Source organism: Ceratotherium simum, chromosome 21 (assembly GCF_057802395.1).
Source record: "Ceratotherium simum simum isolate JZ-2026a chromosome 21, ASM5780239v1, whole genome shotgun sequence".
In the NCBI taxonomy this organism is placed as follows: Eukaryota; Metazoa; Chordata; class Mammalia; order Perissodactyla; family Rhinocerotidae; genus Ceratotherium; species Ceratotherium simum.
In genome coordinates, this window is record NC_141920.1 from 49,851,759 (window position 1) to 50,140,116 (window position 288,358).

At 46.9% G+C, this 288,358-nt stretch overlaps 1 protein-coding gene across 1 annotated transcript; it reads left to right on the forward strand.

The window, feature by feature from the left end:
* The first annotated feature begins 24,439 nt into the window (after positions 1 to 24,439).
* SYNDIG1 (synapse differentiation inducing 1) lies at positions 24,440 to 154,511 on the forward strand. Its single transcript, XM_087444926.1, has 5 exons — positions 24,440 to 24,929; positions 51,509 to 51,654; positions 53,495 to 53,596; positions 57,524 to 57,661; positions 153,462 to 154,511. Exons 1-5 carry the CDS (start codon positions 24,440 to 24,442, stop codon positions 153,618 to 153,620), a joined length of 1,035 nt encoding a protein of 344 aa, XP_087301052.1. The 3' UTR covers positions 153,621 to 154,511.
* Positions 154,512 to 288,358: the final 133,847 nt, after the last annotated feature.

Here is a 288,358-nt window from a genome sequence, read left to right on the forward strand (position 1 = left end):
ACTCTTTTAATTTTAACATGCATTCCTTAATGTACAAATTCTAGAGTTAATGCTATCACCATCCTTCCCCTTTATAATATAAAGATCTTAGAATCCTCTTCCTGTATTACATTATTGTTCACTATTTCAATTCCTTCTCACTTTTATAACACCAAAATTCGTCATCATTATTGTGGCTATTATTTTCTATAGTCATTGCTTATTAAAGATTACTCCTATTCCTCACTTACCTTATATCTTTTGTCTCATTTCTACTTTCTGTGATCAGTTGCCTTTGGTCTGGAGGACATACCTCAGTGGTCCTTTTCATGAAGGTCTGTTAGTGGTTCATTTTCTCAGTCTTTGGCCAAATGTATTTTGTTCTCATTTGTGAGTAATAGTTTAACTAGGTATAGAATCCCAGGTTGAAAATGTTTTCTCTCTCAGGAACTTGGAAACTGTTTTGATTTTTTTATGGTTTCTGTAGCTGTTGTTGAGAAATCTACTTCTGGTTTGCTTTTTTCCTATAGGGAATCTATATTTTTTCTTGTGGTCAACATCATATTTTTGTATAGTTTTACAGTAAAACATATAGGTGTGGAATCACTTTCATTTACGTTGCATCATGTGTTTCTGAATCTGCAGATTGACATCTTTCATAGTTCTGATAAATTCTCAAATCTTTTTAGACATTGCCTCTTCCCAGTTCTCAATATTCTCTCATTCTGGAATATTCTTTTATTCTGGACTGCACGGTCTAGTCTTCCAGAATTTATACTAGTTGACTGAGGGACGTCCTCATTTTTATCTTTCTACCATTTAATATATATCTAAGATTTCCCATTTTATGCCAAATTCTAGGTGGTATCATCAGTTCCATATTCCAGTTCATTAATCCTCTCATCAGATACTTCCAGGTTGCTCATTAACTCATCCATCATGTTTAAAATTCAATATATATTTTTACTTCATGAAATTCCAATTTGCCTTTTCTCGTTTGATAATGTATTTTTCCTATGTGGATTTAGTTCCTTCTTGTATGCCTTGAATACCTTACAAGAGAGGTATTTCATCCCCTGTCTTATTGTCCCCTTATTTGAAGTCTTGGGGGGGCCACTCCATCTGCTGACTCAGGCTTGTAGGGGATTGTTTCTTGGTACAGTTTAAATTTTTAAATTCTCACTGAAACACCACCTGAAACTTCTGGTTGAGGATGTCCTGAGGGGAAGGTGTGTCTGACAAGTACTCCCGAGGGTCCCTGACTTGAGACCACTTTTTCATGTTAGTTCCTCAGCTTGCAGGTTTCCTGACCACACACATATGAAAATTTTAAACCTGAGTTCCACATGATGTTGTTTCCAGCATAGAACTTTCCCCAGTCTTAAACCGGATGGGCCCCTCGTTTTCTCCCTCCCTGCACTGAGGGGCAGCATGGTTCTAGACAGTGTTCACTGGACGTGTCATCCTTTGAGTTTCTCATCTTTATATGGGGGCCTCAGTTTCCACTCCTTCCTTGAGGAGACCCGAGGCCTTGTCCTCTCTCTCTCCATGACCATTAAAACCCGCACCTCGTGTGCAAAGACTGACCTCTCTTCCCAAGGATGCTGCAGCATCAACTTGGGTTTCAGGATCCGTATTTCACTTCTCTCTTTAATTTTGCCCCTGAATATTCCCCTTGCTTTCTTGTGAGCTCAGCTATGCCTTTAAAAGAATCTTTGCCGTGTTGTGTAACACGGTTAGATGCTTTGTTGCAGGAGGTTTTCACTTTGTATGGTCAGCCTCGATGGCCGAAGCAGATTTCTCCTAAGAAATTTGAAGATCTGGCAACGCTGGGTCTGTGTTTCAGCAGGACTGACATAGGCTAGAAACTTGGGGGGTGGGGGCATGTGCTCTGTGTTCAGTCTCTAACTTATCACTTGTAAGAGTATTCTCATCCCTGTGTAGGCATTTGTGATCCAGCATTATATTGTGCCGATTTTTTCTAACTTTGAGGCTCACTTCTGTCGAAGCCCACCAGCTAAAGACCAACAGGAGCACACCTGTAGTCAAATGAAACTGGTTTTAGTATTTAGCTGCTGCAGCAAGTCCAATGGACTACATAGAATCTTGGGAGCATCCTCAGCAGGGAGGAGAAGGTTCTTAAAGGATTGGGGCTTGTGCTGAATGATTCCCAGGAGCAATTGGAGGAGGGACAAGCTATGGTCATGATACTATGGAGAAGCATAGACAGTTCAGCAATTGGTATCTCAGTTATCTGTGTTCAGGAGGTAGAGGAACCAAGCAGGGCAGGACTGCCATTAGTGAGAAAAGGCACTCACTCAGAAGCAGAGATTGAAGGTGCTTCTGCAGCTGCAGGTTTCTTGTGCAGAAACATGGTTTGTGGGAATTCTCCATGTCCTGTTGGAAACACTGTATCACCGGCAGAGCTGAGTTTCTCTTTTCTCATTTCCTGGGGCTTAACTAATATTTCAGTGAAATGTTTTTGTCAGAGAAATCCCTTTTTCCGAAAGAAAGCTTAGTTCTTCTGAAGCTCCTATAGAAGGAGTAGCTGCCTGCTTGGCCCTGCCTGTGTCCTAGCCTCCGGTCTCCTGCTGCGTTCTGACTCATAAGGGCCATAAAGCTGCCATGTATGTGACTCACCGTGTTCACTGCTTGAGCGCAGCTCTGCACTCTGTTTCCACTCTTGGAAGCACAATACACAGAATATTAAGGAATTCACTCAAGAAAAAGCCAGTTTTCCTCTGTTGGAAATGTAACGAAATTAACGAAGCAGCCAGGTGACTTGCGATGAGGACCATCCCAGCCCTGTTCTCCTACAGCCTTTACCCTTGGTCAGTGGCCCAAACACACCCCAGAGTGAATGGAGGTGGGTTCCCTGGAGCCTGCGCCTTATTCCAATTTGTGTTCCTTGACCTTCGCTGGGCCTGTGAAAGCTGTCACTGACTGGCAGAGAATAACTGAAGAGTAAAGGGCCACGGGAATAAACCTGAGATATTAGCATAGGAATGCTGGGTTGAAATGTGATTCATTTTCTCTAAGTCAGAACTGTGATGAATTAATTTCAGCTACTGATTATTTTATGTGTTTCTCAGGCTGAGCTGGCCCTCTGTTTCTCACATGAAGGTCCAGGAAGCAGCCTGGGAGTTTATTATGTTAATTAATTAGGAGGTGGGCCGTGGATACGATCCGTGAGATTGTGCATTCATTTCTGAATCTTTGTAATAAAGAAGCTGTGTTTCTAGATAGAAGAAGCACTTAGTTATGGGGAAAATGTGAGGGAGTATCATTTTTAGTTTTTATGCTTTTAGTTTATTTTAGCAAATCTGAGGTTTAGTAAAAACCCATTGCATGGGAAAAAGCAAATCACTGTACCATCTTGTTTCTGTGGGTATTTGAGGTCTCACGGTGCCCCCTGAGTGTCTTTTAGCAGATGATTTATAATGTGAATGATGAGCTTGCCATGTTCTCAATTTGAAATTCATTTCTGTGAACTTGGGAGGGTGAGAAGCATATTATTCTTGCAGTTTTGTTTTTACCCTTTTCCGTGAAATGGATCCTAGCAACAGCCAGTATGTACTCCACTTCTGTACTGTGTGTCTTTACTACTGATACAGAGAGGAGCTGTGTGTCTCCTTTGATCCTTTGATAATTTATATTCCTCATGAAACTCTGGTCTACTGGAAACCCTTGGTGCACAGTGGATTTCTCTCTCCCTTGCCCTCTGTCTCCCCCCCCCCACACACACACACACAGAACACAGGATGTAATTATGCTAGATGAAGCCCGTTAGGTAACTAACCCGTGCTAAAGGATTTTCTGGGTAAATGTTACAGTCTGAGGTTATCTCATTCTTTTAGTTTATTTTCTTTTTAATATTGTATTTCTCCAATTCTAACATGCACATTCTTTTCACATATTAACATTTCTGAAATTCTGAAAAAGGGATGTATCTTACAATCAATGGCTACTGAGACTTGATGAAATATGACAAGGTTTTTCCCTAAGCATATATTTATGTATGTGGGTAAATCTAAATGAATATTGACTGCATAAAACAATAATAATAAAGTATTAAAGGGTTTAAATATATATATTTAAAATAATTGAATATATATATTTTATATATATAATTTAAAATAAGGACAACAGTAGTACTAAATTGGGAGATTGTAATCAGAATTAACACGTTCTAAGATTCTTGTATTTTTCAGAAAGTGGTAAAAGAATGAATTTATGTTAAACTCAAATAAATTCAAAGGTACCATATCTTAGGCTTGGATGCCAAAGTCATTCCTTCCCTTTTTGAAGAAAGTGACCTTTTTTTTATTGTGGTAAAATATACATAACATAAAATTTACCATTTTAGCCCTTTTTTTTTTTTTTTGCTGGGAAAGATTTACCCTGAGCTAACATCTGTTGCCAATCTTCCTTTCTCTCTCTCTCTCTTTTTTCCCCCTCCTCAAAGCCCCAGCACATAATTTTACATTCTAGTTGTAAGTCCTTCTGGTTCTTCCATGTGAGCCGCCATCACAGCATGGCTACTGACAGACGAGTGGTGTGGTTCCGTGCTTGGGAACCGAATCTGGGCCGCTGAAGCGGAGTGCGCCAACCTTTAACCACTAGGCCATCAGCGCTGGCATTTTAGCGATTTTTAAGTGTACAGTTCAGTGTCATTAAGTACACTCACACTGTTGTACAACCGTCACCACCATCCATCTCCAGAACTTTTTCATCATCCCAAAGTGAAATCTACTTTCTGTCTTATGAATGTGACTACTCTAGGTGCCTCATATAAGTGGAATCATACAGTATTCATACTTTTGTGTCCGGCTTATTCACTTAGCATAATGTTTTCAAGTGTCATCCATATTGTAGCATGTGTCAGAATTTCCTTCCTTTTTAAGGTTGAATAATATTCCATTGCATGCCTATATTATGTTTTGTTTATCCTTTCATCTGTTGATGGGCAGTTAGTTGCTTCTACATTGTGGCTACTGTGAATAATGCTGTTATGAACATGAGTGTACAAATATCTCTTTAAGACCCTGCTTTCAGTTTTTTGGGGTGTATACCCAGAAGCGGAATTGCTGGATCATATGGTACTTCTATGTTTAATTTTTGAGAAACCACCCAACTATTTTCCACAGAGGCTATACCATTTTACATTCCTACCAGCAACATACAAGAGTTCCAATTTCTCCACGATGAAGTGATTTAAAACATATATATTCTGTTTGTTTTGGCTAGGGTAACAAAAGCATAGTAAAATATTAAGTAGTACACAAAAATAGTAATGAAAGTTCCAAACCTCTCACCTCGAACTCCTAACATATCATTCCATACCCCAACCTGCCTCCCGGAGGCAGCTCCTGCTCACCTTTGTCTTTAGACAGGTACCACCGTAACTTGCCTGCTGTACTCATCCAGTTTTTTCTTGATCTGTTGACTTTAGATTCTGTCCAGCGGACTCCCTGCTTTGAAAGGGTAGAATTTAGCTTACTTAAGGTTAGAATGTAGTTCACTAACTACTGCCTGTTTCCTTCCCCCTCCTCCCAAGTTTTCTGGGTTGTATAATTTTGAGTTGTCCCATTGGGTACTATTGTATCTTTAAATGACCATCATTAAACCTCCGTCTCCTGTCTTCCTAACAGGCAGGATGAAGCTGACCGTGGCATGCTTGCCCACTCTTCTTCCTTCATTCTCATTTGCCTTCCCGTTGAGGTTGGCTGTGTCCTCACTTTTACGTTAGAATGAGTGAGTCTAGCTTAGTGGCTGTAAGTCAGACCCTAAAATCAGACTTCCTGGGTGTGACTCTGGCTCTGCTGCTTACAAGTGAAAGACATTGAGAAAGTTATTTAGCTTCTTGGTGCTTCACTTTCCACATCAGTGAATGAAGATAACAGCAATACCTACCTCAAGGGGTTATTTTGAAAATTAAACAGGATAATCCTTATGAAGATTTTAGCACAGTGCCTGGCATTTAGGAAATGCTCAATATTTCTTGGCCAAAATTATGATGATGACGATGCTGATGACTTTGTTGGGACTGGTAATCTTTAAAATCTGGTTTTTTGATTATATAGATTCCAAATGTTAAATTATTAAACAGTTATCATCATGATTCTATAAACATTACTGATTGTAAACCCAAGTTGCAGTGATAAAATAATGTTTCCTCAGTACTGCTTTTCTGTATCATGATCCTCTGTACCAGAAGAAGGAAAATATTCTTAGGGTCTAAGTCAAATGGATTCTGTATTTTTACATTCCGTAATTGCTCAAAATAATGGGAAATTTTGTTTTGCTTTTATCCAATGGAATTGGACCTATGGAATTCTCATATGGTTTTTCTGGTTATGTGTTTTTTCTGGAGTTTCTAAATGACCTTTAACACTGAGGGAAGAAACCTGCGTCTTCTTCCCAGCATCACTGGTATCTTCCAGCTTTGTGTTTGTTCTGCCTCTTGTTCATGAAGATGGTCTTTGTGATGCCCACAGATGTGTGTTACCAACTGGACAGATTGGTGCTAGACAGCTGCTCCTCAGGGATTTCTTTTTAGTCATTTCTGGAGTTATTCACCGTTTCTTTTATCCTTGATTACCCACTTCCTTGGTTTCCACTATCGTTTTTTTCTGAAGTAAATCTGTAAGTTACTGACTTTAGCAATGAAATGTGTGAGATGAATTTTCTGAGTGCTGAAAATATTTATCGTTGTTGTTTTGTTTCCTTTTGTGTTTTTGCTCACACTTGAATGATTGCTTGCTTGGGTGCACAACTTAAAACTTGTCTTCTCTCAGCTTTGAAGGCATTGCCCCGTGGTCTTTCCAGCGTATGGTGTCCTGGTGAGCCATTTGATGTCGGCCTGTGTGCCTCTGTCCTCTCAGTGCCGTCCACTCCTCCCGTGGCTCCAGGCCACAGCTGCCTCGTTGGGCTGCCACTGGCTTTCCTTCTTCCAGTACTTTGTTGAACTCCTCATCTACTATGGCTTTTTAAATTTCTTTATTTTTTAAGTATTTGTTACTATTTTCTCTTCTATTAGGTTCTGTTTTTTCCTTTGCTAATGCTTTAATGGGGTCTTCAAGAGAGAGAAGAGAGATACTGTGTGCTCAGTCCTCTGTCCTGAAGCAGAAGCACGGCTCCGACACAGATGCTTTCTCTGTCTCTCTAACCAGTTTCATCAGAGGGTGGTTTTTCAAAGAACAAACTTTTGGCTTTGTTGATTCTGTATGTTGTATATTTGCTCTCTATTTCACAAATTTCTGCTCTTATCTTTATTACCACCTGTCACATATATTCTTTCCCTTTATTACTATTTTAGCTAATTTATTAATTAGCTTTTATTCCCCTAATGTATGCATTTAGGGCTATATGTTTCCCTCTAAGTATTGCTTCACCTGCACTCATAGGTTTTGATGTGTAGTTTGTTTTGAAATGTAGTTTTTTTCAATATGATTCAGTTCTAAATAATTTTACATTTACATTTTACATTATATACAACAGATTGTAATAATCCAATGGTTATTAAGGATGCATTTCTTTTTCTTCATTTCCAAATGAGTGTGGATTTTATTATATGTATTGACTTTTATGTCAACTGTGTTGTGGTTAAAGAAAGTGGGTCTATAAGGTACTAATTATTTAAAATTCGTTGACACTTCGTGGCCTAGTACTTGATCAGTTTTGGAAGGGAGGGAGGGAAGGAAGGAAAGATAAAGAGAAAAAGAGAGAAAAAGAAAGAAAACATGTGCCTAGAAGAATCTCCGTTCTCTAATTGTTGGAGGCAGAGTTTTATACACGCTCATTTGCTTAAAATTGTTATTGTTGTTTTTTGAATATTCTATGTCTTTCTTATTTTTGGTCTGCTTATTTCTTAACATAATTGAGAGTGTTTTGAAATCAATTGTCATGATGGTGAAGATATAGCAGTGTCCCTGTAATTCTACCCGTTTTGCCTTGTATACTATCATGTAAATTGATTACATACATAGAAGTTGAGAATCAAGCCTCTTATTATGTAGTAACTATGTTACTATGTGGTAGCATTTTCGACTCCTTAATGTCTGCTTGGTTTTAGATTCATTAAGCTGCACCAGGCTTCTTATTTTTTGCTTAGGGTTTTCTTTGTATATCTGCTTTCCATTCTTTTGCTTTTAATGCTTCCATGTCCTTATGCTTTAGCTGTTTCTCTTATAAATAACATATGTCTGGGTACTGTTTTAAATCCAGACTAAAAATTTATTTTAACTGGAAATTTTAGTTAATTTATGCCTATTGTGAATACTAATATATTTTCTCTTGTTATTATCTCAATTTTATATTTATATTATTGTCCTGCCTTTTTTTTTTTTTTTAGTCTGATTAATTTTTTTCTCTCTCCTGGTTTGGAATGTATATAACTATTTCTATTCATTTTGCAGTTTTCCTTGAAATTTACCCATGCATATTTAACTTAAGTCTAAAACTGAATATTTTAACACATTTCTGGAACATTTAAAGGATCTTAGAATTGCCCACCTCCTGATTTACATACTATTGTTTTCCAGTGTTTGACTTTAAAAAAAAAAAAACTCAGAATTTAGAGGGGGTGGCTTGCATATAGTCATTATTTGTTTGGATTTACAAACATGTTGTTGATTTATCTGCTCGTCAGTGCTTGTATCTCAAACCATCAGCTGGAATTATTTTTCTTCTCTCTGAAGTGCATCCTTTAGAATTCCTTTTGGTTAAAATCTCTTAGTTCTTTTTTTTTATTTTAATCTATCTGTAAATGTCTTATTTCACTTTGTTCTTGGAAGATAATTTTATCGTATACAGTTCAAAGTTGATAGCTAATTTCTTTCAATATATTGGAGATATTTGCCCATTGTCTTCTGGCTTCCATTATTGCTTGATGTCTGCTGTCATTCTTGTTTTTGTTGCTCTGTGAATTATCTGTCCTTTACTTCCGACTGCTTTTAAGCTCTTCTTTGAATTTCATGTTCATCAGTTTAGCCACAGCATGTTGACGTGCTGATTCCTGACGTCTGCCAGTCTACTGGTGTTTCTCATCAGCTCTGAAACTTCCACAGGAGACATCCCTTCAAGAATTGCTTCTCTTCTTCCCAGTGTTCTTTCTTCTTCCTCTTCTCCCTCCTCTCGACTAGGAGTACATGGAACCTTCTCATTCTGTCCCCCATACTCTTAACTACCCCTTTATATATTCTAGCTCTTTTTCTGTTAATGATGCATTCTGGGTATTTTTCTCAAATCTGTCTTCTAGTTTACATTATTTTTTTCAGCTGTGTTTATTTTGCTGTTTAAGTTTTAGTTCTTCTGTTGTGTATTTATTTCAACTAAATTTTTTTTATTTCTTAGAATGTAAACTTTTCATTTTTTCTACTTACTTTTCAGCCTCGTTACTTGCTCACCTTTAAATATTTCTATTTATCTCTATACGTATTTTATAAATTATTTCTGTAATTCTATAACTATTTTTATATTTCTACAAGTATTTCCATAAATGTTTTATACATAATTTTTCTATATTCTTACTGTTCCAATATCTGAAGGCCTTGATTGTCCAGAGCTTTGTCCCCACCGATTCTCATTCACAGTGAGGTACAGCTTTTTGTGCATGGTGATCTTTAGCCGTTAGCTCATCGCTTGATCTTATCATGGGTTAAACTTGAGGGGCTTTTCCCCACAGAGGTTTGGTTCTATTTCTGCTTGTAGCCAGGAGTCATCACTTACTTGACATTGTCAGAACCTACAGAACAGTGGTTCTCAAAGTGTGGTCCTTGGATCAGCAGCATCAGCATCACCTGTGAACTTTCTTGAAATGAAAATTTTCGGATCCCACTCCATGCTGAATAAGAAACTCTGCTGGTGGAGCCTCGCAATCTGTGGTTTAACAAGCCATCCATGTGATTCCAATGCACGCTTAAATTTGAGACCACTTCCATAAAGAATCTTAACTGAGAATAGGGATTCAGTTTCAACTTCTTCATCCTGCGTCTCTACCAAGGCTGTATAACCTACCATAATTATCACTATTGGCATTCTACGTCAGTACGACTCTGCTCCTTCTAGTAATTTGTTATGGGACGACGGTAATCTGTGGTGACTTTCTTTCACTACCAGCCATGTCTCAGAGTGTATTCTAATCTAGGGTCTCATTTTGCAGTAAGAGAATCCCTGAGAGCATCTAGTCAACTTTAATGCCAGAAGTGATAGTCTATCTATTGAGGTTTTAATTTCACAAATGTATTTTTTCATTTCTAAAGTTGTAAGTCCTTCATTTTGTAAATATAGTAAGCATTTTTTTATAACCTTTATCTGATAATGTCAAATCGGCAGTCATTGTGATCTAAATTGGTGGTGGTTTTTGCTCACCCTTGCTGATCATAGCTTATTTCCTCATGTGTTTAATTTAAACTCAAGTCCCTTATAACATTATCTATGGACATTTTCGGACGCCTGTCTTTAACATATTCTTCCAGAAGGGATCTGCCTTTGATTCTGCCAATAATCAGACCAAAGAGATTCCCAGCCCAAAACACTCCAAACTAAGTGTGAAATGAAAAACTCCATTTTTCAAGGCACACTGAGAGTGTGAAATCTCAGAGTGTGTGTGAGTTCAAGCTTGTGGTTAGAAATTCTCCAAGGTGAAGTTACCCCAGCACCCTCCAAAAACAGCAGGTTACCCACAAGAGTTTTAGAGACAAGAACATTTTCAAGGCTTTCTCTCCCTCTCACTCACTGGTGAGGAGAAGGTCTTCTTGCTTGAGTCTGTGTCCACACTCATGGTCTTCTCACTGAATTCTTTGACCACATGGGCAGCCTCCACAACTCTAAACCATAGAGTAGTGTGTGGATTGGGAGTGGGGGTGTCATTGCTGTTGATGGCAATGGTGGCAGTGGGATTACGTGTGCTGATGGTGGTGGTGGTGTTAGTAGTGTGGTGGTAGGATGATGATGGTGGCGATGGTGGTAATTGTGGGTGGTGGTGGTGGTGGTGTGGGAGGATTATGCTCAGGAATCAGTCAACTTTTTCTGTTAAGAGCCAGATGATAAATATTTTAGGCTTTACGGACCATATGGCCTCTGTCACAACTATTTAACCCTGCTCTTGTAGTGCAGAATAGCCATGGGCATATGTGAATGAATGGATGGCTGTGGGTGTGGTTCAATAAAACTTTACTTATGGACACTGACATTTGAATCTCTTATAGTTTTTGTGTGTCATGGAATATACTTCTTTTCTTCAACCACTTAAAATGTAAAAATCATTCTTGTGGGCTGTACAAACACAGATGTTGGGCTAGATTTGTTCTGTGGGCTGCAGTTTGCCAATTCCTAGTGGCAGCATTAGTGGTGGGGATGATGGTGGTGGTGGTCATGGTGGTGATGGTGGTGGTTAGTGGTGATGAAGTTAGTGGTGGTCATGATCGTGATGGAAGTGATGGTGGTGGTGATGAAGGTGGTGGCAATGTGGTGATAGTGGTGGTCAGGGTGGTCATGGTAGTGGTGAAGTTAGTGGTGGTTGTGGTGGTGATGGAGATGATGGTGCTGGTGATGAAGGTGGTGACAATGTGGTGATGGTGGTGGTGAAGTTAGTGGTGGTCATGGTGGTGATGGAGTTGATGGTGGTACTGATGAAGGTGATGGCAATGTGGTGATAGTGGTAGTGGTGGTGGAGTGGTGGTGGTGGTCATGGTGGTGATGGAGGTGATGGTGGGAGGGTGATGGTGGTAAAGATGATAAAAATGGTGGAGTTGGTAAAGGTGGACATGGAGATGCTATTGGTGAAGAAGCCTCCTCTCACAACATTTTTCTTAAAACCGAGATGGAGACTCACAAAGCTAAAGGAAGTTGGTACAACTTTTACAGGCAGCAATGGCCGTAATGCATAGGTTTTCTCATTTCCAGTATCACAGCATTTCTTGTGCACTTCTCTGACCATTAACAAATCAGATTTAGAATTCCTGTGGACTCTATCCTGGAGGTGCTGACAAACCCTTGCTTGCCAGCAGCAGTTTGGATTGGCTTTGTGAGCAGGAAGTCCCAGGCCACCAAAAGTGATAAGTTTGGTGATAAGCATTTTGCAATTGTAATGTGCCATTTAAATGTTAAATAACAATAACTGGTCTGGTTCTGAATGCTTCATTAAATATCTCCACTGCCAAATCAGAGGCTTTTCTATGTGTTTGTGTTAAAGACAAATTTTAATTGTTTTAATGAGGATTTACAAGCAGCTCTTTTCTCTCAACACTTGGGCTTTGGCGGAAACACATATATCATTTGCATTGCAGGAGGGAAGAATGCTGTCACTTCTAACAGTGTTGGGGTTTAGGGAAGACCCAGCACCTGTGCCCTTCTAATGCTTGGCTTAATTGAGCTGTATGAGAAGGGATTAAAAGTGTCAGGAGCAATCCATGCCTGTCACACATCCCAAGCGACCTGGCTAAACTAACCTGCTAATTGGTTTGATTTTCCTCATCAGTTGCACAGAGTTTTCTGTTTCTACTTGGAGACGCTGCTCTGAAGGTCGTGTTATGTGTTAAATGTGACTGTTGCTGCACAAAATCTTTGGCACATAAGGTTCTTAATCAGCCGTAGAGGTACAGGCATCGGATACTACTTTGTAAAATTCCTCCCATCCCACCCATAAACAGACCCTAAGCCCAGCAGTGCAGATCTCTAAGTCTCCCTGTGGAAGGGGTGTGGGGGGCATGGAGGTGAGAGGTGGAGTGAGAGAGACACAGATTTTTTAAAAATCTGGAATTGTTTACAAGCTCAGAAAAAACGAAAACTAATACAAGAAAGTTTTAGTACTTCCATTTGTCTATGCTTCTTTGCTCATGCCTTTGTTTGGAAATAATTATACTTACAACTCTGGTTCCCAGAACTTTCATTTGATTTTTTCCTAGTTATTTCCTCAGAGCAAAGCATCTATTAAACATTAGAGACAAGTTTGAGAAAAATGCAACCTGTAATGTATAATCCCAATTTCTACATGGATAGGTCCATGTATAATTCTGCCATATTTATAATATACAGTTCCTGGTGGAGTGTGCTAGGGTTCTTTAAAAAGGGTGTATGTTGTCAGGGCTAGAAGCAGATGGAACATAAAATTGCTCATATCCTGTTTTTGGTGAGGAAGGTGGAGGCTTTGGCTGCAGCATGGGCTGCCTTATTCTGACATAAAACTCAGATATACCGAAGCAGCTGCTGCATTTGGGTGTCTGAGTTTTCTATTACACAGTGAGGAGGCAGGCTTAGCCTGCAGTGTTTTCTTCCATCTGCTGGTCCCATGACCTGTCTGCCAGTGGGGTTTCTCTAGTCCAGCTAATGTCTGAGAAACCCCACCTGAGCTTAGTGAACATCTATGGTATCTGTCACTATGTTCCAGGCCATACGTAAAATGCCTTTCCCTCACTCCACAGGTGCAGACTGAGGGTTTGTTTTGCTTTGTTTGTTTTTAACACAATTTCATTTTCACTATATGCACTATTTTATCAACCATTCAACAAGAGAAATGCAATCATGATTGTCCAGTGTTACACAGGAGCTCAATGATAACAACTACCCCTCCAATGAAAGCAATAAACAAAATGCAGTCTATCTGTGCAATGGATTGTTATTCAGCCATAAAAAGGAATGAAATGCTAATACATGCCATAACATGGATGACTCATGCTAAGTGAAAGAAGCCAGTCACAAAGACCACATATTGTACGATTCTTTTTCTGTGAAATGCCCAGTATAATCACATGTACAGAGACAGAAAGTAGATTAGTGGTTGCCGGGATCTGGGGAAGGGAGGATGGGGAGTGGCTGCTAATGGGTATGAAGTGATGAAGATATTCTGGAATTAGATAGAGGTGGGGATTGCACAACTCAGTGAATATATTACAACCCACAGAATTGCACACTTAAAAGTTAGGTGAATTTTATGGTGTGTGAATTATATCTCAATAATGCTATTATTTTGAAAAATGAATAAACTTACTGATGAAAACAAAAGAGAGCAGCAGAATTGGGATCTTCCTGACACGCCATCTGCCTTTCAGATGTCAGAGCTGGTGATGCAGGCCCACAGTCTGACATGTTTCCCCAGCTTTTGTGTTCCTCCAACTTGAGTGAGGAGACTGTAAACCTTGGAGTCAGAGATACCTGGGTTCAGATCACACCGTTCCCTCTTCCTTGTTGGAGAGTTTCTTCCGTTTGCATTTAGATCAGCCGCTGTTATGATCTAGGACCTTGTATAATTTGAAAGACACCACCAGAGACGTGACACCTGGCTGAATCTCTGAGGCCGCTGGGGGCATTCATTTTCTTGGTGAGCCAGGTCTTATCCTGTGACTTAGATGCCCCATTTTTTAGAGGGCAGGCTTAAATTATCCAACTTTCTGAGACTGCTCTATGGAATCAGATTGCCCATTTATCAATTAGCAGTGAGGAATTATTCTCTTGGGGACTGAGGCCATGAAGCCTGTGTGACCCCACACACCCTGTCCCTATAATAAGGCAGCTTGTGAATTTGCAGAGAAAATTAACTATCTCACAGGCTTGTTTTTGATTTTTGTTTTAAAATGTGTTCATCCAAGCCAGCATGTGATCCTTCGATCTCTCTGGCCTAGGAGGCCTTCCGTCTCTTTAAGGCGGCTTCTGTTTGGGTATGAAAGCAAATTTGTGCCCTCTTCTCCAAGTTCTGACGAGAAACGAGTTGCAGTCCTTCACTAATATTTGTGAGCTCATAGACAGTCAAGGTGGCTCGCTTGCTTTTTCTTGTCCATACCTCAGTGGTGGTGGTGCCTCCCAGCTTGTTGGACAATAGTCTGATGCCCTGGGCTCCTTCTCCAAGAAGGAGGCCCCAAGACAGGAATTTAGGAGCACCAGTAGAGGAAGGGGGAAGTGAGACAGGAAGGGAAGATGTCGACAAAGGATGCAACGTAACCTTTGGGCAACTGCGGCACAGGCCTCCTGGGCCTGTGGGAGAATGGCAAGACACCCACCTCAGATGGTCCCACCCAAGGGACAAAGATGCTAGGCATTTATCCATCAATTCCCCATCTGTCATGGCTGAAGCTGCACCAGGGGCCTTAAGTCCTCTAACCTGGCCTGTGTGAACTAAGATGGTGCCAGCAGTCTCTGCAATGGTGGGAGCCAGGACATGGGGTGCATCACCCATGGATAGAGCTCCCCTGGTATATGTGAATTCATCATCATCATCCTCCCACCTTTCCCAAATCCATCCCTCAACCATTGTTTCCTACCTTGATAAATAGGACCTCAGTCCACCAAGGGCCTGGGCCAGAAGCAGGGGTGCTTTATCCTCACATCCTCCACTCCCTCCATTATGCATATTCAAGGAAGCACCCAGGCCTGTTGATTCCGCCTCCTACATACCTTCTGGACTGTGCTCATCTTTCCATCCATGCCTCTTCCTGAGGTCCAGCCACTAGCACCTCAGCCCAGATTCCTGCTCCTCACTGGACTCCTGGCTCCAGTGCTCCCGTCACCATTCCCACCCTCTCATCTCTCCCAGCGCTCTGCTCCGTCCAGCTCCTCTGGCCTCTGTCCTGCTTGTTCCCTGCCTTAGAGCTCCAAATAAAGCATCTGACATGCTGTTCCCTCAGCCTGGAAAACGTTGTCCCTCAGTCTTGACCCCAACTCCTCCCCATCCTTCAGGTCTTACCTTAACTGGCATCTCCACAGGAAGCTCTTTCCAAATTCCCTGGCTGGGTTATTGTGCCCAGTTATTGTTTATTCTCTCAAGGCAGGCTTCTCCTTGTCTAGAGCACTGGGCATAATTTAGTGTTTGTGCAAAGATGGTCTTTCTCCTGTGCTGTGAGCAGCTTCCTGGTCAGATGGCCTTCTGGTCCCCCTACTCCACCATCATGCTCAGTACACTGCCCATTGATAGTCAATGCCCACTAAATGCATGTCAGGTGGATGCATGGAAGTGCCCCGTACATGCTTGCTGTATACTAGGTGCTGGATACATGCTGACTTCCTTCCTTCCCTGGTTTTGAGGAGGGAGTTTGAATTCCCGATTTTGAAACTTTTACAGGTGACACTGCATTGGGGATTGAGGCCACCTCTGCTCAGGCCATAGTTCACTCTGGAGAGCTGGCTTTTGTCCTCCTGGAGCCTGACTCTCCAACCCCAGGGGGGTTTTCACTGAGAGATGATTGTCTCTTGGGAGTGGGGGGGGTGTTTGCTGGTCCAGGTTTAGAAATGCTCCCACATCCAGACTCATAGGAAAAAGCTGCTTCTATTATCTTTAGATATTATTATCTTTAATTAAACTAGGCTGTTACCTTTAATTAAAATGAGATTGGAATCATTATCTGTTTTAAGCAGGATCATAGTGGTTTGCTGATGTTTACTGCTGGCTCATGTGCAAATACTTCCTAGGTGAGAACAAAATGGTAGCTCTTTGTCCAAAGGAAGTTCTAGGAAATTGTTGGATGAAAGTTAACCCTCATCATCGAAAGTGTAGAAATATGCTTTTCTCCTATACAATTTAGACTTTCTGGCTGGAATAGGTTCTTCCTAAGTGAAAAGTTTATAAATCAAGAAAAGCCACTAGCAGTCAATAGCTTAGTCAAAGGTAGGTGAGCTTTTAAATCACCCATCTCTCTAGGTTGGTGACTAAACAAGTAATTTCTCTTGATTGATAAAGAAGAATGTTGTGTTTTCATCAGAGAAGTTCTTGTCACATGTATTTGAGGGCCCAGTTGTAGCCTATATTGGCAAAACGTCTTAGTTATTCATCAAGCACTTGTGAACCCAATGAATGACCTAAGACTTGTCATCAGACTTGCAAGGATGGTTGAGCACGTCTCTGAACTGGAGGAGCTCACAGACCAGAAGAGGCAAAGCCCTGTCCAAGGTGAATCACAGAGGAGCATGGCAGGTGGTGTCATGGAGGCCTGACCTGGACACTGTTCCATGAGGGAGGTGATGTCTGAGCAAAAGCCTGTTATGGATTAGTGGGCAGCCCAGGGGCGAGAGCAGAGACAGGAGAGCACGGCAGACTTGGGTGGGCTCAGTGCATGCAGAGGCCGGTTCTAGCAGACATTTGTCTCTGGGAAGATGAGAAGTTGGGCGTCCTGAGTCTTGATGTGTGGGGTCAAGTAGGGTGGCAGGTGAGGCTGGAATGGGGGATCGGGAGCAGACTTGGGCCTTGTAGCCCAACCTGGGGCCTGGAGTGTGGATGGTGGGCCCACGTGAGCCCTTCAGGAGAGACATAATCAGAAGTCGCAGCATAATCCGGACCTTCACACTGGGGGCCCTGGGGGCGCTGCCTTGGAGACCCTTTTTGGGTGGCCTGAATCTGAGGGACATCTCTAGGGAAAAACAACAGAATTGATGACTGGATGGTGTGGAGGGGGTGGAAAAAAGAGTTGAGGATTGGCTTCGAACTTGGAGGTTGAAGGAATGGGCTGTGTGAGAGTGATTTTGAGACTAGGTTTGATGACAACAGAAGCACCAAGAATCAAATGCCAAACAAACCAAAACATCAACAAAAAAATAGGCGTTGGAACCAAGAATGCTACCCTCAGCCCCGCTCCCAACTCTCCTTCTCCACTTCATTATTTCCTATTTTGACTGCTTTCTCTTCCTGGATGGCTCCTCTGCCTTGGAGGCTGTTCATAGCCACTTTTCCACAAATTGCTAGCAACAGTCTCAGGGAATTCTCGTCGCTGACGTGAGTGGCGGGAGGGCAGGGCAGCCGCTGTTCTTGGCCTCCTCCTGGACGAGCCGCGCTCTGCCTCCAGAGGGGTGAGCCCAGGCTCTCTGCGAGCAAGCCGCGGCTAGCACTCAGCCTGTGACACTCAGAGACCCCCAGGCACACAAGGCTGCCGGTGCCTTTGCTCTCAGGGGACAGGGTTCAGTGTGCCCAGGTCCTGGGGGCTGTGCGGTGAGGACCATGCACCCGGCCAGGGCCTCTCCCTGGGCTTTTGGGAGACAGCCTCAGGCCACACAGCCACCTCAGTGTTAGAAACCCAGTCCGTCCGTCATTCACAAACGTCCTCACCCAGGTGATCCTAGCTGAACACAGTCCTCTGGAAAGTGGCAGACCACACACAGCCTGGAAGAATGGCTGTACTTGAGAAGAGTGAGTGAGAGGGACATGCAGCGTGCCTGCGTTCCTCACCTCCTGCCTCCCGGACGCCCCCACACAGGACCCCATCAGTTAAACTGGAAGGACTCACTGTGTGAAGCCTGCATTTGCAGCAGGGTCTCCAGGACCTGTGTCCCTCAGGAAGGCCTCTGTTGTCTGAGGTGACAGCAGCACAGGAGCTGCTGGTTGTGGATTCCTCCCCACTGATGTGGCTCCTCAAATTGCCTCCTTATGATCCGTTTGTCAGAGGTTAAATACACCAGACGCAGGCACCGTAATCAGTGCTTTCTTGGTTCCTGCCACTCAACAGGTTCCCACAGGGCCTCAGGCCCTTCTCACTGCCTGGAAGCCAGCTGCACATTAGAGGACTGCCCTGGGCATGAAGGCCAGATCGCCAGTGCCTCCTGCGCTTCCTCCTGCCCGCTCCCCACACCAACCACAGATCCGTCTACCTTAGCTGCCTCTGTGCTGATCAGATGCCACTCAAGAGCCTTTCTTCAACTGTGCCCATTCTTCATCAAAGCGAATGTTTTATCTGCACATTGGCATTCAAGACCTTCCAAAAAAGGCCCCTCCCTTCCCTCAACTGTATCCCTTTCTGTTAGAATTTCGCAAAACACTCCCTGTACACGTCCCTGCCTCTTTGCCTTTGTCTCATGCTGTTCCCTCTGCCTAAAATATATTTCTTCCACATCCTCCCCTCTTGATTTGAAAAAAACTCTTTGTTATAGAAAATTTCAAACATACACGAAAGTAGAGAGAATTGTATAATGAACCTCACATACCCATCGACCAACTTCACTGATTGTGAACCCATGGCCAATCTTGTTTTCTCTGTACCCTAACCACTCTTCCTTTCTACCAGATGATGTTTTAACAAATCCAAGACATCGTATCATTTATTTCACCTGTAAATACTTCTGTATGAATCTCTACAAGTAGGCAGCTCTTTTTTAATCCTCATCATTTACCTTCAAAAAATTAATAATACCTAACAACTGTCCAGCCAGTGCTCTCATTTCTCCAGTGTCTTAACATATAAATGTATATGAATGTATGTATAAATTATAGAGACACTTATGTGTAAATATGTATGTGTTTGTGTGTATATACATATGTATGCGTGTATATATACATGTACATGCATATATATATATAAAAATCTCAGTTCATTTGTTTGCATTAGATCCAAATAAGATTAATATATACAATTAGTTGCTATGTCTTCTAAGTCTCTTTAATCTATAGAATCTTTCTCCATCTCTCTTTCTCTCTCTCTCTGTTTCTTAATCCTTACAATTTCTGGGTATTTTTCCTGTAGAGTTGTCCACATTCTGGATTTTACTTCTTGCATACACCCGTGATGTCATTTAGCATGTTCCTCTGTCATCTGAATTTCCTATAATTGGTAGTTAGATATAGATTTGATTAAAATAAGATTGTTTTTTGTTGTGTTTTGTTTGGCAAGAAGACTTCATGGGTGATGACATGTATTTCCATCAGAAGGCGTGTAATGTCTGTTGTCTTTATTTTTGTCATGCTGGTTGCCATTGACAGCTGCCAGCCTTTATGTAACATCTGTCTGGTCATTTTGATTGTAGCTTATATTCATTTAGCTTCCACAGGAAGATCTCACATGAACAAAATTCATCCAGTTCTTTCACGTCAGCCTACCTACAGCCTTGAACTTGAAGGTCAGTTTGACTGGATATAAAATCCTTGACTCACATTTGATTGCCTTGAGTGTCTTCAGTGTCCTCTTCATTGGCTTCTGTTGTTAGGCATTTTTGTTGACAAGTCTGATGACAATCTGAGTTTCTTAGTCATTTTAATGACTCGGGTTTTTTTCTCTGAATAGCCAAATATGATTTTATATTTGTTTGTTTTTCTTTAAGCTTGAGAAGATTTACTATAATTTATATTGGGAGTGGTCATTCTAGGTCCATTTTCCCAGATACTTATTGGCCCCTTTCAACATTCGTTCCAGGAGTTTTCTTCAATCATAATTTTGGTATTCGCTGTTATCTATCGTTTATTTTCTTCTCCAAGGTCTCCTTTTACATGCACATTGTACTTTCTTTGCCTTTATTCTATATTTATCACTTTCAAAATATTTTTAGCACTTTAAATGCACACAATGAAATGCACATCTTTAGTGTTACAGTTTGATTAGTTTTGGCAAATGCATACATCTATATAACCTCTGCTCTCCGAAGATACGGAACGTTTGCATCACCTCAGAAGGTTCCCTCATGCCCTTTTCACAAAATAGTCCTTCCCACCCTGAGTCAAACAGTGTTTTGATTGCTTCCATAATACAAGACTTTTGTCTACTCTAGAATTTCATATAAGTTGAAGTATTCATGTTGTTTTTATGTAAAACATTTTTCTATTTTCCATGTTCTGTTTCTTTTAAGGTATGATCCACTGCATTTATTCACTCCTACGTCCCTTCTAGTTTAGCTTTGATTTCTGAAATTACTTTCTCTTATATTTCTAATTCCTTCCTGAGTTCTGTTCACATCTCTTTCTATTCTCAAATTACATTGCTTCTTATTTTTTTCCCCAATCCTCATTTATGTTGTTCTCTCACAGTTTCTATTATTTTCTCAATTCCTTTTAGCTCATTTTGAAATATTAGGTTTCAGCTTCATGTTGGCATGACTTTCTGGTATGTTCAGTCTAACTACTATTACAGTGGTTTATGTCATTGCTTTCTTTTTCATTGATTCAACTTTTAATATTAGGAACTCATCTTTCTATCTCCAGCAAGCATCTAACACAGTGCCTTGCAATAATAAGCGATTGATAAATATATATTTTATTGAGCTGAAACCTAGCCTATTGTGATCAATGGGAGATTTTTCCCACCTTGTGGAAAAGCTATATCTAATCCCATAAAACTCCAAGACTTAAGGGCCAAGAGGTGCGAATCATAGAGCTGAAAGGGACCTTAAACTTTTTCTTGCTTAACTACTTTCATAAGCAACTAGCCCAAGATCATACAGACATTTAGTAGCAAAATTGAGGCTAAATCCCTGGTGTCCTGACTCTTAGTACAGTGCTCTTTATATCATGACAGTCTAAAAGTAAAGAGAAATGTTTCTATGCAATACAACATTTGTACAGATGTTGCTTTCCTACCTTCTGTGTTTTTTTTTCTTTCACAGTCCCTATCAGTTTTCTAATCTACCTGATATTCACCCAAAGTTGTGGGCAAGAGGGTTCTTCTAGCAGTAGTACAGACAGCAAGATCCAAGGCAGGAGGAGTAAGGGGGTCACCCTCAGGGACGAGGAGCCCCTCTTCCCCTCCCCCACTGCCAGCCTCAGTAAAGCAGCAGGTGTAGCATGGGGGGCCAGCGGTGCACTTCAGCCAGCTGCCTCCGCCAGACTCATAAAAACAGACTTCACAGCCCCACCCAGAGGGTGAAATTTGGAGCTCAGCTATTGATGCAACCCAGAAAGAGTTCGTCAACAGAAGGTAGCATCCTAGACATAGTAGAGGCTGTTCAAGCAGAAATAAAGGATCAAGTGAGAAGGTTTCCTTTTTGCAGCCACTGGTTCTCAACGTCATGGACTGAGAAAAAAAGTACAGAATAAGCAAAGTATTCTTTGTTATATAATATAACTGGTTATATTATATAATTATGTGTCTGTTATGAAGAGCCTAGGAAGAACAGCACAGTCACCGGGTAAAACTCCAGACAGCACTGGTGAGGAGACTGGGGTTACTGAGCAGGTAGCGGCACTGGAGGCGTTCTCTCTCCGTGTTGTCTCTGAGCTGCTAAACTCAGGCTTGGGGAAAGGCTGTTGTCAGTAGGAGTGGGTAGCAGGAACCAAAGAGGAAATGAGCTAATAGGAATTATGAAGTTAAAGACAATATATATGACAAGGCAGTCTGTGCTAAGAGATAGTGAAGGACAATACAGTAACAAAAATAAAATTCCACTAATTTCAGCCCCTTTTATTCTAACGTAATCATAATCTATGACACTCAAAGTTAGAAAATTTCACGTCGAGAAGAAAAATATTCTAAGAATGCAAATTGTTTGATATATTTACTTGAATACTTTTAAAAAGATAGTAAATAGTCAATTGTAAAATCGAGCCAACTTGCACAACAGGCCAGACTTGCCATGTACACAGTAGATACAGTGTCCCTTGACCTTAATGTGCAGAGCGATCTCTGTGATCACGTGAAAGTGCAGCTTCTGCATCAGGAGTTCCAGGCGGCACTCAAGAGGCTGCACTTCTAACCCAGTCCTGGGTGGTGCTGATGCTGCCGCTCTCAGCCAGGACTTTGGGTGGCAAACTCTAGAGGGCGCCTAAGAGACCTAAGCTGCTCTCTTCAAGATGCCGTAATGTCAGATTCACATCTGGGGCTTGTGCAGCTCAAGGAGATCACTCAGTAGGGATAATTCTAATCACATAACACTTGAGACTGTTTATTTCAACACACGTTCATTGAATACCTACTGCATACCAGGTGCTAGAAAGGGGAAAGGTAACACTGGCTCTTTGGTCTCAGGGAGCTCCTGGGCAGGGGCAGGGACAGGGCTGGGGGAGAATGCTGGCATTAGTAGCTGTCACGTTGGCAGAGAAGGATGCAACAGGAGCTATAGGAGAAATCATAGCACATCTTCTGAGAATACACCAGAAAAGGAAGAGGTTTCTCTGGCTGGGCAAGAGCAGGCAACTCCATTGGGGAGGTGGAATTTGAACAAATGCAACCAAATGTCTTTTGTAAGATGCCTACAATGGATCTGGGTAGAAGAGCTAAGTCTGAGAAACTAAACTGAGCTTCAAGATTATTCTAGTCTTGGTAGTACATCCAGCAGATCACAAACCATAAGAGGGGCCCAGTTGTGCAATCAACCCGGCGCCTTCTCTGTCGAAGGAGGACGATTAGAGAGGTTGAGTATTTGGACCAGAAATACCTCAATAAGCATGTTGCGTTAGCCTGGAAGATGATAGAGCACAGAGATGATGCTCAAACACGTGCTGTGCCTTGCATGTTGCTGGTGCTCGAAAGATCTTGTTCAAATAGTTTAATGGTTTTAGTTCTCAGATTGTGAATGTGCCTCCAGAGCTGAATACTTCTTCAGGCCACGTAAGCATGAAGAAGTGGTAGTGTGTTTTTTGACCTCTCTTAAATTTGACACAGTGTCACATTGATAATACCTGCCATCTCTCAGTGCATATACATACTCTAGTTCCACTAGTCATTTGTCAACTTTGTTAAACTGTTATTTTCCAATTAGTCACAAGGGCATCTTCTCTCTCTCTCCTTCTCTGGTAAGTCTGCAATTTTAGATTCTTGTAACTACCACCAAATAAAGCAGTTATAATATAAGAAAATTCTTAAATCCCATAGAAAGCCAGAATACCTGAAGTCCCCAAGACAAAATGTTTCCCTACATAATAGTTTTAACTTGCAAAGAGGAAAAGCCTGAGGAAATTGATTCCTTGTCTCCAAAAATCTTAAGCTTATTTATCTTCTTTTCTTTTTTTTAACATTTGAAACCCTAGAAAGGAATGCAATCCAAGGAGAAACAATTTAGAGGACTTCTTAACTGTGTCCCAAATATGTAGATGTTTCTCTAAGTGGAGCACAATTAAAGCAGGGAAGTTTCTAGTCCAATTCTTGGGACCGTGCTGGAAAGCCAGTAGGCATGCGTGAGTGTTGAGATAATTCCAATAGGTACATTAGAATGTGCTAGAATGTATATGTGAGTGTTATCTCATTTGGGGAATTTTGTCCATATACAGAACTAATGGTGTAGGTCTTCCTGTCATTTATCTTCTAAATCTGTGTGGGACGTTATTTTACACCCTTTCTTCCTGGGCTGTGTGTTTTCTGCTCGAGTGAGTAGCCCTGGATCTTCCCTATTGCAGGTTTACAGCCTTATTTTCCCTATGGGCTGGTCCGATGCTAATGTGATTGGGTTTACCTGTAGGTTTCTGTATGTCTGCTGGCAATCGTAGGTTTCTCTAGAGCTGCAGTGGTGCCAGTTCCTGCAGAGTCTTCCTCATTAGGAAGCAGAGACTTTATAGAGATGCGAGTAATCAGTTTCTGGCTTACTCTGGCTGGCTGCCCTGATAGGGCCTTTTATAAACTGGGGGAATAGGCAGGACTGGAACATTGTCTGACTCGCCCAGCTACAGTGCATATTGGCTGACTAGTGCACTCTGAAACAAGGGGCTGGGTGATTAGCTCTTTTTCAGGTGTGATTTCCTTGTCTCATATCTGTTTCCTCCTCCTCCAGGAAAAATGGGTCCCATGAGGCAAGTGTGACTCTGGAGTCTTGCCCGCTAGCCTGAAGCCCGCTGGGTAGGGAGAGCACCATGGATGGCTTAATTGAACAGAAGAGCATGCTGGTGCACAGTAAAATCAACGATGCCAGCAAGAGGAATGGCTTAATTAACACCAGGAACTTCATGGCCGAGAGCAGAGATGGCCTGGTGTCTGTTTACCCAGCGCCCCAGTACCAGAGCTGCCGGATGGTGGGCAGCACAGCATCGGCCACCCTGGACGGCAGCAGGAATGAGCCAATCCAGCAGCTGCTAGATCCCAACACTCTGCAGCAGTCGGTAGAGTCCCACTACCGTCCCAACATCATCCTCTACTCCGAGGGCATGCTGCGCTCCTGGGGGGATGGCATGGCTGCCGACTGCTGTGAGACCACTTTCATTGATGAACGGTCACCCACCAAGGAGAGCCTGGAGTACCCTGATGGGAAGTTCATTGACCTCTCTGGCGACGACATCAAAATCCATACCCTCTCCTATGACGTGGAGGAGGAAGAGGAATTCCAGGAGCTGGAGGTCAGAGGATGTATTTGTCATAGGCCTTTGGGAATGGGGTGGGAGGATCTGGTGGGGACCCAAGAGCACCTGGCAAAAGTTAGGGAATGAAACTTGTTTGTGAACATACAAAGAAACTGAAGCATTCTTGGTGCCCCTTGACTCTTAAATGTTTGTGGAAGATGGAGGGAGTGGAGAAAGACTAGATGACCAAGACCCACTGGGGGATTCTGGTCAGAGAAGACACAAGGATGGGGCTACAGATGGATTTAAGGGTGGCCAGCACTGGCAGGTCAGTTGGGGATTCCTACTAACATCCCACCCACAGGAGAGAGGGGTCATTGGCAAGTGAGCAAGATGAGAGAAGGGCACTTGGTCCTAGGACACAAGAGGCTGGAAATGCTTGTGTGGGGACACTTTGGGAAGTGTTTTTCCTGCCACATATGGTTTCCTTAATTTGGCATTCCAAAGTTTCTACCAAGGGATCATTGGATAGTGAAAACCTGCCAGAAAAAATAGTAATTGATCCCCTAAAGGGAAGATGACTTGAATTATTGCAGAGGTCACTTCTTCAGTAGACTGGAGGGCAGGCAAGGACATTTGGATTACATGCTGAGAAACATGCACATTGGACGCACTGTAACACGGCACAGCAGGTTGTACAGCTCATCCCTTCTTCAGTGCAGTGCCCGGGGGAGGGGAGCGATGCTGCATGGGTCTGAGCAAAGATGCACGTTGGTCAACTAGGAGGCCAGTGCCCAAGCTTAAGGAAGTAATTCACTGCCATGAGGGTAGAGGGTGTTCCTCCAGGATGTGAGTGGCAGGGAGAGAAGGTCCAGATTTTCAGTCAGGTTGGAGAGGAAGGACCTTCAGGAGGAAATGTGTGGTCAAAGGGAGAGGAAGTTTATTTTCGACTAAGGTAGGTGAGAACATTTTGTAGGTGGAGGGGAAATGTTCAGGACAGAGGACGTAGGATCAGGGCCAGGGAGCCATCCTGGGGAGGGAAAAGATGTGTGTCCAAGCATGTGTGCAGAAGTTCTGGCCTTTCACAAAAAGTCAGCATACTGCTTGTCTGAAAGAGAAGAGAAGAGTGGAGAGAAGGTTAACAAACTGAAGTGCTCTGGGTTGAAGAAGAAGGAAATGAGGGGCCGATGTTGGCTGAGGGTCAGTGGAGCCAGGGGAGGTTTGGGGCATGAGGAGACTGGAGACACTCAGAGCAGTGACTTGGAGGAAGTGACCATTCTAGAAAAGAGTATTGAAGAAACTGCCAAGCTGCAGTGGGGGTCTGTGTGAAGATTTGATCAGGCCCGCGGCTCCATGACTTTCTGTAGTGACTGGTAGCTAGTATTCAGCAGGGGAGGCTCTCGGCAGAGCAAACTCTGGGCTTCCTGCCCACAAGATGGGGGAGGCAGAAGAAAGCGAGAGGGAGGATGTTTGGAATAGAACCAGATCCAACCCCATGGGCCCCAGACTGAGTGGAAAGCCAGTGAAATCATAAAGAATTGATGGGCCAAGGAGGCCGGAAGCATCAGGACTGGAGGTACAGTGAAGACCAGAAGCTGCTGGAAAGACATGGTTTTAGTCAGAAGGGAAATTCAGAAATGGAAAAATAAAGTGTGATGTTGTAGCAATCCCTATGAATGGAGCCCATGAAAACCAACTGACTGGGAGTCGAGAGAAGTTGTTGGAGTGGGAGAGGTCAGCCAAAGAGAACTTGGCACCCTCTGATGACACCTGTTAAAGGCAAGAGAAGGGTATGAGCTCTGGCCGTGCGAGCGTTTTGAGAAAGTTGAGAGAGTGCTTTAGCTTCCATTCAAAAGCCTCTGTCAAGTGTCCACTGTTTTCCAAGGTCTGGTTTTGCTGAAAGCAAAAGTAAAAGTGCTGCTGACCTGCTTGAAGTTTAGGAAACAGATACACAAAATTGCCGTTTCAGCATAGCATAGGAGTTATGATGATAGAATACCCAGTCTGCTCTGAGAACATCCAGAGCAGGGGATGGGGCTTCGAGCTCAATGTGGGGGTCGGGAGTTATTGCAAAGGAGGTGTCCCCTGCGTGGCATCTTGACTGTTGGGTAAGAAGGCTCATGGGGAGGTGGTGGGACAACTCTAGTCCAAGGGGGCATCGTGAGCAGGTAAAGCACAGAGGCATCCAACCTAGATCTGCAGGGAACGGTAACTGGTTAGAATTGCAGAGACCTATGGATTATGGTGAGACTGAGGAGACAAGACCAAGAGGAAGGCAGGCTCCCATCACTGAGGACCATACCAGTCATCTAAGGGAGGCTGGATTTTAGGCGAAGTCACAAACCCAGAGGCCTACAAGGCAGGAAAGACTAGTAACAGAGTCAAGAAGGGGCCCTAGAGAGGGGAGGCGCCTGAGACTGGAGAGCCCAGGCCCATCTACAGCTTCAGCCCTCCTCAGCTCCAGGGGTGCTGCTGGGCCACACCATGCAGCCACCCTGCTGGATACCTTGACGGCTACCGTGTGCGTGGAGAACCACTGAGGGATTTCAGGCAGGAGGCTGTGGTCAGATCTGTATTTTCGGAAGCTGCTCTGGCTGCAGAGTGGGACCAGGGTGTAGGGGAGATGGAGGTGAGAGGGGAGCAGGCGTGGGGCTAGGACCAAACTGGGGGCACAGATCCTGTTGGGGGCCTATTGTAAGAGATGGTGAGAGAGAGAATCAGAATAGTATTAGAAGTGAAGAAATACTTAAAAAGTGAAATTTGCCATTGTTTGAAGATGATGGGAAGGAGTCAGGCCTCTCCTGTGCAGAGATGCTCCCAAGCCCCTAAGTGGCCAAGTTGGCCAGCAGAGGCTTTTCAGCTTTGTTATGAATTTTTGGAAAATCGGCTCCAATATGTAATATCTACCAGCCATAAAATGTTTGAGATAGTTACTATATTGAAAATGTAAGAGAAATTCCTGAATGTCTCCCTCATTCCTTTGTCACTCATTGGGCTTCATTCCTCCCCTCCCTCTTGTTATATCCATATCCTTGAAGAACTACACTATGCCAAGGTCAGTGGAGATGAACAGCTGATAGTCCTTGGTTAACTTTCTGTGGCTTCATAATGAACTAAACTCAAAAGAATTTTATTCCTCTTTAAGACTTGCATGGGCTTCTGATTGAGCTTGCAAATAAGTACAAGCAATATTTAAATGCAATTTTTTTATCCACGTTTTTGACAATCAATTACTGAATTCATTTTATTGCAACAATTTTCACACAATGACCTCAACCACTGCAAAGTTCCAAAACCCACTCAGAGGCAATCTTTTAAATTAAATGCTAGGAGGTGTGTGCCTGGGGCAACAGGCTTTTCCACCTGGCCTGTCCAAGGCTTTGACAGGTAGTGCAGGCCTCTGGAGGAGTGAGCTGTCACCCAGTTATATTTCTCTGTCCTGGCAACAGTAGTGGTAGCCCATCATTAAAAGAAACAGTTCTTTTAATGATATAGCAACTGGAATCTTTAATCATAATACTAGTACCTACTGTGTATTAATATCTTTATAGTGACGTCTGACTAATAGTAAGATGGAGCAGGTTGGCGTTTTTACCTTAGCCAGAAAGGGTACACCAGTGACATCACTGGAACAAGTTGTTTGAAAGTTGGGCTACTTCTTAGGCATTTGGTGAGACTTTCTGCTTGACATCCAAGGACCAAACCCAGACCAAGAAAGGGCTCCTCCCACAGGCTCTGGGGTGAAGAAATGAAGACACAGTTGTGGCTGCTGTCACTCCTTCAGTGCTGTTTAGTACACCCACAGAGGATTTCAGGGAATCACCCAAAGAGATTGATTTGGTCCTTTAGGAATTCTGTAAAAACAAAGATATTTTCTCAGCAACATTCTTATGGTGTATCTATGACACTCTTTATTCTGTTTTTCTGCAAATGAAGAAAAACTAATGACTGATTAGAAGCATCATCACAGATGCAGTAACTATTCTAAGATTTGTTGTTTTTCCATTCCATGAAATAATAAAGGGGCATATATCAGTTAGCATTTGCTGTGTAACAAATTACCCCAAAACTTAGTGGCTTCAAACAGCTTGTGATTCTCAGGGTCAGCAATTTGAGTGGGTCTCAGCTGGATGGCTGTTGCTCTGCTGGTCTCACCTGGGTTCCTTCGTGGGTCTGTGGTTAGCTGCCATTCACCTCGGCAGCCATAATTGAGAATATCAGCTGGCCATTGACTGGGGTGGCAGTGGTGACTGCACCACATGTCTCTCATCCTCCAGCAGGCTACTTCATCCCATGGCAGTCATGGTAGGGATTTCAAGAGCAGCCAAAGAGGGTGAGTCCCAGTGTGTAAGGGCTTTTCAAGTCTTTGCTTATAGAACACATGTTATTGCCTTATTGGCCAAAGTGATTCACATGGCCAAACCCAAAGTCAGCATGGGAGGGACTGTTTAGGATGACAGTATAGGAAAATGCCAATAAATTGGGTGTCAATCCTGCACCAGTCTACCACAGAGCAAAAGGTTGGACTATTTGGCATAATTTTTTTTTAAGATCATCTAATTGAACAGAGTGACAACAGTCATGGTTATATTGTGACTGAAACAAAAAACACAGTCCACATTGATCTGCAGCTCCTCCCAGAGGACAGTTCTACTTCAGACAGAAGAAAAAAAGTGATTTTAACTTCCTGGGGAATTCTATAGCTTTGCTTGGTCTATAGCAAATCAGTACTGTTTCCTGAAGATCACAGTTTTCAGAAAGCCATTGCCCTGGTTAAGAGCAGGGGCCCTCGCTGGAGTTCCTGTTCACTGGGCAGCCTGCCTCTTCTCTGTCCCCTTATCACTCTGCCTGGAGAGGTTCCTCCCTGGCACTTAGAATAGAGGCGACCCTGGTCCAGAGAGGTTTCTCACCTGACACACATTTTTGCAAGAGCGTCTGAAGTTTTCAGTTTGCCTTTGAGGTTGTGGTATTAATGTGAATGGGTTCTGTAGCTCATTTCAAGAATCTTTATGGAAGTCCTCAGAAAATATGATCTTCCCTGCTCTACCCTAAGAGAATGAGCCGCTGGTCGTGGTGAAGCGCCGGCTGTGACTCTGTATCAGACTGGGAGAACTCAGGGGGCCTCTGAGGGGTCTGCGGGAAGGCATAGGTGACTGCTCATCATTGGGTGTCGCTCTACTCAGGGGGATCAAACAGGCCTCCCTCCGGGGTGCACTTGGGACACTCTGGGAGTGTGATAATTGGGCCTGGTGCCCCGCAGCCCAGTGCCTCCTCCCTGGTTTTTGACCACTGCATCCTCCAGTTCCCAGGCCACAGCTACAACTGCAGCTTACAGGAACACCTGCAGCAGGAAACACTTCTCCTTTTCCGACAAATAAACTCAGACAGATTTCAGGCATGAGTAATAAAGCAGTTCTATGAAATATAAAATCTGAGTCTAAAGCTATGAAATGTAGTGGGTGAAGTTCATGGCTGGAGACTCCTGGGAGCCTCCTTCTGTTAGAGAGCTTATCAGATATTGGAATACCAGTTAGTAGCCATTCATTTGTGACAGTGCAGAACCTTGAGAACCCTAGAGCATGCGGAATGTCCTCACTTAGAAACAGTGCCCAGGAGGGTTGAGCCTTTTCTTCAGCAAAGGAAGGAGGGGAAGGAAGATGTGTGTTTATGGAGCATATCTCTGTGCCAGGTCCCTCACGCACATTCTGCCATCTAATCCTGGGAGCAAACTGAGCGACAGGTGTGAATGCTGCCTCACCCTGCGCAGGAGGAGACCGGAGCTGGGAGATGTCCACGGTCACACCGTTGGCTTTGGTGCCAGCTCTGGGCTCTGAAACAAGCTGACCTCAGACTCTTGTCTCCTAATGGCGATGCATTCTTCCTAGGTTAGAAAAAGAAAGTGTGTGTTACAGTGGGCTGCTGGTTCAGGGTCCACAGATAAAGCATGAGGAGACAGAGTGGGGGAGTCCCAGGCCGCCTCCTCACTTCTGTGAACCCTCAGCTAGGGCTGTCCACGCCCTTCGTCGAGTCTGCCCTCTTGTTGAAAACTTGGGCCCTGCTGGGAGAGACGGGAGTTCACAGCTGCAGCGCAGCACTTACATGTGCCTCATTCATAAATATGAGCAAAGGGGGGACTCAGCAAACATCTGAAGAAAACCCAAAAGCAGGAATGAGATCCAGCAACAACAAAAATAGAACAGTTGACCCAGAGGAAACAGAACTAATTCAGAAAATAATAGGCAGTATTTTAAAAATTATTTGAGTATACCTTGAGTGACTGGAGGGCTGGTTTTGTGGGGAGGTGTTTGGTTTGGTTTGTTGGCTCGTTGCACTGGCTAGAACCTCAAGCATGCTGTTGAAGAGATGTGGTGAGAGTGAACTTCTTGCCTTGCTCCTGACCTCGGGGGAGCGTTCGGACTTCACGGTGAGGCGCCCTAAATCAGGTACAGGAAGTGCCCTTGTCTCACGACTTTGTTGAAGTTTTTTTTTTAAATAAAAAATGGGTGTTTAATTTTGTCAAATGCATTTTCTATGTCTATTTAGATTATCATGTGTGGGGTCTTTTAATTCTATTAATATGATTTATTATATTAACTGATTTTCAGATATTAAACTCTTCTCACATTTGGGAATAAATCCCCCTTGATCATGGTGTATACTCCTCTTTAAATATTGCTGGATTTGATTTGCTAATAATTTGTTAAAATTTTTTATGTCTATTTCCATAAGGGATGTTGATTTGTAGTTTTCTTTTCTTGCGATAGCTTTTCTGGCTTTGGTATCAGGGTCATATTGGCCTCATAGAATGAGTTGGGAAGTATTCCTTGCTCTGTTTTCTGAAATATTCTGCATAGTATTGGTATTATTTCTTTGTAAATATTTGTTAGAAGTCGTCAGAGAAGCCACCTGGGCCTAAGCTCTTCTTTGTGGAAGATATTTGTTACTGATTCCAGTCTGATTTCTTTATTGTTTTAAGTCTATTGTTTTAAAGAAAATCATCAGATTTTCCCTTCTTCTTGACTCAGTTTTAGTAATTTGTGTCATTCTAGGAATTTGTCCATTTTATCTAAATTATCTAATTTGTTGGCATAAAGTAGTTCATAATATTCCATTTAAATCTTCTGACTTTCTATACCGTTGGTAATGTCTCCTCTTTCATATCTAATTTTGGTAATTTGAGGTTTTCTATTTCTTCCTTGGTCAGTCTAGCCGCAGGTTTATACATTTTGTTGATCTTTTCAAATAGCTGACTTCTGGTTCCCCTGATTTTTCTCTGCTTTTTGGTTTTCCAATTCATTGATTTTCACTCAGATATTTATGACACCCTTCCCTCTGTTTCCTTTGGGTTAAATTTGCTCTTCCTTATCTAGTTCCTTTAGATTGGAACTTAGTTATCGATTTGAGATATTTGTCCTTTCATAATAGATGTGTTTAAAGCTAAAACTCTCTCTCAAACACTGTTTTAACTGCATCCTATGAATTTTAGTATGTTTTTCTTTCATTTTTGTTTAGTTCAAAATATTATAATATCTATTGTTATTTCTTATGTTACTAATGGGTTATTTATAAAAGTATTTCATTTCCAAATATTCAGGGATTTCTCACATTTTTCCTATCATTTGCTCCTAATTTAATTTCATGTGGCCGAAGAACGTAGTTTGTATAATTTCTCTTTTAAATTTATTGAGACTTGATATGTGGCCTAACGTATAATGTGTTCTGGGAGATGTGCCATGTACGCTTGTGAAAGATGTGTGTTTTGCTCGTGTTTGATGCAGTTTATAACTGTGTGTCAGGTCAGGTTGGTTCATGGTGCTGTTCACGTCCTCTATCCTTGCTGTTTATTTGCCTAGTTGTTCCATCTGTCTGTCAGTTTTTGCTTCATGTATTTTGGGGCTCCATTGGTAGGTGCATGTACATTTATAATTATTATATCTTGCAGATGTATTGACCATTTTATTATTATATAATGTCCCTCTTCATGACTGATAATATTTCTTGTCTTCAGGTCTATTTTGTGTGACATTAATATAGCCACTCTAGCTTTCTTATTATTACTGTTTGCATGATATATCTTTTTTCCACCTTTTTGCTTAGAATTTCTTTTTCTCGTGGAATTTCAAGTGTGTCTCATAAAAAGCAGATAGTTGGATCTTGTTTCAAACATTTGTCTTACAATCTCTATCTTTTGTTTGGAACACTTAGCCTATTTGCATTAAATGTAATTTTTGTGTGTGTGTGAGGAATATCAGCCCTGTGCTAACATCTGCCAATCCTCCTCTTTTTTTGCTGAGGAAGACTGGCCCTGGGCTAACATCCGTGCCCATCTTCCTCCACTTTATATGGGAAGCCGCCACAGCATGGCTTGCCAAGTGGTGCGTCTGTGCGCGCCTGGGATCTGAACCGGCGAACCCCGGGCGGCCGCAGCGGAGCGCGCGCGCTTAGCCGCTTGCGCCACCGGGTGGGCCCCTAAGTGTAATTTTTTATATGGTTGGATTTATTTCTGTCATTTTGATTTTTGTTTTCTACCTGTTTCTTGGTTTTGTTGTTGTTATTTCTCTTTTTCTTCTTACTGCCTTTTTTGTGTTAAATATGCATCTGCATAGCCATCATGCCAGCCAGGGATGTGAGGACAGCTTACCGTGCCCCTCTGTTGTTTTCTCATTTCTAAGAGCTCCCTGTTAAATTCCTGGGTTATCTTCCAGTCTGCCGCTTGACCCAACCAGAACTATAGCTGTAGGTTGGGAGGGCTGCAAGCTGTTCCCATTTGTAGCTGGGAATGGATTTTCCACCTTCTGTTAAGAATCAATTCAGCCCCTTTCAGCAATGAAGCTACTGGTTTCCCTGGCTAGCCACATCCTAGTAGATATAGTTTATGGACCAAGCTCATGGTGGGCTTAGAGCAACCCAGGGCAAAAACACCATAGACTCCCACTATCCTCACTCAAAATTCAGCAGTGGTTGGTAAGTAAACATCTCTCAATACGTTGCTGGCCTTTGGTCAATGTTGAGAGCCTTGAAAAGGCTGTTTCAACAGTTTTGTCCAGTGGTTTCTTGGAGACAGGATTTGCCTGCTTCCTGACTCTGCCATACCAGAAGTCTTGCCAGGATTTTATCTGAAGTATTAGACGTGCATTTTCCAGCACGCACTAGATACAGACAAAGAATGTGTTCAAATGCCCACAGATGGCTTGTGGTTAGGTTAAGAATTTTAATCAAATTAATTATCTTTAAATAATATGACATATATTTGCTTATATCGTTATAAAATTAAATTACTCATTTTCCTCCCTTGGGATAGTCTGTAAATAAAGAAATGTATTTAGATGTTCCAGTTTCTTTTGGATCTGTGTGTGGATCAGTCACACAAGGGAATCCGGTTTATCTCCTTATAGTAACTACCACTTGGCGTTGCCCAAACTGCAGTAACCACCTCATTCTGTGAAGTGGCACTGTGTGAATAACTTTGGCTCATCAAGAAATTAAATTTACTTTCACAAAATAAATATTTGCCACCATTGAAGGCATTCTAAATACTTACAATTTCCAAAGAAAAAAATATTTTGTGAAATATACATGACTGGAATAGTAGTATGCCATTTATCATTTTAATTTTCTGTATTAAGAATAACACTCATTTAAATGTGGAACTCAAGGCGTGTTTCTTAAAAAATAAAAATCGGGCCGGCCCCGTGGCTTAGCGGTTAAGTGCGCGTGCTCCACTACTGGCGGCCCGGGTTCGGATCCCGGGCACGCACCGACGCACCACTTCTCCGGCCATGCTGAGGCCGCGTCCCACATACAGCAACTAGAAGGATGTGCAACTATGACATACAACTATCTACTGGGGCTTTGGGGAAAATAAAGGAGGAGGATTGGCAATAGATGTTAGCTCAGAGCCGGTCTTCCTCAGCAAAAAGAGGAGGATTAGCATGGATGTTAGCTCAGGGCTGATCTTCCCCACAAAAATAAATAAATAAAAAATAAAAATCAATATCTTTGTATTCTTATCTAACATATTCTTATATATGTCAACAAAAGGCATTGGAGGGTGTAATTATAGCCATTAGATGAGGAGAGGGTCTCCAAGATAATAAATCCATCTGTCATCATAACACAAGTGGATCATTCTTCATATTCTTGTGAAACCGTTTTTGATAAGTAAAATGATGGGAGCATCAAACCAAAATTGTACACTAAAGAAATAAAAGCCTTTTTAATTTTTCAAACTTGTACTGATCAGATCTCTTGATTGTGGCTTCTGAGCCACTAGTCAGAATTGTAGGTGAGGAGACACCTGTTCTTTCTGTGGCTGCCCCAATAAAGGGAATCATTGCCAGAGTACTAGAATCTTTTGTCACTGTAAGACTATAATTGTTGTAATGAAATCAGCTTTTACATGTTTACATGTAGCTGTGAGCTCAAGGCTTTCTAAGATCAGTAAATGTAGTTTGAATAGCAATGAAGAGAAGGCCCGTAACTTTGATAGATCTCTTCCATACTTGGTTTTGAACACATACCAGTAAAATTTTGATTTTAAATAATGTTTCCCCAAACTTAGCTAAGGTCCACTTATTTCAAGTAATACTCATGTGAACAAAATCCAGTACAGAAAGGATCCTTTGGAGTTCCCTGTACTGTGGATTTGCTCAATGGTTTATGAAAACATGTCTCCTCACAGGCTTGCCACTAACTTCAGCACTTCCGTACCTCTAGAGGATGTGTGTGAAAGACTTCCTCACGATTAGCCTTGAGACCTTGGGAATACCATTTAACCTTGACCAGTGTTGATAAAAACACCATCTCCTACTTAGCATATCATAATATTATAAGAAAAAGAAAGTAATGATGAGCATTAAACTTAAAGTTTGTTAGAAGAAGCACATCGTTTGAATTGAAAGTATCGGTGATGAGAATGTGCTGTTTTAAAGGGGTCCTGAGAAGCAAGGTCGTCGTATCACAGGACGGTTCAGCGATCCGTGAATCATGCTGCTAGCAAACAGTGACAGAACACATCATTAAAATCCAGGATGAGCCCAACTCTTGTTTTAACCAGTAGTTTTCATTTTTTTCTCTAGCAAACCATTTCACAGTGTTTCTTAAAAACAGAAGAAAAAACTCATACAACTGAAACATAGATAATCTGGGGTGCATGATGAACTCTCGTGGTAGAAAGAACCTGTGGTATGTGAGAGATGGTGCCGGTCTGCTGACTCAGTGTGCTGGGAGTTTTAAGCTAGGTTTTCCATAACAAGAGGCGTTTTGTTCATTCAAGGAGCTGTGCTCAAACCATTACGAGGTTGAGGGAGGCTCTGTCCTTGTGGATGAAGAACAGACACATCCGGCTTCAGTGGAACCTGGTGCAGTGACGCACGCAGCCTGCGCTTCTCTTCGTTTGGAGGAATAGAAGGAGCTGAGAAAGAGGCCTTTCTCTGTGGAAAGTGTGCCAAGTAATTCTTGCCAGGGTCGTCCTTGGTGAGGGTTGTGTTCTCACTCACAAGTGGAAAGAAGCAGAGTAGTGCTACCTTGGTTGTCCTGGAAGTTGGAGCTGCTGAAGATGCTGGAAGAAAAGATGTTTTCCTCCTAGATAATGAAAATTGCATTGTGTACCATGAACCTGTCACCACAGAAATGCTAGACTGTGTTGGGAAAAATAGCCTCTGCCCGGTTTAAAAAAATAAATCTATAAAACAAGGGGTACCTGCTGTGTACAGTGTGTTAATTGAAAAGTGTCCCCTCTGTATGTACAGTTCATCTGAGGCTTCAGTAAGTTTTCACATTGTACCTCAAACGTATCTGTAAGTAGAAAGTAAGCGAACCTACGGTGGTGCCATATAATCGAGGACAGATAATTAGAGATCTCATGTTTGGAAAGGTGAGAACTACCAGGGGATATGGTGGAAGTCTGTGTAATCGCAAAACAAATAGAATATGTGGAGTCGGGGAACATTCCTCAGAGTTAAAAGAAGTATATTTAGAAACAGAATACATTGCTTGGAATCTCATAACCTCACGTAAGACATTACCCATAGAGGTCTAGACTGTGGAATGTAGATTCAGGAATGATTTAGCAGAGATAACAGTGGTGTTTCTGGGAGGCTTGATGGTGGAGGGGACAGGACAAGGTGGGTGGGCCATTGGTAACTTGAGGTCAAAGCCCAGAAGACAGCCATCTTTCCAGCAAACTAACCAGTGCTCTACTGGCCCAAGCTGGGTGAAATCTGGATGTGTTCCAATATGGTAGATCATATGGGATTTTACTCTAATGTTTCTTCCAGAAAACTGAGGAAAAATCAAGCCTTTGGATAGATTCTTCAGTTACTGAGTCTCCTCTTCTAGTACTTTTGCTTGTATCTCTTTTAAAATATCGCTGGTAGCAGTTTACCAGAGTAAATAAAATGCAGACTCCCTGTGCCTGGCCATCAGGGAGTGCCATGGGCAGTGCCCCTCCCGCTGTGTCCCTGCCTCTGGTTCCCTCCCCACCACTCTGCAGTCTCAGTAGCCTCTCAGCCACCATGTAGGCCTTTGCAGCCATCCCTTATACCTGGAATGTTCTTTCCCTTGTCCTTCACTTGGCTGGCTTCTTCTCAGCATCCATGTTGCAGTTCAATATCATTGTTTGTGTGTTTGGTTTGTTTACTTATTTATTTTCTGTTTCATTTGACACATTCCTCTTAGGTTGAGTTTCCCAGAAGGAGACAGCAATGTGAGGATTCATGAGCAAGTGATTTCCTAAGAAAATGCTCCCAGGAAAGACCAGTCAGCCAGCGGAGGAAGCAAGATAAGGAAGGGGAGTCGAGGAAGGAGAGGGTTTCAGGCAAAATGCCACAGAGCGGAGCCCCAACCTGGTCCTGTGGGACCTGGAGTGTGCATCACCCACTGATGGCCTGAGGACCACTTCTCCCATAGGGGCTGTAGGTGAGTGGTTTATAGCCTGCAGGGTGAGGAGCAAAGGCATAAACTCCTGCATCTCTCTCCAGTGCTTAGCCCAGAGCTCCACAAGTAGGTACATAATTAATATTTGTATTCATTAATTTATTAATGAATAAATAAGTCTATCAGAGGGAGGAGAACTCTGAGGCCAATTTCATAGATTTAATAGAAATGAAGCCAAACTATGTGAGCACCCAAGCTCCTTGAGAGTCTTCTCAGTAAGAATCTTATGTGACCTTGACTTTGTTTAATAAAGTGCTTTAAAAAGTCACCTGTGTCGGGGGCCAGCCCGGTGGAGTAGTGGTTAAGTTCGTGCGCTCCTCTTCTGTGGCCGAGGGCTCGCAGGTTCAGATCCCGGGCATGGACATACGCACAGCTCATCTCATCAAGCCATGCTGTGGCAGGCATCCCACATATAAAGTGGAGGAAGATGGGCATGGATGTTAACCCAGGGCCAATCTTCCTCAGCAAAAAGAGGAGGATAGGCAACAGATGTTAGCTCCAGGCTAGTCTTCATCACCAAATAAATAAATGAATAAAAAGTCACCTGTGTCAGTCAAATGCAAGAAACAGAAATGGAACTCCGACCTGGCACATTGTCAGCTCCCCAGGGCCTCTGCAGTAGCACCCGAGTATCTTCCTGTCTTGGGGATTACCGGTTAATGGCACATGTTAAATTCTCCCAAGCAACATTCAGCACCATGTTGAAACACAGGAGCAGACTGTGTTTTTTCACAAACCGTAAAAACAAAGACTCCAAGTAAGGAATAGAAAAAAGCATGACATAAAGAATATTACGAACAACACAGCATTGGTATTTCATTAAAAAAGAAATCCCATGGTCATTTTAGCCAGACGGATCTTACTCTGTGGGCTATAGAATAGGAAGAAGCAGAAGAAAATCTGGAGCAGTGGAAAGGCAGTGGGTGGGCCAGTCAGTACCCACTCTCTCCCTGGGCCGCGCTTGGTCCAGATCCACTGCCCTCAGCTGGCGTCCGTGTCCTCCCGGCTCTCTCTTTAGACACAGTGATGCAGAGGTCACACCCCAAACCAAATAAATCAAAATCTCTGGCATCAATATTTTTCTTAAAGGTCTGCAGGTGATTCTAATTAAAGAACCACCAGTCTAAAGTGTTCATTTATGCCACCATCTTAACCAAGACCAGCCATTCTTTTTTTTTTTTTTTTTTTTGGTGAGGAAGATCAGCCCTGAGCTAACATCCATGCTAATCCTCCTCTTTTTTTTGCTGAGGAAGACCAGCTCTGAGCTAAGATCTATTGTCAATCCTCCTCCTTTTTTTCCCCCAAAGCCCCAGTAGATAGTTGTATGTCACAGTTGCACATCCTTCTAGTTGCTATATGTGGGATGCGGCCTCAGCATGGCCGGACAAGTGGTACATCGGTGCACGCCCAGGATCCGAACCCCGGGCCGCCAGCAGTGGAGCGCGCGCACTTAAACACTAAGCCATAGGGCCAGCCCCAAGACCAGCCATTCTTGAACATCCTCTTGTATGAATTACTGGGCCTGGTCTGAGTAGATGTGGATGCAATCACCAACCCTTGCCCAGGCTCCCTGAAGTATGTTCTGTGAAACACTCACTCTCTGAAAAGAGAAAATGTCTGGCAACACTGCTTGCCTGTCCCACCTCTTGGAAACTCGTGATGCTCCCTAGAAAGTTACACCCCCGCAAGTCCTACAGTTTAAAGCCAGCCACAACTCACATGTTGGACTTTAACTCAGTGATTCCAGGGTTAATTTGACCCTGAGGCTTTTGGCTTTAAAACACCATTGATTTTGACTTTCTGAACCAGTGTGTCGCAGCACACACTGGGCTGGCTGTTCTCTAGCCGACTGGTACCATGCCAGATGGGCTGAGTAGGAGCAAAGTGCCTAGTGACCGCCGTGCCAGCCCCTCTGAGGACCCGCACTGCATGGCGGGAGTGAAGTCAGAGAGCTGTTACAGTGTGGACAAGCCCCAGAAGGCCACTGTCACCAGGAGAAGACTGTTCATCTTGGAACAAGATGAAGGAGAAGCTCATGGGGCCTGAGGAACCTGGAGGAAGGAAGGCGTCTGAACTAGGAGCAGAGAACAAACGGAGTGGCAAGTAGTTGGTCATCGTCGTTGCTTTTTGTTTGCTGAAGTGCAGGTTTGACAAAAAGGTAAGTAGCTCAGGCAGAAAGCTGAGGAGTGTCCTGACATGCTGTGGCAGAGAGAACCTCCCAGTGAAGGAGCCATCCCTAGTGACTCTTCGTCCAGACACCTCTCCTAAGCGTTGGCCAACTTCAGCATGGGCGTGAATCACTTCCTAAGGTTAAAGGATCTGTTAAAGTGCAGGTCCGGGCAGTCCAGGGCAGGACCTGGGAGTCTGCATTTCTAACAGCTCCCAGCAGATGCCGATGCTGCTGCGCCTGGACCACACTCTGAGCAGCAAGGACAGGGACCTTCCCTGTCTGGTCCAGATGGCTTCTTCTAATCCACTTCAGGGACAGAGAAGATGTAAGACTGACCTTTACTGGAAACGGTTTCCCTCTCTAGAGATAGGGCCTGCCCTAAAGGGAGGCCGGGTATGTGCCTGCCTTCTAAGGATGGCCCTCCACACCTTAAGACAACTCTCACACCCCTCCACCTTACCCACCCAAGGGTGCCAGGCCCTGGACAGAACACTCCCAATGTCTCCACTATTCCTGGTAGGACAGTATTCTACTCTCCCCGTCATCCTCGTCACTCTGGATCCCTCTTGAAATGAGCTGAGAAATGGACGATCCAGAAGTGATCTGACCTGTGTGAAGCAGACTGGAGCTCCCTGCTTCTCCTTTCTGGACACTTCCCATGGCAGCTCTCACCCTTGAAACACTTCTCCTCTTCATGGCCTGTCAGCTCTGCCTGGGCCTTGTGCCCGTCTGGGCAGATCTGCCTCCCTCACTGCATCTCTCCAGCCTCCCACTGCAGCTCATCCCACAGTGGGCATGGGGCCCCTCACACTGCTTCACACGTAGCCTCAGGGTTGAGGTGTTGCATGTAATGGGATTGGGATTCTCTACACCATATATGTGTGCTGCTAAAAATGCAGCAACTGGTCCAGGTTTATGGAAGAAGTAGGCAGAACCTTGCACCCCATGCCTGGTGGAGGCCCGAGCTTTGTCTTTGCTTCAGGCAGTGACCTGGAGGAAATAAATGTGTTCATAAAAGGGACTTACACAGCTCTCTTTCCTTTGTGAGCAGAGTGGGTCATATTGTTCCAGCTGGAATTGTCCCTTGTAACAGCCCCATCTGTCAGTTGTTGGCCTGGGCCGGGAGAGAGGTGTGAGACTATCAAACTCCTAGGGCTGGGGGCCCTCGAGGGGCTGTCTCTTTCCAGGCCAATCACTGATCTACCAATTTTGATTCCCTTTTCAAATCACCTAGAATCACCCCTGGCTGGCAAGACTTCAGCATTTACGAGATCAAAACCTAAGATAAAGATGATATGGACTTTGAGGAGAGTTTTGAAAGAGCCAGCTGCCCAACAAAAGAGAGGCACGTGTTGTCCTGGTCATCTCCGTGGATCTGGAAGCAGCAGAGATTTTCAAAACATGCTAAATAAGGGATTCCTGTATTTCCATAAACACTCGAAACATGCTATCAGAAGGTAAAGGTAGTCACAGCATTTGGTGTATCAGTAAGGGCTAGTCTCCAGGCTGGGCTGAAAGGAGACAGCAGGTACCGTTTTCTTGCAGTCCTCTTTCAGAAGATCTCTTGCAGCCTCAACTTGTTCAGTTGAACAGAGGGTGATCCTGGACCTCACACTTCTCCTTCAGGGGTTACCAAGTCCACTACTTGATAAATTGGAGTTCTCTGAGATAGTATAAGTCCATAACTTATTCTAAAGACCCGAGAAACTATTGGGGGGTGGAGGGGCAGGGCAGAATTAATGTCTACTAGCTCATCACAAAAGCTACTTATGGAAACTGTCTCAGCCATATCTGGAGACAGAGGTGTGCATGTCCTGCAAGAGCCAACCTGTTGAAAGTGAAATGGGCACCTGTTGGTATCAGAAATATAAACTAAATAAATTATTATTATTTAAGAGGTGCTGCAATTTCTGCAAATGGAGTTATCCCTGCTCCTTACCCTTAACTGTGATTGGACCCATGAGGAGAATTTCTATATGGGGTAGAAACGGCAAGAGGCAGCTATTCGACCATCAGGGAGTATGTGACAGGAAGAGTGACTCGTGTCCTGTATGCTTCCATAGCTAGTGCTTTTTCCAGCTCAGTCAGGAAGATATTGGCATCCTTGTCTTATAGATCAGGAATTTGAGGTTCCAGCCAGTATTTTTCCACCTTGGCTGCATATTAGAATCACATGTAAAACTTATAATCACATATACTTATAAAATCCCTAATGCCCAGAGCATCAGAGGCCCAAGCATCAGCAATCTTGAAGCCCCTAAGTGAGGCCCCAAGATAGCCAAACCCCAGGACATCGGTTACCTGCCCAAGGTTACACAGCTAGGAAGGGATAGACCAAATTTTAACTCCACATCCTTTCTATTCTACCATATTGACTGTCCTGTATCTTGAGGTCATGTATATCCAACTTATCTAAATTAGAACCAGAAACCCCAGTCTTCTATTAAAAATAAATTTTTGTAAATTTTACTACAGGAAAAAAGTGCAAACAAATATTGAACCTCAGTTGATGACAGACATGCTGAAGTGTTCAGAAGGAGTTTACTTTGCAATGCTTAAAAAAAAAAAATAAGACGAAGTGATGGATGGGTGGAAGGATGAACAAATTGCTAAATATATGATAAAGTCAGTACAGTAAAGATGCTAATAGTAGAATCTAAATGATGGATATGTGAGCATTCACTATATAATTTTTTTACCTGTTATGTATGTTTTGTCTATTTGAATGCATTTTGGTGCAAGGAATAAGAAAGGTGTTGTCTCTGCACCATTCATTCACTAATCCATTTTTAACCTACTGTTTTAAAACCATCATATACCAGTTTCAGTGTTGTGTTTCATATTCTAGAGTTTATATTGACAGGCAAATGTATTCTTGTAGTTGAGTTAATTTACTGAACAAAGATATAGCAACATTTCTCTGAAAAAGAAGTGGACCATCACATTTACATTTAAATGTAAAGTGTATAACTATAAAACGTTTAGAAGAAAACGTAGAAAATCTCTGTAACCTAAAGTTAAGTGACGAGTTTTTAGATGTGGCATCAGAAAAACAATCCATAAAAGAAAGGATGCATAAATTTGACATCATCAAAATTAAAAGCTTTTACTCTGCAATTTTACTCTGTAAAATTGTTAAGAGAATGAAAAGACAAGCTACAGACTGGGAAAAAAATATTTGCAAATCACATGTCTGACAAAGAGTTTATGTCCAGAAGATATTAAAAAACTCTCTAAACTCAAAAGTAATAAATCAAACAATCTAACTTTAAAAAGAACAGAAGATTTGAACAGACGCTTCACTAGATATGATCTACAAGTGGGAAATAAGCACACAAAAAGATGTTTAATATCATCAGCCATCAGGTGAATACAGACTAAAACCATGATGCGATACCAGATGCACCTCTTAGATGCTGAAATCTCAAACCCTGAGGCTGCCAGGTGCTGGTGAGGAGGCAGAGCAACAGGACCCGCATTCATTGCTGGTGGGCATGGAAAACAGTACAGCCATTCTGGGAAAGCTTGTCATTTTCTTGTGAAGTTAAACAAACACCATATGACCCAACACTCCCACTCCTGGGTATTTACTCTAAAGAAATGAAAACTTACCTTCACACAGAAAGCTGTACATGTCACAGCATTTATTTGTTATAACCAAAAACCGGAAATGTGTGTTCTTCCGTGGATGAATGGATGAACACATGGTGACACTTCCTTATTATGGAATATTACTCAGGAATAAAAAGGAATGAACTGCTGATACACCCAGGAATCTCAAGGGCATTTTGCTGAGTGGAAAAGGCCAGTCTCTAAAGGTCACACACTATCTGATTCTGTTCCTATGCCATTTCTGGAAAAGACACAAGTGCAACAACTGACAACAGCTCAGTGGCTGCCAGGGGTTAAGCTTGAGGAAGGGGTGACTATAAACAGGCAGCAGCAGGAGGGAGTTTTTGGAGGTGATGGAACCTTCCTGTATCCTGATTGTTGTAGTGGTTACACACACACACTGAAATAGTTTATACATATATACACAACTACACATAGACATACTGTATAAGGTTTTCTTTAATGAATTTTAATATTATCTCTGTAGTCTTCAAACTAACTAAAAATACAACTTAAATACATGCTTTCCTTTCAATAAAGCAGAACATTTCAGAACAGTTAAGAAAATTGGGAAATTAGTGATTTTTAAAAAATGGCTTATACTCAATTACCTAGACCACCCCAGCCTGGACTTGATATATAACCTGAGGTTTGCACAAAGGAAACCTTTGGTTTGGAAAATACTCTAAGCCTTACAAACCAGGGAACCCACCTGGGCTACAGGTACTTCCAGATGTGTGGAGCTGTGGTCCAGGGCCAGCAGCGAGGGGCTGAGAGACTGGGCAGGGGTTTCTGCACTCACCTGAACACAAGATTCTCTTGGCTCCCATGTTTCAGGCAGTTGGCTTTGCTTGTAGAGATGGAAGATGTAGATCTCTCACTGCAGAGGAGCTGGTGGCTTTGGCCAATGCCTGAAACTTCAAGAGGACGGAGGAGACTTGGAACAAATCAGGTGAGGGATCCGCATTCTACCCACTCTGGATCAAGATCGACATGACTCTCACTCAAGCCAAAGAGGTTTCTGGTACGCTGGGGTGGAGGACAGGGCTGGGCAGAATACGGGAAGTAGAGATGGCCAATATCTGGGACCTTTTAAAGGAAGGTCTCTGTGGTGGTCACCTGCACTCCTCCCACAGCATCCAGAATAATTTCTGGCACTTTCTAGGGACTCAGGGACTCTTTGTTGGGTAGGTGGATAGTTGTGGATGGATGGATGTCACGTCCCCCCGAGTTTGCCTTTGTTCCCGTGAGGGTTCATGTTCTACCAGGCTCCCAGCCAGTCCCTCCTCACCCTCATCAGCCTGAAGTTTTACCCGCTGTTATTCTCTGAGCTCCTGAGGCTGACACCCTGTGGGCAGCGTGACTGTGGGCACTCGTGTGCTTTGCCAGATTCCTCCAGCCCTTTGCTATATGGGCCCCTGGGAGTGGGCACTTGGTGGCCCTGTCTCTTGGGAAGGTGCCTCTGACTGTGCACGGTGCCCATGCTTTATTCTGGAAGCCACTTTTGGCTTCTTGGGCTCAAGCACATCTCTTTGAGGTGTTCGACCGGCTGTGTTCCTGTGGGCAGGTGTGTGATACTAAAATGCCTCTAAGTAGCTTCTCTGTGGAAACATGAAAAGGACAAACTTGATGAAATACCAAATTGCAATGGAAGATGAATTACTCATGTGTCATGAAAAAAGTGAATTCAATATATTTTTGTTTTTTTCCCGTAATGCTCACAATGTTTCCATTAAAGCACGATGGAAAAAAGAAAAAAAAAAAAACGTATGCAATGCTTAATCCCCAAAGGAAAAAATTCTATTTAAAGTATAATTTTTTTCCTTCTAAAATGGCACGTGTGTGAGGGATTTTTTTTTCCTTTTTATTTTTGAAATAATTTTAGACTTACAGAAAATTTGCAAGAATAGTACAAAGAATTTCTGTGTATCTGTCAACCGGTTTCCTTCAGTCTTAGTAGTTGATCATACTTGCTTTATCATTCTATCAGCATACATATGTTTTTCTGAGCTATTTGCACTGAAGTTACAGACGTAATGTTCCTTTACCCCAAAGGAACCTTGTGTATTTTCTGAAAACAAATTCAATTATAAAAGTCAGGAAATTAAAATTGTTACAATACCATCATCTAATCTATAGACCTTATTCAAATCGTTCCAGTTCTTTCAATATTGTCCTTTGTAGCAAAAGTGAAAAAAAATGAGGTCCAGGATCCAGTTCAGGATCCTACATTGCATTTTTTTGCCATGCCTCTTTAGTCTTCTGTAATCTGGAACCTTCTCGCTGTCTTTGTCTTTCATGACCTTGATGTTTTTGCAGAGTACAAGTCAATTATTTTACAAACAACCCTCCATTTGGTTTTGTCTGATGATTCCTGTTGACTGGATGACTGCATTTTTGGCAGGACCACCCCAGACGTGACGCTGTGCCCTTCCTGGTGCGGTGCATCAGGAGGCCCAAGGTGTCAGTGTGCCCCATCACTGGTGGTGGTAACTTTGTTCACTTGTTGAAGAGGGTGCCTGCCAAGTTTCTCACTGGCCAAATGACGGTGTTTCTTTGCAATTAGTAACTATCCTGTAGGGAAATACTGCGAGACTATGGGAGCATCTTGCATTCCATTAGTCATTCACCTACTAGTTTTAGCATTCTTTGACAAATTTCTAGCCCCATTGCTCCTTCTATATTTATTAGTTGGCATTCAGCTATGAAGAAGAGTTTTCGCTTCTCCCATATTTATTGTTTTACCCATTTGTTACTTTATTTCAGGCTAGACCACTTATTCTTATTTTATTCAATGGGTTACCATCCCATTTATTACAGTATTTATTGTATATTTATTGTGATGCTCACTTCGTTACAGATGTGGCAGCAGGAGCCCCTTCAAGTTGGCTTCTGTGCCCTTTTGATGTAGCTTGTCGTTCTTTAATCATTCGTTATCATCATTCCTAGTACAATAAACTGTTCCAGATGTTTCTCGTACATTGGCAGCCATGGCCCTGAAATCAGCCATTTCTCCAAAGAGCCCTGGCTGCTTTTGTTAGAGAATGGTATTTAGAAACCAATATCTGGGAGCTAGGTCTGCTCATTGCTACTGGGGATGTGAGGGTGTCATTGTTTCTAGGCCCTCTCAACAGACCGTGCTGGGAAATATATGTACACATTTATGTCCAGAAACATATCTATATAACAATGTGCGTGTATATGTAGACACATATATATTTTTATCTACCTGTAGATACCCTCAAAACACTGATACCCTCAATTTCGACCCAATTAATTCACATTGATACCCTTCATTCTTTTTTAAGCTGCATTGTATTCCACTGTGTGAATGTATCACAGTTAATGTAATCACTCTCCTTTGAGTGAGCATTTAGGTTGTTTCCAGTATTTTGCAGTTACATATAATGCTGCAATGAATAACCTTGTGCATATATATTTTTATATTATTAGAGGTGAATCTTCAGGATAAATTCCTAGAAGTGAGATTACTGGGCCAAAAAGTAAACTCGTATTTGATTGTCTTATATCTGGACAAATTTGCTTCCTATGGCTGCACCGATTTGCATTCCCATCAGCCTGTTTCCCCACAGCCTAATAGTATGCTTTGTTGTGCTTTTTAATTGTTGGCAACTTGATAGGTGGGAAATGGTATCTTAGTGTCGTTTTCATTTTCCTTTCTCGTGATGTAAGTGGGGGGAGCATCATTTCCGCTTGGACTAGGGTGAGGCAGGCCGAGCGCCCAGACCACGGCGTGGAGGAAGTGCTCTCTCTCCAACGCTGGCCCTGCACTGGTGGGCTCTGAAGGTGAGGCAGGTGCAGCGACAAGAGGGCTGGGCTGACAGTTGAGTGCTAGTTCCCATCCTTACCCTCAATCCAATCCAAATCCACGTTGCTAAAACTGCTTTAACTCTCCATCTGAAAACAGTAGGAACTCGGTGATTATGCCTTGAGTTCCTTGCACAAATGTTACATAAAGTGGAAGCAAGAAGATCTAAAGGGACAATCATTGCCTTATGCAATAACATGTGTGCAGAAAATCATGCCTGCAGGTAATGCAGATTTTGAGCAGGGATACACATTTAGAAACTGGATCGACAGTTAATGATAACTTGACATTCTAGGGCTGGTTTTCAGTTGTGACACCAGCCCCCCTGGGCTGGTCATAAAAGACTGTGTCCCTGTATATTTCCTGGTCACTTGGTTGATGTGGGATAATCCCTGGTTTCCTCAAGCAGTGACAAGTGGCCAGCACTCTGCACGGTCTGTCTGTGGGCACCTCTCTGCTTCCACCTCACACCATTTTCTCTTTCACTCTCCACAGCCTGTGCATGCACAGTGCTCCCTCCTGACCCAGGGCCTTTGTACATGCTGTTCCCCCTGCTCACACGTCCTTTACTGAGCACGGGGCCTTCAGATGGGAATCTCAATTTCTTCACAAAATCCAAAGTCCAGTGTACAACTCAATTATAGCCACACTGTGAAAACAAAAACATATGAGAGTGAAAAAATAATATAATTATCGACATACCCTGATTTCTGGCTAAGCCAAGGTCAGCTTCACCTGACTTATGTGATGTTATTTTATATCGAGCCTTAGAGAGCTTTGCCCAAGGCTCTCTCTGAAGACACATGACGCATATTTGTTCTTTGTGCCTATTCATGTGGCAGTAGATGACATATGTCATCTTGGATGTCCATCTTCCTTGTGTGACCCCATCTTCTCACTGACTCCCAAATGTTCGCTGACTGTGGTGGTTCTGCTCCATAGCGTTGCCCTGGTTGAAGCTTTTAGGGTGTCTAACACCCCTAGTTGTTCCACAGGCTCTGCAGCAGGTGCTCTCAGCCCAGCCCCCTCAGGTATTACCCTTGCAGGATGTCCCCTGGCCTGGCCTCTGCCTAACTGAGGACATTCTTTGGGGACCTGAAGCCCACCCTACAAAGCTGGGGAGAACCTCTGCCCCCAGGAGCTGCCCTCCCCGATAAGTGACAGGAGGTGTTCATTCTGGTGGGCTAACTCTAGGAATGGTCTCAGTTGAACTCTGTGAGGTCCCAGTAGGACCAGGGTCCAGGTGCCCACAGAGGTCCCTGCCTTGGTAACACACCCTTTGTTGGTGTGTTCCCTGCCAGTTTTTCCTGTGGTCACGTCCCAAGAAAACAATTCCACCTCAATCCTTTACTCAAGATCTGCTTCTAGTGGGAACCAAACTAAGGTCCCAAGAAAGCATTTTGCTAAAATTGTTTCCCAGGGCCCCTGAGCACTTCCAGACCACAGGAAGACCTAGCCTCATGGGGGGTCACAGAGGGCGCTTGTTATCCTGACCTAACCATCAAATTAAATACTCATAGCTAGTTAGAAAACAAATATTTAAATTAATGCAGGAATATTAAATAACAGCCCTCTGGTATAACAATGTCTGATCACAACACCCCACCTTCACAAGCAAAGAGAACCAGGAGCTGTGCGGAGAGGTGAATCTGAATGAATCTTGCTTCATTTGGCTCCTGCTTCCAGAACATTACAGACCCCTAAGGCCACAACCACCCTTAGATGATAATTAGCCACTTCTCAGGCAAGACATGTATTTGCACTTTGTCCGCGAGAAGTAACCACCAACAGAAGTTTCTCTCGACAACTGCTGTGTCTGAAGCAATGCCTGTCTTCCCGAGCGCGGCAGACCTGGCCACGGAAACCGTGGTGCTGCGTCACCAGCCTTGTCCGCTCGCCTCTGCGGAGTTTCCTCTCTGACTATGGTGGATGCGGACCCGAGAGCCTCCCTGCAGGGCCTCCTCCTGGAGCTTCGCCCCCGGAACCTGGTGCCTGCCCCGAAAGGCTGAACCTCTTTTAAAAAGGAACTAAAATCTCAGGCTAATCATGTCTGTTGACCATGGGGACACAATCTTCATGGGAGTATAGGCCTAAAACCTGAAGCTGCACCGTGAAGGAGAAAATGGGGTTTGAAGAGCTGGACCGAAGAGCACTGTTCCTGGAGGTGACCCACAGAGGCGTGTCTGTTGAGTGTCCCCCCTCCCGCGTTTGTACACTGAACCCTGGTTTATTCCACAGAGCCCGTTGGCAAATAATCGCCTTGGATATTTATAATCATCCGCTCTGACCCCAGCATCAAATTGCGAGCTTCTAGAAGAGACGGGCAAGGGCGGAGGTGACCACTGGGGGTGGCTAATGCAGAGCTGCTTGCGGCTTGTTTACACAAACATACCACGAACTGTGGGCCCTGCGCACGGATCTCATTTGCTCTGGAAAACGCAAGACGCTTGCGTTGTATTTCATTCTCCTTCTGAGTTAACTTACTTTTCCCCCATCTTCAGAAAAATTTCGTATTTTGTGCTTTTAATCAGATTAGTGTTTTCTAAAAATACCTCCCTCCTCACAGAATATAAAATCATTTAGGGAATATTGAACCAGATACTACCAGGAGGCAAAAAGGAAAAAAATGTTTATTCTGAGTGATGCATTAACTCCCTCATTTTTAAACTTTATTTATTAGTGTATTCATTCATTTATTTATTTGCTGAGAGCCATTTGTTTTATGTTTGCCTGGGACCCCAACATGCGAAACAGGAAGGGGCGGAGCTGTTTGGATGCAGACAGGTTTGGGGCCTGAGGGCTGTCCACGCCCAGTCCTTCACTGAGGCTGGACCCACTGCATGAGCCAAAGCAGGAAGTGCCCCTCGTCAATGAGAAGTGATGCTGCCACCTGCTGTCCTGCACTCTGTTGTCCCCCCAAGGAGCAAATGGAGACCAACTGGTTAGACCAGGCCCACCACGGATGGCCGAGGGAGTATTTCCCCATTTTCAGGACACATAGACCGTTGTTAGTGGATCGAGACCAAACATGTTGCAGTTGGAAATACATGTTTTTTAGGAAATCTCGTTTCCATTAGTTGAATTGCCTGATTACTGGAGAGTTGATTAACAAAGAATAACTGTTAGAACAGAGAATGAAGTACATTTGATATGTTACTGGCACTGCACATAATTTCATCTTCCTAGGATGATCCAGGGCGCAAGTTTGGGGGTGATGATTAGGGAGCATTTTGGAAAATCTGGTTGTATCTGCTTTGGGCTGTCTCTATGCAGGACAGAAGAGAGCTGATCTGTAAAGCATGTGTTCAAAGCATCCCATGTTTAAAAGAGGCTGGGGGCAAAGGCCGTGGTCTAGCTTCATAATCTACTTTGCTCCTTGATCCGGTTGACTCCAAAATTTGGAACACACAAACTCCTTGGCCTTTGCTGAGCACTGGGCAGGAGGTGACAGGCATGAACTTGAAATTCTTCCTAAGACTCTCTCTCCCCGTGTGGTGAAGAATAACGGTTGCTGCCATCCTTAGTTCATCCCTGGGCCCTGCCCCGGGGCTGCTCACTGGCTCCCCACCCTCCGCAGTGCCCCAGGCTCGTGACACCACCGACCCTTCTCTCCTCCTCCCCTCTCATCCGCTTCCTCCTCTTCCACTCAGGTGTCCCTAGGGATCCCCAAATCCTCACTTCTTTTGGGAAAGCTGCGGGGCTCTTCCCAGCCCCTTGGCCCCTGTTCTCCACCTGGCGCATCCAAATGCAACAACGCACTCAACAGACAAGCTCTTTAAAAAGGGCCCCAAAGCGGCAGTTCGGTGTTAAAGGCGAGCGGTGTTTGTCGGTTTACTTTTGCCTCCACTGCACCAGGATAGGAAATAGTCTCCATCTATAAGACAGTTACTACCTAGTGGGAGAAACTAAATTATATACCCAAAATAATTAGTCAATAATTGAGGGCAATGTGTGTTTAGATACTAAAATATGGTTTCCCCACATTCTGTATTATTGAACCCCCAGATCTCTATACATCTGTGCATCTGCAAGCCGTGTGTGCATTACACAGAGTAGGGCCTCAGCAGACCACTGTGGTTTTTATGTGACTGGATTTCAGGTAAAGGAGAGGCCAGCGGGCCTCAAGGTGTGAGGGAAAGCCTGGTGCAGAGAGATGAGTGGATCAGGTCTTCTACGGGCAGGCTGCCCACGGAAAACCCCTACGTGGACATCAGTGGACCCCTGGGGCCCGCCCCAGTTGTGCAGGTGAGGGAAGATGGTCCCAGTGCAGCCCTGCAAGGACTCCTGGGCTCAAAGCCCAGACGTTGGCCTTGCCAACACAGCTCACTAGGATTTCTTTCTTTCCGTGGCAGGGGAAGCGCTGTTAAGTATAGACTTGTCTGGGGTATCAAAGGCCCTCACCCACACTTCTCCACTCATCTGATGTAAACAGGGGATGCTGTGCTCCATCCTGGCTGCAAAGACGATAGAACATCGGGTGTGCCTCTGACAGACACACGGAGGTTGGGGAGCTGCGTCCACCTGCCTGCCTCCTGGCCATGGCTTATCCTCTGTTCTGTTCATCAGCTGTGCTCAGTGAGGCAGCCTGGAACCTGACTGAGACATCGTTCTCCCCCATCCTCCCTGTGGTCTCATCTAAATGGATGGTTAGGATGTGTGTCCTGTAGTGCACAGGGAAGGGATGTCAGGTGGGGCAGGAGAGGAGCCGAGCTGGGGCCGCAGAGCTGAAGGCAGTGCGTTCATGGGCACTGATGAGCCCAAATGAAGCCCAGTGCACTCTGGGCAAATTCTGGGGGCTTCGCTGCTTCAGTTGGTGCGGGCCACCTTGGCTGAGGGCGCATGTGAATTCTTCATTCACTTGACAAATGTGCATTGGGTGCCTGCTGGGTGCCAGGCACTCCTCAGGGCACTTAGCATACAACTGTGAACAAAGCATGCAAAGATTTCTGCCCTCCTGGTGCCTAGAGGAAGACAGGCAGACAGTAAACAAGCCAGTACCACCTGGAGTGCAAAGGAGAAGCCCCGGGCAGGTGAGAGGATAGAGGTGGGGGAAGGCAGTGACAGCCTTGCAGGTTATCCGGGGAAGGCTCTGATGAGAAGTGGCATTTGAGCAAAGCCCTGAATGAGGCAAGGAAGCTGGTCGTGTGAGTATCTGGGGAAGAGAGTTTCATGCTGAGGGAACAGCAAGTGCAAAGGCCCTGAGGTGGGCACCTGCCAGGCATGTTGGAGGAACAGCAGAGAGCTGCCTGTGGGTGGAAGAGAGTGGGGTCAGGGTTAATAGGAGCAGATCCCATAAGACGGCTCTGTCCTAAAGAACTTTTTGAGATAATGGAAATGTTCTACATCTGTGCTGTCCAGTGTGCTAGGCACTAACCACCTGTGGCCACTGAGTGCTTGGCATGTGGCTGAGAAACTAATTGTTAGGTGTATTTGATTTTAGGTAATTTAAATAGCGCTGTGTGGCTGTGGCTGCTGAGCTAGTCACACAGATGAGGGCATCTTGGGCAGCTCTGAGGCCTCTGGTCTTGACCCTCAGTCACACAGGGCCAAGGGCCCAGTGGCCAGGTCTGACCTGCATCTCAGCAGGCTTGCTCAGATGGTGTTGGGTTCCAATCCTGCTCTGCCCGCTGCTTGCTGAGCAATGGGCCCACGTTACATGATTCCTCTATGCGGAGTCTCAGGGAAACCGTATTCCACAGGGTTCTATGTGAGAATGTTGGATGCCCCACACCTGTCAGCGCATCTGCACCTTTAGAATTTTCACGCCAAATAAACCTTGCTTATTGTAGGAAAAAACTGAAACCCAGAAATGCAAAAAGAAAGAAAAAAATCACTGACATGCCCACCATCTAGAAGCATCTAATTTCTGAAATTCTGGAGGAAATAGGATTTATTTCATTTTCTACCCTGGTTTTTTACCTCAGTTATTATAAACATCTTTCCAGGGCAATAAATAAACATCTATGCCATCATTTTCCATGACTCTATGGAATTGTACGTGGAATTCTTTTGTAATTTTGCTGTTCTTAAACAGTATTCAAGAACACTCCAGAATACCCTGCATGCTTGTCCACGTGTTCCTTAGACCGTGCTCCTGGAAAGTGAGCCTCTGGAGGAAGTCTTGGATTCCGAGATGCTGGAGGCCTCGTCCTGTATCAGCCTGGTCTCTGGGCCTCCGCTCTCTCCCGTGGGGCCAGGCGGAGATGCTCTCCAGAATTAGCAAGGAGAGAAGGCCAGGGGGAATGAGGAGGGCATCATGGGGCCCAGGAGCTGGTAGGTGGATGTGTGAGGCTTTGAGTGAGACCTGGTAACACGGCTGAGCCCAGCCTCGCACCCCTAAACAGCGCCCTCACAGCCCTTGCTCAGGGAGCTGAGTGGACATGAGACATCATGATGTACAAGACCCTGGGTGTGGGGCCTGCGTTATGCCTGGTGTCATGATTATTTTATGAAAATATCCCAAGGGAGGGAAGCCCCAGGGGACTGAGTCACCTCTTTAGGTGGAGGTAATGAAAACGGGGCAGATTGTAGGGGAACAGGTGGACCAGCAGGGCCCCCTCTGAGGGACCCAGCAGATCCTGCCTGTCTCTGCCCTCTTGGAGCATTTGCTTCCTCAAAAGGTTTAGCATAAAGAAATTCTTGCCCTCCACATGAATTGTCAGCTCCTTTGGAATGCTTTCCATCTGCCCTGCAGATGTTCCCATCTAACAACCACAGAGAGGCTTCCTGGAAACGGCCGCTGAGCGTGATGCATTTCTTGGTGGTGGTGGTTGTGTGTATTTTCTCTGCTTGGTTTACTGGTGTCTATGTGGCCTCGCCCAGGCCGGCCTCCTCACATGCCCTCTCTGTTGGTGGCATTGTGCCCACAGCCACTTTTACCCAGAGAGCATCCGCTGATGGAAGAAGGAGCATAAAAAGAGCTGGGCTGTTTTTGTCTGCCCTGTAATTTGTCTGAATTTTTAAAATCTATTTTAATCAAAATTGACTATTTTGGTGCCATGTAGCCACAGCTTTGCAATTTACAGAGTGTGGTTCCCTTATGCTTCTAAACAAAAATCTGTGAAGATTTTTGGGGAGTTCCCTAAAATCTAATCTTTGTTTAATGGGGACAATGGTGTAATTCTAAGCAGTTCCCAAAGATGGAAGTCGCTGCTGCCAGCATGCCTGTGTGGGCCGGGGTGGCAGTTGGCACGGCACTGGCTGCTCGGTTGGGAAAACTCGCATTTGACCACTCCTGCCACTGGCCTCCCCTTGGCCACCGTGAAACAGACCCGTCAAGAAGCAAAGTCATCAGAATCCCTGGCGGGAGCAGGAGACACCTCATCTTTGGACAAGAAGCAATTGAAGCAAAACAGGGTTTGTTTGTAGGCAAACCACTGGTGTCCAAGCCCAGCACACAGTACAGGGCTCCAAGTGAGCAGTCACAGGCGGGGCAGCTCTGTGATTTGGCCAGATTTTCACCTCTCACCGCCCAGCTTTGTCCTTTGTAAAATAGAAACAACAATAAACATGGTAACAGCACCTATTTCCAGAGCTGCCGTGAGAATGCAGCCAGCTCAGGTATATAAAACTCTTTGTAAATTAAAACCCAAGAAACAAGAAAACTGAACAAAACCCATAGACGGAGTTGTTGCCTGTGTGCAAGAGCATCCACTGGCCGCATCTTTTTTTTTTTTGCTGAGGAAGTTTCACCCTGAGCTAACGTCTGTGCCCATCTTCCTCTGTTTTGTATATGGGACGCCACCACAGCATGACTGACGCGTGGTGTAGGTCTGCTCCCGGGGATCGGAACTCAAGAACCCAGGCCGTAGAGGAGGCGCACACCAAACTTAACACTACGCCACGGGGCCGGCCCTGACACGTGGCGTCGTAACCCAACAGCGTGAAGCTTGTGAGCTCAGGGTCTGCGCTGAGGTCTAGAAGCTGTGGCTGGCCCTCCAGTCCTGGCCCTCCCTCTCTCAGGCTCTCTGCTCACGGCCTGCCCTGGGCGTGGCAGTGTGGGTCCCTTCCTTCCCAGATCTCGCCGGCACCTGGCGCAGAGGGCCCTTTAAAGTGCGGCTCGACCATTCCCGCCAGCCCTGACCCTCGGAGCTGCTTGTTTGTGGAGGGAGGGTCTGGAGACCGTGGCGTTGACAGGGCTGCTTGCCGGTGGAGAGGCGCAGCTGGGAAGGCGTTCGGGCTCGTCTGGTAGCTGCACATCCTTCATTCAGATCAAAGATTTCAACTTTCCAGCAGCTGGCACACATGTCTGTCCACCTGGGCAGCCCTCCGTCCACAAATCTCACCCGTGAATTATGCGTCCCCCAGGGGCTGCGTACTTCCCTTCTCTGACAGACATGAGGACGGTAATTTTTATTTCCCTTTATTGTTTGGGAGACCATACGGGAGGTGATGCTGCAGAGTAAAAAGAATAGAAATGTCACAGACACGGCTCTGCGGGGTGGGGGGGGGTTGCTGTGCCGTCCCAGACTCCTGGGGAAGACACTGCCCCAGTGACCGGGACTCCCCTGGGCAGAGAGCAGACAGCACCCGCCTAGCAGGAAGGAGCTGCCCTCTCTGAGAAGTGGCGCTTCAGAGCCCCTGACCCGCAGGTGTGTCTCTGTGTGTGTGTGGAATGGACAGGTGCTGTGGGAACAGTGCAGACCCTCCAGGGAAGGGCCTTGCTTGTGATTGGAGTGAGCCCTTCAGAAGGTGCCGTTTTTCTCTCAGTCCCCTAGACAAGAACAACGTCCTACCAGGAGGCTTCCATCGTTTCGCTGCAGCCTCATGTTTGTCTGCACACTGATTAGAGGCTCTGATTGCCAGTTTTATGTGCGTTTAATTAACCAAAATAGGAAGGGATGCTGTTGTCACCCTTGGGCTTCATCTGTATCTATCTGTGGGTAGGAGTGTTGGGGAGGCACGCAGGGTGCTGCGGCAGGTGGTCCTGGGGGCGAAGGCGTCCCTGCCGCTATTACTCTCAGGCCGGCGTCCACCTGAGTGTTTGGTGCTGAGGTCACTGCCTCCCTCTGGAGCCCCGCCGAGCAGGGAGCCCCGTGCAGGGCAGTGTTCCCAGACATCTCCAGCCTGCCTCAGGAGGCCACGTGTGTGACAACCTCCACAGCTGGCAGAGGGAGTTAGGAAGCTAATGACCCTTTTTCAGGAAGAAATACTTAATTTCTTTTAGAAAACAAAATCTGCAGTAAAATATAACTCCATCTTTGAATAAAATAGGCACCTAGATAGAGTGGCCCTGGCTTTTGGATGAGTCGGTGTGTGTGTGCCGTGTTCTGAGGAGGAGAGGAAGTTTACAGAGGGGCCCGGCAGGTTGGGTAACAGATGAGGACAAGGGCACGTGGAGGTGGAAGCGCTGGGGGAGCGCAGCCCTGCGGTGTCCTGGGGGGCATCTGCGGGGGTTGGCTCAGTGCTTCCCATTGCTTGGTCAGTGTTGGAATCATCCAAGCTATTTTGTAAAAATCCCTTGCGGGTGCCCTGACTTCCACCATCAGACTCTCCAAGAGGCTCTGTCCAGGCCTCTGCTGAGCCCACAGGCCTGCCGCGGGACCTGGTCACAGAGGAGTTTTCTGACAAAGCAGCCGTCAGCTCCTTAGGAAGGTGCCCAAACACCCAGGGTTGACGCCAGGGCCAGAGACGTCCTTACTCAGATCAGAGTCTCAGGAAATGAAGGAGGCTCAGGACAGTGTCCCCTTCCCCAACAGGGGCCCCGCCTTGTCCTGTAAGCCAGTCTGAAGTCTCATCATAAAGAGTGGAATCCACGTACCAGACATGTGCCTTCTGGGAGTGCCCAATTCCATCCTTGAAAGATTACACCTTCACCCCCACTGTCCGTCACTCGATCCCAGAGATCTGTGGAATAACTGGCTTCTTTAGGATTTCATCTATAGAAAGGCCCAAAAGCCCTGTACTTGGGATTTTTCTCTTCCAGTTCTCGCAGCAAGTTCCCTAGGCGGGGGCTGTCTTTCGTGGAGAAGTAGACTTGCAGGCAACAACAGCGACCTTCCCGGGAGGGCTTGCTCTGTGCTGGGTTGACACCCATGTCCTGGGGCATCAAAGAGAGACTCCTTTGTTAATCCTCTCTTCTCCTCTCCCGTCCCCGCCCATTTCTCTCTTGCAGAGCGACTATTCCAGTGACACAGAGAGTGAAGACAATTTCCTTATGATGCCCCCACGGGACCACCTGGGCCTCAGCGTCTTCTCCATGCTCTGCTGCTTCTGGCCTTTGGGCATTGCGGCCTTCTACTTGTCCCACGAGGTAAGGCCTCTCCTGGTTGGTCACACACCCGCAGCACACCCAGGCCGAGAAGGAGAAGCCTGTTCAGCTCTCATGCTACCAGAGGGTCTGCACTTTACAGTTAGAGAGCAGGCCCAGGGGAGGTCAGGGCGCCTCACTCAGGATGGTGGTGGCTCTGTCCTCACAGAGGCGGGACCGCCCCATGTTCCCCAGGACAAGGCGGGCAGTCTTCAGGAGGAGGGCTGCATGAAGGAAGTAGGCATCTACTGGGAAAAAGCAGATACAGGGAAGCCCAGCCTTCGAGGAGACGCTGGGATCGCACCAGCAGGACTGAGCCAGTGCCGGGAACACTGTGCCCAGGGCCAGGACGCTGACGTCAAACTTACTGAGAAAGGGAAAATGGGGCTTGTGTTCTTTGTGAAAGGCTCGTTCGTATAAAGTGGACTCTAGTTTCACAGTGGCCTGTGTGTGCTCATCCCAAATGAACGCTCTGCTAGAGGAAGTGGCATGCCTCAGCAGATCAGCGTGCCCTCTTCCTCCAGTGTGAGAGCTTCTAATGACATCGGGTCCCAGCTCTTTTTCACTGCAAAGCATCCTGCTTGTTGTTCCTTCATGGAACCCAGGTTTTGAAAGATTTTCTCTAGCGAATGAAGAGTATTCATTCAGAAATAATCTATATTCTCATATTTATTCATCAAAGGAAGACATTTATAGTTGCCAATTAAAGCGTGAGGTTTCAGCATCACCACACCCCAATCCATCATCCCAACCAAAGCAGCGAGAAGGCAGCTCCCTCAGTCGTGCTCATGGGTGTCCTCAGGGCAGTGGAACGGCCCTCGGCGCTCAGAGGGTTCCCTCTCCAGCTTCTAGGGTTCTGGGACTGAGGCTGCAAACAGCTGGCTCTGGCAGATCTTGCATGGAAAACATTTATTTCTCTTGGCTTGCAAGATCCCAGCCAAGCGCAGCAGGGGCCTCTCAGTGCTGCTTGCTGCTTTCTGCATTGATTCCTTCTTGTCTGAGTGTGAGACGATGGTCCCTTTATACACTTCTCTTTTCCCTGGTCCCCCTTTCCTGACACCACGGAGGAGCAGGGGAGAGCCATGGACCGACTGGCGGTGGCGCTCCTGAGGGCAGGCATTCTTGGCAGGGACACCCAGTGTCCTCCGAGGCCCTTCCAGGCAGGTGGAGGCAGGGGCCCTGCTCTGGGGTCCTGGCACTGGAGGACAGTAGATGGGGTGGGGGAGGGGCACGTCCTACACTGCCGGGCCGGGCCGAGAGGCTGTTCCACGTCTACCTTTGGCCTGGAGGATCTGTCTGAGCTTCTCTTTTGTGAGTTTGTCCGACAAATGCCAAAACCTGCTTCTCTGGGGGCACAAGCACCAGCTGGAGAGCAAGACCCCCGGCCTGGCAGGGGCCTGGGTGCCTGTGGGCTGTGGTGAGGCCCGGGTGTGCCCAGACCCCAAGGGGAGGTCATGAGTCTTGCACGGTGAGGGTTGCGACACACAGCAGGACTGGACAGATGCCCTCGGTGTGTGGTGCATGCTCTGAAGAAGACCCCTGAGGCCGAGCGCCTGCCTGCTCCCACGTAACCTGCACCTGAACCTGGGCTGGCCTGCTGCCGGCAGGCGAGGCTGGCTGTGCTAGGAAGGGGCAGGTCAGACGGACGGAGCAAAGGGAACCAGCTTCTTGCACATCGTGGGCAATTCAGGCTTTTCCCATGAGCTGAACGTGCGACCTCTCCCTTTCCCTGGCGTCCCAGGACGGGTGCAGCACTCAAGGGGTGAGGGAGGGCGGGCCACCCCCAGCCTCGTGGCTGAGAGCAGCCTTTACTCCCCTGGTAGGGGGTACCGTTGACCTCAGAGCTATATTTTGATTGCCAACTTTGAGAATGAGAGTGATATTTTTGCGTTGGATCCACTGGGACAGGTGTTACCCATTGGAAGAGAGGCAAGTGGACATGCCTGTAGCCTGCCGGCAGGGCGAGCCCTGGATGAATGAGGAGGGGCCCAGAAAGGTCGCCCCGGGGCCGGGATGGAGCGGCTGACCCTCGCTTGGCTGCTCTGCACACCCTGGGGCGAGGCCCCCGCCTCGGGGGCAGGGCCAGCTGCGCAGTGTCTTTGTCTGAAAGATTGTGATTATAATAAAAACCAAGGCCACAAAGCAGAGACTGGCATTTAGATTCTTTCTCAGAAATAATTTTGTTCTTTACACCTTAAGAGCCCCTTAGGCCTGGGCCTGACGAGTCATAGCCTTTGCTCCCCTCGCGATGGAGAGGAGCCTGATCATTTGTTCAACAGCGAGTGGGAGCCGCGTTTCTGTGGGGCCTCTGGTCACATTTCTCGGAGGTCAAGAGCAAATGTTTTGAGGAGTGTGGGGGTTGCCTTCACTGGGAATAAGGAGAGAGGCTCCGGGGGCTCTCAGCTCTCGGGCCCTCTTTTCGTTGTGCTGTGAGCACAGATTTCCCTTCAGTGGATCCTCGGCAGAGAAGAGGTGCCACATTGTCATAAAGAAATCTCTGCAGGTGAGTGCCCTTAACGGGCCCTGTCTCCACACCCTTCTCCGCGGGAACTCCCAGGCTGATGCCCACGGCCACCCAGCCCTCTCCTTCACAGTCTGCAGCTGTGGCCCTTCCGGGCTTTGCTGCAGACCTGGGAGGCAAGCAGGCCCTGGCACACAGGCTTCAGCCTGCCCAAGAGGCTGCTTCTGTTTGTGCTTCTGCGGCCCGACGGCAGACACAAACTCTGTAGCAGGAATTTGAGGGGAGCAGGCAGCTGCCATGGGGAGGGTGTGCAGCACACACTAGAACAGACGCGCCCTAAGAGTCACTGAACTAAATCAGTGCTTTCCTGGGTGCTGGCGAGAGGTGGCCGTCTCTGCAGGTCATTGTCAGGTGGCCGTCCATGCCTGCTGTGCCCTGAGGGGCTGAGGCCGGGACAGTGATGTCAGAATAGAGCAAACAGCGCACTAATTAAGCCAAGATCCCCCAAGTTCCACAAGCCGCTTACCAGGAAATCTTTGACACCTGAGTGTGACTTCTGGGTTTTTTTTCTTTCACTACAGATTGTGTCTCAGTGTAGTCACTGCTAATCAGACGATGTCTGCACTTTGTCAGAATACCCACTCAGTGAAGTCAAAGGAGCGTGCAAGGCCCTTCTGGGAAAACAAAGCGAAATCAGTCTCAGTGGTTGGACTACGTGGGGCAGCAGTGAGCATCAGTAGATCCCTGGACTTACAAAACCCACGGTAGTTTTTGTTCTGTCCTGTTCCACTGGGTCCAGGCCAGTAGGCAACTTCTGACGCCCCAGTTTTCTGATCTATGAAACAATGTTTAAATCCCCTATGGCACAGAGCTGCCCGAGGGTTAGGGGGATGAAGTTAGAGGGAGAGTCCCCACGAGGGTCCTGGAGAGCAGCAGTTGCCCAGCGCGCTCTACTGGGAATCCGAGCTGTCAGTACACGTGTGGGTCCCCAGCACAGGGACGCCTAGAGGGAGACATAGGTGCTTTTCTCCAACAGATTTTATAATTTGAAAAAGCTGTGAATTAAGTAGTAGTAAGAGTAGTAATAAAAGTGTTGGTGAAGTGGGTACATGTGAAAGCACCTCCCAGGCGCCAGGTCCTATGTTCAATACCGAGACCCTGGCTTCTCAGGGCCTGGTCCTGACCAGCAGTGTCCACCCGACACTGTGAGAAATGCACATTGTCTGGCCCCATCACACACCTGCCTGATCAGAGCCTCTGGGATGGGGCCTGGGAGCCTGCCTTGAACAAGCCCTGCCCTGGTTCCGATGTGGCTGAGTTTGAGCAGTGCTGTTGCACACGTATGATCTTGTAGGAGTCTGTGATGTGGCCCTGCCATCACATCACTTTGTGGGCCATGAAATCAGGGCTCAGAGGTCGGATGGTTGTCCTAAGGCCAGAGCTGGCTGTTGGTGAGCTGGGACTCCTTCTGGAGGAAGCGGCTGGTTGGGCTGGAACTGTGATGAGGGACTCGATGTGGAGGCCGGGGGAGGAGGAGTGTAGCATTTGTCCACAACTTCGTTTTACTCCAACAGCATTAATTGTTTGATCCGGCTCCTAGTGGAGGCACGTTTTGTAAACCAGTTTATAGAGAGGAAAGTGTTGTGTGCATCCACCTAGGAACTGATGTTTCAGAATGATGTTGAGGATAGACATGAATCCATAATTTGCTGAGCGACGGCTGTGAGCTAGTCAATGCACACACTTTATCTCACTTAATGTTTGCAATGAGTCTAAAAGGTGGAAAATTATTATTCCCGTTTTATGGATGAAAAAAACTAAAGTTACAAGGGGTTAAATAACACAGAAATCAGAGAGGTAGCAAGTATGGGTACATGATGCAAGTATTGATATTTCTAACCCCTAAAATCAAATTTTCTGCAATATAACTTTGACTTTTATCTGTTTACAAACAAAAATAGAAGCACAGTACTTGCTTCTAAATCCACTGTCCCCCACCCTCTGGGAATGTGTTACAGCTGAGGAAGAGAAGCCCCTTCCAGACAGGTCTGCGGGGTGGGCCTGAGGGTTACGTGTGCTGCATCTGCTGCAGACTTCTGCATTGGAACATTTAGTATGTCTTGATTTCATTTCATTGTATTTCATAAATGTTTCTTTCCTTTACTAACTGCAACATTATAACAATAATTAAATGAGGAAAGGGTATTAAGAATCAGATTATGAATTTTATGAATAGCACTAGCAAAAGGAATTGGATGAATTAGGGGGAAGAAAAGGCAATCTTTTTATGGTACTGAAACCTAGAAGAACGAGAATCCCACAGGCCGACAGCAGTGTCCTTGAACTCTGTTCATTCATCCGATGTTTACTGAGCTCCTGCACTGTGTTAGGCCCTGCTCTGGGGACAGGGATGCAGCAGTGAGCAAAGCAGACAGGACCCCACCTTCACAGAGCTGATGTTCTAGTGACCTAGTGACGAGAGGTCAGAAACAAACAAAAGTAAACTTACATGTGCCCAATAGTGATAAGTGATAAGGAGAGAAATAAAGCTAGAAATAGGTATGGGGCATACCATTTTAAATAGAGTGCACATAGGGCTTGCTGAGAGGATAACGTTTCATGTCATGAAACTACGGGCCAACCCAGGAAAATCTCTTGAGAAGGAGCTTTTCAGGAAAAGGAACAGCCAGTGCAAAGGGCCTGAGGTGGGAACTCACCTTGTGTGTATGAGGAACATGGAGGCCGGCAGGACTGAAGCAGGAGCTCTTCGGGTGTGGAGGCAGGAAATGGGGGGAGAGAGGTAACAAGACAGGCAGGTGGGGAGACCCCACAGGACCTTTTAGGGTATGACAATGACTTGGGCTTTTTCTTTGGGATGAGAAGCCATGGGGGTGTTTGAGCAGAGAAGAGACACCATCTGTCTATACCCGGTCAGGAGGGCATGTGGAGGGCAGTGGTGGAAACAGGGCCACCATGCTGGAGGCTGGTGTAAACCAGGAGAGGCAGTGGTGGTCTGGACCGCAGTCACAGCTGGGAAGTTAGTGAGAAGTGGGGGGTGAGCATGGCTTTTGGAAGAATGGCCAACAGATTTCAATTGTGGGTGTGAGAAGAGGAGAGACGGGAAGCACCCCCTGGGAGATGGAGTTCCCACTGGCTGGGGAGGTACCGTGTGTCAGAGCAGCAGGTGGAGCTGGGCTTTGGCCCTGGCAGGCTCGCAATGCCTGGTGGCTCCCAGGTGGAGGCACCGAGCAGGTGGCTGAGTGTGCACGTCTGGGCTTCCAGGGAGAAGTCTGGGCTGAGGACAGGAATGTAAGACATGGTCTGGGCGTTAACCTCTCAGCAGCGAGGAGGCTGGTGGCGGCCTCGACAAGAGCAGTTTCGGGGGTGCTGGAAGTGAAAGCTCAGGGGTGTGGGCTCGAGAGAGAACCGGAGAGAAGGATCCAAGTGACACACCCAGCTGTGCTGCTGGAATGGGAACAGCGGGCACCGTGCAGGGGGCACGAGAGGGCTGGCGGGGTGCCGCGAAGGTTCCGTTTCTCCATCTGGGTGCTGGCTACACACTGGCCAGCGTACCCATAAGCGTACATCTCAGTGAGTGAACACTTAGTCACTATGGAGTGTCACGCTGATGGTTCGTGCACTTTTCTCTTGGTATGTTATGCTTCAATTAAAAAGTTGAAAAAAAGATTATGGGAAGAAGGAAATTGGGTATGGTGCATAGAGTTATTTCGTTTGAAGAGTTTCACTGTAAACAGAAAGAGAAATGGGTGGTGGCTAATAGGAGAGGTGACGTCAAGAGATTTTTTTTTAAGTGGTGGGCAGAGTGGGAAGTGCAAGGAGCCTCCCTTCCTGGGAGCCCGTGAGTTCATCTGGAGCGGCAGGAGATGGGTGGGAGCTGCAGAGCCCTCATCTGCGAGTGCCTGGTTCCGAGCGGCACAGGAAGCTTGGCTGAGGGCGCAGGTGTTGAAGTTGGATGAAGAAGGAGGAGCAACAAGGTGGTGCTGGGGCCCAGGGAGCGCGTGGCAGGGTCGTGGCACCTGATGGAGGTGAGCGTGCCTCGGCAGCCAGGCCGGCTGCAGGGCTCCAAGGCTCCTCCAGACACATTCTTTGGTGCACGCACAGCTGACGTAGGCAGAGCAGAGATGCACCAGGGCTGCCAACTTGTCTTGAGAAGACCACAAAGCAAAAGACGCAGGAATTCAGGGACATAGATAAAGGAGCAGTTAAGACTATGATGATAGGCTGTGGAGTCTGAGCGAGATGAGAAGGGAAGGGAGATGTGAGGGCGGTGGGGGCCAGTAGTAAGCTCCCGTGCACCACACGTTCTGTGCTCGGCACTGTGCTGGATTTCGCACACACTTGCCCTCACTCACTTCCTGCAGCAGGCCTCTGAGGAGGGTGCTCTTCTCCACATTCAGATAAAGAAATAGGCCCCGGGCCAGCCCCGTGGCTTAGCGGTTAAGTGCGCGCGCTCCACTACTGGCGGCCCGGGTTCGGATCCCGGGCACGCACTGACGCACCGCTTCTCTGGCCATGCTGAGGCCGCGTCCCACATATAGCAACTAGAAGGATGTGCAACTATGACATACAACTATCTACTGGGGCTTTGGGGGAATAAAAAGGAGGGGGATTGGCAATAGATGTTAGCTCAGAGCTGGTCTTCCTCAGCAAAAAAAAAAGAGGAGGATTAGCATGGATGTTAGCTCAGGGCTGATCTTCCTCACAAAAAAAAAAAAAGAAAGAAAGAAATAGGCCCAGAGAAGTCAAACAGCCGGTCCCAGGGCACATTTTCAGTGGCAGAGCCTGGGTCTTGCCTCCCACCCGGCGTCACTGCCCACCTCTGGGTTGGTGCTCAGTATTATGTACTTGGTGACTAATTCCACTCAAATAGGTGGGAAGAAGAAACCATGGATCTTGTTTTCGATCTTATGAATCCCATATAGGGAAGAAGTATATTGTAGAGTCCTTTCCTTCTGTTTTCTCAGTGAAATAACAGCCCTGATTATATCTCCCAAAGATAGGTCTGTCCTTCCCCCATCTGACTCCATTAGGGCTGGATAATGTTGAATGATGGGAGAACCAGGCGGTCCTGAGTGACGATATGTACTAGAGGTGCTTCTTATTTCTCCTGAATCTGACTTTCTCCTGCAGAGTAGAAATATAAGTCAAGTACGTTGCAGGCTGTTCCTTTTCCCCGCTCAATAAGTGGCTCTGCAAATTCTGTGAAGGTGAAGGGAAACAATTACGGGATTTAGGGTGTGAAAACCTGTCACTCAGATAAGCCCTGGTAGAACCACTGCTGTTCCAAAGGGAATTAAATATTTCCCTCTTGAATCTTTACCCTGGATATTAATACTAATTGCTTATGGCCAGTTTGTAGGATTCTTGTCAGTATTGCCAGCTGATTTCCCCAGAAGAACCCAAATTTTTCTATAATCACTATCAAGATGGTGTGCCTCTCGAAGAGAGCGAGGGCATGGCTTCCCTGCAGACGACCAAATAACGCCATTTGTCGGGTTTCATTTTCATAGTTGTGTTCTTGAGACACCATGTTACTGGTGTTGCAAAAGAATCAACCAGTGGGACAAGCAGGACGTGGATGACTTGCCCCATCTTCCAATTTCTTAATATTGAAAGAACAAGCTGATTTGCCCTTGGAAAAATGTGAGGTTGGTAAGATGATTTGAAAGTAGGGAGCAGGAAATGGGGACTTCTGCTCATTGCCTAGACTTCTGACCTCCCTGAAGCAGGAATAACTCAATGTTTTATGTTTATTTGTTTGTGTGTTTATTTTACCAAGAGCTTCTTTGAGAGATGATTAAATGTGAAGCCTTGCAATTCCAATCTTCACAGCATTTGCTTCTCGACACTCCCTACACATGCTTTTATCTACCTGTGGTTTCTGGGTATTTGCTCTGCTTGCCCCCAGACCCTGCATTCAGACTGGTTCCAAAGCCGTGGCCTGGACATGTGATTTCTGAGTCCTCACCCTACCCACCAGCCCCTCAGATGGATTCAATGGCCATCGACCAGCCATCTTCCTGTTTGCACATTTAGGCTCTGTGCTGACCGTGGGGTGTCACTCACTGCCCACAAGTGTTGTGGCCTGTGCAGGAGGCCAAGGAACACCAGCCCTTGTTCCCACGTGCAGAAAGCTTCAGGGCGCTGCAGGGGGCTACATGCAGTGTCTGGGGTGTGCTGATGGCGATATGATTGTTTCCTCCATGGAGGTCAGGGAAGAGATTGCCCCTGAATTTCCTCCTCCTTCCTTCCTTCCGTCCTCCCAGCCCATCACCCAAGGCCTTCTCACTGTCTTCCAGAATGCATTTGGAGGAACCGTCCCGGCAGCACTCCCCAGGAGACAGATGATGGGTATCCACTGTGCCTTTGTCTGCACATGAAAGTGCAGGTTGGGAGGGCAGCAAGTGTGTGCAGAAGAGACCCTGGCTTTGTGTTCCAGGAAGGGCTGCATGTGCTTTGCCTTCTTCCTTATTTCAGGGTGTACTTTACTCCCCCAGGGACTGCCTCATTGCATCTCATGTCTGTTTCTCAAAGAGTTGCAGTTATCACAGAGTGCAGCATTTCTTCCCGAGTGTCGGTTTTGGCCTTATTCTCCAGGAGATGCTGAGGCTGGGAGGGAGAGTGCAGTTACTGCACAGTGACTGAGCGAGTCCTTGGCCCATCAGAGCTAGCATGAGCTAGAACAGAGCTAGCATGAGCTAGAATGCAGGCCACTGCTTCTCCTGTGGGGCCCTGAGAGACTCCTCACACCACAGCGCTATGGCTGGTAAGCACGGAGCAGAAAGGTCTGCCAGCCTCTGGACTCGCCCCAGGCTCCCTAGGACATGGAACCTGCTGCAAGGTTGGGGTACTAATGCTTTATTTGGAGGTACAATCCCAGGCCCCTGGAAATGAGGGGAGAAGGAGACGAGGTGTGGAAGGGAGGAAAGGAACGTGGGTGGCTGCCTTACCATGCTGGCCACCACTTCCCGTGGGGGCAGCTGGCTGCTCACCACAGCAGACAGGCTTGACCGATACACGGATGGAGTGACAGGCTGCTTGGAATTGTCTCGGAGGGGAGGCTGGGGGCAGAGCAGGCAGTGACAAGTGTGAAAGGCATGAGGCCGAGGGACTCTGAGGCACAGGAGATGTGTCTGATGTCCCTCCTCCTGGAAGCAAGAGCGCTGAGCTAGAGTCACCTGGGCATCCAACAACCCAAGGTGTCCCCTTAACCCCCCGAGTGGCCGCCCCTCCTCCAAGGATGCGGGAAGTTTGGAAAGGTAGCATGTAGACTCATTCTGGTCTGGACCAGACCTGACACCAAAATAAACTAGGTGATATAATTAGCTGACATCCAGCCTTTCTTCAAATTGCAAACTGTGTCAGCCAAACCAGCATCCACATTGGAGAGGACGATCCTCAGCAGGACACCCCTGTCTGGGCCCGGAAGTGCTGCTGAGAGCAGCAGGGTCCTGCTTGGGTGAGGGCAGTAACCCTCCACGGGCCACCCAGGCCAGGCCGCGACTGCAGTTGGGGCACTGCGGGGTGGGGGGTGCACTGCAGGGTGGGGTGCACTGTAGGGTGGGGGTGCACTGTGGGGTGGGGGACACTGCAGGGTGGGGGTGCAGGCCCCTTCACACCTATGGAACTGGAGTGACAGCAGTGGTGTTGCCCTGAATACCAGCGAGGTGGTGTGCAAAGTGCTGTATATGCTCCTAATTCTCCAGCAGTCCTGTGAAACTGGCACTAGCATTATCACCGTTTTATAGATGAAAAAGGCATGTAGACCCTGTGCAAATCAGGGTCTGTGCTAGTTTTAAATCCTTCAAGTACACCCAGAGCCACTTTTTCAAAACAAGTGTACAGCGGGTTTTATTTCACCCTCACGAGGAGCACTGAAGGAGAGGCAGGTTCTGCTGGGCCCAGCCAGAGCGGAAGCTGAAGGCCAGCAAGGCTGTTGAAGGAATTCAGGGATGCGCAGCAGGTTAACTGCGTGCCAGGACTGGGCTCACGGGGTGAGGGCATGAGGAAGCACGAGGATGCCCAGAGAGGCCCTCTGCGGCTGCTCACATCTGCCTCCTACAGATTCTAGTCTAATCTCATTCATGGTCACGTTTTTTTTTTATTTTCAGTTTAATACTGTTTGGTTTTGGTTTACTACTCTCTCCATGGGAAAATAATTTTTTTTAATTATTTTTTTATCAGTTATTCCCCATTTATCCTTCCAACAAAGAATCAGTTTTATGGCTTCAAAAATTATCCTATGTACCTATGGGGCCGGCCCAGTGGCGTAAGCGGTTAAGTGCGTGTGCTCCGCTGCTGTGGCCCGGGTTCGCCAGTTCAGATCCCGGGGGCAACCAACGCACTGCTTGTGGAGCCATGCTGTGGTGGCATCCCATGTAAAGCAGAGGAAGATGGGCACAGATGTTAGCTCAGGGCCGGTCTTCCTCACCAAAAAGAGGAGGATCAGCATCAGATGTTAGCTCAGGGCCGATCCTCCTCACCAAAAAAAAAAAAACAATTCTCCTATGTATCTAATTGTTTGTTGTAAAAATCAGTCACATGATTTCTTTTCTATGTCTTCATTTAAAAAATGTTGAACTACCTGGGTATGAGATATGTTATTGTACATTTCTGAAAATTAGAAAAAAGGGAAAGGGACGGGAAGAACACCCCCCAGTATAAGCAACGAGTGGTTGTTCCCTCCTTTCCACATGTGTGTTTGTGTCTATTTGCTTGTTTAACACCATTAATGTGAAGAGGATTTTCGAACTTTTCTTTGTTTGAAAATAACACTCAGAACAGTACACAAACATAATTGTATAGCTTAACAAATTGTTTTAAAGCATACGGCCAAGTAACTATCACTCAGGTCAAGAAATAGAATATCCACGGGATCCCAGAGACCCCTCCCAAGCTCCCTGCTGATCACAAGCCAGGTCTCCCCACCCAGTGCCCACTGTAATGACGTCTATAGACTCGCTTCCTTGTGAACCTTTATTACCCCCTAAGCTTGCACCTCTCAGCCTTCATTTCTTTATCTTTCCTTACTATACTTGCGAAAGCAATGTGATTATAAGTGACATCCTTATCTTGTCTCGGGTCTCTAAGGGAAATTTCCAACTTTCATTGTTAAGTAGGATCTTTTAGATATCTAATTTTTTAATCATGAATGGATGTTGAATTTATCAGAAGCTTTTTGTGCAAATGAAAAAATTATATGAGTGTTTTCCTTTAATCTACAATGTGGTTAATTGCATTGACTGATTTGAAAATGTTAAACCAACCTTGCATTCATAGAGTAAATCCTAATTGGTCAAATTTTTATATGTTGTTGAATTTGTGTGCTTCTGTTTTGCTTGGGATTTTTGCATCTGTGTTCATGAGAGAGATTGAGCTATATTATCCTTTCTGGTAATTTCTTCATTTAATTTTGATAGCAATATTATGCTAGTTGTAAAGTCTTGCCTTTTTTTCTGTTCTCTGAAAGTTTGTATAAAATTAAAATTAATCGTTTGTTGAATCTTTAGTAGCACTCACTGGTGGAGCTATTTGGGCCTGAAGCTTTCTTAGTAGGAAGATTTTTAGTTACTGATTTCATTTATTTAGTATTAATAAGTCTAATTAGGTTGCATTTTTGCAAGTTGTATTTTTCTAGAATTTTGTCACTTTCATCTAAATTATCAATTTTATTAATCTTTTCAAAGTATGGATTTGAACATTTCCTGTTTCCTTTTTTGGATATAAATAGAAGGATGGATGGATGGATGGATGGATAGATAGATAGAAAGACAGATGGACAGAGACAGACAGACATAGCTCCAAAAAGACAATGTTGTTATCATTTTATCTTGTCAGTATTTATTTGCATATACCCACATATTCCACTTACTTCGTTCCTTATTTCTTCCTGAATCTTTATTTTCCAGCTTGAATAATTTCCCTTTTGTCTAAAGAACATTCTTTAGATTTTCCTTTAGTATGGATCTGCTGGTGGTAAGTTCTCTCTGTTTTGTGTCATTGGAAATATCTTTTTATTACCTCATCCTTGCAGATGTTTTCACTAGGTAGGGAATTCTAATTGACAGTTCCCTCTTGAGTGTGTTGGAACTTATGATAAACCCATTCACTGAGTTATAATATTTTTTATTTTTAATTTACCAATTCCAGAATGTCTATGTTTCTTCTTTTTCCAAACTGCTATAACTCATTTTATAGTTTGCAATTACCTGCAAAGATTTTCAAACTTTTGTTTCCTTGAATAGTAAGCAGTGGTATTTTATAGTTGTTTTATATGCCTGACGGTTACAATATCTAGGACCCCTGTAAGTCTGTGTTTTTGTTTCTCCTTTTTCTCACACATGGTATATTTTCTTAGATATTTTTGACTGCATGTTGGTCATTGTTTTTGAAAAAAGTATTCATAGGAATATTTTGAGGATTAGGATGATGCCACGTTCCTTCAGATATTTCCTTCTTTGGTTTTGCAAAGACATGGGGCACAAAGAATTCAGGGTCTCCTTAGTCCAAGCTCGAGTTTTGAGTTGGTGCAAATCCAGGCTGTCATTCATGAGCAGGCAGGTATGTTTCTGCTTCGCTTTTGCTCCTATGGTTTAGCTCTTTGCTGCTCCATCCTATGGCAGGGGCTGGTTTGCCAAGATCTCCCTGTTTGGGGGCTGGCCCCATGGCATAGTGGTTGAGTGCGTGTACTCCACTGCTGGCGGCCCGGGTTCGGATCCCGGGCGCACACTCATGCACCGCTTGTCAGGCCATGCTGTGGTGGCATCCCATATAAAGTGGAGGAAAATGGGCACAGATGTTAGCCCAGGGCCAGTCTTCCTCAGCAAAAAAAAAAAAGAGGAGGGTTGGCATGGATGTTAGCTCAGGGCTGATCTTCCTCACAAAATAAATAAATAAATAAAATAAAATAAAATACAACCCATTTAAAAAAAACAAAGATCTCCCTGTTTGGTGGGCTCTGACCCCCCAAGGTAAGCAAGAACTCGCCCTCTCAGGCACCTCTTATGGGTCAGCAAACACCACCAGGGCAAAAGTGTCTCCAGGCTCCTGTTTCAGCCTCTAGATTCTTGTCCTCTTCCTGGTCTTGGCCTAATAATCCCTCATGTACTTATTTCTTTGATGCTTTTTAAAGTACTTTTTAATATTTCCTCAAGGATTTTTAGCTGTCTCCTGCAGAAAGGTTACTAATGACATTATCAGAAGCAGAAATATGCATTTCTCTCTTTCCTTAATTGTTTATACAGAGAATGTATTCCTCTTATAACAGGAATATTTCTTTACTTAGAAAATGGAAGGCTTGGTTGAGGAACTTCATCTGTTGCTTGAATACCCATTCTTCCTGGTGTTGACAAGAACTTGAACTAGCTCTTTGCTCTGCTTGAGTGGCCAACTGCAGTGCCCCTGAGGTTGGTAAGGGGTGTGGGAAAATGGGACAAAGCCCATCATTGAAACTCAGAGGAAATAGCATCTCCATGTAAATGATATAAAGCACAGGGTGTGGCACTTTGTAGGTGCTCACTAAGTCCTAGGTGCATTTGTGTCTGATGCAGAGATCTGCACACCCATTTTCCGCTTGGCCATTTCGTACAGATGAACTGTGTGGCTTATAAGTGTAGTATCACCAAGGGTGTCCAGACAGAGTTGTGAGGAGTTGGCCATAACTGAGATCAAATCAAAGCTGCCAAAGACTCTGGACACATGCCCTGTACAGGTTTGTGGGCAGCTAGCACTGACTCCACTTGGGGGCCTCTGGCAGACAGTGCTGGTCTCACTCCTCCAAGCTGTTCCACCGAGGAGAGGTGCTGTCAGTTGCAGGTTGAGGGCTGCTCCCCAGGAGTGTTCATTCTCTGGCTCTTCTGGCTTGTTCCTGCATCACAGGTGGAAACAATAAAGACAGCAGCGGCCTTCGTGGGGCACTGCCTCAGAAACAAAGTCAATCACACAGATGTAAACTTGATGCTGCAGAAGGAAGTAGGTTGACAGAGGACTGGGAAGGCAGAGTGGGCCAGAAAGCCTTGAATGCAAACTAGAGTCTGTCTATTAACAGAGCATTTTAAGCCAGAGAGTAACAGGTTGTAAGCAGAACACGATGAAGAAGAGAGTCAGAAAGCACAGTGTGGAAACAATATGTTCTAAAACAGACTCACCCTTAGACCAGAAAATCTTCACCAGGAAATCGGCAGAAACATTTGTCAGGCACTGTGGAGTCTCTGTGGATATCTGCTGTGCACCCGTGGGGTCAGTGGAGATAGATGGAGGAAGACACGGGACAGTTCATCTCCCTCCAGCCTCCTGACAGCCAGAAGCACAGTCACAGCAAACCTTTGATTGGCATGATAATTGAAATGGGACTTTTTCAAATGTTTGAAGCAAAATGTTTTGGATGTTTTCAGAAGCTGTCACCTGTCCGTCTTTCTAACTGTTTATCTCACTGAAACAATCCAGCTTTTTCATGTTCTCATATCTAAACCTTGTCAAAAGATAGAATTTTGAAATGTTCATTATTGTTTTTTTTTCCAAAAGTCGTGTGCTTAGAACATGACTAAGCATGCTCATTACAAAAAACTGGACCCTGCGTATTCCACTCACTGAATGGTGTTGTTTGTAATCATCAAAAAGTCTTAGGGTTAATGTTTTATGTACTTCACCATGTCCCTCTTTTGTCCTCAAGTTGATTATTCTCGCGTGTCCCCTAATTTACGGTAAATTGAATCCCACCCAGTGAATGCATCTGCAGGCACTAGCAGATTCAGAATTAGCACAAGATCTAGCTTTTTACTTGAGAGTCACAGGTCACCCAAGGTGATGGGTGGGTAGATAGAGGTTATCTGGTTCAGCAGGGTAACTACTAAAGCCATACCATCTGTGCTGGAGTTGGGGAGAAAGACCTGGCGAAGCGTGTCCCAGCCCCAGGAGGTGTGAAGAAGCAGGAGGGATGGGACCACATGGGAAAGAAAATGCTACAAGGGACAGAATGGATGGGAAGGACTAGGGACAGGTCCACCTCAGCCTCCCCAGGTGAGTGATGTGTACATGATGACGAGGGAAGTGCTGGCGCTGCGAGAGCCCAGCCAGGGGCGAGAGAAGCGTTGGCTTAGAGACTGATAGATTAAAAAGCGTTGCTAGAGGGATGGCCCAATATCTCAGATGGCTGTACATGAACTTGCCTTGGGGAAATGTGCAATGGCAGCTCGATGGCCGTCAAGTTGTCTCCCTCACCCTGTTTTGCACCCTCCTCCCTCTCTCCCTCTCCTGCCCCTTCGCTGTCTCTATCTCCATATGCGTAGTTAATGTGCTTATTGTAGCTTCTGAGAGCTGATTTGCAACTTCTAGATTTAAACAATTCTGTATAAATATTAATGATCCGGTGCAGCCAAGGCAGATCAGATTTCTGATCCATTTTCCCCCTGGCATCAGTGCTGGAGTTGTGTTGCTGATTCTAACTTGTTCTGGTGTGTAGACGAGTGGGTGCATTGTGTCTCTTTTGCTCCCTGGAGCATGTTGGATGGACTTTTTTTCTGTTATCGGTGACTCATTGTCTCAGAAATTAGCATCTTGATGTTGTGATTGTCTGTAGCAGGGAACCCCCATGCTGATTGTCCAAGGGCAGAGCCCATGCAATGCCTGCACGTTCAGAATCTAAGGGTAAAATTGCAATGTATTCAACTGTACATTCTTCCATCTGGCCTTATGGCTCACCTCAAATTCCACTTTCAAATGTGTGATCTTTTTGTTTTTAGACACTGCATGTACAGATTTGAGGATATAGCATGCCTCTAAAAGCAGGGTTGTTCACGTTTCTTTTGCATCTCTTTTAAGACCGAGGCCCTCTGCATGGGGTCCTGTGACATCCTGAGAACTAAACAGAAGGTACAGTGCCAGGAGCTCCTGGTTTTGTGAGGTAGCCATGCCTATGAATGCTGAGTCCAGCCTGGCCAGAGCCTAGGACACACACTCAGCCAAGCATGCCCTGATTGATGACAGAGGCACCAAAGGATCACCACAAGTGTCTCTGGGCGCAGCCAATGGACAGCCCCTACTGGCCTCAGATGGCCTCGAGTCTGGTCTCAGGGCTCCACGTGTGTCACAGGTGTGCCTGTGACTGTGTAGCCAGTGGGATGCCCCTGCTTCCTGAGCTGGGAACAGGCCAGGGCTCCCGATCCATCTTCCCGATCCATCCAGTATCACCCCTCTGGAGCCCCCTGATGCTGCCCACTCCATCCAAACTGAGTGGGCGTTTTCAAAGCAAACCTGAACCCCAAGGCTTCCCCGTTACCCCCATTCTGCCAGTACCCCCAACCTCCTGGTACATCGCTACCCTCCAAGGCCACCTGTCTTCATCCTAGGCCCGCACTACTCACCACCACCAGATGGAGTCTCTGGTAGTCTCTTCTTGGTCTCCAAGAAAGCTACAGCAGCTTCTAGGCTGTCCTGATATTGCTTACAGGCACAGAAAGCACCAAGAACAGACTGGCAGTACTTTGTAGTCATCCCAGGAATTCTTCTAAACACAGTGGAGACGTGGTAAGTAGGTGGAGAGACAGGGCATCTTGAGATTATCCCTAGAACTCAATTTTAAAATAATTTTCTGCATTCCTGAGATAATTTTGAATAATTTTGCCTGGTCCTTATAGGTGTATAAAGTGCCTTGTGTACCTTTGGAAATGACATGCAGCGTTTGAAAACCAAAACAGTTCTTGTTAAGTGACACATCTTCCTTCCAGAGTCATCTGTGTCCATGAAACGATTGGGGATCACCCGCCAGGGGCGCGTGGGAGCCTGTTGATGCATGTAGCATTGACACGAGGGAGCAAGTGCCAGTCAGCCAGACCTCGGGTAACAGCCTCCTCTCTGGTTCCATAGCGGCGTGGCCTGAGTCACGCGCGCCACCCACACAGGAAGCTCAGATCTGTGCAGCGCCTGATTGCTCTGGCCCTTAAGCTGGATTTTAGGTAATTGGCAAGGTATCTAGCAAGCAACACTCATGGCGTGGCATGATTTATTATGCATGAATGTTGAATCATGAGAAAGGGAGTTGCCCAGAGTTCAGCTGACATGCTCGAGTCTGAAGGAAGCAGAGCCCTGAATGCAGCAGCCTGGCCTCGCCCTGCCGGATGGGCACTTTATATTTGCCCAGGTACATGTGGGTGTTCTTTGCCAAAGTTGTGCTTGTCGCTTCCCTGGGAGGAGGCGATGTGCGCAGGGATAGAGAGAAGCCGCTCTGGGCAGCTTTGCCTTCTAGGGAAGGTTTGTCTCTTCCCTGCGGGCCCTTCTGCCTTGCTGCAATTACAGAAGTGGGAGGACCTGGCATCTCAGCTCTCTAGTCAGAGGGACATTTTCTGTCCTAGGCGGGCTCTCTCAGGCGTGATTCCTGGAGACTGTCTAGAATCTGCTCCAATGCATGAACCTTCAGATGCTCAGGAGATTCTGGGTGCTGCCTGACAGTGTTTTCTTTATTTCTATTAATGGAGCTAGTATTTGTCCACATACGAGGCTCTAAACCACTGCACGGATGCCCGGGCCTCCCTCCCCTCTGCCCACCACATTCTCTGGGCTATGAATCCTCAGATCCTCTCTCCACAAAGCTCTTGTTGTCACTGTTCCTCTCGGTCCCTTTGCCCTGCTCTAGGTCCTCATGACCTCTTTTCTGAGCCATTACACACGTTCCAGCTCATGCCTCTGTCTCCAGCATCTCCCCTTCCTAATATGCCTCCCAGGGCCCCAATTTAATATTCCTGCTGCAGATAGGCCCATGCCGGTCCCCAGCTCACAGACCTGAGTGCTCCCACTGGTCTGCAGAACAGACTAGAGCCCCTCTGCCTGGAGGCCCAGGGCCCTCACAACTGGACTCAGGTCTCTGCTTCCAACAGTCCATCCTCCCACAGCCCTATGACCCACACCCACCGCCTGGGCCCCCGTGCTGCCTCCCCAGGAATCCTTCCTTGGCCCTCCCACCCTGCAGGCTTCCATGTGGTCTACAGAAATCCATGCCCTTCCTTTGTGACCCAGAGACTCACGCAGTGCAGCCTGTCAAGGGAAACACTCTTGTCTTTTGTAATTCTGTTTCTGTTCCGTGGCACCCATCTGAGACATGTGTGGGAACCATCTCTTGGCTCAAGACACACAGGGAATCAAGCCAGACCCAACAGGGAATCAAGCCAGACCCATCTTCCTGTCAGTGTCAGACGTGATCCTCAGGAGGGCATGAACCTGTAACTCACGAGTTCTAAAATAAAATACAGGGGACCCATGAAGCCCTCACTGCTGTCCTGTAATTACATATCTTCCTGAGAGTGTTCTTGCTTTATCTGAGTCCGTTGCATAACTGTGCTGATGGTTACATAACCACCTAATGGCAATAGCAAGAAAATATTACCCTGGTGAATATTGCGTTGATTTATCTATCAAATTCTGTAAGCATATGATTGGTTAAATGCAGACAAATTCTACTTGCCTCCATTCTTGTCAGAAGAGCCTTTCATGAGAAAGGCCAAGTCTTTCTGAAATTCTTTGTTCCCCCTCCTCACCACTTTAGGAGCAGGGAGACCCCAAAGTGACTTGATATATTTCACCAAAGAGCGATCTCTTCCCCAAATAATTCTGCTTTTTCGTTAGATAGGAACAGTCTGACTCCTGTGGAAGGTTTTGGTGAGGTAATGTCTTTGATTTAGGACAGAGGACTTAACCCTTTGGTTCCAGGACAGAAATAGGCATGCCACAGACACTATCCCCCACTGCCCCAGTCTAATTGGGAATACCATGACTGGCTATCTGACATAAACCTCCAGTGCCCTTGTCTTAAAGCGGCAGAGGAAAGAAGTGTGGATGCCTCATGCGTGACATGGAACATCACGAGCCATAAAACTAAAGAATGGCTTTGGCAGCAGGACTTAAAAGTGATCTTGGCACAACCTTTCATTAACCTGCAAAATGATTAATTCTATTTCCCAGTAATTTAAGACAATTCAAAAGCTAGGGGGAAAGGCTTAAAGCAGAGTCAACTTTAGATGTTTCTATATATATCTGAATTCAGAACTATTTCCCCTCAGCTCCCAGCATAGAATTATAATAATAGTTTGTCATCATCACAAATCATGAATTAAAGGTTTCAGCTCATGGTGGTCTATGAACAGATAAGAGTCAAGAATTCAGAGTTGAGGAGGTTCCCTCATCTAGGCACATCACTGTCAGCCACTCAGGGACAGGACACATCACCCACCATCCACCCTAGGGACAGGACACCTCCCCAGGCCCACCCTGGGGATGGGATGCCTCCCTCATTTCACCCTGTCGACAATGACAGTGATGGTGGCCGTCATCACCTGAGCACTTACACATGCCAGGCACCATGCTAGGCATTTTATGAGCCTATCGCACATGTCTCTCCACAGTTCTGAGAAGAAATGTGGAGGAATGCCTTACAGATGAGAAAACTGAGTTTCAGGGAGATCAGGTCACTTGTCCAAGACCCCAGAGCCCTAAGGCAAGAGTGCAGGACACAGACCTGGGCTGGAGACCTGACTCAGAGCAGACACTTTCAACACTTGGCTGAACTGCCTCCCCACAAAGCAAACCAGAAGGTCCCCATCTCCATGCTATTCAGATAAAGGGTCTGGGTACTTGGGGTTGGGATTTTGGAGACCACCCTGGTGACATTCACTCCCAGCTGTGTGACTCTGAGCAAGTTACTCACCCTTTCTGGGCCTCCAAGATAAGACAAGACAAGATGAGATAAGGCTAATGATGCCATCTGGTACCACAGACAGAGCTGCTGTGTATTAGACATGGATGGGAGCGGGTGAACATGCTCTGCAAAGTCGGAGGAATGGCGCCATCTTGACCTGGACAGCCTGTCCTCGTCCTTATCTGCCTCCTTGAACAGAGTTGCATCCCCCACACCCAGTACGATCTTCTTGCTGGCCCCATGGCCAGCTTCCTATGACAGACCTGACCGTGGGGATACCAGGGCCACCAGGATAGACAGTAAACGCTTTAACTTGCCAAGGCGAGAACTTGCCAGCAGCCTACCCGTGGTGTCTTGCCGCACCCGTGCCTGCGCATCTGCCCATTGCAGCTCCCAAAGCCCCTGCGCCACCTCACCTCAGAGCCTCCGCCCAGAGGTGCTCCCTTCACACCCGCCATCCTGTCACTGCACAGTCTTGGTAACATCTTTCCAAAGCCCCTCTGGATGGCTGAGTCCCACTGCCTGCCATGTCCCTGTAGCCCCTGGAGTAAGCTCTTCTCCAGTTTCAGTGAAGGGACTTCAGGGGATGTTTCTGGTTTGAACCATGACCCCCCAGTGACAAGAATGTAAATAAGATTTGGAGTCTGAATTCTTAGCATCTGAAGACAGAGAGAATGGGGTTGGATGGAGAGGGTGTGCTGCCTCCCAGGTCGGGTGAGTGCTGCTCGGGGCTGATGCAAGTTCGTAAGGGAGAAGGCGCTGGTGATCAATTGTGATGGGGCTGTGCATCACTTACAACCTTAGTATGCATTATTGGAGTGTGTGGTATGCGTGTGATCTGTGGCCTGGGAAAGGAGTGTAATAAATACACTCTGTTTGTTTGATTGGTTGGTTGGTGTAAAGACTAAAACCGGAGGGCAGCATCCAAGAATAAAGGAGCCTGGCGTGCAAGAGAGCTTCTCCCTTAACGTCCCACCTCACTGGTTGAAAAAGGCAATTTGAGGGGAACTAAGTTAAATTCCTAAGTTACAATTCTGCAGTGGTCAGGGCCATATATTCAATTAGACCTTAGAGATGGGGATGAGGAAAATGCAAGGAGAAAGGGCCACTTACATGCGGGAAAGGAGCTAACTGTCCGCTCAGAGCCTTCTTGGAGGTTGTCAGGGTATAAATAAGACATAAATATAATTAAAGTGCTAATTGACAGATTGTTGTCAAGGAGAAGTCCTGCTTCGCCTTCTTAAATGCTCAGAATATATTTAGAATATTTATTATGCATAAATTAATGTAACCCAAAGGCATGAGCCCTCCCTTTCAACACAGGCATTTTGGGGAAAGAAATGAACAGAACATAACAATACCTTAGAGCCATGTGTGGGGAAAAGTCCTAAAAAATGTGAATGATCAAGTCTTTTTAATGCAGCGTTATTGCCTTCAAGGACTTCTATTATCTAGCAGTCAACTAATTCATATTGCAGAGGGGTTCTTTCGGTGGCCTACTTTAATACGTGAAAGCTAATAGCCAAAATTAACAAACCATTTGTACGTGTTTATCAAGTCATTAAAGACATTAGTATCTTAAGTAGGTAAGGCAGCTTCTTTGCTAATATTTTAACATCCGTTTAATTGGTCCACACAGCTTTCTGTCCATCCTGATAGCCTGCCCCTTGTGTGTGATGCTCCTTCAAAGCTCCTGATACCCTCAAACCCATCTGAAATGAGCCAGGGGAGGGATGTTACTCCAATGTGGCCGAAAGTGGGGTTCTGAGAGTCAGAAGCAGCCCACAGCCCACCTGAAATTCCGAGTCGTTGATTCAGCCCAGGGCTTCTGAACCCAGGTTCCGCCTTTTCTAGGTTCCTCTCAGCAGCTTGTACTTTCCTTCCTGAATCAGGTTCCTATCCTGATGTGTGAGGCCACTTCTGAATTACCTGACATCCCTGTGGAGACAGTGGCGCTTACGGGGGCCTGAGAGCACCAGGAAACCATGCTGTGCCCGCTCCATCATCCTCATGGACCTACGCAGGCTTCCTCCCCATCCAGAAGCCACCCCAGTTCCTCTCCAGGCAGTGTCTCCTCCCAGGCACCTTTGCAGAGGGGACACAGGTCCTCAGTTTACCCCCACACTGCTGTCCCTGAAATAGGCACCCAACAGAATGTCAATGGGGTGTTTCAACTTTTGCCCCCTCCACTCAACATGCTGCTCCCCAAAGTCCCAAATGTCCTTCTTTCAGCTCAGAGAACATGGGATTGTCTCTCCTCTCCCTCCCCACTCTCCTCCTCTCCTCCTCTCTTTTCTCTAGACCCCTAAGAGGTTGAGGGAGATCATTTGGAACATCCATGAGATAAGATGGGAAACGAATTGCATCATGATTTTCACCAGCCTCTAACTAAAATTTGACATTTCCTCCAATTATGAGGGTAGGCAACAAACCACATTGTTGTGACTTCGTCACCAGCAGAAACCACAGATGTCTTCACATTACGTGACAGTTGTTGAAGATATCTCGAAATATTGTTTATGTTCATCACTACTTTGAAAACCCAAACCCAAGTACAGGCATACCTCATTTTATTGCACTCTGCTTTATTGTGCTTTGCAGATATTGTGTTTTTTGTTTGTTTTGCAGGGAATGATTCGCCCTGAGCTAAAATCTGTTACCAGTCTTCCTCTTTTTTTTTTTCCTCCCCAAAGCCCCAGTGCCTGGTTGTATATTCTAGTTGTAAGTCCTTCTAGTTCTTCTTTGTGAGCTGCCACCACAGCATGCCTACTGACAGATGAGTGGTGTGGTTCTGCAACCGGGAAATGAACCTGGGCCACCGAAGCAGTGAGAACGCCAATCTTTAACCACTAGGCCATCAGGTCTGGCTTGTAGATATTGTGTTTTTTACGATTTGAAGGTTCGTGGCAATCCTGCATCAAGTAGGTCTATCAGTGCCATTTTTCCAATAGCACTTGCTCACTTTGTGTCTCTGCATCACATTTCGGTAATTCTCACAATATTTCAAACTTTTCCTTATTATTATATTTGTTATGGTGATCTGTGATCAGTGATCTTTGATATTACTATTGTCATTGTTGCGGGGTGCCACAAACCGTGCCAACATAAGATAGCAAACTTAATTGACAAAGGTTGTGTGTGTTCTGATTGCTCCACTGACCAACCATTCCCCTATCTCTTTCCTTTCTCTTTGGGCCTCCGTATTCCCTGAGATACAATGATATCGAAATTAGTCCAATTGGTAACCCTACTATGGTCTCTAAGTGTTCAAGTGAAAAGAAGAGTCATACGTCTCTCACTTTAAATCAAAAGCTAGAAATGATTAAGCTTAGTGAGGAAGGCATGTCAAAAGCCAAGATAGGCCGAAAGCTAGGCCTCTTGTGCCAAACAGTTAGCCAAGCTGTGAATGCAAAGGAAAAGTTCTTGAAGGAAATTAAAAGTGCTACTCCAGTGAACACTCAAATGATAAGAAAGCAAAACAACCTTCTTGCTGATATGGGGAAAGTTTTAGTGGTCTGGATAGAAGATCAAACCAGCCACAACATTCCCTTAAGCCAAAGCCTGATGGAGAGCAAAGCCCCAACTCTCCTCAATTCTGTGAAGCCGGAGCGAGGTGAGGAAGCTGCAGAAGAAAAGTCTGAAGCCAGCAGAGGTCGGTTCATGAGGTTTAAGGAACGGAGCCATCTCTATAATATAAAAGTGTAAGGTGAAGCAGCAAGTGCTGATGTAGAAGCTGCAGCAAGTTATCCAGAAGATCTAGCTAGAATAATTAATGAAGGTGGCTACACTGGACAACAGATTCTCAATGTAGATGGAACAGCCTTATATTGGAAGAAGACGCCATCTAGGACTTTCATAGCTAGAGAGGAGAAGTCAATGTCTGGCTTCAAAGCCTCAAAGGACAGGCCGACTCTCTTGTTAGGGGCTAACGCAGCTGGTGACTTTAAGTTGAAGCCAGTGCTTATTTCCCATTCCAAAAATCCTAGGACCCTTAAGACTTATGCTAAATCTACTCTTCCTATGCTCTGTAATGGAAGGAAAAAAGCCTGGATGAGAGCACATCTGTTTACAACAGAGTTTACTGAGTATTTTGAGCCCACTGTTGAGACCTACTGCTCAGAAAAAAAGATTTCTTTCAAAATATTACTGCTCATTGACAGTGCACCTGGTCACCCAAGAGCTCTGATGGAGATGTGCAATGAGATAATGTTGTTTTCATGCCTGCTTACACAGTATCCATTTTGCAGCCCATGGATCAAGGAGTAATTTTGACTTTCAAGCCTTCTTATTTAAAAAATACATTTTGTAAGGCTATAGCTGCCATAGATAGTGATTCCTCTGGTTAAAGTTAATTGAAAATCTCTGGAAAAGATTCACCCTTCTGGATGCCATTAAGAAAATTTGTGATTCATAGGAAGAGGTCAAAATATTAGCATTAACAGGAGTTTGGAAGAAGTTGATTCCGACCCTCATGGATGACTTTGAGGGGTTCAAGACTTCAGTGGAGGAAGTTGCGGCAGATGTGGTGGAAATAGCAAGAGAACTAGAGTTAGAAGTGGAGCCTGAAGATGTGACTGAATTGCTGCAATCTCATGATAGAACTTTAACAGATGAGGAGTTGCTTCTTATGGATGAGCAAAGAAAGTGGTTACTTGAGATGGAATCTACTCCTGGTGAAGATGCTGTGAAGATTGTTAAAATGACAACAAAGGATTTAGAATATCACGTAAGCTTAGTTGTTGATAAAGTAGTGGCAGGGTTTGAGAGGATTGACTCCAATTTTGAAGTTCTACTGTGGGTAAAATGCTATCAAACAGCATCGCATGCTACAGAGAAATCATTCTTGAAAAGAAGAGTCAATCGATGTGGCAAACTTCATTGTCATCTTATTTTAAGAAATTGCCACAGCCACCCCAACCTCTAGCTACCATCACCCATCAGTCAGCAGCCATCAACATCGAGGCAAGACCCTCCACCAGCAGAAAGATTATGACTCGCTGAAGGCTCAGATGCTGGTTAGCATTTTTTAGCAATGAAGTATTTTTTAATTAAGGTATATACGTTGTTTTTTCCAACATAATACTATTGCACACTTAATAGATTACAGTATAGTGTAAACATAACTTTTTTATGCACTGGGAAACCAAAAAATTCACGTGACTCACTTTATCGTGGTATTTGACCACCACTGCGGTGGTCTGGAAGTGAACCCACAATATCTCTGAGGTCTGCCTATACTAGTTATTATTTAGTGCCTTAATAAAGTCACACATATGCTAATATAATTACAATTATGACTTTTTAGTATTTTCGCGTCTCTATTTCAATATATTTGGTTCCTAGTATAACCCTCTGTATTTTATTTTATGAATTTAAAAACACTATTCTGAGAAAGCATCCATAGGTTTCACCAGGTCCTAAAGGGGCCCATGGCACCAAAAATGTAAGGAGCCTGGTAAGTGTTCCCATGTGCTCGTGCAGCTGGCTGGAGCCTCTTTCCCATCCAGCCCAGTCCTACTGTCTCCTCATTTTCACCGAGACCTTTCCTGGAGCTCTCGTCTTCCACCTGCATCCTCCAGCTCTGCCCTGGGGACCTGAAAAAGGAGGAACAAGAAGGTTCCCATTTCTGACAGGGCTCAGGTCAGATTGCAAGTTCATGGTCCACCCGACTCACCACTCCTGCCTCCCTTCCCTGCAGTACGGGGCCTGCCCTCTGCACTCTCAGCCTTGTGGGGTCTCAACGACCACGAGCCAGGTGTCTGGGTTCAGCAGAAGGAACAAGTATTGTAAGTGACTTCTGGGGCCCAGTGGCATCTCTGGGGAGGAGTAATGAGACTTTGCTGCAAAGTGAAGCTGAAAAGAGCGATGTGCAGGATGGGCATGGGGCTGCTGGGAGCTCAGGTCTCGCAGCCTTCCAACTCCCACTCAAGCTCGAGCTTGGAGGAGAGCAGACCATCTTGTAGCTTCTCTGTCTGCTACTGTGATCTCCTCCTTTTTCTCTGCAAATTATGTACTCAGAACTCTTAACTGAGCAGCTACTGTGTACTAGGCACAGTGCCAGGTGTTGGGGACATGGCGGAGAACAGACGTGGGGCCTGCACTTGTGGGAATTTAAATTATATGCCCCCAAGTGGAGCCTGTTCTCTAAGGGTCTTGGCTGAGAAGTCGTTTCTGGAGGTAGTTGCCCTCCTTCCATCTTCCCTCTCCGGTTTCCCTGCCCAGCTCAGGCCTCTCCCCCTTCTCCTGCATCTGCTCAGATCCCGCTGAGCCTTTGTTCCCCTCACCATCCGGCAGCCTCGTTCCCTTTCCTCGCTGCTGACATCAGTTTCCCAATGTCGAGCTCCTGCCCAGACCACTTGCTTGGGGTTTAGATAATACGCTCCTAAAATACAGCCATTGTGGGGAGGGGCGGAGGCATACCACCTGGGACATGCTGTGGGAGCCCCCGCCCTGCCTCCTCCCTGCGCTGTCTTGGGAAATGGCCCCTCATCCTCGCTGTCCCCACCAGAACCTCAGGGCTCCTCCTGGCCTGTCCCCATCCTTCCTCTCCCTCGTCTCCCAACCTCACTCACCAAACCTCTGTTGGCATCAGATGCCTGCCTCCCTTCTTTCCACTGCCTCCTGTCATCACTGCTTCCATCGTCCTTCCTCCTCACTTAGCTTAGTTAGACTCGGGGAAGGTGGGACCCTCCTGGAGTGTGTTCACCATCCTGCAGCCCAGACGAATCTTCACCAAATGCCTGAAGACACAGTCCCTGCCTCCCCTGGGTGAAGGTGAAGCTGGGGCCTCTGACCAGCACCCCGCCTTTCTGAGTGGCGCCTCCTTTTATCTCTAGTCACAGGTGGCTAAGAGAACCAAGACGACACTTGTTCTGAATCCATAAAGGAACTCGTGTGGCTCCATCACGAGCGTGTATCTGTTCCTGGAAGGAGAGCAGCACAGGCATCTGGGTGACTCAGTATTTAATGAGCTTGGAGACAATGCCTGGAGTTGGTAGGACTGAGCTCTGTAATAACTGCTTCCTTCCCCTGAAAGGCTCACAGCCCCAGGGACGACCCACTGACCTCAGGGGAACCACAGGATGTCAGAGTCCCCTGGCCTCCTGGAGAGAGCCGTTCGGTTCATCTTGCCCTCTTAACCAGGCGGCTAACGCACAGCTCTCTCTCTCCTCTGTGGCCAAGTGGGGCTGAGGAGGGGCTGAGGGGAGCCCCAGAGGGGTGGGCCTGCAGCATCTCTGCAGTCAGAGCACCAGGCCTCGCTGGCACTGAGGCCTTGACCTGTCTCTCCTTCTCTTGACAGGGTCATTTCTGACCCTGCAAATCATGCTACTACTAGCCTGTTACTCCACCGACCCACAAAGCCCCCGAGGAGAAGACATCCTCCCAACAGCAGTTTCATTGCCTTGATATTTTAGTCTTGTCTTTTGAAGCTGGAAAGAAGATGTTCTGTATTAAAATGTTCCTTCCCGCTGTACATAATGCTAATGTCCTCCATGTAATAAAGCTAATGGAATATTTTACACACTGGAAATAGCCACAGTGACCTTTTCTTCTTTCTGGAAGAATGTCTTACTTTTTTCCCTCTCACTCCTTCTCCCACACCTTTGCTTTTTTTTTTTCCTTTCTTTGCATTTCAGGTATCAGTCCCCTATAGCCAAGTGACTGGGGCATCTTCCAGGATCAGTATTTCCTCAGTTGAAGCAACAACAACAAAGAAAATCATCAAATGATCTGGAGGGAAACAGACGCACTCATTCCCTCCAGTTACAGCCTCTACAAAATTGCAGACCCTTATATGAGAAGATTCAGCCCTTGGGGAGTAGCTGGGAGGTGCAGTCCACACCCCTCTTGGGGGGCTTTTGTTTGAAGATTCCTGTAATTTAGGACTGCCAAAGGGTCTAGAGGAGGCTGTGGTCTTAGGTTTATTTTTTTTTTCCTCCAGCTTTATTGAGGTAAAATTGACAAATAAAATTGTGTATATTTAAAGTGTACAACATATCACTTTGAATGCTGGAAAAGTGAAAAAGTCTGCGTTAAGCCTGGAATTCTGACTTATTGGAACCCTCAGCCGAACTTGACCATTATTGGGTCCCAAGGACCCTTACTCCCTGGGGGCGGGGGAGACCTGAACTGGGCTGGGGCAGAGTGTCTGTGCGAGCACCCTGCAGGGCAGCAGCCTGTACTGCGCCTCCTGTGAAGAGCAGGCAACCCTGGGCCATTCTGTGCTCCACTGTCACTTGTCATAGTTCAGTCTGTTCTTTTAATGTTGCTGTTATCAAAGGAACTGGAGGCAGCAAGTCACTCATACGCATTAATCAAGTCTCCCTTCATTCCTCAGCATTTAGGAGGGGATAAGAGAAACACCTGTCCCAAAGGTGGGACTCACCAAAAGGAATTGTCTGGAAGGTGTGGGAAGTAGGCACAAGCAGAGTTCAGAGTATTCTCTTGGTGCTAATTCCCCAGCCAGAAAGGCACCTTTATCCTGGAGATTGTACTTGTTCCTTACAGTGGAGAAGAGGGTGGCAAGAATATTGAGGCTTTGAAAAGGGGCAGCCTCACAAAAGAAGGAAGAGCAAAGGGAAAGCGTGTGGGCCCAAGACGCCTCTCAGATCCCCTCTCCAACTGCCCTGCGTGTGTTCCTGCTCACAGATGATTCCCGTGGGAGCTAGTGTTTATGTGGCATAAACAGGAGGATGTGTTTTCACGTGCGTGGACACAGACACACACACAGACACACATAACTGAAGAACTTTACCTACACATTGTATTTATTTTTAATGTTTATAAGTCAGATAAATGTAGTGTTGTCACTATATAATAGTAGAGCCTTTACTGGCTACAGTATTTCATTAGCTTATCAGACTGCAAAGCTCCGGGGATAAAAGGGAGGTCATCTCCTAGATAGTGACCAGAATATTCCTTATCCCTGGCCCATGTGGTATGACCCAGCCTAACTTTCTTGTCTAGACTCACAGAGTTTAGTGTTTTCCAGTTGAGAGCAGCATCGAGGGAGGGGAGAAGGGGTGAAGCTAAGCCTTCTCGGTTGAGACCCTGCTCGAGCCAAGGTCCCTTGTCAAGATCTGCATGTGAGGAAGCGGAGGCCCTGGGGTTTAAACGTGGACTCCCAAGCGCACTAACCAGTAAGTGGTATGAAACCCCAGCTCCGCAGTGAAACGCCCTAGGACTTCTACAGAAGGGGGTGAATCCTTCCTCATCAAGGAGGCTCATATGATTTCCTGCAAACTCCCACAATCTCTGTAATCCTTGGTTTTGCAGTGAAAATGTTTTACATGCGACACCTGCTCCCAGTTTTCTAATAAACCTGTACATTTTGTTTAGGATGCTGATCCAGTCATGTCTGCAAAACAGACCACTCTATAGCTAGTGGCGTAAAGTTGTGCATTATGCTCATGGTTTCTGTGGGTTGGGAATGCAGGAGGCAGCATGGGGATGGTTTGTCTCTGCTCCTAAATGTCTGGGAAGACTTGAGGCTTGGGTGACTTGACAGCTGGGGCTGGAAACATCTGTAGTGTCTTCATACCCATGTCTGGTAATTGATGCTGGCTGTTGGCTGGGACTTTAACCAGACTGTCCACGGGAGGACCCATTACAGGGCCTTCTCATGTGGCCTCTCCATGTGTGCTAATTTGAGCTTCCTCACACGTGGTGGCTAGGTTCCTAGAGCAAATGTCCCAAGGTATCAAGGCAGATCACAAGACCTCGTTATGATCCAGCCTCCAAAGCCATGCAGCATCACTTCTGCCAGACTCTGCTGGTCAAGGCCTTCGTAAAGAACCTTCCAAACTCATAGGAGGGACATAGAGGTCCCAGCTCTAGAAGAGGATGAGGGATAGGAAATATTGCAGCAGCCATTTGGGGGAAAATATAATCCATCATGCTGTATTTCTAGGGATGAAAGACAATTATATACACAACATATTTATATTATTGGGTTCATAGGAAAATGAATAATGAGAGAACAACTTCTTTCCCTAAATATTATATTTAGAAAGAATATATCAAATTAACAAAACCTCTGAGACCTAAAATGCCTTCTAGTTTATGAGGTGATGACATTATTACAGTAAAAAGGAAATGGCATTTGTACTCACTCAGAAGCTATTATGCTTATCCAATGTATATTTGCATGCATAACAATGATGATAAATACATTGCCTAAAGAAAATAGAAGGGCTAAGAATCTTGTGAATTTTCAATCAGCAAAGCAAACAGAATTATGTTGGTTAAGCTAAATGATAGAAGTAAATATTTTAAATGATTTTAAAAATAAGCTAAGGTAACATATCCCTTCAAATATCTACAGCCTTTTGCTATGTGTACAGAAAAGGAATAGAAACTGTCTCAACAAAAGAGAACCACCTTGAAACATTTTTTAATCTTAAATATGCATCCCATTTGTTATTCTAAAAGCAAAGTTCTGGGAAAGCTTATAATATTTACTTTTGCCACTTACGTAAATAATTTATTGCATCATAAGTGCATGGCACTTCAAAGGTTTAAGCTTGGCTTAGCACATGGTTAACACCAATTTGGCATACTTTCTTGTTAAGTGGCCATTTACAAAATGTATCATCTCAGATTTGCTGAAATGCTGCATATCTAAGTCAGCATCCTGCTTATTAATAATTTAAAATAACTCTTTTGCCATTTGATCCCAAGCCCCTTTGTTGATATGTCTGCTGATATCCCGTTACTTCCTCTGTATTCATATCTTATGCAGGGTGGTCTCTGGCATGCTTTTGATAGGGGGAAAAACTCTACCCTGGAGGAGGGACAGAAAGACTGTGAAGTTCATATTTCTTTGTGGAGTGCACCCCAGTCCCCCTGTGCACTCCAAAGGATGAGACTTAATCAGAAGATCGCAGAACATTCTCCTCCCCCATACCCTACCACCATGGAATAAGCCTGCAGTATAATGACCGTGGACTTGAGCTGGGAAAGATGAAAGACATATACTCTGTTTGAGAAGCAGTACATAGGGAAGCCCCAAAGGCAAGAGGGCAGATGAAAATAAGGACAATAGAGGACTTTGAAGCTTTTGGTACTAAAGCTATAACAAACATCAAATGTGCTCCCACTTCTGGCCAAATTAATATAAATTCTCACAGTAAAGGCCTATTTACCTCAGTATCTAGTGCCCTATATAAGGTGTCTTTCAACAAAATATTGCAAGGCATACCAAAAGTCAAGAAAAGGCTGAAGAGACAAAGCAGTCATCAGAACCAAACTTGATTATGACTCACGTGTTGGAATTATTAGACAGACAATTTAAAATAACTATAATCAATGTGTTAAAGGTGCTAATGGAAAGGTAGACAACATGCATGAATAGATAGGTAATGTCAGCAGAGAGATAAAAACTGTGAAAAGAAATACTAGAAGTAAAAAAAAGCAACAGAAATAAAGAATGTTTTTGTTGATAGATTTGACACAGCTGAGGCAAGAATCAGTGAACTTAAAGACAGGTCAAAAGAAATTACCCAGCTGAAACACAAAGAGAAAAAAGAATGAAAAAAAAAAAAACAGAAGAGAACATCCAAGAACTGTGGACCATCAGACCATAGGAAATGGTGTAACATGTGTAATTAGAATACCAAAAAGAAAAAGAAACATTTGAAGAAAAAATGGCCAAGAGTTTTCCAATATTAGTGACAGACACCAAAACCACTGTCTGAGAAGCAGAGAGACCATCGAGCAGAATTAAACAGAAAACAAAAACAAACAACAACAATAAGGAAAACCTAGATATATCATATTTAAACTGTAGAAAATTGAAAACAAAGAGAAAATCTTGAATATCCCAAAAGAGGGAAAAAAATACCTTACCTACAGAGAAACAAGGATAAAAATTACAGCAGACTTCTCATCAGAAGGCATGCAACTAAGAATGCAGCTGAATGCAATCTTTAAAGTATTAAGAAAATAAAACAAATAAACAAAAACCCACCAAGCCCAAATTGTATATCCAGAGAGAATATCCTTCAGGAATCAAGGATAAATAAAAACTGTCTCAAACGAACAACTGAGGAAATTCATTGCCAGCAGACCTGAGTCTATAAAAATATTAAAGTTCTTCAGGCAGCAGAAAAATGATACAGGTCAGAAAATTGGATCTACATTAAAAAAAAGAAGAACAATAAAAAAGGAATAAATAAAAGTGAAATGTAATCTTCTATTTTTCTTATTCTTAATTTATCTAAAAGATCACTGTCTGTTTAAAGCAATAATAGTAGCACTTCATTGAGTTATTACAGCATATGTTAAAAGTGATAACAATGTCACAAGGATGCGAGGAGGGATTTGGGAATATTCTGTCATAAGGTACCTGCCCTGCATTTGATACAGTATGGTGTTATATGAAAAAAACAATTTTACCTAGACTAGGTAAAAATGTTACTATAAACCCAGGCACAACCATTAAAATATATATTTAAAAACATATATATAAATGATAAGTCAATAGAGGAGAGAAAATAGAATCATGTAAAATGCTTAATTAAAACCAGAGAAGGCTGAAAAGAAGGAAAAAAAGAAACAAAACAAATTCAACAAATATACAAAGATGGTAAATATTAATCCAATTATCTTAATAGCGATTTATATGTAAGTGGCTAAACACACCAGTTAAAACAACAGACTAGTTTTAAAAAAAAGTGACACCCAACTATATGCTGACTACATATAAACTATATTCTGTCTACATTTAAAGAAACCTATATATAAAGACACAGATAGATTAAAAGTAAAGAAATGGAGGGAAATATATAATGCTAACACAAATCAAGATAAAGCTGGAGTATCTATATTAATGTCAGACAAAGCCCACTTCAAAACAAAGAAGATTATCGGGGATAAAGAGGTGCATTGGTAATTAAAGGGGAAGTTCTCCCAGAAGAAATAACACTCCTAAATGTGTGTGCACCTAACCACAGAGTCAAAATCTGAGGAAAATCCTGTTGGAACTGAAAGGAGAAATAGATACAGTTACAGTTGGAGACATCCACACCCCTGTCAGAACTCGATAGATCAGGCAGACAGAAGATCAGTCGAGACATTGATGGCCTGGATGACATGCTCCACCAGCTGGCCTAGCTGACACTGAAAGAGCACTCCAGCCAACAACAGCAGAATACACGTTCTTCTGAAGCGCACAGGGCAGTCACCAAGATAGACCATATTCTGGGCCACAAAACGATCCTGAAAAATTTTTTTTTAATTAATAAAAAAAATACAAAGTGCTGGGGCTGGCCCAGTGGCGTAGTGGTTAAATGCACGCACTCCAAGGCGGCAGCCCAGGGATCACAGGTTCAGATCCCAAGCGTGGACTGATGCACCACTTGTCAAGCCATGCTGTGGCAGCGTCCCATATAAAGTGGAGGACGATGGGCACAGATGTTAGCCCAGGGCCAAGCTTCCTCAGCAAAAACAGGAGGATTGGTGACAGATGTTAGCTCAGGTCTAATCTTCCTCACAACAAAAAAATAAAAATACAAAGTAGTTTCTAGACCATACAGGAATTAAAATAGAAATCAACAGAAAGATAGCTAGGGATTTTCCAAATATTTGGAACTTAAAAAAATATACTTCTTGGGCCTGGCCCCATGGCTGAGTGATTAAAGTTTCTCATGCTCCACTTTGGAGGGCCAGGTTCATGGGTTCAGATCCCGGGCACCGACCTACTCCACTCACTAGCCACGCTGTGTCAGTGTCCCACATACAAAAAAAAAATAGAGGAAAATTGGCAACGGATGTTAGCTCAGGGTGAATCTTCCTCAGCAAAAAAAAAAAAAATACACTTCTCAATAACTCATGGGTCGAAGAAGTCTCAAGGGAAATTAAAAAATATTCTTAAGTAATGAAAATAGAATCAAAATATCAAAATTTGTGGGATGTAGTTAAAGCAGCACTTACAGAGAAATTTATAGCATTAAATGCATATATTAGAAAATAAGAAAGATCTAAAATCCATAAGCTAAGCTCCCACTTTAAGAAACTAGAGGAAAAACAATAAATTAAAACAAACGGAATGAAGGAAATAATTAAAATTAGAGAAGAAATCAATTAACACTGAAACTAGGAAAACAGTAGAGAAAATCAACAAAATCAAAAGGCAGTTCTTTGAAAAGAAAAATCAATAAAATTTGAAAAGATCAATAAAATTAATAAACCTCTAGCCAGCCTAACCAAGAAAAAAAAGAAAAAACACAAATAACCTATATCAGGAATAAAAGAGGGTCATCACTGCTGAAGTCTTGGACATTAAAAGGATGATAAGAGAATTCACAGAGTGACCAACTCTATGCCTGTGTATTCAATAACTTAGATGAAATGGACCAATTCTTTGAAAACCAGCTGCCAAAACTCACTCAGGGAGCAGTGGAACCTGAGTTGCCGTATGTCTGTGAAAACGACGTTTCTCAGTCTTGGCTGCATATTGGAATCACCTGGAAAGCTTTAAAAGCTACCGACGCCTGAGTCCCACTCCTCATGATCTTTATGTAATCGGGGTGGGGGCTGGGGTGGGCTTCGGCACTCAGGTATTTGGACTCCCCAGGTGATTCTGATGCACACCCACGTTGATCATGCCGCTGCCTAGTGTCCACATTCTGATGTCCTTTGAGCAAAATGGTGTTTCCCTACTCTTAAGAAGCATTTCTCTTAATGGATGATTCAATACTAAAAGCATGAAGTCTCCCCAATTCCAGTGACTGCAGCCGACACTGGTTTTTATCCCCAGCCTCAGAAGTGGCAAACCATCAATTGTCAACAACAAAATGCTTTGCTACCAAACTGGAAAAAAAAAAAAAGGCCCTTTTGTGAGCCTGTTTGACTGTACAGTCTCACCACCACATTGGGCATGGGGTAAAGGAATCATAAAGAAGGGGACACCTGTTCAGGACCTCATGATCCTGTGAGCAGGACCTCCTCATGCAGACATGTGTGAGCGTGGCATTACAGGATAAAGTGCTCACAGACTTGGCACAGAGATCCTCGGGGCCTGGAGAGCAAAGGTGGTGATACACAATGGAAGCATAAGCGCTCTTGGCTGTGGCAGGGCCTTTAGATCTTTTATTCCTGTTGCTGGTGTACAACGTGGATGTGAAATCATTTTTGATCATTTGTCCTTTTGACACTTAGATGAGAGTGGAGCCGTCCCCAGCTGGGGACGAGGAAACTGAGTAGAGGACAGTGGACGCTGGCATGCGGTCAGCACCTCTTGCTGTGTTCCAGCTCCCCACCTGGCTGTCCTTAGCTGCTCAGCCCTGGCTTCCTTATGTAAAAATTCTTTGGGAGGAAAAAGGAGAGGAATTAGCACTGGCTGCCAGAGGCACCTGGAGAGCTTTCTGAGACTGCCAGAGCCACTCATTGAGGTGAACCTCTTCTGAAGTGAACTCCAGGGAGCCCCCGGGAACTTGAAAGTCTGGAGTGAAGCGTCCCCATTGTGGAGCTCTGTGCTGCCCTGCATCTTTCCAACACTCCCCTCTTCCTCCCTGATGTCTGTGTGTTAGCACGTGGGCTGTCAATTGGAGCTGCCTCACTCCAGGGCCCTTTGCTTTTCAGCAGAGGGAATGAAAAGATTTCAAGTGAAGAAAAGTTACTATTAGTGGAGGAAGGAGAGGCATGGAGCAGCGTGGACCCTGAGTAGAATTTCCATTCTGGTTATATAGGAAAGGCCTTATAAATGCATAATGCTTTCCTCTAAGTGCAGTGTTCTGGAGCTTGAGACTTCAGAGCTTTTTTATTTCCTACTCCCAACCAAATGAGAACACAGGTGTGAGTGCGGCAGGCCGTGGAAACCATCAGCAAGTGGAAGACTGACTGCAGCCAGGCTCACCATCCTCATGAGGGATGAAACCACTGCTTCACCCCTTTCATTCTGCCTGGCACACTTCCCTGTGGCTCTGTCACATTTATCTGAAGCCAAATCCCCAGGCTTTCCTGGATCAACCCAGGACCAAAAGTGAAAACCAGCCCCAGCTTTCCAGGCTCCCTGCACCCAGAGCTTGGGTGGGAGGGAGGTTGAGCCCATGACTGTATACTCTTCAAAGTCTCTGTGTAGACTGAGAGATCTGGACCCTGACAGGCAGGGGATGGTGATCTTGAGAGTGTGCTGATCACCTTGAGAACGGTAGTGCTGCTCCGCACATCAGGGTGCTCCCTGATGCCTGGAGCACTCTCACACAGCTAGCTGGAAGAGCCCCTGAGGAGGGCTCACACCCATCAGATGGATGGAGAACCCAGCAGGTGACATTAGTGGCTGCCCAGAGCCACATGACCAGAGAGGCCTTGATGCAGCATCTGCTCTGCCTCCACTGCTCATTCCCAGAGAACTCTGGAGGCCTGGCAACAGGTCCATGGGAACAGGTCTACAGGGACAGGTCCATGGGAACAGGTCTATGGGGATGGGTCCATGGGCACTGCCTGGACTGACATCATACGTAAAGACCAACTTCCTGCCTGAAATGGAACCAGCGTGTGCACAGAACGGAGGTTGAATTCTTCTCTTTAGAAGTATAGCTCCTAACATATTGATAAGGAAACCTCTGCCAGCCCTCAGAAAACACCTGTGGAATTTAGAGATTTAGTTGGGCCCAGGGTGGGGTGGAGAGCTGTGCCCACCACACTGCCCTGTATCTGTCCATACTGAACACCACGCAGAGAGCCAAGTTTAGACAGAGTGAAAGCAGGGTTTGAGCTGTGGTGGCAGCGAGTATTCAGATGAGAAGCTGCGCACAGAACATGTGGGCAAGAAAGAGCAGTTCCAACCTGTTACACATGGGCCACTCTGCAGGCAGGTTAGGAGAGTACTCGCCATGTTACATGCATGTGTGTACACATCTGCTGCCCAAAAAACCAAAAAGACCTCCCCAGAGCAAGGTAAGTTTTCCTCCGGAATTCCAAGGATGGCACCTGCTACTTCTCTTGGCAAGACCTCCTGGGCAGTGTCCTTGGATGGAGACAGGTCTTATGTAGAAATTCTTAGGCAATAGAGTCAAAAATGATGCCTTTGAGTGACGTCAGCATCATGGCAGAGTGAGCTTTCACGTAAACTCTTCCCCTGATAAGATACAACAAAAGGAACAGTCACAGACCAACAACGGACTCCTAGACAGCAAAAAGCAAGATCAGAAAGATCCACACTGCTGCACATCTGAGAGTGGAATGTGCTGGGGCCCCCGGAGGAAGTGGGGAGAGGTAAGGAGAACTCCTCTCCCTCCCCATCAAATCAGTGATCCTGGTCCATGCGGCTCCCAGAGAGGGGGGAGGGGTGGCCCTCTGCGGGGAAACCATAGCTCTTCGGGCTCTCTCAGCCAGCAGGAAACCCCCACAAAGAGGAGTCAGAACTGCTACAGGGGTACCATCAACATCTGAGCATCCCAGGAGAGCAGATAACAAGGGGTGAGTGAGAAGCCCCCCACACCAGGGACCCAGCAGGCAAAAGAGAGAGCCTCCCCCCTCCCCACATGCCAGACACTGCAGCTCAGCTGACCAGACCAGACTAAGCGGCTGTGGATTGCAGCAAACAGCCAGGGCACAGCCCAGGGGCCTCAGATTACACAGCCCTTAACCCCCACACGGTGGCAGCAGTGGAAATTGCAAGATATTTCCAGGATGAGGAAAAATAAAGCCAATACAGGAACCACAATGCAAAGGTACATGAAATCACCAGACCAGAAGGAAAATGACAAGCACCCAGAAACCAACCCTGAAGACACAGAAATCCATAACCTAAATGACAGAGATTTCAAAATATCTATCATAAAAAAACTCAATGAAATATGAGATGACACAGACAAGCAATTCAATGAGATTAGGAGTTTCTTCACAAAAGAGATTGAAATCATAAGGAAAAACCAATCAGTACTGACGGAGATGAAGAACACAATGGAGGAGATAAAGGAGAATCCGGAATCTTTAAAGAACAGAGCTGACAATATGGAGGAAAGAATTAGCATTATAGAGGATAGGAATACAGATATACTCCAGATGGATGAGGAGAGAGAACTAAGACTAAAAAGAAATGAAGAAAGTCTCCGAGAAATATCTGACACTATTAGGAAATGTAACATAAGAATTATAGGAATTCCTGAGGGAGAAGAGAGGGAAAGAGGAACAGAGAGCCTATTCAAGGAAATAATAGCTGAGAACTTCCCAAATCTGGGGAAGGAGCAGGAAATACCAGTAAGTGAAGCCAATAGGTCACCTAGATACATCAACAGACAAAGGCCCACTCCATGACATGTAGTGGTAAGGCTGGCCAAAGTCAGTGACAAAGAAACAATATTAAGGGCAGCTAGACAAAAACAAAAAATAACGTACAAAGGAACTCCCATCAGGCTCTCAGCGGATTTCTCAACAGAAACTTTACAGGCTAAGAGAGACTGGAATGATATATTCAAAAAACTGAAAAACAAAAACTTTCAGCCAAGAGTACTCTATCCAGCAAAAATTTCCTTCAAATATGATGGAGAAATTGTAACTTTCCCAGATAAACAAAAGCTAAGGGAGTTCATGGCCATGAGACACCCACTACAAGAAATACTCAAGAAGGCCCTCAGGCCTGAAAAAAAGAAAATAAAAGGAATAAAAAGCTTGGAGCAAGGATAAAAATAGGTAGACAAAGTCAGAAAAATATTAGATCTTTACCGGATTAGGTTAGCAACCACTTAACATACCAAAATCAAAGATCAAAGGAAGGAATTCACCAAAAATAAATATAACCTCCTCACTGTAAACACACACCCACAACACAAGATAGAATAAGGTATAACAAGAATGACTTAGAAGGGGAAGAGGAAAGTGATTGAATTGACTTAGTATAAGGAAATAAGAGGCCATCAGATAATGGACTATCTCATACACAAGATTTTTTATACAAACCTCAAGGTAACCACTAAACAAATAATCAAAACAAAATCACATATGATAAACACAGAGAAAACTAGAAGAGTCGTAAGACAGAACAACCAAACTGAATTGGCAGTCCAAAACAAATGGGACAAGAAACAAAGGAAATGCAAAAGAACTGGAAAATAAGTGACAAAACAGCAACATTAAGCCCTCATATATCAATAATTACCCTAAATGTAAATGGATTGTACTCTACAATCAAAAGATACAGAGTGGCAGGATGGATTAAAAAGCAAGACCCAACAATATGCTGCCTTCAGGAAACACATCTTAGCACTAAAGACAAGCACAGGAGGAGTCAAGATGGCGGCGTAGGCAGACTCTGAACTCACCTCCTCCCGTGGACACAGCCAATTTACAACTACTCGTGGAAAAGTTACCCCTGAGACAGAACTGAAAACTGGATAAGAGGAACTCCTGAAACAACGGACAATCCTAACAGGGGTAGAAGAGGCAGAGACTCCCTTCTGGAGAGGAAAAACGCCGCCTTCACAAGCCGCCAGCTTCACGGCCGCCGGGAGCAGCTCACAGGTACGCAGCCTCCCTGGAGGCGCGGGGCCCTGAGCCGGGGAGCGCCCCCACTGTGGGCATTTTGTGGACCCAGCACAATTGAGACCAGCAGCATAATACCTGACTTTGCCTGCTACTAAAGCATTGGGGAGCACCCCCAGAAAACCCGGTTCACAAAGAAACTAAAACTGGCTCTTAAAGGGCCCGCGTACAAACTCACCCGTTCCAGAAAGCATCCTAAAATCACCAGAAAGAAAGGTGCACAGTGCTTCGGTGACAAGAGACTCACCTAATAGGCCCTGAGTGCATCTCGGTGAGGGGTGAGACCTCTCCAGGGACTGGGACATTGGCGGCGGCCATTGTTGTGGCCTGGTGTGAGCGTGCTGACACAGACGCCATTGGAGTTCTCCCTGAGACCTGCTAGCCCAGGGTCTGCTCTACCCGCTAGAGCACCGATTTAATCCAGCTCAGCCAGGGCAGGCAGCCCACCCTAGAGACTAGCCCCACCCAACAACAAGCCCTCAGGCAACGTGTGGGCCTGCATAGATTGGTGACTGGATTCTCTGCAGCCTGGCAACTGAGCTGACTTGAGCGGGGCAGGGTGTGCACAAGGAGCGGGTGGAGAGTGTGGGGTGGTGGGAGAGTGTGTGGGGCTCCCGCCGTGGAGAGACTGGGTCCACTTGGGGAGGTCGGGGCGCTCACAAAGGGCAGGACTGTGTTGACTGTGTGTGTGGACCTGTGGGCGGCAGGGCTTCTCAGCCACAGAAGACTTGTACTTCTCAAAGACCCACATAGGAGGTTTGCTCCACCTTCCAAAACCTGAAACAATTGGGTGCTCCTGTGCCTGAGGCCAGCCCCACCCAGCTGCAATCCTCAGAGAGCTGACAAGAGACCTAATAGGCTAGAGGCTTACAGCAATTGTAAGGCTCTGAGCCTAACAACCTGCCACGGTGGGGGCCTACTCACTTAAAAGAAATACTGCAACACAAATGTGGTATTAGAACTTGCAGCCAACTGTGCTGGGACTCCCCACAGCTGATAAAGAGACTGAAGGGCCCACAACAACTACAAGCAGCTGAGCATTACAACAGCTGGCCAGGAGCATAACTCAGCCTCCCTGGGCGCCTACAGGGAGAGCAAACAGGCCACAGCAGAAGGATACACGTAGCCCACATAGGGGTCACCCCTGGAACATTGAGAACTGAGGGAAGCACACTGGAAGCCTCCTAAGCCATCACTTACATAAGGTCACCTATCCAAGAGCAGGAGACGTAGCTGACCTACCTAATACGTAGACACAAGCACAGGGAAAGAGGCAAAATGAAGAGGCAAAAGAATACATTCCAAGTAAGGGAACAGGACAAAACCCCAGAAAAGGAACTTAGTGAAACAGAAATGAGCAACCTACCTGACAGAGAGTTCAAACTAAGAGTGTTAAGGATGCTCACTGATCTGGGGAGAAGAATAGATGGACTCAGTGAGAATGTCAACAAAGAAATGGAAGATATAAAAAGAACCAATCAGAAATGAAGAATACAATACTGGAAATGAAAAACTCATTAGAGGGACTCAAAAGCAGAGTAGAGGATACAGAAGAACGGATCTGTGAGCTGGAAGAAAGACTAGAAGAAATTACCCAAGGTGAACAGGTAAAAGAGAAAAGAATTAAAAAGAGTGAGGACAGTCTAAGGGACCTCTGGGACAACATCAAGCGCACTAACATCCGTGTTATAGGTGTCCCGGAAGGAGAAGAGCGAGACAAGGGGGCAGAGAATCTATTTCAAGAAATAATAGATGAAAACTTCCCTAACCTAAGGAAGGAAACAGACATCCAGGTACAGGAGGCACAGAGAGCCCCAAACAAGATAAACCCAAAGAGGCCCACACCAAGACACATCATAATCAAAATGTCCAGAATTAAAGATAAAGAGAGAATCCTAAAAGCCGCAAGAGAATGTCAAGTTACATACAAAGGAAACCCCATAAGGCTATCAGCTGACTTCTCAGCAGAAACCTTACAGGCTAGAAGAGAATGGCATGATATATTTAAAGTGCTAAAAGGAAAAAACTTACAGCCAAGAATACTCTACCCAGCAAGGTTATCGTTCAAAATGGAAGGAGAGATCAAAATTTTCCCAGATAAGCAAAAATTAAAGGAGTTTGTCACCAAGAAACCAGTGTTACAAGAAATGTTAAAGGGACTGATTTAAGGGGAAAAGAGAAGACCACAAATAGGAAAAATTATCTATTTCCACGATTAGAACGTAACGGATACAAATGCACAAAAAAGAGTTTGGATATGATATCAAAAACATAAAAGGAGGGAGGAGGGTAGTTAAAGAGTACAGCTTTCAGACAGAGGTCAAACTAAAGTGACCATCAATTCTGTATAGAAGAAGTAAGGAACAGAGAAGGACTACTAAAACACTGAGGAAAAAAAAAAAAGAAAAGTTAAAAAATGGCAGTAAGTACATACTTATCAATAGCTACTTTAAACGTCAATGGACTAAATGCTCCAATTAAAAGGCATAGGGTGGGTGACTGGATAAAAAATCAAGACCCATATATATGCTGCATACAAGAGACACACTTCAGACCTAAAGACACTCACAAACTGAAAGTGAAGGGATGGAAAAAGATACTCCACGCAAATGGCAATGAAAAGAAAGCTGGGGTAGCAGTACTCATATCAGACAAAATAGACTTTAAAACAAAAACTGTAAAACGAGACAAAGAAGGGCATTACATAATGATCAAGGGAACAATCCAACAAGAGGATATAACACTTGTAAATATCTACGCACTCCAATGTAGGTGCACCTAAATATATAAAGCAATTATTAACAGACATAAAAACAGAAATAGACAGTAACACAATAATAGTAGGGGACTTTAACACTCCACTTACACCAACGGATAGATCATCCAAACAGAAGATCAATAAGGAAACATTGGCCTTAAACGACACACTAGAACAGATGGACCTAGTAGATATATACAGAGCATTCCATCCAAAAACCGAAGAATACACGTTCTTTTCAAATGCACATGGAACGTTCTCCAGGATTGATCACATATTAGGCCACAAAACAAGTCTCCATAAATTTAAGAAGATTGAAATAATACCAAACATCTTTTCTGACCACAAAGGTATGAAACTAGAAATCAACTATAGGAAGAAAATCAGAAAAGCCACAAATACATGGAGATTAAACAAAATGCTACTGAACAACGACTGGGTTAATGAAGAAATCAAAGAAGAAATCAAAAAATACCTGGAGACAAATGAAAATGAAAATACGACATGCCAGAATTTATGGGATACAGCAAAAGCGGTTCTAAGAGGGAAGTTTATAGCAATACAGGCCTATCTCAACAAACAAGAAAAATCTCAAATAAACAATCTAACAATGCACCTAAAGGAACTGGAAAAAGAAGAACAAACAAAGCCCAAAATCAGTAGAAGAAGGGAAATAATAAAAATCAGAGCAGAAATAAATGAAATAGAGACCAAAAAAACAATAGAAAAAATTAATAAAACCAAGAGCTGGTTCTTTGAAAAGATCAACAAAATAGACAAACCTTTAGCTAGACTCACCAAGAAAAAAAGAGAGAAGACACAAATAAGTAAAATCAGAAATGAAAGAGGAGAGGTTACAACAGACACCTCAGAAATACAAAAGATTATAAGAGAATACTATGAAAAACTATATGCCAACCAATTTGACAATCTGGAAGAAATGGATAAATTCTTAGAATCATACAACCTTCCAAAACTGGATCAAGAAGAAGTAGAGAATTTGAATAGACCAATCACCAGTAAGGAGATCGAAACAGTAATCAAAAACCTCCCCAAAAATAAAAGTCCAGGACCAGATGGCTTCCCTGGTGAATTCTACCAAACATTCAAAGAAGTCTTAATACCTATCCTTCTCAAACTCTTCCAAAAAATTGAGGAGGGGGGGAAGCTCCCTAACTCATTCTATGAAGCTGACATTACCCTGATACCAAAACCAGACAAGGACAACACAAAAAAAGAAAATTACAGGCCAATATCACTGATGAACATCGATGTGAAAATCCTCAACAAAATACTAGCAAATCGCATACAACAATACATTAAAAAGATTATACACCATGATCAAGTGGGATTTATTCCAGGTATGCAGGGATGGTTTAACATTCGCAAATCAATCAACGTAATACACCACATTAATAAAATGAAGAACAAAAATCACATGATCATCTCAATAGATGCAGAGAAAGCATTTGACAAGATCCAGCATCCATTTATGATAAAAACTCTGAATAAAATGGGTATAGAAGGAAAGTACCTCAACATAATAAAGACCATATATGAGAAACCCACAGCTAATATCATCCTCAATGGTGAAAAACTGAAAGCTATCCCTCTAAGAACAGGAACCAGACAAGGATGCCCACTGTCACCACTCCTATTTAACATAGTATTGGAAGTCCTAGCCAGAGCAATCAGGCAAGAGAAAGAAATAAAAGGGATCAAAATTGGAAAGGAAGAAGTGAAACTGTCACTATTTGCAGGTGACATGATTTTATATATAGAAAACCCTAAAGAATCCACCAGAAAACTTTTAGAAGTAATAAACGAATATGGTAAAGTTGCAGGATACAAAATCAACATACAAAAATCAGTTGCATTTCTGTACACTAACAACGAAGTAGCAGAAAGAGAAATTAAGAATACCATCCCATTTACAATTGCAACAAAAAGAATTAAATACCTAGGAATAAACTTAACCAAAGAGGTGAAAGATCTGTACACCGAAAACTATAAAACATTTCTGAAAGAAATTGAAGAAGACACAAAGAAATGGAAAGATATTCCGTGCTCTTGGATTGGAAGAATTAACATAGTTAAGATGTCCATACTTCCTAAAGCCATCTATAGATTCAATGCAATCCCTATCAAAGTTCCAACAACATTTTTCACAGAAATAGAACAAAGAATCCTAAAATTTATATGGAACAACAAAAGACCCGAATAGCTAAAGGAATCCTGAGAAAAAAGAACAAAGCTGGAGGTATCACACTCCCTGATTTCAAAATATACTACAAAGCTATAGTAACCAAAACAGCATGGTACTGGCACAAAAACAGACACACAGATCAATGGAATAGAATCGAAAGCCCAGAAATAAACCCACACATCTATGGACAGCTAATCTTTGACAAAGGAGCCAAGAACATACAATGGGGAAAAGAAAGTCTCTTCAACAAATGGTGTTGGGAAAACTGGATAGCCATATGCAAAAAATGAAAGTAGACCCTTACCTTACACCATACACAAAAATTAACTCCAAATGGATTAAAGACTTGAATGTAAGACCTGAAACTGTGAAAGTTCTAGAAGAAAACATAGGCAGTACGCTCTTCGACATCAGTCTTAGCAACATCTTTTCAAACACCACTTCTGACCGGGCAAGAGAAACAATAGAAAAAATAAACAAATGGGACTACATCAAACTAAAAAGCTTCTGCACAGCAAAGGAAACCATCAACAAAACGAAAAGACAACCTAACAATTGGGAGAAGATATTTGCAAACCATACATCTGATAAGGGCTTAATCTCCAAAATATATAAAGAACTCATGCATCTCAACAACAAAGAAACTAACAACCCAATTAAAAAATGGGCAAAAGACCTGAACAGACATTTCTCCAAAGAAGATATACAGATGGCCAACAGACACATGAAAAGATGTTCAAAATCACTAACTATCAGGGAAATGCAAATCAAAACTACAATGAGATATCACCTCACGCCCGTCAGAATGGCTATAATTAACAAGACAGGAAACAACATGTGTTGGAGAGGTTGTGGAGAGAAGGGAACTCTCATACACTGCTGGTGGGAGTGCAAACTGGTGCAGCCACTATGGAAAACAGTATGGAGATTCCTCAAAAATCAACGATAGAACTACCATATGATCCAGCTATTCCACTGTTGGGTATTTATCCAAAGAACTTGAAAACACCAATTTGCAAAGGTACATGCACCCCTGTGTTCATTGCAGCCTTATTCACGATAGCCAAGACTTGGAAGCAACCTAAGTGCCCATCAAGGGACGAATGGATGAACAAGCTGTGGTATATATACACAATGGAATACTACTCAGCCATAAGAAACGATGAAATCCAGCCATTTGTGACAACATGGATGGACATTGAGGGCATGATGCAAAGTGAAATAAGTCAGAGGGAGAAGGTCAAATACCATATGATTTCCTTCATTAAGTAGTAGATAATAACAACAATAAACAAACACATAGGGACAGAGATTGGATTGGTGGTTACCAGAGGGGAAGGGGGGAGGGAGGAGGGTGAAAGGGATAATTGGGTACATGTGTGTGGTGATGGGTTGTAATTAGTATTTTGGTGGTGAACATGATGTAATCTATGCAGAAATAGAAGTACAATGATGTACACCTGAAATTTTTACAATGTTATAAACCAATGTTACTGCAATAAACAAAAAAATTAAAAAAATAAAAAAAAAAAAAAGACAAGCACAGGCTCAGAGTGAAAAGATGGAAGACAATACTCCAAGCTAATGGCAAACCAAAGAAAGCAGGTATTGCCATACTCATATTAGACAAAGTAGACTTCAAGATAAAACAGGTTAAGAGAGACAAAGAAGGGAAATATATAATGATAAAAGGGACACTCCACCAAGAAGACTTATCACTTATAAGTATATATGCACCCAACATAGGACCACCAAAGTACATAAAGCAACTATTAACAAACCTAAAAGGAGACATTAACAACAACACAATAATAGTAGGGGATCTTAATACCCCACTTACATAAATGGATAGATCATCCACACAACAAGTTAATAAATAAATAGTGGACTTAAATGAAAAACTGGATGAGATGGACCTAGTAGACATATACAGAGAACTCCATCCAAAAACATCTGACTACACATTCTTCTCAAGCACGCATGGAACATTCTCAAGGATAGACCATATGTTGGGAAACAAAGTAAGCCTCAATAAATTTAAGAAGATTGAAATCATAAGAAGCATCTTTTCAGACCATAATGCTATGAAACTGGAATTCAACCACGAAAAAAAAACTGGGAAATTGACAAAAATGTGGAGATTGAACAACATGCTACTGAACAACCAAGCATCATTGATGAAATTAAAGGAGAAATCAAAAGCTATCTGGAAACAAACGAAAATGAAAATACACCATACCAAATCATATGGGATGCAGCAAAAGCAGTCCTGAGAGAGAAACTCATAGCGATACAAGCCCACCTTAACAAACAAGAAAAAGCCAAAATACGCAACCTTAAATTACACCTAAGAGAAGTAGAAAAAGAACTAACAAAGCCCAAAGTCAGCAGAAGGAGAGAAATCATAAAAATCAGATCAGAAATACATGAAATTGAGACCAAAAAAAGAGTAGAAAGGATTAATGAAACCAAGAGTTGGTTCTTTGAGAAGATAAACAAAATTGACAAACCCTTAGCCAGACTGACTAAGAAAAAAAGAGCAAAGACTCAAGTAAATAAAATTAGAAATGAAAGAGGAGAAATTACAACGGATACCACAGAAATGCAAAGGATTATAAGAGAATACTATGAGAAATTATATGCCAAAAAATTGGACAATCAAGAAGAAATGGATGAATTCTTAGACTCATACAACCTCCCAAAACTGAACCAAGAAGAAATGGAGAATCTGAATAGACCAATAACAAGTAAAGAGATTGACATAGTAATCAAAAACCTCCCAAAAAATAAAAGTCCAGGACCAGATGGCTTCTCCGGTGAATTTTACCAAACATTCAAAGAAGATTTAATACCCATCCTTCTCAAACTATTCCAAAAAATAGAGGAAGATGGAATACTTCCTAAATCATTCTACAAGGCCAACATCACCCTGATACCAAAGCCAGAATACAAAGAAGGAAAATTACAGGCCAATATCGCTGATGAACATAGATGCAAAAATCCTCAACAAAATTTTGGCAAACTGAATACAGCAATACATTAAAAAGATCATACACCATGATCAATTGGGATTTATACCAGGGATGCAGGGATGGTTCAACATCCGTAAATCAATCAACGTGATACACCACATCAACAAAACAAAGAATAAAAACCACATGGTCATCTCAATAAATGCAGAGAAGGCATTTGACAAGATACAACATCCATTTATGATAAAAACTCTCAACAAAATGAGTATAGAAGGAAAGTACCTCAACATAATAAAGGCTATTTATGACAAACCCACAGCCAACATCATACTCAACAGGGAACGACTGAAAGCCATTCCTCTGAGAACAGGAACGAGGCAGGGCTGCCCACTCTCACCACTCCTATTCAACATAGTACTGGAGGTTTTGGCCAGAGCAATTAGGCAGTAAAAAGGAATCCAAATAGGCAACAAAGAAGTGAAACTCTCACTATTTGCAGATGACATGATTTTATATATAGAAAACCCTAAAGAATCTGTTGGAAAACTATTAGAAATAATCAACAACTACAGCAATGTCGCAGGGTACAAAATCAATCTACAAAAATCAATTACATTTCTGTATGCTAATAACGAACTAACAGAAAGAGAGCTCAAAAATACAATACCGTTTACACTTGCATAAAAAAGAATAAAATATCTAGGAATAAATCTTACCAAGGAGGTGAAAGACCTATACAATGAAAACTACAAGACATTATTGAAAGAAATCGATGATGACATAAAGAAATGGAAAGACATCCCATGCATATGGATTGGAAGAATAAACATAGTTAAAATGTCTATATTACCTAAAGCAATCTACAGATTCAATGCAATCCCAATCAGAATCCCAATGACATTCTTCATGGAAATAGAAAAAAGAATACTAAAATTCATATGGGGCAACAAAAGACCTAGAATAGGTAAAGCAATCCTAAGAAAAAAGAACAAAGCTGGAGGCATCACAATCCCTGACTTCAAAATGTACTACAAAGCAATAGTAATCAAAACAGCATGGTACTGGTACAAAAACAGACACACAGATCAACGGAACAGAATTGAAAGCCCAGAAATAAAACCACACATATACGGACAGCTAATTTTCGACAAAGGAGCTAAGAACATACAATGGAGAAAGGAAAGTCTCTTCAATAAATGGTGTTGGGAAAACTGGACGGCCACATGCAAAAGAATGAAAGTACGCCATCTGCTATCGCCATTCACAAAAATTAACTCAAAATGGATCAAAGACATGAAGGTGAGACCTGAAACTATAAAACTCGTAGAAGAAAATATAGGCAACACACTATTTGACATTGGGCATAAAGGAATCTTATCGGATGACATGCCTATCCAGACTAGGGAAACTAAAGAAAAAATAAACAAGTGGGACTTTATCAGATTAAAGAGCTTCTACAAGACAAATGAAACCAGAATCAAGATGAACAGACAACCCACCAGCTGGGAGAAAATATTTGCAAAACATATATCTGACAAGGGGTTAATCTCCATAATATATAAAGAACTCACACAGCTGAACAACAAAAAACAAACAACCCGATCAAAAAATGGGCAGAGGAAATGAAGAGACACTTCTCCGAAGAAGATATACAGATGACCAATAGGCACATGAAAAGATGTTCAACATCACTAATCATCAGGGAAGTGCAAATCAAAACAACACTAAGATATCACCTCACGCCCGTTAGAATGGCGGTAATCACCAAGACAAAAAACAACCAGTGTTGGAGAGGATGTGGAGAAACAGGAACCCTCATACACAGCTGGTGGGAATGCAAACTGGTGCAGCCTCTATGGAAAACGGTATGGAGATTCCTCAAAAAATTAAAAATAGAAATACCCTATGATCCAGCTATCCCACTACTGGGAATCTATCCAATGAACTTGAAATCAACAATCCAAAGAGGCTTATGCACCCCTATGTTCATTGTAGCATTATTCACTATAGCCAAGAAGTGGAAGCAACCTAAGTGTCCCTTGACTGATGATTGGATCAAGAAAATGTGGTATATATATACAATGGACTACTACTCGGCCATAAAAAAGACAAAATCGTCACATTTGCAACAACATAGATGGGCCTGGAGGGTATTATGTTAAGTGAATAAGCCAGAAAGAGAAAGACAAACACTGTATGATCTCACTCATATGTGGAATATAAACCAACACGTGGACAGAGAAAACTGTATTGTGGTTACCAGGGGCAGTGGGGGTAGGGGATGGGCACAAGGGGTGAAGGGAGACATACATATGGTGATGGACAAACAAAAATGTACAACCCAAAATTTCACAATGTTATAAACTGTTAAAACATCAATTAAAAAAATGATGCCTTTGACATCAAGCCTTTCAAAGAGTTTATAGCAATTTTAAAATAACAATATACCAAAGAGAAAGAGACGGAGACAGGAAGAAGAGGAAAAGGAGGCAGGGGAGGAAGGAGGAAGAAAACAGGGAGGAGGAAAAACGAAGACCACAGGGAAAAGGCACCAGCAAGCACCCTGGCTCTTCCAGTGTTCCAAACCTTTATAGAGTCCACATTATATGAATATGCCACGGAACAGAAGCTTGCCACTGTCTTTGCCATGCTGTGCCACAGGAACACACACAGTATGGGGTCCCTCTGTGTATTTATAAAGCACTAAGTCATCAAAACTGAAAATGATTTACAAAGCCCAGCATAATGCCAGCAAAGAGAAATAAATACAGGTTTTTCAAAATCATTTTAAAGCACCATTTCCAGGGAGGTAGGGGAGTGTGAGGAATACAGGCAGCTTCCAGGAACTGAAATAGTGTCAACAGCCAAGGTAGACAACGGAACAGCTCATGGACACAGGCGAGTTGCTGAGTCCCCCTGCCCCCCTCCACTCCAGACACTCTGCTGTGCAGTCACGATGTCCACACTTTGGGCCATGCACATTCACACAGAGTCAGAAGCTGGATCCCAAGACTACATGGATCAGCTACCTGAGTGCTTCTCTTTGTGCCTCATTTTACTCATCTATAAAATGAGAGACGCTGCTGGTGGTAATGATACCCATATATAAACAGTGATATGGAGACTGTATAAAGATGGCAACAACCCAATAATAAAAAAAGTCCTTTATAGTTCATTCACAAAGGAAGATGCATAAAGGACCTGCAAGCACAAGAGAAGGTGCTCATACTCATGTATCATCAGGGAAGTGCAAATGAAAACCACATGAGATGCCACTGCACACCCACTGTGAGATGGTGGGGGACTGGGACCCAATGCTACAACCACTGTGGAAAATGGTCTGACATTTTCTTATCAATTTAAACACCCATCTCCCTATTTCACACCTAGATATTTGCCCAAGAGAAATGAACCCACGTGCCCACAGAAAGACCTATATAAAATTGTTCATGGTAGCTCCATTTGTCATGGCCCAAAACTGGAAAGAACCCAGGAGAGCTGAGAAACAGCCAGAGAGTTGATCTAAAGGATCCTGTGAACAGAAAATGGTTTACCAGGCTGGTCAACTTGGTTGGAGGAGCCAGAGGCCCTCAGTTTCAGAGACGCCGGAGCCCTGCATGTGGCCGCAGCAGTGCCCATGCTCCTGAGATATTGGTTCCTAGAAGCCCTTGGGCCTGGCCCTTCAGAACCAGTTTGACCTTTGTCCACTGGCACCTTGGCTGTTACCTCTTTGGGCCACCCATGCTGTGAGTTCTACCTCTTCCATTGCTTTTCTAGAAGAACCCCTGAATTGCAAAATTTCCTGCCTAAGAAGGCAGACAGTTCTGAAGCAACCAGCTACAGTGATGTTAATACCAGGCAAATAGAATTTAAGGAAAAAGCCATACAGAGCAAGAAAGAATAACACTCTATAAAGGTAAGACAACAGCAAGGTCAAGTAATGATTAAGGTCAGGAAGATTAGTTTGGCTGCTGATAGGAAGTAGGGAGAAGGTTTTAATTGAGGAGTTCACAGATCCCTGTGTCACCCACAGGGCATTACTGTTATCCAGCGTGATGTTGAGAATTAAATACTAAAAGTCCCAGCTGGTGAGCCTCTACCTGTCTGTGAAATACAAGGAAAGCCATGGAAATCAAGGAAGAGGCTGGCGTCCCCAGGGCTGTCAGCTTCGAATTCAACATTCCTTGTTCCTGAACGAATTTCCCAAAACTTATTTTCAAAGAAAGGAGCTATTTTTACATTGTGGACGAGGAGGAACATTTTTAGTTTATTAGGAGTATATCGGAAAGGACTTCAGAGCATAACTTCACAGTGTAAGATCTGCTGAGGTGTCTGGACATTAAGGGGTCTCACCTGGAATCAGACAAATTGTAACAATTGCAGAAAAAGGCCTAGTGATTCCTCTTGCCTCTAGTACCTCTCTTGGTAAATAATGTGCAAAACCGTAGCCTGTGAAGTCAGTCTTATTTTCAGAGACCCTTTAAAGAGTTGTAGTAAAACAAACCTCCTTGGTTGTTTCTGTACACCACCGCCACAGCACTTCTCTTTAATAGGGGGCTTGCAGTGTTGACGGTGTCCAACCGAGGACCCGACATCTTGATAAGAGCCTAGATTACTGGTAGTTAACACCAACCAGGCCTCTGGAAAATTGTGGGCAAAAGGTCACCACTGTCCACCTAACGTATCCCTGTGGTCTGATCCTCTGCCCTCAGACCATATCAGAATAGTTCTTCATCTTCCAAATGTGCTGTTGGAGGGGCTGCTGGCCCTGGGCGGTGTGGGCAGGGAGGAGTCTGGGACTCAGTTCATTTTAAACCTTCCCAGCCATGTGGAATCCCTGCTGCTTGGCCTCAGCACTTAATTTAATTACAGCATTACACCCCCCGTGAAAATATGCAGAAGACTCCTAACTGCACCATTTCAATATCAGAGATTTTATCACAACCATCCAGGGCCTCTGGTCCCTCCTCTTCTCCATTGTGGGAAGTGCGGGTAATGAGGGTAGTTTGACCGCTGGTGGGTGAGCTGGGACGAGCAGCAGGAAGCTGCCTTTTCTTTCAGATATTCCAGGAGTGTTTTGGGGAAAGAGGGCAGTAAACAGTTGTGCCTTTACAAGGAAACGGGTGTCCAGGAGCTGAGCGCAGAGAGGGGACATGGGTGAAAGAGCCCACTGGGCTTCTAGAGACAGGGCCTCGCAAACTGTTTCCTCCCTTCCGGAGTAAATTTGTGAGACGCTGAAACAGAACTTGAAAGAAACCGTGGCATTTTAGAAGGCCCTGGAGGATACTGCTATGGATTCCGTGCAGTTTCTCATTTTGTTTTTGGTCAATCAAGTCACTGCGGCTTCCGCAGCACAGAGTAATCTTTCCCGTCGTCTCCAGTGGTGCTTCGTGTTCTGTTCTGGTCCTGGTCCCGGTCCCCCAGGAAAATCAGAAGCGATAGGCGGATTGTGTTTAATGTGAACACGATGTCATTTGGTGCCTGCAGCAAGCTAACTACTGTGCAAATATTTGACGAGGAGACAGGCAGGCCGGGAAATAGTCTCCCCCGGTCAGAGTTCACCTCCAGACCTGCCACTTGGGGCAAATGTCACAGTCCTCAATGCACACGGCGATCACAGCCCTCCACTGACTGTGGGTCCACCAGTGGCTGCCCACCCCGAGCTCTGCCCCCAGACTTGCAGCCCCCTGCCTTGCTGGTGCCTGCCTTCCTCCTCGACGTCACCCCTGGGCGTTCCCCTTGCACCCAACCCTAAAGTGTCTCAGCCACACCTCCCCTGGCCTCCAGGCGTCGTGCTGCACCATCTTCTGGAATGCCTTCTCTCCCTCATCATCTGGCTGGTCCTTCTGAGAATGTTGGGACTCGGCTCAGACAGCACCTCCTGCAGGAAGCCTTCCAACCTCCCCCTGCCCTGTCTGAGTCAGGTGTCCCTGACACTTGCTCCTGGTGGTCTGCACAGGCCCCTGTCATGGCCCCACACGTAGGGTGTGGTTCTCTGCTCTTGCTTGCGGGCTGTCTGAGGTGGGACGGGCTCCCACCTGTTCAAGTGTCTTGGCTTTGGCTCATGTGGCTGGTACATGGTTGGGACTCAGTACGTACTGGGTTGAGGGATACAGAGATGAGTTCTGACTGGCAATTTTATTAGTTATATGGAGGAAAAAAGTGGTATTTATTTTTTCCTTCCTAGTTGAACAGATTGCCTAAAAGTCTAAAAAAAACAGTGTGTTTTGACAAAAGTAAAAATCAACGTTTGGGTTGTCACTGAGGTTTTGAGTAGGACAGGGTTCCTCTGTTTTCCGCATTTTGCAGATGAGGAAGAGGAAGGCTGAAAGGGGCAGAGCCAGGATCTGAACCCAGGAGGTGTGAACATCAAATAGAGTGAGGACCTTGTGTGCCCCACATGTTAATCAACACCTGGCAGAGCCCGCAGCACCCAGGGGCTCAGAGGGGAGCCCAGAAATAAATGAACTTCCACAGAAGTGACGTTTCCAGATAACTGTTGAGCCCCTTTAAGTTGGCCCCCCTTTAATTCTATTTTATCATGCTAGATGAAATTACAAAATTCAATAAGATGTTCTTGTTTTACTGACTACAAGGGTGGTTCTCAGAGTGCATTTCCCTGAACCATCAGCATCAGCAGCAGAAGCAGGGAACTTCTTAGAAATGCAGGTTCCCAGGCCCCGCCCCAGACCTACTGAGTCAGAAACTCCAGGGGTGGGGCCCAGAGTGCTGTGTGTTAACAAGCCCTGCGGGGCTGCAGCTGCTTGCTCAAGTATACTTAGCTCAGTCAGTCTTTTGCTGATGAACCAGGGTCTTCCTTATGAACCCCAGTGCCCATGGGAGGATGTGGTTCAGGATTCCTGGGTGCGGGAGGCAGAGTGCATGAGACCGTGCACTAGAGTCCCCATCCTGTGTCCGTGACGACTCGCATCATCACCTGGTACCTTTTAGATCTGACCCCTTTAAGTTCACCAGCATCCCCACCAACATACCCCACACTCTGCCTCGTATTCCTTTCAGTATCAGTGGAGCACTTAGACAGACATCTCTATTCATTCCTTCATTGCCTTTTTAACTTACGTAAGTAAGGCACTACCATAGAAAATAGAAGGGGGAGGAGAATGGAGAAAGAAAGGGCAAAAATGAATCTCCCTCTCCATGCCCCTTCCTCAAAGCCAACCCTCCAAGGAGCCCACCTCTTACCATGCATTTATAAATCTGTGCATGCATGCAGTGTTGATTTACAAATAAAAGAGGATCGACATGCATTGTAACTTGCTTTTTCGCAGAATATAAATACTTTTGGTGTCAATACATAGAGATCAGCGTCAATATTTTAAACAATTTTGTAGCGTTCTGATGTAAGAATGTGCACTATCCAATTAATCATTTCCCTAAAAATGGACATATAAATTGTTTCAATTTCTCCTTTTGCAAGCACATCCACAAGTGAAATTCCACTGAATCAAAGATTATGCACATGTAAATTCAATAGATACTATAAACTGTCCTCCAGAAGTCTGTACCAATTTTCATTCCCGCTAATAAAATATGAGTGCCTGTCTTCCCCACCTCAGCTCAGTGTTCAATCTTCACTCATCTGATAGATAAAAATAGAGATCTTGTTGCTTTTCAATTTGCATTTCATCCTTTACTGTGATGTTAAACATCTCTGTGTGTGTTCTTACTTTTCTTACTTTTGTTCTTACTTTTCCTCTATAAATTACTTGTTCATACCCTTACCTATTTTTTATTGGGCTTTTACATTTTATTGATTTGTAGATGCTCTTTTTATGTTATACCTATTAGCCTAATGTCCATTCGCTGTGTCACAAACATTCTCTCCTAGTGGACTTGTTTATCATTGGTGCTGTTGGCCATACAGAGTCCTGGAATCTCTCTGCGGTTGTTGGAAGGAAACTCAGAGAGCTCGGGGTCTGGTTCTTTACAGCTAATGCAGGCTGATTGCTCAGGGCCTCACAGCAAATTGGCGGAAAGCAGAATGCTTTGCTGTATCTTGCAGACCCCATCTGAATGAGCAGCTCCCGCAGAGCAGCCCCAGGAGCAGCCTGGCTGCATCAGTGGTCTCCAGTTCCTCCCATAGTTTTCCAACTGCCCCACCCTGCCTGCAGGAAGCCCTCCAGGACTCAAGAAGAAAGGCAATGAGGACTCCCACTTGTTTAGTGCTGGACTGTGGGGCTGGATGCTGGCTTCACATTTGTGATTTGTGAACTCACGTGGTCTGGGGTGCACTTTCTTCTTGCCATGAGATGAGGGCAGAAAAGGAGAAAACTGTATGGAGAAGAGCCCCGTTGTCCCGACATAGAACCCCATAAAAGTTTATTTCTACATCCACCTCCTGCATACGCTTCCAGAGCCTCCTACTAGGGCCACTTTAGCTTATCATTCACAGATTTTATAATTTTCTGCTTTTCTGAGTGGCCTCTTCATTCCCTGATAGTCTCTTACAATATCCCACCTGGGATGCGGAAGAATGGAAGCCATGGACGTGATAAAGGCTGACTGGAGCTGCCAGTGGACATTGCCCATTATCTCAACTAGACAACAAAGTGTCTTCTGGATGCTGCACAGGTCTTTCCCTCAGTTCTCCTTTTTCCAGTTAAAGACTTGAGTTTCTAAATTGGAAACACATCTTGATGAGGAAGCCAAAGGAGTACCATTTTATAACTTTATTTCTTTATACATTCATACAACATACATGATTTTGCACAATTACACAAATGCAATTATTCACACTTGCTTATTATTATTATTAATATTTTTTTTTTTTTTGGTGAGGAAGATTGGCCCTGAGCTGACTTCTGTGACAATTTTCTTCTATTTTGTATGTGGGACACTGCCACAGCATGGCTTGATGAGCGGTGTAGGTCCACACCTGGGATCTGAACCTGCAAATCCCAGGCTGGCGAAGCAGAGCATGGGAACTTAACCACTATGCCACCGGACTGGCCCCACATCTTCTTATTTTTTGGTACAATCTTTTCTCTTCTCTGTGTTGTGCTTGGGTCCTGCTGCCCCCACATTAGTGCCCTCACCAGGCACCTGTGTTAGCTGCCTAGGTCACACTTCATGGTTCCCCCATCTTCAGCCATTTATAAATACACGTTCTATCATTACTTTATTTTAAATTGGATACAGTTAAACACAGTTTCTGCATTTTCACTGGCAATACTTTGCAACACTCTTGAAATTGCTGGGGTATTTTTGTTTGTTTCATTTTGGGGTTTTTTTCTATCTTTTTTTTATTGTGAAATTTTGTTGTACATTACTGTTTATTAGTTACCATATAAGTGCATCCCTCCACCCCTTGTGCCCACCCCCCACCCCCTAGCCCCTGGTAACCACCAAACAGTTCTGTCTGTCCGTGTGTTGGTTTATCTTCCACATGTGAGTGAAATCATGCACTGTTTGTCTTTCTCTTTCTGGCTTATTTCACTTAACGTAATACCCTCCAGTTCCATCCATGTTGTTGCAAATGGGACCATTTTGTCTTTTTTATGGCTAAGTAGTATTCCATGGTATATATATATATACCACATCTTTCTCCAATCATCAGTCAAGGGACACAGGTTGCTTCCATGTCTTGGTTATAGTGAATAATGCTACAATGAACATAGGGGTGCATAAGCCTCTTTGGATTGTTGATTTCAGGTTCCTTGCCCAGTAATGGGATAGCTACTACTACTGTAATTTTTTGAGGAATCTCCATACTGTTTTCCATAGAGGCTGCACCAGTTTGCATTCCCACCAGCAGTGGATTAGGGTTCCCATTTCTCCACAGCCTCTCCAGCATTTGTTGCTTTTTATCTTGGTGATTATAGCCATTCTAACGGATGTAAGGTGATATCTTAGTGTGGTTTTGATTTGCATTTCCCTGATGACTAGTGATGTTGAGCATCTTTTCATGTGCCTATTGGCCATCTGTATATGTTTGGAGAAGTGTCTGTTCATTTCCTCTGCCCATTTTTTGATAAGGTTGTTTGTTTTTTTGTTGTTCAGTTGCATAAGTTCTTTATATATTATGGAGATTAATCCCTTGTCAGATTTATGGTTTGCAAATCTTTTTTCCCAGCTGGTGGGTTCTCTATTCATTTTGATCCTGGTTTCATTTGCCTTGTAGAAGCTCTTTAATCTGATGAAGTCCCACTTGTTTATTTTTTCTTTTGTTTCCCTTATCTGAGTAGACATGGAATTCAAAAAGATCCCTTTGTGGCTCATGACGAGTAGTGTACTACCTATATTTTCCCCAAGGAATTTTATAGTTTCAGGTCTCACCTTCAGGTCTTTGATCCATTTTGAGTTAATTTTTGTGTATGGCGAGAGAACATGGTCTACTTTCATTCTTTTGCAAGTGGCTGTCCAGTTTTCCCAGCGCCATGTATTGAAGAGACTTTCCTTTCTCTGCTGTATGTCCTTAGCTCCTTTGTCAAAGATTAGCTGCCCATGGATATGAGGTTTTATTTCTGGACTTTCAATTCTGTTCCATTGATCTCTGTGTCTGTTTTTGTACCAGTACCATGCTGTTTTAATTACTATCGCTTTGTAGTATGTTTTGAAGTCAGGGATTCTGATGCCTCCAGCTTTGTTCTTTTTTCTTAGGATTGCTTTAGCTATACGGGGTCTTTTATTGCCCCATATGAATGTTAGTATTCTTTGTTCTATTTCTGTGAAGAATGTCCTTGGGATTCTGATTGGGATGGCATTGAATCTGTAGATTGCTTTAGGTAGTATGGACATTTTAACTGTGTTTATTCTTCCAACCCAAGTGCATGGAATATTTTTCCATTTCTTTATGTCGTCATTGATTTTGCTCAATAATGTCTTATAGTTTTCATTGTATAGGTCTTTCACTTCCTTGGTTAAATTTACTCCTAGACATTTTATTCTTTTTGTTGCTATTGTAAATGGGATTGTATTCTTGAGTTCTCTTTCTGTTAGTTCGTTGTTGGTATATAGAAATGCAACTGGTTTCTATAAGTTGATTTTGTGCCTGCCACTTGGCTGTAGTTGTTGATTATTTCTAATAGTTTTCCAATGGATTCTTTAGGGTTTTCTATATATAAGATCATGTCATTGCAAACAGTGAGAGTTTCACTTCATTGCCTATTTGGATTCCTTTTATTCCTTTTTCTTGCCTAATTGCTCTGGCCAGAACCTCCAGTACTGTGTTGAATAAGAGTGGTGAGAGTGGGCATCCTTGTCTTGTTCCTGTTTTCAGAGGGATGGCTTTCAGTTTTTCCCCATTGAGTATGATGTTGACTGTGGGTTTGTCATATATGGCCTTTATTATGTTAAGGTACTTTCCTTCTATACCCATTTTGTTGAGTTTTTATCATAAATCTATGCTGAATCTTGTCAAAAGCCTTCTCTGCATCTATTGAGATGATCATATGGTTTTTATTCCTCATTTTGTTAATGTGGTGTATCACATTGATTGATTTGCAGATGTTGAACCATCCTTGTGTCCCTGGTATAAATCCCACTTGATCATGGTGTATGATCTTTTTAATGTATTGCTGTATTCGGTTTGCCAATATTTTGTTGAGGATTTTTGCATCTATGTTCATCAGGGATATTGGTCTGTAATTTTCCTTCCTAGTATTGTCTTTGCCTGGCTTTGTTGTCAGGGTGATGTTGGCCTCTTAGATTGAGTTGGGAAGTGTTCCATCTTCCTTTATTTTTTTGGAATAGTTTGAGAAGGATAGGTATTAAGTCTTCCTTGAATGTTTGGTAAAATTCTCCAGAGAAGCCATCTGGTCCTGGACTTTTATTTTGGGGAGGTTTTTGATTACTGTTTCAATCTCTTTACTTGTGATTGGTCTATTCAGTTTCTCTATTTCTTCTTGATTCAGTTTTGGGAGGTTGTATGAGTCTGGGAATTTATCCATTTCTTCTAGATTGTCCAATTTGTTGGCATATAGTTTTTCATAGTATTCTCTTATAATCTTTTGTATTTCTGTGGTATCTGTTGTGATTTCTCCTTTTTCATTTCTAATTTTATTTATTTGAGCCTTCTCTCTTTTTTTCTTGGTGAGTCTGGCTAAGCGTTTGTGAATTTTGTTTATCTTCTCAAAGAACCATCTCTTTGTTTCATTGATCCTTTCTACTGTATTTTTTTTCAGTTTAATTTAATTCTGCTCTGATTTTTATTATTTCCCTCCTTCTGCTGACTTTAGGCTTTGTTTGTTCTTCTTTTTCTAATTCTGTTAGGCGTAGTTTGAGGTTGCTTATTTGGGCTTTTTCTTGTTTGTTAAGGTGGGCCTGTATTGCTGAGTTTCCCTCTCAGGACCGCTTTTGCTGCATCCCATATGAGTTGGTACGGTGTATTTTCATTTTCATTTGTCTCCAGATGTGCTTTGATTTCTCCTTTAATTTCATCAATGATCCATTGGTTGTTTAGTAGCATATTGTTGAGTCTCCACAGCTTTGTCACTTTTCCAGTTTTTTCCTTGTAGTTGATTTCTAACTTCATGGCATTATGGTCTGAAAAGATGCTTGTTATGATTTCAATCTTCTTAAATTTATATAAGCATACCTTGTTTCCCAACATATGGTCTATTCTTGAGAATGTTCCATGCACACTTGAGAAGAATGTGTAATCTGCTGTGTTTGGATCGAGTGCTCTGTATGTGTCTATTAAGTCCATCTCATCTGTTTTTTTGTTTAGGTCCATTATTTCCTTATTTAGTTTCTGTCTGGATGATCTGTCCATTGATGAGAGTGGGATGTTAAGATCCCCTACTATTATTGTGTTGTTGTTAATATCTCCTTTTAGGTTTGTTAATAGTTGCTCTATGTACCTTGGTGCTGCTGTATTGGGTGCATATATATTTAAAAGTGATATATCTTCTTGGTGGAGTGTCCCTTTTATCATTATATATTGTCCCTCTTTGTCTCTCATTACCTGTTTTATCTTGAAGTCAACTTTGTCTGATATAAGTATGGCAACACCTGCTTTCTTTTGTTTGCCATTGGCTTGGAGTATTGTCTTCCATCCCTTCACTCTGAGCCTGTGTTTGTCTTTAGAGCTGAGATATGTTTCCTAGAGGCAGCATATTGTTGGGTCTTGGTTTTTAATCCATACCACCATTCTGCATCTTTTGATTAGAGAGTTCAGTCCATTTACGTTTAGGGTAATTATTGATATATGGGGGCTTGTTGTTGTTATTTTATCACTCTTTTCCCGGTTCTTTTGCATTTCTTTCATTTCTCGTCCTGTGTGTTTCGGACTACCAATTCAGTTTGGTAGTTCTATATGGGGGTTCTCTTAGTTTTCTCTTTCTTTACCATGTGTGATTCTGTTCTGATTATTTGGTTAGTGGTTACCATGAGGTTTGTATAAAAAATCTTGTGGATGTGATAGTCCATTTTTTGATGGTCTCTTAATCCCTTAGACTAAGTCAATTTGATCCCTTTCCTCTTCCCCTTCTAAGTTATTGTTGTCACATCTTATACCTTCTTGTGTTGTGAGTTCATGTTTAACATGATGAGGTTATATTTATGCTTGGTGCTTACCTTCCCTTGATCTTTTGTTTTATAATTAAGTGTTTGCTAATCTATTTTGATAGAGGACTGCAATTTTTCTGATTTTGTCAACCTATTTGTTCAAAACTTTGAATTCTCTTTTATTTCTCAAGGATGAGGGCCTTCTTGAGCACTTCTTATAGTGGGGGTCTTGTGGCAGTGAATTCCCTTAGCTTTTGTTTATCTGGGATAGTTATTATTTCTCCATCATATCTGAAGGATATTATGGCTGGATAGAGTATTCTTGGCTGAAAGTTTCTGTCTTGCAGAATTTTGAATATATTGTTCCACTCTGTCCTAGCCTGTAAAGTTTCTGTCGAGAAATCGGCTGAGAGACTGATAGGAAATCCTTTGTATGTTGTTTATTTTTTGTCTTGCTGCCCTTAATATTTTTTCTTTGTCATTGACTTTTTCCAGCTTTACTACTGTATGCCTTGGAGAGGGTCTTTTAGTGTTGATATATTTAGGAGATCTATTTATTTCATTCACTGGTATTTCCAGCTCCTTCCCCAGGTTTGGAAAGTTCTCAGATATTATTTCTTTGAACAAGTTCTCTGCTCCTTTTTCCCTCTCTTCTCCCTCTGGAATACCTATAATCCTTATGTTGGATTTCCTAATTGAGTCAGATATTTCTCGGAGTTTCTTCATTTCTTTTTAGTCTTAGTTCTCTTTCCTCCTCCATCTGGAACATTTCTGCATTGCTATCCTCAATATTGCTCATTCTTTCCTCCATATTGTCAGCTCTGATGCTTAAGGCTTCCAGATTTGTCTTTATCTCCTCTATTGTGTTTTTCATCTCTAAGATTTCTGATTGTTTTTTTTTTTTTTGTAGTTTCAATCTCTTTTGTGAAGAAACTCCTGATTTCATTGAATTGTCTGTCTGTGTTTTCTTGTATTTCATTAAGCTTTTTTATGATGGCTATTTTGAATTCTCTGTCATTAAGATTATACATTTCTGTGCTTTCTGGGTTGACTTCTGGGTGCTTGTCACTTTCCTTTTGGTCTGGAGATTTAATATATTTTTGCATGGTGCCTGTTGGCGTTGGCTTACTTTTCCTCATAGTGAAAATATATGGTCGCAGTTTCCTCTTGCTGCCACTGGGTGGGCGTCAAGGGCTGTGTATTCTGGCCCGCCTCAATCCGCGGCCACTCTCGTCATCAGCCCTTGGCTGATCTGAGGTGTGGCTGAGTGGAGGCTGCTGGGCAGGAAGCGTGGGAACAGCTGGAGCTGGAGCATGGGAACAGCTGAGACTGGAGCACAGTTAGGCCGAAGCAGCTGGGGCTCAGGTGCGGGTGGGTTGAAGCAGCTGCAGCTGAAGTCCTGCTGGGCCGAAGAAGCTGGAACTGGAGTGTGCTGGTCCAAAGAAGGAGAAGCTAGGGCACCGCTGGGCCAAAGAAGCTGGAACTGGAGTGTGCTGGGCCAAAGAAGGAAGAGCTGGAGCACCACTGGGCCAAAGAAGCTGGAACTGGAGTGTTCTGGACCGAAGTTACTGGCACCAAGTCAGCTGGAGCCTGAGCATAGGCCAAGCTGAAGCATCTGGAGCTGGGGGGTGGGGCAGTCAAGCCGAAGGAGCTGGGGGTGGGGCACGGTCCCGCCAAAGGAGTTAGGGCCGTGGCACTGTGGAGCCAGGGAAGCTGGGGCTGTGGCTTGGTCCAGCTGGAGCAGGTGGGGCTGTGGCATGGTGGGGCCTGAGCTGCCGCTGCCTCTGGTGTGGGGGCAAGGCTCGCCCCTCTGCTGGTTGGGCCCAGGCACCTGGGGGCTGCTGCCTGTGGGGGTGGGGTGTGGTCATCTGTCCCTGCTGGTGGGGCCCAGGTGCCTGGGGGCTGCCGCCTCTGGGGATATGGCTGAGCTGAAGTGCCGCTGTGCCGAAGTGCCAGTCCGGTGGGCCAGGTGGGGGAGGGGTGCTTACTTTCGCCTCCCCAATCTCAGAGGTTTCTCGCCTCGCTGTTGCTCTCTGCTCTCCTGAGGGGCTAGCTTGTTGAAACTACCCTCGCAACAGTTCCACTCCCTCCGTAGGGGGATCCCCTCGGGCTGTGAGGGGTCTTGGAGAGTGCTGATTTTCACGCAGCGGGCCCCCCCCTCCTCTGAGAGCCGTGTTGTCTCAGTCTCTGGGTCACAGTCCTTGGAGAAGGAAGGGAGCTCCTCTTACCTCCTTCCACTTACTCTGGGGATTCTAGCACCTCAGTCCTTGGGTGTATGGCTGCCTGGGTACCTCAGATGTGCCCTGTGTTGTGTGAATGGCTTCTGTTGGAATATGAATGACCTTTTTGTTGTGTCTTAGAGGAGGAGAGTTCAGTGGGAGAAGCTCACTCCACCAAGCTGCTGACGTCACTCCCTAAAATTGCTGTTTTTAACCTCCATGAAATAATCCACGTGAAGATCATTGTAATTTATTTAGCTGTCCTCCCATCCCTGTGCATTTGTGTTGTCCAAGTTTTGCGCGGGAGCCATGAATAATGTTTCAATCAAGTGTAGTTTTTGGTGAAAGTTTACATCCATGTCCACTGGTATATGCAACCACACTGCAAATAGGATACTTTCATTATTGTGGAAAAAAATTAACTCCTTTTCATCATGCATATTTTGAAAGCAATTTTATTCTAGCCTTATAGGGGAAACCCATCTTGATCATACAAGTACACTAGATTGTTCCCTGGAATGCAGTAGGAGACTGTAAGTTGCCACTGAGGCCTCCGTTGAGAATTTCCCCTCTACATCACCAGTCGTTGGTTGGACCTTCCCCTGGAGGGGAGCCTGGGGGCAAGGCAGTTCCCTGAGGCTGAGGCGGTGCCCTGTGAGGGACACCACTGCAAGCCATCAGCAGCTCATCGTCCCTACAGCTGGAGAGAGGGGCATGGCCTTGAAGAGGGGGTCTGGGCACAGCACTCACAGGATCCACTACACACAGCATAGGTGACAGAGCAGTGAATGAAGAGCAAGCCACAAAACACATTACGTGTGTGTCTGATATGGTACTAGCCATGTGGTAACTTCAAATTCCTTCCACCCAGAGCAACATTTTCCTCAGGTCCCTCCCCTGCTGCCTTCTCTTCCTCTAACAACCTCTCCCCTGTGAAAAGCAATGACACGGGAGAGATGGGGAAAGTGAGCCTGCAAAGATAATCCCCCAATTCAAAAGTGTGTGTCCTCAGAGGTCCCACCTGGCCACTGGATCCTCTTCATGAAACCTCTTGCTAACCTAGAAAAGTCCAGCAAAATGTGGGCTCCCCTCGCCTCCTGCCATGGGGGAGAGCCTTCTTGAATTCAATATCCCTTGATGTGATACATATCAAGTCTTTAAAGTCCTAAATTTCAAATCAAAGAGAGGAGAGGGCGGATTTCCAGAAACAAAACAAAAAAGCAAAAAGCAGAGCAGATGCTCCCCCAGCAGGCACCATCCAGAGATCCAGCACCAGAGGGGCAGGTCTCACCAGGAGAAGTGGGCTCAGAAACTCCAACCAAGCTGGCTGGGTGGAGGCCCCCCTGGCTCCTGCTGAGGCTCCCTCCACCCCCTGAGAACCTCTCAACTCCCTGTAGACACTCTGTACCCAGGACTCCCCAGATTCAATCCATGGCCATCACGGAAACGTCTTAGACACTGCTGAGACTCTGTGGGGCTAAATGCTTTGAAGCCACAGCTGGTTAATGGCCACGCTGGGACTCACACCTGGTTATCCAGATGTCAGAGAGAGCGCCCCCTCCAGTCATTGATCCCCTCATCTCACGCGAGTCATGAATGGTGAAGGGGAACGGGTGCCCTAAACAAAGCAGGCACCCCTCACTCGCAGAAGAGAAGACACCAGCACTACCCAGCACCACCACCTCGTACCAAAGCTGAGCACTTCAGTGACCGTGCAGGCTGGGATGGTCAGACAGTGACATAGAACCCAGACACAGCTGGGACAAGAAGCAGCTCCCATGGAAAAGGGGGAATCTGGACACTAAGCTCTGCTGTGTGGGTGGATGGGACAGGCTGGTAGACGTTGGTCACAGTTCACCCAGGGAAAGGCTTGGACAAAGAGCTGGACATTGAACTCATGGGAGCCTGCACTGGCGCCCAGCTCACGGCTGCTCACCACAAGGAGTGGGTCTCCCAGGAGAGGAGACTTTCTGAGCCTTGGAAGCCAAAACCTGGCCTCACTTCGCCTCACTTGACACAGAAGAGAGAGCCAATTGCCAAGGGTTCATCCAAAATCTTGCCTTACCATGACAACACCATATTTGAGAGACACACCCTCCCTACCCACCTTGGGAAGAGCAGGATCTGAAAGGGAACAAATAGATACCCAATGGGGTGAGGAAAGTTCTGGAGGCTGCAGAACAGCTCCCACCTCACAGGTGAGGAGATCACCCCAAGAGTACAGGAGCCTGTGCTGCAGCCCTTATCTTCTGCTATGGGTGCAAAACTGGATTTTTTAACAGAAGGGACAATAACTAGCAAACTGACAAATATATTAAGACCAGCAATATGGCGGAAAGTAAAAACAGGATTGGTATATTTTTTAAATGTGCCACTGGATGAATATCTGTGGATGCGATTATTACTCAAAGCAAACCAACCAACCAACCAACAGAAACAAGGAAGGGCAGTTGCCATGAGAAATGGCCAAGTTGATGTGACACCAGAGCTCTGGGCTCTGAAGCGAAAGGCTCCCCATGACTCAGCTCTGACATGTGCTCGTTTTCATTTCCAAGTCCACAGAGTGAACACACTGTTATTTATGAAATATGCCCAGGGGCAGCCCAGAAATGTCAAAGGTCAAAGGCCAGGCTTGCAGGCCTCATGCTGAGAAGCCCCGCAGCCTGGGTCTAGAAGGCCGCCCTGCTTTCCTCAGGCGCCTCCTCTCCAGGGATGGCAGGGGCAGAACAATGAACGGGGGCTGGGAAAGTAAAGGTGAAGGAGGTGTGATCCCCAAGGCAAGACGGACAGAGGCCGTGCCCGTAATTATAATACAGCGTCACGTGCGGCAGTCCGAAATGTGCAGACGAGAGAGATGTATACAGCGCAGCAGAGAACATTTGTCTGTGTGAGGTTAGCGGCGACCAGGGAGGAGGTAACCAGGTTCAGGAGAGGGCTGTCGGGGGCCAGCGAGGGACCCCAACCCCAGCGGAGGCAGGAACCAGGCAGGCGCGGCCTCTGCTCCAAGCTCAGGCCAGTGATGGTGATGGTTTGTCAGCCTGCGGAAGGCGTGCGGCCGCCCTGCGGCTGTGGCTCCAAGTCCGAAGAGGACGGTCAGGTGGGGTGTGTCGTCCCCACAGGAGCTCACGCGAGCTCTCCCAGGCGTCCAGCGTCTGCAGCACTGCACAGATGGTTTGTGTCCCTGCTCTAGTGCTCCCTCACCCCAGCCAGGGATGCTAAGACCTCTCAGACTGGGCACACTTGGAGAGAGGAATGGAGTCCTCGGCCTGATGTTGTCCAGGAAAAAATAGCTCCTGCAGCATCAATAGGTTTTTTCTGTTTACTGCCATTGCAGTTTTGTACAGTGCGTTAAACTGTGAAAAAACAGGGAAAAACTTCAGAAGCTGCTACATTGGAGAGTTCAGTCTGTTCTTTCCAGTCCCTTTCTCTGTGCATTATTCTACATATAGGTAAGATTAGGTTTTCAAATCTGCCTTTTTCTAACCATTATCGTGAGCATTTTTCATGTAATTAGCAATGCCTCCTAAGCATGATCATTACCTAATATCTTACCATATGAATATAACATTATCATTTAGTTATTCGCATTTTTAAACATTTAGATTTTCCCCCAACTTTGCAGTCGAATAAATAACACTGCATTTTTTATTTTTTACTTAAATCTTTGCTAATCTTTAGTCTTGCTTCTTAAGAAACAAACTTTTCATAGATCATTAAAGCAATGTAATTCATGGTTATCTAGTGGCTTCGTTGTGGGACGACTTTAAGACAAGGGGCTTCTGTTTATTATGTAATTGGTTTTCTGTGAAATGGCCTGGAAGGAGAATAAAAGGACTGACACGTCATCCATAAGAGAGCAAACTTGAGAAGTTTGTGCACAAAAACAAACTCAGGTTCTAGGCTCTTCTGCAGATAACAAGGGGTAGAAACACAGATTCTGTAGGGGCACAGAACTAGCGCCCTGATAGGTTTCCACTGGCAAAAAACAGCCGCCTCACACATGTCAGGGAGATGCCACACGCATGGCGAGAACACCCACGTGCTCGGGGCAGATGCCAGCTGGCCCGCACCCACACATGGCTGATCATCCTGAAGTGCTCAAGCATTCATTTTTGTTTCTAGGAGTTTTTCTTTGAGCCAAGGGGTATTTAAAGAGAAAGATCTAATTTTCCTCTCCTGGCTCTAAAAATGTTTAATCTTCTCCCCATTTGTTTCCAGGAAGAAAACAAGACTTTTGCCTAGAGAATGAGAATGATGAATAGTTTCTGTTCATGAGCACCTGTCATGGTCCAGGAGTCAGAAGTTCTGTCCCTCACCAGCTGTGTGATCTTGGATAAGTTCGCCTCACTGAAACTTAATTCCTCATTTCTCATTCCTTAATTCACATTAATAAATTCACATGCAGACATGTTTAGTAGGAAGTGTCTGCAACTTACATTGAAATGCGTTTAAAAAAAGATGGATTGATGGATGTATAGAGAGTTGGATAGATGAACAGATACCTAATAACATAAATATAGCAAAACGCTCATGGTGAATGAAGGTGGTGGATATATGGGTGTTCGTTATAGGTTCTTTTAACTTTTCTGTATTTTGAAAATTTTCATAATATATTGTTGGGGAAGACAGTATGAATAATGGTACATACTTCATGGTGCTGTGCAGAGGAGGAAATGAGATGAAGCAAGTGAAGTGTTGGTGTGGTGTTTGACATAAAGCAGTAGGTCAGTGTGTTATTGTTGCTAATATTTGTCACAGCGACCAACTAGGTAGGTATTATAACTGTTTTAGGGAGAAAAATAAAATCAAATACTCAGAAAAAACAGTCAGTAGTTCAAAGGCTGAACTAGTTCACATCAGCTCTGGATTTGAGCCAGGTGTGCCTTTCCCAAAGCTGTGTCCTCGCCTCCCCTCCAGGCTCTCAAGGATGGAGCACAGGACTGACACAGCGTGTCAGTAAAGTCACTGCTCCTGGTCTCTCCGCTGTCCCATCCCACACCCTGACTTTTTTTAAGTAAAATTTTTATTTTAGAGTAGTTTTTATTTCATAATTTATATCCATAATTTATATTCACAAAGACAGTCCAGGCAGATGCCCTAAACCCCTTACCCAGTTTCCCCTTTTGTTAATATCTTACCGTGTGGTACGTTTGTCACAATTAATGAGCCAATTTTAACACATTACCATGAACTAAAGTCCATACTTTATTCACATTGCCTTAGTATTTACCTAATGTCCTTTTTCTGTCCCAGATCCCATCTAAGATGTCACATTACATTTAGTTGTCGTGTCTCTTTAGGCTCCTTTTGGCTGTAACCATTTCTCAGACTTTCCTTGTTTTGATGACTTGGACAGTTTTGAGGAGCACTGGTCAAATATATTGTAGGACGCCCCTCTCTAGGGACTGCTCTAATGTTTTTCTCACGATTAGACTAGGGTATGGATTTGGGGGAGGACCACAGAGGTGAAGTGCTGTTCTCATCACCTCATGTCAAGGGCACGTCCTATCAACGTGACCTTTCACAGTGGATGTTGACCTTGATCCCCTGCTAGGGTGGTGCTTGTCAGGTTTCTCCACTGTAAAGTCACACGTCTCCCCCACTTTCCGTACTGTCTTCTGTCGTAGGAAGTCACTGCACAGCCACACCTAAGGAGTGGGACTGGTACTTTACTTCCTTGAGGGTGGAGTACCTACATCAATTATTTGGAATTCATCTATATGAGAGATTTGTCTTTTCTCCCCTGTGAATTGATTATCCAATCATTTGTTTATATCAGTATGGATCTTTGTATATTTATTTTGCAGTTTGACTTATAATCCAATACTATATGATTTATTTTGTCACTTTGGCCATTGGGGGCTCTTTCAGGCTGCCTCCTGTGTCCCCTTGACATGCCCCCATCATTTGGTTTTGGGAGCACTTTTCCTTTTTTATCTGTACTACAAGATACTGCTCCAGACTCATCTTGTATATTTCCTGCCAAGTCCTAGAATCAGCCATTTCCCCATGGAGCCCTGGTCCCTTTTATTGGAAAAGGTGTTACAAACCAAGATCTGGGCACTGGGTGTGCTTGCTGCTACTGGGGTGTCATTAATTCTGGGCTTTCTCAGCCACAGAGCTAGAAAATAGGAAATATATATGTGTATGCTCATGCATGTTATTAGTTCTATATGTAGAAATGCATACATTTCTACATGTTTATGTATATGGAAATATTTCCCTATGTATAATTATTTTTATATGTGTTCCTCTGTATCTGTAGTACGCTAAACTTGAGTTCATGCTGAGTAGTCTCCGACCCTAACCCATTATCAGACAGGTCATTTCAGCCTTTGTGCTTCTCTGTCCCTTCCCACTCCAGCAGGGAGAACCTGGCTCCCACCATCCACAACCATTGACTTCTTTACTTCCAGTATAAATTTATAGTAGTTTCAGAATTGTTAACCTACATTCACATGGGAAGCAACTTTATCAACTAGAGTGCAGTGCTTATGTGCAGTTCATTTCACCTTTAGTCTTACAGTCTCCACCCATCTCTGAAGTGATGGAGGTCAGCACCTTTCCCTCCACCCCCTTCAGTAAGGCTGTTTCATAAATCTGTAATACAGTTAGATTTTTTTGTCACAATCTGCATTCCATTCTGGCATTCCCTGACCTCCTACTCAATTTTTTTTATTAGTATACGTTAAGGTTCACTCTTTGTGCTGTAAAGTTCCATGGGTTTTGACAATGCATAGTGCCACGTATCCCTCATGACAATATCATACAGAATAGTTTCACAGCTATCCTGACTTTGAACAACAAGAAGCAATACAGCTTTGTGGAAAGAGCCTCGGGAAGTGTGGTTTTCAACCTAGTTCTGTGCTGCTGAGCATTTCCCTCTTGTCTCACAACTCCTCCCAGATTGCCCAATAGGAAAACAGACAAGCCACCAAGAATAGAAAATTGAGTCCCAGTGGTGATTATCCCTTGCAGCTTCATACATTTTAAAGTGCAAAAAGCAGACTTTCTATCCCAAAGAAGAAGGAAGAACCGTGTAGCTGCACACACACACCCACACGTTCTTCCCAGGGAAATTAGGAGGGAAATCAGTGGATGGTTCAAGATTCAGGATACTTAGGTTTTAAACATATTTTGACTTAGGGGCATGATTATGGGCAAATTAATCTACTCTACTGAATCTGCACGTGTTCATCCATTAAGCAAAGCCATTGTTAATCCCCAGCCCTCTGTTGCTCACATAAATGAGAAGACAGAGGTAAACTAAAATGACAGCTAAAATATTTTCCTCACTGTAGTAAATTGCACTTTCCAAAGATGGCCAAAACAATATTTCTAGTCACGCATGCTCTTCTATAGTGTGACCTTGCCCTTCCTCCATCGAGGGGTAGAATTTAATTCTCCTTCTCTTGATGCTGGGCTGCACTTAGTGCCTTGCTTGTCACCAATAGAATGCAGCAGAAAGGGTGTTATGCGACTTCCAAGGCTGGGTCACCAAGGCCACACCACTTCTGCCTTATTCACTAGGATACTCATTCTTGGCGTCCTGAGCTTCTGCGTAAGAAGTCCCTCTTCCTGAGACCTCCACACTGTGAGGAAGCCCAAGCCACACAGGGAGGTCACTTGTAGCTTCTCCAGCCCTTGGTCTTAGTCTCTGAGCCATCCCAGCCTAGGCACCAGATATCTGAGAGAAGCCCAACTGGACTTCCAGACCAGCCCATCCTCTAACTTAGTACCACTGCGGAGCAAAGGAATCCTCCGACTGAGCCCTGCCTGGATTCCTGACCCCCAGAGCCCATGAGCACCCCTGATTGTCATCTTAGGCCACTCAGGAACTGAGCTGCAGAGAAGTAGACCACCAGAACCCACTGCTCTGTCCAGGTACTGGTCAAGAGATGTGCGTATGTTAACTCTAACACTCTCAAAGGCCTCATGACATGGTCACTTTCATTATCCTGACTTTACAGATGAGGAAAGAGAAGCCAGAGAGGGAAAGAACCTTGTTGAAAATCACACTACTGTTAAAGCAGTGGATTTGAAACCTGTCCGTCTACCTCTAGAAAAATGCTCTTACCCTAAGCCAGGCTACCTCGTGGAAATGCTTGGGACATACTTTGAGAAGGAAGCGTTAGAGAAATTGAAGTTGTCAACCGTGCCACCTGGGATCAGACTGTAGCCAGACGGATGCTGTTGCGTCGGCACTGCTTTCTCCTGGTTGGTGGACTGAGCCTCCTGGTAGAACAAGGAAGCCCAACTGTCTTTGAACACCCTTGTTCATTACAGTTATCAGTAGTATTTCACTTGAAAGCACCTGCAGCCTATTGGATGTAGATCATCTGAATAGGAATGTCAGCTCATTTACGCAAAACACAAGGTGAGCCGACCAAATAGCTGGCTTTCGAACCATTAGCCAGCTTTCCCAAGCTGCCCGTTAGGGTGTGGATGGCTAAATTGGTACTGTCTGTTCCTGTGGCCGCAGCTCCCACTGAGACAGCTCAGCAAGGAACACCAGCACAGGGCTCCAGAGAAAGGGAGAGGAGACATGGTGAGGGGAAGGAAGGAAGTGAGGAGAAAGGTGAGCTTTCAGCCTTGAGCAGGCTCTGGCAGATCAACTCTCTGCACTAGCAGATGGTCCTGCTGCCCCTTCCACCCACAAGCTGCAGGCCTACACCCGGACGGAGAGAGGCGGGGGCTGGGTGAGGGAGAACCTCTTACCCCCAGGACGTATGGCTACCACTGAATTTATCTTGTATCCATAGGGCTGAAAGTGCCCAGCAAATCCTCACGTGATACCATCCCAATAGTCCTAGGAACCAAAATGTTCAGACCCTGGTTCTCCCCTCCCTCACCCAGTAGGCTGTAGTGAGAGCTCCTGGTGCTGACTGGCCGCAGAGAACAGGCTTTTGTCTCCAACAGCACTTTGCAGGAATCGAAGTGCCCTCTCTCACCTGGATGGAAGGCAAGCTCGTGGCTCACGTGGGGATGGATCCTAGTCCGTAACCTGGTCACTTACAAAGCTGCTTCCATCCACCTTGGCCTCCAGGAATCTCACCTGTCCACACCGGAGCTCTTCTCCAGTCAAATTTGATGTCAGAGTAGAGATCTGCCCTTTCAAGGCCCGCATCTCATTTTGAAGCCCCAGGGCATGTCCAAATGCAATTCTGAAGAAGCCATATGGCCCCTCCAATGCTGGGAGGGCCCATGGGCAGACCAGGACCGTGTGCACACTCCAGGACTTGCTGAGCCTGAGCGGCACTGCCTGTGTACACAGCTGGTTTCGCATTACTGCTCTAGGGGATGAAGGGACTTTTTAAAGTTTCTCTTATTCTTTTGAATTCTGTAAAAGGACATTTCCTCCCTTTGCTTTTGAATTCATTCCAAACAAGCAGCTTCTCATTAGCTTGCATCTGACAGTTGGCACTTTGTTAGATGGTCTAATAAAGAAGTCAACTTAGGCCTACTTGTGATTTTGCACTCTGCTCCCAATCAGAGGCCCAGGGGACCAAAGTGGAGGAGTTCGTGCACACACAGGCAGAGCCAACAACGGTGCTTTCTCCATAGCTTGAAATCCATTCATCTGAGCTGAAATGGAACAACTCGTGCATCAGAATAAAGGAGAATCTGTCTCTTGTGCATACATATGGCATCAAATCATGCCTCGGGGGCAAGGTTTCTCTAGATAGGGAAAGGAAAAGCGGTATTATAGAAACATCCTCTTTGAGACAAACGCTGCCCTTGGGAAGGGTAATGATGTGTGCCCCAAAGTATGGCACAGGGGATGTGGCCCAACAGGTGTTTGTGGGAAAGAAGAGGCACTTTTCAGTTCAAGTTGAAATACTGGGACGCTCCTCAAATGGCTGCTCTCAAGGACTCTGGGAGTGGGAGACGCCTGGACACATTTCTGAAAATAATTCCAGTTATGACAGCAGATGCAGCTGGAACCTGATTTCTGAAGGGAAATGCCCTTTTTCATTTGGGATAAAAACCTTGGGAAATGAATGTTTTATACTAGTAATTAGGTACATGCGAAGGAGGCCTGGGGGAGGTTGGGGATCAACTGAGAAGTTTGCGTTGTAGTCAACTCCAGCTGCTATAACAAAATGCCATAGATGGGGAGACTTAAACAAGAAACATCTATTTCTTGCAGTTCGGGAGGCTGGAAGTCCGAGATCAGGGTGCCCACGTAGTTGAGTTCACGATGAGGTTCTCTTCCTGGTTTGTAGATGGCTGCCTTCTTGCTGTGTCCTCACATGGAGGAGAGACCAATCCAGTACCGGTCTCTCCTTATGAGGGCACTGATCTCATCCTGGGGGCTCCAACCCCATGTCCTCATCACCGCAGTTACCTCTCAAAGGCCCCATCTCCAAATACCATCACATTAGGGGTTGGGGCTTCCCCATATGGATTTGGGGGTGCACAAACATTCAGTCTATGGCATTTGGTTCACAGACATGCCTCTGGGGGATAAAGAAGCAAAATCAGCTGAACTGAAGCCCCTGTCTTGAAGTGGACACTTTCCTTTCAATAGAGGAGTTTTGTGGAGGTTCATGTGTGATTTGCAACTATTGTCCCATGGGGCATGCCCCGGTGTCACCTCCCAGTAATGCCTACCATGACCACCTCACCTTCATTCCACTAGACTCAAAAATAAGTTCTGAGGCCTGCCTTCCTCTTTCCCACTATGACATCACACCTTTGGTGTTCCTTCAGGTCAGGAATTCTTGCAGCGGGAACATAAAAACAAATTGCAGGTCCCTGAGGAAGTAGAACTGGGGGTGCACACCCCCAGCTGGCAGACTCTGCAGCCACTCAGAAGGCAGTGAGGTTCCCCAGGAAGAGGCCAGACGTCCAGGAGTGAGCCCAAAATGAGGACCAGCACAGGCTATTCGCTGACAGCAGATGCAAAACAATTTTAGTAAGTTGAGATCCAGCTCTTTGCTGGGCCAGCCGTCATGTGAGAGGGAGAGCTGAGTGTTAGAAATGCGCGTGCAAGCTGAGGGCAGCAACACAGATGCCAAGCTGCCAGAGCCAGACTCTGCTCCAACAGGGAACGTTGTGATGCTAACAGCTGCTGGAGGCCCGTGTCGGTGAGAGAGGCATCATCGCTGTGTTCACAAGTCAGTACGGTGTTTGAATTCATGTTGGAAAATGCACTGATTCACTCAAGTGTTTTGGCTATAATTGTAAAATAAGAGCCTATGAAAATCCTTCCTTTGTTAAATGAATGTTGTTTAGTGTCATCCGAGTGCAAGGTGCTGTGTTAAGTGTTGAAGATAAAAAGATGAACAAGAAGGCAGCCTCTGTCCCCTTGGGGATTATATTCTAGTGGGGAGCCGAACATTAATGTCATAAATGGCATGAATGGAAAGGTCACTGTTCCATGAAAACATGGTGCAGAGGAGTGTGACGGAACCGGGGGCAGGGAAGCTTTCCCTGGGGGCTTAGGCCCTGAGCGCCATCAGGAGATGTCCTATTGTGGAAGGGGGCAGGGGCCCTCAGGCTGAGGGCGGAGCACAGGGAGAAGTGACCTGTGAGGCTAGACAGGAGAGAACAGGACAGAGAGGCAGAAAGGACCAGATCATGCAGGTCTTAGGGGCCCTTTAAGGATGGGAAGTTTCTGAGAGGCTATTTTAAGAAGAGGGATGGATGGGAGTGTGGGTGGGAGAGCATGAGACGTGTATTTTTAAGATGTTCTCCATTCCTCTTCCCAACTTGCCAGAGTGAAGGACAGGGGATAGAATACTGTGGCTTAGTCAAAGAAGATAGCAGGAAACTAAGGGAAGTATAGATTCAGGGCTTTTAAGCAAAACTTAGCATCCTGAGAGATGACTGGGTAAGTGGGTGATGAGGAAGATTGGCCCTGGAATAGTGGTGGTTGAGGGGAGCAGTGGCAGCAGGGCGATGACAAGGTTGGGCAGAGTTGAGGTTACCTTTGATATATCCAGGTAAAGATAGCAGGTTGTATGTGTGCATCTGGGTGGGAGTTATATATCAGTGGTAGTCAAAGCCCTTAGTATCAGTGAGATGGCCAGGGGTAAACAGTAAAATGGGGATGTGGAGGGCTTAGACCTAAGCCTTTTGTTGATTCTTCCAGCCCATGTTCTGTGTTTCCACCATGATGTGTCTTTATGTGTATTCAATTTTATTTATTCTGCTCAGAACTCAGTGAACTACTTCCATCCGAAAACACATGTCTGTTTTCAGCTTGGACGATTCCCAGCCATCACTATTTTGACTATTGCCAGTTCTCCATTCTCTCTTCGTTCTCTCCTTCTGGAATTCCCAGTGGCTGCATGTTGGACCTTTCTTTCTATGTGCCTGTGTGTCTCTTTCCATCTCTGTATCTTTCTGTGCTTACCCACTTGATTCCCAGGTATCCACCTTCCAGCATACAAATTCTCTCTTCAGTTGCATCTAGTCAATCTGCTGTTTGATCCATAAATTTGCTTTTTTTATAACAGGTACTCTATACTTTTCAATTCTAAAAATTCTAGCTATGGATTTTCCAAGTTTGGATTTTTTTATTTTTTTAATATGGTTTCTTGTTTTTTCACTGTGGATTTCTAGTCCTTCTTAATCACTTTAATTATTTCAATTATTTTAATCTCTTTGAGATTGTTGGAAAGTTCTACAATGATCTTAAAGAGATCAAAAATGAATTTTTTAGAAATAATTTAATTCTGGAAGTAGTAATTCTGTTTTGAGTGGTCTATTTGTCAACCACCCTCTTGTGTGTGTTTTTCCCCCTCATGCAGTTTATAATTTTCTATTGTGGTTTTATCCAGAGCTAGGATTAATTTGTTTTTCATGTTCTAAACCTGTGAGCTCTAGCTTGTGAAACTGTCATTGTCCTTAAAGAGCATCTTTGTATTTTCTGTGGCTTAAGTCCTGAATCCATTTATATTTTAATTTCCAAGCAGGAAATTTTTCCCACTGTGCATACATGTAAATTCAGGGCCCATACATATGATTAGCCCAGCCCTGAGGTTCTGACTGTGCACCCATGTCCAGGATAGACACAAGGCTTACGCCCTGGTTTCTCAAGCCCAGGGGAGGGGCCTATGGCCCCTGTCATAGACAGGACACTTTTTGAGGCTGTGGGGTTTGTGCATAGGTCCTCCCCTGGCCAGACCTCATGTCCTCTCTCCCCTCAAGGCATTAGAAACCAGCCCCAGCCCCAGACCTGTCTACTGAAGTGAGTTACCCTTGGGTTGCATGGCTCTGTGTCTTCCCAGAAGGAGGGATCACCCATGTCAGACAGTCTGCCATCTTGCTGGAATGCAGGACATATTGCTTTTCATGGATAAACACCAATGACAACAGCAAAGGCAGAAGACTTTCTCTGAAATAGGAAACAATAAGAATAGAAAATGCAGACATAACTATATCTCAGAAGTAGGTATTCATTCCTGCCTGCGGCATACACTCACTTTTGGCACATTCTATGACAATAGATAGATAGTAGTTGGGGATCTCGTGGGCGTGGAAGGGCCACCAAATGCAGCTCCGTCACGTTAGCCAGGCCTCGTGGTCAGAGTTACCCACTAAACCAGAAGAGGGTAGCATGCAGAAGAGAAGGGGTGCTGGATATGATTGAGAGGAGCAAGTTCCACTCTCAGACCTTCACTGACTGCTCATACATCTTCCCCAGCCCCCGTTTCTCATCTATAACACATCAGCCTGACCGGTCCCCAAGGTTGTTGTGAAAGTGATCTTTTGGAAAGTGAACCAGCCAGAAAGTAGTATGCATACAAGCAGAATGCTGCCCTGCCTTCCAGGAGATGCCATACTCATAAACAGAAAGATGCAGGTTTGCCAGCTGCACTAGAAATAACAGTTTATCCAATTTGTGCTGTTTCCTTCTAGCTGTACTTGACTGTCCATCCTCAGTCCACAAAAGGCTGTGTCTAACTGTGTGTCTCCAATACGGTCTCCTGCATTTGGGTGTCATGCAGTGCGATGTGGCATCATCACTGGCTTCCTTATGTCCAAGGACAGACCATGGAGCCAAATGAAACAAACGTCTTGAGGCAGCATCATTTCCATCCCTTTTTTCTTTTTCTTGAAATATAGAAGATTCAACCCTGTATGCTGTACAAATTCTCCAGGTGAGGAAATGGTCCTGCTATTCCCAATAAGCATTGAGTCTCAGAATTCAAAATGCTAACCCACCCAGCTGAGATTAAAGTCCTCCTTAGGATGCTGTTGTCAACTGCAATTGCTTTGTAGTATATATTTAAACTGACCATTTCATAATATAAAAACAAATATGTGTTCCTTGAAACTGCAATACATCTTGTACCTCTTAAAGCTCACTTCCGGCCACCAAGGCCAGTGAGCCATCTGAGCTTGCCATTGTACCACACAGTGACGCTTTATTTCTTGTCCTTTTTATTCATATTTTTATTTTTTATTAATGTTTCCTAATAACTTCAGCTTCTTTGTATTTGTTCGCACATGTTTGCTTGAAAGGCCAATGCTCTTGAATTTACCTGTCTTGCTTCCCTGCAGAGAGGCCAACTGTAAGCGTCGATGCCCACCAGGGCCATGCCCCAAACATCATCTTGGGACCATAGCCACAGACTGCACTAGTTGTAGGTAAAGGCCACAAAAATGTCGCAACTGACTCTCGTGGTCTAAAAGAGAGCATAATGGAGCAAGAGACTGAGAGTTAATCACTATAAATTCACCCCACCAAGAGCCCATCTAAATTTCTTAAAGTTGCAAGCAGGCACCCCTGCTTACAGGAGTGGCAAAGGATGGAAAATGAGCACACATGAACCAAGCTTATGACAAAATCAGAAAAAGCACATGTTGGAGTTATTCTGACATGTATTTAAAGCAAAGGAAATTTCCTCTGCTGCACAAATTACTAGTCCAATAAATAATGAACTAGGGACACTTCTTCATAGGCAAAGCCTGCACTTCTGGGTCAGCCAGGTGAAAGGGGAGAGTCAGGGAGTTGCTGGAGGAGAGCAGTTGTCATTGCAGTAGGTTAAAGGTGGCCACACGTTCTTTGACATGCTTCCCAGCTATGTCACCTCCCCTTGAATCTGGGCTGACTCCAGTGACTCACTTGTTACCAGCAGAGCACAGTAGAAGGGATGTTCTGAATCTTCTGTGGCTGATAATAGGAAACTTGCAGCTTCCTCCTGGGTGTCTTGGAATACTCACCCAGAGCCCTGAGCTGCCATCTAAGAAGGCCTACTACCCGCTGACTGCCATGCTGGACAGGCCCAGCATGAGCCGTCCCCACCGAGATGCCAGGTGTGACTCACTGGACCCTCCACCAAGTGATCCCAGGTTGTGATCTGAATCCTGAGCCACAAATCATGAGATATAATAAAATATTTGTTGTTCAAACCACTAAGTTTGGGAGTAGTTTGTTATACAGCAATAGATAATTAGAAGAGTCACCACTGCCTGCAGAGAAGTCATCATTGAAGAACGAAGCATGGACAGAGTAACCCAGTCCTCAGGCCACATCCAGGAAGCAGGTGAGAGATGGGAAACCAGGCAGAGTCCTAGGAAGGAGAAAGAAGGAAGGACTTGGGAGCTCCTCCCCTCAAGTTAGGTGAGTGGTGAGATCAAAGAGACCTGATCCCTAGCCTCTGCTCAAAATTAACTTCTCCTGCTGGGAACTCTCTTACATTTGGTTTTCAGTTACCAGGGTCCACCTCTTGTCCTAGGCAGCCTTACTGAGAAACGTTCACAAAATTTGTGTGAGCTCCTTCACTGGGCTGTTTCCCCTTGTCTCCTCCTTGTTCTGACCCCTCCCATCACCATGGTAACCTATAAATCAGAAGAGACATCAGAAGACATTTCTGATTGAATCTGATCCTGGGGCCTGGTCCAGCCCTCAGCTAGTTCAAGGTTGGCTCTAACTCCAGTAAGATCAGCAATTTCTTTGGTAATCCCAAGTTACCTAATGTGATTTCTCAGTTAGCTGATGGGGATGTGGGAAATAATAGAAATACTACAAAGCAATCAGTTGAGACATGTAGTAGAAGATGCCAGAGCAACACCCATATACCAGTGACACAGTTCTTATTGCAAGTGCCCGTGACTCTCCACCTGAAGGCTTTCTCTGGTCACAGAAGAGTGTCTGGCTGTGTGCAGGGGACGGCCAGAAAATTAGGGAAGTTAATGCACAGGAGCAGCCATCAACTAATGGTGAAGGGAATTGGTGGCCACATACCCCAGACTCCTTGTCCCTTGAGAGGAGCAACTCTGAACCCTCTTCAGGATGTCTGTGGTGGGACTGAGCCCATTTCCCACAGTCACCTGCTCATTAACTGTCTGCATTGGCTTCTTGCTTCCCTGTCTCACTTCATACTCTCCTACTGGCACTTCCTGGGATCACCTCCAAATAAACAGCCTGCCCTTGTATCCTTGTCTCAGGGTCAGCTTCTGGAAGATCCAGCCTAAGAAGAAACAACATTAAGAACAAAGGAATAGCTTCCCAGTGACACATGTCAGCTAGAACACTGACATCATCTCAGTTACTTCCTAAAAACTTTGCTAAAATTATTGTAAAAAAATAAAAATCATAAAACCATGAAGGACAAGAGACTGGACATGGAGCAACAGGAAACAATGATGTCAGCACATCTTGGAAGATGGAGTTAGAGCCAACCATGAACTACCTGAGGGCTAGACCGGGCCCCAGGATGGGATTCAATCAGAAACCTCCTCTGATGTCTCTTTTGATTTGTAGGTTACCATGGTGATGGGCAGGGTCAGAACAAGGAGGAGTCAAGGGGAAATAGCCCAGTGAAGGAGCTCACACAGTACAAAGAGGTGTGGCAATTGTATAATATGGAGAAAGCCGAATCTCAAAACCTTCAATGAAAATGCCAGTGGGAATCCAGTCAGTTCACTCTATAATTACCAGAGAGATGCAGGAATTGGGAGTTACAGGTACCAGACAAGATGTAGAGAAGGCATAAACCTGAAAACAGTGAGATTTTTTGTTAAATTTTTATAACACGTAGTTAAAGCACCCAGTCCCATCTCCCACCTCCACAGCTTAGCAACAGGCATTTCTTCATCATAGCAGGAGACCAGGTGTGCATTCTCAAGAAAATTCAATCAAGATTCTCTAGCCTTGACAACATCAGGCACAAAAGTGGGTAGGGGTGAGATACCAGGCTAAAAACCACAGCATAATGAACAATGAGACCTCACTCCCCCTCCACCATCAGTTCCCAGAGCTCCTTACCCCACCAGGCAGGAGGTTGGAGGTTTTGTCCCTGGAGAAACTAAATGTCCCTGTGTTAGTCTGCTAGGGCTGCAATAACACAATACCACAGACTAGGATCTCAAACAACAGATATTTATTCCTCACAGTTCTGGAGGCCAGAAGTCCAAGATCAAGGCATCAGCAGGGCCAGTTTCTTCTGACGCCTCTCTCCTTCGCTTGTAAATGGCCACATTCTCCCTGTGTCCTCACATGGTCTTTCCTCTGTGTGTGTCTGTGTCCTTATCTCCTTATAATGATACCAGTCATATTGGATGAGGGCCCAGCCTAATGACCCCTTTTAAACTTAATTACTTCTTTAGAGACCTTACCTCCAAATACAGTCACATTCTGAGGCACTAAGTAGGAGTTAGGACATCAATGTATGAATTTTGGGGGTGGGACATAATTCAACCTATAATAGCCCCCAAAGAAAAGACTGACATGCTATTGTGCAGAAGCCAAAAAAAAACCATCTTGCTGACTGATCAGTGCTATAGGAAATTTCATTAATCAGTCAGCCCCATATATGCATGCAGAGGATGTAATTGGCCTTTTGGTGCTCTTAAATGTTAAATATCAGCCAGTGATTGCCTGACATTTGAGAAAGCCTCCAATCTGAAGAAATAAGACCTGAACATATGAGTGAGGGCTGGAGGAGGGACTTGGATAGAAAGACAATGCAGGAAGTAGAAAAATATCTTTCAAAAAAATCTATACAATTAATATTTCCAGAGAGACAAGGAATTAAATTAATTTTCTGAAATAAAAACAGAAAGTTATGAAAAAGCATCAGTGATAACAGAAAAAGAACTCTTGGAAATGAAATAATATAATAACCCAAATAAAATCTCATAGAAGGCTTGGAGACAGTTGAGGAAATCTCCCATAAAGTATAATGAAGGGTAAAAGGTGGACAGCAATGCAAAAAAAGGAGGAGAGAATTGAAGGATTAATTCAGATATTGAACCTCAAGACCTTACAAATTGAAGTTTCAGAACACCAGGGATAAAAGCAGTTCCCTAAAAGCTTCTAGAAAGAAGAAACAGGTTACAGCAGTGAACAAGGTATAAGGATGATGCTAGACCTGTTGACAGGATTAGAAGTGAGAAGAGGATGGGGCAATGTCGTCAGAAATCCAAGGAAAAATGATTTCCAATATGGAATTCTATACCTAGCCAAACTATCAATCAAGTGTGGTGGTAGACTATGGTCATTTACAGATGTTCAGTCTCAAAAGGAGACAGCCCATGCACTAATAATTCCCAGGGGGTTTCAGGAGCATGTGTTGCAGGGATACATCTTCCTGAGAAAAGACCTGAGATCCAAGAAACAAAAACTGCAACATAGAAGGGAAGCAAAAGGAATTCCCAAAATGAGGTTAAAAGGATGGCCTCAAAGAGCAGTCAATTTGAATTGGAGGAGAAGGACAGAGGACTCCAAGAGTGTGGTCTCTAGGGAAGTAACAAGGAAGTGATAGGTTATGTGTATGTTTAGTCATATCATGAAAAATGGTATTGAAAGGCTATTGGTGAGTGTGATAAAGAAAAAAAGTCCACGCAGCAGATGAGAAACTAGTAATTGAGGCTAGAAGAAAAGGAACTATACTAGTGCACTTGGCATAGTGGGGAACAAAATGCACATAGTCAGATAGTGAGTTCAGGAATGCTGTGATGATCATATTGGGAGGATAGGGGAAGGGAACAGGTGACATGGTGGGAACAGGGACAGAGGAGATTGTAAAAAAGCAACTTTTCATCCCACACAATAGTTGGTCAGTGACAAATAATTGACATGCTGATAGATTAAGAAATAAAAAATTTATAACCTTTTAAGAAAGTAGTAAATACAAGATAGACCCACTAAAAAGTTCAAAACATGTCTTTGGGAAAGGGCCTCAGAGGTAGAGAAGTATTGGTGACATCGCTGCTGCTGTTTTATTTTATAAACGTTTTATGCCACGTATTTTATAAAACCCTGTGTTCATATTGCTGTGATTATAAAAACTCTTTTGCAAACTGAACATATACATTCCTGATTATCAACAATTCTACTCCTAGCTGTACACCCAACAGAAATAAGTATATGTGCTCATCAAAAAAAAAAAAAAAAAAGTACAAGAATGTGCACAGGAGCCCTATTCATGATAGCCCAAACACGGAAACTACTCAAGTGCCTCTGCACAGGAGAATGGACAAATAAACCGCAGTATATTCACACAATAAGACACTGGAGAATAAATGATCTGTAACTACAGGCAACAGGGATGAATCACATGGAGAGTGAAGGAGGCGGGGCCCACTGGCGTCTATACTCCAGGACCTGTTGTAGGAAGTTCCAAAGCCAGCAAAGCTGGTCCAGGTGCCATTAAGTCAGGACAGCAGTCCCTGCTGGGGACAGTGACAGCGAGGGGGCAGAGAAGGCTTCCAGGCGGTGATATGGTTCCGTTCTTGCTCTGAATGCTGGTTACCAGGTGTGTGTGTGAGAATTCACCAAGCTGTGCATCTATGAATTTATGAATTGTGCATTTTCTCTATGAATGTTATACTTGGTGTGTATATATATACATACAGACACACACATATGTTTTATAAACAAATTTTTGAAAAGAATGAAGGACACAGGGAAAGCCAATATGCAAAAGCATGGCTATTTACAGCTGCTCTCATTTGAGAAATGAGAGGGTGACAATTTTCAGTCCTTCCGATTTTGTCTCTAATTCGGATTTAATACTAGAACTTCTTATGATCTTATGATCATTATTATTCCCTAACAGCCTGCATTCTAAGCACCCGTGACACCCAGAAGAGAAGAGGAATGGGGATGGGGCAGCAGTGGGGGGAGACCAGAGGGGGATGCTCTGGGAATGTGGACTGCAGGCCACGGGGCGGCGTTGCTGGAGCCTGATCCACTGGCCTGGGGCCGGGTGAGTGGGGAGTGGCAGTCAGAGGGCACCAGGAGCAGGGCTGAGTAGAAGGCACCCCTTGGCCCTCCCCCAGGGGCTCCTGTCTTTGCTTGGATTCGTCTGAAGTTCCCTATGTCCTCGCCGGAGGCGTCCGGGCCTCCCGGCCTTCCTCTCACAGCAAACACAACCTGAGTGTATGGGGAAACCAAGGCAGGCCTCTCTCGGGCTGCGACCAGGGGCAGCGTGTGGGAGAGTACAAGAGTGAGAAACGTTCGAGGCCGGGCGGCAGGGAGGAAGAGCCCCGGGGAAAGCCTCGCCGAGCTGAGCGCGCTCCGGGGTGTGGGGGTCCTCTGATCTCAGGTGAAGGGTGCAGGGAGAACAGGAGCTCACGCGTCCCTCACGGGCCTGCCACGGCGGCCCTGGTTCCCCTTGACATTCGTGTTGTTCCAGTTGTGTTCTCTGTGAAATGACACCCGCAGAGGAAATGCCCTTGGCGAGAGCGAGCCTCAGCCGTCCCCGGTGGCCGTGATGCGCCCTCCCCGGAGGCGGCAGCGCTCCGTGGGGGCCGCCCCGGGGCCAGCGCCGCGCAGCCTGCCCAGGACTGGAGTTCGGGTCAGATTTGACACAAACACAGTTGTACATTTGTTCCGTAACTGGCCTCCTTTCTGCCGTTCGGACCTAACTAACAACAGAAGATTTGTTTTTTTAAAAATGGCTTAAAATAGAAGAGTTGCTTAAAGGAGGAGGGAGGTTATAAAAGTACACCTGGAACCAGGAACTAAATAGTGTAAGGAAAGAACCGCGCGTATCGAGGCGTGAGTGTGAGACCGCCTGCCTCTGAGAGGTCCCCACCCCCGTGGTTTGCGTCTGAATCGTCTGCTGTTCTCCCGCAGAATGTCACATCGAGTCTGCCTCTTTTTCGGGTACAGCTCTGAGTACCTTGTCAGTGCATAGCGAATGTTAGACAGCAGTAAATGATGGAAATAACCTTTGCAGTAATGCAAAGAAATGTAATCCAGCCAGACAGATATTGGTACTAGAGGAAAAATGAGCCATAAAGTACCCAAAGTGCTATAAATTTCCAGAGAGAAGGTTCTGGAGGCACCGAGTGTCTCCAGGAGCTAGTCACAAATCTTGGAGGCTGGTGTCCGGCACTGGCGTTTCTGCTACGGCCTCCCAGCTGTGCCTGGACTTGGCTCCTCAACAAGAGCAGGGCGAATGTGTCTGTGGATGATGTGGAATGTGGAAACATCTGACCTTACCCGTTCTTACACCTAAAATAAATGACTGTAAGAAAAACAAAGCAGCAGGGGTATATCTCAGAGAAAATCATCATTTTTCCAGAACCTCAAACAAAAGTGGGTATTTTCCAACCAGAAGAAATGAAGATTTTGGCAAAGCTGCAGGAAACTCAATGCTGAGTTAAGAGAAATGCTGGCCCGAGGTTACTGGCCCATCTGAGAGGACCAGGGCACCCGTCCTTTGGAACATCTCCAGTCGTCTCGAGAAGGGGGAGATGGTCACTTAGCAGGGGGACGGAGCAGGGCATAGAGGACCTTGCCACGATGTCACTGAGAATTGGGGCCAGTGCGTCTCCCCATGAGAGATTCCAAATATGAGGGAGGCCTGTGGACCCCGAGACACAGGTAAGCTCGTGCCATGCCCTCTGGAAGTCCAAGGGCCTCTCAAGTTATCCGCATATTTCAAGGGGCTTTCGCTTCTCGTGGAGGCACCCCAGTTTTCTTCACGTTGCAGCTGTTTTGTTATCTCTACCTGACATTGAACCAAACTGGGGGGTGGAGGGTCAGGAGGTAAAATAAGTTCACACATAAATCCCCACAAGTTGTATATGTGAGGAGCCGGTTTCCCAGGGCAACACCTGCAGTGGGCAGCCTGGCAGACACCTGGAACTTGCATTTTAGGCAGTTTGCCTTTTCTTGGTTCACCCCACCACAGGGGTTCTTCTCCCTCACTCCTCCTCCCTGTGGGGTCTCCTGTCATGTTTTCTTCTGCATCTGTGCTGTTTGGCTATTTACATTTAAATTAATTAAAATTAGATAATATTAAAATTCAGTTCCACAGTGACACTAGCCACATTCCGAGTGGTCGATAGCCACAGGTGGCTAGTGGCCACCATGCTTGACAGAGAGCACAGACATAAAACACCTCCGTCGCTGCAGACAGCTCTCCTGCACAGCACCCCCCAGACAGTCCCTCTCTAGCTTCTGGCCATTTTCCTGGCTCCTCTTTTCCCTCCTCCCCTGGATTCCCTGAGGAGCAACAAATCCCTGTCCCTCTGTCATGTGGAGCATTGCATCATGCCCAAACTTAGACGGCCAAGCCCTTCTGGGTGCTCAGCAGAGCCACATAGGCTTCACCTTCCAGAGCAAGGAGCCGTGGGTATGAATATGTCCTTTTTGTATACGCCTGATTTATGTCGTCCTTATCAGCTTGTAGACTCTGTATAAAACCAGCGATTATCAGACAAGGAGACGCCTCCAAGGGGTTCCTGTACACAATGGAAGTGTTTCTGACCGAAGCATGTTGCACTCAGGAATGCTGAGAGAAAAGGCTGACAACTGCTGTACTCTCATCTGTCGTTTATTCCTTGGGTGAACGTGCGCTGAGCCATCCCGGCCCTGAACTACGCAGGCCTGCTGGGTGATGCGCCCACATGGAGGGAGAGAGGCCTGACCAAGTGCGCAGAGGGTAGTGAGCCCTGGGATGGAGACCTCAAGGGCCCCCGAGGGCCTTTCCTTCAGCAGGGGGCAAGTCAGGATCCCCTGAAGATTAGGGATTAAAATGGGACGCCTGACCATGGAAAAGCCACTGCTAATACAAAGGCAAGAGAGCAGTCTGGAGAGGAACGCAGGGCACCTTGACTTTCGGAATCTCATTTGCATCTATGTTTATAGGTGAAATTAGCATCTCATTTCCTTTTCTCTTACTTTCCTTCTCCGATGTTGAGATCAAGAGTTTACTAGTGTCATAAAATGATTTTCTCTGTTCTCTATGGAAAATTCTTATCTGTTCATTAAATTTTTGATAGAATCATTTCTAAAATTATCTTAGGGTGTAAGAGTAGATTTTTTTTACTATACTTTCTTCCAGTGACTGATCCTCCCTAACGGTGTCCACTAACCTGACTTCTATGCCAACAGCGTAGATGATTTTGGTCTATTTTGTACTTTATGTCGATAGAATTGTGTGTCCGGCTTCTTTTGTTCAACATTATGTTTCTGAGATTTATTTCATTACCAGTGTTGGGTACCGTTACTATTTATCCTTTTTATTGTTGTTGGACACGTGGGTGGGTTTCATGTTGGGGTATTATGGTTAATATTGCTTTTTTATTTTATAATTTTATTTATTTATTTTCCCCCCCAAAGCCCCAGTAGATAGTTGTGTGTCATAGCTGCACATCCTTCTAGTTGCTGTATGTGGGACGCGGCCTCAGCGTGGCCGGAGAAGCGGTGCGTCGGTGCGTGCCCGGGATCTGTACCCGGGCCGCCAGCAGCAGAGCGCGCGCACTTAACCACTAAGCCACGGGGCTGGCCCTGATTAATATTGCTTTAAACATTCTTGCAGATGTCCTTTGCTGAACATAGGAATCATTTCTGCTGAGTATTGACTAGGAGTGGAACTGGTGTATAATGCATCAGCGTGTTCAGCTGTAAGCAGCACCGACGATTTCCCCAAGCAGCGATAGCAATTCACCCTCCCACCAGGACTGTGTGAAAATTTGGTTTTTCCACATTCCCGCCAACATTTGGTACTGTGTCTCTTTCCCATTTGAGCCATTCTGGGGCTTGGCGTGCAGCTCCGTTCTTGTGGGACACACTCAGTGGGGGCGTGCCTGGATGCCTGCAAGGAGGGGTCTGGTCTCCTCTCCCCTCCCCCACCCTCCTCTCAGTTTGCCAAGCGTGGTGTCTGCCACTTGGGAGTGAGGCATGATGAGCAGGGACAGGTAGGGACAGAAAAGTCTTTCTGAACTTGTGCTGTCGTAAGAGGCCTCACACTGTCTGGGCCTGGAGAGTGTGTACAGCTCTCTTCCTCGTCTCAGCATTTTGGTGGGTTCTTTGCAGACCCCCAAACACATTCTGCATCATCCACTACAGTTTGCCATGTGGTTTCTGTCAGCGTTTTCTATGGAGGTCTGCTTGCCCCTCAGCTTGGCTTCATAGGACAGGCCCTAAGACTGTCCCCAGCCCAAGTCTGGTCCTGGGAAACATCCATGCCTCCTTCCGCTGACCCATGGGGAGGGCCTGGCCTGCCCTACAAAGCAGTACTCCTCTTGGCTCCGACCCTGAAGCTGCTGGCCAGCCCACCTCCACCTTTTAGATTTTCCAGGCAGGAACTGGTCATGTGACCTCTGTGCAGGGGACACACATAAAGACCCCCCGTGTCCCATCGAAGCTGCTCTCCCTGGGCCTAAAGTGAGAGGCAAACACCTCCTACCCCTGATGGAGTGGACTCAGGACTCACAGCATGCCTCACGGTCCCTCCAAACACCCTACCCCTTTGTCCCCTCCATGGGGGCACAGGGCTTCAGATGTCTAATTCATTTCTGCTGTCTTGTATGGAAAATGACAAACACTGCTGTGCAGCTGTGTCGTCATCCTGGGCCGTGTCTCATGTGGTGGAGCCTCGGGTGGAACTTCCGCCTATTGTGAGGGAGCAAAAGAAGGAAGGAGGGGAACAAAGGAACGAATGAGGACGTGGGCTTCAGCATGCCAGCGAGTGCCAGATGCACCTCCTAGGTAAGCCCAGGGTCTCAGGCGGGCAGCCAGAAGGGGACACACAATGGGAGGTGGGTGAGGACAGCCTGGCCGATCCTTGTGGGCAGGACCTGGACAAGCCGGGAAGCCACAGAAGAAAGCAGGGCCTGGAATCTGGTCAGAGACCACAGGAAGGAGCCAGTCCCTGTGGATGAAACTGTCCCCCTCAACAGGACCAGTCGGTGGGTTCTGTCACCACCCACAGAGAGAATTGTTGGTGGGTAAATGCGGCATGAGCATTAAAAAGTCCCACCTGAGGAATGTAAATTTGACTTCATTCCTCTGCAAACTGGTCATTTCTCATCTCATCAAAGCTGAGCACAATAAGCTTGAAATGTGTATAAGAAGCTTTCTGCCTTTTGATAGCGTGTTCCTCTGGCCTGGTGGTTCAACGTGGTGGCTGTCCCAGCCTCAGGAGGCATGACCCACGGTGACATGGTCACTCAGCTCACGCTTTTATGCGGCGGATCACCGTTCTGGTGGTGACAATTATAGCCAAAGCGTGTTTGTCCTGGTTGCGTGTTCTCTGCGTATAGGATTTTATTTCCTCAGTGTGAGGCGCTCTTCACTCGAGGGAGGGGAAGTCAGTTGTTCCGTGAGTCTTAGCACTAATGCTGTACTTGTGCTCTTCCGTTTAAAACTCGGGCTTTCTATGATCTTTACAACCAGGTCAGTGAGAGCAGTCATTTCACTGAAGACCCAGAGTGCGCGTTTGATGTTTCAGTGGCTGCGTGAGCTCAGCCCCTCCAGGGTGTGGGTCTCAAGGACAGTTCCTAGTCGCAGCTATGTCTGAGCCCTGCGCCCCGTGTGCCCCGGGGAGCCGAGCGGCTTCTGCCTCCTGATGTCTGACTGCTTACACCTGGGTGTGTGAAGGCTCTCTCCCTCCCCTGCGACTGACTCCGGGCAGCCTCCTCCAAGGTGGAGATCAGGGCTCTCGGGGTCCCGCTGAGCCCGCTGGCACACAGAAAGTGCAGCTGGGTGCTGCTTAGGCCCTAGCCAGCCACCTGCACTCTGTTTTCTGAGTAAAAGGACCCAAAAAAGAGAGTAAGAAACTCCATTTACAACTTGAGGTCAAAAGGCAGGGAAGGAAAACCCAGCCACATGGGAGAAGGTTTCTAGCCCGCAGGGGGAGCAGACAGCTTTCCCTTAAGGCTCAGGGGCAAGAATGGGAACAGCTGTTTGCAGACTGGGTCTGAGGGGCTGGCTCGTGCCACACACTGTCACCAACCCTTTTGTCCAACACAGTGACCCTCACGGTTCTACCTCCCAGGGTGACAGAGGCGGCACTGAGAGAAAACCACCTGTGGGCGACCCGCCTTCAGAGCATGAGCGTGGCAGCCTCTTAGCCCAGTCCCAGGAGCCCAAACTTGTCACTCCCTGGAGGGTGCACACCGATTTAATTCTGCTCTGGCAGGAGGAGCCTCCGACTGTGGCACCCCGTGCATGCGTCCGTGTTTTCATAGAAGCCGACATTCACTGGGCAAGCAGGAGCAGGCCCCACGGGCGCCACAGCCACACTTCCCTGAAGGGCATCCTGGAAGCAGACCCTGCGATGCCACAAGAACAGACCCTCTGTCTCGGAGGGGACACTGGGCAGAGTGGTGGCAATCAGGGCCATGAGGAAGGAGCTGGGAGGTTCCAGCAGTGGGCACTGTGAGCAAGGGCACCTGTCCCCCAGCCCGGTGGCTGGTCTCAGCCCACATGGTGAGGATGTCAAGATGACTGCAGCCCAGGCCTCTCTGAGGTCGAGTCAGAGCCGCCCCACTTGTTACCAGACACATATACGGGTTCTTTACCTGCTACACAAGAGGGGCCAAATAAAAACTGGAACGCCAGGCTTGTGGCAAGGAAAGGGTTTTTATTTCAGGTGACATCAGCCAGGAGACAAGAGTGAGCCCTCAAATTTGTCCCATCTCCCAAAAGATGGGAGGCAAGGGGTTTTAAAGGTTTCGAGGAATGCCGCTGCTTGTAGGGAAGGGGAGCCTGTGGCCTTGCTGGTTGGTGCTTTCCCACCAGCCTGGGTTTGGCCTTGTGAGGCTACTGGCAGGGAGGAGGATAGCAAGATAAGGGAATCTCAGGTGGGTGTCCTTGGTTGTCTGCCTCCATGATGGATGGTGGATTCCAGTGCCAGGAAGCCAAGGAGTTGGGGTCTAGGAGGCTTCAGCTTCTTGATATTCTCTGGATATCAGTTTCCCTGTAACAAACCTCAAGAACTGGTAATTAGCCAAAACTTCAGTGTGAGCTGTGCATGAGGCCACCTGGGCTTTTAAAATTTGTACCTTCTATCTGCCTTGTGAAGTTCAGGGATACAAAGGTTTGAAAAACCATTATTTACATGTGAATGTAACTTAGAGTAGCAGGGAAAGAGGATGAGTGCCTTTGGTTTTAACCCCATATGTTCTGGGTTTAATGCAGAGGCACCACACTGAGCGGCTCCCGAATTCCTGACATTTAGAAACTGGGAGATGTAAGTGCCTATTCTTGTTTTAAGCCACAAAGTTGGGTGTGATGTGTTTCTCAGCAAGGGATGATGAACACACCCCCCCCAGGAGAGAGCAGGCTGCCTGGGTTGGGTGCCCCAGACCCCAGCCAGCCTCTCACCGGTGACAAGGAGTCTGCAGGCCAGGCTGCAGAGGGCAGTCTTCAGGGAGCCGCTCCAGGCGGTCAGCCAGTTCACAGCTGAGGCAAGCATTTGTAAGAACGTAACAGTAGCCGCTGCAGTCAGGAAACAGATGGCTCAGCATTAGGTCATCTGAGGAGGGTGTACTTACGAAGCTGGTTGGGGGGCACGAGGGAGAGTGCGGGCTGGGGCTAGGAGCCTCAGTGCCTGGGGGCCGGCGGATGTCAGTCCTGGGCCCTCACGGGTGGTGAGCCTCCTCCAGTGTCCATCAGGGCTGCCTGGGCAGTGCTCAGGGAGAGGCCAGGGCCCCCGGCCACAGGCAGGCAGATGAGGGAGGACGTGGGTCTGGAGGGCGAAGGGCAGGAGGCGGTGCGGGGCCCCACTGGCCATGCCTGCCTGTGTCAGCTCATGCTCAGGCTTCCCGTGGGCCTCATTTCACCCTCACAGCCACCCGGGGGCCGACTGCACAGATGGGGGCACTGAGTCTCAGGCTCCCTCTTCACCTTTTGAAGTCAGTGGAGCATTTGATTTGAAGTAAAGGCTCACACAGTCCCCAGGGAAGGCAGGGGTGGGCGCACCTGTGACCCCACAGTGGGAGGGGCTTGGTGGCAGGGCACGGCTGTGGGAAGAGATGAGGCCCGAGAAGTATGGGGTTCGGGATCAGCAGGCCGAACATGCCATGCTGCGGGGCATGGGAACCACAGCAGCCAGTGCAGGGGACGACGTGAGAGGTAGGCCTGTAGAAGAATCTGTCACGGGCAGCACTTAGAGGGAGCAGGAGAGGTGTGGGCAAGGCAGGAGGCAGGGGACTCGCAACAAGCCCAAGATGCTTAAAATAAGTGATTTGAATGTCTTAGAACAAAGTGCGAGAGTGGGATGAGGGCTTCTGTTTCCCGTGGCACACGTCACCGCCCAGAGCAGAGGAGAGGGCATTTCCCCAGGAGGCGGACGAAGATCAATGACAGGGCCTCCACCTGCAGGTAGCATGACCACAGACAGCGGTTAGCCTGAAGTTGCAATTAGAAAGGAGGCCATCAGGAGGTAGAACACCAGCAAATTGTAAACTCCTGGGGGCCGTAAACCGGTCAGGAGGGAACTGGAAATAACACCCTACAGGCTAAGAACAAAAGCTCACAAGCCCAGGTCTCGGCGGCTCCCTTCCTTCGAGCTGTAACTTCCTGTGTGGAGTCAGGGCAGGGCTTTGCACACCATGGGAGAGGCGGTCGGGGAACACAGCTCCACAGCTGGACGCATGGGTGGAGACACTCCCGGAGACTGAGTTCACCTCCCTGACCTCCAGCTCACCCAGCTGCGTTCCCTCCCCCAGGGGCCTGCTGACATGGAAAGGTGGTTCTGTCAGGAAGACGTGGGTCTCAGGATCCTCTCCATGCAGGCCAGATCTAGGGCTTCCTCTCTGCCAAGTCGTGGGTCTCATCCCAGTTTGCCTGAACTGTCCCGATTTTAGCACTGACGGTCCTGAATCCCGAGAATTCTCTGGGTCTTGGGCAAACCAAGACAGTTGGCAACCCTGGTTTCAACACTGCCTGCACGCTGGAGTCACCTGGGAGCATGAAAGACCTGGAAGCCCAAGTCCCAGCCCAGAGCTTCTGACTCTCCTGGCCTGGGTGTGGCCTGGGCGTCAGGGGTCTTCAAAGCTCGCGTGTGCGCTGCGTCTGAGAACGCCTGCAAAGCATCTGACGTGGTGCAGGTGGTGCTGACCAGACCCCGGGGCTGCCTTGGGGTCTGGGGTCTGGGGTCGGGCGTCTGCGTGGCTGCTGAACGCTCGCTTACGCCCCCGAGCTGCACACACAGACGGGTGTAGACGAGGCTCGATTCCCGATGAGGACGAGCAGGTGACATCTGCTCATTCCAGCCAAGAAGCACCTGCGATGTCCTCCTGCCCCCACCAGGAGATGCTGGGTTGGCTCTGTCCTTTTGCTCCTCCTCTCCTTCCCCCTAATGCAGCCGAGAACATGGCTACTCTGGGAATCCAGTGAGCGTGGCTGACCTTGTCTCATAAAAACGCACATGCACACACAGGCTTGCCTTCAGCATCAGGGGAAGACCCAGGGGAAGAACCCCTGCCCGCGTGCATAGCAAGAAAACACATCCAAGAGGCTGGAGCTTTAGTCCGGAAGTTGTCAGGGTGGAAACATTTCTTCAAGTTTGCACCCTCTCAAAGGGATGAGCCAGCTGTTTTGTAGCCACAGTGATCCATTTTCTGAAACAAAGGGTGGGTGTCAGGGATCACCTGTGTTAGACCCTGCTGTCCAGTCTGTGGAATGTAAATGGATCGCTATCTCACGGTAGCTTCTATGAGATGCAGACTCAGAGCAGCATTGCTGAAAAGCTGCCTGCTTGTCAATGCGGCTGTACCTGTTTGCGTTTCTGACACATCTCAGCTGATAGTATCTCTAACACAACACACTTCCTGGGTGTCTTGTTGGAACAGTGGTCCTAGAACCAAATGAAAACACAGTTCGAGGTCTCCCAGCTTGAATTATGAATTATGAGAGTAAATGAGCTAGAGTGATTCCCAAGCAGACACAGGGCTCCTGGGGATGAGAGCGCCTATTGGGCATGCTCAGAACCCACAGGAGGGGACGCGTGTGGAGTTGGGCCAGAGCTTAGGTCAAGGCTGCCCACTGCCATGCCTTCTTCACCACGGCCACCAGAGAAGCCGGGAGCATGAGCCCGGGGCCAGTACCACTTGGGAGCATTTGAAGGGAGCTGATCTTGTAGAGCCCACTCACCTGGGCATTCCTCAAACGTTTGGTGAGTTCCTCCCATCCCCCCCAGGGCACGGGCCCAGGCTGCAGACAGACCCTGTGGACAAAGGGGATGTGGACCTGCCTCAGGAGCTTGCAGCTGATCAGGGAAGGCCACGACCAGACATCATTACTGAGACGCGTGAGCTCTGTGAGAGAGGTCAGTCTGGACACAGGAGCCCCTGCCGGGGCCTGAGACGGGGTGAGAGGGTGCGAGTGCACCTGCCTGCCTCTCTGTATCTCTGCTTCCTCTCCTGCAGCAGAGCCCAGGGCAGACTAGATAAGGGTGGTGATGCTGGCAGAGAGAGAAGCGAAGCCCCATCCTAATGGAGGATAGCTGCTTGGCCGAGGAAGGGCCATTACTATGAATTATGTCATAGGGCATTGGAGTGTTTGGGAGCGCTGCTAGATAAAATGAAACTCAGCTAATTAAGAATTAATTACTGTTGTCCTAGGAGACTTCCTATTTTGCATTCCCTTAGCTCTGCTTCATCAAAAATTGTCTGCAGTGAACTCCCAAGCTAGCTTCCAAGCCAAAAACTGGAGGAGGAAGATATAAAAACTGGCCTTCAAGATCCAGAAGTTAGGGAAAAGAGAGGGAGGCCAGGAAGCAGATCAGAGTCGCTTCTCAACCCGACACAGAGTTCCAGATTTCATCAGGTCGAGGTCAGGACTGCAGAGGATGGAAATTCATTTCACAAGTTATCTCTGAGCCTGACCCTTTGTGGTCCATTGCCAAGGCATTGGTGTTTTTTATTTATTTATTTATTTTTTTTGTGAGGAAGATCAGCCCTGTGCTAACATCTGCCAATCCTCCTCTTTTTTTGCTGAGGAAGACTGGCCCTGGGCTAACATCCGTGCCCATCTTCCTCCACTTTATGTGGGACACCGCCACAGCATGGCTTGCCAAGCAGTGCATCGGTGCGTGCCTGGGATCTGAACCGGCGAACCCCGGGCCGCCGCAGCAGAGCGCACACAACCAACCGCTTGCACCACTGGGCCGGCCCCGGCATTGGTGTCTTTTAGTATGAGTAAACAATATGCCATCTCCCACACCTTCCTGCAAAATGTAGAAATACCACTGACGACACATGGAAGTGGGATCTGGTGAGGATCTGGTGTCTGGAGACGGGTCATAAGATCGAGTTAGGATATTCTACTGGGCAGTGGCCTCTGCCTTTGCCCTGACCACAAAGAATCCCCACCAGCTCGGGGTTAGCCCTCCTCGGCATCACATGACGCCCCTGGGGCCTACACGCCATGGGAGCCTCCACCCTCATCTGCCAGATGAGCCATTTTACTCAGATGGCTCCTCCGTGATGGTTACAGCTGAGTCACATAACAGTTCCCAGACTCCTGGTGTCAAGATTCTAATCTCACTAGTGGAGTGGGACAGCAGAGGAAGGGGCTGGGGATGGGTATATGGGATCTACCACAAAATACCGAATGAGATGTGACATCCAAAACCTCCACGTTCCTATCGACCTCATGAAACGTGAATCTTATCAAACCAAGCTCATTATGCAATTAAGTGATCAGAAATATAGGTATTGGTCTTATAGCAAATTATTTTATTGATGGATGAATTTTACCATCTGCAGCTATGGCAAGGGAGGGAGACGGTCAAGGAATGCATGATTCCATGGCCACCAGCTGAAGAGTAAAGTCTCAAGTATCCTGCAACTGATTTAATGATCTTATGCCATAGTCTCCTCACTGGAAAAGGAGAACAACAGTTTCCTTCCCCACACCAGTACTGTGTGTAAAGATTAAATGAGGGAAGTGCAAACAAACTTTAGAAAATTGTGGCATTCAAATGAAATAAAATGTCATTCTTGGGTAGAAAAGATGGCACTGGAGGTGTAAGATCTATCCCTTCCCTCCCATACTGGTGCCCGAGACCCAGGACTGCATTGGTGATGCGCAGCTGGGCTACTGCTGGCCATGGGTATTCCCTGGGGCTTTTTTTTGGTTTTTTTCAGCTTTGCCTTGCAGTGTGGGGGAGCAACGATAAGCAACAGCCCCCCACTCCTTTCTTGCTGATCAGAGAGCTGCTGCCATCACCAGGAGCACTCCTGGGCAAGTCCTCTCTCTCTGGAATCAGTTAAGCCCAAGGTTGGAAGGGAGCCAGAGATGAGCCGTGCATCCACGTCATTTGTTTCAACATGCTCGTCTTGACTTCCGTTTTCTTCTCCCTCCTTCCTCTCCAACACTGCAGACCAACAAAGCCGTGGCCAAGGGGGACTTCCACCAGGCCAGCACCAGTTCCCGGCGGGCCCTGTTCCTGGCTGTGCTCTCCATCACAATCGGAACTGGCATCTACGTGGGTGTGGCTGTGGCCCTCATCGCCTACCTCTCCAAGAACAACCACCTATGAGCTTCCTCCAGGCGCCCAGGGGAAGAGCTGAGGCCAGTTGGATGCAGAGAAAGCAGAGCTGGCAAGGGTGGACACATAGGGAGACACACCTGTGTGATGCTGTACAGTATACATTATTGCCAAGTGACTCCATAAAGCCCTGGAGTTTTGTACCCATGGATTTCTTTTGTTTTTGCCCTTTAATTTCCTTTTCACAGCACTGTGTAGAGCATGAGGAAAGTGGGCAGTGCTAATCCTTCCAAATGGAAGCTCCAAAGATCCTGACCCGCAAGGCTGTCTCTGGGTGGATTCTGGTGAACTGCAGCCTGCCAGTGCCGGGAACGCCATAGCAGTAGCAATATACAAACAGTACAAAGTGTGTTTATTTTTTATGGAATACAGTGCAATAGGTAGAGGGCAGGGGACATGTCACTCTTCTGTCTGTGGCCCTGCCTCACTCCTCTGGCATTCCCCCAGTCCCTGTGCCTTCCCTGCAGGAAGAAAATGGGCCTGAGCAGGAAGAGAGACAAAAGAGCTGCTGGCAGGACCCCAGCTGGTCTTCAGACGGGTCCAGCCCTGAGAATGCAAAGCCAGAAGAGCGTGGGACCTGTCCCCAGGCCCAGTGTCTCATTCCCTCCATGCTGTCCCCAGCCTAGAAACATGGGGCCTCCTTTAGAAGGTGTCCAAACTCAGCAGCCACCACGCAGCAATATGCAGTCTTGGGGCCTTGTGATCTGGCGGGGGAGCAGGGCACAGTCCCTCCCCAGACTCTTTCCAGGACCCCATGGCTTGCTCCAGGAGGTCCAAGCAAAGGAGCTGTGGACACCAGCTCAGCATAAAGAGGCCTGTGTGGACACTCACCCTGGTGATAAGCAACGACACTAGTGATCTTAAAAAGAAGATGAACCTTCTCTGTTGACTAAAAGAATAGCTATTTTCTTGTCATTTTTTTTAAGTGCAACTATTGCTTCATGCTGCTTGTTATGAGATGAATGCTGAGAAATAAGTAATCACAGACATTTTAATACCATTTCACTGCTGTTTTATGAGTGTTTATTATTTAACAAAAATTATCTTCTAGCTTTTTTGCTTAAGACTTTCCTTTCTGATTAATATCAATTCTTGGGTTTCATTTATAGTTTTCACGTTTAAATATAGTTTAAATAACTGCAGATCCACCCAGGACTCAGCTGCTGAAACAGTAGCAGGGTGTCTAGGAAGAGAATCACAATTCCCTGGCTGCTGAAGTTTCCCCTGAACCCCGCTAATAAACGTTGTTATCCTAACACCCTTGGGGGACACAGAGCCCATCTCTCTAGGACAGTGGTTCCACCCACAGCACCTACAACATTCCTGCTGCCTGGGTCCCAGCCTCAGACATCCTGATTTGACTGATCAAGGATGCAGCCTGCTGATTCCAACATGCAGAACCACTGTCCTGGAATAAGGTGGGATCTCCCTCACCTGGCACTTTCCCCCTTGACCTTAAACACTGAATATTCTTGAAGTTATTAGCACTATCTTCCTGGGTCAAATCCAAGATCCATCTAGAATTTGTCTCTATTGGATGCTCCAGAAATGTACTCTAGGCAGCGTATCTAGAAGCAGCCCAAACCTCCCTGCAGGAGTCAGAGTCACCTGGTGATAGAGAGCATGGATCTGAATCCCATTGTACAACTTTCTAGCTGTGTAATTCTGGGTGGATGGGTGCCCTTCTCTGAACCTCATCTCTAGGAGAGAATGATAAATGAGGCCCACTTCCCAGGCCTGCTGGTAAACACATGGGCTCAGAGTCCAGCACCTGCCCAGGCAGGTGTGCAGGAGGTGGGGGGCCGAGGTTGCTCTCAGTGCCCTGGGTGGTCCATCCCAGGGCTCGTTAGTGTCCTCTCATCTTTTCAACCCACTCTCTCAGGGTCTATTCATCATGAATCATTGTGTAAAATGGCTTCTTTGTCTTTGTCCTAAAATGGTCCATTTTAAGTTCAAGAGGTACCCAATCAAGAGTTCCGTGTCTTTGGATTGGGTTAAGAAGTATCATCAGCCCTGTATGTCCTGTCCCCCCACCTCACCGCCCCACCCTGAGGGCCCAGGCACCCTGGCTTCTTCTACACCTCCTCCCATCTCCTCTTGGCCCTGTCTTTCCAGGTAGAAAGCCTCAGTTTAAAACAGCTCAGCCCTCTCTGTACTTTCTGAAGTTCGGCCAAGTCTTTCCCAAGGACCAGCACCAAGACCACACACAGCGTCACTGGTGTGGACGGTCACGTGTGTGCGAGGGTCAAGGCCAAGCCTGCCAGAGGACAAGTGAGTGAAGTGCACGTGGCCGGCAGCTCACTTGACAGGTAGACACTGCGTGGCCCGGCCTGCGACCGCTAGGCCTCGGTGGCTGCACAGCACAGCAGTCTTCTGTGTTGGGCTGCTGTGCACCCCTAGATCTGCATTATCCTAGTTGTTGTTGCAGCCACCAAGGACCAGGCACCATCCCGCACAGCATCTGCACTAGGCACTGGGCCCACATTATCTCATATGGTCCCCAGAGCCCCGGCATGTAGGTGACAGAACTGAGGTTCAGAGAAGGTGACTCGCCCAGCACCACATGAGTGATGGCTAGGGGTGAGGCTGGAAGCTCCAGGCTGGCGCCCCTGCTAGGCAACAAAGCGTTTCCTCGCCCCTCACCATGGGCACAGCCTTCCGTTCTGCACCAGCTCATTTCAGTCTTATAAAAACTTTATTGAAAGAGGCCCAGAGTATGTAAGTAATTTTCCCCAAAGTCATGCTCCTGGGAAATGACAAAGATGCAACCCAGCCCTTGGACCCTAAGCCCCACTGGCTTCCTCTTAAACTGTGTTGCCTCGGCTGTGGCTTTACAAAGCGAGAGAATTTGCATCTGGGCCCAGATCACATTGTTGATGGGTCAAGACTCTCAGGGACTCGGAAGCTACGTCAGTTTCTGTTTTGCCGCGAGCGTTTGCCAGCGGGCGGTGCGAGAGACGTGGGGAGAAGATGAAAGGCCTGAGGCAACTTCCATGGACAACATTGTGGCAAAGGTGGTTAGGGCACGTCTCATTCCTCTACACAAGGCTCTTCCTCCCAAATCCTTGGAGATGTCCACGGCCTACCTCTCTCCAGCTGCCTCAAGGCCTCTCTCTGTGCCTGTGTCCCTGGGCATCCCTGGCTTCACCAGGTGTTCCCCTTCACCAAGTATGTCCACTTTACCAGGTGTCTCCGCTTGCCCAGATGTTCCACCTCCCCCCAGGGAACCACAGTAGGTCCTGAGGGGAGCCTGCTGGGGGAGGCCACATCCGTCGGTCACTGCGGCATCAGCAGCTGCCCAAGATGCCACAGACAGGCCACACCCTAACCAGTAAAATGGTTCCACTGGCAACAGGACCAGCCTCTCTGGAAGCCAGGGCAGGGCATTCCTCACCCAGTCAGTCACCCTGTGCCTCTCAGGGTGCTAGAGGCTGTCTCTTATTTGGAGCAGCCTCTGGCTTTAAAATGCCTCAGGGAGCAGCCTTCCTGTTTGCCAGCAATGGCTAGTGCCCCCCGGATACAAATGCCCAACGATCACTGTGGCTGTGGCCACGGCCAGAGCTACCTTTTCTGGGTCCCTGCCTGAGTCTCAGTACCTTGCCTCTAGGGTTTTATAGGGTCTCTTAGAGGCCCTACTGGACGGGCTTAAACACCAGCCCTATGAGCACAGTTTTGTGTTTCCCCCTCTGCCCCTTAAAGTCCACCTGCATTTGTTGCCGTAAGTGTCGGCACCTGTTGACTCAATTTGCCAATAAACTGTTAAGTGTAAATTCAGACCCAGAGCTGAGACGGACCTCTCAGGAAATGCAGCTGTCCATCTCCTGTCTAGAGGTCACACTCACAGCTGTCCCATCTGTCTAGAGGTCACACTCACAGCTGTCCCGTCTCCTGTCTAGAGGTCACACTCGCAGCTGTCCCATCTCCTGTCTAGAGGTCACACTTGCAGCTGTCCCATCTCCTGTCTAGAGGTCACGCTCGCATCTGTTCTCTACTGTTGATGACATTGGGAGGGTCAGACGGAGCCAGGAGTAGTATGATAATGTGGCTGTGATGTCCCCACCCCCACGACCTCTTGAAAGCCCCTCCTGGTGTTCAGGTTGAGCTGGGCTGCCCAAAGGGTGCGGGGGTGTCACTCCCCTGAGGTTCTTATCTGATGATTCTGCTCATCTTAGCAAAGCAATGGTGGACGCCAAACCCACAGATGCTCGGGGCTTGCAGGATGCTGGTTCCCCACCAGACAAGCTTGTAAATCGAGTAATGAATTTGTCATTTCGCTGGGCCCCACAGGAAGGGGTCAGGGCTCCTCATGGGTGAGGAGGGAAGGGGTGGGAGCTGCCAACCCCAGCAGGGATCTGTGGGCCACTGGCTGTCTTGCGTTGCAGGAATGATGGATGGGGCATGGCCTGCTGCAGCCTCAGAACAGGCTCCAGGGGTGATAGTCAGAGCCAGCACAGCTGCCCCACACAGCAGGGCGTGGCAACCACTGGGAGTGAAGCTCCCCATGGGTCTTTGTAGTAGAGAGCACGTCTCGAGTGAGTCACAGGGCAGGGGCAGACCCTTGGGGGCTCTAGAAACCTGCCCAAATCCACCAGGTGGAAAAGACAGCATGGCAGGATCAGGAGAGGTAATTGGGGTGACAGGGCATGATGGGGCTGCCTCCAGGGAGAAGCACCAGGCTGGGCTTTCCAAACCCAGATAATGTTGAGAAGACCAACACGTGGTCTGAAATGCTGTCTCAGGTTTTCTGCCTCCACGGAGTTCATCAACAGTGTTGTATTGGTTCTGGCCTTTGGACCATAGTTCCTTATTGTCACTGTACCAGTCCCTCATGAAGGTGCCACTGTGGCAGATCTGGGCTCCCGGCAGCAAGGTGACTGTCCCCTTATCAGAACACTGCCGTCAGTCTCCTCTATCACCCAGAAGCCCTTTCCTCTAGCACACAATGAGCTCAGGACTACACTTACCCAGAGAGACAAGTTCATGTGTCTGAATTCAGCATCCAGCCGCACTCTCAACTGACCAGCAGAGACTGACTGAATTCAAGGCACTCTGAGGGGCCAGTTAAGTGCCAGGGAGTCATCCACTGCACCGTTATGGCCTCTAAGGGTCTGTGCTTGTTTTTTTACTGAAATCAGGTCATTTGGGGCCAATTGAAGATGATAGACAGGTAGATGATAGCGATAGATTAGATATATAGACATGATAGATGGATGGATGGATGGATGGATGGGTAGATAGATAGATGATAGATAGGTGATAGATGGATGATAGATAATGATAAATTAGATAGATAGATAGATAGATGATAGATAGATAGATAGATAGATAGATAGATAGATAGATAGATAGATGATAGATAGGTAAAATATCTACACATCTATGAGAGAACTCACCAAATCACGGTGCCAGTGCCACGTGCAGCTCTTGCTAAAGCTCTCCATTCTCTCAGGCCTTTGGTTACAACATCTCATGTCACCTGAGTCCAGCTCATGATTCAACTGAAAAATAAACATTGACTTGGGTCTGTTGTCTGTCTATACCAGAGAACCCATATTTGGATTCAAACTATTTTATTAAACCCATCAAGATTTGTAGAGGGGACAAGATGGTGAATAGTTAGCATTCTTCTTAATCACCTACTGCCATCATTCCCTGGATATGGTCCCAGCACATTTTTTAAAATTTATATTTTCCATTTGACTTGGTTTATGAAGTAGTCCTGATAAGTGGAAAGAGTCTGCTAAGGTCAGCCATTGCTGAGGGGCTGAATTAGGTGAAGGCTGGTAAAGAGCTGGACAGTCTCCCCCCTCAGCACCAGGAAGCTGGTCTTCACTCATGCTCTTGACAGGTCCTGTGTAAGTGGAGGCGGAGGTGGTCACTGCCAGCGAGTGTCTAATTTAGAAACAGAGATCAGGCCACTACAGCGTCCCTCACTCCTCATCTTAGTCCACAGTGGAGAAACAGGGAGCCCCTCCCAGATGACGCCTCCCTCGGTATCATTCCCAAGGAGAAATCCAGCTGTCCAAAAGTCCCAAACCAACTCTCCTCCTGGCATTTTGCAGACTCTCAAACAATTGGTCTTGTTGAAATAACACATACCTTAAATTTGAAGAGTGCATTGCAAACAGATCCAGCTTCGTGCTCACTCAGTCCTGTGCCAGACCTGTCAGAGCCTCAGTTTCGGATGAGGACACTGAGCTCAAGGAGGCTGTTTTCTCCAACTCCACCAGTGAGGAAGTGACAGAACTGGGCCTTGGGCTCAGGAAAGCGGCACCGAGGCCAGTGCCCTCCCAACCATGACTGGGAGACTTCGGGGCTCTGCTCGACTCTCGCTGAAGTCTGGGCGAGGAGGGCACCCGGCTGAGGATCTGATAAAACCAAGGAAATGGGTGGCAGCAGGGAAGCTGGGAAAGCCAGACTTCCCCCAATGTCGGGAGGCGTGTGCTGCTGCCCCTGCCACCGGTGCGCTTCTCAGACAGGAGAGGGAACTTCCTCTGACCCAGCCCCAGGGCTGTCAGAGCCCAGCTCACAGGGAAGTGGGGAAGGCAGTGGCTGAGACTAAAGACATAAAGCCTGGAGGGAGTGAAGCCAGAGCCCTGGATGACCCAGCACAGGCATGGAGACAATCGAGGTCTGATAGCAAATGAATGAACAAGCCAGGGACAGTTCCTCTCCCCACCAATCCGGGGACATTTGTCAATATCTGGAGACATTTTTGACTGTCACAACTGCCCATCCAGTGGGTAGAGGCCAAGGATGCTGCTCAACATCCCACAATGCACAGGACGGGACCACAACAGAGCATCAGGCAGCCCCAGATGTCAGGAGCCTGAGAACCTACACTATGCTCCCCATCTTGATCCTTCATCCACAGCACAGACACTTTGAAAACTGAATTAGGCACCACCAGGTGGATCACCAACCAGCAGGGAAGCTTAGAATCCACTCACAGACCAACCACGCTTCCTGGGAAACCCCTTGCCATAGTTTAACTGGGAGAGAAAGGGAAGGGAGTGGTGGGGGGGTGGGAGGCCCCGGTGTCCTGGAAGAAGCCCACTGAGTCAAGCTCCGCTGCAGCCTCCCTGCCGCAGCCTGCCCACCTCCACCAGCACAGGGGCAGTGCTAGGAAAGCAGCAACAGTGATAACAACACCCTCACCTTTGACAGGACTTGGGCCTTGTAAGGAAAGCGTTCACATCCGCTGGATCCCTGGGCCCCGCAGACATCCTCTAGTTCAGAAGGGGCACTGCGTCTGTTCACTGGTGATGGGGCCAGGGTTCCACGCGGGAGATTTGCTCAAGTCAGCACAGCCAATTCATGGAGAACGGACCTCAGGGCTCCTCATCCTCCTTCCCCAGCTGCTTGTGGTCAGGAAATCACATCCATCTCCAGAGCCATCCCAGAAAGGGTGCCGCTCCTCCTGTGCCTTCCCGGTGAAGAGGGGAGGACTGAGTGTGGAAACTGTGGTTGGACGAGGTTCAGCAGGGGCCTTGGGAGCTGTAGGCTATAATTCAGTTATCCACAGAATCAACCCATTCTAAGTCCTTTGACATCACTTTGGAATAGAACCAGAGATGCAATACCACGGCACAGCCTGTTCCACATCAGGGCAGTTTGAGAAACACTTGCTGAGCACCTACTGTGTACAAGGGCTGTAATGGGCCCTGGGGAAACAAAGACAGGAAGAGATCACATCTGGGGAAGCACACAGAGACAGTGCAGAAGTAGAAGCCAAGACTATGGGTACTGGTGCCCTTGGAAGTGGGCTACCGGACAGGGCAGGGGAGATATCAGGGCCACAGACCACCCAAATCCAAGAGTTGGATGTGCGTCGGGTGTCTTCTCAGGGCTGGAGCAGCAACCTCAAAGAAGACCCGACTTCTCCTCCTGCACTCCTGGTAGCTCATTCGGTTCCTAAGCTTCCTCTGAGGTTGTCACGAATGCAGCACGTGGTGCAGTGGGCGGCGTCACCAGTGCTTATGCAGGAGGTGGACCTCCCACCTGATCCCACCCAGCCAGCTTCGTGGAAGAGATGTAGACACTCGCCAAGTCTAACTGAACCTGGATGATGGGCTCACTTCCCAAACGTGGTCAGCGAGCGGCCACAGTATTCTCATCCACTCACCAGATGGTCACCGTGAGCACCTTCCCGGGCCTGGGCGTGGCAGGGCAAGGCCTGGTTTCCAAAGGGCCAACAAGGCCACCTTCAAAGTAATAAGCTGGTGGCTGAAGAATAAGTTGAGTGTACTTCCCTTTGAATCACAACGACATGTCATCTAAGGTTGTGGATGAGGTAGCTGTGACAATGAGGGTCACAGGGAGTCATGGAGGGTGGGGCATCTGCCAGTCACTGAGCTCCGGGTGTGTCATCTCCCTCCACCCAGGGGCTAGGTGGTACGTACCATTGTGATCCTCATGTCCCAGCAGGAAGACCAAGGCTTAGAGAGGGAAGGAACTTGTTCCAGGTCACACAGCTAATAAAATCTGAGCGATGCTTCATTTCCATCTGAATCCAGGGTTCATGGTCTTAACCACCTCAACACACGCTTTATGGTTTATTCAGGTTCGTTTGCCGCTAGGACTCAAAGGAAATAGAGATGTGACCTTTCTAGCTTTCCAAGGCTGTCAAGTGTCAGGCGTGCAGTCCTGGGACCAAGGAGGCCTTGCCTGCTCTCTCCACTGCCCTTGACTGAGATTTCTGTTCCTTTTCCTTCCTTAGGTAGATTCAATCAGATTTTATTTTGAGACTGGGAAAACGAAACCCATGTCCCCACATCTCTAGGGTGATGGTGAGTGGCCGTGGGAAAAGAGGAGGGGTGTGACCTCAGGGCCAGCGAATGCCCCCCCTCCCTCTGAAATCTTACCCCAACCCTTCAAGGTGGGCCCAGTTTTTTGTCACTCTCATTTTACAGAGGGGAAAACTGAGGCTCCGAACACAAGGACCTTGTCTGGATGACAGAGGTGGTCCACAAACAGGCCAGAGCCAGAGTTTGGGTCTGTGTGGCTCTCAGGAGAGGCCCCATCCTCTCCCCCTCACATGGCTGCTGTGCATCAGTTAAAGGCCCTGCCCACACCAGGGGTGGATGTGAGGACACACAGAAGGCAAGGACACACTGGAGGAACAAGACATCACTGAAAACATACGTGCCAGGTTCTCCCTGTGTCTGGGAGAGTGAGCATGTTCTCAGGAAGAGACATAGCCTGTATTAGTCGGCTGGGGCTGCAGTGACAAAGGACCACAGACTGGGCGGCTGAAACAGTAGACATCTATTCCTCACAGTTATGGAGGCCTGACGTCCAAAATCAAGGCACCAGCAGGGCTGTTTCCTCTGAGGCCTCTGTCCTTGGTTTGCAGAGGGCCACCTGCTCCGTTTCTTCACATGATCTTCCCTCTGTGTGTGTCTGTGTCCTCATCTCCTCTTCTTATAAGGACACCAGTCATATTGGAGTAGGGCCCACCCATATGACCTCATTTTAGCTTAATTACCTCTTTAAAGATGCTATCTCCAAATACAGCCACAGTCTGAGGTCCTGGGGTTTAGTGCTTCAACATATGGATTAAGGGGACACAATTCAGCCCCATAACACCACCCAAGCTCAACCATCCCTGCGCTTGCCAGTGTCTTGTCCACATACACTAGCCGTAGCCACCCTGATACCCTTACCACCCCTCCCCTCCATCCCTGGCTTTGGCCCCAGCCACATCTGTCCATCTGTCCGCCTGGGCCTGTGGGCTTCAAACCAAAACTGTGTTTGATGGACAAAGGGCTCGAGCTGCCCACATGTGAGCACTGGGTGGTCCAGTATCCCAGACCTCCCTCTCCCATGCAGGGCATGCTGCTTGCACCTGCATGAGATCCTGACGAGGTTGTGTGTGCTAAGCCAGGCCCCACAATCCTGCAGGCAGAGGACACGCAAGCGTCTGAGATGGAGAAGGAGCCAGGCTTGACAGGCAACACGGCCTCAAGGCTCCCCAGGCTGGAGGCCTGCCTGCTGTCCAGCCACAGCCGAGCCTGACAGATAGCGGGGCTCCCAGTAAAACTCAGAGACCTTGGCCTCGGGGTCTTCTCCCCTCAGTGGGGAGCCCCTTGGGAACTGGCACACCCTGGGTCAGGTTAGAGTGGTGGGGCCTGCCAGGACACAGATAGAAGATGCGTGAACACAGGGCAACCCCGCATGGGGGCAGAGAGGAGGGCTGGAGAGGATGGCCAACTGCAGGTGCTGGCTGAGTGATGTGCTCCTGAGCACATGAGGGTGCCCTGAGGAACTCCCAGAAATCCTCGGCAGGCAATGTTTTCAGATGGTGAAGTCCCCGCTGAACCTACTGAGGGTAGGAGCCAAGATTCCTACGGCTGCTGTCTGTGGCCCTGTGTCCGACACACAGATGCCCAGCCCAGACCCCTGCTGCCCGGCTGTGAGGAGCGTGGAGCTACGGCCACGCTCTTCCCAGGACAGCCCTAGCCAATGGCTAAGCCAGGTGGTGGCACAGGGCCTGGCCATTTCCCCCCAGCGCAAGCACAAGTCTCCTCCCCCGGCAACCTTCGCTGGGGTGCTTGTGCCCGAGGGCTGCCAATTGCCCCTTGTTCTGACGGCTCCTCTGGCCCAGTCCAGCTTCCTCCATTTCTAGGTCACACCTGTCACTCCCCAGTAAACCTTTTTTACCCTCAACCTGGGAATTGCTTCCTCGAGAACCTGGCCCGCAACAGTCCCCATTGTTGAGGTCTGGGGAATGAAGGCACAGATTTTAGGAAGTTGAAGCTCAAAGATATGAAAAGATATGCCCAGAATTCAGGAGCAGCTGGAGACTAACCATGCGCCTCCCCTCCCACTGTGGCATGAACAACCCACACCGTGGTTTGTGAAGTGCCTCCACGTACCTCACTTTGTCCCCGCATATGCAGCCTCCCTCTCCTCTCAGAACGAGGCTCGGGCCCTGCGGTGACCAGCTCTGGGAGGGAGGGCCTCACTGCTGCGGGGGCCCTGCCTGCCCTTGGGCTACTGGCTCCCAGACCCACAATAATCCCTACATTATCCATCTATTCCCTTCACCACTGCCCAGCCCAAGCGGCTCCTGCTCAGGAAGGAATCTGCTAGGGCGGCAAGGAAAGGTGAGCGTGCTGCTAGCTGGCAGCTGCAGTATTTAGCCCACAGGGACTCACTTTGATGGAGACAAGTTTGACAGGCTTAGCAAATCTACTCAGAATCCACAGCACTGTGCAAACCTCTGTCTCTCTTCTCATTTGCAGAAGGCCCCTATTAGCACAACTTCCGGGGAAAGTGTGTAGTTAATGTTTAGCGTAAATGTTTGCAGAGCCGTGATTTGCATGGAGCCATGGCAGTTTATACCGTTTTTCATTCTGTGGTTCCCTGTGCAATTAAACTTTCTGGATTTCACTTGCTTATCACTGGTGAAAGAGATCCCCTTCTGGACTAAAACTCAGCTCAGTTGTCCTGGGAGCAGAGCTGGATTATGATGGTGCAGCTGGGAAAACTCTCATCACTTCTAAATTGTGTGCCTAAGAGAAAAATAAATACGTTTAGTCAGTTTAAAAGTTAGAAAAGCAAATTTGATTCCTTGGAAAATGAACCAGGGCAGATCCACACCCATAGCTGTGCCACAGCTCCTGGAGGACAGGCTTGGGGAACGTGAAACAGCAGAGAAGCTGTGAGCAGGTGAATGGCCCTGGGCTCCAATGCTCACGCCTCCTCAGCAGCCCAAGAGCATTTTTTGCACCTCATCCAGCACCGGGAGGTCTCTGCCCACCCCCAACCCACAAGTTGATGCTTTCTTAGCAGCCAATTCCTTAGCATTCATTTGGGGCCTTCCAGACCCAAACTTCCAGTACAGATCTTGCACCCAGCTCATAGTTGATAAGGCTAAGGTTTGTGCCAGCCTGAGCAGCACCCTGGGCACCACTGTCCTGGAAGGTCAAAGGTCAAACCAGAATTCTCCCAACAGCTCTCCCCCTCCCTGGAGTGGGCATCAGCCAGGAGGTGTTTGATGGTGGTCCAGGTATCCTGGCCTCTGATACAGGTAGAATGCCTTCCTGGCCCATCTGATGCCCAGGGACCTTACCCTCCCATCTTTCAGAGCCAAAGTCCACCTTCTCCAGAAGGCAGCTTTCTTTGGCCACTGCCCCAGCCCACAGGGACCCCTTCCTGATCTGAACTCCAGAGCATTTAACCGCCTCTGCAACTCATTCCTGACTGATTGGTGTGCGTGATTAGCTATGCACGCACTCACCCAACATGTGTTTATTGCAAACCTCCTCAGTGCCCGGCGCTACTCTCAGCTCAGAGGCTGTGGTGACCAGCAAGAGAAAGGCTAGCCTTTGCGGGGACAGACAATGATCGAAACATCAATAGCGGATAAAGTAACCACAGAGCATGGAGAGGTCACGAAGAAACAAAGGCAGGTGACAAAATGGGCATGGAGAGGACCAAGCGAGGATGATCAGGGAGGGTAAATCCAAAGGGAAGACATTGAAGCCTGAAGCCAACTCAGCCATTGACACAAAGTCCTGGAATAGTGAGAGGCTTAGAACCTGGCAACCCGTGTGCTCAGATCTGTGTCATCAGTGATGGGAATGTCACACAGATGTGTCTGAGTCCAGCTCAAGTTCGCTTCTCTGTGACACTCACGGCCTCTGCCCCAGGCTGGCATCCTTCCTCTCCCTTCCCTTCCCAATAAAGTCGTGGACAGAACTTGCTGCCCATGTCCCTCTTTCTGTATCCATCAGCAAAGGATGTGAGAGGCTTGTGAGAAGAGAGATGTCAGAATTGAAGATGGCCAGGATGAGGGGTGAGTTCAGGTTGTCACGCCAGAGTGGTGACAAACACCAGTTCTGATAATATTAATTGATGACGTAGATGATGAAGATGACTACATTCGGTATTATGGAATCTCAACTGATGCTCTAGAGATGCGTCTTGACGTGGTTTCTAAAAGAGCACAGAATGTAAACCTTATGTAGTCAAAATTACCCTTGAAATTTTGTAATGTAAAAATATGAAATAAGAGCATAGTGTAAAAGAATTACCTTCTTTGAATTGATATCAAATCCCCGTATGCACGAGTTGAGGTTTAGAGCGCTGGATGGTAACAGCGTCCAGCATCACGTACACAGGAAGGCCCAGCTGGTATCATTGCACAAAGGAGCCTGTTTGTCGAGGGAGTCACCAAGGGGTTTGTGCCGGGGGCAGTGCAGCAAGCGCGTGAAGAGTCCAGCTTCCAGCTGTTGTTTTAGCCATGACTCCTCACCCTCTGGAGACCATGCGTCAGGTCTTCTAACTGTCCCTTAGCCAGTCTTTCTGTTGGGCCACCAGTTACTTCTTTGGTTCTTCCTTGAGAATGTTGAAGGAACCATCACCTCACACACTCTGCCTGCCCCCCCAGCAGCCCCCTTCACTGCCGAGTCAGTGGCAGGAGAACAGAACATCACTCAGGCATTCTTCCCATGAGTCTGTTTAAAATGCATGGATTTGTTTCAGGCTTGATTGCATTTGTTGCCTCTGGATAAATGCTCATTGATTAAGGCACCTGTTTAAATAGCGTTCCTCCCTCTGGCCTGCCTACAGAGCTCTCTATTTCTTCGCATTCATCGGGTACAGGTCAATTAAATACCTTTATGATGGAACTCTGCCATAAGGTCTAGAATGCTGTGGAGAGAAGGCCTTCCTTAAATGTTTGTTGAATTTAATTAGATTGTGTTTGTGATGTTACGCATAGCCTGTCCTCTCCAGGTGAGTAACGTGCTGGGCCTGTCCAAACTGAAGCGAGAGGCCCATCGTAAAGTGAGTAAGAGCTGGAGCTGGGAAATGAAGGTCATGGGTCTGGGTAATGAAAGAGAGCCAAGTGTCATTGGATCATCAGTCGTGGGGACTGTGTGTCTCAGTGATACTTCCCGTCATCCCTGTGATGACAGTTGGCTGCTGGGCCAGCATCCTGTAGTAAGGTTCTTGGGGATGGGTTGGGAGCACCCCGTGTTCTGGGGTCACCTGAGGATTCTGCCTTCAGCTCTGGTTTCTCAGAGTTTGAACCCTCATCCTTCCAAGCCCCCTGATTACAAATAAAATGAACTTACTCTACAGTCTAAGACTGCAAGGGAGGGACTTTGTTTCAAAGTCCCTCCAGGAATCTGGGTGGCTCTCTGGTGAAACTGGCCATGTGAGAGAGTCTGTCCAGTTGAGAAACTCAGAGGACAGAGGACACTTGAGGATGAGTGCAGAGGTCGCTGCCCTTACACTTCTGTCTTTCTGGTGTGCACACACTGGGTGTGTGGGGGGGATAGTTAATGTAATTATGGAGAAGGGTAGACAAGATGTGACCGTATTGCAGTGAGATGAATTTCCTGCCCCATGGAGTCTGCCTGGGACCTCAGCTCTTCCTGGTACGTGTGCCTGTGAGAACAGAGGTGAGGAGGATGCCGACGCTTGGAGCGCCCTCCCATCCTACAGCGCAGTCTCCCCCAGCACCTCGCACATTCCCCAGGGGCTAATTTTGCTCAGTTCTCTCCAAGTGTTTGTTGAGCTTGGACAATGAGGACAGCGGGAAGGTGGCTTGACATTCTGTTTCTGCTTTTCAGTTGATTCACTCCTGCAATAAGCTTACTGAGCCACCAGTTTATTCCTTAACTGTACTCTGGTTTGGGCTTTTAACTCTTTTTTCTCAATAAATGACTCAAAAGTGAATGTTTCCCTGGGGCCCAGGAGCAAACCAGCGCGCTCCCTCGCTCTCTCTCCAGCAGGCGTGCACACACACGAACACACACAAGATGACAAAATTACGCACATGGCTATCACAATTCCGCTTAGAAACCTTCCACAGGTCCTGCAGAATGGAACCCCATCTCCTCATCCTGAGGGGCAAGCCCATACCACCCGACCCTAAGCCAGCCTCTCGACCGGCCCTCTCCAGGATATACCCTGACTTCAGAAACGTCCAACTGGCGCTTGTGTTTTCTAACTCTTCACAGGGCTTGAAGCAGAAGCCACCCCACAGGAGAAACAAAGAGATGCTCAGAGGTTGGGGACACATGGCCCAGGAGGCTGTATTCCAAACAACCTCACTTGCTGGGGTTGACAAGGTGTCCCGACTTGACAGGACCATCCTGAGTTTTTATCCATCTGGGTCTTGTGGACATGTGTCCTGGAGACAGTCATGGACAGGCGAAAGGCTTAGGAGACCAGCATGCCACAAGAGGCAAACTGTGAAGTGCCTCTCTGGACTTTGTGAATGACTGCATTTAGAGGTCTCATCTAGAAATAGCAGTGATTCAGTGACTAGGAGCCCATCGGTGGGCCTTAGCAGTGTGTGGGTACCTTGCCCTCCTGCTCTGAGGCAGCAGAGAGTTTGGCTTCAGGAGGTGCTCAGGGCCTGGCCTTGCTCCCCGCCCCGGGAGCATGAGTTTGGAGCCTCCTCTGAGGGCGAGGGGTGGGGAGTACTGTCTGCACTTGGAACTAAAATCTTAACTTTGGCCCCCAGTGAGCCTCTCTCACCTCACCTCTCCCCCATCCCTGCTCTTGGTCATGCTGATCCCCCAATGTGGCACTGTCCTGCCCAGGTCCCCAGGATCCCCCGCCCCTCGCCTCCAGCCCACACAGGTACACATCAGAGACTGGCACAACCCCAAAGGTCCTGGTGAATGCAGATCTCTCCCCAAGCCTTGCCTTCAGGCTGCCTGCACATTCAGAACGCCTCTCTCCTTCCTCTGTGCTGAGGCACGTGTCGATCATCATTCCTTCATTTACTCAACAGCATTTATTGTGGATCTGCTGCCATTGGTCCTGCCATAGAGGGACTCTGGTGTGCTGGAAATGAGTGAACATCCACCAAATGAATCTGAAAAACACAGCAGTGAGCAAAAACTGCAAGTCACGGAAGGTACGTATTGTGATCCATTTAGATCTGGTTCAAAGGAAGAAAACTAGACTATACTGAAGGTTTAGGTGATAAAGAGATACTGAGAGGCTGGAGCCGGATGGCACACAATTCACGACAGTGGTTATTCCCTGTGGCGGGGGAGGGCGCGGGCAGCAGAGGGGCTCATGCGCCACGATGGTCCCTTTCTCAGGCCGGGACAGGTCCGTGGGGGCTGCTGATTGTCCTTAAACGGTGCGTCCGTGTTATGCATATGCTTGTGTGTGTGATATGTTGCATGGTTTAAAAAGAGAGTTTGGGGGCCGGCCCCGTGGCTTGGTGGTTAAGTGAGCGTGCTCCACTGCTGGCGACCCCGGGTTCGGATCCCGGGCTCGCACCGACGCGCTGCTTCTCCCGCCATGCTGAGGCCGCGTCCCACATACAGCAACTGGAAGGATGTGCAGCTGTGACACACAACTATCTACTGGGGCTTTGGGGGGAAAAAATAAATAAATAAAATCTTAAAAAAAAAGAGAGTTTGTGCGGGCACTCTGCTGGGTTTGAGGCATAAAGAGAAGACACGGCCCCTCTGCTAAAGGACGTGCTCACTGTCTCCACCCTGTCGCCGGCAGTGTGCTGGAGCTGCTCCACTCACAGGCTTTAGGGTCCGCAGGCTAGCTGGGATCCTGCCGCCCCACTCGCTAGCATGTAGCGAGCATCTCTGAGGCTCGATTTCCACATCACTAAAGCGGAGGCAGGTCGCCTCGCACAGAACCGCTGTGAGGAGTGAGTGAGGCCAGGTGGGCAGCAGGCCCAGCACAGCAGAGCCTGTCTGGAAGGCGGTCACAGTGCTGGAGTGGTCTTCATTATGATTACTAATTCAGTCCTGCAGGATGATTGTTGACATGACTGTAACTTCCTCTGTATGGCACGATTTTTTTGAGACCAGACATCGTATTTCGTGCATTTGTTTGTTTATTTCCCTCAGCATTAGTCTTCAGGAAACAGTAAGTGTTGGACATACATATTTGAATTAAATGATTAAATTTGATCCTTTCCAGAAATGTCCTTGTGGATTAGGCAGGTGAGGCATTAGTTGTTTAATTTACAAATAGGGAAACCGAGGCTCAGAGAGGCCCAATGGAGGCTCCTCTCAGCAGACAAGGTGGTGCCTCTTCTTACAAAGGAACAAGGCAGAAACAGGAAGGCTACCTAAACAGGAGTGTGGATTTTCTCTGCATCTGAGAACTCAACCGCAAGCTTAAAAAGAAACAGGTTCAAAGCGTTGGGTGAGGGAAGCCCAGCATCGCCATGCCCCCGCCATGAGAGCTGACCCATCAGCATCATTTGGGATCTGAGTTTCCTAAAATGGGAACTGGAGGTATAGCTTCACTTGGAAAATAGTTTGCTTAAAAATTAAAAAGAAAAATCTCCTTGGATGTGCCTGCTGTGTGACACTGGTATTACAAAATTCTTCCCGTAATCTGAGAAAAAAGTATGCTCGCCACAAGTAAAGCAGCAGTGAGCGGACGTCTCCGCAATGTCTGTCCCCAGAGGGAAGTGTCGTGCTTGATCTCGTGCAACAAGGACAGAGGGACACAAGCTAGACGGAAGTCCCTGAATCTGGGTCCTGAAGGGCATTCACCTGCTGTGTGGGCTTCCTCAAAGGGCCCAGCCACTCTGTGCCTGAGAGCGATTTTGATCATGAGGACGATGGCAGGGTACAAGAAGTGGCATCTTCCCCTTCTCCTTTGTGTGGATGTTGATGAGATGAAACAAGAAAACTAAACAATATGTGATACCTCCAGCTTTGTTCTTTTTTCTCAGGATTCCTTTAGCTATTCGGGGTCTTTTGTTGTTCCATATAAATTTTAGGATTCTTTGTTCTATTTCTGTGAAAAATGTTGTTGGAACTTTGATAGGGATTGCATTGAATCTATAGATGGCTTTAGGAAGTATGGACATCTTAACTATGTTAATTCTTCCAATCCAAGAGCACGGAATATCTTTCCATTTCTTTGTGTCTTCTTCAATTTCTTTCAGAAATGTTTTATAGTTTTCGGTGTACAGATCTTTCACCTCTTTGGTTAAGTTTATTCCTAGGTATTTTATTCTTTTTGTTGCAGTTGTAAATGGGATGGTATTCTTAATTTCTCTTTCTGCTACTTCGTTGTTAGTGTACAGAAATGCAACTGATTTTTGTATGTTGATTTTGTATCCTGCAACTTTACCATATTCGTTTATTACTTCTAAAAGTTTTCTGGTGGATTCTTTAGGGTTTTCTATATATAAAATCATGTCATCTGCAAATAGTGAGAGTTTCACTTCTTCCTTTCCAATTTTGATCCCTTTTATTTCTTTCTCTTGCCTGATTGCTCTGGCTAGGACTTCCAATACTATGTTAAATAGGAGTGGTGACAGTGGGCATCCTCGTCTGGTTCCTGTTCTTAGAGGGATAGCTTTCAGTTTTTCACCATTGAGGATGATATTAGCTGTGGGTTTCTCATATGTGGTCTTTATTATGTTGAGGTACTTTCCTTCTATACCCATTTTATTCAGAGTTTTTATCATAAATGGATGCTGGATATTGTCAAATGCTTTCTCTGCATCTATTGAGATGATCATGTGATTTTTATTCTTCATTTTATTAATGTGGTGTATTATGTTGATTGATTTGCGAATGTTAAACCATCCCTGCATACCTGGAATAAATCCCACTTGATCATGGTGTATAATCTTTTTAACGTATTGTTGTATGCGATTTGCCAGTATTTTGTTGAGGATTTTCGCATCGATGTTCATCAGTGATATTGGCCTGTAATTTACAGCATGGTACTGGCACAAAAACAGACACACAGATCAATGGAATAGAATCGAAAGCCCAGAAATAAACCCACACATCTATGGACAGCTAATCTTTGACAAAGGAGCCAAGAACATACAATGGGGAAAAGAAAGTCTCTTCAACAAATGGTGTTGGGAAAACTGGATAGCCACATGCAAAAAAATGAAAGTAGACCCTTACCTTACACCATGCACAAAAATTAACTCCAAATGGATTAAAGACTTGAATGTAAGACCTGAAACTATGAAACTTCTAGAAGAAAACATAGGCAGTACGCTCTTCCACATCGGTCTTAGCAACATCTTTTCAAACACCACATCTGACCGGGTAAGAGAAACAATAGAAAAAATAAACAAATGGGACTACATCAAACTAAAAAGCTTCTGCACAGCAAAGGAAACCATCAACAAAACGAAAAGACAACCTAACAATTGGGAGAAGATATTTGCAAACCATACGTCTGATAAGGGCTTAATCTCCAAAATATATAAAGAACTCATGCATCTCAACAACAAAGAAACTAACAACCCAATTAAAAAATGGGCAAAAGACCTGAACAGACATTTCTCCAAAGAAGATAGACAGATGGCCAACAGACACATGAAAAGATGTTCAAAATCACTAACTATCAGGGAAATGCAAATCAAAACTACAATGAGATATCACCTCACGCCCGTCAGAATGGCTATAATTAACAAGACAGGAAACAATATGTGTTGGAGAGGATGTGGAGAAAAGGGAACTCTCATACACTGCTGGTGGGAGTGCAAACTGGTGCAGCCACTATGGAAAACTGTATGGAGATTCCTCAAAAAATCAAGGATAGAACCACCATATGATCCAGCTATTCCACTGTTGGGTATTTATCCAAAGAACTTGAAAACACCAATTTGCAAAGGTACATGCAACCCTGTGTTCATTGCAGCGTTATTCACAATAGCCAAGACTTGGAAGCAGCCTAAGTGCCCATCAAGGGACGAATGGATAAAGAAGCTGTGGTATATATACACAATGGAATACTACGCAGCCATAAGAAACGATGAAATCCAGTCATTTGTGGCAACATGGATGGACATTGAGGGTATAATGCAAAGTGAAATAAGTCAGAGGGAGAAGGTCAAATACCGTATGATTTCCTTCATTAAGTAGTAGATAATAACAACAATAAACAAACACATAGGGACAGAGATTGGATTGGTGGTTACCAGAGGGGAAGGGGGGAGGGAGGAGGGTGAAAGGGATAATTCAGTACATGTGTGTGGTGATGGGTTGTAATTAGTATTTTGGTGGTGAACATGATGTAGTCCATGCAGAAATAGAAGTGCAATGATGTACACCTGAAATTTTTACAATGTTATAAACCAATGTTACTGCAATAAACAAAAAGTTTAAAAAAAAAACAAAATGTGGAGCAATTTTCATCTCCTGATAACAAGACTTCTCGGGACGCAGGCTGATTTTGTGGACGTTGATGGCACCTGCCCACATTCTCTCAGGCACAAGGTTCCTCCAGTGCTGACAGCATCCCGCCCCTGCCTCTGCCTGAGGGGCTCCAGTTTGCCTCTGAAGGGCGATGGGCAGGCCGGCCACAGGGCCAGGGAGTTAATGCCCGGGAGCAGCCTCAGCCAGTGACGATGGGGACGAATGGGTGGATAAACCCAGCTTCCCCTCACTGAGGCATTCTGCAGTCTCCCAGGGCCCCAGGGGGATGTGTCCACAGCTGCCACCTGCTCTTTATACACCCTCTGACTGGCTTCCCGTGTCCCATCTCACTGCCCGACCCTACCACTGCTGCCTGGGACCACCTCCCAATAAACCACTGCACCAGAGTCCATCTGGGGCTCCATTGGGTGTGGGCGGCCTGAGGCCCAGCCTTCCCTCCCTCTACTCTCCAGTGTGAAGTGCTTCTGAATGTGCCCAGGGCCGTCTTTGTGCCACCTCTGCCCCTCAGCCCACTGAGATCTGACCTTTAAACCCTGCTCAAGTTCCTCCGTCTTCCAGACTCGCTGCTCTCCTCACGGGCAGTAGGTGCTCCTCCCCCTGAGTTGCCACTGTGGCTTCATACACACGAAGGCCCGGGATGACACACACCTCACCTCGGGGGGTGCAGAGACCCGGTTCAAGTTGCCTGGGGCTCCCGTTCCTCTTCCGCCTCTGACAAATGTCCTGGCTCAACATCGTCATATATACAAGGGGCATAACATCCATCTTTGCTGATTGACTGTGAGCCTGCAATTCACTGTTTTTTGTGTACAGTTCTAGGAGTTTTGACAAATACACACTGCCACGTGACCGCCATCATGGTCAAGAGACAGCAGTTTCATCATCCTCCCAAAGTCCTCACGTGCCCTTTGAAGTGGACCCCACCTTCACGCCACGGTCACCCGTGGCAACCACTGACCTGTCCACCATGCTGTCCCTTTGCCTTTGCTGAGCATCACAGGAATGGAATCAGACCCTGCCGCCCTTTGAGCCTGGCTGTGAGGTCACCCACCCTGTTGCACATCCCTGGTCCCTCCCTGGTTACTGCTGGGCTGTGCGCTGTGGGGTTGACGTGGCGCAGTGTGTCTGTCCACTCACCAGCTGAGGACATTTGGCTGTTTCCAGTTTTGGCGATTATGAATAAAGCTGCTGTGAACAGGTTTGTGTGGGACAACAAGCTTCCATTGCATTTAGGTAAATACCCGGGAACGGGGTTTTTCACACCTTTTCACTGGCTCCCGTGCTCTCCCGGCCCCACATCCCCACCTCCTCACTTGTGCTTCCTGGGACCAGCCCTGAGTCCTTGTCTCAGGTCTGCCTTTGATGGCAAGTGGCAGTGGGTTCAGTGGGAGTCAGGTAAGGGGGCCCCGCTGTGAGGCCAAGCTCACCTGGGGCCCAGGAGCCCATAAACCCTGTCAGAGCCCAGCCTCTGCTCCCCTGCAGGTGACATGAGCCAGGACAAGAACCTGCTTACTGTGGGGGCACAGTCACCATCTGTCTCTACCTGGGACCTTGGCAGCCCTCCCTAGCGTGGACAACTGCTGGCCAGATGGGGCCAGGTGACCTGCTTCCCCCAGTCCACCTGGGTTCCGGCCCTGGACTCTGACTGAAGGGCAGCCGCCTAACACCTGCCCGCAGAGCTGGCTGGAGGAAAGGGACGTGGAACACAGGGGACGAGCTCTCGTCCCCACAGGTCTTCCTACAGCACGAGAAACCTCCCCTCCATCCAGAGGCTGACTCAGTTTCCAGGGGCGTCGAGCGTGGTGCGAGGTCAGCCAGGACGCGGAGGGCGATGGACAGCACCAGGTCACTGGTGAGGCACCGAGCGAAAGGAGGGTTCCAGGTGGGGAGCTGAGGGGGAGAAGCCAGTCCTGAGAACAGGTCCCACAGCAGCAGGAGCCGGAACCCCAAACCGTGACTCAGAGAGGAAACCCCGCGAGGAGCTGCAGTCAGACGCCCTACGGGCCCTCGGGCAGTGAGTAGACGCCGTGGGGCGGCTGGGATTCCTGCCCGCTCCCGTGCCTTTGCACTGCCTCTCTGTGGATGGCAGGCGCCTTTCATGGGTCTGAGGGGGACTCTGTGGCCCCAAGCATTGGAGCCGGGATGCCCAGACCTGCAGCTACCCAGGCCCTACCTCAACCTATGAATCAGCATGTCTGGGGGTGGGCCCAGGAATCTGCATTTTAAAGTCTTGTGGTGATTCTAGTGGGCAGCTAGGTTTGGAAACTGCCAGATGAGAAGACCACCAAGTCCCAAGGCGCCGGGGCTCCCGCCCTGCCTGAAGACGGGGTCCTGAGAGACGTGACCGCTCCCAACCCAGGCGCCTTAGGAGTCTTCACACTCCCACCGGCTGACCCCCGGCCAGCATGCTCGCAGCCCAGGAGGCGCTGCTGCTGGAAATGTCAAAACAGGAAGCATTTTGAAGATAATTTTCTTTTTGGTTCCCCGCCAGGCTCCCTGTGGAGAGATGGCTGTAAATCCACACTGTCCCCTGCAGCGTCTCCCCTTCCTGCTCTGCCCCGCAGCCAGCTGTGGCCGCTCCGTTCTCGGGACGGCCCAAGTCCCAGCGCTCCAGCAGAACCCCCGGCTCCCCGACCTAGCAGCACAAGCCCCGCGGACTTGCTCAACGTCTCCCCATAGCTCTCCTCACTGCCTTTCCTACTTTTCCCCTTCTGCTTCTACTCTTTTCAGTTTCCATAAAAATTCCTTGTGTGACCGGCTGGATCCAGCCGGAGCCAGCGTTGGGCTTACTACACGAGGCAGAGCTTATAGTCGATGCTCTCAGAGTGCTCTGCTGGCTGTCACAGAATTTCATCCCAATGCCAACTCAATGGCCAAAATCATATTTTCCCTGGAGCCAAGCAAAGGAAAATTTACAACACAAATAGCAAATTACAGGTTAAATATGTCTGTGATTGTGGAGTCTCAGTTGGATGTTAAGACAGAGTTAAAAACACACGGATTCTTGGCAAGCGCATTCATTCATTTATTCATTCCCTCTGGTATTGCTTCAGTCAACAAACATTATTGAGCAGCTGCACATCCCAGGCGCTGTGCTAGGTGGATTCCACCCAAGGGAAAAGAGGAGGAATGGACAGTCTCGTGTGTGTGTGTTGAGTGTATGTGAGTGAGTGTGGGTATGAATGTGTTCAGTGTGTGTGAGGGTGTGTGTATGAATGTGTGTGTGTGTGTGGCATGATTATATGTGAGTTAGATAACACATATGGTGAAACAAACATGGATGACTATCCAGGCAAAACGAGGTCATTGCCCTAAGAGACACACGCGGGGATGTTTTGTGGGCACAGGAAGCATTCTCAAAGGGCTCTGAGCAGTCCCCAAGGCAAATACAGGTATACCAACCACAGCAGGTCTCCATGGGTGCCCAAAGCAGGCTGGTGGGAAGAGTTGGGAGTGGTCAGAGGCCAGAGGCTGGAAATAGTCCATCACTAGGCACCAACAGCCCTTCCAGTTCAGCCTGGATCATGAACCCCCTATCGTCTCCTGACTGTCCCGTAGCTGTGCTGTAATGAAAACCTCTTTATCTGATTCTGCACACTGGAGGCTGTGGTTCTTGCATTTGCTGAACACGTGGTGCGGGCCGTGTGGCGGGGCTGGGCCACACGTGCAGTCAGATTCGGCACAGGAGAAAGATGGGGTCCTGACCCACTCTCAGCTGAGAGACAACACAAGGCCCACGAGAGGGGGCAGATGGGTGCCCAGGGCCTAGAGGGGACCAGGAGACACTCCTGAGGGGAGTATGAGGCAGGCTTCATGGAGAACAGGAGCAGCAGGAGTCAGAAATGGCTAGTGGTGAGAGGCGGGGTGGGTAAGGACTTGCCAGGAAGAGAGAAGCATGGAATAAGCCCAGGAACGGAATGGGAGATACAGGGGTGGGGGCGGTTAGAAGGCCAACAGTGCCAACCAAGGACTCTGAGCTGGACCCCAAGAAGGGGAAGGGCCGCAGGCCATGTAAGGGTAAGCAATGGCGAGATGGGGCAGTGCTGCAGGTGCAGCAGTCTGGTGGTGCAGAGGAGGACACACGAGGAGGCAGTCGGACGCTCCCCGCAAGCATGAGTGTGGGCTACAGCTGGCTCAGAATCTGAATGGGAAGAAGGCAGTGCGGGGGGCTTTGCCTTTGCAGACGCAGCCTCATGGCCTCCCCGAGACATCCAAGGAGGAGGCGGAAGTGACAGGGAAGAAGCCATGTCCATCTGCAAGGCTTCCAGCGCTGGGGCAATCAGCCCGCTGCTGGTGTCCTGCTCCCAGGTGGTTCCAACAGCTCTGGATGCGCCCCAGGGGATCCTGGTTTGCTTATCTTGAATTATTTAGGCACTAGAAAGTAAGGAACTGGATTCTTGTTAACTTTGGTGACTCGGACTTTCGGTCTTACAAGGGATGGAGGCTGAATGAGTGGATAGTCCTCTTGCCCTATGTGACAGGTGCCCGGCTGCCGCAGGCTGTCGTGTTCTGAAAAGAGGACAGTTTATATCCAGGTCTGCATTCAAATCCTGCCCTGCTCAGCAGCTGTGTGATCATGGGCAGCTCCCTGAGACTCCCACTCTCCCGTGATAAAGTGGCATCATGAGTCCCTACCTAGTGAGTCGTGAAGAAAGGAGATGACAGTCAAAGAGGTGAGTGCGGGCCTGTCACCACTGGGCCTTGACGAGCCCGCCCTTCCTCCCTCCCTCCACTCTGTGCTGTGAGACACTCCTGAGGCCCCACTGCTGCTGGCCTGTTGGGGTTTTCTCTCCTCCTCCTGAGCACCCAGCAGACTGCACACTGCCTCCCTTGCGGGGAGGTGTGGCCGACGAGATGTGGGCGAGGGAGGCCAGCCAGTCTCTGGTCCAGGCTTCTGAGAAGCAGCTGTGCCTGCTCCACGCTCCTCTCCTACTGCAGTCTGGATCCAGGTGAAGACAATGAGGCCCTAGGGGATGGAGGACACGGAGGCTAGATCCCTGTAGGAATCTTCAGATGGAGGAGAGCCACCCACCAACCAGGAAGTCACAGTCTGGACTCCTCAGTGTCCAAGCCACAAAATCCTGTATTTGAGACTTCGGACGTTTGGGGGTCACTTTGCTACAGCAGCTGCACCCCCCCAACTGAGACAGCCCCAAGTTATCTGCAGAACTTCTGACAAGGCGTGTCCTCGGGGAGGTCTATCTGTATGAACAAAGCCAGAGGAATCAGAAGCGAAGACAGGGCTGTGTTCCTGGGACCTGCTCGGGTCCAGGACAAGCTCCTGCTCTGGGCAAAAGAAGCAGCCCCGCGCCCGGCTCTTAGCCCAGGGCTCTCAGCCCTTCCTTAAGACTCGCAGGGTCGGCCCCGAGTGCAGAGGCCACTGGTGAAGCAAGAGTTTCATGCCCTGAAGATCCAGCTTTCCAGAGTAGGCCTCTGCCCAAGTGTAACTCGCAATCATCTAATATGATCAGGTCTAACAGCCCTACTTAGACCAGTGGGAAAAATCTGAAACAGCTGTAGGGGTGCAGACGCTCGTGTCTCGCTCTAATTAGAAGGCCGGGAGCAGCAGGGCAAGCGTCACTAATGACGGGCCCCGGGCCCAGCTGTCGGTGCCATCCTGACAGCACCAGGCACTCGCCACTCCCGCGCACCCTCGCCACATCTGCAGCTGGTGCAGACTCATCACGCATCTGGCCTGGCTCCTGTGCAGTCCCTGTGGGCTGGCACGAGCCAGAAGGACTCAACCCCCTTTGCAAGGAGACACTGCAGCCTTCTGAACGGGGACAGTTGTGACTGGGGTGGTCAACTGGCTGAACCCTGCTCTGGGCTGCGCTGGAAGCCCGGCTGCACCCGTGCGTGGAGCACAGTGTCACCCCTCCTTTCCCTGCCTTCCCACTCCAGGGCCATGGCCCACAGCGACACACCGCGGGGGCGGCTGGGAGGACGGAGGAGGATAAGCGGCCCTGCTGCAGCCACCTCTTAGTACCAGGAGAGAGGCAGGAAATGCAAGCAAACCCTGGGCCCTGCCTCTGCTCCCAAGCATAAGCACTGGCGGCCCTGCAATCCCAGCTCAGCCACTCGCTGGCTCTGAGACCTGAGAGAAGTGACTCACTATCTCTGAGCCTCTATCCTTACCTGAAAAGCAGGGATGATATCTGCACTATTTCACGCATTGCTGGGTGTTATGAGAGGTTCAGGGGATTTGATTGGAGATGTTAAAGAAAGTTTTCACTCCAAACAAATGGACTGAAGGTATATTTTATTATGTAGAGGATAGTAAAGGTGATAGTCCACAAACTGATCCGAATAGGTCAAATATTAAAAGGGAAAAACATCAGATCTACTGGAAAGGGAAACATCCACATCGACTGAAGGGATATGACACAAATCAACCAGAAAGAGAAACACCAGGTTGACCAAAAAGAGAACACATCAGATGGGTTACTTACAACATCCACGCCCCACTGCCGGGGAGAGTCCCTTCACTTGACACGGCTGGGCGGGAATCCGATCATCAGAGGTCCTGGGCCAGGTGTCCCCTCCACAGGTGAGGCTCTCACCAGGCCTCAGTCTCCAGCAGTTTATATAGCATCAGCAGTTACAGAGTTTACAGAGCAAGCATTCAATGTCCCCATGCACAGATGGTTATCAGTGGCATACATGCACTGAGCCTCCTGGCTATCGTCCCAGCCCAGCAGTTGTGTATGTGCATTGTTTTCCCTGGTTATCGTCCCAGCCCAGTACAGATGGCCAGTCTGTCCCAAAGGACAGACATGTCCCAAAGGCCATGACGCCCAAAGGACCTTGAAATGTTACAAATTGCAACTATCTCCATGGGAGAAAGGCCAGTTCCCACCACAAAGAAAGCAGCTTTACATTTCTTTGTGTGCTGGTGTCTGTAGGTTAATGGAGCAGCCAAACATGGCTGTACTCATGTCAAGACACCAGGACACTGGGTGGAATGACATGTGCACCTGATGCTGTCGGGCTGCCTGGTATTGTCAGTATCCTCACCAGGCACGAGGCCTGGACAAGTCATAACTGAGCTCGTGTGAGTCACTGGTCCTCTGGGAACCTCCGTTTTCTCTTCTGCCGAGTGCCTTCCCTGGTGGTGGTGTTGTGATACCATCACAGGGCACACTGGATACACAGACACCGGCTACAAAGGCACCCTGGCAGCCTGCCATCACTGATTCCTAGCCAGGGAACACGGCAGCGATTCCCGGGGTGTTGCAGAGGGAAGAGGTGCCGACTGCCTTCCGTGGGCACCAGGGGCTCAGAGCGTGGGCTGCCTGAACTCGCCATGTGTGGGAGGGACTGATGTGAAAATATGCAGGGCTGCTCACTCACCAAAGCCCTGTGGCCATGACAGCCCTCCCCAGGAGCTCCCTCAGAGGGTGATGAAGGGAGCAGTAAGTGAAGAATCCAAACATCTCCTTGTCCAGGCCGGCGTGGCTTAGACTTGCCCCTTTCCAACCTCGTGGGCTCAGCGCTGAGCAAGGCTGCCCAGGCTCCCGAGTGCTGGGGCCGCGGGGCAGTCCTCAGACACTCTTGCATTCACACGCTCCTCCCCACTCCCCCCCGCACCCAGCCGTCTAAGGGGAGCCACCGCATCCTTTACCCACACCATCCGTCAACTCCATACTGGTGCCACCTTCCCTCTTTTACATCATGAACAAGAGTTGCTATTTTGTTTGAACCAAAATTGCACAAAGACTCAGAGTCCCTTCTAGGGACGAGGACATGTGACATTCTAGAAGTCAGAACAGAAGCCAAGCCCCGTGAAGCAATCTGCAGACCACTGCAGTGAGCTTGGGCCAGCAGGACCCAGGTGCAGCCTGGGGCCAGCAGGTGGGAGCTCCAGACAGCTCTGTGAGTGCAGTGGGTCAGCCCTGACGCCTCTCCCGCTCTGGCTCACAGCAGGGCAGCTCTTTGTGGAGACGGGAGTGCGGAGGCGGGCCCAGCAGGTCCACGCCCGTATGGGGAACAGCAACCCCAGCAGCAGGGACGCTCTGCCCAGGTGGAAGAGCTCCCGCAGCAGGAACGGGCATGTGCAGCCCCCCCTCAGGCCCCCAGGCTGCAGCTTCTCCTCACGAGTGTTCATTTGCTCGGGGTCTAAGCCACAGACACCTCCCTCCCACACCCTGGGGTGACAGGCCCTCCAAGCAATGCGCCTCCCCGTTGTCCTGGGGTGAAACTGCCCCGGCCACTTGATCGTCCATTGCCTGACGACACGGCTCCACCTTCTGTTCCATGTCTGTGAGTCCAGAGGACGCAGGAACCTAACGCTCAGGAGAACCCACCCAGAGCGAGTGGGGCTGAGAGCCAACCACAGGATGGGCTCCAAATGCAATGCCATTTCCCATCCGTCCCTGCTTTTCCTTGCGACATGAGAGTGGGAACAGTGCCCCTCACAGCCCAGCCAGCTGGATCAGAACCCTCTGCCTTCCTCCCAGGTAGGCCGTGGAGGTGGTCTGCGCTGTCCGTTGAGTGGACAGTCAGGAGTGCTTCAATCCTGGAGAACTCCGCCAAGACGATCCTGCTGCCACCCCGTCTCATGCACATCATGGGAACCATGGGAGCTCAGGGCAGACGCTGGAACTCTGTAGGAAGCCACCAAGTGCTTCCAGAAGGAAGGTGAAAATGGAGAGGAAGAATCCTCAAGGCACTGAGTTTGAGCAGTGATGGTGTGCTGCCCCCTATTACAGACCTGCTCAGGAGCCCCAGTTAACCCCTTGGGGGAGCTACATCTGAGCCCAGGTGTGTGGGACTTGCAGTCAGTGTGTGCTCCCTCCTCTGCTCCTCGAGTCTCCTCGAGTTTCATCCATTGAGGCCAAGAGATGACCAGCTCCTTGGAGACACTGGAAGAACATGGGGGTCTCGGCCTTCCCGGGCCACACCCAGCAGAGCTACTAGAGCCCCGGCCTGTCCTTACTGGGCAGAAAGGCCAGCAGGCCCCTCCCCCAATGAGGCAGACCTGGAATCAGACTGGCTGTTGTAAGGCCCCTGTGAGGGCAGGTCCCCTCGGTTAAGGGATGGGGTGAGAGAAAGCTTCCCTCTTGCCTGGATCCAGCTGCATGATCACACCTGACACCTGGACCCCTGGCTAGGATACTGATGTGGCCGGCCCCTCCCTTGTTTCTTCGACCCCTTGCCATTGGCTGGGCTCCTGGTCTGAATGAACTGATGAACCCCCAGCAAATGGTGCCCTCCATTGCCAAAATCCACTTCCTCCCCAGCCTGGAGCCTGTAGCAGCCACGCTCCACCCCTGGGTTTCCACAGGGCCTGGGTGGGCCAGGACCCTCCATGACACCCTGCATGGTGGGCTGGCCTGCTTCTTGGGATGCTGTCCTCCCTGAGACTGTCCCCAGCTCTAATTTGTTCAGCCCCAGCCCACTCTCTGGCCCAGCGACATATGTCCCTGTGCATCTAGCTTGTGCTACCACTGAGGTCACCTCTGCAAAACAACGGCCTGGACGACAAATTTCTGAAGGTGGCTGCACTGAGATCCGTCTGTCCGGTGCACTCTCCTCACGATGTGACGCTGATTTCCAAGGCTAAGCTGCTTCTCTCTCCTGGCGCGTGTGCCTCATGGAGCCCTGGGCCATCGCTCAGGGGTCCCGCTGCCTGACGCTGCCCTACTGGAGGCCATGTACCGGGCGCAGGTGTGGAGAGAGCACACGGAGTGCGAGGCACCCGCCGAGCCCTCCAGCTGGAGGCCCAGACGTCGAGGAACAGAGACAAGCTGTCGCTCTGTGTGCGTCCAAATTCCTGACCCACGGACCCACGAGGTCAATCAGTGTCGTTTAAAGCTGCTGAGGTCTGGGGTGGTTTGTTGTGAAGCCATAGTAACTAAAACAATTTGTATGTCTCCAAGGACATCTTTGCCTGGGCTTGCAGCCTGTGAGGATGCTCTGGGTGGTGAGCATTGCAACTGCAGTGGATTAGAACAGCGGGGGTGGGGAGGCAGAGCTCGTTCCTCCCCGCCGGCTCAGTCCGTCCTTGTTATTTCACATCTTCAACCCAAGTGTTACAGCGCCTTTTCCTCCGGATCGCCTTGGAGTCCTCAACAGTCCACAACAGCAAAACAGCAAACGTTTGAAACTAAACGAGAAATGCAGACAGCATGTGCCTGGCTTGTAGCAGGATGTAGGAGAGCAATCTTGCACAATGTGCTGTCCCTACAGAATCTCCTGGGGGGAGGGTTGCCCCGAGCGGGTAGAAATGCCAGCCTGGCGTAAGAGACACCAGGAGCCAGCCTTCGACGGGGAACTCCTACTGCCCCCTAGAAGGACTTCGGGGTTTGGGATGTGTTTGCTTGGGAAGCAGCGTTGTAGGTGAGAGTGAGAAATGAGATGCCAAGGTCCACCAACAGAGGCTGATTAAACTCAGTAATCACTGAGCAGCCACTTAACGGTGCTCCGTCCGGCCCTGGAACACCGCGAGGTGGCCGTGCGCCTCCAGAAAGCGGTTGGCGACCAGCAGTGAAGGAAAACTGAGCCTGCAGAAGTCATGCTACTTTCTGGGATACAGGTATGACGCAGGCTACGTGAGTTACTAGGAGGAGAACAGCTGTAGGGAAGGATATGCTGAAATGCTAATGGGATTCTCTCCAGGCAAAATTATCTAGAACTTTCTTCTTATAACTTAGGAACTTTCTTCCTAAGCAGGAAAGTCTTTCTTTCTAAAAGCTTTTTAATATCTTTTCCAAATCCCAGCTTTTCAAATGTATATATAAATAACATATAGCTGGGATTATATGTTATATATTGTTATATACTATATAAATATAAAATATCGTATTATAACATTATAAATAATATATAATTATATATAATATATATATATTTGGAAAGATATTTAAGGTCTTTTAGAAAGAAAGACTTCCCTGCTTCGGTTGGTTTTCAAACTCTAGGCCTGTCGGGAGCGGGCAGGACTGTTATTGTCCTGGATCTGGAAGCTCAGTCCTGCCAGGGGCGGGGTCAGGCTGCTGGACGAGTTGCTCAGACCCCGGCCAGAGCAGGGACACAGAACTCTGTGAAGTCCAACAGGGAGAGGGGTGGGCAGCCTGGAGGGCACAGGGTCGTGCCCCCTGTAAAACCCTCCTGAGTTTGAATTGGGATTGGTCTCAACTTCTGTCCCCGATAAGGCAGAGCCTGAGACAAAAGTGTCCGTGAAAACACTTCCCTGGGAAATACAAACTGAAGGAAGTAGGAGTGAAGGGGAGGGACAGGGAGGCAAGGAAGGCCAGAGAACAAAGCCAAGGGGCTGCATTTCTGGGCTGGCCACAGGGCACGGGTCTCATGGGATTTCTTCAGGGAGCCCATGTGATCAGCTGTCTTGGAAGAGTTCCTGGAGGAGGGGCAGACACGGAGGAAAGGAGAAATCATCACTGGCTTCTATCCCCACTGATCACAATTCATCCCATGACGCAGCAGCTCGCTCACACTTTTAGGTTGCGCCATCTGGCCGCCCTGGGCAGCTGCAGGGAGACCAGATCCAGAGAAGTGTCTGTTCCCCGGGCCCAGCACCAGGACACTTGGCCCCTGCCACAGGTGGCGATGGAGCTCCAGATAGAGACCTCGGCTCTGAGATCTACAAAACGATGTAGGAGCCAGGTGGTCTTCCTGGAGGGGCAGCAGTCCCGTTAGAGCAGACAACCCAGGCCTGGGCTCCATCACTTAACACAGGACCAATCCTGAGAGCAGGAGTTAAGCCTCCACTTCCGTCATCCTCCTGTAGGCTGTTATCAGGGAGAGGGGAGGAAGGGGAGGTATGTAAGTGGCCCGGCGCACGGTAGGCACACATCATACTCTTAGCTGGTAGCATTAGCATTACCATCAGCATTAGTGTTGTAACAAGAAACACTGCTTCGCACACGCAATTTATTTGGCTCATACAAATATCTCGCTGGGGAGCCGGTTGTTAAACTATTGGGGGCTTGAAGTCTGCAATAGTCGCAGTGTCTACACTGCAGAAATCAGAAGATGCTACAAGTCAGGGGGTTTTGTGGGTTTCCTTTCAGATTGGTGGTTTACTATCACACCACTGCTTGGTACAGTCAAATTTCTTTACTTCTCAAATTAAATTAGAAACGGTGGTCCTGGAATCACTGCACTGACTAAAGACACTGTGGTGTCTTGTTGACATGCAGTCTCAGGCACAGCATCTCTAAGGCAAGGCCTGGGCCTCTGAGTTTTGATCATGACAGTGACCAGTTGTATGCACATTCACATTGAGAGCCACTGGGCCAGCCTTTCACGTGCATGCAGTCCAGGGGCTCAGAGACCTGGGGGACCCCTGGCTGTTGTCCTTCTCTCCCCTTTTCAAGGCCCCCTCCAGGCGAGGTCACTGTCCCCTTCACCTCCCTTTCCCAGTCAACACAGTGTTTCTGCTTTCACAGTTAACCAAGAGCCCATTTACTGATTTTTTCCAAGGATGGCCACAGTGGCCTGGTGACTTCTGATCGGAAGTCTGGAACGTAGGTGGCTGACTATTTGGTGTGTAGGTGGTGGTGAGACCTTCAGCAATGAATCCTTGCAGGGAGACAGACGTCTCAAATACACATGTGTGCAGAGGTCGTGATGACCCTCCACCTGCTCACTGCTCACAGTGAGGCATCCCCACGGGCTTACAAACCCAGAGTCCAGGCCCAGACCTCTACTCTTTCACCCCAACCAGCACCTCTCAAACTGGAGCATGCACGGGAAACACCTGTCAAGAAGCAGGTTCTGATTTGGCAGGTCTGGGGCAGGGCCTGAGTTTTTTTTTAGAAATTAACAAGTCCCCATGGCATGTCGATGCTGCTGGTGTGGGGACCACACTGGAGTCAAGGATCTGCAACTGCACTGTCACCCGCAGAGCCCTCGTGAAGTAGGGAGTCGACGCTCTGACCATTACTGACAGAGGTATTGTCCCTCTGCGTACACCTGCTCCCGGTGCCTGCTACTTTTCCTTTGAGGTGTGCCTCAGACAGGACCCCTAGCTCTCTGTCTCAGTTTTTGATTGCTGTACAATAAAACACTTCAAAACTTAGTGGTTTAAACAACAAGAATGAATTTGAGCTGGGTCTCAGCTGGGCAGTTCTTCAGCTCCAGTAGTGTATGCTAGGGCTGTGGCATCCAGCATTCATGTATCTCGGGCTTCAGCTCAGAGAGCTCGAGCAGCTAGGAGCTGATCAGACAAAGCTCTTTCTCCATGTGGCTTGCCACTGGCTGGCTTAGCTTCCTAACAGCATGGTGGCCTCGGGCCAGTTGGACCTCGTACTTGGCAGCTGGTTTCCATGAGGAAGCGTTCTGAGAAGGCAAGCCCCAATGTGCAAGCACTTATCAAGCCCCTGCTTGCATCACACTTGCTAAGAGTCCATCCTAAAAAGTCACATGGCTGAGCCCAGAGTCAATGGGGGGGTGGGCCACACAAGGGCAAGGTCACCAGCGTGGTTCATGGGGGCCACAGATATAATAGTCTGCCATCCCTTCTGACCTCTGATTCCCTTATTCATTAGTCTTTTTCATCAGTCCTTATCTCAAGATCAATTCCCTTGGAAATTATCTCACCAAATTGCTCATTTAGGGGAGTCTTGGATCTTAGCAATCATTATCAGAGAACCGCTTTTTGAATTCAGCTTCACTCCAACATTTTAAACGGTTCATTAGAAGTTCAGAAACTCTCATTGTCATGCAAGATTTGCTTGCTTAAGTTATTACATTGAAAATTAATTAATTCTTTTAGTGATATTTTTTAATGCAGGATGAATATAATTCTTTGTTAATATGACAAATTTCTGCTAAAGACTGACAGCTGTGGGTATTAATCACTGGTCTCATTTCAGAAACTGTTCTCCCAACCCAATTTTATTATTTCGTAGTGAAAGAATGGGTTAGAACTGCCACTGGCAAAAAGGGAATTGGGGCCTCAAAGCTGGAGTGATTATTATAACCAACAGGGGACTTGACCAGTGGATACTCAGAGGTCATTACAGGAGACCAACAGCCACAGCACCACTTAGCAACTCTCAGCACCCTCGGCTCGCATTTCAGCGTTCTCCTGCAGCTGGTATCTGGGGTCGTCTATAAGAAATAGGCATGGGGAGATCTCTTTGGCATTTTCCATAAAACTCTTTTTGTCCCCACTTTTTTCATTAAAAAATGACAAGAGCATGGTAAAAATGGTCCAAATGGATCAAAAGGATGTGCAGTGAAAAATCAGCTTCTTCCCAACCTACATTCCCGAGTGTCAAACGTCAGCATTCCAGAGTCCAGGTTCTCGGGTGCCCGGAAAACAAGGGGCACACATCCAACAGTCCATATGCTCGTGTGCACACTTACAGCCGAGGAAGCACACCCTACATGTGGATGCGCACCTCTGTGCCCTGGTTCTTCAACATAACAAAGCACCTTGGAGATCTTTCCATACTAAGACACACAAGCCCTCTTCCAGATGATAGTTGCCTCTCTCAGATGATGATTCCTGGGGATAGTTTCTCAGCTTTAGACACAGCCAGTGATCTGTTTAGGTTTCCTGGGGCTTCTGGAATCAATGACCCAGTCCATGTGAGTTTTCAAATTTATGTACATAATGTTAAGCAAAATATTCCTTCAAATTTGAATTTGAAATTTTTTTCTGTATCTGTGATTTCTTCCACCTTCTCTTTTTGAATTGTCCTTTTTAGAAGCTGTTGAATTTATTGTATCCATGCACGTGCACAGCATATATGCACGTGGGAGTTTGCTGAGTGTGCACACATATGTGTATCTTCAGATCAGCTCTTGAGATTATTTTCTACTTCTCATTTTCTGTTTTTTGTGTGTGTGTGTGTGAGGAAGATCAGCCCTGAGCTAAGATCCATGCCAATCCTCCTCATTTTGCTCAGGAAGACCGGCCCTGAGCAAATATCTATTGCCAATCCTCCTCCTTTTTTTCCCTTTTTCTCCCCAAGGCCCCAGTAGATAGTTGTATGTCATAGTTGCACATCCTTCTAGTTGCTGTATGTGGGACGCTGCCTCAGCATGGCCGGAGAAGCAGTGCATTGGTGCGTGCCTGGGATCCGAACCCGAGCCGCCAGTAGTGGAGCATGTGCACCCAACCACTAAGCCACGGGGCCAGCCCCCATTTTCTGTTTTTAAATTTACAAATTTCTGCTTGTTTTGTATTTAATTTCTTGTCCTTTTTTTTTTTTTTTGCTGAGGAAGATCGGCCCTGAGCTAACATCTGTGCCCATCTTCCTCTATTTTGTATGCGGGATGCTGACACAGCATGGCTTGATGAGCGGTGCCCAGGATCTGAACCCTCGAACCCCGGCCGCTGAAGTAGAGTGCACAAACTCAACCACTATGCCACTGGGCAGACCCCTTGTCTTTTTTTTTCTAAGGATAATTTTGTTATTTTTTTCTCTTTGCTCAAATAGAACGCTTATTTTATGTATTTATTTTTCACTCTTGAAGGCCAGCAGTTTTTATCTGAGCACAGCTTCAGCTACATGACATCATTTTTACTATTTTCCAGTTAGTTTATTTTATTGCATCATGGCCAGAGAATGTGGTGTTTGATTTTTAAAAAGGAGGGGAAGAGGGACCGGCCCCATGGCCTAGAGGTTTCAGTTCAGTGCACTCCACTTTGGCGGCCTGGGGTCAGTTCCCGGGTGCTGACCTACACCACTTGCTGGTGGCCGTGCTGTGGCGGCAACTCACATACAAAATAGAAGAAGATGGGCACAGATGTCAGCTCAGGGTGAACCTTAGCAAAAAAAAAAAAAAAGGAGAAAAAGAAAAAAGGCAGAAGCATTTGATTTTTACAGTGCTTTTCCTAATAGTTTAACATACAATTTTTATAAATGCTGCACAAATAGTTGAAAATAATAGTCTTCTCCGTTTTCAACATATAAAGTTTCTAAAACCTGTACTTTCATCCTTTGCCATGCCTGATATTGATTACTTACACTGTCTGTCCATTCTTTTTGTGTGTGTGTGTGAGGAAGATTAGCCCCGAGCTAACATCCGTTGGCAATCCTCCTCTTTTTTTTCTGAGGAAGATTGGCCGTGGCTAACATCCGTGCCCATCTTCCTCTACTTTATATGGGATGCCGCACAGCATGGCTTGACAAGCCATGCATCGCTCCCCAACCAGGATCCAAACCCGTGAACCTGGGGCCGCCAAAGCAGAGCATGCGAACTTAACCACTATGCCACTGGGCCAGCCCCTGTCTGTCTCTTCTTTTTGATCAATCTCACAGGGTTTTATCAATTTTATTAATCTTTCAAGGAAGTAATGGTTCATTTTGTTGATTATTTCTATTTTATGTATGTTTTCTATTTCATTAATTGCTGCTATCTTAATTATTTTGACCCTTTTACTTATTTTGGGTCTAATTTGCTATTTTTATAATTTCTTGAGATGGATACTTATGTCATAAATGTCAGCCTTTCTTCTTTCCTAATATATGCATTTAAGACTGTAAATTTCCCTCTAATCACAGTTTTAGCTTTACTCCACAAGTTTTAATATGTTATAAATTTTAAATTATCAATTGCAGAATATTTCCTAATTTCTCTTTTTTTTTTTTTTTATTTATTTTTACCCCCAAAGCCCCAGTAGATAGTTGTATGTCACAGCTGCACGTCCTGCTAGTTGCTGTATGTGGGACGCGGCCTCAGCATGGCTGGAGAAGCAGTGCGTCGGTGCACACCCGGGGATCCGAACCCAGGCCGCCAGCAGCGGAGCGCACACACTTAACCGCTAAGCCACGGGGCCGGCCCTATTTCCTAATTTCTATTGTGATTTCTTCTTGCTCCCATGGATTATTTTAGAAGTAGATTAATTTCTATCTATATGGGGATTTTCTAGTTGTCATTTTGTTATTGTTTTCTATCTTAATTCAACTGTTGTCATAGAACATACTCTGAATGATCTCAATCCTTTGAAATTTAGGAGACATGCATGTGCCTCAGCAACAAAATGTCTTAACGCTCTTTGCATACTTGAGTGTGGAGTATATTCTGCGGATGTTAGTTCAATGTCTAGACACACCAATCAGGTCAAGTTTCTTGATCTTGTTGTTCAAATCTTCTATTTCCCTACTGCCTTTTTTTGTCTACTTATTCTATCAATAATTGAGAGATGCATGTTAAAGTCTCCCACTAAATTGTGGATTTATATGTTTTTCCTTTTAGTTCTACCAATTTTGCTGTATATTTTGATGTTGTATTATCAGCTGCCTATAAATTTAGAATAATTACATATTCCTTTATTAAGTCTATTATTATTACATGTTTCTCTTTAATAAATGTTTTGTGCTTTAAAGTGTACATTGTCTGATATTAATATAACCATATAAGATTTCTTCTGTTATGATTTCATTTATATACTTTCTATCCTTTTGCTTTCAAACTTTCTTTCTCTATATTTAAAGTGGGTCTATGATAGCAACATGTCTTTTATTTTCCTTATGCAACCTAAAATTCCTTGTCTTTTAATTAAAGAATTTTTTCCATTTATATTTAATGAAATAATTGATATATTTGGATTTAATCAATGTATTTCTAGTTTCTGTATTTTTTACCTAAGTTCATTTCTTGCCTTTTTTGGATTATGTTTACTATTCCACTATCCTATTTTTATTAGTTTGGTAATTATACATTCTTTTACTGTGATTGTTTAATGATTACCATAAAGATTACAATATATATCATTATCAAAGTCTCATATTTATATTACTTCTACTTCTTCCCAGAAAATTCTAGGAACTTGGACATTTTAATTCTATTTACCCTGACTTATAATTATATTTGCCATGTATTTTAAACCCCACAAGACATTCTTATACAGTCAATACTTATGTAAATTTCCATATATTTACCTATTTCTGTGTTCATTCCCCATCAAATTTATAAATCTTCACCAGGGATTATATTCCTTTTCCCTTTAATATTGATTTTATTGTAGGTCTGCACTTTATTTATTCTCTCACATTTTGTGTGTGGGTTTCTGAATGTATCCTTATTTCACACTCATTTTTGAATGATATTTTCACTGGGCATAAAGTTCTAGATTGGAAGATATTTTCTTTCAGCACCTTGCATTATATTTTTTCACTGTGTTCTGACTTCCATTGAGTCTGTTGAGAAGTCGGATTGAAGTATATCTGTTTTCTCTGAATACTTCAAAGATTTTGTCTTAGTTTTTGTTTTCAGTAGTTTTACTATGATGTGCCTAGATGTGGTTTTCTTTTTAGAGTTTATACTTCTTGGATCTGTGAGTTGATATCTTTAACCAGCTCTGAAAAGTTTTCAGCAATTATCTCTTCAAATATTACTTTTGCCCTATTTTTTGTACTCCTTTCCAGGCTCCAATTACATATATGTTAAATTTCTTCCATATGCCCTATGTACCCTGCAATCTTTTCTCTTTTTTTAATTTTCTCTTTTTTTAATTCTTTTCTCTTCATGCATTAATCTCGATATTTTCTTCAAATTTATCTTTCAATTTACTAGCTCTCTCTCTAACTGTGTCTAATCTGCCATGAAACTCATTCACTGAGTTCTTAATTTTAGTTGTTTTATTTTCCAGTAATAAAATATGAATTTGATTATTTTTATAACTTATGATTTTTGGCTAAAAGTCTCACTCTGTTCTCTTCTTTTCTTTAACATGGGCAGCAAACTTATTTTAAAGTCTGTATCTAATAACTTCAACATCCAGATGCCCCATGGGTCCGTCTCTATTGTCTTTTGTGGATGCTATTGCTATTGTATTTCATTCATGTTGTCTTGTCTTATTATAGGCTTCATTATTTTTATGAAAGCTTCTACCTTGAGTTGGAAGTCATCTTTTCAGGAAGGATTGATGTATGGATGCTGTTTCTCACATTCTGGCATATTTGAAAATATCTTTGTTTGCTTTTATTTCAGAATAATTTTCCAGAAATTTAATTCTTGGAGGTTTTTTTCCTCTGATAGACCCAAAAATATTGCTTTACTCTCCACTTGCTGGAGAGTAAATTTACTATTGCTGTAGGGAAGCCTGGGACCAAACTGATTTTCCCATGTTTGTGTGACTTGTATGTTTCATGTGAGACCTTGTAGGATTGTCTCTTTATCATCAAATTCTGAAATCTTCACCAAGATACTTTGTTTTGTGTCTGTATCTTTTCCTAAACTGTGGCATTCCTTCTCATTCTGTTCACTTATGTTGCTTTATTCTAGGAGGATTTTGTTATATTTTAAAATATTTTTCCCTTCCACCTCTTAAATTTTCTTGTTCTTGACCACCATTTATATGTATATGTGGTTGGATCTCTTTAATTAATATTTTTTTCTCTAATAATTTCTCTTTATTCTTTTGCAAGTTTGTTATCCATACCCCTGCCTATATTTTTAATCTTGTCTTATTTTTTTTTTTTACCCCTTGTGCTTCTGATGGGACTTTTATTTTTATCATGGTTTCATATTTTTACTTTCTTTCTTTCCTTAACTCACCCACACCAATATTATCTCCCTCTGGTGTCTTACCTCTTCTCTTATTTATAGTATACTTTTTTGTGCTATTTTTCCTTACAACTTATTGTGTCAGTGTCCAGTAAGGAAAAATAAACCATCCATCTTAACAGAAAGAATTTAATATAAAATATTGTCAACCAATTATCTGAGAACTGAAAAGGGAAACACTGAGGTAACATAAAGATAACAACTGCTAGAAGGCACTACCACCCAGAGAAACAAAGTGAGAAGATTGGAACATTAAAGCATTGACCTTTGGCAAAGGAACATCCTTACGCTGGAAACTGGACTTCTGAGCAGGGGTTGCTGCTTGGTTAGTGTGGTGTCTCAAAGCTCCAAGAATGGTCCCAAGGGCCTATGACCCAGATACCTGGGGATGGGACTGCTTGGCCAGTGTTAGTACATCAGGAACTGAGAGGAGGGACTGGGGCCAAGACCCCAAAGGAGGGGGCACTGCTTGTCTGGTGCTGGTATCTCTGGCCTCAGAGGAAGAGGCCCAAGGAGCTGAGACCAAGGGTCAGAGAAGATGCAGTGCTTGACTGGTCCTGGTACATCAGGAGCTCAAGGAGGGTTCTCGTGGAACTGTGACCCAGACTCAGAGGAGGGGTCCTAGCTGCATGTTGCCTGTGTCTCTGAATGGCAGGAGGTCACTGGTTCTATGAATGTGAGGAAACTGTAAATAGCATTCAGCTGCTGCTATAGGAAGAAATTGCCACTTCCAGAGGGATGAAGGTTTTCCAGGGTGATGCTGACAGGAATAGGAAGTACTCAGAAAGGAAAGAGTAGGTTCCTTGTCCCTCCTACAGCCTTGAAGCCTCCCTCAAACAGCCCCTGTTGGCAGAGCCCAACAAGGAGCAGCAGATGGATCAGAAATGTGGCTGCAGAGTCTCAGCCCCAGCATCACAGAGCAGAGAATAGCAGGGTGGACACACAGCCAAGAGGAGACTGTTTAGTGGTCAACATACTTCCGAAGTGTTTGTCCAAAATTCCTTTATACTTTATAGCTCGAGTCTTTGGATGTGTGCCCTTCATCAACCCTGTTTGTTCTTTCATCCTTTGTGGGTAGTATCTCTGCATTAGTTGCTGGTTCGTTTCTAATTGTTACTCATGAAGGAAAAGATGGACATCAGGGAAGAGAAAAGACAGATATGCACTGGGTGGTGAAACATCTACTGTAGGCGTGTTGTTTCCTGTTGTGGTCACTTTAGCTAATCCAATCAGTTGATGGCTGTGTATGCTCCCACTTTACCCTACCTCTACTTCCATCTGCCTCCTGCGAAAGCAGCTTTTCTGTATGACCTCCTCTGTGCCCCACCCCCTTGTCTGCTTCCACACAGTGTGGAAGGGCTTGGGGGCTGCTCCATGGTCTTCCCATGCCCCAGCTATTGCAATGGCAGATACTAACTAGATCGCTGATTGAGCTGTCAGAGCTGTGCTAACTCTTTTCAGAGAACTCTGTAATGGGGGACCTGGGAGGCCATCATTAATTTATACTTTTTTTTTCTCTTTGGTCCAAATTTTACTTTATTTTCCAGCCATTCTTCACAGTGTGTGGTTTGAGGTAGTGGCTTTTTTTCTAATTTACTCGGATGTGGAGTATTCTTCTCTATTTTTCATTCCTTTTGGCTATTTTTAGTTGGTAGGTAATAAAGTATAAATAACTTTACATTGCTATTTTCAACTAGAAGCTAGAAAACTGGCATTGAAGCTGTTTCCACCATAGTTGTTCAAGGTCGTCTGTAATTAAATACTCTGCAATTTAGTGCAAGAAAAGACTGCTGTGCTTCTGTAAATATGTTTCCATTTTACTGCCTTGGCTCTTAGGAAGCTCAAAACAAAACATAAGGGTCAATTTTAGTAGCTCTTGTTTTTATATTCACTCTCCAATATGCTTCTTTTGATTTTTTTCATGATGTAGATATCTATTTGAAGTCTTTTTATATGCCACTTGAAATCCTGTCTGCAAGCAGGTCAGGTATAAATGATAATTTTCAAAGTTCAATGGATCAATGATTACTTAAGATGTGGATATCATGCTGCAGTGTTTGAATGAATGCTCCAAACGTCTCCCAGGAGGGTCCCCCGTGCTGGTGAGGAGGGTGCTCAGTAGTGGTATTTTAGGCATTTTTTTTAGGCATTTGGGGGAAGTTCAGGCCAGGTGCTAGGGAAAGTGACATCCATGAGCTTCAGTTTGTGTCCTTTCCTCTGTTTGGCACCAGGACTAGCCAGTGCCACTTGCTGCACTGGGACTCCCACCTATGGCTGGGTCGTCTTGTGAAGGACTGTAAGGCACCCTGAGTCTCCCAGTCCTCACTTGTAGAGTGACGATGAGTAATGATATCTTCCTTATAGGATGTTGTGGGGAGATGTATGTTGTGTATATTCCCTCTTTTTTCCCCCCAGGTTAGAAAAGGCCACCACTCACACTGCTGCTGATGTGCTCAAGACTGAATGTGAAAATTCACCTCCATGCACATCAGACAAAAGCCTTACATGGGGGTCATCGTCAACAGAGCATTGAAATCAGGAGTCTGAGTCCTCAGTAACCAATGGTAACTGTTGGTTTGTGTAATCCAGTGGCAGAGGCCCAGAGACTCTTCCAAAATCCCTTCTTCTTCATGTTGGCTCAATGCACCCGAGCTAGACTTTCCCTAGTCCTGTGCTACTTGGTTTATATGTCCACCAAGGTCTTTATTCACCTTAGCCTTGGCATAAAATATCTCTGGTCTATAACTGTTTACCCTTCTATAGTTATGAGCCACTGGAGAGCATGGGTCTCATTTCAGCTTTCATTGTACCCCCATGACCTCCCCACATGACATCTGGAATACAGTAGGTGCTTCAATAAATTTTTGCTGAATTGAATTAAAATGGCAGTGCTTGGCACATAATGCATGATAAAGATATGAAATGTCTGAGTGATGGAGGGATGAAGCAGATGAGTAAATGAATGAATGCTGTGAAGACATCTGGTAAGTTACCTGCGACTAAGCACACACTACTCTGTGCCAAATACCATGCTGGTTTCTGCTTAAAGGAGAAATAGAGGTGGCCACGGCCTCTTTGTTCAGAGTAACAACATTCTCTCAGGCCCTACAGAAGTTTTACTCACAGAGGCTTAAGATGACTTCCCAGCACTGGGCTTAGAGCTCTTGGAGAAGAAAATGACATATAGTCAAAGAAAAAAGTAACGGTAAATTTGTCTATTATATATCTTTCTGGAGCCTAAATGAGCCAATCTCCTTCCTGGGAAAAGTAACTTGGGATATGTAACTTGGCGTCACCACAACATGCAGCGATTTTTTTTGGAGATACAATTCATAAAAAATTTCACACAACATAAAATTTACTCTTTTAAAGTATACAATTCAGGAGATTTGAGTATATTCACAAGATTATGCAACTATCATCACTATCCAATTCCAGAATACTTCTATCACCCCAAGAAGAAAGCCCATACCCATTAGCAGTCCCTTCTAATTCTTCCCTCCCCCAGTCCCTGGCAACCACTAATCTACTTTCTGTCTCTATGGATTTGCCTATTTGTGGACATTTTATATAAATGCCATGGGTATAATGGGTTTTATATAATGGCTCGGGTACACAATAGTGGCCTTTTGTACCTGCCTTCTTTCATGTAGCATATTTTCAGGGTTCATCCATGTTGTAGCATGTGTCAGTACTTCATTCCTTTTTATAGCTGATTAATATTTGATTGTATGAATATACTACATTTTGTTTATCCATTACCAGTTGATGGTCATTTGGGTTGTTTCCATCTTTTTGATATTGTAAATGATGCTGTTTACAAGGTTTGTGTGTATGTGTGAATATATGTGTTCAGCTGTCTTGGATATATACCTGCAAATGGAATTGCTGGGTCTTAGCTAACTCTATGTATAATTATTTGAGGAACTTCCAAACTGTTTTTCATAGCAGTTGTGCCGTTTGACATTCCCACCAGCAATGTACAAGGGTTCCAAATTCTCCACATCTTCACTAACACTTGTTATTGTCCATCTTTCTGAATATAGCCATCCTAGTGGGTATGAAGTAGTATCTCATTGTGGTTTTGATTTGCATTTCTTTGATGACTAATGATATTGAGTATCTTTAGTATTTTTTCATCTGCTTGTTGGCCATTTGTATATCTTCTTTAGAGAAAATTCCTTTGCCCATTTTTAAAATTGTGTTATTTTTACTGTGGAGCTGTAAGAGTTCTTTTTTATATTCTGGATACTAGATCCTTATCTGATGTATGATTTGTAAATATTTTCTCTCATTTTGTGGGTTGCCGTTCACTTTCTTGATCATATCCTTTGATGCACATAAGTTGATAATTTTGGTGAAGTCCAGTTTATCTATTTTTTCTTCGGTTCCTTGTGCTTTTTGTGTCGTATCTAAGCTGCTATTGCCTAATCCAAAGTCACAAAGATTTAAATCTATGTTTTCTTCCACCAATTTTATAGATTTAGTTCTTACTTTTAGACCTTTGATCGATTTTGAGTTAATTTTTCTGTATTTTTTGAAGTGGAGTCCAACTTTATCTTTTGCCTAAATCCAGTTGTCCTGCACCATTTGTTGAAAAGATTATTCTTTACCCATTCAATCGTCTTGGCACCTTTGTTGAAAATCAATTGACCACAGATGCATAGGTTTATTTCTGGACTCTCAATTCTATTCTATTGATCTCTATGTTCGTCCTTATGCTAGCACCACATTGTCTTGATTACTGTAGCTTTGTAGTAAGTTTTGAAATAAGAAAGTGTGAGTCCTCTAACTTTGTTGTTCTTTTTCAAGATTCTTTTAGCTATTTTAGGTCCCATTTCCATAAATATTTTAGACAAGCTTATCCATTTCTGAAAAAAAATCAAAATTTTAATAGGAAGAGCATTCAATCTTTAAATCAATTTGGAGTGTACTGCTGTCTTAACAAATTCATCCAACCTGTGAATATGGGATGTCTTTTCGTTTTAAGTGTTCTTCAATTTCTTTGAACAATGTTTTGTAGTTTTCAGCATACGAGTCTTACACTTCTTTGGTTAAATTTATTCCTAAATATTTTATTCTTTTTAATGCTATTGTAAATGGAACTGTTTTCTTAATTTCATTTTCAGACTGTTTATTGTTAATGTATACAAATACAACTTATTTTTTATATTGATCTTATATCCTGCAACCTTGCTGAAGTCGCTCATTAACTCTAATAGCTTATTTGTACATTCTTTAGGATGTTCTGTATATAAGATAATGTCACCTGCTAATACATATAGTTTTACTTCTTCCTTTCCAGTCTGCATGACTTTTATTACTTTTTCTGGCCTAATTGGTCTGGGTAGAATCTCCAGGACAATGTTGAATAGAAGTGGAGAGAGAAGACATCCTTGTCTTGTTCCTGATCTTAGGAGTAAGGTTTCAGTTTTTTGCCATTAAGTGTGATGTTAGCTGTGGGTTTTTCATAAATGCCTTTTATCAGGGTGAGGAATTTCCCTTACATTCCTAGTTTGTTGGGTGTTTTTTATCAGGAAAGGGTGTTGGGTTTTGTCAAGTGTTTATCTCTGTCTACTGAGATGACGGTGTTGTTTTCATCCTTTATTCTATTAATACAATGTGTTACATTGATTGAATTTTCATATGTTAGACCAATCTGGCATTCCTGGGATGAATCCCACATGGTGAATGATCCTTTTCATATGCTGCTAGATTGGATTTGCTAGAATTTTGTTTAGAGTTTTTGTATCTAGATTCATAAAAGGTATTGAGATGTACTTTTCATTTCTTATGATATATTTGGTTTTGGTATCAGGGTAATACTGGCTTTATGGAATGAGTTAGGAAGTCTTTTCTCCTCTTCTATTCTTTTGGAAGAGTATTTGAAGAATTGGTGTTAATTCTTCTTTAAAGTTTTGGTAGAATTCAACAGTGAAACCTCCTAGTTATGGGTTTTTCTTTGTGGGAAGCTTTTTTATTACTAATTCAATCTGTTTACTTGCTATAAATCTATTCAGATTTTCTATTTCTTCTTGAGTCAGTTTTGGTAGTTTGTGTCTTTCTAGGAATTTGTCCATTTCATAGAGCTTATCTAACGTGTTGGCACACAATTGTCCATAGTATTCATCTTTTTTTATTTCTGTATGATCCACATTAATGGTCCCTTTTTCATTCCTGATTTAGTAATCTGGGTGATCTCTCTTTCTTTCTTGATCAGTCTAGCTACAGTTTTGTCAATTTTGTTCACCTTTCCAAAGAACCACTTTTTCGTTTTGTACATTTTCTCTGTTGTTCTTCTGTTCTCTGTTTCATTTATTTCCACTCTATATTTATTATTTACTTCCTGGTGCTGCTCTGGTTGTAGTGCTCTTCTTTTTCTTCCTAAGGTAGATAGTTGGGTTATTGACTTCAGATATTTCTTCTTTTTTAATGTAGGTATTTACAACTATAAATTTCCCTCTGAGCACTGCTTTCTCTGTATTCCATAAATTCTGGTATGTTATGTTTTCATTTTTGTGTATCTCAAAGTATTTTCTGATTTCTTGTGATTTCTTTTTGACCTATTGGTCATTTAGGAGTGTTTTGTTTAGTTTCCACATATTTGTGAATTTTTCAAGTTTCCTTCTGGTATTGATTCCTAATTTTATTCTCTTGTAGTATAAACATACTTTGTATGATTTCAATCCTTTTAAATTTATTAAGACTTATTTTGCAGCCTAATATATGGTCTATCCTGGAGAATGTGTCCATGTGCACTTGGGAAGAATGTGTATTCTGCTGTTGTTGGGCAGAATGTTCTATAGATGACTGTTAGGTATCATTGTTTTATGGAGCTGGAAGTCTTCTACTCTTTGCTGATCTTCTGACTAGTTGTTCTATCCATTATTGAAAGTGGGTATTGAAGTCGTCAACTATTATTTTGAATTATCTATTTCTCTCTTTAATTCTGTCAGTTTTGCTTCATGTATTTTGGGACTCCATTGTTATGTTTATAATTGTTATATATTTTGATGGATTTTCTATTTTATCGTTAAAAAATGTCCTTATTGGTCTCTAGTAACAATTTTTGTCTTAAAGTCTATTTTGTCTGATATTATTATAGCCACTCCAGCTCTCTTTAGGTTATTGTTTGCATGGAATACCTTTTTCTGTACTTTTACTTTCAACTTATTTGTGTCTTTGAATCTCAAGTGTGTCTCTTTTAGTCGTCTTATCGTTAGATCATGTTTCTTGATCCATTCTTCCATTCTTTGACTTTTAACTGGAAAGTCTATCCATTTACAAACCTGCCTTCTCCGTTGGACATAACAGAAGTAGAGCACTTATTTTACCTTCTGCCCACACAGCATGAGCTATTACTCTTTCCACTCTTTGCCAAGGCATCGTAAAGAAAACTTCCAAACAATAGTTATGTAACCTTTTCCATCACATTCTCTCTCTGGGTTTCAGCTTCCTTGTCTGTGAACTAAGACAGACTTTTACTATTCTTTTGACAGCCGACATGTAAATGACACACTGCACCCTGTCCAGGGGGATGCCTGATTCCAGACTTCTCCTAGTGGTCCTAACTGAGAGTAGAGTTGAGAGACTGAAAAGTATATCTTTGTCACATTGGGAAAAATAATGGTAATAGTGACAAGACTTCATTTTTCTTTAAGCCCAATAGTTTGAGGTATCATCTAATGACTTTAGGTTTCTTCCAGTATTCCCCCACAATATTTGTGCCCAGAGAATCAGTCAGAAGCCTGAGACTAGCTTCCCCCACCTTCCTTCATCCATGCCCCATTCCTCTGAGTCACAAACACCTGACAATTCTACTTGCCAAATATATGTCCTCCCACCCCCCTTCCTCCCTGTTGCCACCCCTGCCTAATTTCTGCCTTTCTCATTTCTCAGATCCTAATTTCTCACATCCCTGCATCCCGTCCCTCTGCCCTCCCCATATGCCAAATAATGCATTGTCACAGCACCGAATAAACTTTCTAAAATGGCCTTCACCATCACTAGCCTGCTATTAAGTAACCCCTTGAAATTCCAGAATCTTTGGCTTCTCACCCAAGGCCTTTATGATTAGACACCTTCCCACCTGTGGGCTCACTGCTTCTCCCCTCTCCTCAGTCAGATGCACCACCATATCTAAATAGACAGAACTTGTTGCAATTTCCTACAGACAGCGGGTCCTGCCAAGCTCTCTGTCTCAAAAGTTCTTCCACCATTGCACCGGCTCCTTACTGGAATTTTAACGAAAGTGTGAAAATCTCCCCACATATTTTTAAGGTTACATTTAGCTTTTTTACAGAAATATATAATTTCTTATGTATTACAAATACTGGAATTTTAAAATAAAATTCTTAGATCTCTCTTTAGAGTTTATGAATAGAAAATAATTACCACAGCAGTTTAAAACCATTAAAAAATTATGGATAAAATTATTTTAAAAATCAATGGATAAAATTATTATCCGTTAAAAAAATACACAAACAACAACAAAATAACACAAACACTTTAACAGTCAGAAATTTGACCACTTCTTTTTTTCTCCTTGAACACAATTCCACTCCACTTCCATCACAGAATTTCATCCTAATGTCATAGAATTTTATGCTTGAAAGTGCTTTATTATCATCCTCATAAAAGCCTGCAACAGAAACATGTTTATAAATTGAAATTATTTTGTTTCCTATGACCACATGGCTCTAGGTGTTTAAAATATTTTTCTGGATTGAGTTATCATTACAATTACTATTGATATATAATTGATCAATTCAAGATAATAGAGTAGAAATTTTGATAAATTATTATACTTAAAAAGTGACATGTAGGAGAGAAGTCAAGATGGCGGCCTAGGCAGACTCTGAACTCAGCTCCTCCCGCAGACGCAGCCAATTTACAAATATTCCTGGAAAAATTACCTCTAAGAGAGAACTGAAAACTGGATAAGAGGAACCCCTGAAACAAACAACAATCCTAATTGAGGTGGAAGAGGCAAAAATTCCCTTCTGGAGAGAAAAAACGCCACCTTCACAAGCCGCAGCACTTCTTGGTCACCCGGGAGCAGCCCAAAGATACACAGCCTTCCCTGGAGGAGTGGGGGACCTGAGCTGGGGAGTATGCCTGCTATAGGCAGTTTTTGGACCCAGCACAACCTAGCTGAGTGCCATAATATCTGACTTTGCTTGCTTCTAACAACATTGAGGAATACCCACAGAAAAGCGAGTTCACAAAGAAATTAAAGCTGGCTCTTAAAGGGCCCATGCACAAATTCACCCGTCTCGGTAAGCAATCTAAAATCACCAGAAAGAAAGGTGCACAATCCTTTGGTGAAAAGAGACTCACCTGATGGGCTTTGAGTGCATCTCGGTGAGAGGTGAGACCGCTCCAGGGACTGGGACATTGGTATTGGCCATTGTTGTGTCCTGGTGTGGGCATGCTGAAACAGACATTGGCAGACGCCATTGGAGTTCTTCCCCTGGCTTGCTAGCCCAGGGTCTGCCCCACCCACTACAGCACTGATTTAATCCAGCTCAGCCAGGGCATCAGCCCACCTTAGGGACTGGCTCCACCCAACAACAAGCCTTCTGGCGACTTGTGGGCCTGCATAGATTGGTGACTGGATTCTCCACAGCCTGACCACTGGGTCCACCTCTGTGGGGCAGGGTGTGCACAAGTAGCAGGTGGAGAGTATGGGGCATTGGTGGAGTGTGTGGGGCTCCTGCCTTGGAGAGACTGGGTCCATTTAAGGGGGTCTGGGCATGCACGTGGGGCAGGACTGTGTTGACTGTGTGTGTGGACTTGTGGGCACTGGGGCTTGTCAGCTGCAGAAGACTTGCGCTTCTCAAAGACCCACATAGAGGATTGGCCTACCTTCCAAAGCCTGAAACAATTGGGTGCTCCCATGCCTGAGGCCACCCCACCCAGCTGCAATCCTCAGAGAGCTGACAAGAGCCTTATAGGCTGCAGGCTTATAGCAATTGTAAGCCCTCGAGCCTAACAACTAGCCATGCTGGGGGCCTAGTCACTTAATAGAAAAACTTCAACAGAAATGTGCTATTAGACATAGCATCCAATTGTTCTGGGGCTCCCCACACCCGATAAAGAGACTGAAGTGGCCACAACAACTACATGCAGCTGAGCATTACAACAGATGGCCAGGGGGACAGCTCAGCCTCCCTGGGCACCTACAGGAAGAGCAACCCTGCCACAACAGAAGCACACTCATAGCCCACACAGGGGTCATTCCTGGAACATTTGGAACTGGTGACAAGAGGGAAGCATGCTGCTAGGCCTCATAAGGCACCACTCATATAAGGTCACCTCTCTAATATCAGGAGATGTAGCTGACCTACCTAATACATAGACACAAGCACAGGAAAAGAGGCAAAACGGGGAGGCAAAAGAATATGTTCCAAGTAAGGGAGCAGGACAAAACCCCAGGAAAGGAACTAAATGTAACAGAAATGAGCAACCTACTTGACAGAGAGTTCAAATAAAGAGTGTTAAGGATACTCACTGACCTTGGGAGAAGAATTGATGAACTCAGTGAGAACATCAACAATGAATTGGAAGATATAAAAAAGAACCAATCAGAAATGAAGAATACAATACTGGAAATGAAAAATTCGCTAGAGGGACTTAAAAGCAGAGTAGAGGATACAGAAGAACGGATCTGTGAGCTGGATGAAAGACTAGAAAAAATCACCCAAGGTGAACAGATAAAAGAAAAAAGAATCAAAAAGAGTGAGGACAGACTAAGGGACCTCTGAGACAACATCAAGCACACTAACATCTGTGTTATAGGTGTCCCAGAAGGAGAAGAGCAAGACAAAGGGGCAGAGAATCTATTGGAAGAAATAATAGATGAAAACTTCCCTAACCTAAGGAAAGAAACAGACATCCAGGTACAGGAAGCACAGAGAGCACCAAACAAGATAAAGCCAAAGAGGCCCACACCAAGACATGCCATAATTAAAATATCCAGAATTAAAGATAAACAGAGAATCCTAAAAACTGTAAGAGAAAGACAAGTTACATACAAAGGAAACCCCACAAGGCTATCAGCAGACTTCTCAGCAGAAACCTTACAGGCTAGAAGAGAGTGGCATGATATATTTAAAGTGCTAAAAGGAAAAAACCTACAACCAAGAATACTCTACCTAGCAAGGTTATCATTCAAAATAGAAGGAGAGATAAAAAGTTTCTCAGAGAAGCAAAAATTAAAGGAGTTTGTCACTAAGAAACCAGTTCTACAAGAAATGCTAAAGGGACTGATCTAAGGGGGAAAGAGAAGACCGCAAATACGAAAAATTATCTATTTCCATGATAAGGGGGTAACAGATACAAATGCACAAAACAGAGGTTAGATATGATATCCAAAACATAAAGTGTGGGAGGAGGGGGGTTAAAGAATAAAGCTTTCAGATAGAGGTCGAACTAAAGAGACTATCAACTTAATATAAACTGCTATATATGTAGGTTACTGTATATGAACCCCATGGTGATCACAAACCAGAAACCTATAATAAATACAGAAAAAAACTAAGAGAAAAGAACCCAAACGTAATACTAAAGAAAGCCATCAAACCACAAGGGAAGAGAGCAAGCAAAGAAGATAGGAACAGAGAAGAACTACTAAAACACCAAGAAAAAAGAAAGTTAAAAAAAGGAAGTAAGTACATACTTATTCAATAGCTACTTTAAACGTAAATAGACTAAATGCTCCAATTAAAAGGGATGCGGTGGCTGATTGGATAAAAAAACAAGACCCATATATATGCTGCATAAAAGAGACACACTTCAGACCTAAAGACACTCAGAAACTGAAAGTGAAGAGATAGAAAAAGATACTCCATGCAAATAGCAATGAAAAGAAAGCTGGGGTAGCAATACTCATATCAGTCAAAGTAGACTTTAAAACAAAAACTCTAACAGGAGACAAAGAAGGGCACTACACAATGATCAAGGGAACAATCCAACAAGAGGATATAATACTTGTAAATATCTAAGCACCCAATGTAGGAGCACCTAAATATATAAAGCAATTATTAACAGACATAAAAGGAGAAATAGATAGTAACACAACAATAGTAGGGGACTTTAACACTCCACTAACACCAATGGATAGATCATCCAAACAGAAGATAAGGAAACATTGGCCTTAAATGACACACTGGAACAGATGGGCCTAGTAGATATATACAGAACATTCCATCCACAAACCAAAGAATACACATTCTTTTCAAATGCACATGGAATATTCTCTAAGATTGGTCACATATTAGGCCACAAAACAAGTCTCCATAAATTTAAGAAGATTGAAATAATACCAAGCATCTTTTCTGACCATAATGGTATGAAACTAGAAATCAACTATAGGAAGAAAAACAGAAAAGCCACAAATACATAGAGATTAAACAAAATGCTACTGAACAATGATTGGGTCAACGAAGAAATCAAAGGAGAAATCAAAAAATACCTGGAGGGGCTGGCCCGGTGGCACAAGTGGTTAACTGTGCACCCTCCGCTGCGGCAGCCCGGGGTTCGTTGGTTCGGATTCCGGGCGCACACCAACGCACTGCTTGGAAAGCCATACTGTGGCGGCATCCCATATAAAGTGGAGGAAGATGGGCACACATGTTAGCCCAGGGCCAGTCTTCCTCAGCAGCAAAATAGGAGGGTTGGCAGATGTTAGAAGAGGGCTGATCTCCTCACAAAAAAAAAAAAAAATACCTGGAGACAAATGAAAATGAAAATATGACATGCCAGAATTTACGGGATACAGCAAAAGCAGTTCTAAGACGGAAGTTTATAGCAATGCAGGCCTATCTCCACAAACAAGAAAAATATCAAATAAACAATCTTACAGCGCACCTAAAGGAACTGGAAAAAGAAGAACAAACAAATCCCAAAATCAGTAGAAAAAGGGAAATAATAAAAATCGGAGCAGAAATAAATGAAATAGAGACTAAAAGAACAATAGAAAAAATTAATAAAACCAAGAGCTGGTTCTTTGAAAAGATAACAAAATTGACAAACCTTTAGCTAGACTCACCAAGAAAAAAAAAAGAGAGAAGGCTCAAATAAGTAAAATCAGAAATGAGAGAGGAGAAATTACAATAGACACCTCAGAAATACAAAAGATTATAAGAGAATACTATGAAAAGCTATATGCCAACAAATTGGATAATCTAGAAGAAATGGATAAATTCTTAGAATCATACAACCTTTCAAAACTGGATCAAGAAGAAATAGAGAATTTAAATAGACCAATCACCAGTAAGAAGATCAAAACAGTAATCAAAACCTCCCAAAAAATAAAAGTCCCGGACCAGATGGCTTCCCTGGTGAATTCTACCAAACCTTCAAAGAAGACTTCATACCTATCCTTCTCAAACTCTTCCAAAAAATTGAAGAGGAGGGGAAGCTCCCTAACTCATTCTGCAAAGCCAACATTACCCTGATACCAAAACCAGACAAGGGCAACACAAAAAAAGAAAATTACCAGCCAATAGCACTGATGAACATCGATGTAAAAATCCTCAACGAAATACTAGCAAATCGTGTACAACAACACATTAAAAAGATTATACACCATGATCAGGTGGGATTTATTCCAGGGATGCAGGGATGGTTCAACATCCACAAATCAATCAATGTGATACACCACATTAATAAAATGAAGAATAAAAATCACATGATCATCTCAATAGATGCTGAGAAAGCATTTGACAAGATACAGCATCCATTTACGATAAAAACTCTGAATAAAATGGGTATAGAAGGAAAGTACCTCAACATAATAAAGGCCATATATGAGAAACCCACAGCTAATATCATCCTCAATGGTGAAAAACTGAAGGCTATCCCTCTAAGAACAGGAACCAGACAAGGATACCCACTCTCACCACTCCTATTTAACATAGTATTGGAAGTCCTAGCCAGAGCAATCAGGCAAGAAATAGAAATAAAAGGGATCCAAATTGGAAAGGAAGAAGTGAAAGTGTCACTATTTGCAGATGACATGATTTTATATATAGAAAACCCTAAAGAATCCACAAAAAAACTTTTAGAAGTAATAAATGAATATAGTAAATTTGCAGGATAAAAAATCAATGTACAGAAGTCAGTTGCATTTCTATACACTAACAATAAAGTAGCAGAAAGATAAATTAAGAAAACAATCCCATTTACAATTGCAACAAAAAGAATAAAATACCTAGGAATAAACTTAACCAAAGAGGTGAAATATCTGTACACTGAAAACTATAAAACATTGCTGAAAGAAATTGAAGAAGACACAAAGAAATGGAAAGATATTCCGTGCTCTTGGATTGGAAGAATTAACATAGTTAAGATGTCCGTGCTTCCTAAAGCAATCTATAGATTCAATGCAATCCCTATCAAAGTTCCAACAACATTTTTCACAGAAATAGAACAAAGAATCCTAAAATTTATATGGAACAACAAAAGATCCCGAATAGCCCAGGAATCCTGAGAAAAAAGAACAAAGCTGGAGGTATCACACTCCCTGATTTCAAAATATACTACAAAGCTACAGTAACCAAAACAGCATGGGACCGACACAAAAACAGACACATATATCAATGGAATAGAATCGAAAGCCCAGAAATAAGCCACACACCTATGAACAGCTAATTTTCGAGAAAGGAGCCAAGGACATACAATGGAGAAAGGAAAGTCTCTTCAACAAATTGTGTTTGGAAAACTAGACAGCCACATGCAAAAAAATGAAAGTAGACCATTATCTTACACCATACACAAAAATTAACTCAAAATGGATTAAAGACTTGAATGTAAGACCTGAAACCATGAAACTTCTAGAAGAAAACATAAGAAGTACACTCTTCGATATTGGTGTCAGGAACATATTTTCAAGCACCATGTCGGACCAGGCAAGAGAAACAATAGAAAAAAATAAGCAAATGGGACTACATCAAACTGAAAAGCTTCTGCACAGCAAAGGAAACCATCAACAAAACGAAAAGACAACCTAACAACTGGGGGAAGATATTTGCAAAACATATATCTGATAAGGGGTTAATGTCCAAAATATATAGAGAACTCATACATCTCAACAACAAAAAAACTAACAACCCAATTAAAAAATGGGCAAAAGACCTGAACAGACATTTCTCCAAAGAAGATTTACAGATGGCCAACAGGCACATGAAAAGAAGTTCAACATCATTAACTATCAGGGAAATGCAAATCAAAACTACAATGAGATATCATGTCACACCAGTCAGAATGGCTGTAATTAACAAGACAGGAAACAACAAGTGTTGGAGAGTGATGTGAAGAGAAGGGAACTCTCGTACACTGCTGGTGGGAGTGCAAACTGGTGCAGCCACTATGGAAAACAGTATGGAGATTCATCAAAAAATTAAGGATAGAACTACCATACAATCCAGCTATTCCACTGCTGGGTATTTATCCAAAGAACATGAAAACAACAATGTGTAAAGACACACGCACCCCTGTGTTCATTGCAGCGTTATTCACAATAGCCAAGACTTGGAAGCAACCTAAGCACCAGTCAAGAGATGAATGGATGAAGAGGCTGTGGTATATATACACAATGGAATACTACTCAGCCATAAGAAACGATGAAATCCAGGCATTTGTGACAACATGGATGGACATTGAGGGTATTGTGCTGAGCAAAATAAGTCAGAAAGAGAAAGTCAAATGCCATATGATCTCACTCATAAGTAGAAGATAAAAACAACAACAAACAAACACATAGAGACAGAGATTGGGTTGGTGGTTACCAGAGGGGAAGGGGGGAGGGAGGAGTGTGAAAAGGATGATTAGGCACACATGTGTGGTAATGGATTGTAATTAGTCTTTGGCTGGTGAATATGATGTAATCCATGCAGAAATAGAAGTATAATGATGCATACCTGAAATTTATACAATGTTACAAACCAATGTTACTGCCAAAAAAAAAAAATTAAAAAAATAAACCAAAAAAAAAAAGGGAGATGTATTGGGGATGCTTCATTTAAGGAGATGGTTTTGGAGTTGTTGCTCTGTTTCCTGAGGAGCTGTACCTGTATCTGTCCCCTTAATCAGGAAGGGGCAGAAGGGGCAGCATGACTGGTCCAGCTGTCCGCAGGGCATTTGAGTCCCTCTCCCTGTGTTTCATATTGTTACAGATCTGCTTGCTGGGGGTCCTATAAGTTGTCTTTTCAGCTGGGGCCTTACCACGGATGAACATTACTTACTTCTAGAATTAAGCAGGGCAGATTTGGCATCAATTTTATTCTTAGCTTTTGTTTTCCTTGTTTTTGTTTTGTGTCTGTAAACACTGAGAAACTTTGTTCACATCTGAGAGTAAGTGAGGATTTTGTTACACCAACATCACTCAGTTCTTAGGACTCTTTCTGAATTATAGCAATTAGATCTTTCTTTGATTTTGTTGAAAGCAAAGAATTGGGACCCACTCACCTTAGAAGGGTATTTGTTACCCAGTCATTGAAATCGTCATTGCTCAGTCTCTGGGAGTCCACCCAAAGGCCCATTACCAGACTCCCAGAGGACCGTCAGACAAGGCCAGTCCCACTCTCTCTCTGAGGCACTTGGTTCAACTCACTGGAGAAAGAATTGGATCTTATTTTATCACATGCTTTAGATATGTTTTGGCTGAGACTTAGCCAACCCAAATGACAGAGATGCCACCGATGGTGTGCTTAGAAAGCTGGGCACTACAGCTTCAGTGGGCTCAAGCCAACTGCCAGATGGTACTTCCCACCAGGTGGAGGCATACATTGCTTCTCAACTCAAACAAGTGTGTGAATGTGTGCTTCAAGAAACAGTATAAAATCTCTGAGAAATAAATTGAGAAATGTATCTTATAAGAAAAATTACTAAAAATAGTCAAGATTAAAATTATAATATCTAATAAGAGATTAATATCCAAAATATATAGAGAACTCCTAAAACTCAGCAACAACAAAAAACCCAGTTCAAAACTGGGCAAAGGACCTGAACAGATATTTCTCCAAAGAAGATATACAAGCAGCCAATAAGCCATGAAAAGCCCAATAAGCCCATGAAAAGATGCTCAACTCACTAATCATCAGGGAAATGCAAATCGAAACTACAATGAGATACCACCTCACACCTGTTAGGATGGCTGCTATCAAAAAACAGAAAACAATAGGGGCTGGCCCAGTGGCGCAAGTGGTTAAGTGCGCCCACTCCGCTGTGGCGGCCGGGGGTTCGCCGGTTCGGATCCCGGGCGCGCACTGACGCACCATTTGTCAAGCCATGCTGTGGCGGCATCCCATATAAAGTAGAGGAATATGGGCATGGATGTTAGCCCAGGGCCAGTCTTCCTCAGCAAAAAAAGAGGAGGATTGGCAGATGTTAGCTCAGGGCCGATCTTTCTCACACACACACACAAAAAAAACAGAAAACCATAGGTGTTGATGAGGATTTAGAGAAATTGGAACCAACACTGTTGGTTGGAATGCAAAATGGACAGCCACTATAGAAAACAGTATAGTGGTTCCTCGAAAAATTAAAAATAGACTTACGACGTGATCCAGCAATTCTACTTCTGGATATACGCCCAAAAGAATTGAAAGCAGAGTCTCTAAGAGATATCTGTACCCCCAACGTTTCTAGCGGCATTATTCACAATACCTAATACGTGGAAGCAATCCAAGTGTCCATTGACAGATGAGTAGATAAGCAAAATGTGGTCTATGTGTACAATGGAATATTGTTCAGCCTTAAAAAGGCTGCAACATGGATGCTACAACATGGATGATCCTTGAGGACATTATGGTAAGTCAAATAAATCAATCACAAAAAGACAAATACTGTATGATTCCTCGTATATGAGGTACTTAGAGCAGTTTAATTCATAGAGACAGAAAGTAGAATGATAGTGGCCAGGACCTGGCAGGAATGGGGAGTTATTGTTTAATGGATATAGAGTTTCAGTTTTATAAGATGAAATAGTTATGGAGATGAATGGTGGTTACAGTTGCACAACAATGTGAATGTATTTAATACCAGTGAACTGTACACTTAAAAATGTTTAAGGTGGTAAATTTAATGTTACGTGTATTTTACCACAAAAAAAAATTAATGCATATTTTTACAAGTATAATATTTTAAAAGTTTATTAAAAAACAAAGATAAAAACTGGTATGATTAATTCATATTTATATTATAATAGATTGTAAAAACAAGATAAGTCTAAATGCCATTTCTCATTGAATTTATTATAATGCAATATCATATGTAGGAAAAATTACTATTTACAAAATAAAATATATGCTAAAAGCCTTGAGAATAATTAAGAATTATCTATTAAAATCATAAATAGCCTCATCAACTTTATGAGATACAATGAACAAAGTTGCCATTTATATTTAAGAAGGAAGAAGGTAAAAGTGGTAAAAAACTAAAGGTATGGTGGTTGCATATAATTTTATTTTTTGTTAATGAAAATAAGAAAGTAGTAAATATTTGTTTTGATAAAGATGAAGATTGACTATAATTTGAATAAATATTTCATTTCATGATTTGATAAAATAGGTTTTAACTTCCTTTGGAATAAGACACACAAAATTTCAATCAGCAAATTTTAGCTTGTGTATCTTGAAAAAAATTGGTGATCCCTCTCCAAATTCAAATTACATTTAAAACCATAATCTTTATTAAGCTGTAAGAAGTACTGCTCTGGATGTTCAAAGATACTTTTCTTTCTGGCCAGATGACAAGCATCGCCAAGATCAGGGAGAAAGCTGTTACTTTGAAATTCATGAAAAAAAAACTGATTTCAATGTTTCTGATTATGTTCTCTCCGCTTTGCTCCCACCGGACCCCCACCAGGAGCGCTGCAGTCTCTGGCTACAGTCTGGGCACGGCAGAGGCACGGTCCTGAAATGAAAAGTCCCCAGCACGTCTGCTCCATTCCATGGCGTTTCTGGATTCAGAGCATCACAACACTTTGCCCCAACAGTGAAGGTTTAAGGCCGGGAAAAGCCCTCCAGAGCTTGGGGTCCCCACATTCACCTGCAGTCTTCCACTGTCCTGCTTTCCAGAGCAGGAATGATGAGGGGTCCGTGGGCACTGTTGACAGGGAATGGGACAGGGGACTGTGTGTCTCCTGACGCTGACAGGAGGCATACGGAAGCTGAGGGTCTGGAACCTGGCCCCTGGTGCCCAGGACCCCTGGGAAATCTGTGCACCCCAGGGCTTAAGTGCCCAGGAGTAAAGTCATATGTTCTGCTTGTTTCCGAACTAACATTGAGCCCACGTTTCCCTCCAGGCCATGACCTTCTCAATATCTTACCCAGGACCCAGGCAACACTCAGCAACTCTGTGTTGAGTCGATCTGTATTAAACAGGTTGCCACTTGCTGAGGCCAGGACAGCCCCACCCGGCCACCGGCAGAGGTCTGGGCTTGGGGCCGAAGTCGCCTCAGCTCCACGGAGACAGGTAGACTTACCCTCGTCTGGCAAGACAAGCTCTGAGCCCACAAACAGAACCTCTGGTCTCCAGGCCGCGGGTCCCCCAGGGAAGCCGGGGGACGTCCCTCCCTCCTCCCTGAAAGCCGCACTCAGTTCAGTGCCCTGGAAATCCTCTCTCTCACTGCCAAGCAGCAGGCTCCAAGCTTGTCAAACTGAGCTTTTCCAGTAAATCATTCACAAACTTGTGTCTCTGCTGGTATTTGCTATTCCTTAATTGAATAATTAGATATGATTAATAACCTCATGCATTAGCATAACCCAACATTATAGGGTCAGGAGGATATAAGTTAATAGGAGGTTAATGTTTTTGGCTCTGAATCAGATGCTTAAGTTGTATGTTATGCTCCTGCCAGCTGGGGAAGCATGAATTGTGCTCCCTTGATTAATTTTGCTGTGTGTCTAGGGTCTGGAAAGGCAGATAAGGAAATTTATGTTTGTGTACCAGCATTTACTGAAGACCTACCTTATATGGGACTTCATGATAGCCACTGTGGGGGACATGAAAATGGGTCAGATGCAGACCCTGGCTTGATGCCTACAGCCAGGAAGGTAAAAGAGGGCATGTACACAGGTCCCCAAAACAGGAAACAAGGAGTGATGACGGCTGTCGTCACGGGGCTGAGCTGCTTCAGATTCACAGGGTGTGTGCAATCGGGGAATGGTGTGCTTTTTAATAAAGGTGACCCTTTAATAAACTACTAAGGTTGATTTTTTAAATCTATACCTTGCTAAGACTTTTCTTGCAATGAAATTTTCATGTCAGGAAAAGAAACTCTTTGTCAAGACATTAATCAGGATTTCAGATTTAGAGAATATGGCTCTTAGGGGCTAAAGGATGAATATACACTGTGGGACTTGAAAGGAGGTGAGGTTGCCCCTGCCTGAAGATGTTAGAACTCCTTTGATTGTAAGCAAGGGAACCCCAATTCAAGTTGGCTTAAACAAAAAGAAAAAAAACGTGTTATTGTTACATAGCACTGAAAAGTCCAGAAGTAAATATCAGGTATGGCTGCATCCAGGAACCCAGTGTCATCAAGAAGCCCTTTTTGTCTTTTCCTTTTTTAGGAGGGAAGTGTTATGATTCCCCGTGTACTGACATCCTTCTCAGCCAGGTCCTCCCCTTGTACGGCAAAATGAGCAAGTTTAGCTTTGTGCCAGCTTAGCTACTCCAGTATTAACAACAATGGCAATGACGCTAAAACAGCTAGCATTTATTGAGTGCTCACTACGTGTTGGGCAGCAATCTAAGAGTTTCATATGTACTGACTTGTTTAATTCTTCAACAGCCTGGAAGCATAGATACTATAATTATCACTCATTTAACAGGTGAGAAAACTAAGAAACAGAAGTTTAGCAAGTGCCCAAGATAATTCAGCTAGAAAGCAGAAAGCAAGTCAAAGAGAAAGCCTCTTCCTGGCAGTTCCAGCAAAAGTCCCAGGATCTGTCACCCCGGCCAAGGGCTGAGAGCAGGGGAGGAGTGAGTCGACAAGAAATATCCAGGCACTGCTACCAGCAGACGGGAGAGAGGAAACTGGGTGGGCTCCACACAGGATCCCGGGACAGACTCCACGAGGGAGGGAGCTTTCGAGCTGAGGATTGCAAGATAGACAAAATTAAACTCGAGGAGGTAGGGAAAATCCTCAGGGTGGAGATGGTGGCGTGGGTCAAGACCCAAGGTGTGAGGCAGGCAGAATCATCTCCACATCGTTCAGTTTGTAACACAGGTGATGTGAGAGCAGCCACGATCCACGTTAACACCTGGAGGCTTCCCCGCACCAGCCAGGCTGAGCATGGTGCACACTGACCTCATTCAGTCTCCCCTGGGAAGATGAGGAAACTGAGGCTTCCAGGGATTCTCTGGTCTCAGCTTGGGTTTCCCCAAAAGCAGTGCCTGTGACAAGTTCTTCGGTAGGTGACCCCAGGAAGCCTCTGAAAAGTGGGGAAGGGACAGCCGAGGGGGGGACCCCCACGTTGCCATGTGATTACTGCTACAGCCAATGGGGCTCTGCCCGCTGGGAGCCCCGAGAGACTATGTGGGGCTGACCTCAGAACTCGCGCCCCAGGGCACTGTGGCCTTCGCTCCCCATCACTCCTGGCCTGCCTGTGTACCCAAGGGGAGAGGGCACCTTCAGGCAGACAGGTCTGGGGGCTGTTGACTTCCAGGACAACAGCATGCGGGTCACGTCCCGAGGGCACTGAGGGGATACCCACAGGCCATCCACAGCATGCTGATCCGTGGGAAAAGACTGAAAATGTGGGCTAGGACGGCCACACAGATGGCTGACTGTCCTGGACCTATAGGTCAGAGTGTGGTCCTGGTCACCAGGGGTGCTGACCTCAATCATGCTAGGCCGGGGGGGCCCCATGTTCAGATGAAGCCACAAGGGGCAGAGTGATGACGTGGCTTGTTCATGTGACCTGCTGTCCCGCCTGGGACGGTGGCCTCACCACTCAGGCTTCCCTGGACAGCCCGACTCATGCACATGCTCCTTCACTTGACTTTCCCACAGACCCCTACGTGCCGGCGCCATTTGGAGCCCATGTGGGCAAAGGTCAGGCTTGGCCCCAGCGTGCCCAAGCACCCCCTCCACGCTCTGCTCTGCTGGCCACCAGTCAAGGAACTTGATCTGTGTTCGGGGACTTGGATCCCCTCGAAGGAGGGCCTGGGTAACTTTGAAGGCATAAGGCGGTCAAGGGTTTGCAATCAACTGTGCACGTGCAAGAAACTATGTGCTCGGGTAAAACTGTGTCGCTCGGCGCACAGTTGTGTTTGTTTGTATAACCCCCTTGAGGAGACTTGAAACAGCTCAGAAGTCATTTCCATTGTGAGGTTCTAAAGAGCTTGATGCACTGGTGCCTATGGAAGGTCAGCTCTGCCAAGCCTAGAGGTGTTATTTCTATGCCCTCCTGTTCAGGGTGGCCTGGGACTGTGGGGCTGGTTCACTGCTCTCTCCCCGAGGGCTTCCAAGGACCACACACATTGCCAAATGAGGGTGGGACTGTGTAACGCAGAGCCAGCACCCACGGGAAGGGGGCGGGTGGCAGCAAGCAAAGGGGCCCAAAGAGCCCTTCCCTCTGGGGTACTTCCTGGTCCTCAGCTGGGCTGCAGGGCATGCCAGGCACAGCAAGAGGCAAGACAACAGCATCTCAGGAATGGAATTCCAGCAGCGGGCAGACATGCCAGGGAGCTGCCACCATCAAAGCTGACCTCAGAGGGCATTCCCAGACCGGCCAGCTCTCAGGCTCTGCCCGCCAGATGGTGCTAGAACCAGGATGCAAGCCCGCTTGCTGAGGCCACACTCAAGCCGGTTAGATCAGGCATCTGCCAGTTGGGAAGGGACAGCTGACAGCACCTTATCTCAAACAACAAGAACAGAAAGGAGTGAAAATAGACAAAGAAGAAAGAAAGAAAAACCACATGGCCAAAGCTTCATTGGTAACTTGGCTGACTGCCCTGCTTCTGCAGGAGAACGGAAACCTTTATTACTGCCCTGACTCAGTGACCACATGGGACGTGGCAGCATGGCGGGGGACCTCGTACGCAGGAGGGGATTGGGGGCTGGAGACCTTCTGGGTCTGGACCTGGGTGCTACTTACACAGGTGAGTTCAGCCTGTAAGAATTTTCTGAGCTGTTCATTTATGATTTGGACGTCATAAAACTTCAATTTAAAGTTTTTTTAAGTTTTTTTTTTTAAAAAAAAAAAGCAGAGTGGGCTACATGATTGCATAGCTGAGTGTTGTCTCTGGAGGAAACACTTAACAATTGATAGGAGAGGAGGAGAGGAGCAAACATGAAAACGAGAGCCTCCATTGCTTCTCTGTGTTGAGGTTTGTGGTGTTTTGTTTCCTGCTTTTGATACTTTCTAAATGTTGTAAGATGAGTATCAGGACTTGATAATACAAAAAAGAAGTTAATTACATTAGAAATCAGTCCCCTGGCAGCCGAGCCCCATGAACTGGCCCAGGTGGAGCCCAGGCCGGTCCTCACAGGGCCTGCGCCGTCCTTCAGAAGACTGGGGGGACATGGGGAGGCTGTCCGACCTCTGAATGCTGGCTCATCTCTAGCAGCCGAAGAGTCCTGCAGGGAGAGACTACTATGAATGAGCTCCACATTGAGCTGTCTGTTTCACACCTCAGAACATGAACCTGTGCACCAACCCGCAGGGCCCCCTCTTGGGGCTGCTGCTTGGATCTGAGGCTCAGTCTCAGCAGAGGCAGCATCTGCCCCTGCTCCCTGCATGCAGGGGCAGCAGTTAAGGAACACTCCCGCCTCCCTCCATGCAGCAGGCACTCACTTAAATGCAGATTCCGGCTTTACCTCCCAAGATTCTGATAAGCGGTAGGCCTGAGGACCGCGGGTTTTGTAAAGCATGCCGTGGTCAGGGTCTGACAAAGCTTCACCAGAGAAGATGAAGTCGGCCAGGCTAAGCGCCAGGGAGGGCCCCAAGGCAGAAAGCAGAGACGCCTATAGGAGCTGGAAGACAAAGAGGAGGTCTGGAAGGATCACCTCAAGATATCCCTGTGCTAAAATGGGATGGTGGGGTAATGAGTTCAGCAGAACACTAGTTTTTAAAATTGCTGGTTGGCCATCCAATTAAAAATGATGAACTGAATTTATCTCTGCTCCTTCCCCAAGGTCCAATAAGTGATATAAAGAGAATAAAATAATAAAATATATATAAACTCACCACTATATATATATATATATACACACACACACACACACACACACACACACACAGAAACGTGGGTTTATTCTCCGGAGAAACTGGCTGAAGAAAGTGACCGGCAGATACATAGGCTGGGATCCCAGGAAACAGCCCCGCCCGCCCCGCCCTCACGAGTCCAAAGCCCACACATGCAAACAGCGCTTCTCTTTGGATATTTATGTCAATTTTTAAAATGAAAGGATAACCAAGGGTCACTAGACACATGAGGAAAACCACCAACATGAATTCAAAGACTAATAATTAGATGAATAAATAATAACTTCAAAGTATTTAAAATGAGCTGCATACAGGCTAAAATGAGCTGCATGCAAGCTCATTATATTTCATAATTATAAAGAAAGATCTTATAGCTTCAAAGAGGAAAAGAAACCTCAGGTCCACACAGAAGATCAGCTATTTAAATGGCATTAGAACCTCTGCAGCCACCTCCAGAAGGCCAGAAAACAAAAAGCAAAGACTTGAGAAACTACAGGGAAAATTATACCTAATCTAGAATGCCATGTCATGGAAATGACTAAAAAATTATCAAAGAAGAGTAAAAACATAGGTGACGTGCAAAGGTTCAAAACACTAAGCTTCCTAGATCACCCTTCTAAATTACTGCAGCATAATCTCGAGGAAAATAGGAGCATAGACCAAGGAGGACGAACTGAGCAGCAGGGAACAAGGCAGGGATGGAAACGAGGGCGGGGGGAGGAGAGGGCACGCCCTGGGCCCCGAGCTCCTCCGCCATGGAAGCACACGCGCACAGGCTCTCGATGCAGAGCCGGCTGGACAGTGCTGACCATGTGGAACTCGGCCTGAGCCCCGTGCTCCTGGAAAAGGGCAAAGGTTAAGAAATTTCCCCATCCTTTGTGTTCTGGAAAGGGCTTACTGCGAAGGATCACCCTCCCCCTACGACTTAGATAAGACTCACGGGTGCCCCCTGGTTACCTCTGGGTGCCCTCTGGTTACGTCTGTATGACAAGGCCAGACATAGACCCTCCGGATTCCCGTCGTTGCCTCATCAATGATTAGATGACCTGTTTTGTACCTACTAACCAATCAGAGCAAAATGCTTGTTAACCAAATCTAGGTTAAGTGTCCCTCCTTCCCAGGGCCCTGAGGATTGACCCACCCCCAGCCCGAGGCGGCACACAGCCCCCCACCCCCCACCAACTCAGCTGCCTGAGCACTGTTGGGAAGGGTTCTGAGGCAGGCTGTGGTGGCAAGAAGAAAGAGAGTGATAAATGAGCAGTGCTCTGCTGCAGGTTAGGTCGGGCGCCAGCACGGGCTGTCTGCCTGCCTGGGTCTGAAGGACAACATCAGCACTCCTCAGCCTGGCATTCGGAGCCCTCCACGACTGTGGCCTCCTTCAACCCTCAGGCTCCCTCTCCCAGTGCTGCCTCCACGTGGTTGCAGGCTGCCACTCAGACCAGCTGAGGCCCACTGGAGTTTACTGCTCAAGTGCAGCTGGCTGGAACACATCTGAGACAAGCTGGACCGGAATACCTGGGTCCAGCTGGAATATCCGGACTATCTGGGCAGTATGGCCCAGATTCCTGCATTTGAAAAAACGCTGGAAAGATCTGAAGTTGAGGACCACTGGGCACCCCACTAGAATGTAAGCTTCATGAGGAGAGGGACTTCACGTTGTTCAGTGCCATCTACTTGGGCACTCCGTGGGTGCCTATTAGATATTTCTGGAAGGAAGGAAGGCATCTCTGCAAACGAGAATTCCCTAATCTTTACTATGAAGGGTTTGCGATCAGGTTAGAGTTGAGCAACATGTGACTCATCTCTCCACCCCCACTCCTGCTCGGGGCCCACATCACTGATCAGTCACAGCACTCTCTGCTCCAACAGCCTGAGCAACAGAACCCAGCGCTCCAGGCTGTCACAGCAAGCCAACAGAAGTGAGCCTCTGAGAGGGATCATGCTGCCAGCCGGGATTCAGTGATTTTCCGTGTCCTTTTCAGTTCTAAAACCATGGTAAAATCTTCCCAACCACAAGGGGGCGCCACCACGTGGGAGCCTTAAGGCGGCTCTGGTGAGTGAAGGACCTGGGCCTTCCTTATGAAAAGGAAGCTTCTTGGTCCTCACAACAGAATGCAGACGGTGAGGTGCATCGACTCAGAGGAAAGCACATGACCCCAGAGAGCCACTAAGGCTGACCTGGGGAGGCTTCCCCAGTGGAAATGAGTTTATGTCGTGGAGAATCTTTGGCCGAGACATTTGCTCAACATCACTTAACAGCCTTGGCCTGTTAGGTGCCAGACGCTGTTCTGGGTGCTGGGCATACAGGGGCGAATGTGACAGAAAGCTCGCAGCCTAAGGAGGGATAAATATGAGGACTAAATAATTCCCTGAGAGGCAATGACCAAAGCAGGAAGCCTGCAGATAGGTGATCAGTCCCCCCATCAGTCATAGGACCTTTATGGATTATTTGCTCTTTGCTTCCTTAGACTTTTAACTTTCTTCTTAATAGCAACTTACTTGGGGAGGAAAAAATTCTACGCTTTGTTAAGATCAGCTCTCCCTTTAACCTGCCCTGTGAAAACTGAGCCTGGTTGGCTTCTCCCGCCTCAGTTTCCTGCCTGAGAAAGGAGAGTGAGCATTTCTGCCTTCTGAGGAACTGAGAAAACCAATGCATATAAAGAGTGTGGAAACATTTAAAATACATTGTCCTTCCCAAAGGAGTTGAGGTCACATAAAACAAATGACTCATCCACCAGATAGTCAGTAAAGCAGAACTAGAATGTAGAAAATCAAGACTGGAGGAAGAAAGACAGCAACACAGTGGGCGTGAAGAGATTAAGGAGCAAAGCCTGGACAGCAGTGAGCTGTCCTTACTCCTCCCCTGTCCCTGCGTGGGGAGAAGACATGGTCTGACAGAAAGCAGACGTCAAGTGAAGGGCCTCCAAGTGTGAAGAGAGGGAGACTGACACGTCCATATGAGGAAAGTTCTTTGTCCTTCCAAAGGAAAGCTGTTTCACGGAGAGTTCACGGAGGAGGGCTCGTCCCCACGGCGTGTGCGTCTGCACGGCTCTCTGCAGTAGAACTCTCGGCGGTTAGCTGAATCCTCAGCCCTTTACAGTCTGAGCCGTGAGCAGCGGTGGAGAAGTGTTCTTGGTTTGTCAGAACTGGCCCAGGGCAGTGACCAGTCGCCACTGAGCTGGCATGAAGCTGCAGAGAAGTGGATTTTTACTGTGGCCATTGGCGCAAACTCAGTTCCGGAATCTCTTAGAAGAAGAGGGAGTAGGTCAGAGTCAGAGGGTAGACTGTGAGGGGGTGAGCTCTCTTGGGGGCTGGAAGGCAGAGGGAGTGGAGACAGTGCTCAGGACCCCTGCGTCAGGCTGTGCTTTCTCCTCACCCCCACCTCCACTGGGATTTGCCTTCCTGATGTCGACATTGGTTCTAGAACCCTGAGGGCCAGGAGCTGGTAAACAACCCTTATCACTTAAATGCATGGCCAGTTAGTGTAGTCTTCCGCAGGTGCTGCCCCCGTTGAGCTGTCACACCTAATATGCTAGGCTTCCGGGGCGTCCCTGCCCAGTGTCACCTTAATCTGATCTGATCGTGTGGAACATTGTTCAGGTAACTGGCCTGTTCTCTTCAAAAGTGCCAAGGCGATGAAAGACAAAGGAAGACTGAGAAACTGCTCCAGAGCAGAGCTAGACAAGTGAACGCAACGCGCCTTCCACAATCAGACCCCAGAGGGGGAAGGACTACCCATGGGCATTGTTGAGGACATTGATGACATTTATTAGATGATCCTGCTCATATTAAATTTCCTGGGTTTTGATAATTGTGCTGTGAGTATATAAGAGGGTGTGTGCCCTGGCTTTTAGGAATGTATGCTGAAATATTTAGGAGTAAAGGGCACAATGACTCCAACTTTCTCTCACATGGGTCAGAAAAAATGACATTAGATACACACACAGAAAATGATGATGGGGCAAAATGTAAGCAGTTGGTGAATGGGGGTAAAGGGTATATAGGAGTTCATTGTCCTAAACCTGCAACTTTTCTGGAAGTTTGAAATCGCATCCAAATCAAAACTACCAAAGAAAAAAGAATTAGGTTGTCCAGATCTGGCAAGACCTCACCTGACTGGAGAGTCACTTGCAGCTGTGCACCCCCTTGGGGAAGCCGGGGTCCAAGCGAAGCTACAAGGGGACGTGAGCACCTGCCCTCCTTCCCCATGGCTGCCTTGCTCCTGGGGAAATGTTGTCCCCTTGGCCGATTGAATAAGGAATTCAATCTAACACGACTACGTGCGTGTGAGTGTGAGTAAGGATGTGTGCTTGAGAGCATGTGCATGTGTGTGTTGTGTGTGTCCTCGTCCCCGAAGCTCATCACTCACCTCAAATACGGTGGAGACAGACCATGTGAGGCCTGGCGGCCGTGGACCTCCGGGAAGCAAAGAGATGAGAGAGCTGCGGTGAAGACATTTCCCTTGTCGGCGCCCACTCGCAGTTCCGGCACCTCCCTGTGTGGGGACTGGTCAGGTTCACACCAGGACCACGTTAACCAGAGCTGTACGATGCTTCTGTTGGCCGTGTCCATTAACGACTGATTTTTCAGTAGTTTATTCCATCATGTGGGTTGAGTACTTCCCAACTAGTCCTCATTGATGTCTTTATAGACCTGTGTGAAAACAGCCCTGAGCCAGATTCCCCAGACCCAGTCTCAGGAACTAGCACCGGCCCGTGGAATCCCGGGGTCCTGGAGCCAGGTCCCCGCTGCTGTGGCCGCCACAGACTGAAGCAGTGGCTGCTGTCCCTCCTTTGCCGGGGAGCACAAAGGGGCAGCATCCTACCTCCACCCACACCCAGGATTTCCCCGTGCTGCTGAGGCATCGTCCGATGCCCATTCACACCCCGCTCTTTGACAGTGGGGGATAACAAGGCACAGTGGGCAGTGAGGGCTCTGACCCGTGGACGATGGGAGGTAGGGGTACATCCTTCTCCACAGTGGCTTTTTAAGGCCTCTCTGAAGATGCCAGTCACACCCAGCGACCAGCTGGCATGCCCTCATATTTGTTCCCCTTTCCTTCCACCCAACGCCTCCCACCTCCCTGGGCTTGCACTCCCAGTCAGAGGCCAGCACGGGCTCCGCATGTCTCAGGCTCTGTTTTCTGGGCAGCCCAGGCTAGGATGGGCCCCACTGAGAACTGATTAGAAGCAATTCCAGAACCAGGAGGAGGAACTCACAGTCTCACAGTGTCGGTCACTGTCCCTTTACCTCTGTCACGGGCAGAAGACGTGAGCAACAGGGCTTAACGAAGCCACTGCTGCCAGGTGTGGCAAGTGTGCACCCTTACAGGCTGTGGCGTGGGCCGTGACCGCCCGGCGAACGTGTCCCTGGTCTCCTTTGCTGTGATACAGATACCAGGCTGTCCAAACACAGAGCACTCTTCTTACGACAACCCACAAGCTGCCCCGCCCCAGTCTTCCAAAGCCTGTGGTTGCCGCCATGACTTCTGCCCGAAGTCAGGGCCCAGCAAAGAAGCCATCCAAAACGGCTTCTGCCCCCTGGAAAGGGGGCAGCTTTAAATAGGATTTCATGACATGGAATTTAAATCAGTCATTTGAATGTTAAATCGTGAAATTACAGAGAACTCTGGTTATTTTTATCACACCTTGAGAACTGAATATTTGATATATTAATCAGTTCTCCAAAATGGCATTTACATCAAAATTTTGGTCGCTTTTGATCTCTGTCCAGTTGTTACAGTATAATCTCAAGCAAGCCGGGTGAGGTTGAGGAGGCCTCAGGCAAGCTGTGACTCGCACACCATCTGCTGGCTTGCTGGGGTGGCTCCAGTCACCGTGAATGGGGAAAGTTGTCCACTCCCTGGAGAAGGTTCTCAGAAAATTTTCTGAGGAATCTCGTTGTTTGCACCTGTGGGTGACAGTAAGGCACAACTCCCCCTGCAGGCCTGTAGACCAGGAAAGCAGGACCCTTTCCTGTGGCTGATGTAGTGCGGAGGAGCCCATCACCAGGAGATGGCCCCCAGGGCCTCGGCGGTGCTGAAAGTACCGCTGCCACAGTTTCCACTTGTTGCCAGTGGAAACGGGGTCACAGTTGTTGGCCCTGCATCACCCACTAGCTCTGTTCCATTCTCCCATCACAAGCTAGTCCCTCTCAGAAGCCAGCCAGGCCACCACCATATGCCAGTAGCTACAAGCAAAGCTGGAAAAGAAACCACAGCTCTCTTGGGCTATGTTTTGAGGGGTCTGTAGATCGTGCCCCTCTGTTTCACACTCAAGTTCAGAACCAGTGGGGACATGCTAATTACCAATTTCAAAACCAGTTGAGATATATTAATTGCCAACTGAGACATACCACCTACAATCGAGTCATCAGAAATCAAATGTCTGCTTTATAACCAACACAGCTGATCCTGGAGAATGTAGCAAGGTGGGTGGAAACAGGGGCTTCCTGATGCTGTGCCCTAGGAGAGGCACCTTACCCACTCATGGCAAAAAGCCCTGACCGCACAGCCCGCGGCCTGGGGCAGGGTCTCCTGGGCTCAGCAGATGCTTCCGCAGGGAAGCACATCCCTGAAATAAAGGCAGGAAGGGGCCAAGCCACGCATGCCTAATTCCTTCTCCCTGCACTCTCCAATCTGATGAAGCCCCCTTTATTCCCTGGGGAGGAGGTGAAGGGGGTAGGGAGAGGCCAGGGGTGTTCCTTTCATGGAAGGAAACATCACGACTGAGGGGCAAGTGTCCCGCATAGCAACGGCCCGAGTCCACCACCAAAAGCTCTCGTTCTGAAGGACACTCTGCCTCACGACAACGTAAACCGGATTGCTCTTTAGACTAGAGGGAGATCTCCTAAGGCATTTCCTTCAGGAGTATTTGTTTACACAGTGGGATGACACAGTGTCTGTGCTCCAGTCCCTGCAACGCCCTGGGGCAAGGGCAGTGTGCACAGGCCGCTGCACACTGGGGAGAGATGGGGATGGCAGAGGGCGTGTGATTCGGACAGCACTTCTCAATGTGATTCTAGTGAGAAAGCATCCAGTATTCTTCGCTCTGTTAACTGGGCATGTTTCCAGCCCCTCCAACACCCACGCTGGTGTGGCTGAGAGAGGCCCTAGGCCCAGGATCGGCCTCAGGAGGTGGTGGGTCACCCTGTTGCCACGAGTTACAGGGTCACCCTGTTGCCACGAGTTACTGGAGCTGTGAGGGTGATGCTCATCCTAATAGTGCTGTCACCAGCACGAACATGTCCCCGGGGAAGAGCAGAGATGGTGGTGTCCTCTCGCAGAGCAAGGACGTCACACGTGCCTGGCTCTGGTGGGAAGTGCCTGAGAAAACACACTCTGCACCTGCCGTAGGCTGGGTTTCCCCAGAAGCGAACCCTGAGACAGGATTTGAGTGCAAGAAGTTTGTTTGGGAGGTGTTCCCGGGACACAGCACGAGTGGAATGGGGAGGTGAGATGGGAAAGGAGTGTCACCCCATCAGCCACCAAGTGGGCACTGGGTTCTCCATCCATCATCATCTCTCCCTTCTCCATCATCTCACCCTCCTCCATCACTTCCTTTTTCATCATCCCTTCCTCCTGCATCATCATTCCCTCCTCCAACACTTCCTCCTCCATCTCTCTCTCTTCATCGTCCCTCCCTCCCCCATCATTGCTTCCTTCATCATCACTTCCTATATCTTTCCTTATTTATTCTTCTTCTTAGAACTTACCAGCACCTAACATCCTATACATTTTACTTGTCTTATCTACAAACTTTGTTCTTTTTCATTGAAATGAAACTCTTCCTGGACAGGGGTTTTTGTCCATTTATCCCACTGCTTTGTCCCTAAGCACCCAGAACAGTTCGTAGCACATAGAAGCTACCCAATATATATTTGTTGAATGAACAGATAAATTAGATATAAACAAAACAAGGCATCTTAAATTGCACATTATCAAAGGCCAACTCTTTAGTCCAAAGGAGGAGATTTTAGGGATGCATTTCAACACCAGTCCCAGCCCAGTGAGGGGCCTGTCAGGTGTGAGTCGCAGAGCATCTCTCCATGTGCACTGAATAAATATGCACTTTGCCTCAGAAATATACCCACAGCAGCAGCACCTCGCCAGGTGACTCTCAATGACGTGGAGGGACAGTCACTTCTCCCTCTGATCTCCAGCCTCCTCCTTCATTAATAAGGGAGTTAGGCAAAGCCATCGTTCTCCAAACTGTTTTCCAAGTGCCCTGGGGTTTTATGGAGCTGCCTCAGGGGCCTAGGCAGGAGGCAGAGGGGCAGAGTCTGGACAGCCTGCACTCAAGCCCCCACCCATTAAAAAGAAAAAGAAGGAGAAGGAATGTGACTGGCATCCTTTCAATCCTGTGCACAGTAGGGCTTTTTACACATATCTCCTTTGATCCCCACAACAGCCTATGGTTCAGGGACAATTCTTACCCCCATCTGCTCACGAAGACTGAGGCCTCAAGAGGCGTGCGGGCAGTCGCATACCAAAGGCGGGGGGGAGGCTTTACAGCCACTCCTGTGGACACCAGGGGCAATGACTGTGCAACTGTGACCATTAGGAATCCCCATGCCCTGCAGGGCCCTTGACTGGCCTGTGGGGCTGGACCGACCAGGGACTCTGCTCTGGGGTCAGTTCCTGCCCTGCCTCGGACAGGTCGTGGCATGTGGGACCTCTGCCCAGGGGAAGAACCCTTCACCTCTCCCTGCACGAGAGCAGCTCTAAGCACGACCCCTGTAGGGCGTCTCAGCCATGCAGGATGGCCAGCGCACACCGTCACCTTATGGTTGCTCCAGCCCGTGACCGCTGGACAGCTACTCCTCTACGACATCGCAGAGGCCCTCAGAACCAGTGCACAGCTTCCATTTCAATGAAGGGAAAGATATGGGAAAGAGTCATCTGTGTGTCGTGCCTGGATTTGAACCTAAAACATTAAATTGCCCCAGGGGTTAAACCAAACCAGGGCTCCTTGGGTGCAGTGTTCATGTTGGCATTTTTGTAATAAGTAAGGTAACAGCTCAGCCACACAGGCCAGCCTGGGGCTGCCCCCACCCCTGCAGAAAGAGTTGGGCAAGTCCAGATGTCTGGGGAGTCTGCAAGCCCTAGGCCAGCCGGCTGCAGGCTGTTTCCAGCAGTGCCACTTCCCACCCAGGGGCCTCAGCCCTGGCCTCATGTTTCCCTGGCCTCGCCACCCTGTATCCACTGGTTCTGGGCCCTCCACAAGGGATGTTTTTCCTGCTCCCAGCTGTCACCCCACCTGTTCCAGTCACTAAGGCAGCACAGTAAACTATCCCAAAATTAATGGCGTGAAGCACCATTTCGTTATGCTTCCAGACTCTGTAGGTCAGGACTTCAGACAGGGCACAGCAGGACAGTTGTCTCTGCCCTACAATGTCTAGGGCCCCAGCATCCAGGGGACAGAGAGATGCAGATGCTGGGAGGTGTGAGTCTGGGTGGCATGTGCTGCAGAGGTAAGGGCAGGCCACGTGCAACGTCTGCGATGGTGTGAGTCCACAGAACTAAGCTACAGGCCATGTGCGTTACATCAACAGATGTGAGAGGGCTTGAAAGGAGTGTCATAGCCATGATTTATAAAGCAGCTGTCTGTAGTGAAGTGTGTCCGTCAGAATGCAGTGGTTGTAACCAACAGAAATCCGCTCTGCCCCAAGAGAATTCACTGGAAGACTATCAGAAGTCCACACGTTCAATGGCATGGCTGGAGACATAGGCTGGAAACAGGCTCCCCTGTAGACCGGGAAAGAGAACTGAAAAGATAGAATTGCAATAAACGCCATCAGAATTGCAGGCTGCCATCACTGGAGTGAATGGATCCAACCGCTGTTAACTCTTTGTCACTTTACTCGAGATGCAAATACCGTGGAGGGAATACGAGTGGACTGGCCTGAGTTGGCTCACATGCCTTCCCCTTGGCTGGGAGACAGCATGGTCCCATCAGACCACCCCCAATGAGAAAAATATAATTCCCTAAAAGGAAATCAGGGTGTGAGTAGGACAGGAAAATATATGTGGGCTGACAATAGCAGATGCACAGAACAGTAGACAGAAAGAATTAGCTTTTGATCCTAAGTTCTGTTCTTTTCCACCAGGCACACCACCACCTCACATCCGGTCCAGAATCGCCTCTCAATGTAGAGATGGTGACTTCTCTGCCCTGGGAAGCAATGCCACAGCACCTGAACGCTTGTCAGCGAATATCAAAACAATGCTGTCTTGGGTGTTCTCATCTTTAAAATGAATAAAGAAGTTCCTGCAATTTTTGTGCTTAAAAAGTACAATATAGTCTTTGTTTACAATATAGTCTTTGTTTACCAAGGTATTTAAAGATTGCTAATTTTCTCCAAGCTCCTAATAGCATGAGTTCTTTTACTCCTTTAAATACAGAGTTTATAATGTATTGTTTTAGATTTTCAGTAACCACATGTATTTAGCAATTAGAGACATTAGGGCTGCCAAGTGACTTTGGAAGATAAATGCTGATGGCCTGAATAAGGTCGTGCTATGCTTGTTCTATTGAGCAGAAACCCAGATCACAGCAGCTTTATTCCAATCCTCTAGTCCCTGAGTCTTCCAATTAGCTAGAAGCACAGATAATACACTTTTTTTCTCATTTAAATAGACTCTGCTCCATATTAATTCCAAAAGGTTTTACATTAGTCACCATATTCTCAAATTGTCCAATAAAAATGGTGGACCTGTGGTCTTCCCCAGAGCTGGCCCTGTGGGCGACTTGTCCACAAAGCCCCAGCCCTCCTGGTTCCCCACACATAGAGGGCTCCCTCCCGCAGGCCCTGGAGACTCTGCCTGAGGGCTTTTCCTGGCATCGTGGGATCAGGCTGGAAGGGACAGAGAGTTACCGCCCCAGAAGCAGCCCTTAGAAGCAGGAGTTGGAGGGAAAGAGCCCGGCTTTCGAGCCTCCAGGCTGGGACAGCTCTGGGGTTGCTCTCTGTCATCTCCCAGAGAGCCCCATGGGCTGTGGAGCCGCCTGCCCACAGCCTTGCACTCGCTGCTTCCTTCCCTGTCTAGCCCCGCTCCTCTGGAGCCTCCTGTGGCCACCTCCCAGGTAACCGAGAATGCTCAAACCCTTGAACCTCCTCACCTGCTTCCCAGAGAACCCACCCAAGCCACCCACCAATTCCCAACAAAATAGCTTCTTCTTACTGCAGCCAAGTGGCCACCTGAGGAGGAGGCTCTTGGGGGTGGGGGGAGCATGGGTATTTTAACCCTTTACATGTAGAAGCAAATCCTTTCACCTAAGAAAGGAAGGGCTGCTGTGGTACAGAGGGAATGGGATCCCGAGGGCCTGGAGACTTCCTCAGACATCCCTGGAGGCCACGGGACAGGCCCTGCCCCTTGTCCAGCAGTCACCTGCCAAATCTTAGCAGAAGCCATGGGATCCACCCCTCTCCCCTCCCTACTCTTCTTTCCAGATATTCAGTAGATGCCATCTGGAACAGAAACAAAGGCAGCCAGACGATGCAACAGCGCCCTGTGTGGGACAAACAGTGGGGAATGAGGGGACCCAGTGGGGACACTGGGCTTCCCCCTGCTCTCCCCCTGGCCCCCTCTCTCTGGGGCTCTTGTCTCGGTCCTTGGACAAAGGCTGCGCGGCCTGAGGGTGATTTGCCCATTTGCTGTGCCACCACCATCAGCAGGTACCTGTCACCCTGACAAACAGCCTGCTCAGAATCCCCGTGCATCACGCCGTCTGTCCTGGCGTCTCCTATAGTCTCTGGGTATCACCGTCAAGCTGAGAAGACCAGATAGAGGATGGTCACCTGGAGGGTGGGGTGGGGGCCTTGTCCCCAGAAGCTGCTTATTCAGGAGACAATTCCAGGAAGGATAGGGAGGGGCGTGGGAAAGTGGGACTAGGAAGGATAGATGTTAAAACCAGTGACATGGAGTCAATCAGGGCCAGAACCCACTGTGAGCCCTGGGACTATGCGGTACCTGCCTGGGGGTGGCCCCCCGCCCCCGAGAGCAAGGGGGCTGAGCTGGCACCCACAGTCCTTCGAGGGGCATTGGCTCTCCAGCGTTTGGAGAGAGACCTTGAGATGGAGCATGCAGCAGGAAGCCATGGGCGAGCCCCAGAACAGTGATGCCAGAGGTGTGGGCTGAGCCCAGGGCTTGGGGGCAGGATGCTCTTGGCACAACATAGCCTCCCTGACCCCAGGACTGAGACCCTCAGTGTAACTCTCCTCCCCCAGCAGTCAACCCAGGACCCACCCACGAGGTTCCATCACGACTTTCTACTACGGCACAGGATCTTAGGGACGATCTACATCATTCATCCGTCTGGGAAATCTAGTACCAGCTCTGTGCCAAGAAATGTGCTCCAGAGCGGTCAAGGAGAAGGCCCAGCTTTCTGACCTAGACAACTGACCCCGCCAGACAAAGTCCAGGACCAGCGCCCCAGCTTCACCTGGAAACATCTTGGAGAGGAAAGTCCCAGCCCACTCCCAGGGCTCCTGAGTCAGAAACTGAGGAGGGGCCACCTTATCTGCACATAGGCCCTCCAGGAGTTCTGTGGCAAGCTGGAGTGTGAGAACCACTGAACAGGGACATCGGGGAGCATTCGTTAACTGTGGGCGAACAGAGGAGGAGGGCAGGCTCATGGGATCACCCCCAGAAGATGATTCGTCCTGCCAGACACGTCAGCCACCTAAGGAGAAATCAACTGGGCTGGACAGTCTCCACCCCACAGAGCACTGGGTGAGACAGAGAGAAGAAAATTCACAAGTAAAAGCAAAGCATACACAGAAAATTCAAAAAGAACTGAGAGTTTCCGAATGGAAAGTGAAAGCCCTTCTCCTGTCCTCTGAGCTTGTTAACTGCTTCTCAAATGTCCTTTCTCAAAAATGTTCTGTGTCTATTCTAGCACATAAATTATATAGGTTATCATATAGGGTTAATTATTTATTTGTTATTCTATTTTTACACTGATGTGCCTTCTGTTGTTCCCTTAAAAATATGTCTTGGGAGGGGCCGGCCTGGTGGTGCAGTGGTTAAGTTCATGCACTCCGCTTTGGCAGCGCAGGGTCCACAGGTTCGGATCCCGGGTGTGGACTTAAGCACCGCTCATCAAACCATGCCGTGGTGGTGTCCCATATACAAAATAGAGGAGGATGAGCACAGATGTTAGCTCAGGGCCAAGCTTCCTCACCAAAAATAATCTATATGTCTTGGGAATATTTCCATATTAGTAGAGAGTCGCTTCATTCATTGTATTTGTTCATAACGTATTACTGAAGCGTGTATGTAGAGAAAGTGCACACTGTAGTATTATAGTATTACAATCTGCTGCAAACTTGTCATAACCCAATCTGTCAATTTCTTAATGATAGGTACTTTGGCTTTTTTCTGGTTTTCATTATTTCAGCAACATTTACAAGCATTCCCTGGCTGACTTGTATGAAAATAGCCACCAGGTCAATTCCTGGCGGAAGGGTGACCAAGTCAAAGGTTTGGTGCATTTGTTACTTTAATAAATATTCCTCAAGAGGTTTCCAGAGAAGTCGTCCCCAATTTATACCCCACCAACAGTTTACAAACATGCCCTTTCTGTTGTGCCCACACTAATGAGTATCATCACTTTTTTTAATTTTTGCTACTTTGGAGAGAAATTGTATCTTTGTTCTTTTTATTTGCATTTCCTAAATTTTGAGAGAAACTGAGCAAGCCTCTTTTTAATATATTTACTGACCAACTGCATTTCTATTTCTGTGAGCTTCCCAATGTCACTTGGGTTTGTAAACATTGTTCTTGTTGCTCGATGAGTGCTCTTTGTGAAATGTGCTGCTCGGGGACACACACAAGCCCTCTGCCGTGGGGCTGCACGTGTCCTTCAGTCCACGGTTGACTGTTCATCATGTGCACTGCAGAGGAGCCATGGGCGTGGCACACCCTCAGACTCCAGAGTCATTCTGGAAGCAGAAGTCCTGGAATTTGCAGACGGGATGAGAAAGGGAAGAAAAAAAGTAGCTGAGGCCCAGGCCGAGGGATCTGACTTCGAAGACGGGGAGGTGGAGTGGTCTGCGGTGGAGACATGATGTGAGGGAGAAGGGCCAGGTGTGACAGAGCACGCTGACATGATTGGGCAAGGTGTACATGAGGGCCCCGTGGGAGACTGCAGAGGAGAGGCCAACAGGTGTGAAGGTGAGGAGAAAGGGGTCAGCACAGAGACTGAGACAGTGTCAGAGAGCAGGCCCTCATCCTCAGGTCACAATGGGTGACCCTGGACCGTGTGGCCCGCACAGTGCTCAGGATTCACGTGGTGGCCTCCTTCATCCCTGCTACGACTGTTCAGGACCTGCTCCTCCTGGGATCCTGGGCACCCAGAAAGGACAGAGACAAGGCCGGTTCACTTTATTACCCCTGGAAGTCCACTGTGGGGGGCAATGCACCATCTCTAGCTCCTCTCCCTGCTGACGCAGAGGTCATCTGCTCTCCCAGCCCCTCTCTCCAGTGTAAAATGGGGGCGGTGAGTCGTCATGGCACCAGGCTGTGTCTGATCATCTCTGGAAGTCCTCGTAGTGGTCCTCCCCATCCCCCATCTCCTGCACCCCATCCGCTACCACACTCTCTCTCTTGCTCACTCACTCCAGCCACACTTGCTTCCTTGTTCCTCAATGTGCCTCTGACCTCTGGGCCTTTGCACAGGCTATGCCCTTTCCTTGGAAGGCTCTTCTCTCAGATATCCACAAGGCTACCTCCCTCACCTCCTTCAAATCTTTGTTCCAATGTCACCTTCTCAATGCGGTCTACCACAACCAACTCATTCAAATTAGCGCCCTGGCCCACACTCCCACCCACCGCAGTCCAGCGCTTCTGCCCCTCACCTGGCTCCATCTTCCTTTCTGTCTACAGCCCCAATACTTTCTAACAGACTCTGTCATGCCATCGTGTTTACCACTCGCTGGCCCTCCTCTCCTGCGCGTGCGTAGGCTTCCTGGTGCAGGGGTCACCAGCGTTGTGCTTGCTGTTGTACCGAAAGCTCCTGGGACAGCGCCCTGCCCATCAGGCACCCTCGGCCCACGCCGAGAGGAGGGATCTCAGACGTCCGGGGCCAGGACTGACATCTGCCTCGGAACATCCACCCAGGAGAGGTCAACGCAGGCCTCGTCAGGGCCATGCCAGCTCCACGCAGGAAGGACGCCAGAGGAGCAGAAACATTGTGACAAGAAGCCGGCCTGAGGACGGAGAGCAAGGACACCATGTGAGGCTGGCTGGCTGTCAAGGCTCTTCTGGCCAAACTGGATGGGGAGGGAGTTCCCAAGTGTCCTGCCCTGCCTCCACCATTCACCATTCTTCCCGCTTGGTTTGATGTTAAAGGCTTTAACTTGAATGCGACAGGGCCCTGCCTGCCATCCCACAGGCCGAGCACTCTTCTTACTTCGTTCTGAAGACGAGGGAGCTCCCAGCCACGCTGACTCTACTCGAGCACCAGCCACACCTGGGGCCACCCCTTGGGGACTGCTGGAGACCCTGAAGAGGCCGACACCAGCCACCTGGAAACGCCATCTGTCTCTATGACCCCAGGGAGGGGCTGAAGGGCCCTGAGCCCTCCTGAATCTAGGGGACCTCCTTCTCCATGACCGCTGCCCCCATCAGGAAACAACCCAGAACGGAGCAGTTGGGGGCCCTGTAGACAGAGGAAGGTGGGGGCCAGGTTAGTCTTGACTCACTGTGAAGCCTGTTTTGGCAGAAACCCCCCAAGGCACCACGATGAGGCTTAAAATGGAGGCAACCAGAGACACACCACTGACACATCTCCTCTGGAAATGGGTGGGATGGCCCCACCCCTGTGTACAGCTGACTTCCAGCCTCTGTCACCTGCTGCACCCAGAGCGGGCAGAAAAGGCATTTGGGGAAGCATTTGGAAATGGTATCTGTTTCCCTAAAAATCATCCTTGTTGGGAAGTTAAAAATCAGAATATCTGGGGGAGGGAGAGGAGTGGGAAAGTGGTCCGCAAAGACATCCAGGTCCTAACCCTGGAACCAGGGAATGTCGCTTCATATGCAACAGAAGGACTGTGCAAGTGTGATTCAGTTAAGGCTCATGAGATGAGGGGATCACCCTGGGTCTTCGGGGTGGGCCCTAAATGCTGTCACACAACTTCTTCCTTGTAAGAGGGAGACAGAGGGAGACCTGCTTCAGCCAGAAGAGGAGACAGAGGTGAGAGAGACGCGGCAGAAAGCCGGGGATGCGCAGCCACCCTGAGGAGGCAGGAGGGGTCCTCCCCTAGAGCCTTCGGAGCAGCTCCCTGCTGACACCCTGACGGGGCTAGTGATCCCGATCGCAGCTTCTGGGCTCCAGAGCTGTGAGAGAAGACGGTTCTGTTACTGTGAGCTGCCAAGTCTGCAGGGATTTGTCACAGCAGCCACTGGAACCCAAGCAGGATGTACATAACTCACCACCGGAAAACTGCCCTGACACAGGACATGCGAACACTGCAGACACCTCCTGCCAGCCTCTCCTCCACCGGGCTCTCCACCTCCCCCACCTGCCCCATGAAGAGGACCCAGTGCCTCCCTCCACTGAGGCCTAGTGCTCCTCCTCGCACTCCTGCTTCCCCGGCCTCCTCCCGCCCGTGCTCTCTCTGACCTCCTTATTCAAATTGCACCCGCCCCCCGTGCCCCTAGGGGGCTGGCATCTGACACCAGAGCCCCTGGCTGAGGGAAGCGCTGGAATTCCAGCCCCCGGGAGGATGTCTGGGAGCCGCATTGAGGATGGCACAAAACCAGCTTTCGTCCAGGAGGACAAGGAAAAGCCCTGCTCCAGTGTCAGTGCCAGAAGCTGAGAGGGGAGCACGCCTGCTCCTGGTACCCCACCCCTTACACCGGCACATAACGAGCTTAACCGCTGCCCAGCAGGCAGGAGAAACAGCACCCTTTTTGTGAACATACAACACACGGGCGCCAGGTGTAGCTGCCGTGGGCCTGCTGAAATGACAACCCGTGAACCCTGGGCACAAACGCCCTGGCATGCTAGGTCGGTCCTGGGGGTGCATGGCCGGGTGGGCTGGGCTCTCAGCCTGGTAGTAAGGCCTGCAGGGGGAGGCGGCCGGGTGGCGACCGCAGTGCCCACTAGGCGGGGAAGCAGAGCACTCCGGCAGCAACCGCGCATCCAGCTCTGAGGTCCAAGCCTCCTTCTGCACTGGGACCCGGAGCAGCCTTGGAGGGACCCTCACACATGTGTGCCGAGGGGTGCAGTCCCCAGGGCCACCCAGGCTCCTAGACAGCATCCTTCCCTGCTGGCCTACCAGGGACGGGCCCCACGGCTTCTCTCCCCTGCCCAAGGCTGAGGAGCTGCCAAGCAGAAGAAACGCAGACCGCCCTAGACAGCCACCCCGTGCCCTCTCCTCCCACAGGCTGGGTGGAGGCTGGAGGCTGGTGGGAAAGGCCACCACCAGGGCCAGAATGAGGAACCGCGCCCCAGATTCTCGTTCTGAGAAGGAAGAGAGGAGACGGCCCATGACTTTGCACCAACCGCGGCACCCGTACTTCACTGTGTCCTTCTTCCTCACCAGTCCCCACAAGGACGCTTCAGAGTAGGTACTGATATCACCTCCAGGTGGAAAATGAGCCCCCAAGAGAGAAGAAACGGGCTGCACCAAGGCCGGAGCCGTTTGCTGCAGCACAGCCGGCCTCATCCCTGGGGCTCCCTGCCCGGAGGAGGTGGCGTCTGCGTTTCTCGGGGAGAGCACTTTTCTCTCCACCACCCACGCAGGCTCACGGGACCACCCGCTCTCTTCCCTCCCTTGTTAGCGTCCTTCATGCAGAGCTGTGCGTTACTGAGAAAGACCACCAGGGGGACGCCGCCCGCCCACCGCAGGGTGGAAAAGACCAACGGAGGGGGAAGCAGCAGCCCCTCCCTCCGTGGGCGCCCAGGAGGGAGATTGTGGGAAGGAAGTCGCGTGCGCCTCCATCCCAGGGAACGCCCACTGCCCTAAGGAATAAGGTCAAATTCCGGAAAGCCAAAGGCCGGAGTTGGAGCGGGTTCCCCGCAGGGTGTTGGCAGCTTGGACTCTGCTTGCACACCTGTGTGGTGCCTCTCTCTGGGGGAGGACGGTGGAGGGGGGCTGGGACGTCAGCCATTCCCCTGCTGATCCTGTGTGAAGTATGAAGTTGGGAGCACCAATGTATTTAAAAACAAAGCATGGCTGCTTAACGGATGTCAGAGAGGTGTGTAGGGGCAGAGGCCAGGCCTGGTCCTGGCGCAGAGTGGCCTTCCTAATTTGCAGGCCGTGCACTCCAATAACTGGTCCTTGGGTTTGAATCTCAAGAGAAAAGGCTCAGATATGTGGCCTGGCCAGGATGCCGTCCCTAGACTTCTGGCTTCCTCCTGGCCTGGGTGTCCTGGCCACGAATGGCATCATTGCGTGATGTCACTGGATTCATTTCTAGAAGCAGCTTGGTGGGGGGCCTGGGTGTAGAGAAGTCTTGGGGGAAGGGGCCAGCCTACCAGGTGCAACCAGAGAAGTTACCAGGCTGGAGGAGGGCGGGGGAGTTGGTCCCCTCTCCAGGCCAACAGGCCCCGGCAGGCAGCGGTTGGCTCTCCCTCCTGGGCCTAGAGCCTGTCCTGTGCCCACCACTCATGCAGACTGCCCTCCCAGCACGTCCCTCTTTCTCGGCTGCTTCGTCACCACTTGCACCCCAGCTCCACAAGCCCCAACTTGATTAAAACATAAAACTGCTCCACTTCATTTGTCAGCAAAAGCACAATTTCATCCCCAAACCATATTGTCTAATTGGATCACCACAGCCCTGAATTACTTTGTGCTGTTTCTAAAAATCAACAACCCTCCAACATGCAGGAGGACAGGAGAGAACATGCCTCCCCCACGCCATGGAAACACGCTGGAAGGGGGTGCTGCCCAGGCGATCGTCGATTCCACCTCGCCTGTGTAGAAACGGTCTGTTGTTCAGCCTTGCTTTCTTGTCCCGTTTCCTGCCCTGGAAGCCTAGCAGACCTGGATATCCCATCACGGTCCTGATTGCTATTATTAGCTGGTCACGTTTCCAGTTACTTACATACATCCTTTTTCTCTTCAGTACAGACCCTTCATCTGGCGTCTAAATGCAATTTAAGCCCCCAGGTTGTATTCATGGAAATAGTTCTCAAGTTGGAGAACTTTCTTTTAATCAGTTCACATTTCTTGATGTGAGCCCAGAACTAGGTAACTCTGGTTTTGTGAGACCTTGTCCCCGGGGCCAACGGAAGGTGTCTGAGCCCGGAGCTGGACGTGCTGGCCCCGCCCAGGTGGTGACTGTGGGATCCCAAAAAGGGAACCCCAACTCCAGCCTCGGGAAGGCGCGGACCCACAGACACAGAAGACCGAGCTTGATGCAAACGCAAGAGGTAAGAGGTTTATTAAGCGGAGCTCCGGGTCGACACGTATCTCTCGCAGGAGACAGAGGAGTCGACCCCGAACCTTAAAGGGCAAGCTCTTTTATAGGATTCGGAAGCATAAAGCGGGAAAAGGTTGGCGCGGTCTTACCGCGCTAATTTACGGCTAAATTACGGCTAATTTAAAACATTTAAACAGTTACATTTTATGGCGCGAATTGCTATGGCGCGAAGCGATTATCAGGTTACACACACGCGTCCCCATCTGGACCCCCTCCACCCCGACCCTCCCAAACTTATCCCTCTGGAGCACTCTCTTGTTCTCAATTCTTCCCCGAACAGTTTAGGGTGGGTCTTTCATGAATAGAGTCAGTCAGGATTGATAAACGTTCCCTCCTATACCAGGAATCCTTAGGGCGTGGAGGTGCCTGTCTCTAAGGTAGTAACTTTTAAATTTTTAATATAATTTACTTCCTTCAGTGACCAGCAGGGCAGTGGGGGCCCAGGCCTGGCAGGGGGGCCCGGCCCCTCTCTACACCGTAGTCGCAGTCGGCAGGCCCAGGCAACACGACCTCCACTGGCTTTGCCTCCCCTTTGCCCCATCCCCCCCGTCACACCTCTCCATTCCCAAGAAGAACAGAGAAATGATAACATTTAATACACAAGGTAATAGAGAATTACCTTGGTCTGCAGAGGATGGAGAGCCAGAGATCACAGTTGGAGGAGGAGGCAAGGGGCTCTCCCAGCATCAGGTCTCCAGCAAGCAAGATGCTGAGAGCATCCCTGTCACCTTTGGATGGAGTTTGGTCACCAATGTCCCCTCAGACTGCTTCCCCCTCTCCCAGCCCTTCCTCAGCTGTGGCTTCCTGGGACCACTCTCCTCCGGGCAGGCCCCTGAGAAGGGGCACAGCTTGGGTGGGTCCCTGAGGGAGGAGCTTTCTGCACCCATCCAGGTGCCCTGGCATCACCCAGCTGGGCTGCCACCTCCACACCCAAGCTCTCTGGGCCTGACTAGGACACAGGACTTATTGGCCACGCGTCTTTGACATGTTTCCAGCAGAAAATGTGTTTCTGTTTTCTGTCAACCTTATATTCTTTATGGAAGGGATGCTTCTAAGTCAGAAGGCTCAGCTCGCTGCAGTGGGGTCATCTGCCTCACTTCCGGGTTCTTCACCGGCCTGGGGGCCTGGCTGAATGCTGACCTCAAGACGCCTTTGGCTGCTGTTCCTTCATGAATGATTTCCAATCCTAAGGGCTGGGGCAGCCTGCTGGTGAGGGCTGTGGTGGGCTCTGTCCACAGCTGCTGCCGTCCTGTCACCACAGCCCGCCAGCTCACACCAAGTGAGAACATTCTTAGAAGAAGGCACTTAGGAGGTGGCGGTCCCACCCTCTGGAGAGCTTTGAGGTGTTCCCCTCACACCCTTACAAGGGCACAGATGGTCCCATGGGGACTCAGTGGCACTTGACGTCCTGTCTTGAAACTATTGCCTCTCATTCATCTGTAACCTGGGCTACAATCTAGGGGTTAAAAAAAAGACCCTAAAATAGCCTATCACAGGGTCCTGGCTCTGCCCCACCCACCAGCTCAGCGTCAAGGGGAGGGCTGTGCGCACCACGGTGGTGCTGGGGACACAGAGGCAGCAAGGAGGGCGTGTGCCCCACAGGCCCAGAGTCCATCGTTCAGACACTGGTCTTGGGCCAAGCTCCTTCCTTAGGATAAATTGCTTCTGGAAGATTTCTTTGTCCTCCATTCAAACAGACTCCTTGCAGGACCAGTCACCAGTCCTCCGTATGATCCAGAATCCCAGGGTAAACCTAGCTGAGCAGCAAAACGTGTTCCTGGGACAGCCGTGCAGGTGCCTCCTGCCAGGCACTGGTCCAGGTGCTGCAGGACGAGCAGAGGAGAGCTCCTGCCAGGGAAGACTGCAAGCCTTTGAATCAGGGCACTCTCCACTCCAATCAAATTAAAATGGGGGGATAAGTATTTTTAAAGCTCCCAGGTGATGCCAATGTGCAATCAAGCTTGAGTGCCAACGCTTTAGCACATTGCTTGTATTGTAATTTTTTATTTATTTTTAAAACCGCTTTTCAATCTCCCCTGTGCCTGTGAATCACCTGGGGGTCTCATTCAGGGCAGGACTGACTCAGCAGGTCTGGAGCAGGGCCCGGGTTCTGCTTGTCTGACAAGCTCCCAGGGGACGCTGATGTGCCAGCTGCAAACTTCGCTTTGAGCCATGCAGCTTGGAATTATATTGTCTCATTTGGTGTTTTTTTAAATTTTTTTTCTCGTTGAGGTCACATTGGTTTATAACACTATATAAATTTCAGGTATATGTCATTATATGTCACCTTCTGTATACACTACATTGTGTTCACCACCAACAGTCTAGTTTTTATCCATCACCCTACACATGTCCCCCTTTACCTCTTTCTCCATCCTCCCACCCCCATCCCCTCTGGGGACCACCAATCTGTTCTCCCTATCTATGTGTGTGTTTGTTGATCTTCCACATATGAGTGAAATCATATGGCATTTGTCTTTCTCTGTATGACTTATTTTGCTTAGCATAATACCCTCAAGGTCCATCCATGTTGTTGCAAGATTTCGTCTTTTTTATGGCTGAGTAGTATTCCATTGTGTATATATACCACATCTTCTTTATCCATTCGTCTGTTGATGGGCACTTAGGTTGTTTCCAAGTCTTGGCTATTGTGAATAATGCTGCAATGAACATAGGGGTGCATAAATCTTTCGAATTGGTGTTTTCATGTTCCTTGGATAAATATCCAGCAGTGGAATAGCTGGATCGTAGGGTATTTCTCTTTTTAATTTTTTGAGGAATCTGCATACTGTTTTCCATAGTGGCTGCACCAGTTTGCATTCCCACCAGCAGTATACGAGGGTTCCCTGTTCTCCACATCCTCTCCGACACTTGTTATTGCTTGTCTTTTTGATAATAGCCATGCTGATGGGTGTGAGGTGACGTCTCCTTATGGTTTTGATTTGCATTTTGGTTTTAGTGGGAACTGTTCCAGGTGGCTCTTCCGCGGGTGTCGAGTTACAAGACCAGGCATTGAGACCACATGGTGGGAGTTGTGACTCTTTGATGCTCTGTAGAGAAGCAGGAGCGAGTGCCTTGTGGATGGAGCAGCTGTACGCAATGGCAAGGAAGCAGATGTGTCTCAGCGTCGGTGTGGTTTGTGCACTTGAAACCAGCCCTGGGGGTTCTTGAAACACTTCAGATGCTTCAGGGAAAGGGCCATCACAGGAAATCCCTGACTACCTGTCTGTGTCCTCCAACAGTCTATGACCCCGTGCAGACATGCAAAGCCCCAGATCTGCTTTCTGAGACCAAGAAGACTCTCCCCTACTCCCAGACTGGGTGGTCTATGCACATTTCTCACACTGCTGTCCCATGGAGAATGAGTTCCTGGAGATTTTAATAGAAACGCTGAGAAGCTGAGGAAAAGTTCTCCATGATCAGAGAAGTTACCAAAAACATGAGGCTCAGCTACCTTAAGCAAGTTTCTTAATTGCAGGACTTCTCAGAGCCTTTAAAATGGAAACGCTCAAGAAGATGATGCAATGCAGAACGTCTAGACTTTTTCAGGGCATTCTTAGTAGCATCTCCGCTGAGTCCTCCCTAGGATATAGTTTGGAAACACTGTATTTGGCCATAGTTAAGCCTTTGATGAAATTTCTGTGGGTCACAATTCCTGATGAGCGTGGGAACTATGAGATCCCTGAGGCAGCCCAGGCCCACACTAGTGCTGGAGGCCACTTGCCTGGGGAAATCTCGGGTGCGACCTTAGTCCCGGCTGTCCAGTTCTCCCACCTGAAGCACCAGCTCTGGCCAGGAGGAAAACAGACAGCATTTGCATAGCACTTCCCGGATTCAAGAATAGCACAGATTCTCTTGCTGTGCACACTGGGACCCACAACGGGAACTTGGGGTTTCAGTCCTCACAAGCACCAGAGCCTGAATGCTGCAAACCTTGGCTGCAAGCAGGGCCACAGCACCAGGGAATTGGAACAAAAGGACTCTGACATCCACTGTGGATGGATGTCAGACTAAAGGCTTTCTGATTGTTCCCTCTTCTCAGTGGCTTTCTGAGAACAGTTGCTTTATTTTGACCAGTTTTCTCAAGGTGCAATCGGGGGCCAAACAGCATCGACGTCACCTGGGAACTTGTTGGAAATGCAGAGTCTCAGACTCCCCCATCACAGTGAGTCTGAATCTCTGGGGCGAGGCTCAGCAGTCTCCACATTAACAAGCCCTCCAGCTGACTGCTGTGTCCACTGAAATCGGGCTATCACTTCTTGACCAAATTGCCCAGGGTAAGAGGATCCATCAAAACCCACAGGCCACAGCCACTCCTGTTTTCTTGTGAGTTTCATTTTTCTTTTGCTTTGTCTTTCCAACCATTTGCCCCCCATCATGAAGAAACTGATGCAAGGCCGAGTGTGTGTTACAGAAATACCGTGCAACACAAACCCCCCAGGGGCCTCAAGGAGGACACACAAGATGTCCTGAGACCAGAAGAATCTGGCCCAGTTTTTAAAACCTCTTAGAAAGTCAGATTTGGGGCCATCTTCTTCCAGTGTTTATTTGGGGGTTTTTTTGTTTGTTTTCTTTTTTTGGTGAGGATGATTGGCCCTGAGCTAACATCTGTGCCCATCTTCCTCTATTTTGTATGTGGGATGCTGCCACAGCATGGCTTGACGAGTGGTTAGGTTCATGCCCAGGATCTGAACCCACAAATCTGGGCCACTGGAGCTGAGCATGCCAAACTTAACCACAACACCACCAGGCCGACCCCAATCCTTCCAGTTTTTAACAGTGCTCTTGGCAGGAAGATCAATTGTTTTATGCCCCCAATCCCCTGAGAGGGCTGCTTTAGCGCATTTTCAGCTCCCCTCCCGTGCCAGCTCTGAAACCAGTGATGAACATGCCTTCCTTCATAGCAGAGGGCCCCACGGCTGTGTGGAAGGGAAGAAACCTGGGCACTGAACACTTCTAAAAGCTCCCTCATGATTCTAATGTTCAGCCAGGCTTGAGAACCTGGCGTTAGGGTTGAAGGCTGAGAAAAACAAAACAAGACAAAAAGCTTTGGAGGGTATCCCAGGGAACCACCAAGGGGCAAACTGATCATGGCGCTGGAGAAGCATAACTGAAGCGAAGAAGGTGGGTCCGTGTTGGGAGGGGGAATGAAAACCCTAAAACATCTCCTCGATGTGTTCAGCAAAAGGGGCGTCCTGCAGCCCCACCACGTCTGCTCGCTCCTGGACAGTGGGGTCAGGATTACCGTCACTCCAGGGCCAGGATCAATGGTATCTGTGCCTTTGCTGCCGCACCTGCCACTCCCAGGCCAGGGCCAGGGGTAGAGAGGAGCCTGGCTCCAGAGCAAGACGTGTGCGTGATCTTCAGACCCGCCCACAGCCTGGCAGGTCTCCCTGGCCAGATGCCCTCCCACAGCCGACTTCTGCTCACCACAGCCCTGCCACCTCTGGAGGGAGCTGCAGTGAAGGGCGTGGCCCCTGGTGGCCGTGCTCCTATGCACCCGTGCACAGGCATCTGCATCCTAGCCCAGGCGCCTCCCTCCAGGCCCCTTGTCAGGGGTCTCTGGCTAAGGCACTTTTCCTGACTCAGCCTTTTCCACCGCTGGTCTTTTTCTCTATCAGGGCCCCTGGGCAGTGAGACAACCCCCCAACCTGTGCTGCATGTCTCTGACCGTCGCCCAGTGCTGTTCCACGGAGAAAATGAACCTCCAGGAGCCCAGCGCCTTTCTCCTTTGCCTCTTGCCTGCCCAGGCCTAGTAAGTGGACGAAAGTTTGTTACTTTCAGTTTGCTTCATTGTCCTCATTCACCACTTGGACACCTGGCAGCTTAACAAACAGGTGCTCAACAAGTAGCTGATGAACAAGTGAATGAATGAGGCAGGGGCTACGTCTCGTTAGTCCAGAGTCAGCTCTCCGAGGCCTGGGGCCGAGGTCCCGCCATCTTTGCCAACACCAAGTGCATCACCTTTGAACTTTGGCTACAAGTGCTCTGATTCAAGTCCTAAAGTGGCCACAGTTTAGACTTTTCTTTTTAAAAATTAATGTAAAATGAAGTGGAAATCAGATTACCCTGATTTAGTTGTTTTTTATGAAAGCAGTTATCAATTTCGCACAGACTGAGCTGTGAGGGCTGCAAAGCTCTTACAGTGAGGGCCACGAGAGAGCAGAGGGAACGGATGGAAGGAGGAGAGAATGGCGGCACAAACACAGGCAGGCAAGCAGCACAGAAAAGCCAGCTCACGGCCTCCTGTCTTTCCAGCCAAGTTTTCAGTCCTTAGCTGCCTCCTCAGGATCTGCTTCTGACAAGATCTTTTGGAAAGATCTTTTTGGAAAACTGCTTCTCTACAGTGGCCCCCGGCACTTATTCCAGTCAAAGCCTTGTTTCCAGGCAGCGACCACAGTACAGAGGCCGTGTTCCTGTCAGAAGCACTTAGATGCTGGTAAAACAATAACCCTCTTAACCTAGATTCCGGCCGACTCCTGCTGTCACTTCTAATTGCAGAGAAAACAAAACAAAGAGATGGGTCTGACTTGGCTTTGTGGACTAACTGCTACCTCAGAAGTCCATTTTATTTAAGGCAGTGTACGCATCTACCCTATCTGAGGTAAAGAACACGAGAGCTGAGTCAGGCCATGGAGGGTATCCCATCCAGTCCCCTCAAGGACTTCAGAGGAGTTGCTCAAAGGCACAAATCTAGGCCCTGGCAGAGCCTGGACTTGAACCCATGGCTCACGTCTCCCAGGCTGTATTCTTTCCACTCTGCAATGCTGCTTCCTGCAATGTTTATTCAGTAGCTATTTACTGAGCGCCTACTCTGGGCCAGGTACTGCCACTGTGGAGGCAGGGACGCCAGGGTAGGCCAAGCCCCTGCTGCCATGGGGCTCACATGCTGGCATGGAAGACAGCCCCCTTAGACATGTCAGACAGCAAGTGGTGGGCGCTACAAATAGAGCCACATGCAGGAATGGGTTGGGCGGTGCTTCTCTGGCTCCTACAGGTGTGAGAAAAATCAGCTGTGAACGGAGACTCTGGGGCAGCAGTGGGAGAGTGTTTAATTTCCCCAAATCCCAACACAAAATCAGTTTTATGGGCTGAATTTTGCCCCCCTAAAATCCATGTTGAAGCCCTAACCCCCGGTACCTCAGAACATGACTTTACCTGGAGACAGGGCTTTGAAGATGTGATTAAGTTAAAATGAGGCCATTAGGGTGGGCACTAATCCAATATGACTGGTGTCCTTATAAGAAGAGGAAATTTGGACACACAGAGATACCAGAGGAAAGGCCATAGAAGGACACAACAAGAAGACGGCATCTACAAGCCAAGGAAAGAGGCCTCAGGAGAAACCAACCCTGTGACACTTCGAACTTCTAGCCTCAGAACTGTGAGAAATAAATGCCTGTTGTTTAAACCCCCAGTCTGTGGTACTTCACTATCGCGGCCCAAGCAAACTAACACACAGAGCAACCAGACAGCAAAACCAAAAAACCGTAGACAACATTTACAGCAAAACTAGATGACAAGGTGCCCCCACCCAACACACAAGTGGGTGGGACAAACACCCATAGCTACCAGCCCTGAATGTGTGGGAGGGAATGTGGGAGGAAGCAGTAGGGTGACTGTCGGACCTGAGGACAGAACCCCAAAACAATCAGAGAGCATCGCAAGCTGATTTGAAAACAGCAGCTGAAACTGAGGGTTTATCTAATACACCAGTGAGGGTGAGGGTCAGCAGTAAGGACTCAAGAGGCGGAGCAGGCTGAGCTCTCAACACTGGCCCACAAGGGCTCCCTTCTGGGGCTGAGCCCATGCTGAGGAGAGACTGGGTGAGAAGAATCAAAATTGAACAGGATGCCCACAACCATGGAGGTAAAGTGGGGAACCCATCCAAGCAGTCTCTGAAAGCAGGCCGCCATATTGGTTAACACCACAGGAAAACAACAGAAGGGCTCTCTGTGAAGTTAAACACGCTCTCCTCTGAAAGTTCAGAAAAACTTACTTCACATAAAAAGTGAGCAACAGGGCAATACTGGCTTCCCCAGGGATGTGTGCATCCGGCTTTGTGCACGTCTCCAGGATTTTAAAAAGTTGTGGGGGTGATGTCAGCATCATGGCAGGGTGAGTTGTTCCCTTTGTCTCTCCCCTCTAACTTACAACCTGTTGGACATCCATTGATCAACAAAGGACTCCGCACAGCACACCAGAGCGCCTGAAAGATCCATGCATCTATACATCTGACGGGGGAGGGTGCCCTGACCTGAAGTTTCAAGAAACACACCAGTGCATGCCAGCAACCAGAGGCTGCTGGACCCACAACAACACTCGTGACTTAGCCTCTTCCCCTCCCCCAGCAGTGCAGGTGGCACCTGTAACCTGAGGCTTCAGGAACCACAGCAGAACCCAGGGCCCAGCCCCCAGTGGTGACACCACATGGAAGACCATGTAGAAGAGAAAATTAGAAGTTGAAAGATAGAAAACTAGAAATGATTCAGATGGAAAAGGAGAGAGAACTAAGATTATTTTTTAAATGAAGAAATTCTATGAGAAATATCCAACTCAATTAGGAAAATCAACATAAGGATAATGGGTATCCCAGAAGGAGAAGAGAGGGAGAAAGGAGCAGAGAGCTTATTCACGGAAATAATAGCAGAGAACTTCCCAAATCTGGGGAGGAAATGGATACACAAGTACATGAAGCTAATAGAACTCCTAATTATCTCAAAACAAAAAGACCTTCTCCAAGGCACATTATATCAAAATTATCAAAAGTCAATGACAAAGAGAGAATATTAAGGGCAGCCAGAGAGAAAAAAATAACTTACAAAGGAATCCCCATCAGGCCAGCAGCAGATTTCTCAGCAGAAACTCTACAGGCTAGGAGAGAGTGGAATGACATATTCAAAATATTTAAAGACAAAAACTATCAGCCAAGAATATTCTATCCAGCAAAGTTTTCATTCAGATGAAGGAGAAATAAAAGCTTTCCCAGACAACAAAAGCTGAGAGAGTTTATCACCACTAGACCTGTATTATAAGAAATGTTGTAAGGAGCCCTCCTACCTGACATAAAAAGATAAAGATTTACAAAGCACTGAGCAAGGTGATAAATAGATAGAAACTGAAAATTGCAACTCTATATCAGAATATGTTAGTAAACACTTAATTATAACACAAAAGCTACAGGGAAAGAAAGCATCGAAAATAACTATAACCATTTCAATTTGGTCACAAAGTCACAATACAAAAAAGGATAAATTGTGACAACAAAAAAATAGAAAGGGAAGAAGACAAGGATGGAACCTGCGTAGGCTAATCAAGATAAGATGCTATCAGCAGAAAAAGGACTATGTCATCCATGAGATCTTTTCTACAAACCTCATGGTAACCATAAAACAAAAAATCAGAGCAGAGTCACAAAGCATAAATAAAGAGGAAACTGAGAAAAACATCACAGAAAACCACCAAACTGAAATAGCAGACAAAAATGTGAGGAGAAAGAAACAATGGAAATATAGAACAACCAGAAAACAAAAGGTAAAATAGCAGTATTAAGCCCTCATATATCAATAATCACGCTAAATGTAAATGGATTGAATTCACCGATCAAAAGACACAGAGTGGCTGGATGGATTAAAAAACAAGACCCAACACTATGCTGCCTATAGGAGACATATGTCTGCTCTAAACAGAAACATAGACTCAGAGTGAAGGGTGAAAGACGATACTCCAGGCAAATGGCAAGCAAAAGAAAGCAGGTGTAACCATACTTATATGAGACAAAATAGACCTCAAGCCAAAAAAGATAACAAGAGACAAATAGGGGCAGTATATAATGATAAAAGGGACATTCCACCAAGAAGACATAACACTTATAAATATATATGCACCCAACACAGGAGCACCAAAGTATATAAAGCAACTATTAACAGACCTAAAGGGAGAAATTGCCAGCAACACAATAATAGTAGAGGACTTTAACATCAATGGACAGATCATCCAGACAGAAAGTCAGCAAGGAAAGAGGGGCCTCAAATGAAACACTAGACCAGATGGACTTAATAGATATATATAGAACATTCCATCCAAAAGCGGCAGAATACACATTCTGCTCAAGTGCACATGGAACATTCTCAAAGATAGACCATATATTGGGAAGGAAAACAAGCCTCAATAAATTTGAGAAGACTGAAATCATATCAAGCATCTTTTCCAACCACAATGGTATGAAACTAGAAGTCAACAACTAGAAGGAAGCTGGAAAAGTCACAAATATGTGGAGACTAAACAACATGCTATTGAACAACTATTGGATCAATGGAGAAATCAAAAAATAGCTGGAAACAAATAAAAATGAAAACACAACATACCAAAACTTACAGCAAAAGCGGTAGTAAGAGTGAAGTTTATAGCAATACAGACCTACTTCAAGCAATAATACAAATCTCAAATAGACAATCTAACACCATACCTAAAAGAACTAGAAAAAGAAGAATAAACAAAGCCCAAAGTCAGTAGAAGGAAGGAAATAATAAAAATCAGAGCAAAAATAAATGAAATAGAGACTAAAAAAACAATAGAAAGGATCAATGAAATTAAGAACTGGTTCTTTGAAGAGACAAATAAAATTGACAAACCCTTAGCCAGACTGAAAAAAGAAAAGAGAAGACTCAAATAAATAAATTCAGAAATGAGAGAGAAGAAATTACAATGGATACCACAGAAATACAAAAGATTACTTAAAAAATACTATGAAAAGCTATGCAACGACAAATTGGATAACCTAGAAGAAATGGATAAATTCTTAGAATCATACAACCTCCCCAAACTGAATCTGAATAGACTAATCACAAGTAAAGAAATTGAAACTGTAATCGAAAACCTCCTCCCCAAAAAATACCATGACAGATGTCTTCTCTGGTGAATTCTACCAAACATTCAAAGAAGATTTAATACCTATCCTTCTCAAACTCTTCCAAAAAATTGAAGAGGAGAGAAAACTTAATATCTCATTTTATGAGACCAACATTACCCTGATACCAAAACCAGACAGGGACAACACAAAAAAAGAAAAATTACAGGACAATATCGCTGATGAACATAGATGCAAAAATCATAAACAAAATATGAGCAAATAGAATACAACAAAGCATTAAAAGGATCATACACCATAATCAAGTGGGATTTATTCCAGGGATGCAGGGAAAATGAAGAATAAAAATCACATGATCATCTCAATAGACACAGAGAAACCATTTGACAAGATTCAACATCCTTTATGATAAAAACTCTGAATAAAATGGGTATAGAAGGAAATATTATGTACTTCAACATAATAAAGGCCATGTATGACAAAACCACAGCTAACATCATACTCAATAGTGAAAAACTTAAAGTTTTCCTCTAAGAATAGGAACAAGACAAGGATGCCCACTCTTGCCACTCGTAATCAAAATAGTATTGGAAGTCCTAGCCAGAGAAATTAGGCAAGAAAAAGAAATAAAAGGGATTCAAATTGGAAAGAAAGATGTAAAATTGTCACTATTTGTGCATGACATGATTCTATATATAGAAAACCTGAAAGAATCCATTAAAAAACTATTAGAAATAATTAACAAATACAGTAAAGTTGCAGGATACAAAATCAACATACAAAAATCAATGGCATTTCTACACACTAATGATGAAATAACAGAAAGAGAAGTCAAGAATACAACCCTATTTACAATCACAGCAAAAAGAATAAAATATCTAGGAATAAATTTAGTCAAGGAGGTGAAAGACCTATACACTGAAAACTATAAAACGTCATTAAAAGAAATTGAAGAACACATAAAGAAATGGAAAGATCTACAATGTTTATGGATTAGAAGAAAAAACATACTTAAAATGTCCATATTACCTAAAGCAATCTACAGGTTCAATGCAATCCCAATCAGAATCCCAATGACGTTTTTCACGGAAATATAACAAAGAATTCTAAAATTTATATGGAACAACAAAAGACCCCAAACATCCAAAACAATGCTGAGAAAAAAGAACAAAACTAAGTGTTGCACCCTCCTTGAATTCAAAATATACTACAAGCTATAGTAATCAAAACAGCATCGTACTGGCATAAAAACATACACACTTAGGGGGCTGGCCCAGTAGCGTAGTGGTTAAATGCCCACGTTCCACTTTGGTGGCCCGAGGGTTCGCAGGTTTGGATCCCGGGGGCGCACACCAATGCACCGCTTGTCAAGCCATGCTGTGGCAGCATCCCATATAAAGTAGAGGGAGATGGGCACGGATGTTAGCCCAGGGCCAATCTTCCTCAGCAAAAAGAGGAGGATTGGCATTGGATATTAGCTCAGGGCTGATTTGCCTCACAAAAAAAAAAAAAATTACATAAACACAGATCAATGGAACAGAATTAGGAGCCCAGAAATAAATTCACACATCTATGGACAGCTAATCTTCAACAAAGGAGCCAAGAACATATAAGGGAGAAAGGAAAATCTCTTCAATAAATGGTGCTGGGGAAATTGGACAGCCACATGCAAAATAATAAAAGTAGACCATTATCTTACACCATACACAAAAATTAACTCAAAATGTGTTAAAGACTTGAATGTAAGATCGGAAACCATAGAACACCTAGAAGAAAACATAAGCGGTACACTCTTTGACATCAGTCTTAGCAGTATCTTTTCAAATACCATGTTTCCTCAGGCAAGGGAAACAAAAGAAAAATAAACAAATGGAACTACATCAAACTAAAAGCTTCTGCGTGGCAAAAAAAAAAAAAAAAAAACATTAACAAAATGAAAAGACAATCTACCAATTGAGAGAAGATATTTGCAAATCATATATCCAATAACAGGTTAATATCCAAAATATATAAAGAACTCATACAACTCAACAATAAAAAAACAAACAACCCAATTTAAAAATGGGCAAAGGATCTGAACAGACATTTCTCCAAAGAAGACATACAGATGGCCATCAGACACATGAAAAGATGTGCAACATCACTAATTATTAGGGTAATGCAAATCAAAACTACAATGAGATATCACCTCACACCCATCAGAATGGTTATTATTAAAAAGAGAAGAAAAAACAAGTGTTGGAGAGGATGTGGAGAAAAGGGAGCCCTCATACACTGCTGGTGGGAATGTAAACTGTGCAGCCTCTATGGAAAACAGTATGGAGATTCCTCAAAAAATTAAAAATAGAACTAACATATGATCCAGCTATTCCACTTGTGGGTATTTATCCAAAGAACACAAAAACACTAATTTGAAAAGATATTTGCACTCCTGTGTTCATTGCAGCATTATTCATAATAGCCAAGACTTGGAAACATCCCAAGTGTCCATCAATGGATGAATGGATAAAGAAGATGTGGTATATATTCACAATGGAATACTACTTATCCATAAAAAAGATGAAATCTTACCATTTGCAACAACATGGGTGGACCTTGAGGGTATTACGCTAAGCGAAATAAGTCAGATGGAGAAAGACAAATACTGTATGATCTCACTCCTAGGTGGAAGATAAAGCAACTACAACAAACATATAGATACAGAGAACAGATTGGTGTTTACCATGGGGGAAGGGGACAGGCAGAAGGGCGAAAGGGTAAAGGGGCACATTTGTACTTTGATGGATGGAAACTAGACTTTTTGTGGTGAATACGATGTAGTCTATACAGAAGTTGAAATATAATGATGTACACCTAAAATTTGTATAATGTTATAAAGCAATGTGACCTCAATAAAAATAATGATAAATTAATTTTAAAAACTAAGACTACATGAATAAAGAAACATTTTTTAAGAAGATACAGATTCCTAGGTGTTACTCAGTCCTATTGAATCTGTGCATGTTGGGCCCTGAAGAAGGTTTTAGTTGTTTTTGTTTGTTTTAATCCTTCAGGTTAAAATAAATTTGGTGCCAGGGCTGAGGTTTGGGAGTCACTTATTGAAATTCAAGTCTTAACCTAGAAAGAGTTAATCTCCCAGGAACTCGTCCCTGTTATCAACAGGGCAGCCAAGAGAGGCTGAAGTTGGGGTCAGGACAGATGGGGTAAACAACCCCAATTAATTCAAAGATGGAAATAAATCAGCTTCCTCTGAGCACTGGGGCCAGAATAGCCTGCTCCTTGGCCCGAGGTCCCCTTCTCATTAGGTCCTAAGGCCCAGGAAGTGTGGTGGAGAAAACCAGGATGGCAGCCCTGGGTGCCCCACAGCCAGCATTCGTGCAGCGTGCTGAGCAGTTCCCAGGACCACAGCTTAGCACATGAGGAAGAGTCTCACTTGAGATACTCCAGACAGGATAACCCAGCTCAGAATCTCAGCTTTAGCCACACTTTCTAAAATTCAGCCATTAGAGAGTCATTCCTTTTGAGTTAATAAGCATTCTTATTTAAAATGCAAATGCCCCTGGGAGGGTTAGAACAGATAATGTACTCTGAACAATCTTTTTTGTAAGGTCATGCAGGACTGTAGCAAATGCCCAGAGGGGATAGGCCAGTTACATACATGTGCAAATCTGGCCAAGTAAGAGATCACTGAGTTCGCAGTGGCAGAAGAACTAGAAGTGGGTGCCTCACTTTAAGGCCTTCAAATGTAATAACAATGATAATACTCAGTGCTTAACAGTGACAGAACAGATGCATCTGCTGGCCAGTCCTCCATTCCTGAAATGCAAACGGCCTGGGTTATGCTAGTGGTGTGACCTTGAGCAGGTCAGGAAACCTGTCTGAACCCCAGTTTCTCCCCTCCATACAACAAAGGATGATTGGGAGACAGCTGAGGCTGCCCCGGGGACAGTACCAGCTGCCACACGAGAGTAAGAGAGCATGATTCTGTACTTTCTCCCCTAGTTCAACTCGGTTTTCACAAACTTTTAAGCTCTATTTTCTTGAATATTAATCATCCCAAGTCCTTTAAAAAGCACATCTCAACTTCTGGTTTCTGGTTCCACATGTAAGGAGCTTGAAAGTCACCACTCCATCCTAATAACAAGTAAAAAGCTGAACAAACCAAAAAATCAACAACTCTTCTTAGATCCATCAGAGAAGTGAGGTTACAGAGCAAACCTCCAAATTAGAGACAGGTGGATACACGGAAACCCATGAGCAGAAACCTCTCGTGAGAATCAGCACCAAGTTACAAAAACCTGAATTGTAACTGATTAATTGCTGGAGGCTCAGTGTGGACAAACCTGAGAGTGAAAAACTCCAGGGGGATCCAGTCATAGGGTGCCCTCACAACATTGTGTGATTTACCTCCAGGACCTCTACCAGGTTTTCACACCAAATATCTGAGAAAAATCTCCCTGTTCTTCTGGCAGGGGAGATGCCAGGAAGGAACAATTTTGAAAAACACCAGAGCATTCTGTTCTTCTTAACAAGGCCTGCGCTCAAGAAAAACTGTTTTACTAAAACCTAAACTATTGGTGTTTTATCAAAGCATAACAGACCAGGGGAAGGGAAATACCCAACTCCAGCCCCTCTAATTATCATTTCCCACCTTGGGGGAGGGGGACTGAGAAGCATGAGGCACTGGTGAGGTTCACAGTCAAGAGGCACAGACTCACTAAAGGACTGAGCCATAACCCTAGAACCATAGAGTGCTTCCCCTCTGCCACACCTCACCACTCACATTGCTCAAGGCCTATTTACCACAGTCCATTTTACCTAGGACATTGTATCTGGCTATCAAGAAAAAACACGATTTGAAGAGACAGAGCAAGCATAAGATCAGACTCAGATATGGCAGGGATGTTGTAATTATCAGATTGGGAATTTAAAACAACGATGATTAATAAGCTAAGGGCTCTAATGGATAAAGTAGACAGCCTGCAAGAACAGATGGAAAATATAAGTAGAGAGATGGAAATTCTAAGAATCAAAAAGAAGTGCTAGAGATCAAAAACACAGAAATGAAGAATGCCCTTGATGGGCTCATCAGTAAACTGGACATGGCTGAGAAAGGAATCTCTGAGGTTGAGGACATAGCAATAAAAATTTCCAGAATGGAAGAACAAACAAAAAAAATACTGAAAAAGAAAACCCAAAACAGAATACCCAAGGACTGTGGGACAACTACAAAAAGTATGACATATGTGTAACGGGAATACCAGAAGAAGAAAGAGAGAAAGGAACTGAAGAAATATTTGAAACAATAGTGACAGAATTTCCCCAAATTAATGCTGACAGCAAACCACAGATCTGGGAAGCTCAGAGAATACCAAGCAGAATAAAGGCAAAAAAAACCCTACAGCTAAGCATATCATACTCAAATTGCAGAAAATCAAAGATAAAGAAAAATCTTGAAAGAAACCAGAGGGAAAAAACACCTTACCTATGGAAGAGCAAAGATGAGAATTACATCTGACTCCTCTAAGACCATGCAAGCAAGAAGAGAGTGGAGTGAAATATTTAAGATGTTGAGAAGAAAAAAAACACCAACTGAAAATTATGTACCCTGAAAATTATCCTTCAAATGTGAAAGAGAAATAAAGACTTTCCCAGACAATAAAAATTGAGGGAATTTATTGCCAGTAGACATGCCTTGCAAGAAATGTTAAAAGAAACCCTTCAGAGAGGAGGAAAATGATGCAGGTCAGAAACCCAGATCTACATAAAGAAAGGAAAAGCGTTAGAGATGGAATATGTGAAGGTAAAATAAAAACTTTTATTTTTCTTATTCTTAATTGATCTAATAGATAACAGTTTGTTCAAAATAATAATGGCAACAGTGTATTTAATTATGTGTGCATTTTATATGATTCCATTTTCTCTTCTTTCTTAGCATATCAGTTATACCGTTTTTTTAACTTTCTAAAAGTAGTTGTCCTAGAGTTTGCAATATACATTTACAACTAATCTAAGTCCACTTTCAAATAACAAATACCTGTTTCAAAGGTAGTGTGAGTATTTCATAATAACCAAATAATTCTAATTCATCCCTCCCATCCTTTGTATCATTGCTGTCCTATACCTACATATACACATATACATATATATGTATAAGTAAAATGAGTGACCCAAATTTGATAACCTAGATGAAATGAACCAATTCCTTGAAAGACACAATCTGCTAAAACTCACACAAGAAGAAATAGACAATCTGAATAGGCCTATATCTATTAAAAACATTGAGTCAATAATTAATAACCTTCCAAAACAGAAAGCATGAGGTCCAGATGTGTTCACCAGTGAATGCTGCCAAAGGTTTAAGGAAGAAATTATACCAATATCCTACAGTCTCTTCCAGAAGATAGAAACAGAGAGAATACTTCCTAACTCATTATAGCAGGTCAGCATGACCCTAATACCAAAACCAGACAAAGACACTACAAGAAAACTACAGACCAATCTCTCATGAAGCTGGATGTGACCAAGTGGGATTTATCCCAGGTAAGCAAGGCTGTTTCAACATTGGAAAATCAATTAATGTAATCCATCACATCCACAGGCTAAAGAAGAAAAATCACATGATCATATCATTAGATGCAGAAAAAGCATTTAACAAAATTCAGCACCTATTCATGATAAAAACTCTCAGCAATCTAGAAATAGAGGGGAAATTCCACAACTAAATAGCTTGCAAAAAGCTACATCTAACATCATAGTTAATGGTGACAAACTCAAAGCTTTCCTGTTAGGATCAAGAACAAGGCAAGGATGCCACCTCTCACTACTCTTTTCGACACTGTACTGGAAGTCCTAGCTAATCTCATAATAAAAGAAAAGGAAATAAAGGCATACAGATTGGGAAGAAAGAAATAAAACTTTGTCTACAGGTGACGTGATCGTCTATGTAGAACATCTTAAATAATTGACAAAAAAACTCCTGGAACTAATAAGCAATTATAGCAAGGTTGCAGGATATAAGGTTAATATACAGAAGTCAATTGCTTTCCTATATACCAGCAATGAACAAGTGGAATTTGAAATTAAAAACACAATACTATTTACATTACCCACCAGAAAAAATAAAATACTTAGATATAAATCTAACAAAATATGTATAAGATCTGTATGAGGAAAACTACAAAACTCTGATGAAAGAAATCAAAGAACCAAATAAATGGAGAGATATTCCATGTTCATGGATAGGAAGATAAAATTATCAAGATGGCAGTTCTTCCCAACTTGATCTATAGATTCAATGCATTCTCAATCAAAATTTCACCAAGTTATTTAGTGTATACCAACAAATTTATTCTAAAGTTTATATGAAGAAGCAAAGACCCAGAGTAGACAACACAATATTGAGGGAGAAGAACAAAGTTGAAGGACTGCCACTCCCAACTTCAGAACTTACTATAAAGCTATATGTAAAAATCAAGACAAAGGGGAATTAGTGAAAGAATAGACAAATAGATCAATGGAAAAGAATAGGGAGCCCAGAAATAGACCCACATAAATATATTCAACTGATCTTTGACAAAGGAGTAAAGGCAATATAATGGTGTAAATATAGTATTTTCAACAAATGTTGCTGTAACAACTAGACATCCACATGCAAAAAAAAATGAATCTAGATATATGGTTACATCCTTCACAAAAATTAACTCAAAATAGATCACAGACCTAAGTGTAAAATACAATACTATAAAACCCTTTGAAGATAATAGTAGAAAATCTAGATGACTTTGGGTATGGTGATGACTTTTTAGATACAATAACAAAGGTGCAATTCATGAAAGAAATAATTGATAAGCTGGACTTAATTCAAATTAGAAACCTTTGCTCTGCAAAAGACAATGTCAAAAGAATGAGAAAACAAGCTATGGACTGGGAGAAAATATTTGCAAAAGACATATCTGATGAAAAACTGTTGTCCAAAATGTATGAAGAACTCTTAAGACTCAACAATAAGAAAAAAAATCTCATTAAAAAATGGGCAAAAGACCTGAATACCTCACCAAAGAAGATACACAGATGGCAATTAGCATTTGAAAAGATGCTCAACACCATACGTCATTGCAGAATTGCAAATTAAAACAACAATGAGATACTACTACACACCTATTAGAAAGGCCAAAATCCAGAACACTGACAACACCAAATGCTGGTGAGGATGTGGAGCAACAGGAATGCAAAATCGTACAGCCACATTGGAAGACAACTTGGCAGTTTCTGACACAGCTAAACACATTCTTACCATATGATCCAGCAATCGTGCTCCTTGGTATTTACCAGAATGGGTTGAAAAGTTATGTCCACACAAGTAGCTGCACACAGATGTTACAGCGGCTTTACTCATAATTGCCAAAACTTGGAAACAACCAAGATGTCCTTCAATAGGTGAATGGAAAAGTAAACTGTGGTCCATCCAGACAATGGAATATTATTCAACACTAAAAAGAAATGAGTTATCAAGCCAGGAAAAAACATAGAGGAAGCTTAAATGCATATTGCTAATTGAAAGAAGCCAATCTGAAAAGGCTATATACTGTATATTCCAATTACAGGACAAGGTAAAACTGTGGAAACAGTAAAAAGATCCTTGGTTTCCAGGGGTTGGTGGGGGGGGGGGATGAACAGAGGGTTTTTAGGGTAGTGTAACTACTCTGTGTGATACTACAATGGTGGATACATGTAATTATACATTTGTCCAAACCCGCAGAATGTACAACACCAAGAGTGAACTCTAACGCAAACTTTAGACTTTGGGCGATAAGGATGTGTTAATGTAGGTTCATGGATTATAACAAATGTAACACTCTGGTGAGGATTTTGATAGTCAGGGAGGCTGTGTGTGTTGGGGGGGGGCAGGGGTATATGGGAAATCTTTGTACCTTCTGATCAGTTGTGCTGTGAACCTAAAACTGCTTTAAAACATAAAGCCTATTTTTTTAAAAATTGAGTTTAAAAAAGTGCATCTCTGGACTGATTCAGCATGAGTTTATGATAGCATTCCACTTGGCAAGCCTGCTGGTTATCATTCCTAGCTAAACTGACCTGTAAAGGTGGACTGTTCTTGTGCCTTCACTAACATTCAGTGACTTGGAGCTATCTCTGCACATGCTTTCCAAAGCACTTTGCCAAATAGTCCATCCTGTGACCCACTGCAGCCCTGTTAGAACAGGTACAGGGGAATCAGGGGAAGGCTGCAGCTGCCCCAGGCACACAGCTTGTAGGCCTCTTGAATCCCACTTCTGCCACATCCTATTGGCCAAAGCTGGCGCTGAGGCCAGCCAGAGTCTGGGGCAGGACATTGTAAATACAAAGGAAAGGCACGGGGCAGGGGTGCTGCTGTTGCTTTCTGCTTCCCTCCAGCATCTCCAAGTTGTTGGCAGTCAGCCCCTGACCAGGGTCACTGGCCTCCACCTCAAACGAGAGGTCAACAGAGGCACTTTCATTCAATTGCGAGACAAATCAACCTGCCAAAGGAAGGGGGTCACAAACCCTGCAACCTAGTGGGTCTTGCCCCAGGCTGTGCATTAGCCCAGAGCGCTTTGAAAACTGCCAGTGCCCAGGCTCCAGCCAAGATATGTTGAGTGAGGACTTCTGGGCTGGGCAGGCCAGCAGAGTCCATTTGAAGACAACCCACATGACTAACAGGAGGCCAGGTACAGACAAGCAGGCCTGGCCCAAAGAGGCAAATGGCCTGACCACTGGTCCCAGCCTGATTGCCCCTTAGAATCTCATAGGAGCTTTGAAAATCCCGCTGCCCAGGCCGCAGTGCAGCCAGATAAATCCAAGTCTCTGCGGCGGGACCAGGCAGTGGGGTTCCATGAGCTCCTTGGGTGGTTCCAGACTCCGGGTTGGCAGCTCCCAGACCGCTCAGCAGATCCTGGAGCTCCTGCAGGTCTGAAAGCAGAGCGAGTGCTTTCCTAGTGCAGCGGCTCAGCCTTCAGGCCTCCCAGTGTTATTCTGGGCCTTTCCAGCAGGAGCTTCACCTGGTCCTCTTCTCCCAGAAATGCTCCCCGGAGCTGTGATCTGAGTCAGAGTCCTAGACTCTGCTGATGGCAAAGGACGTCGATGGTAACTGAAACGGTGTCCCTTCCCCATCACTCACTTTGGATCGGTTTCTAAATGCCCAGTGGTGCTTCCGAGGGAGACCCACAGAGCTCCCCTGGCTTCTCCTCCTGGGGAAACGATGGCTGGAGTCACTCGGCTGGCGCCATTTACCTGGGTGCGACCTGCTAGAATTCCAGGTGGGGGAAAGCAGCCATGCACCCTGTCCTCGGCCACATGTCACCTCCATCTCCAGGGTGGCTGAGCCCTAAGGAGAAAAGGATGTGCTTCCGGAAGGCAGCTCCCTGACGCCAGGCTGCTGGCACCCAGGCACATCCCTCTGCTCCCAGCCCAGCCCTGGCCCTCCCCACCCCAGATCCAGTCGTGTAAACCTGGAAGGAGGAACTAAGGGGAGAGGCTGGCCTTAGGTCTTACACGAATACAGGAAACCACACACATGTACACATGACACACTTGCCCATACATATCACACACACAAACACACACACACCCAAGCAACACACACACAACAACTGGTTTTGTTTGGATCTCAGCCACCCCGGCCCATCGTGGGGAGGAAACCATCCTCCAAGGTATTGCCTTTTCCTGGGTTTGGTCATACGGTTTGGCTGTAACAAGGTCTTTTTGGACGGACTTAGAAGAAATCCTGCCCGGAAAACAGCCGCTCACAGCCAGCTGCCTGAGATGCCCGAGGCTCCGTGGCCACACCCTGGGGGCTGCAGTTCGCTGACTCCGGCCTTGAGGTTGGAAAGGACCCTTGGTCCCCTCTCAACATTCCCATTTGCAGGTCCAGGGAGCCAACTTGCCAGGCTTCCCTGGGATTCTGCAGCCGAGCCCTGCTCTCCTCTCAGGCCTCTCCCACGTCTGAATCAGCAACGCCTCCTCAAGCCAGAAAGACCACTGGCGGGAGGCCCACCCAGACCTCCAGCTCTGGGGCTCGCCGAGCGCCAGCTCTGAGCCAGCCCTGGGCTGGGACTGGAGTCGAGGTGCAGGTTCCACCACCATCAAGGCATTTGTCTGCAACAGTGGCGGCCTTCGTTCCCAACCCCAGAAACAGACGCTGCTGACACACGTAGAGAAGAAGAAACACTGGAAGATGCTGAGGACCAGGCTCAGACCAGCGCAGGGACAAGGTCTCAGGATCCCAGGTCACGCAGCATGATCTCATTGGGGCCCTGCTGCTGCCGCTGCTGGCCGCCACCACCAAGAGGGAGCCCTGCGCTGGCCAGGCCCTGGCCACAGACCCACACCTGGAATGCCAGGCCCAGGGGGTAGGGAGAGGGTGTCCCTGGCTGTCCTGGCCAGCCCCAAGGTTCTCTGAAGTAGACAGGGGGCTGGATGTCAGAAAAGTGCTACATGCCCCCCACACACACATCCTGGGGCAGGACATGTAGGTCCCCTGGACCTCGGATCCCTTGCATCAGACAAAGAGGGTGATGAGTCACCAGCTAGAACACAGAGTGAGTAAATCAAAGGCTGGCTTAAAAGGTATACACAGGAATTGTGAGACCGCTGTGAATTGTCCTCCATCCGAGTGAGCACAGCTGGGGAAGCTTCTAACACCTCCCAGTGAATGGTTCAGGGACAGACCCACAACCTGACTTAGGTCACGCAGGGCAATGAGACTCAATTCTGGGATTTGGTTTGAGCTCTCAGGGGCAGACTCTCATCTGGATTGGAGGGGGCCATGAGGTGAGACGAGAATTGCTGGGAACCTCCCTGTGGAGCCTGAGAATGAACCTACGTGGTGGAAGCCAGGACTAAGTGACAGAGAGAAGCCAAATCCAAGGAAGATTCATAGACCTCGGCTCCTTCTCTCCTTTCTCCCCGTACACAGCCTCTGATCTTACCTCATGGTCCAAGATGGCTGCCCCAGCTCCCGCCATCTCTGCATTCTAGCCAGCAGAAAAGAGAAATAGACAAAGGCTGAAAGCCAGCTGTCTTCTAAGGAAGGCACCTGGAAGCTGCCATATGACACTTCAACTTATGTCCCATTGCCTGGAATTTAGTCACATGAAGCAAGCTGAGAAGCATTGTCCTTACCCTAGGTGACCTCCTAAAATCAGGACTAGAGAGTAGGGTTCTATTCTAGGATACATCATCTTTACTCTAGGTGCCTTTATAAAACCAGGACTAAAGAATAGTGTTCTATTTTTGTGGAAGAATGGATATTAAGGACAGCTGGCCTCTTGGCCTGTCATCGCCGTGGCCAAGGAGCCTGAGAGGGGCTTTCTCTGGGTCTTAGGGCCACAAGCCTTGCACTCGCCCTGGACCAGGCGACCAGCCTGCTGGCAAGTGCTTTTGGAAAACCTCTGTCTCCCACTTTCCCACAGCTGAAGGCCAGTCTCTAAACTGCCTCCTTGGAATCCTGGAGAGAGAACATTTGAAGGGGTGGGGCTATTTCCAGCCACTCAGGCAAATGCTTCCATCTGCTTTACTGACCAGTGGGCCATTCTCTTGAATTATGGCTTTGGCCACAAGACTGGGACTATGAAACCCCAAAACAGCCCCTCGAGTCACCATCACTGTGAGAAGATAGGACTGTAGACAAAACAATGGGTTGGTCATGCAGATTTCAAAGGAAAGTTTCAGCTGGGTTTTATCTTTTGGCCAGATGGATGGATGCTCAGCAGGAGGAGGCGCCGTGGGCAGGGACTCACCTCTGTCCACAGCTGGGACAGCTTGACCCCCGCAGGCTCAGCCCCATCAGCTTTGGGGCCTGACTGGCGTTGGCAGGAATGGGATGTAAGGCACATAGCCAGGACTTTGGGACCCGGGTCCCCGCTGTCCCAGGCGTGGGACAGAGTTTCAAACTGCAGACTCCAACAGCCTGGACGAGCAGGGCCGGGATGACCGGATTCCAGGAAAGGGACCCGGCTTCCCTGCTCCTGCTCAGACAAGCTCCACCTGCGCCTGTGGTATCCGGGGGTTCCACCTACAGGCCCTGCGGGAAAGGAGAAGGCCTCAGCCAGACTGTGTCCAAGCCCTGTCCCCCTCATAACTCACCCACCCAGGGACCCTGGGCGAGTGCCTCAGCCTCCTGAGCGTGCTGTCCCTACTCCCCCAGAGTGGGCACCTGGAGCAAAGCAGGGTCGCATTAGAGGTGACATCAGCAATGATAACACAGGCCATCTTCCTTGGCTTTGGTGTCATTACCAACACCAGCGCCCATGTGTGCCTGCTTGATGGCCTCTGGTTCTGCTACCCTCATGGTGAGTGGAGACGAAAGAACTGGCACCCTGGGACCTGCTGGTGGGCATCCCCAAAGCTGCCTCCTGGCCTGGCGTTTTGGGGCTCTCTTGGCCAGGATCACCCCTTTCTATACTCTGTTACCTTCAATGGGGACCTGCTGCCCCTTTGTGTAAGACTCCCAACATCAGCAGCCACCCCCAACAGTCATCACTTGTCTCTATCAGGACCTGCCCCACCTGCTCTCACTCTGGAGGCCCCTCCATGCTGCCAAGTGCTCCATTCAGAGAGGGACTACTCTACAGGCCACAGATTGTGGGTGGCAGAAGAAGCCCCCTACCAACTGGCAGACCCTCCTCCTTCCACTCAACAGTCTGTGTTCAATATTAATAGTTCCTCAGGAGCCCAGGAAACCTGCATTTGCATATCCCTCCCATAAAAGCCTCAGGAGGGCCCCTTCTTTCCCAGCCAGCCCCTCAGTCTGCTATGGATCCAGTGCAGGGAGGGGAGAGAATGGCACCAAGCGAGGAATGCAAATGGGATCAGAGGAGGGCAGGCAGCCCTGTTTCCTATCTGCTTTGCTTTCCTTCTCTCGCTCCTCCCAAAGGCATAAATATTGCCCAAGTCACGCAAGGGAGAGCTCCTTAATTTATAATTAGCCAAGTCTAAGGGGGTCATTTACTGAATCTTTGCTTGGAGGCCTCAAGTTTCCAGCTCAGTCACTGCGTTTCCCACAGATGGGAAATTCAAATAAATTACCTTGAAATAGAAATTCTAATTACCAGAGAACTCACACTTAGAACAAGACCAGTGTGCATTTCGAGGAAGGTGCTTATTCCACTCAGTGACTACAAGACTGCATTGCTGGCTTTCTGTCTAATATGGAGTGTCCACAGTGGCCCTTCTATTTCCCCCTTCAATTATTTAGTCCCTCTCCTCCCAGGCTCTCTTGCAGCATCTGATGCACGGAATGGCAGCTGCTGGCCAAAGCCCTACACAGCCCTGTCCATTTCCTCGTCGGGCTGGGACGTCAGATAAGCAATTCCACCCAGAAGGTGGAGCTTGTCAAGGTCTTTCCTCTCTGTGTGGAGCCCTCGTGAAACGATGGGGGTTGTCAGCATAGACACCAAGACTCTTTGAAACGAAGGAACACTGAGTACAGATCCTGAGCTGGGTCCGTATAGCACCCAGACAACAGTCAGAACGTGAGGAATCCCAGCCACCCCAGCAGGCAGCTGGCCTAACTGCCCTCCCACGCCACCAAGCTGACCGCAAGTGTGGGCAGCTGGAAAACACACTCAGGTGCTCGGGGTGACATGGTGCGGCATTTGGGGACAGCACATCATTCGTTTTACTGTGTGGAACTGCAGTTTGTTGGTGGGGATTGCGTGAGCACGTGCCCAGATCCCGGTTCCCGCGCCTCACGCTTCCCTGTCTAATCTTCCCGGCCACCCCCAGAAGAGGTCACGGCATCTGTTTGATGGATGAAAAAAAGTCCAGAGAAATTCACCAATGGCCCCATGTCCCAGAAATTGCACATGGTGGGCGGGTTTCAGGTAAGATCTGTAACACGGCTCCCTCCCCAGGACCGCCACTGCCCAGGAAACACCTTGCCTGGGATTCTGGGTGACAACTCCCTGCTGGCACTCTCCAGCAGGGTGGAGCCAGCTGTCCTAACCAGAAGGTTCCAAAATGGGCACCATCGTGGTCTCTGATTCCCCTGGTTGTGAGAATGGAGAGTCAGACAGGCCTCCTTACGATAGGGGCAGAGTGGCACTCAAAGTCCCTCCCCTGAGTCTCCTACCACATCTCCTCTGCCACCATCCCATCACCATGACTCCAGGGCAACCGCTTTGTGCAGTGCCTGATAAACTGGCCCTGTTGCCTCAGTTAGCTGGAGCCCATGCCCGGCACCCCATGGACGGGTCCCCTTAGTTGGGTGGTCACCCCCACCCCAGGACAGTGGAGCTCTGTCTCCTGGGTCACTTTTGGCTATTCAGGGGCTTTGGGCGTCCCTGTGCTGGCATGACTGTACCGTGAGATGACACAGGGAGGCCTTGATGGAGAAGGCAGCAAGGAGCCATTGAGAGCTCTGGAGCAGGGGAGGGTGTTCCCCAAGCAGGGTTCCGGCCAGACGGCTCTGCTGGCAGTGTGTGGGAAGCCTGGAGGAGAGGGACGCGAGAACGGGGAGACCAGTTAGGACGCCATGATCACAGCACTGGCCAGCCCCTGGTGGGACAGGAAGCAAGGTGCAGAGCGGGAGTAAGAAGGTGAAGGGCATGCGTCGGCTCTGGGGGCCGAGCGCTGAGGTGGGGAAGACAGGAGAGGTGATCCTTGGTCCTGTTTCTCAGCTGGGAAGTGGGAGTCAGGATGTGACCCTCTGACAGACATGGACTGGGAGGCTGAGTGTTTCCATGGGGCAAATTGGCTTCTTTTTGGTGTGAGTGTAAGGCTAACTCTGGGACTTGCTGGTGGAAAATTCCAGCAGGCACGTGGAAATCGGGAACCAAGTTACTTCACCCAAGAGCTACCTGGGCCTCATTAGCTGGTCACATTTTTATACGAGGCCCATGGCTTTTATCAAGGATTTAAACAGCTCGACGCCAGGTGGTTTTATTCTTGTCTCATTAGTAACGCCTCTGTCAAAGCTAACTCCAGGGTCTCATCAGCATCCCGGCGGGAGGTGCCTCCAGCAAACCCCATTCGGGGCGCACCCTCTCCTCCCAGAGTACCCTTGGGCACAGTTAGCCAGAGAGCGGTTGGGGAGAAGCATCCAGTTTTGGTTTTGCCCTCCCCGCAGGGACACTCACAGGAGAACAGAGCGTCAGAGGTCATTACTGCAGAGATCCCAGGGTTTCCGAGTGTTTCCTTCCCCTTCCCTCCAGTGAGCAGGGGAATAGCCTCCATTTCCACTTCAACGGTGTTCTTAGGTCTCAGATGTTTTGAAAGTGGGCCGAGATTCAACTGCATATTCTCTGAGTCCTTACTTCTTGGGTGAGGGGGCTATACCCAGGCCTGGTCGGGCCCTGGCTGCACCTGGGGTCCGAGTCCGAGGAGTGCCAAGTCACTGGGCAGCACTAGCCATTTTCTGCCTTGGTTCTGCCCCAGGAGATGGGATAGGCTGCCAGAGTGGAGGGCGTCACACAGGGAGCCCTCTCTGAAGAAAATGTGGTCATAAAACTGATGACCAATTATTTGTCTTATGGAAGAACACATTTTTTTAAAGGATTTCCTGACAATTCCCTTAAATATGTAATGTTTGTGCATTTTATTCCAAGTTAATGGTAATTAATACCTACATGATCCCCAGGAGTCTTCAGAGGATGTCTGTTTCCATCCCAGACAACAGGCCCACCTCTCGGTGGGCAACCTCAGCAGGTGTCATTCCCCCTCGACAGGTAATAAGCCAAAGAGCCGCCGAGTGGAGTGACCTGTCTGCAATCACACGATTGGAAGGTGACAAGAGGTGACCTCAAACCTCCTCTAAGAACTCACTGCCTCTCCAGCTCGCTGTGTTTCAGGTTTGCTATTTCCAACAACTTGGAAGTATGCAAAGGGATTAAGAGCACAGGATTGGAGCAGAGAGCCTGTTTCACATCTCAAGGTATAATGTGTGATCCTGAGTGAGTCAACCTCTCTGAGCCTCAGCGTACTAACTGGTAAAACACAAATGAAAACGCTCCTCACAGGGTGACAATTTCAGGGGACAACCTGTGTCTGCACAGAACAAATGGCAGCTTTTAGGAATGACAGAAGCCCCCCAAGGGTGGGAAAGCCAGGGCAGCCAGGGCAAGGCTCCGTCGGTGTTTCCAAACCTAGTCACTTCCATCTCCAGGTACCTCAAAACCCACCAAGAAGAGGATGACATGCAGGGCCACGGCGAGTTCAAGTGCTGTCCCTGAGATTGTGGGGACTTGGTTTGAAGACAACGCCCTGTCTTGAGTTCACTTCACCAGTGAGACGCTGAGAGCCAGGAGAGAGGATGTGAGAGGCGCCAGAACCGAAGCTGGAGTTGCTCAGACCTGCTGAGTCCTACAGCTCTCGGCAAGTTGGCTCTGCTCCTGGGGACAGAACAAGAGTGCCCCTCAGGGCAGAGCTCAGGGGTGCAGTGGGGACGCAATGGCATCTTGCCTGAGGCTTTTCAAAGCTTGTATGTAGAACCCAGATATTCTGTGTCCAAGTCCTGTGCCTGTGTTCACCATGACACACCTTGACCTCACCAGCTTAGCTCTACATCTAAATCTACATATCTGATCCCCTACACCAAACACACACTGCATAATGGATCTAAAATCTATGTCAGTTCATCAGGACAAAGAACAGACATCCCGCGATGCCCTTCCAAGAGAATGAGCTTGAAAGTATCTGCCATGACCCGTCCAGACAGGGCACGTCCTCAGGCAGGAGCGCTCTCTATCTGCTCTGCGCGGTGCCGGGCCCTCTGGCCCCTGTCATCCCACGGAGATGGAGAGTAATAACAGCAGATATTTATACAGTGCTCACCATGAGCCTGGTGCTGTTCAAAGCACTTTACGAACACTGAAAAAGTAAACAACTAAACAGAATAATTTTGCATACTAATAAGGGCTCTGAAGAAGGCCAGACGGGATGATGTAACGGGGCTGCCCCTTTAGCTAGCATGGCAAGGCATGCCGTCTCTGAGAAATAAAACATGACAGATGAGACAGGGCCAAGGATACCAATAACTGGAGGGAGTGTGACACAGAGAGAAGAAACAGCAGGTGCCAGGGCCCTGGGGCAGGAGCAAGGTGCCTGTGTAGCGCACGGGGTGGGGGGTGCAGGCAGGTACTCACTCCTAATTCACCAAGAGGAGGCTCATTTTGGCTTCTCTTTCTCTGTTGCTTTGGGTGATTTCCAAGAGAAGAAAGGAGAAATACCAAGTCTACGCTTCCAAGAATGTAAGAAGTTAAAGTGCACAGTGTCCACCACACGCCCGAGAGTGTGAGTGCTTTGTCTGTAATGACCCCACTGAACCCACACAACAGTTCCATGAGGACCATGATCCTGATTTCACACAGGAGGTGTCCAGGCTCCAAATGTTAGGTGCCTCATTCAAAGAGCCCAAAGATTTGCACTCCACTGTGCTGCTGAGTCAACTCATGAACCAGCAAACCCTGCATGCTGCTTTTCCCCATGAAATTGTTTGGACAGACATTTTCTAGTGACTTGGAAAAGTTTCAGATCTCCCATCCAGGAAAACCTCAGTCATGTTCTCTCTAAGGTCATCCCCCAACTGCAGACATTGTAGATGCTCGGGGTGAGGGGTTGTTTCCACTCCCTCCAGCGGCCGGTTCACACTCCGGTCCAGATAGGCCCGCCGTTTTGCAGGATTTTGGGGACCAGTGCTGAAATGGTTTCCTAGATTACCCTGGAGTGGGCAACGCTGCAGTGGTTCTGGGCGCAGATCACATTCAGAACCAAACACAGAGATAACTTCCTAACTATGGGAAACCCCACAGTCCGGCTCTGAGTACTTCCCTGAAAATGAGCCTGTGCTTTTCCATCCAGATGTGGTAAAGCTGGGAAAGGCTGACAGGTCTGTCATTCACTTCGTTTGCTTCAGCTCAGAGCATGACAGCTCCTTTTGGAGACGAGCCACAGGTATCTGCTGGTAGAACATGACTCGCCTCTTTAGAAGAGAGAAAATAAACCCTGAATCAGTTTAATTTTAGGGGCTTTTGGACACCACACCACCCTTGGACAGCAAGTTTAAGAGGCATTTCAGGCAAATGCACAGAAGCGGATGGATTGCGTTATGCTGCAGTGCAGACACCGCACATCCTAGCCTCACATTGGGGCCGAGTCTGATGCGATGCCGCGGCCTTCATTGTAAATTTGTGCCGATCAGCTTGAGGGGTCAGCGGAGGGCAACGGTCACCTGGTTACCTGTCAACGGCCCTCAGATCCATCATGGCAGGCCTGGTAGCCCCAACCCTGCATGGCACCGGTGACAGGCAGCTCTGGCCAGCATCCCATGCAGACCAAGTGACACAGGGAGAGCCCAGAGTCCATCTGTCTTTGGCAGCTCCAGCCTTAGAATGACTGCATTTCCAATCTCCTCCAAACATGCTGTTTCTGGGTCCATTTCTAGCTCCAATTACCTCTCTGGCAGCACTAACCCTGGAAATGATAGCATAATTCTCTCTTGAAATCATTAAGGAGAGGAACATAGAAAGAAAGTCCAGCCACTTTCTTGTTTAGCAAAGACAGCCAACTCTGGGGAAGGTAAGGAAGACGAGGCCATCAAACTCATATATTTCACCCAGAAGGAGTGCAGAGGTGGGCAGGGAAGTGCAAGTTCCGTCATGCAACTAAAGCCCGTGAGTGCTGATTGACAGGAGATGGAAAGGATGAAAGGGAGAAAGCAAAAAGAGGGAAATATTAGCTTGTGAAAAAGCCATATTCGCTGACGAGAGAGTGAGCCACATTTGAAAAGCAATATTTACTCAGAAGACACATTGGGAGGGTCTTCAGGGGTGATTGGAAAGGGTTACTTCCTGTGCAACTGAGGCAAAGGTGCCATCCTGAGGAAACTCAACCTGGGGGGTGCAGACCCCTAGCAGAGCCTCTGGTTCCTCCGAGACCACTGAATCGAGCTTTACATCCATTCATTCTTTCAAGGATTCATTCAACAGACGTTCCCCTGGCATGGACATGTGCCAGGTTGACCCAGGCACCTGGGATAGTGCAGGGGACAATAGCCCCACATTCTCACCCTCATAGAGCCTACATCCTACTGGGAGAGACAGACACTACAAAAGTAATTAAGTGAAATATATAGGATGTACGGTAGAGGGGGGACAGCAGAGCAGGGAAAAGGAGGGCAGGGTGGAGGTTTCTGATATTTAAATTAGGATGATCAGGGAAGCTTCACCAAGAAGGTGACATTTAAACAAAACCACAGGGGTTGAAGGAGTAGCCTCAAGGGCCCCTGAGGGAGAAGTGTAGCAGGCCCTGTGGGGGGTGTCTGGGGTCGCCTGAGAAGCAGCAAGGAGCAAATCCTTCAGATATTCATTCCAAACAAGTACAGAGAGAAACAGGAAATAGAAAAGTGCTCAATCAATCTTTTGCGTAAAATTGAGATTTCCGACAGAAACGCCACTTTGGGATTTTCAAAGTCTCAGAACAGAGGAGTTGAAAGAATACAGCCTTTGGTTTTGGAGAGATCTGGGTTCAAATACTGTCTTTACCACTTGTTCAAAAAAAGGCAAAGAATGCGGGAGGAGAGATCGGAACAAATAAGTATACAAAATAAGATGGGCAAAAACAAGCTGAAACTATCAATAATCATAATAAAGATAAATGGACGAAACTCTTCAATTAAGATTCAAATATGGTCAATCTGCATTAAAAACAAAATGCCAACTTATGCTATTTTAAAAAGAGGCATCCAAAACATAAAAACACAGACAGCATAAAAAAAGGATAAAAAACAGATATACCAGGCAATTATTAACCCCCAAAACCACTATAATTATATCAATAGACTTTAAGGTGAAAAACATTATAAGAAATAGAAAAAAAGCCACCATATAGGAAGATATAGTGATTCTAAACTTGTATGCAACTAATAACTTACATTTTAAATATATAAGGCAAAGGCCAGCAGATTTATAAGATGACATTGATACAGCCACCATCATAATGAAAGATTTCATCAAAAACAAGAAGACAGAGCAGAGAGACAAAAAAATCAGCAAGGACATGAAACAACACAATTAACAAACTTGAACTAATGGGTTTGTATAGAATATGCACCAATTAATTGGTGGAATGCATTTTTTTCTAAGATCACAGGAAATATTAACAAAAATTGCATACATATTGAGCCATACATCAAGTCTCAAAAGATTACAAAATTCAGTATCATATGCTATATTTTCTGAACACAATGCAATTAACTTAGAAATCAATGATAAAAAGATTTAAAATATATATTTGGAAAATAATGCACACTTCTGTAAAATTATCAAGTAACATTAGACTTGGATAAGTAAAGGAGGCAGATTGTAATTTCTAGGGTAAACAAACAGATACGAATAGAGTGTATAAGTTCCAAATTAATAAAAGGGGAAATGGATTGATCAGAACACATTTCTAAACAATCTATAGGTGAAAATACCTAACATTGAACAATAATTAACAGTATCTATCAAAACCTGTCAGATACAACAAAAAACGTTCTCAGAGTGATTACATGGTATTAGTGTTATATTAGAAACATAAAATCCAAGAATGAATGAGCTAATCAGCCAACTTAAGAAGACAGAGAAAGAAAAATAGAATAAACCTGAGGAAAGTAGGATACAAAAGATAATAGAAAAGCAGAAATCCACCAAATAATCTCAGTAAGGCTGTGCCAGACGTCTGCTGAAGCACCTTGCCATTTGTGGATTTCATTTGAACTGAGAAGATGCAACAAACCCAAGTCCACACGTCACTATTCCACACCTGAACAAATGCAGGCCAGACACCGTGCTGAGGGATTAGGATGTGTTGGTGAACACAGCAGAGAAGGAGCCGTGAACAGCAAACGTAATAAATAAGTAAATAATCTGTATGTTAAATTATAAGTGTTGTGGGAAGGAGAGAGAGCAGAGTCAGGTAAGGGGCTGTGAGTGTGGGGCTGGCCAGGGGAGGTTTTTCAACGTTAAACAGGGTGGTCCAGTGCTTCAAAGAGAAGGTGCTAAGGGCATTGGCCAAGCAGATGTCTGGTGAAGAGTGCTCCCGGCAGAGGAAACAGCAGTGCAAAGGCGCTGAGGCATGGCCATACCCAGTGTGTTAGAGGAACAGGGAGGCGGCCAGGCTAGAGGGGTGAAAGGGAGGTGGAGGGTGGGGAGAAGTGAGATGGGAAAGTAGAGGCAGGTCCCGCTGGCCCTTGGTAGGGACTGTGGCTCTTACACGGGGTGAGATGGGCCCCTACTGCAGGTTCTGAGCAAGAGAGTAACACGATCTGACTCCGGATTTTGGAGGCTCCCCACGGCTGCTGTGATGAGAAAAGAATGTAAGGCAGAGGGGAGAAGCAGCATGAGCCATCAGGACTCACAGCACAACCTCCAGAGAAAGAAGCAAACCTCCCACTCTCCAGACCCTGTCCGCAGCCTGGAGAGTGTCACCTTGGCAGAGGGAGGATGCCATCCTCAGAGCCCTCTGCCTTGGACTGTTTTCTACATCATCTCAGACACGATGCAAGTGTGCAGCAACGTGGCACAACGGCTGACAGGGCCAACGGGGCTAGGAAATGACAGGAACCAGACTTTAGGGGCTGGGTGATGCCCTGGCTCCTGCCGCCCACCCAGTGGCTCTGTGACACTGCTTTAGTGAACTCTTGGTTAGAGGACGCCCTCGACCCCTCATGCTGCCTGTTTCCTGGATCCAGACACTAGAACCTCACCTGGCCAGTGCTTGCAGTTGTGTCTCTACGGAATCATATTTTAATCCCCTTTTGCATGGGTTCTCAATATTTTGGGCTGAGAATGGCACAGAAACTAATAATCCAACAATTATTAAGTGAATTTCCAAGTGGCTGAACGTAAAAACAGGCCACACAGAGAACCCCAACCATCAAAAAGAGTGGGTGCATGAAGGGGCTTCAGCACTGATTTTCCAGGAGGCTTTGCTGAGTGATCTAATATAAAGCCTTGTAGGTCAAGGATTTTTGGAAAGTTGGCAAGACACACCACCCAGTGTGGAGCTAAATTCCAGACAACCACAGCACTTGCAGAGAGAAATGTGTGGCTCTCTGCTCTCTGTCTTCTTAGTGGAAATAGAAGGTCTCAGACACAGCCAACAGCACACAGGGAAAGAAAGCAATGCTTGCGGGATTCCACCCAGACCCTCCCCCCAAGTCTAAAACAATTTCCAGAAGCACAGATGAGAAATAAGCACATTAGTCATCAGTTACATGGATCCTGGAAGTCTCTACGGGTGAAAGGCTGAGGATTCAGGAAAGCACTAGAATCTTCCAGTAAATAACTGAGGCGTCAATGAATGTCTGCAGTGAGCCAGGAGACCCGCGCCACCCACACCCCAGCCCCGATAAACTCCAGCTAACACTGGACATATTCCCAGCCCCTCCTAGGAGCCAGCATGGGAAGAGGGACCCAATCAGACAGCCTCCAAGATCCTGAGGGAACACTTTGCAAGGTCTCCCCCAGCTTGAGCGGCTGCTGGTGGCCCAGCCCCTCCTCCCACAGCCCATCACCCACTCTTTCATGTGTGCATTCAGTCGTGTGCCAGGCCCTGCAGGGGTGCACTGTGGGGCACAAAGGCAGGACCCCTGGAGCCCAGGGCACAGGCTAGCTGAACTCTGGACCAGACTGGCCTTCTGGAGGGGCAGGGCAGCGCAGCTTGCTGTCACTGCTTCCAGGGAAGACCACATCCTGCTTAGCCTGGCCCTCTGTCAGAGGCAACGCCCGCATCAGCATCACAAGCTGGTTGGGTGGGGCTTGCGGCCAGGCCTTCCTCACCGTGTGTCCACCTTTCCGAGAGGAGCCAGTGCAGATGTCTGCGTGGGACTCGCAGATTCCCCTCCACGGGCAGAGGTGAAAGGCCGCCGGAGGTCAGGTACACACGGGTGCCCTGGCTGGAGCCTGCAGAGATCCCCAGTAGCTGCTCCTCTGGACCAACAGAGCACCTGGAGATGGGCCCGCGGGAACACCTGCTCACCGGAGCATGAGAAGAAAAACTGGGGACAGAGAGCCAAGGGCAGAGCTGGACCCCACGGCCAGAAGTCCAGAGGGAGCTCTGGGAGGAGAGAAGCAGAAACCACCCCTTCGCCCCCAGCCCATCCCGGTGCCTTTCCTCAGGTCTGCGGCACTTCCTGCTCCCAACATCTTACAAGACAGACCTTCATCTGAAGATTGTTCTGGTCACGTAGTTCATTACAGGGCCTGCACACGTGTGTAATTGCCGCTGTCTCTGTCAGGAGCCCACCAGCTACGCTTCCTGGCGGGACTGGCTCGGCGTCCTCTAAGGACGGCACGTGGCACTCTCAGTGTTGGCTTTGTCTCCTACCCCCGTAAAGCCTTCCAGGTCCAAGGCTGTTTTGCTCCTTCTTCTGTAAAAGTATAGCTAGCCTGAGTTCTGCCGCCCCAACCGTCTGTCACTGAGTCCTTGCTCTTGACCCTCCTCTCTCCCGTCCTTGGATGAGAGCCTGACACGAGGACGTGAACAACGGCAGCAAGTGAGAGGGCCAGCTGTGAGAAACCCGCTGCTAGGGTATATCCCGGGTGCTGAGATCCAGGGGCCACTGCGCACCTTTGCAGAGAAAAACAGCTCTCTCAAATGTACTAGCAAAGTGGAAGCGCATGTGACTTCTGATCCACTAGATGTGGAGGCAAAAGGCGCAATGCCTGTCTCGAGAGAACGTGAGGGGACGTGGGGAGTGCCTCACAAGCCACCAAAAAGAAACCATGGGGAGGAAAGTGGGGCACGTGGAGCCAAAGCAGGAGGAGCACGAGGGTCCTGTGAGCTCAGAGTGGCTGAATACAGCAGCCCACAGGCCAGGCCAGCCTGGGGTCTGAGCCTGGGTACCCCAGAGACAGGCCCCAGACAGCCGGGCCACTTGTGGGGAGGGCCTGCCTCGTCCACACACCCATCACTCCTTCGCTCCCTCAGATCTGTGGGGGCTTCCTCAACAGCACCCCCTGGTGGTCTGGGGAGCTAGCTTTGGGGTTTGCGTTAGGTTTTCTTGGTTTTCAAGTCTGTACCTGGTGTGAGCACCCACGGCAACATCGTGCCAGCCGCTGAAGGAAGCACCTGGCCACCACCTGAGCTGGACCCCACCGTGTGGCTGTCAGGGGCCATGTCTTGCGGCAGTGCATCATGGAGAAGTCAGGGGCCTGAACCAGATGGAAGCAGATGAGCACGGACAGCCCACGTCCCCAGGGACACCTGTCTCATCTCCCGAATTCCGCAGAATTCACTAGGCCGCCTCCCGAGAGCCACACCCTGGGCCGCCCAACTCTCGGGGCAGCGCTGCGGCCTCACTCCACTGCTGCGTCCTGGCCAAGCGCCGACTCTGCCCAAAGAGCTGGTGGTTCTTTGGTCAGGCTCTTACCTGCCAGACCTAACCTGCTCTGCTTTTCCAACCTGCCGCGTCTTCTTAAAGACATTTTCAATTGTTCCGGCCTCGCAGCCCACATCCTAAACTCCTCTGCTCCTTCTGTTTGTTTGTTTGTTTTGTTTTGTTTTTAAGGAAGATTGGCCCTGCACTAACATCTGTTGCCAATCTTCCTCTTTTTCTTTTTTCTCCCCAAAGCCCCAGTGCATAGTGTGTATCATAACTGTAGTTGTAACTCTTCTATGTGGGACGCTGCCTCAGCATGGCATGATGAGCCATGAGTATGTTGGCGTGCAGAATCTGAACCGGCAAACCCCAGGCTGCTGAAGCGGAGCCTGCGAACTTAACTGCTACGTCAGTGGGCCAGCCCCTACTCTGTTCCTTTTATTAGAAGTATTTGCCATCAAAATAAAACTTTTCCCAGCCCTGATGCTTCTCTGCTATACCCACTGCTTCTCCCTGGAGCGCAGGAATCTCCTTGAACGCGGCCCCCTTGAGAGGCTTCCATGAGAAAGCAGGGGCTCTCTAAAGCCTGGCCCGTTCCTCCCCATGACAGCCTCCCACAAAAGTCTGGCCTGGGCTCCAACCTGAAGCTCACGTCCGAGCCTCTCCTCCCGCGGCCTGCATTGCTGAAATCACACCTAACCGGGGGCAGGACAATTGGACGGATCAACAAGAGTCCACCCGTCCGCTCCTGCTGCCCTGGTGCTCTCTCCCTGAGGGCAGATGGACACAATCCATCCTGGGGAAAGTTCTCTGCTTCCTTAGGACTCTGGCAGATCAGTGTGAGGATGGCAAGCATCGAGAGCTGGCCGGAAAAGGAGCCTCAGGGGAGGCAGGAGGGTGGCAGGTATCTCCCCACTGACCCAGCTCCCAGCTCCCTCTCTGAGTAGCGCTGCCCCAGAGGGCAAGAGGGAGACTCAGAGTCACCACAATGGAGGGGGGAGGGACATTCAAGTCCAGTTGTCCATCCCCATCCCACAACTCTGCTTAGTTATTCACGAGAGGTCCCATCCGTAGCTACGTAATCCAGCGTGTGCTCACCGAATATTCACTGTGTGTGGCACACTGGTTAATGGCATCCTCATTTGTTTCTCTCGCAGCTGCTCTCCTCCCTCCCCTGTCCTGCCATCTGATTTCTGCAGCCTCACTGGAACCTCCTCGAATGAATGAATGAATGAATGAAGTATAGGAAAGAAGACAACACGGAACTCATGTGGAGGGGCTGTCCCGGGGCCACTTTGCAGCCTCCTTGTCCACAGTCACCCCAGAGACGGGTGAGCAGGAAGAGGCTCTGAGGACATCCCCAGTCCCCAAGCCCATGCAGCAAAAGGTGCCCCTGCCTGCTTTGTCAGACGCCGACACTGGGCTGCCAAGGCTGCTGCCCTGCACCATCACTGCAGATAATCTGCACTGTGATAAATGACATGGCCCAGGAGGCCGTGCAGGACCAGCCAGCATTAGAGCAAAGCTGATGCCCTCCACAGGGTAACAGTTAATGACCCCTGGGGGTGGGCCACTGAGTAGACAGTGGGGACCCCACATCTAGAGTCAAGATGGGAACCCCGTAAACTGCTCCTGTGCCTGTGCCTGGCTCAGTGGCAACCCCTTGCCGGCTGTTTCAAGGGGAGTAAATATTAAGGCAGGTTGGCACGGGTACTTTATCTTTTCAGAGCACTACTCACAGGTATTCTTTCACTTTGCCTCAAAATAAATCTCTGTGACATAGAGATTATTTATCCCCATTTTATAGATAAGGAAGGACATTTGAGACTTTGAGGGACTATGGCCATGTAAAACTCTGTAAGTTCTAATTACTTTCAAATTTGGAGGAAGATTAGAAAATATATTCCAATGGCTTGGCCCATGGCTACACCCCCATCTCAAACAAAATGCTAGCATGGGACACCTCCCTCAAACCTCTCTCCTTACCCCTCCTCATCCTTCCTTTCCATCTCTCTCCACACATCTCACAGCACACCTTTTTTTCTCTTCCCAGAAAAAGGTGATCAACATGGCTTCCAAGCCAGGCTAGACTGTACAGCGAAATGTCCATCCTTCCGAAAGCCTGGTACCTGCGAAACCACTGCTGCTCAGAGTGGAATCAACCTGAGCAGAGGGGAGCAAAATCTTCAGGAAAAATACAAATTCGCCAGTTGAGCAGTGCCTAAAATATAAAATTAACAAAAGACAGGGAAAATGGAAATGAGCACACATTTTTATGAAGCATCGCCAACCACAGCAGCGTGGCCCCATATCTTTCCAACAAGCCCGCGTGTAATCTTTTCCGAGGCCAGCCGGCAGAGCCATCCGTCTCTGCACACCCCGGAGCAACAGCAACCAGACTGCAGCAGCCTCTGATGGATTCTGCCTCACCACCCCCCCACCTTTGTCCTTTGGAGCACACTGATCAAAGGCACTCTGCTAGCTCACTCAGGCATCCGTTTTTCACCCACATCTGTTGGTGTTCCCGGAAACTTCCTGCAGTGCTTCAGATCAGGAGACTGGACCACTCACCTCCCTGTTGCGTGGCTGTCCATTAAGGACAAAACTCAGAGCGGCAAAAACTCCCATCTCCTCCTGGTTTAATGGTTGAAATTGAATTCAGCTGCAGTCTCAACTCCATCTTAATGTCTGGAAAGGACTGACCCTCACCTGCCTCTGGTCCACTCACACCCCTTGATTCTGAGCCAGCCTTTCTAGGAGAGCCAGGACTCAATGAGAAGAGACTGGCAAGGTTATACCAGGGCATGGGGGGAGGTGTCCCTTCAGGGGCCACAGAGCCCCCCAGGACCAGGCAGACCAGAGACAGTGGACTGGCCTTCCTCTGGTGGGCGCTCCGGCCCTGATGCATGGCCTCATACCAGGTGGGCCCCCAGCAGGGGTCAGTGACACCAGGGACAAGCTTGTGGGCTCACAGGGCGCTCCCCTCCCCTAGCTTGGAGACTCTCGTTTCTCTCTGCCCAGAGCCTCTGACTCTCTGTGAGGCCATGGCACATCATGGGATCTTGTGAGGTTCAAAGCAGCCCTTCTAGGTAGCCTCACCTGGTTCCCACCTTCCCAGGTAGAATCCCCTCCCTCTCCTGCCCACCACTCCAACCTACCCCCCACCTTGTGCATCACAGTTGGCATTTGCACACCTGTCTCTGCTGCTGAGGTAAGAGCCACAGGGCGAGGACAAGCATTTTCCTCACTGTGGCATGAGCGTATCACCTGGCACTGAGTGGGCACTCTAAAAACCTGTCTAATAAAATACTCCTGATTCAAAAGGCTACCACTTCTCAGTAGCAATGGGGGCCCGTCAGACAGAGAACCATTATGAGCCCCAAGAACAGATTGTTGATAATGGAACCTCTGGTGCCACAAGAAACAGTAAAATGCACTCAGGGGCCTGAGGCCAGCTCCAGCCTTCCTGCTGTCCACTTAGACTGCCTCTGGAGGAAGGATCAGCCTGAACAAAGTCTCAGCTGGTGGAGCTGGTTCTGCCACTCCTCCTTTCCCAAGGAGCCCAGAAACCCTCACCTGCAAGGAATCTTCACATGTTTGTGCTTTCATTCCTGGCACTCATGTAAACTGAACACAGTTACCCCTCATGGCATAACAAATTACCACAGACAGAGCAGCTTAAAACAGCACACATTTTAACTCACAGCACACATTTCTATGGTCAGGAGTCTAGCCAGGGCTCAGTGGGGTCCTCTGCTCAGGGTCTCACCAGGCTGCAATCAGGTGTCACTTGGGGCTGCGGTCTCATCAGAGGCTCAACTGGGGAGGGATCTATTTCCAAGCCACTTAGGTTGTTGGCAGAATTCATTTCCTGTGACTGTGAGACTAAGGGCCCTGGCTGCCTGCCGTCTGTCAGCTGGAGGCCCTCTCAGCTCCTAGAGGCCATCTGCAGCCCTGGCCATGCAGCTGCTCCACAGGTCTTCTCACCACCCTGTAGGCTGCCTCTCCCAATCAAGCAGCTGAGAGAGTAAGCCTGCTGGCAAGACGGAGTCTTACGTCATGGAATACGATCCCAGGAGTGAGGACAGGAGCCCGTCACTTTTGCATATTCTCACGGATAGAAGCAAGGTGCAGATCCTACCCACATTCAAGAGGAGAGGATTGTACAGGCATGAACACCAGGAGGCTGGGATCGTGGGGCTACGATGGATGAAACAGGACTAACCTCTGTCCATCACCAACACTTATGTTGCCAGAGCCTCTGGGGGTTATCTGTGTCCCCCGTGCTCCACAAACACTTCTGACTCTCAGGTAGACAAGAATGCCTACTTGTTGGGCTGTTGACAGGACTATAGGAACACAACACTGGACACAGTAACAATAGCTTAATAAACAGAAGCTATTAGTGCTGGAATTAGATTATACCCAAATGGAGGATCACTCCGAGCTAATCAACCAAGAAAGCCCAGGTGCTCCTTGACCCCCAGTTATGCCTTAAGTCAGTGACATGAGCATAACGGCTGGCTGTGTTGGTCTCCTCAGCCTGAGATGCCCAGGTGCACATACACTGTGCCTCAGGCCCCGATGCCTGTTTCACCATTTCCTGACTGCAGAGTCTCTTGTTAAGACAAGCCTGTTGTTTCTGGCTTCCTGAGTGGAAACCAGATGGAATGGCTGATGGTCTGGTGTGTGGGGCCAGGAGTGGGGCTCCAACTCACACGCACGTCAGCCTGCAGAATTGCGTGAGGGCGGCTTCTCTCACCTGTTGCGTCCCGTAACAGATTTTTTGTTTCCCATTGACACAACTTTGAACTAAGCTGTTTTGGAGTCTTAGCTCCCAAGAAAAGAATGCCTCCGCCGAGGGCCACGGCAATAGTTCCACTGCACAGGAGGCTGAGACTGTGACCGCCATTGTGCCCTTCATGCCACCGAACCAACGGTTTTCTGTGGAAATTCTAATGTGAGGTGAGGGAAGGGAGAGACGGGACCCTGAGAGGTCAAGGTGTGGACCAACGTCCAGGGAAAGAGGCCTGGAGATGGAGAAGGAGGTGCGATGGCACTAGGGAGGCAGCTTCCGAGTCGAGTGAGAAAGGGCTCAGGCAGCAACGGTCCTGGGGGCTGGGGCCTGACGCGTGGCTGCCTGTTCTGCCACAACCACTCTCTCATCTCACGGCTCTGCCACAAGTTCAGCTTCACATCTCATTTATGGCGCAGACTTCCATGCCACACAGATCCAGGGTCCACTCCCAGGCCCCACAGTGTCCCCACTCCACGTACACCACAGCCAGCTCGGCTTATATCCTATGGAGAGGGGAGACCATGGTATAAAAGAGCAAACAATTTCCTCTGCATCTCTCAAACTTACGCCATATCCTGCAACTTGCTTTACGTAGTTTAATTTTAACATTAGTCTGCACTTACTGGGGATGTGCCCCCCCGCTGTTGGAGAGGCACACAGGGGTGCACGCAGACCAGTCGGGGTTGTCACCAGTGTCCTACACACACCCACTCTCAATTTATCATGTGAGCAGAGGACTGGCGCTCAGAGTCCCCTGAACTTCCTGATGGACCACACTCAGTAACCGTCTGAGCCTTTGGCAGTCTTTGAAGCCAGTCGAAGCCCCTACTCTCCTAAGGCATGGTAATCAGGGGAGGGGGCGCATCTTCCCTCCCTCACTGACAGCCACCTCCTGCTGTGATTATTGTGTCCCTGTGTGAACGACACCAGAGTTGTCTGTCGGCCAGAGGATGACGCAGGCAGGGAGCGTGTGGGGGCCGCAAGATCACTGCAAAGTGACTCTTATATTTCAAATGTCCCTCCCTTCAAATGTCAAGGACAGAGGGACAGGTGGCTTCTGCAGCTGCACCTTGTTCTTCCCCCTCACAGGTGGTTTGGAAATTGACTGCAGAACAAAGGAGCCCCTCCCCCCCAACAGAGGGCATGGTGATGCCACAGTGTGGACACTCACAGAGCCTTTAGGCACAGGTGTCTCTCCCGTAATCACCTCAGCGACCTGTGAGATGGGGACAATTGTCAGACTTCTCACCTCACACTGCTAGTGGGAGGCTGAGCTGGGACCCCGCCAGGCAAGCCTGAACCATGCGCTGTGCTTTGAGGGGCTAAGAAGGGCCGTCCAGGGAGGAGGGAGAGCAAGCCAAGGCGCCCATGGTGCTGGCCCACGGAGCAGACACCACATGCGAGGTGGCGGGGCAGGGCCCTGAGGCCTTGCCACATAGTGCAGGCAGCCTGGACTCTGAGTGGCCGGCAGCTCATCTCCCTGTGAGGTCTTTCTCTGGGCCCTGGGACCTGCTCCACCCACAGGCAAGGCAGCCACAGGGGCAGGACAATGAACACCGAGAGCTGCCCCAACCCGTGGTGGGCAAGACGCATGCCCCCGCGCCTCCGCGGGTGCGTCCTCACCCTTCCACTGGCTGGCTCTCCTTCTGCCCCGCTCGATGCCCTCCTCCACCAGCTTCCTGGGACCCCTCCCAGATTAACACTCCCAACACCTGCTCAGGGTCTGCTGCTGGCCCGTGCTGCCTGAGACTGCCCACTTCTGGCGACTGGTGCCACCGTCCAGCTTCCCTCTGCGGCTCCTGGTCCGCTCACGGGTCCGCTTCCGTGAGGCTGGGCGTGTGGGGACCTCTGCTACACCCGCGGCCGTGCTGCTCCCTGCGTGGTGGCGCAGGCCCGGGAAGGGAGGGCGGCTCCCACCGCAGCAGGCCTCCTGCCTCGGGGACCCCGCTGCCCAAGAAGCACAGGGCTGGGGGTGCTCCTGTTGGCGGCATCCCCGGGTCCCAGCGAGCTGCCTGCAGCCACCTGCCGGTGCTTCGGGGCCCTCCGTCCAGGGTCCCCTGCGTGCGAGCAGGCCGGGAGGCTGGCACTCTGTGCCCTGTCTTGGTGGAGGCGCGCCTGAGCGCTGTGCGAGCGGTTGTCCGCGGGGCTGGGGTGCCAGCCTTCCTCCGGCAGGCCCGCGCTGCCTTGGGGCGCTGTTGCAGAGCCGCGCGGCCCACGCCGCTGCCTGGGGCTGTGCGGCGCTCTTGCCCCTGCGCTCCTCTCTCCGAGCGGGTGGGATGACCCTTTTCTGTTGCTTGTCTCAGCAGCTGCCGTTCATCCGGCCGAACAGCCTGCCCGCCGGCCGCCCCGTGGACTCGGCTGGATGTGACGAAATGTGTCTATAGGCCACAGACACCTTGAAAATTTGGGAATCAAATACTTGCCTCATATGGGTCCCTCTTAAGTCCTTTGTTTGAAAAAGAAAGAAAGAGTCTGTGTGGTGTTTGTGACAGACACTGCAGTGACGCACACACATGCCCCTGTGTGGTTCCTAGCCCCCTGGCCCCTGGTGACACAGCTCCAAGGCACGTTCCAAACACACACACACACACACCCGGGGTCCCACCGCAGTGACCTCACCCTGGGTCTGCCACCTCCCCTGCCCTGTCTTTCCTCTACCCCCTCCCGGGACCACCTCCCAAATGAACTCCTTGTCCTCCAACCCTCATTTCAGGATCAGCCTCGGAGGGACCCCAGGTGGTATTACGTTGGGGTTTCCCTGACCCTGGATGTAGAGTGTCCACAGTCCCCAGCTGGAAACTATCAACCCTGGGACTGAGGTGCTGCCTGCAGCCATGTAAGCCCCTTGATCCTTCTGGTTCAGTTACCACGTCAAGGCTGATGCCTCCAAGTGCCTGAGCAAAACGAAGAGGGGGTGAGGGAGACAAAGGGAGAGAGGGAGAAGGAGGAAGAGGGGAAGAAATACAAAACTTTCCCTCCCGACAGCTTCCATGTTCTGAGGGCCCCCTCACTATGTGCCTACTGGGGCACTTTATATAAATGTCTCTCTTCGTCCTCAAAATACATGTTTTACAGACACCTAAAGAACAAAGGGGTTAGTACCTCACCCAAGTCCCAGAAGAGCCGGTGGCAGCCCAGATCTGTGGGGCTCCATTTGATGCACGAAGCAGTGGGGTCTCCTAGAGGGTGAGTCTCAGGCAGAACGCCACCTGGAGCCATGAGACGCAGGAGCCCGGTCTCTGGAGAGCTGTCCACATCCCACCGCATCCTCAAGCGCAGGTACCTGTGCCCTCCTCCGAGTGACAGGGAGGGAGGCACCAGGAAACGGAAACTACGCAGGTCTGGAGCTGCCCCTCAGTGCTCAGTAGGTCCAATGGGGCACGGGCCGGGCCGGCCTGAGCTCCGCTCAGCCCTTTCCCTGCGCTGGGCTTTGGGGTGAGCATCTTAGGTCCTTTGAGAATCGGGGTGAGAATGTCTGCCCCACGGGGCTGTGGGCAGATAGAAGCCTCCAGAATCAGGGTCCTGAAGTGGAGCAGCTCCTCCACCAAGCCCTGGCCCAACACCAGAAAGACAAGGCCAAGCATGTCTTCCTTCCCATTCCCACTCCACCTGCCCATCAGACGTTTAAAAGAATAAGTTAAACCAACGTTTTCTTTCTTGTTACCTGGCAAAAGTTCTCAGGGACACTGTTAACCTGCATAAAGGAGTTTGAAAACTGAGTGGCCTAGTTTTACCTCATATTTATGGAACTAGGAAGCATAGCCAGCTTTTTTTTCAAAGACTGCACTTGACCTGGTGTAAAGGAATAGGAAACAAAACGGAGGGAGGGATGATGGGGGCTTCGAAGTTGAGAGGCCAAAGGAGACTTGTGACGAGCTAGGCCCTTGGAAAGCTAAAGCAAATTAGTTACACGTCCTTTATTTAAGGCAACGCCATGGAGAACAGAGCTCGCTGCTGTTGGCCTAAATTACCCGAAGACAAGGATGTGGGACTGTTCTCCAGCTCACCTCAGAGCTGGGGATAGGGAAGCCCCCATGAATGGCTGGTTTGGTGGCCCCCCAGGATTCTAACAAAGAGCAACTATCCTGTGTGTGAAAAGTGGTTAATTATCAAAGACCCTTCTTCCCTCAGTGCCCTGGGGCAGGTGAACAACCCCCTCGCAGGGCCAGGGGGAGCCTTCTGGGCTGGGTGGCAGCCGGCCACATGGAGAAGGTGATGGGCACGCGAGGTCCAGGCCCCTGGCACTGTCTGGCAGGTGCCCACAGGAAACGCCAGAAGCCCCCTGGCTCTGCCCCAAGGAATCTCCTGGAACACACCCACCCGCTGAGGCTCACCCTGCTCTGCCATGGACTTTCCTGGAAAAGGAGGCGAGGCCAGGGCTGGAGGTTGTTCCCACCAGAGTGTCCCATGCATGTCCTGTCCCCCTCCAGCCCCAACCACTAAGCACGTATATTTTGAGTAAAAGTGAGAGAAGAGGCATAAAATTGGCCATGATAAAACAAACAAAGAAGGATGTCCATGCAGCAAAAACATAGAGGAGGTTTTCGGAAAATATCATGGAAATAGAACATGGGCTTCTTGGGGAAGGGGGTGCACATGTTGATGGTGCAGAAGTGGTGTGCACATGTGTGTAGTGAATGTGTATGTGTGGAAGAGTATCAAGGGCACAAACACTTCTTCTCCAAGTGTTGTCTTCACTGGCATGGCAAAGCTGCCTCACGCCATCCCTGAGCATCTGAGCTCATGGGAAGGGAGGGAAAGTGTGCATACACAATTCCATTTTATATGCCAGAGCAGGCATTATACACCTGCTCACATCCCATTGGCCAGAAGCTGGTCACATGACCACAGCTGAATGCAAGGGAGGCTGGGAAGTATAGTCTCTAAATGGGCAGCCACATACTGGGCAAAAACCCAGTGGCTTCTATTGCTAAAAGGAAGATGGGAGACAAGGATGGTAGCTGTTTGCCACATGTGTTACTGGGAGGGACTTGGAGAACCATGCAACGTAGAAAATGAAGTATCAGAGAGGCACAACCCTTTCAGCATTGTCCCTGGAATTGAGATCTTACGCAGTGAACTCCAAGAGTCATGATCCCAACTTGCTAATGAGCCAAACTTGTGGAGATGGATGCATCAGGATGACTGACAAAGCCTGATTGTAGTTAAATATTTAAAACACATAACTGCTCACTGTGCTAAGATTATGTTCATCGAACAGGCTTCAACTCATGATTTGGCTTCCTACATCACTTGCCCGTGGGAGGAGAATGTGCTGACAGAGGGCTTACACAGAAGTTTGGTCCACTGAGACTTTCCCACTTCACCTAGAAAATTAGCAAACTGGCCCTCTGGTTTATACATCTATCTCTTGTGAGCTTTATCAACGTGAGTCAGCATTTCCAAATCTGATCAACTCTGGAAAACCAAAAAGACTGCAAGTCTGAGGGCCAGTCACTGAGACATGATGGAAGCAGGTCTGGGATAGAAGCAGGCCACAGACAGAAATAATGGCCTCAGTGCACTACAGACCTGGCTTTCATTTGGTTGACAAGCCTGTAAACACAACCTTGTCCGTTAATAGCTGTCCAGTGTGATTTGCTGTCAGCTCCAGGTTCAGGCAGAAGCCAGAAAGCCACAAGGCTGGAGCCCACCCTCCCTTTGAAATTAAAGGGTCACCGTAGGCTATGGTCCTGGGGTGTGGGAGACTGCAACAGGGACACGTGGGGATGGCTCTCTGTAGAACGAGGCACGTGGCTGCTGCCTCCATTTTACTGAGACTATGCAGCTATTGCACTTACACATCAGCAGTCATCGGGGTCACTTTCTGACGATAAAACCATCTGAGTGGTTTTTGATGGAAGCTGATCGGCTTTGATGGAAGCCGATCCCTCGGCAAGGGACAGAGTCCCTTGAGACCCTGGGTGTCACGCATGGTCACTTCACAGCTTCAAGCAGCCGGTCACTCCAGACGCTGAATTCTTCCCCCAGATCTAAAACGAGAGGGCTTGATGAAACTGGCATGGCCAAGACACGTGGGGAAGTGAGAATTCCATCTCTGACAGCGGGGAAAGAGAGCCACTCTGGGGCGGGAGGCACTGAGCCCGCTGTCGGGAGCATCCTCCACAACCCCAGAAGACCAGGGCTGCCCTGGGCGGCCTGTGCGGGGGGGCCTTCCAAAAGCCAGATGGGCACACGGAAGCAGCAGGGTCTGGATGCCATTCTGAAATATCTGAAAGCCTTTGTAAACAACCGTGTGAATTTAAAAGGAAAGGAAACATTTTATCTCCTGTGAAAACCCGGATTTGGATGCACGGCCGAGGGTGACTACCTCTGGCTCAGAGCCGCATTTCTGCCCCGGGGACCTGCACCTGCGGGCTGCACCCCAGAGGCAGTTGGGAGCCACATGTGACCATGTGATACCATCAAGCAGCATTCCCCCGGGGTCCCTCTGGCCATTGCAGGATGGTGAGGGCTGTGAGGAGAGGGGAGAGGGAATCAACAGCCCCTGGGCCTTCTTATCTGGGCAGTTAGGTGAGACACTCTGGTCACTGCAGACCCAGGAGATGGCTTCAGCTTTGTGGCTGCTTCGTCTTGAAGAGCAGAGATGAAGTCAGACTTGAGAACTACACTGCTCAGCACACAGGGAGACGCTGGACCCCAGGCAAGCAGGGCCACCCAAAAGAAAAGCCTGACATTTGCTCTGTCACACGGTGTATTCCCTTAGTCACTGTGGGGAGAATCAGAGCACTGGGGTCCGTCCCTTGCGCAGTTTCACATCATACATGGGTGGTGGTGGCATCCTGGGGAGGTCCAACCAGTGGTGAGATTCATGGACCCCAGGCAGGTGGGGAGAAGTCCAGACTGGGTTATCAGCACTGTGGTGAGGGCCATGCAGGGGGTCAGCAGGGCCACCCAGCGAGAAAAGAAGGCAGTCCATGGGGCCAGCATTAAACACATAGGGTCTCTGCCTCACAGCTGACTGCGAACTTGCCCACAAGTCCCATGGGCCACCCTGTTCTTGTCCGAAGAGCATCCACACCTGTGCAGGAAAGAGTTAGCAGAGCAGGCCTGAGGCTGCTTGCAAAGTGGGCCCTTGGCTGGCTCCCACCATTCCCAGAGCTGACAGGAGCAGCTCACTGGGCCTGACCCGTTTGTGCAAACAGCGTGGCTCGTGCTGAACACCTGCTCTCCTCCCAGGAGGCTGGGGTTTGACACTGTCACCCCCTCCTGGTCCAGGAGGGTCTGCACCCCACCCCACCTGGCCCAGGAAAGAGGATGCCCCAGCCACCAAAGACTGCTTCCCCTTCGAAGCCAGTGCTTGGGCTCTGGCCTCTCAGACCCACCCAACCCTCACACATACAGCCCCCTAAGGCTTGTGCACCACAGCCCCCAGAGCCCTCGCAGCTGGGCCAGAGCCTCAGAGTTGCTTGTAGAGGGGTCTGCTTCCAGGTAAGTGCCAACCACCTCCGCTGCGCAGCTTCCAAAATGCCAGCCAGCACCTCTCCACACAGAGTCCAGCCCCAGTGCTACTTCTGGCTGTCCGCTCAACTCCAGCTTTGAGCCAGAGATGTGGACACAATGAGGGGACTCTACCCCCTCCCCAGCTGCGAGCTCACAACAAGCATGTTAATATGATAACCCAGAATGTTCATCCCAGAGAATAGTTGACATGTAGTAATAGGGGAATCATCTCCTCAAAGTTCTGGTAGAAACTCTGGAATGGATTCTAGAAGCCACAATTACGCACCAATTGGGTAGGATTCAATTGAAGGATTCACCAAGAACAGGGGTGATCCCAGAGGGATTCGAATTCCAAGCATGCTCCCATGGGAGTGAGGAATGGGCCCCCATCTTGGGGAGTCCTAGGTCTGGAATGGCGACACTGGCAAGGCCAATTATGGGAAGGGAAACATTAATAACTATATTACAAAGCTATAGTAATTAAAACAGTATGGTACTGCATAAAAACAGACACAGAGATCAATGGAACAGAATAGAGAGCCCAGAAATAAACCCATGCATAGATGTTCAATTAATTTATAGCAAAGAAGCCAAAAATACACAATGGTGAAAGGACAGTCTCTTCAATAAATAGCATTAGGAAAACTGGACAGCCACATGCAAAATAATGAAACTCAACCTTTGTCTTACACCATACACAAAAATCAACTCAAAATAGATTAAAGACTTGAATGTAAGACCTGAAACCGTAAAACTCCTAGAAGAAAACATGGGCAATAAGCTCATTGACATTGGTCTTGGCAATGAGTTTTTGAATCTCACACCAAAAGCAAAAGCAACAAAAGCAAAAATCAATAAGTAGAGCTACATCAAACTAAAAATCCTAAAAAGCTTCTGCACAGCAAAGGAAACCATCAACAAAATGAAAAGGCAACCTGTTCATTAGAATGGGAGAAAATATTTGCAAATCATATATCTGATTTGCAAATCAGGGGCTAATATCCAACATATATAAAGAACTCATACAATTCAATAGCAAAAAAAAACCAAAATATCCAATTAAAAAACGGGCAGAAGATCTGAATAGACATTTTTCCAAAGAATACATACAGATGGCCAACAGGTACATGAAAAGATGCTCAACATCACTAATCATTAAGGAAATGCAAATCAAAACCACCGTGAGATATCGCCCCACACCTCTTAGATGGCTATTATCAAAAAGACAAGAGTGTTGGCAAGGATGTGGGGAAAAGAGAACCCTCATACACTGCTGGTGGGAATAGAAATTAGTGCAACCACTGTGGAAAACAATATGGAGGTTCCTCACAAAACCAGAACTAGAACTACCATGTGATCCAGTAATTCCACTTCTGAGTGGAATTTATCTGAAGAAAATGAAAACACTAATTCATAAAGATATCTGTGTCCCCATGTTCATTGCAGCACTCTGTTGGGTTTCGGATGCCCAGTGACCTCGGCCTACCACGAGGCAGCTGCTCTCACACCTCCTGGCTGATTCCTCCACCCATACCCGCAGGAGAGGAGAAGTGGACCCAACGGCAGAGGGCCACAGAGACGGCTTTTCTCTCCCCAAGACATGAAAGCACACGTCTGTGCATGTGTTTTCTGGAAGATGTTGTTCCACTAACGACTTCTGCATCTCGAGGAGCTTACTGATGTGCATCCAGTGAGGAAAGACCCCCCTGGTCCCAGCTGTGTGCGGACTTGCAACGACTTCAGCTTGGGGAGGCCTGATTACATGCCTTTGATGAGTTCCCCGGCTGGTTGCATCTCTGGGCGCAGACTTGTAACCGCAGCGGCATCAAGACCAGGACATGCAGCCCTGCTGGGGCTGAGCCCGGCCCCTTGGCCACGCTGCTGATGGAAGAACAGAGGGAACCCTGGCCTGCCACAGCCGACAGACCCCAGAGAGGCCTGCCCAGCAGAGCAGCCCCGGCTCCCGACGTGCACGTGCCTGAAGCCACACCAAGCTGGGGAAGACCTGTAGATCAAAAAAAGGGGGGGCCATGTTACCATCCTCTCCTCAGCTTGCTCATGTGCAAAGTGGTACCAAGGGAGGAAGTTCCCATTCTCTGTTTATGGAGCACCTACTCTGCACTGTGCAGGTGGCTGGGGGATTGGCAGTAAAGATAGGATAATTTCTAAGTCTACTCTCAATGCTGTGTCCCCAGGGACAATTTATTTATCCTACCCCTTTGACAGCTCTTCTGAGATGACCTGTGAGTAGAGGGACGATAGCATTATTAATCTGACAAGGACCCTTTTGAGAGAGTGAAAGAGTTGCTGTTAGCAGTCACCCCAGAACAGAGGGCACAAACAAGGGCTCTTGCGAGCAAACCCATTGTGGGTCAGCTCCACATAAGAGCATCAGAAAGCCCTTCACAGCCCCAAAGCCCTCCCCTCCTCTTCTCCATGACTTGTATCCTGGTGCAAAGGTTTTAATCCCACAGTCAGAAGTGAGGCTTACAATACAGACACCCCTGGGAGAGGGAAGAAGCAGATCTGAACTCATGCCACTGCATCAAGTTTTGACTGGCAGGGTCAGGGGCCACAGGATGGGAAAGTAAGAGCAAGCCCAGGGGGAAAATGCTGCAGAAACGTGAACCTGGGCCTGAAGACAAGCCTAGCACCCTCCACCTGTCCGTGACCCCAGGTGTGCAAGGAGGCCCCTGTGCCTCCCAAAAGGTTTGGCTCTGGAGCTTAGAGCAGTCTGGCCCGTCAAGCATGAGGATTTGGGACCAGTGAGGAAAGCGCTTATCCCCCCCTCCAAACACACCGACGTGGAGCCCAACTGGCAGGGCCTCGGCTCCCTGGATCCGCACTGGGCTGAGGCACCTGGCACTCTCTCAGCCCTTGGCGTGGCCGTCTGGACCACAGGCCCCATAGGAGAAGCAGAGAGACCACTGGTGGCAGATGCTGTTTCCCCACCAGCCATGTTTGCAACCTCTGCCAGCTTTGAAA

What these genes read in the sequence shown, in the direction of transcription:
- SYNDIG1 (XM_087444926.1), top strand. Translation starts at nt 24,440, where the DNA reads ATGGATGGCTTAATTGAACAGAAGAGCATGCTGGTGCACAGTAAAATC. An exon ending in GGAGCTGGAGGTCAGAGGAT is followed by an intron (nt 24,930 to 51,508) that starts GTATTTGTCATA and finishes ACTGGATTTCAG; the next exon opens with GTAAAGGAGAGGCCAGCGGG. An exon ending in CCTTCTACTTGTCCCACGAG is followed by an intron (nt 57,662 to 153,461) that starts GTAAGGCCTCTC and finishes CCAACACTGCAG; the next exon opens with ACCAACAAAGCCGTGGCCAA.